The sequence below is a fragment of the Culex quinquefasciatus genome, chromosome 3, assembly GCF_015732765.1.
Source record: "Culex quinquefasciatus strain JHB chromosome 3, VPISU_Cqui_1.0_pri_paternal, whole genome shotgun sequence".
Taxonomy (NCBI): domain Eukaryota; kingdom Metazoa; phylum Arthropoda; class Insecta; order Diptera; family Culicidae; genus Culex; species Culex quinquefasciatus.
In genome coordinates, this window is record NC_051863.1 from 56,054,962 (window position 1) to 56,261,373 (window position 206,412).

General features: G+C 35.4%; 4 protein-coding genes across 4 annotated transcripts; 3 read left to right on the forward strand and 1 right to left on the reverse strand.

Moving 5' to 3' along the window:
* The first annotated feature begins 22,510 nt into the window (after positions 1-22,510).
* Positions 22,511-176,474, forward strand: LOC6046215 (integral membrane protein DGCR2/IDD). Its single transcript, XM_038266318.1, has 6 exons — positions 22,511-23,564; positions 46,784-47,531; positions 95,495-95,643; positions 128,022-128,102; positions 132,969-133,132; positions 175,947-176,474. Exons 2-5 carry the CDS (start codon positions 47,462-47,464, stop codon positions 133,116-133,118), a joined length of 450 nt encoding a protein of 149 aa, XP_038122246.1. The 5' UTR covers positions 22,511-23,564; positions 46,784-47,461; the 3' UTR covers positions 133,119-133,132; positions 175,947-176,474.
* A 3,765-nt stretch (positions 176,475-180,239) lies between these two features.
* On the forward strand, positions 180,240-183,448 carry LOC6051692. The gene is made up of 7 exons (XM_038265859.1): positions 180,240-180,404; positions 180,456-181,268; positions 181,326-181,569; positions 181,623-181,879; positions 181,938-182,527; positions 182,579-182,927; positions 182,991-183,448. The coding sequence occupies exons 1-7, from the start codon at positions 180,317-180,319 to the stop codon at positions 183,293-183,295; spliced, it is 2,646 nt and encodes an 881-aa protein (XP_038121787.1). The 5' UTR covers positions 180,240-180,316; the 3' UTR covers positions 183,296-183,448.
* Positions 183,449-190,025: 6,577 nt separating this feature from the next.
* LOC6051693 (39S ribosomal protein L34, mitochondrial) lies at positions 190,026-190,587 on the forward strand. The gene is made up of 2 exons (XM_001868049.2): positions 190,026-190,184; positions 190,248-190,587. Exons 1-2 carry the CDS (start codon positions 190,162-190,164, stop codon positions 190,522-190,524), a joined length of 300 nt encoding a protein of 99 aa, XP_001868084.2. The 5' UTR covers positions 190,026-190,161; the 3' UTR covers positions 190,525-190,587.
* Positions 190,588-191,508: 921 nt separating this feature from the next.
* LOC6051687 (polypeptide N-acetylgalactosaminyltransferase 35A) lies at positions 191,509-195,368 on the reverse strand. The gene is made up of 4 exons (XM_001868050.2): positions 195,202-195,368; positions 194,535-195,032; positions 191,807-193,106; positions 191,509-191,748 (listed from the first exon to the last, which is right to left on the reverse strand). Exons 1-4 carry the CDS (start codon positions 195,222-195,224, stop codon positions 191,617-191,619), a joined length of 1,953 nt encoding a protein of 650 aa, XP_001868085.2. The 5' UTR covers positions 195,225-195,368; the 3' UTR covers positions 191,509-191,616.
* Between the last annotated feature and the right edge of the window lie 11,044 nt (positions 195,369-206,412).

The window sequence follows — 206,412 nt, forward strand, 5'->3', positions numbered from 1 at the left end:
AAAATAATATCAAAATTTGCATTTTTAAACCCTTTTTTATTCAAATGTTGACACCGTGCACAGCAAAAAATCCGATGGTAAAATCGCATGCAAAAGCATGCAAATCACCTTCGTCAAAATAAACACTTAATATTACACACTGCATTAATATTACACACTGCATGTACAATTTTTGCAAACAAAAAAAAAAGTTGCAGCCGACGGGATTCATACCCAGCACTAACAGTAAGGACTGGCGCCTTAGCCCACTCGGCCATCAGACCGATGAAGAGCTGTTAGGATAAACGCATATATGAGCTTGACATTTCGGTCAAGTAGGTTTCCCATACTGATGGGCTACATATTTCAGGGTGTAAAATTACAAAAAATTGCATGAAATAATGCAATATTTATTTTACACCCAGGTGTTTTACACGCAGCTGAATTACTACTTTTTTAGCTGTGTGGCCTTTAATTTAAATTTTAGCTTTTTTATTTTTTTATTTTTTTTTGCAAATTTTGATGTTTAGGGCACTTTTAAAAAAACAGTTTGAGTAAATGATTTTTGTATTTTTTTTTAGGTGAGTTGCTCCATCCTGTAATTTTCGTAAGTTTTTTTTGTATCATCTTAGGCTATTTTCACAAAAAAATTTGAACGACAAAAAATCGTGGGCTCACCTTCAAATTTTACTTTAAAACTTAGAAATCAAAATATCTCTGAAAAGTGGAGTGGTTTTTTGTTTCAGTGTATTTTTTCGGAAAGCCCGTCAAATTTCCTACAAGTCAATTTAATGAAAATTTTAGGTTAAGTAAATAATCCAAATTTACTTACCAAACAGTTCTTCTGAAAATGCCTTCAGCTCGGCTAATCCCAGAAAGCCGGAGTTGGAGTCGCTTGAAATATGACCCGACTCCGCAGCCCTGCTAGAACAATGTGCTACAACCTGGCCTGGTGATTAACGCCGCGTCTAAAAAATTTCAGCATGAAATTGCCTACAAGAAAATGGTATTGATTTTGGTGACAAAATTTGTTTGGATGTTGATTGTTGAGAAAAATCGTAAAAAATTCAGACAAAAAATGCCATTTTTCCAACTTTAACATGCTTCCAACGAAAAATGACTACTTCCTGGATCAATATGAATACAGAACATTATTGATAGGACTCATAACATTGATTTCAAGTGAATAACGGAGCAATTTGAACGCATTTTTTAAGGTTTAAGAACAAAATATTATATTTTCTTTGAAAACAGATCATTTCAGCAAAAGGCTAATCGCGAGTTCTAAACGATTTTTGAGAATATTTCCTTGTAACATTGTTCCTGAGTATTAATTTTGATTTATGATTATTTGTCGTTTACGTCACATTGTGAGAAAATCTCATGTTTTTCCATGAAATTTTATTAACAAATATCGTTTTTGAGCGAGCAAAATAAAAATATTCAAAATATATTCCTTCTCGTTTGTAATGATTGTAGCCCATGTTTTGTGTTGAAAACGCTTATATACTAAGAATTTTGAAAATTCGTCACTTTTTGTTCACTAAAATGCAAAAATCTCGGCTTTGCGTGGACATAAATTGAATGTTAAAAAAAAAACAAAATGATTCTCGTAAAATTTCTTATAAGCTGAATGCATTAGTTTTGGCTGCAAAATTTTTTTGCTCGTTTTGGGGATTGATTTTTGTAATTTTTTAGCTAAAAAATACAAATTTTTCTCCCTAAAATGCCCTGCCATGCTCAAACACAAGCTTTTATGGACCATGTCTGTACAGGCATTTGTGCAGGGGACATTAAACTGAAACTTGAAGCCCACGGCGACCAAATTTGAATAACTTTAGTATGATTTGTAAGCGCATTTCTGAAAAATACTCGAAAAAAGCACTTTTTTCATTCAAGCTCCGCACGCGAGTTGTAAACCATTTTTGGGATTTTTTCGTTGTATGAAAACATTGTTCCTGACATCCTAATCTTTCATTCTAGGGGTGAGCACCAAAGATTTGACAACTTTTCATTTTTTTGGGACGCCCTATTCCTGAGGCAAAACCCTATCGAAATCCGGGGCCACATCACCTTTTTTGGGACACACTAATGCTCATCCATGACAATATTTTCTTTTTGAAGATCAAAATATTCCAACCCTGGTTTTTCTCAGAAAAATGTTTGTAAGTGGCATGTAAGTAATTAAATATACGGAGCGGGTTTGCAAACTCCAAAATCGCAACTTCAAATGCCTGCAATTTTTTGTGCTCACTCATAGAAACCCAAAATATTACCAAACATCGTTTTTTTGACACTCAATTTTGAGGGCAGATTAAGGTTCAGCGTGCAAAATTACATGTAAAAACATATAATTGAACAATTGAATTGGAACCATGGATTTAGTAACGTTTTTTGTAACTAATTATTTTTCGACAAAAAAATAAAATGAAATCAACCAAAACAATGAAAATTGTGATCCTGTTCACTCCATTAAATACAAACCTCCATTAAATATCTAAAAAACAAACTAATCCATCATTTGGATCATTCTTGCTTCAGAGTCACTTCCCAGCCATTATTCCTACCAACAATGCATCTTCTCAAACATATTCACATCAACACATTCTTAAGTTAACCTGTTCAAATGAAAACCTTCCCCTCTCATTCTCTTAAATCACAATTTTAATAAAAATCATAAAGATCTGACATGTAAGAGATCTTTTTTCATGATCATTTTTGCTTCGTAAAATGTTAGACTTTTTTCAACAATCAAATTGTTTGTAAATTGATCCGAAAACGCAACCGTGTTGGAAGAAAGTGTAGGTTAAGTTTTACAAACTAGGAGTAAATTGGCACTTTTCTTCATAAGCCTTCAAATCCTCTAGTAATTTTCACTGTGTAGTCGGTCGCGACAAGAGACCCAAGCGTTTACCTTCTAAACAAGAACACTTGTCCGAAGAGGAAATGACGAAATTGTATAACGATGGACCGAAAAGTAGGCCATATCCAGCGGGAACCCTTCATCTCTTTCGTCGCTCGTCACCTCTCATTCTCTGTACCAGTTCCGAACGCCACTCATCCGACTCTCATGAGTTGATCCTCCCTTAGTCACTCTCCGAAAAGAAAAGCAAGAGAGAGAACCCGTGAGTGAGGCTCCGTCCGGAACCGGGCCACAGAACCGGTTCTACAGCATTGTGACGTCAGCACTATGACACATTTTCCGGCTTTCCTTTCCGGTGAGGTATAATAAAAACAGAAGGAGCAACAAAAAAATATATATAACGAGGACCTCTCAGCATGACGGATTCGACGGTGGTGACGTTGACCTGATGGATGGATGGATGGATGGTTCTCGGAAATCTCATTGCTCAGTTCCGCTTACAGGAACGAGTGCACGGGAATGGTGGGCCAATTAAAGGCCGAGAGGTCGTCGGGACCGGAAGGAGAGGGGGTTAGGCGGAAGTGCTCCGAGCCTTTTTGAAAGGAGTCAATGGAAATGTCAGATGTCGGTCACGAGTGCTGCCTCGTTGCGGCTGATGTGGTTGGTGGATGCATTTGCCAGGTGCAAGCTCGATGGTAACTGTGGGTAGCTGGGACTAGTTTTTCATTGACTTTTATAACTTGAGATCAAAGGGCTTGAGCTAGTTGAGTAAACTGAAGATTGGTAGAGTACTCATTCAATATTAAACAATATTCTGAGAGTTTTCGAGGAATTGTGATTATGTTTCTTTGCATGTTATTGACAGTAGCAATACTTGCGAACAACTATAATGTAATAAGATAGTGTTTTAACAAAAACTCGTTATGTTAAAATTCACTTTTGACTTTCTAGCATTACTATACGGTTCCCTCGAACTTACACGGGTTGATGACTTGTTTCGACTCATTCCTGGTAGTAAAACATGGTTGCGTTCGACCCAATGTGATCCCTCTATGGAATGAGATTTAGTCTATTTTTTTAAACGAGGTCAAAATGTTGGAAAAACTATAATAAACTATGTTAGAGGTCGCATCGAAGAGCTCCAATTTTTACAACTCCATTAAATCAAACTGATGTGAAATTTTCAGAGGCAATTCAAATATGTCAACATTGAGCCCAAAAAGTGCCGTCTTGTTGGTGTTCAGAGCAAAAGTTCAGTTTTGAAAAGTCGAGAATAACTATAAAACTGCGATTGATCAAAAAGCTGATTCCGATTCCGATTCTCTTACTTATGAAATAAATATAGATGTTGGAGACTGTTGCAAAAAGATATTGGGGATTCATACCCAGCACCAACAGTAAGAACTGGCGCTTAAGATCGCTCGGCCATTAGACCGATGAAGAATGGAAAGGATAAACGCATATATTAGCTTGACATTTCGACCAAATAGGTTTCTGATACCGATTTTTTGAAAAAAATCAGTATTGATTCAAAAATTAATAAATCGGTCAAAGATTTTTTGCACAACCTGGAAATTTCTGAAAAGTTGGCATTTGATGCCCTGCAAAAAATATATAAAAAAATAGTGACAAAAAGTTGAATAAAAACTCACAAAAAATTACCTTGTTTCGTTGTTTTCAGTGTAGTCCGTATCCGTACTTTGCCGAAGACACCAAATCGATCAAAAAATAAAGATTTTAAAGAATAAAGATACAGATTTTTGAATTTTCATACATCATTTTTGTATAAACAGCTGCCAAATTTGTATGGAAAATTACATGGACGAACTAATGATGCGAAATGGCTTCTTTGATACCAAAGGCACCAAATATGTTTCAGCCGGATTAAAAAATACAAGAGCAATTCCAGCCCAAAACAGTAATACTTTAGGTACTTGTTTCTCGACCCTCTCCGATTTCAATGAAACTTTGTAAACATGTTATCCTAGGCATATATAAGCCATTTTTGTGTATATGGAGCCAGTTACACTCGATAATGACATTTGAGAAGGGCATAAGTGTTTTAAATATTTTTGTATTTCGTAATTTAAATATTGCTATATCTCGAAGCCGTTGCATCGTATCAAAAAGTGGTCAAAGACAAACTTGTAGGAAATTTTACGGGCTTTCCGAAAAAAATACACTGAAAGAAAAAAACACTCCACTTATATGAGATTTTCTGATTTTTAAATTTAAAAGTCAAATTTGAAGGTGAGCCCACGATTTTTTTTCGTTCAAAATTTTTGTGAAAAAAGCCGAAGATGTTACAAAAAGACTCATGAAAAATGCAGGATGGAGCAAGTCACCTAAAAAAATACAAAAATCATTTACTGAAACTGTTTTTTTGAAAAGTGCTCTAAACGTCAAAATTTTCAAAAACCGAGCTCAAGAGTCGATTCTCCAGACAATTTTACATAAAAGTCTCCATATTGACCATTGTTCTGGTCCAATGCTTGTGAAGTTACAGCGGTTTTAAAAATAAAAATGTTAAAAAATAGGTTGGTTGATGGTTTTTGGCAATTTCGATATGCCAGACTTGATTTTTCACTCTCGAAAATATTTTTACCGGAAAGCTCGTCTGATTTTCCATTAGTTTGTCTTTGACCACATTTTAATTGGATGTATGGGCTTACAGATATAAGCTAATTTACTATCCAGGTACTATACTACATTGAAAAAATATTATGTTTTCAGTTATGAGCAATGTTATTAGGCTATATCTGTAAGCCCATGAATCCAAAGACAAACTTATGGGAAATTGGACGAGCTTTACGGTAAAAATATTTTCGAGACTGAAAAATCAAGTCTGGCATATAGAAATTGCCAAAAACCATCAAAAAACCTATTTTTTAACTTTTTTTTTTTTAAACCACTGTAACTTCACAAGCATTGGACCAGAACAATGGTCAATATGGAGACTTTTATGTAAAATTGTCTGGAGAATTGGTTCCTGTATTCGGATTTTGAAAATTTTGACGTTTTTTCAAAAAAACAGTTTCAGTAAATGATTTTTGTATTTTTTTAGGGGAGTTGCTCCATCCTGCATTTTCCGTGAGTCTTTTTGTATCATCTAAGGCTATTTTCACAAATATTTTGAACGAAAAAAAATCGTGGGCTCACCTTCAAATTTGACTTTTAAATTTAATGATCAAAAAATCACATAAAAGTGGAGTGTTTTTTTCTTTCAGTGTATTTTTTTCGGAAAGCCCGTCAAATTTTCTACAAGTTTGTCTTTGACCACTTTTTGATACGATGCCACGGCTTCGAGATACAGCAATTTTTGAATTACGAAATACAAAAATATTTAAAACACTTACGCCCTTCTCAAATGTCATTATCGAGTGTAACTGGCTCCATATACACAAAAATGGCTTATATAAGCGAAGGATAAAATGTCTACAAAGTTTCATTGAAATCGGAGAGGGTCGGGTACAACCGATTCCCTATTTGGCATGGAATTGCTCATAAGTGAAATTGAATTGGTTTTATCACACTTGACGATCTAATTACAAACATTTATTGCTGTATTTTTTTAAATTGCTTACCAATTAAATGATAAATACCATTCTACGTATTGTTTGGGTTTTGAAATATTATTGTTGTAAATTCAATTTAGAAAAATGTTTGCATTTCTTCCTTTTCGATTCAAAGGTAAAAATTTTCGGAATAAATTATTTGATTTGAAAATTGCATCAAAACACAGTTTTCAATTAAGAAAGATATTAAAAAAATTATGAATTAACTTGACGTGAAATGTATTTTTTCAATGGAATTCCAATAAAACAGATATTTTTAAGGCATCAGGATGCAAGGCAGTGGATTTTATTTTTCAGAGTTATAATTTTGCTACAAAAATAATTATTGTATCTGGTACAATTAGAAACCTGTTTAGTTGGATTTTTGCAATTGAAATTCTTCAAATATGTTTTCCTAAAATGTTAATTTTTTTCAAGTATTTGATATCATTTTAAAATATTCTAAAAATTAGGAGTTGTACTGCACCAATATATTACATTCCAAAATAAGTTTTTTCTATTGGTTATTTAATTTCAGTTGACAAAATCAATTAATATTCAATCCAAAATTGAAATCAATCAACAAAATTAAAATCAATATATTTGTATCTTAACTTCAACACTACTTTATGAACTAGTTTGATTTGATTTCAAATTTTTCATTTAATCCGGCCTACCCGGCCCGCCACTGTTTCTAATAAATCAGATCTGGCCCGCAGGGCCAAAAGTTTGGGCAACCCTGTTCTAAAGCCAGATCTATGCAATGTGAATCATGAAAACAGAAATTATGTGAGGAAATACGTCAAAATTGAAAATTTAAGAGTCGGAGATTGTGTGAACAGTTAAAGATAACACCATAGAAATAATTCCCTCAAGCTGAATCATAAACCAACTAACTCGTCTAATGCGTTTCAATCCGTTCAGTCAGGTCAGCTGGCGGGCTTGTTTTGCTTTGCTGCTCGGGGTGTGTGCATAATGGATTACCCATTTTACCGTCACACTCACAGCAGCTTGCAACCAGAGCGAACGCGTCAGCTGCCTCCAACCGCCAGGAAAATCGATACAGGTTAATATCCGCTTATTCCGACTGAACGAAGGACACGTCCTCACGGTGCCTAATCGAGGGCGGATGTTTTGAGAAGGTATCGAGAAGGTTTTAGGTGAACTGCTGAGGTAATGAGTTCTCAGGAACATATATATTTGAAGAAATGATTTGAGAAAATTAAGCGTTTTCAGAGAAAAACAAATAATCGTCATATTTTCAACCGATTGGGTTCATTAAACAACATCCGAAAAAACGGAGCTAGCACGAGAGCACAAACCATTGGCCAGACAGAATGTCTGCCAACTTTGTCGACGCCTCGTGGCCAAGAAGGACGTCGGGAAAAATCCATATGGCCACCCTGCTGCCTTTCTGGCACACTAATTTTGATACATATTTTTTGTCCCCAAAGCGGACAGAGCTAGGGACGAGAGAGCTTTTTGAGCTCTGTGACTTTTACGAAAACTTTTTCTTGAGTGGCTTGATGGCTCACTTTTAATTATTTTTGGAAAATGTTTCGTACTTCGTAATAATTATTTTTTTGTGTGTTTGAATCTGTTTGTACAATTTTCAGAACAACTTGTTGCGATTCATAAACAGTTTTAGCTTCCACGAAAAGTCTCTGTTTTTTGTGGCGCATTCATGTGAACCAAAGCCCAAATACCACAATTTGTGGTATTTTCTCAGCAAATTGGAATGCAATCAAAGTGTAAGCCTTTCAAATCCAGCCTCACTATTCTAATTTCCTTTCAATTAGCGAGAACCTGAGGCAATATTTGTCTTCCACGCTAAAGTTGCTCACTTGCCACCCCGAAACCCCCCAAAAGCTCTTTGCTTGCAATTTCCGTGAAGCACCTGATCGTTATAAATTTTCCAATTTCCCTGCTGCCAGGTTCAACCCAAATTCCCACAAAATTATGCCCTAACTAGCGCGCCTCTAATCGGATTAGACTTCGCCTTCGAAATGCCTGTTTGAGGGGGGAAATTTTCACTCTGCTGGCAAATCAAACATTCTCGTTGATTCCGAACGACGACTCGCATCCAATTTATAATGAAAAAATAATTATGGTATTACTGATCTGCTCTTCGTTGGTGCGATTGGTTTTCACAGGTCCATTGTGTGGTAATACGAGCAAAACGAAATCGTGGAAATGATTTGGCGGGTTTTCCAGGTGAGAATAATCCTGGAGAGATATTTTTCGATCCCTTTTTCTACTGAAATTTGGTCAGTTCAGTTTTTTTCAGTTTCTACTGAAAGTTATACAGTTCATCTGAAAAGACAAAATAAATGCGTTTTTGTCAATTTCTGCTTCAAAACTTGATTTTTCATTATTAAAAATTAAACCATCAAATCATGTAAATCACATTCAAAGCAAGTTAAGCAGAACGTGTAGCCCACCAGAACCCTCTTCACCAATTAGGTGATAAATTATTCAAATGGATCCTCTCGCTGCTGTGGTGGGGGTGAGAAAAAGGTTGATTGGAAAATGACTTGCCGCAACACCCTTGTCGTTTTTTTCCCTTCTCCATCCTTTTCCTTTTTAAAATTATCGGGAAAGTACAGCGAGGCAAATGTAATTATTTTTGACAGCGTCTTTGGCACAGTCAATATTCCCTAATTGACATCGTTTTAAGTGGGAAAAGGTTGAAGGTTCGATCTTTTTGTGTGCTGCAACTTGACTTTTGAGATAAAACTTGATATTTCAAAAGAAATTGTTTGGATCTTGGAAAAAAACTCCCCTAAATGAACAGTTAGGTACCAAACTGTGAGGTTGTGAACGGGTATTTCGCCTTTTTTGGTCAGAACTGTAAAAAAACATAAAACATACCATTTAAATCAAACTTTCAGGAAAATTGTAAAGGGATCGAGGCAGCTTTATCCGATTTCATGTGAGTTAACGGTGAATGACCCTTGCAGGAATATATGCCTATTAAAAACTAGTTTGTTCTCGAGTACCTGTCTTTGCCGAAGCTAGTTTGGAAATCTGATTGGCGGCTTCCAAACGACTTTCTACTTAAATATTTTCACATTTGTTTGAAAAAATGTAGCAATAATTTTGTTATATGATAGTAACATGGCATGAACTGCCAACAAAAGTGAACTTTCTTGATTTGTAATAACTGCTGACAAAAGTTTATATTTCCTTCTTCAAAGAAGTGAAAACTCTCTTGAGTCAACAATGTCTTCTTCAAAGCAATTCTATTATTGAATAATGTTGACAATTTAATACTCTTATGCCAATTGACCACTAAGCCACATGACCATTTTGCCAAACGGCTTCATTCCAAATGGCATTACCAAAACTTTACATTTTTTTTTCAAGCTCTTAAATTCTAGGTTAGTGGCCGTTCTTGGAATTGGGATTCTGAGGAATAGGTCATTCTGAGGAATGGGATTCTAAGGAATGGCCATTATGGCACGTATGGATCTTATGGATCTTACGGCTCTTATGGCTCTTATGGCTCTTATAGCTCTTGTGGTTCTTATGAATTATTGCTTATGACTTACGGCTCTTATGACTTATGGTTTATGGCTTATGACTCTTATGGCTCTTATGGATTGTGACTTGTGAGCAGTTCTGTCAGATTTCGGTCATTCGATTTTTTTTGTATTTTGCCTTCCTCACTGAGGTAAGGCTATAATCCTGCTCTAAAAATGAACTTCGTATAAAAACGTCGTAGACCCACCTTCATGTATACATATCGACTCAGAATCGAAAACTGAACAAATGTCTGTGTGTATGTGTGTGTGTATGTGTGTGTGTATGTGTGTGTGTATGTGTGTGTGTATGTGTGTGTGTATGTGTGTGTGTATGTATGTATGTGACCAACAAACTAGCTCATGTTTCTCGGCACTGGCTGAACCGATTTGACCCGAACCTGTTGCATTCGACTTGGTTTAGGGTCCCATAGATCGAGTTTTATACAGATTGAAGTTTTGATATGTAGTTCAAAAGTTATGTATACAAATGTGTTTTCACATATATTTGGATCTCACTTAACTGTATGTAAACTATGTCCGGGTCCATCATCCGACCCATCGTTGGTTAGGTTATCAAAAGACCTTTTCAACGAGTCCAAAACATTAAAGATCTGGCAACCCTGTCTCGAGATATGGCCACTTAAGTGATATTGATATACTTTTTTGAAGCCGGATCTCACTTAAATGTATGTAAACTATGTCCGGATCCACCATCCGACCTATTGTTGGTTAGGTTATCAAAAGACCTTTCCAACGAGTACAAAATATTGAAGATCTGGCAACCCTGTCTCGAGATATGGCCTCTTAAGTGATATTGATGTACTTTTTTGAAGCCGGATCTCACTTAAATGTATGTAAACTATGTCCGGATCCACCATCCGACCTATTGTTGGTTAGGTTATCAAAAGATCTTTGCAACGAGTCCAAAACATTGAAGATCTGGCAACCCTGTCTCGAGATATGGCCCCTTAAGTGATATTGATGTACTTTTTTGAAGCCGGATCTCACTTAAATGTATGTAAACTATGTCCGGATCCACCATCCGACCTATTGTTGGTTAGGTTATCAAAAGATCTTTGCAACGAGTCCAAAACATTGAAGATCTGGCAACCCTGTCTCGATATATGGCCCCTTAAGTGATATTGATGTACTTTTTTGAAGCCGGATCTCACTTAAATGTATGTAAACTATGTCCGGATCCACCATCCGACCCATTGTTGGTTAGGTTATCAAAAGACCTTTCCAACGAGTCCAAAACATTGAAGATCTGGCAACCCTGTCTCGAGATATGGCCCCTTAAGTGATATTGATGTACTTTTTTGAAGCCGGATCTCACTTAAATGTATGTAAACTATGTCCGGATCCACCATCCGACCCATTGTTGATTAGGTTATCAAAAGACCTTTCCAACGAGTCCAAAATGTTTAAGATCTGGCAACTTTGTCTCGAGATATGGCCTCTTAAGTGATATTGATGTACTTTTTTGAAGCCGGATCTCACTTAAATGTATGTAAACTATGTCCGGATCCACCATCCGACCTATTGTTGGTTAGGTTATCAAAAGATCTTTGCAACGAGTCCAAAACATTGAAGATCTGGCAACCCTGTCTCGATATATGGCCCCTTAAGTGATATCGATGTACTTTTTTGATGCCGGATCTCACTTAAATGTATGTAAACTATGTCCGGATCCACCATCCGACCCATTGTTGGTTAGGTTATCAAAAGACCTTTCCAACGAGTCCAAAACATTGAAGATCTGGCAACCCTGTCTCGAGATATGGCCCCTTAAGTGATATTGATGTACTTTTTTGAAGCCGGATCTCACTTAAATGTATGTAAACTATGTCCGGATCCACCATCCGACCCATTGTTGATTAGGTTATCAAAAGACCTTTCCAACGAGTCCAAAATGTTGAAGATCTGGCAACCCTGTCTCGAGATATGGCCTCTTAAGTGATATTGATGTACTTTTTTGAAGTCGGATCTCACTTAAATGTATGTAAACTATGTCCGGATCCACCATCCGACCTATTGTTGATTAGGTTATCAAAAGACCTTTCCAATGAGTCCAAAACATTGAAGATCTGGCAACCCTGTCTCGAAATATGGCCCCTTAAGTGATATTGATGTACTATTTTGAAGCCGGATCTCACTTAAATGTATGTAAACTATGTCCGGATCCACCATCCGACCTATTGTTGGTTAGGTTATCAAAAGACCTTTCCAATGAGTCCAAAACATTGAAGATCTGGCAACCCTGTCTCGACATATGGCCCCTTAAGTGATATTGATGTACTTTTTTGAAGCCGGATCTCACTTAAATGTATGTAAACTATGTCCGGATCCACCATCCGACCTATTGTTGGTTAGGTTATCAAAAGATCTTTGCAACGAGTCCAAAACATTGAAGATCTGGCAACCCTGTCTCGAGATATGGCCACTTAAGTGATATCGATGTACTTTTTTGAAGCCGGATCTCACTTAAATGTATGTAAACTATGTCCGGATCCACCATCCGACCTATTGTTGGTTAGGTTATCAAAAGATCTTTGCAACGAGTCCAAAACATTGAAGATCTGGCAACCCTGTCTCGAGATATGGCCACTTAAGTGATATCGATGTACTTTTTGGAAGCCGAATCTAAAAAATAGATGAAACTTGTGTACAGCCATTCTTGTGAGGAAGGCTCCAACCACATAGGTGGATTAAGTTAGTTTTTTTTAAGTTTGGCAGCTGTCCATATAAAAATGATGTATGAAAATTCAAAAATCTGTATCCTTTGAAGAAATTTTTTGATCGATTTGGTAACTTCAGCAAAGTTGTAGGTATGGATACGGACTACACTGGAAAAAAAATATATGCACGGTAAAAAAAATTTGGTGATTTTTTATTTAAATTTTTGTCACTAAAACATGATTTTCTGAAAACACTATTTTTATTTTTTTTTTTTTTTTTCATTTTCTGATATGTTTTAGAAGACATCAAATGCCAACTTTTCAGAAATGAGTGACAAATTTTTGAATAAATACTGATTTTTCAAAAAAATCGAAACAAAGGTCGCAAAAATTTTTCAACTTCATTTTTCGATGTAAAATCAAAATTTTCAATCAAAATTAAATAATTTTTAAGGTGACTCTCAGTTTTCATTTTCAAAAATAAGTTTGCCCACTTTTGAAAAAAATATTTTTGAAAAGTTGAAAAAATTCTATTTATTTTGCTCTTTTTTCAATTCTGTTGATACGACCATAAGTTGCTGAGATATTTCCATGCAAAGATTTAAAAACATGATAATTGATGTTTTCTAACCCTATCAGACGGTAATAACTAAATTCATGCCATTTCAATACCAAAAACTGTTAAAATAACAGAAATTGTTATGGATTCTTCTTGAAAAATCCATTTTTGCATAAGGGTTAAATAACAGTTTATGTTATCATAACAAAATTTGTTATTGGTCTGATATTGATTGAAAGCCAAAACAACTTTGGAATAACATTTTTTGTTATGGAAGAATACCGACAACTGTTATTGGGATGATCGGATTAGTTGTTAAAATAACAAAAAATAATAACAAAGATTTGTTCGAAGAATAACTTAAAATTTTATTTCTCTGTTATTACAATAACAATCCAATAACAAAAAAATCATAACGACAAAAAAATGTGTTAATAATAACATAAAATGTTATTGGCCTAGCATTTTTAAATATCAAAAAATGTTATTCCCAAGTTATTTCCGTCTGCTCGGGAAGTCTTATCCAAACAACCCACCATTTTCTAACGTCGATATCTCAGCAACTAATGGTCCGATTTACAATGTTAAAATATGAAACATTCGATCTTTTTGAAAACAAAATTTTCAAATTTTTCAAATCAAGACTAACATTTGAAAAGGGCATAAGATTGAAAGTTTAGCCCTTTTAAAATGTGAGTCTTGATTTAAAAAAATCAAAATATTGTTTTCGAACAGATAGGAAAATTTCACGACTTTTTCATATTTAAACATTGTAATTCCGACCATTAGTTGCTGTGATATCGACATTAGAAAATGGTGGGTAGTTTGGGTGAGACTTAAAAAACATCAATTTTCCTGCTTTTTAATCACTTGCATGGCAATATCTCAGCAACTAAGGGTTGTATCAACAAACTTCAAAAAAGGTCAGCTTTTCATGAATATTTTTTCAAAAGTGGACAAACAAGTGCACTTATTTAAAATAATGATAAACTGCGACTATTTTCAAAAAAGTCACCTAAACATGTATTTTACTTGAAAACGGTGCACTTTATCAAAATTTCACTAAAGTACTTTTTGATTGAAAATTTGATTTTAAATCGAAAAATGAAGTGGACAAATTTTTGCGACCAATATTTCGATTTTTTGAAAAAAAACAGTATTGATTCAAAATTTCATAACTTAGTCAAAGATTTTTTGCACAACCTGAAAATTTCTGAAAAGTTGGCCTTTAATGTCCTCTAAAACATATAATAAAATTACAATTAGTGTTTTTTTTTTTTTGCAAATCAAGTTTGAGTGACAAAAAGTTAAATGAAAAATCACCAAAATTTTATTTACGGTGCATCACTTTTTCCAGTGAAGTCCGTATCCATACCTACAACTTTACCGAAGACACCAAATCGATCAAAACATTCCTTCAAAAGATACAGATTTTTGTCATTTCATATATCATTTTTGCCAAAATTTGTGTTGAAGATTACATACACAAACTAACGATACAAAATGGCTTCTTTAGGCATACCGAAGGTACCAAAAATGTTTCAACCGGATAAAAAAATACAAAAATAAAATTATATAAATTAAACTTTGGACTTGTGACTTGTGACTTTTGACTTTTGACTTTTGACTTTTGATTTTTGACCCTGCTCAAATGTCATTCTAGAGTGCAACTGGCTCCAAATACGCATAAAAGGCTTATATAAGCCTCAGATAAGATGTCAACAAAGTTTCATTGAGTTCGGAGAGGGTCGGGTACAAAAGTACCAGAAAAAAAAACTGATTTGAGCTGCAATTGCTCTGTATGTTCAGATTTTCTTCAGATTATCTTGAATTGAAGCACCCAAAAAGTAGTTTCATCCATTCAAAGTACTGTATACTGGGAGACGAATGTAGGCTCTGTATTATTTTCGTTATCAATTAGAGTTACCATAAACCGGGGTGACATTGATAGTCACTTCTGATAGGTTTTAGATTTTTCCGCATAACGAATAGTTCAAGTTAAATACGTACGGAATGGTATGGAATAATTCTGACCGCATATTTCAGTATGAATCCATACTATTACGTAAATGTTTAACTAAAACTCTTCTTTTTGCGGGAAAAATCTAAAACCTACAAAAGTCCCATAAATTGAAATAAATATTATTTCCATATTCTAAAAACAAAGCCTCTTCGCCGCCCCCAGCAACGATTCAAAAATTCAGCCACCCACTTTACTTTTGCGTGCAAAAAGTAACACAATCGAATATCCCACCGAGAGTATGCAACCTCTTCCCCGCTCCCTTCCCCATGCAGCCAATAAACACCCACCCACAGCGAAAATGTTGTCCCATTGCTCTGCCGCTACTGTTTTTCCGAGCACGCGAGCACACCCCTTTTCCACCACCACCTCCTTCGGGCTGTCTGTCTCGTCACCAGCACTAAGTCCATGTGTGTGTGTGTGATGAAAACCGGCACACGGGAATAGAGCAGAAAACGCAATTTCCCAGCGGCCATCTCAGCAAACCTCCCACCACCCCGACCCGACCCGACCAACCAAAAGACCAAAGAAAATACCGCAAAGCACCACTCAGCGGCTCGGGGCTCTCAAATGGTAGGTCGGAAAATGAGCGACTCTCTCTCTTTTGCTCTCTCTCGTAGTGAGTGTCCGGTTCTCAATTTCCTGCACTCAAAAAGAGTGTCGCGTGTTTGATATTTTCGTGCTTTGTGCTTGTCCTCTTTTTTTGGCAGCTGACAGCTGAGAAAACTCATCACACACAATTGTACACACAAACACACAAAGATTGGAATAACTGAGGCAAAGCAAATTTCGAAGCATTTCGCGTGACACATTCACATGGAGAGGAGCGGGATGTGCCATACGCACACTTCCGGGAACTCTGTGGTGAAGAGTGCTGTTGTCTTTCTTTGCAACTGATTCTGCCGCAGTTTGGCACAATGGGATAAGAGTTGGATTCTTGAATTATGTCAAAGAATTTGTTATTTTTAACACCTAAACTCCCAAGCTCGAGAAAAAGGGGGAATTTCCATACAAATTCCCCCTTTTTTTCGAGCTTGGGAGTTTAGGTGTTAAAGACAACGATATAGCTTACACCCATGTAAGTCTCCATACAATTTTGGCAGTTGTCCATACAGAAATGATACGTAAATATTCAAAAAGCTGTAACTTTTGAGTGAACTTTTTGATCAGAGCAATTCTCTACGAAATCGGTCTTTTTTCTTCAATTTTAATTTTTGTATTTTTTAATCCGACTGAAACTTTTTTGGTGCCTTCGGTATGCCCAAAGAAGCCATTTTGCATCATTAGTTTGTCCATATAATTTTCCATACAAATTTGGCAGCTGTCCATACAAAAATGATGTATGAAAATTCAAAAATCTGTATCTTTTGAAGGAATTTTTTGATCGATTTGGTGTCTTCGGCAAAGTTGTAGGTATGGATACGGACTACACTGGAAAAAAAAAAAATAAATAAATAAAAAAATAATACACGGTAAAAAAAATTTGGTGATTTTTTTATTTAACTTTTTATCACTAAAACTTGATTTACAAAAAAACACTATTTTTAATTTTTTTTATTTTTTGATATGTTTTAGAGGACATAAAATGCCAACTTTTCAGAAATTTCCAGGTTGTGCAAAAAATCATTGAACGAGTTATGAATTTTTTAATCAATACTGATTTTTTCAAAAAATCGAAATTTTGGTCGTAAAATTTTTCAACTTTATTTTTCGATGTAAAATCAAATTTGCAATCAAAAAGTACATTAGTGAAATTTTGATAAAGTGCACCGTTTTCAAGTTATAGCCATATTTAAGTGACTTTTGAAAATTGTCGCAGTTTTCATTTTTAAATTAGTGCACATGTTTGCCCAGTTTTGAAAAAATATTTTGAAAAGCTGAGAAAATTCTCTATATTTTGCTTATTCGGACTTTGTTGATACGACCTTTAGTTGCTGCAATTTTAAAAACAGGAAAATTTATGTTTTCTAAGTTTCACCCAAACAACCCACCATTTTCTATCGTCAATATCTCAGCAACTAATGGTCCGATTTTCAATGTTAATATATGAAACAATTGTGAAATTTTCCGATCTTTTCGAAAAAAATATTTTCAAAATTTTCAAATCAAGACTAACATTTTAAAAGGGCGTAATATTGAATGTTTGGCCTTTTTGAAATGTTAGTCTTGATTTGAAAATTCCGAAAATATTTTTTTCGAAAAGATCGGAAAATTTCACAAATGTTTCATATATTAACATTGAAAATCGGACCATTAGTTGCTAAGATATTGACGATAGAAAATGGTGGGTTGTTTGGGTGAGACTTAGAAAACATAAATTTTCCTGTTTTTAAACCTTTGCATTGCAATATCTCAGCAACTAAAGGTCGTATCAACAAAGTCCGAATAAGCAAAATATAGAGAATTTTCTCAGCTTTTCAAAAATATTTTTTTTCAAAACTGGGCAAACATGTGCACTAATTTCAAAAAATGAAAAACTTCGACTTTTTTCAAAAAAGTCACCTAAATATGGATTTAACTTGAAAACGGTGCACTTTATCAAAATTTCACTAAAGTACTTTTTGATTGCAAATTCGATTTTACATCAAAAAATGAAGTTGAAAAATTTTTACGACCAAAATTTCGATTTTTTGAAAAAATCAGTATTGATTAAAAATTCATAACTCGGTCAATGATTTTTGCACAACCTGAAATTTCTGAAAAGTTGGCATTTTATGTCTTCTAAAACATATCAAAAATAAAAAAATTAAAAATAGTGTTTTTTTGTAAATCAAGTTTTAGTGACAAAAAGTTAAATAAAAAAATCACCAAATTTTTTTTACCGTGTATTATTTTTTTCCAGTGTAGTCCATATCCATACCTACAACTTTGCGGAAGACACCAAATCGATCAAAAAATTCCTTCAAAAGATACAGATTTTTGAATTTTCATACATCATTTTTGTATGGACAGCTGCCAAATTTGTATGGAAAATTATATGGACAAACTAATGATGCAAAATGGCTTCTTTGGGCATACCGAAGGCACCAAAAAAGTTTCAGTCGGATTAAAAAATACAAAAAAAATCGAATGACCGAAATCCTAGAGAACTGCTCATCAATCGCTGTTGAGAACTATTGAGAAAATTAAGATACTCGAATAAAAAATCTGCCGATTTTTTTTTCTACAAAAACTCAATTTCCCAAAATAAATATTTTTTTATTTTCGAGATTTTTTGATATATTTTAGGGGACCAAAACTCGCATTTTTTGAGCCATTGTGAAGTATGTTCAAAAAATCTGCCGCCGATGATTTTTGGAAAAAAATCCAAATTTTACACAAAAACAAATTCTAACGTAATTTTTTATGCAAAAAAAGAAACTACTTTACAGATTTTTTGAAAAAGGGCTCAATTTTCAAGATATATCCACCAAAAGTTTGATTTTAGCGAAATATTTGCAATTTTTCGATTTTTAAAAATAGTGACCATGAGTGACCATTTATCAAAGACATTTTTGTTAGTTCAGAAAATTTGCTAAAAAAATTGTCTAAGAGACATTGAAGATTGGACCTCTGGTTGCTGAAATACAGCGGCTTAAAGAAAAAGAAACAGGAAAAATTGAAGTTTTCTAAGTCTCACTCAAACAGCCCACCATTTTCTAATCTCGCTATCTCAGAAACTAATGGTCCGATTTTCAATGTTTAAACATGAAACATTCGTGAATCTGATCTTTTCGAAAACAATATTTTCGAAATTTTTGAGCCAAGACTAACATGTCAAATTTTTCAAACTTTCAATATTACGCCCTTTTGAAATGTTAGTCTTGATTTAAAAAAAATCAATTATTGTTTTCGAAAAGATCGGAAAATTTCACGAATTTTTCATGTTTTAACACTGAAAATTGGACCATTAGTTTCTGAGATATCGACATTAAAAATATGTGGGTTGTTTTTGTGAGACTTAGAAAACTTCAATTTTCCTGTTTCTTTTTATTTAAGCCGCTGTATCTCAGCAACCAGAGGTCCAATCTTCAATGTCTCTTAGACATTTTTTTTAGCAAATTTTTTGAACTTTTCTAAAATTTCATAAATGGTCACTCATGGTCACTTTTTTTTTAAATCGAAAAACTGCAAAAAATTCGCTAAAATCAAACTTTCGGTGGCTATTACATGAAAACGAAGCTCATAATCAAAATATCTGAAGAGTTCTTTTTGATTGCAAATTCAATTTTACATTTAAATTTGTACAAAATTAGTTCAAAATTTTTATTGTATAAAATTTCGATTTGTTCCAAAATTCACTATTTTTTCAAAAATTCATAACTCGGTGGCTGATTTTTTGACCATTCTTCTCTATGGCTTAAAAGTTGCGGGTTTTCGTCCCCGAAAACATGTCAATAAATTTCGATAATCAAAAATGACATATTTTGGGTAATTGAGTTTTTGTAAAAATAAAGTTAATAAAAAAAATCTGCAAATTAATATTTTCTGTGTACCTATTTTTTCTCAATAGTCCTCAACAATACCTAAAACTTTGCTGAAGACACCAAATGATCAAAAAATTCACTCAAAAGTTACAGCTGTTTGAATGTTTACGTATAATTTTTGTATGGACAGCTGCCAAAATTGTATTGAATGGCGTCCCGCCCGTGTGGATCAATCGGACCGCGCACTGGACTCACAATCCAGAGGTCACCGGTTCGAATCCCGCGGTGGGTGCTCTAAAATTCTTTGTGTAAATATGGGTATTCGGCGCCGTCGCTCCGTGCCATACTTTCATACATTTAGGAGCCCAGGGCTGTGAAGTCCTTGTAGATAAAAAGGAAGACACTAGTGGTTGGTACTAGCAATGGTGGCTGACAGCTATAAAGTTAACTTCGTTTTTCCGTATGGGTGAACTAATGACACAAAATAGCTTCTTTGATCATAGGGGTTTAGAGTAATTGGAAGGAAATAGCACAACCTGCAGACAAAACCGTAAGAACATTGGGGTTTTCATATTTTTCATCCACTTTTTCAAGACTAAGAGACTAAAATAAGCCGCTAAAAAACAATATTCAGCGTTTTTTTGAAAAATGTGTTTTCTTGGATAAAAAATTCACCCTTCTTTTTGCTTTCAATGGAATATCAAATTTGAAGTCGAAAAGTATGAGACATCGCCGATCAAAGTTTGATTTTAAGGTAAAACGGGGAAGCAGCGCCACAATGAGTTCTGAAGGAGTTGACGTCGAATCAAGTCCAGCTTTTTCACTGGCTGCTTTGTTGTCGTTTTTCGCGCGGAAGAAAAAAAAGTGAGAAAGTGAAAAAATGAGAGTACATCTCAGCCAGTTCTGCAAGAGATCGTGTTGCGGCAATGTTAAAGATCAATGAAAATGCCTTTATCTACCACTATATACGCGCTGATCCACTATATACGCGCTGATAGTCGAGAACAGAACACTGATGAAGTCTGCAAGTAGTAGACGAAATACGTATCTGTCAAGATATTAAAATATATAGCGGAATTAAAAGGAACAACTCGTCTCTTTGTATTCACAGTAATGCATTCTGCTAAAACGCTCAACCAAACCACAACGATCCCTGTTTTTGCTTGATGAGATTGGAAGTTTAAAGATAGGTCGAGGACCCGTCTGGTTCTTGCTCTATGTCTGGGGGGTGCTAGACAATGCCCAATAACCTCGGAATTGGGCCGCCAGGATCTCTGCCATTCTGAAATGGGTCATGTAAGCAGCGCGAGGACCACCTAATACCCGGGACTGAGATATGTTGTATCAGCATAACCAAACTATACTATAAAAACTAACAAACAAATTATACTTTCCCATAATTTCGCTGCCGGCCAGCGGGTATTGGATTGGACCACACAGACACACAAACGGGAAAGCAGCGCCACATTGTCACCACGGCGCGAGATTTTGGAAGCATCTGCCGTAACTTACTTATTTCTGCTTATTTGTAGAAGTTAATTAGGACGACAGCAAACAATTTGTAGAGTTCAGAAATTGATTTAAGTTGAACAATAGTTCTCCTAAAACTGGCGTCCCGTTTCACCTTAACTAAAAAAATAGCTTTTTTTGTTATTTAAGTAAATAGTTTTCGAAGAGTTCAGAATTTTCCGAAAAAAATATCTAAAGAATATTTTTGCAATTCCGTCGTGAAACTACTTACTTTTCCTGTCATTCTTGAACGACGAAATAGGTGAACCTCGTTGGATAAATGTGCTGAAAAAATCCTCTTTTTGCAACTTGTTGCATAAACTTCTATTAAATGATCATTACCAACACACAGAAAAAAAATGATGGTAATATTCATCAGGAAATGGTGACAGATTTTGAGGCAAAAAAAAATACCTCAGAAAATGATGAATTTTCATCAGTTTTTGATGAATATTCATCAGGTTCACATTTTACACATTTTTTATGTAATATTACTCAAAAAAGAGGTAATATTCAACCTACTACATTTTCAACATTCCAAAATTGAACTTTTTTTTCTGTGCAGAGTAAAACAAGAACTTGTGGTTATGTTACAGACATGACCAGTATGAAAAGAAACATTTTTAACACGTACGCAAGGCGTCATCTTTAAAGTATGTCACTCTCTAGAGAGGAGGGGGGCGGTGTGGGTCTGAGCAAATGTGACATTGCATGTTATAAGTATAAGAAAAACGTAACAAAGGGGAGGGGGGAGGGTGGTATATTTTGTCTGATTTTAGCGTTACGTATTTTATGGATGAAGTCCAATCAGAGAAATTAAGTTAACATTAAAACAAAGGCACAGATTCGATATGTCAAAGGTATTTGAATCAGTAATTGATATCAGTACATTATTTTCTTGATGGGTTACCTTTTTTCTAAAATAAACTTGTGTCCATGCCCAGTACTTTCTACTCAGTCCGTGTTTTTGTTTTTCTCTGGGATGCCGTAAGTGTAGTCCTAGGATCAATCTGATATTCTCCGTGCACTATCGTGCCCTACAAAGATGCTTAAAACAAAAGTACCAGATATTTGCCCATCTGTAAAACCCAAACCACCCACTGTTCCCAACTCAACGCAGACTGGAACAAAACACGCGTAGAGAAGACACTTTCGGACGCCCTTTCCCTTTTTCCCTCCACCCGCAGCGAACCGGTTATGGCCCCACGTGAAGTTCCGTCCGCACGGTCGCACAACGGCGGCGGCGACGGCGGCGTATGCGACAAAGGCCACACCGTGGGAAAATTTCGACCTTCCCTAACCGCCATCCTTACCCCGTCAAACCCATTCCAAGAATCTCACGCTGAGTTCCCCAACAAAGGAGAGAGTGAGTTCCGCCACCGTTACCGAACCTGTGGTTCGGGATTTCAGGACGATGCAGTATTTTGGGGCCCGTTCCGTCAGTTGCAGAATTTTCACCGAACCGTTCGGATGGAATCCGGTCGCCTGGCCGTCGAAGCGCGCGTTTTGTGTTCGGGACTGTTCGGGACGTTTTCTGCTGCTGCTACACACAGTGCTAGCAAGCACTAAAGCGTGACTTTGGGGCAGCCCCAGGGTGGCACTGTAGTGCGATATAGAGCAGACTCAGAGGATTACAGAGGATAACGCTGCAGCTGCAGCAGCCGGAAGTGGTGGTACAGTGGTTGACATCCGTAAGAGGAAGTCGGAGCGGAGGGAAGAAACGTGACACCGATGCTGTGTTGGTCGTGACCGTCGACGATGAAAATTTAATCAAAAGTGCTATAAATATCGCCGAAACGGTCGGAGAGTCGGCGGTGTGTGATTTGTGTATTTTCGCCAGCGGAGAGGACCACTCACGCGCGGCTCATGAATAGCGAATATTGTTTACTTGGCGCAACGGCGGTGTCGTCCAAGTCGAGCAACGTGTTTTGATTTATCGCCGCCTCGGACGCCGAATCTTCTGGAGACGCCAGCTGGTCGCGCGACCTCGTAACTTTTTGGCACCGGGTTCCGGGCACAATCCGGTTTGTCCGCAGCAGCAGTACTGCAGATAAAAGTTGGCCACTTTGGAGGGGGGTGACTATGCGCCATCATCTGCCAAGTTCCGAAGAGTGAGTGGTGTGTGTGCGGTGAGTTCTGCTCAGTGTAAGTAGTGCAACAACAACAACAACAGCACCAAGACCGGGGAATCCCCGAAAAGAAGAAGTGGTTCGTTGGTCCAAGTTTAAAAGCACAGCCGAAAAAAATCAATACCGTCTGTGCGTGTGAGTGAGCGAACGAAGGCCGAGAGGTAGTATCATCAACAGAAGCCCGCCAGGACCGGATACCGTGTGGAGTCTGAGCGGGCCTGGAAAACAGCAGAGCAGCGCGTTAATTCAGTTGGAAAAGCCGATTGGATACCGCGGAGAGCGGAGACGACGCAACGGCGGTTACGTCGCTGCAAGCAGTACGAGCTAGAAGCAAACAAAGACGGTACGCAAACAAGAAACGCACCGAACATAAAACCGACAAAAAAGTAGCAAAGTAAGAGCAGTAATAACAGGGAAAAGACATTAGAAGCTAAAAAAAACTGCCATCCTGGTCGTGGTAGATTGGTTCATGGAAATGAGAAACAATAACATTAAGGAGAAGGGCATTAAATCACTGCGCGGTTTTTGGAATGGTCCAAACGCGAATGATGGGAAAAAGTTGTCATGAAATTGTAATAAAAATCGTCGTCGTCCGCGGGCAGCGGCAGCTGCTGCCGGAGTGGAATTTGAATGGTAATAACTCATCGGAAGGCAAATCAAATTGAAATTTATTCGTCCCCGGAAAGAGCTTTGGAGCTTTTTGGAGGAGACGCACGGTTGGGCAAGTCGAGCTGAAAAGTTTGTAACCATGGAGGCGCATGGTACATGAAAGTTTGCAAGGCAATTTTGTGAACAGTAAGAATCCCAAGTAAAAAAATGTTACTTGGGAATGGCAGAGCAAATTTCCTGTCTTGTCCTTTCAAAGAAGTTGATCAATTGAACCTCGTTACCCATTACTTCTTCTCCGCTGTACAAAGCCACCAAATCATTCAAGAAATTAAATTTCTAAGCTCAAGGCCATGTCCGGTAAGAAATGCAGATATTTGTTGAATTAAAAATAATATAAATGTTTGCCAGGTTTTGCCAGCAATTTTAAAATATTTTTCTTAATGATTTGAACATGGCAATGGGTCATTCTCCGCCAACTTACACAAAATTGGAAAAAGTTGTCCCGACCTTCGGTTTCCATGAAACTTTGTTCTTAGGGTTAATGTTGGTCCTTGATCATAAACTCGAGGCTCATTTATCTATTTATGGATTTATACTAAACCATGTTTGTCGTGGTTTGTAGCCCAGAACCGTCAATCAAAAACCAACATAATCCACCTAAGTGGTTGATGCTTTCTCAAATCCTCACTCTTTACCAACAATGGGTTATAAGATGGGTAAGATGGGTGTCCAAATTTCATTAATTTTTTTTAGATCCGGAATAACAAAGTGCATAAATATCACTTAAGCGGTTATAACTCAAAGGAGAGTTGCCAGATCGTCAATGTTTTGGACTCGTTGAGAAGGTCTTTTGATTACTTTACCAACTATGGGTCGGATGATGGATCTGGTCATTGTTTACATACATTTGAGTGAGATCCGGTTACAAAAAAGTACATAAATATCACTTAAGCGGTTGTAACTCGAGACAGGGTTGCCAGATTTTCAAGTTGGAATCAATTAAAAGGTTTTTTGATTACCTAACCAACGATGGATGATGGATCCGGCCATAGTTTAAATACATTTAAGGGAAATCTGGCTTCAAAAAAGTACATTAATGTCACTTAAGTAAACATAACTCAAGGCAGGGTTGCAGATCTTCAATATTTTGGATTCGTTCGAAAGGTCTTTCAAAAACCTAATTAACGGTGAGTCGTATGATGGATCCGGACATAGTTTATATGCATATAAATGAGATCCGGCTACAAAAAAGTACATAAATGTCACTTAAGTGGTCATAACTCGAGGCAGGGTTGCCAGATCTTCAATGTTTTGGACTCGTTGGAGAGGTCTTTTGATAAGCTTTCAAATGATATAAGACATGGTGATATTTGATGCGATTTCATGCCATTTATTCAACTTCCGAAAATATGCAAAAACACATTTTTATACATAACTTTTGAACTACTTATCGAAACTTCAAACAATTAAATAGCACCGTATGGGACCTGTAACCAAGTTGAATGCTATCAGTCAAAATCGGTTCAGCCAGTGCTGTGAATACTGAGTGACATTATTGGTCACAGACACACACACACACACATATATATATATATACACACATACACACAGCCATTGGTTCAGTTTTCGATTTTGAGTCGATATGTATACATCGAGGTGGGGTTTCGAGATTTAAATAAAAAGTTCATTTTTAGAGCAGGATTTTTGCAAAGTGTCTAGTAATGATATCAAATATCTCATATATAGAGGTTATTTTGGCTTTCTCAATCAAATAAATAAGCTTGAAACAATTTGTTGTTTCCAGTTGCAACAAACTTTTTAACGAAAACGATTAGACTATAAATATGTCCAGTTTTGTTATGCTTTGATGTGCATTTTTAATGTGCTGAAAAGACAAAATGCGTAACGTGATTTCCGAATGATCCCCGCTGCTCCCCACCAATACAACTGCACTACAGTTGTAAACATAAACAAAGTAGAAGGCTAAGTTCAAGCTCAAGCGTGGCATATTTATTGCTGCTGAAGTGACTTGTTTTGAAAAATTTGGATTTGTCCTCTTTTTTGACGATATTCTATTTTTTTTTAAATTCTTTTACTTGTAACTTACGACTATCAGACCAAAAGATTTTATTCTAGTTGCATTGTTAGGAAATTGTTCACGAAATTCATTAAAAATAAAATATCAACCCTTAAATGCCTTCCGATATTGTTTCTTTGCAGTTTATGATTGAAAACGTGATTTTTACCCATTCCTTTATTTATATATTTTATTTGATCACCATCAATAAAAAGTTTTTAAGAAAATCGTCAAAAAAGAGAGCGGTGCCAAAGAAAGAGGGATGGTCCAATCGGCACCAAACTTGGGATTTCTGTTAACTATCGATAGATGACCGTTCCCTCCAAGTTTGGTCCAAATCGGTGAAGGTTGAGTCCAAAAGTGTACCCAGTTAACCTGGAATGACTCATGAACATTTTTTTGTGATACATGATACATTTAGGAGGATGGGACATTACGGCGAACATAATTACAGATAAATTACTATTGATAACGTACTGTGAGAAAAACCGGATAAACTTTCGACTCTCCCTACAAAAATGGGTCATTATTGAGGGATTCGGAAATAATTTTCATCATTTTTATTAATTTTTAGGAATTTTTGGAATTGAACCAACTTACTTACCAACTGGACTCAAAAAGAATACTAATATCACTGAAGTGATCATACTTGAGACAGGTAAGCCAGATCTTCCAACTTTTAGACTCGTAGAAAGGATTTATAATTGTCAGCCAAAGATGTATAACCTAATGGTAATTGACACGATTTTTGGTCACATATCTAATATCTGCAAGAATACGGAAATTGTTTACATAACTTTTGATTAATTTAACAAAACATTAAACAGTTGTCCCATATGCAAAAACAGCAAACTGAGAAAAACAAAGTTGATGTTTATCTCACACATAAGGCTACGTTTTAACTTTTCACACAAAAAACTGGATTCCCTCCTGATTTCTAGAACAAAATGCTGGAAAGTGTAGGTTATTTTGAAAGAGCATACGATTGATGGAAGTGATGGAAATGCATATGGGACATTTATGCGATTAGGGGCAGTGAACTTGTTAAAGTTACCCCTGCCTTTCAGTGTCATAACTTATTCAATTCAGTCACGTTTGTTTTTTTTTTTTTTGTTGTTGCACAACAGTTACTATGGATTAAAAAGCACTTTAAAAACAATACTTTTAAATGGTCTAATATAATTAATAAAAAACAACAAATTTCAAACATGTCGTACCATGGTTTATCCAATAGAATTTAATTCTAAAAAAATAACACACATTATTACAGTGCCTTCAAATCCAGAAACCGTGCGTATGTTTGTTCTTCCGGAAGGCCAAAACAGCAAAACAAAGTCAGAAACGTGACGAACATCGAAAACGCGACCCTCTGGAGGTGTGTTCATCACGCTCGGCGAACCTAACGAAGGAATCGATACTGCCGGAAGTTGAGCGAATGCTGATGTTGGCTCTGTGTGTGTGTGAGAGTTTGCGAGCAATCCATACCATCACCTTGTGGTGTTGTGTTTACATTGGCAAACCAACACATTGAGTGTACGAGTTTTTGTTTGTTCGTGTTTAGTTGGGTTAAAAATTGCACTAGTCATGCACATTAATTGCGCTGGAACACGGGCATTAAAAATTGAAACAATAATTAGCTGCAAGAGTGAACGAGCAAAAAAGGAAATTTGTATCGATCTGAGGTCATGTCAATACGGTTCAGCACGAAACATGTTTGAAAACGTAATTGGGTGGAATGATTGTTGAGAAATTCTCATTCCGTAACCTGAATTATTTTTTCACAATAAGGTATATTGAACTGACGTTTGTTGTATAGTGGATTTACTAAAACAAAACTCATTTAAGCCATTGTAATTTTTGTTTATAATTTACGATTTGGAGGTTACGTGGTTTTGCACAAGTCTTATAAAATAAATGCAAAGCAATAATACACATAGTTATTATGTGTAATATTTTTTGTAACTGATATAAGAAACATTGAGATATCTCAGACTCTTGTTTAAAAGCATGAACTTCCTCTGCGATAAACCGTTACAAATTCCTAAGAAAATTATCATAAGATATCCTTAACCAAACATTGGCTCCACTGTAGAGTTGCTAGTAATTATGGTAAATCAATTTATCTCCGTGAGCATCAACCGGCTGAAACGCGTGGGATTTTCCGATTATGATCGATTTGTGGCTGTGGCCAGATGGGCTGATCCCGGTGGCTATTTATGGAGCTTGCAATAATAAATCATACGGAAAATGGATATATTTCACCTCCCACACCAACCTCTACAACTACAACCGCCCTCCAAAAAGCTCCCGTTCTGATCCCCGGGTTCAAGGACGCACCGCACTGTGGACGATTAAAGCCGCTGGGGATCGTAAATTACTGGCTGTGTCAATAATAATGGCGACAACATAAACGTCAGCTGCTTCGTTGGGTACTCCCTCATGGTCTTTGCTCGTTGGAAGGTGTGCAGATTGTGGGGCTGTTTAAGTGTCTGCGTAAGCGCGTCACGATAATTAGCGAAGACGTTTGTCCACATGATAAAGTTGAATTGAAACAAAATGTATTGCAATAAAAAGGAATCAAAATACCATAGCAATTACAACTAGAAACAATATCAAATATAAAAAAAACAACAATAAATTAAGGAACAAAAAAAAAACTAACTTATCGATTCATTCAAACCATCAGGTGTCCCGATTTTAACAGTTTCAACCTACGCCAAACTCCAGAGAGCGCAAATGATGATACAACCCGATAATGAAGCTTAACAGCTTAGCAACAGCATTTCAACCGGACATTTTCCACCGTCTTGGCACCTTCCCATACTCGTACATCGTCTTCCGCAACCATTTTGCTAATTCTCGTAAGAAGAGTTACGCAAGCTTAGCAAGGTTTAGTGCAGAGCTGGTTGTTCAGCTTTAATTTCAAAACAGTCGAAAATGGACATGAGTTATTTCAAGAATTGCCCCTTGAAAATGAAATTCGTTCAAGGTTTTCGTTAATTTTGAATTTGAAATTTGAAAAATTTCAAATTTCAGATTTCACTGAAACTTGACAACTGGACAATTTGAAATAGTTTTTAAAAGATACGTTTCTATCATTTCTAATAAAAATTAAATCTAGAAAAAAAAACATGAAAACCCCTTAGGGACCATTCACAATCCGCATGGACACTTTTTTGAAATATCAGAATTTTAATGATAGCTAATATAGGCACAAATGCCACGGTGTTATGATTTTTTTTAAATGTGTTATTTGCGAAAATTGCCATATTTAGGACCACTTTAGCATGGTGTAGGTCATCCTAATGGCCAAACAAGAAATACAGCTCTAACGATTTTGGGCATGGAACCCCCAGAAAAATGTTGAGCCCGATCGGGGAACTGTTTTCGTTTAAGCTGTTTTCAAATGGAAATGCTGTGCTTCGCAAATCAACTTTCATGGAAATGTATGAAATTCGGAATCACGAGAAAAGTTTTTTTTTCTAATCGATTTGGTGTCTTGGGCAAAGTTGTAGGACATTTGGAAAAAAAATCAAGGATAAATAATGTATCACTTAATGTTAAATTCAATCAATACATTTTTATAAAATTTTCGAAATTTGTTGATTTGTTTTCGGGGACTAAAAGGACATTAATTTTCAATTTCTTTACGATATATTGCATTTAAAGTTGCTTATTGAAAGAAAAGCCCCTGAAAAAATATGTTTGAAAAGCTGCGAAAATTTTCTTTAAATTACTCTCTGAAACATTAAAAATCTGGCAATAAGTTTCAGAGGCAGCAGTACAAAGAATTCAAATCGATTTAAATGGGTTTTCAAGTGTCACCCATCAGCCAGTAACTTTCAAGTGGCGTTCTCTCGCATCTTTTTGGTTTAACTTTCAATTTGAAAATATTAAACATTTGCGAAATTATCTGATCTTTTCCATAAAAATATTTAAAAAATTATATAATTTGGTTTAAATTATGAAATCATACTTTTTTTCTATTTCTAAACCATTTCAAAAGTTAAGGTTTATAAAAAAAATTAAATGCTTATTTTAAAAAAATAACTCCTTAACCTGATTTTGCACCATGACGCATTACGAATGTCTTTGTAGTCCTCAAAAACATGTAAAGTTTTTTTTTCAAAATTTTAAAATATTTATTTAAATTACGGTTTCATAACAAAAAATTAAATCAATATGAGTCATTCCAGGGCAACTGAATACACTTTTGGACTCGACATTCACCGATTTGGACAAAACTTGGAGGAAACGTTCATCTATCGATGGTGAACAGAAATCTCAAGTTTGGTCAAATTGTCCATGGAATTTGATAAAAACAAAATTTTAACCCTCAAATTCCCCCTAGTTTTATATTTTAAAGTTTTGAGGAATTAAAATTCAGTTTTGACCAATTTCCTCATTTTGGCCGATTTTTGCGTGACATACTTTATGGATGACGCCAAAATTGCTGTTTCTCACCAATAGTTCATTTTAGTTTGAGGTTTACATTTTTTTTTCTGGTTTAAACAAAGTTTCTTTATTGTACGTTCGTTATAAAAATTACAATGCAATCTTAACGGAGGTTGATGGTTCATTCTACTATCCTTGGTGCTAAAGTGTATAAACAAAGCAGATCTACAAACATTTAAATACCACTAAATGCTTTAGATCCCCGTTCTCTCACCAGCATAACAAATCTTCTATTCAGCTCTAAATTGCTACCTACAAATTGACAAAATTTCGTTCTACAAATCCCACATTCCTTAAGCAAACTTATCTTCCACTAGGTTTTTATCAAATCCATAACTAGATGAGAAAGATTGAATTATTTACTTCTTCTTCTTACCGCCTGGCTTGCCGCCTGGTGTCTTTTTGGGTTTCACGGGTGTGAAACCAGATGAATTGTTCTCTGCAGATTGAGCCGCCCTCCCCGTCTCACTCTTCCCCCCCCCCAAATTATCCCCTTCTCCACTAAAGTAGACTGGAGATGAACTCGAGGTTCGTTTCAACAGCTTCTGTCGATCCATCTCGCTTACCTCTGCGTCCATGTCGTTAGTACTGGTGTTCTGTACAACTTCCGCCGCTTCGGCAGCAGCCGTAGCCGACGTCGCAACCGGCGTTGCGTTCGGCACCGCGTTCGGTACAGCGATCGGTACCGCGTTCGGCACAGCGATCGGTGCCACGATCGGCCGCGTTTTCGGCCCCGCTGGTGGTGTACCGGTTGGCACTGTGGTGGAGCCGCTTGGTTCTTCAGTATTGGTAAGCTGCTGCTCTGTCGATGTAACTATGATGGGCTTCGTGATTGCTGTCGGTGTTAACGTTGTCATCTCCAAGGTCATCGGTTTGCCATTCTCGATGACGGGTTTCACAGGCCTGCCCAGGAAAGCCGCACCAGGCTGTGTTGAGCTCCTGCTGCCTGTTGGAATCGCCGCCAGCTTGGGGCAATTCTGCTTTACGTGCCCCTCCGCCTTGCAAAAGAAGCACTTGTTCTTAAGGCCTTCGTAAAAAATGCGCGCCCTGAAGTGCCCAACGTACAGGTGGGCCGGGATTTCCTTTGACACCTCCATGTGCACCCCGCGGACGCCATTGAAAATGTCAACCTTCATCTCACTCGGGAACCACTCTCGCACGTGCTGTCGAATCGTGCCGTACTGCCCCATCACGTACTGGATTGCACTGTCCTCGATCTCCGGTGGGAGGTTGAAGATCCTCACATACCGGAAGATCCGCGATGCTTGTTCGACCGTCACCTTCGCCGTCGATCCGTCTTCAAACTTGAAAATGTACTCCTCATCCGTTTCCGCAATGAAAGCCGCAAACGATTGTTCGTCCACGAGTTTAACATAAAACTGACCGCCTATTCGTCCTTGTAGATGGTATGCATGTCCGCCGCAGATAGTTTCAGGTTGTTCATGGTAAATTTCAACACTTCCAGGTACGACAGTACCTTCACTCCCGGTCCGAAAACCAACCTAACCGTGTTCTTTCGCACGTTACTGGCCATTTTTACTCTTCCTTAGAAGATTCCGCAATAAAACAAAGAATAAACTCGCATGTGGAACAATAGCCACGGAGGGCTATTGTCCAAAATTAGACTTTTTCTCGCGACTGAAAACTAAAGACCGCACGAGCACTTGTCCGGGAATGCATTGATTATTATGTAAAATTGTCCGAGGAAAACGATGGTGATAAAAAAAACAAATAATAGTATAAGGAATCGGTCAAAACTGAATTTTAATATTTAAAACTTCAAAATATAATATCAGGGGGCATTTATAGGTTAAAATTTTATTTTTATCGAATTTCTTGGACAAACCTGTAGAAAGTCTTTTGCTCAAATAGTTGCAAAGTTATGATCAGAAGAAAATTTTTTTTTTTGGAAATCGCCAAACAAGAGGGCGGTGCCAAGGAAAGAGGGATGGTCCAATCAGCACCAAACTTGGGATTGCTGTTAACTATCGATATCGACGAAGGTCGAGTCCAAAAGTGTACTCAGTTGACCTGGATTGACCCGTATGTCAATCAAAAAATTGTTTTGAAATGCACTACACACCAGTACAAATGTTTTTCAATCATTAGATTTCTAAAAATCCTAGTATAACAGAAAAAGTATTATTCTGATATTAGTGATAATCAATGCACAAAATTTCATATAACTTGGTTTTCAGGTGATTGTTTTGTTTTTTCATTGAAATTTTGGATTTTTCCTTAATTTTTTTGTGCCCTGATTTTTTGAGCATGAGCATGAGCATGAGTAAGGCTACCAACTGTACGGATTTTTTCCTTACCATACGGATTTTCGACCCCCTTCGCGGATTTTTAACAGGCCGGAATTTTTGTAGGGAATTTCACGCATAATACGGATTTGTATGGAGTTTTAACAATTTTTGAACATTGAATTGCTTTTTTGATTTGGTCAAAGCATTTGTAAATAAGACATTTTAATTTAACTGTGAGTTTGATGTAAAAAGGGAGAGTTTTCCGGGTTTCAATTATAATTCGGTTTTATTGGTGAATATTCAAGATACAACCAGTTCTTTTGCAATACATAACAGAGTTTTGGAGTTCCTTTCAGCTGTGTGTTGCATCATAATCCAATTTGGAACAATTATTTCTATAACTAAAGCACTAACAAGAGCAAGAAAAATTAAAAAAAACTTGCTAAAATTGCAAAGAGTTTTCCTGGTTTTTCTCAATTCAAACTTGATTTTTTATTTTTTTTGTTTTCTTTCATATGTTAATAGGATCTTTAAAAAAACTCTAGACTCTTTTAGACATTCCTTACCAAATAAATTTATCCATAAAAAATCCAAAGGCTTTCCAAAACTTGTGAAAACCTTAGAACATTTGAATTAACAAATCCATAGTTTTTTTAAAGTTCCTATAAATTGTTGTCTTTCACATGTTATAGGACCTTTCCATTAAAAAAAATTCTGGAAAAGTGTTCGTAAAATGTTAAACGTTTTACAAAAAAAAAGTTGAAGACAATAATGATTTGATTCAAATCACGGTTTATTTTATGAATATTTTTAAACGTGCAAGTAGCTGTAAAAACGTTTAATATTTGTAGTTCTCGAATTTATTTGATTTAATTTATCTAAATAATTCCTTGACAGTTTTTGTTATACAGTAGTTGTTCGCTAACTGGGCTTTGTTTAACTGAGCTGTTTTTAACTGGGCGCTCGATAACTGGGCCGTAGCTCAGTTAAAAAGCAGACAAATGTCAAAAAACCAAAATGACCGAGGGGTTAATGGATGTAAAAATCATCTTCAATAAATAAAAAAACTTTTTTCAAACTTTTGCTTAATTTCAAGTTACAATTAAAGAAAAATTAAAAATTAAGCATTGTAAATAAATTTGAGTAACTTTTATTTATATATTTCATCTGGAAAATATTATGCATCGGAGGTCACCTCGTTATTTTTTGTTCAGCTCAGTTAACGAGCAACATTCGGTGACTGGACTACGTTCTCAGCCCAGTTACAGATAAACCTCTTTTTACGTGGTGGCGTTACGCTTTTTGTTTCGTAGATTTCTCTAAAACCATACAATATTTTTGCAAGCTTCAAAAAGCGTTTTGTAGATCTGAACAAAACCAAAAAAATGCTTTTAAAACATTGCAAAAATGTTGCGTCGTTCCAGAGAAATCGACAAATTATTAAAACGTAACGCACCGCGTAAAAACAGGTTTCACTGTACCGAACAACTACTGTACCATGGTGTCTTATCGGCAAAGTGTACGGATTTTTGCTCAGCAAGAGTTGGTAGCCTTAAGCATGAGCATGAGCATGAGCATGAGCATGGTTGACTGCCAATGAGCTTCTACTCCGTTATTGACAGATCAGCTGAAGTTAAACAATGAATCAAAAATGATCAGTGGGAGCCAACCATCCGTTCACTGTTTAACCCCTGAAGACCCCGACTTTATTAGTCAATACCGGCGCCCTCCCAAGAAGCCTGCAGTTCAACGAAAGAGAGGAATGTTAGTCCGATAGTTGAAGTTGCAGACTCATCAAGCACATAGTTTTTCGCTATATACTTGTTGATACCGCTTGAGACCGTTGAATCCACAGCATCTCCTTCAGCATCACGTGATTATTTTTTTTTTGGGTTAGTGGGATAAGGTATTGGCTTTTCGATGCCTCCCGAGCTACGACGCTATGGGGAGGACTTTCATAACAGACCCGTCGGCGAGCCTTCCGAGCAACGATGCTATGGGAAGGTCTTTCTGGTTAACACACAAAATCACTCACACACAGTTATTTTGCTCCACTATTAACTCAACGATCCAAATTGTCAGTGCGTCTTTCGTTCATTATATAGAATTGGCTTTTTCACCGCAAAAAAAAAATTAAACCTTATTCGAAAAATTTAAACACAATCCACCCGACGCCGTGCCTTCCGATCAACGATGATATAGGAAGGGCTTTGAAAATCACAAAAGAAATCACTTTTCACTCCGCATATTTTTTACGACCACGCGCTCCCTTTGCCAATTATGCACTCTGTACTCGAACAGCGACACAAAAGAGACGGAAAATAACACGAAAAAACAGGACTGCGCGTCCCACAAGCACCGCACTACTCTTTTTTGGTCCAATTTTGAAGGCGACATTAACTTCAAATATATATTTGCAACGGCCGAATAAAAAGTTAATAAAACAAAAAAGTTTTTTTCCAAAGAAAAGTCGATTTGTATAATCAGAAAAACCAGAAAAATCACTCTATGGAGTTTTTTCTAGTCATCTTGTGCTTGTTTTCCTATTTCATAACATAAACGGAAATAATTAGCTTTCAAGTTGCAATAAATGGCGTCGAAACAGACGAAACAGAGAATCCGGACTACAGTCTGGATAGGGACAGCACGTTTTAAAGCATTTAAAAGCTCCAGATTTATAAATGAATGTAGGTACACATGTTGATGCTCTGCATGTGCATCTAACCAAAATCACTCAAAAGTATTAGATTTATAGGATGCAACATTCCTAAAACTGCTGTCCCAATTCGTCCCACGTGTCCCGATCCACCCCAGATGACGGTACATTCTTTTTTCAAAACATTGCAACAAGAGTTCCTCTCGGATGTTTTTTTAAAGATCACCATTTTGAGATCAAAGCCAGTTTAAAAATAAAGTTTTGTTTTAGAAGTAATTCTCATATTACTCAATTTAAAATGTCATATAATTCAATTTGTTATGGCACCTTTAAGATTTTTTTCCACATATCCAAACACAAAACGAGCTTTGAACATGCCATTTCTATTTGGCAAGACGTCAAACCAGGTCAGCTGGGAAAAAGCAAATTGAACAAAAAAAATATCACATTCGCAATGTTCGATGTGAAAAGTGGATTGGCGGCTGAAGCAAAAAAGCAATCACGAAAGTACAATATTTCGTCACATCCCATCCGTCCCCGGAGAAAAAGGTCGCCCGAAATGATGGCCTGTACGGTGCCTGAAACACCTGGCGAGATGCTCTCGATACGTCGTTCGTTGACTCTATTTTTAAATGTGAAAGAGAAGAAAATGTTCGATAATGTCTATATTTGAATTTATCATAAAAAGCAGTAGGAGAAAAGTTGTAGGTACTCTACGTCATTTCAAGAGGCAGGAACATTTGAAATCAGTCACCTCTGAAATTAAAGATATCGACCGACCTTTTCCGCGTAGCAAATATGTACACCCCGCCAAACTCGCGTTGCGTACGGTCTACACAGCTCACCGAATATGAATAATTTTAGGACTCTTCGGTTTTAGCACGGGGAAAAAACATTTCTCGAACCTTTCCTCTGGCGCTCATTTGCATTTTCCCAGCGCGCGACGTCATTCTGAGATAATTTACGACACAGCAGCGCAGACACAGACGACGACTACGACGCCGAATACCTATGACTTGCGGGGCGGTTTTCGGGAAAATTGGAAAACATTCAAGCGAAGGTCGTTGATATTTTCAGGGGCAGGGGGGAATGTCAACATAAAAGCCGCAAGGAGAGAGAAAATCATTAAAGGTTATCTTTCAAACAAAATTGTACTATTATGCCATTTTTGATCTTAATATTTTGCAAGTTACAATTCTTTAAAAATATTTGAAGAAGTTTTTTTGTAGTAATCATTGCCAAAATCTAAGTCATTTTACTTAACAAGCCCTGCGATACCAAATCCATCACAATTCTTGTCCCATTCGTCAAGCTAACTCAACACTTGACAAGAAGAGGATGAATGACAAGCAAAATCACTTTCCAACAGCCAGCAGCGCCCGGAATCAAACGTTGATTGATGTTGGCAGTGCTGGTGTTGCTTGTCAACGCGGTCATTCTTCTTTTGCTTCTCCTCATTTTATTACAACTGTGAATTAATGTTTACTCATTCTTCCACCGATCAAATGTTTTGCGATTTGCCAACCATTGAAAGTAGCTTTATTCCTCGGTGAAACCAGGATGAAGCTGCATAATGAGCGGAAAATGTCTCAAATTTCAACGCCCAACATGGGAAGGAAATTTTCACGGAATGCGAAGCTTCGGGAAACATAATACGTTTCCCAATAAAGATGGCAAAAAAATGCGCGGCGGGAAATAAATCATCTGTGGGTCGCGGAATGAAAACAAATAACAGCTATCTACATCGGTACACTGTAACTGGGAACCTGGTTTGCACAAAATTCAACACCCACTGACTGGTTGTTGTGAACCTATTTTGGCATGCGAATGTTGCAGAGGTGAAACTGTATGGCCAAACTCAAAAGAGGCCTAAGTGTCTCAAAAATTGTCATTTATAAAAAAAAAGCTTTCATAGACACTTGAAACAAAATGAAAATGATTATTTTGAGAGAAAATACTTTGTTTCTCATTTTCAGTTAACTGTTATCACACTTTTAGGTGAATTCATCGATAACTTTCAATTGATAAGATAAAAGCTAATTCTAGATGACACTCAGGCTGCCATGGTGTTCCAAGGCTTCTTAAAGTCTTCATTTCTTGGAGGACTAATTTGTAATTATATGTTCCTCGGCAACTGTTTATCCGCATTTCAATGTAACCTTTGAGCAATTCTCTACCAAAACCGGAAATGAATTTTATTTGCATGTTTTGATTTAGCTCAAACTTTGTTGGAGCCTTCCCTATGACCAAAAAGCTATTTTGTGTCATTGGTTCACTCATACAAGTCTCCATACAGTTATGGCAGCTGTCCATACAAAAATGGTACGTAAATATGCGAAAATCTGTAACTTTTGAATTAATGTTCTGATCGATTTGGTGTCTTCGGCAAAGTTGTAGGTATTGTTATGAAATATCTAGAAAAAATAGGGAAACGAAAAAAACTTCGACAATTTCGACCATTTGACCATTTCTGAAAATATTTTTTTTAAAGATCAGGGATTTTATTATTTAATTGTTCAAGAGACATTGTAGATACAACGGCTAAAAAAATGAACAGGATTTTTGAAGTATTATAAGTCTCACCCAAACAACCCTCCATAGTCCGATTTTCAATGTGGCATTCGTGAAATTTTTAGATCTTTTCGAAAATGACGTAATATTGAAGTCAAAAAAATACATTTTTTCGGAAAAAATATTTTTTATGAAAAAAAATTGAAAAAAAAATCTGCATTTTTTCCGTGTACCTATGTTTTTGTAAATTCCTCAACAATACCTTCAACTTGGCCAAAGACATCAAATTGATCAGAAATTCATTCAAAAGTTACATATTTTTTGGAATATTTACTTACAATTTTTGTATGGACAGCTGCCAAAATTGTATGGAGACTTTTATGGGTGAACCAATGACAAAAACTAGCTTCTTTGGTCATAGGAAAGGCCCCCACAAAAGGTGAGCCAAATCAAAAATTGCTGATTTAAGATTCTAAATATTCCAAAATTTCAAAATCAACACTAACATTTTAAAAAGAGTCAAAATTGGGTTTTCGACGTTTTCAAATGTTAGAGAAGGATTAAAAAATTAGAAAATATTTTGATTCTAAAGATCGGAAAATTTGACTATGATTTCATGTATAACATTGAAAAAAATATCCATTGTGTTTTTATTGCAATTTGCATGTCTAAATAAATATTGAAATCGAGTTAGACCGCTACAAATATTTTTGTAACAAGTTTATACACAAGGTCAAGGATAACAGGATTTTTCAACAATCATTCATCCAATTTCAATAAAACTTTAATACATTTTGGTCTACCTAGTTCAGATGTTTGTCCGTCAGATTCATAATCGAAATGTCATCAGTTCGATTCCCGATGGGGAAGGTTTTTAAGTGCTCCATCAGTTTGAGGCCCAGCCTATAAGGAAATAGTGAATTACACTCAAACCCCGATGGTTTGACACCAACTGTTGTCAAACAAACGGGGTCACTTTATAGTTAGACACCCATTTTACACGGATTTTACACACACTACCAAACGTTTGACTTTGACCAACCAACGGGGTACAAACTAAAAAAGTGTCAAACGAAAAAGTGACCAATTATCGGGGGTTGAGTGTATAACTTTTAAATTAGTATGGGGTTTGTTACAATTTTATGCTTTAATCAAATTTGAACTTTTTATAACTGATTTCAAAAATATTTGATGATTTTTTTTACGAAATTACAATATTTCATGTTCAATTTTCAAAAAGATAGATTTTTCAAAAAAAAAAATACAAAGTTAAAACTTAATTCGTATTACTTTAATGACGTTAGTTTTGATTTTTTAAACACTTTAGGTGCTCAAAGGGCAATTTTACATGAAAATGGGTTCGCGGGTGACAACAAATCACCTCCATTCTTTGATGACCCCTATTCTGATTATTCATGGTTAAGGGATCATTCACGAATGGCGTTTCCCTGTCAAAACTAATAAATCACCAAAACTATGTATCGTAAAGTGACATTACTCAAAAATAAATATTTGAAGCGAATTTGAAACAAAAAAAATTATGTATCAATTGGGAGTTTCAATTGCCTAAATAATTGGACACGTATTTTTTTCTTCATTTGAGTAGTCGTATCTCAGTTAGGGTAGTTCCAAAACTGATTTTTTGAAAAAAAACGGCAAAAGCTCTTTTTCTAAAAATCACAACTCTTTATCATTTCAACCGATTCTCAAGACTCGTTATCAATAATGCTCCATTTACCAATGATTCCTTTATCCCCTTCAAACTGCATACTTCGGCTCTCTTCTTTCCTCGATATTTTCGTTTGCTTGAAGAATCTCTTCCTTGACGTTCCCTAGGATTTTATAAAGTGTGAATAAAATCTTAAGGAACGTAAAATCTCTTCTAGTTGTCAACTTTTCCACTGTTTCATGGCTTGCAAACATTTTTTTTTTTGCGAAAAAAAGGTTTGAAGGATGTATGACATTTGTTTATTTGTGTTTGATTTTTGTTTGACCCTTTTTCTGAAAGAAAAGATATTTTTTCACAAAGTTTTGTTTCGCTTGAGTTTTTTTTTTCGCTTGAAAAAGCTGTATCTCGGAAACCTATTAATGAATTTCTCCTTTTTTTTGAGTATGTTTTGTGTCTTTTTCCGGGAATAACGATAACACAAATTTCAGACATTGCGTGTTTGGTCCAGATACGGTTAAAACGACATTCTGAAATTTCATCTGACCTATTGAAATATTTTTCCATCTAATCTGCCAATTCTTACAGTTTAAAACTATTTATAGACTGTATTCAAATGAATACGCTTTTTAGAAGCTGGAATCGAACGCTCATGTGCTGATAGGCCAACATTAGGTGTTCGAAGGAAATACATACCATTCCCCTAATAACCTTTCACTTGCGTCCAAGAGAGTTGAAATCGGTTGAAATGACTAGAAGTTATGAAGCAAAAAAAGTTTTATCACTATTAATATTGTGACTCATTTCGTGTGTTGCGTGCGTCCACATATAGATGGCTCTAGTGAGGAGTGATTCATGTTTTTTCTAATGGAACGGTTAATGATTAACGCCTGTTTGTCTGTGGTTGTATCGACGAACCAATGATGCAAAATACCTTCTTTAGGAATTAGAGTATTATTCTATTGTTGAAAGCGCTAATGGTCATCTTTGTAGCTATCGCTCTCACACCAATCCATATTTCCTATTTGATTAATGAAAAATGGAATCTTCTAAATTGATTGATGTTGACAGCAAGCTGTTGCCATTAGTGGACATCCATCTTCATTCTCCCTTTTTTCTTGTATAACAAGTATTAAATACCCTCGTTCATCTCAGGTTTGCTTACAAAATTTAATGTTCGCTGTAAATTTACCAGAAACATGTTTCCTACATAATTAGGTAAAATGTATTAAATATCCACGCTCTCTTCTGAAAGGTGAATTATCGTGGAAACAGGTCGGAAAAGCAACGTGTCATGTTGCACGCTTTAAGTGAGAATATTATAAAAGTCGACTGGACATAAATCATCTGAGGAATTTGAAATGAAAATAAATGACAAACCCTGCTTAGTAACCTGACACCTTGCAAACATGAAATTCCTTATTTATGTACTGCAGATGATCATTCAGTGTGCCATCATGTGTGATTCTCACTAAGATTAATTCACATTTAGTGGCACTCAACAAATACGTTACGGAAAATAAATTAAAGTTAATGCCCTTAACAGTTAACATTTTAATTCCTTGGGAAATTAAAAAGGACAGCTCAAATATTCATAACGGAAATTTTCTACTCTGGGAGTGACCAACCACTTTTACTCAAATGAGCGAATTTCTTGGCAATTCATTTACCAAGCGCTAAAAGGACAGTCACGTTCCCCACTGGCAATAATCTTCGCAGTGACAGTGATTAAATTTTCATCTCCGTATACTGCGAAATGTTGACCATTTTTCACTGTCCCGCCTGCCGTCCGGACCCGGTCATGCCGGGGTCCCAAGGCGCGTCGGAAATATCAGCTGACGCTGACAGTCGACGCATCCCCGGCTCATCCCCGAGACCCAACTCAACCTTCCCCGGGGCCTGGTCAGTGCCTTCTCGGTATACGGACGATCCTTCCACGCGAACCGTTTAATTATTAAACTTTTTCTTGCACGACGGTCCTCCTCGTTGTTTGCGAAACGGAGCAGTCAAGAACAGGCAGAGTGTTGCCAGTTTGGCCGGAGTTCCGCAACGTACACTCTGGTGGAACAACTTTAGGGCAGAAATTAGGACTGGCAGTTGAAAACTGAAAATGTCATAAAGAGGGAACGATGGTGGTCTACATTAGCAGACGTTGAGCGGTGCTTGTTTGTCAACAACATAAAATAATTTAAAATTGCATTGAAAATCAAGAAGGAAACATCTAATCTAATCTAATCTAATCTAATCTAATCTAATCTAATCTAATCTAATCTAATCTAATCTAATCTAATCTAATCTAATCTAATCCAATCCAATCTAATCTAATCTAATCTAATCTAATCTAATCCAATCCAATCCAATCCAATCCAATCCAATCCAATCCAATCCAATCCAATCCAATCCAATCCAATCCAATCCAATCCAATCCAATCCAATCCAATCCAATCCAATCCAATCCAATCCAATCCAATCCAATCCAATCCAATCCAATCCAATCCAATCCAATCCAATCCAATCCAATCCAATCCAATCCAATCCAATCCAATCCAATCCAATCCCAATCCAATCCAATCCAATCCAATCCAATCCAATCCAATCCAATCCAATCCAATCCAATCCAATCCAATCCAATCCAATCCAATCCAATCCAATCCAATCCAATCCAATCCAATCCAATCCAATCCAATCCAATCCAATCCAATCCAATCCAATCTAATCTAATCTAATCTAATCTAATCTAATCTAATCTAATCTAATCTAATCTAATCTAATCTAATCTAATCTAATCTAATCTAATCTAATCTAATCTAATCTAATCTAATCTAATCTAATCTAATCTAATCTAATCTAATCTAATCTAATCTAATCTAATCTAATCTAATCTAATCTAATCTAATCTAATCTAATCTAATCTAATCTAATCTAATCTAATCTAATCTAATCTAATCTAATCTAATCTAATCTAATCTAATCTAATCTAATCTAATCTAATCTAATCTAATCTAATCTAATCTAATCTAATCTAATCTAATCTAATCTAATCTAATCTAATCTAATCTAATCTAATCTAATCTAATCTAATCTAATCTAATCTAATCTAATCTAATCTAATCTAATCTAATCTAATCTAATCTAATCTAATCTAATCTAATCTAATCTAATCTAATCTAATCCAATCTAATCTAATCTAATCTAATCTAATCTAATCTAATCTAATCTAATCTCCCTATCACAGCCAGTCTTTCGAGGACTTCTGGATGATTGTAAAAAAGGTGGTTTTTGCCATGCTATACATTTTCAGAAAGGTATTTAAAAGACCTTTCCAACGCACCCTGTCAAAAGTTATCAGCAGTTTAGTATTATTTTTACGCTTTTTGGAGGCCGGATCTCAGATATTTCGATGAAAAAGATGTCCGGGTCTCTTATCCAACCCGTCGTTAGTTAGATAATTGAAAGACCTTTGAAATGAGTCTAAAACATCGAGGATCTGACAACCCTACCAAAAGTTATTAGCACTGAAGTGTTATTTATACACTTTCAGATATTGTAATAGAAATATTGTCTGAATCTTCCATGTGAACTATCGTTGGACAGGTTTTTTATCTGACCTTGCCGATGAGCTAGAAATATGGAAGGTCTGCGAACCCTATCAAAAGAAATCAGTAATAAAGTTGATTTGTTTAACATGTTTAGGGAGAATGTTGCTATTTTTGCTGAATGGATTGACTTTATGAATGTAAGGAAGGCATCAACCACCTGAAGGTGGATTAAATAAAGTTTTTAAAATTAAAAAAACGTAAATTTCTACAATATCGCACATTTCAGTGTGATTTTTCATTATGCATTTTTTTATTTGGTCAGTCATATAAGTCAAACAAAATTTCAAAAATAATTTTAAAGCTGCAAATTATAATTTGTAATTGATTAGACATGATTTCATTCGTTGGTAAAGTACACTATTTTCAAGTTATAGATTTTTCACAAAAAGCGTTTTGAGCACAGTTTTGAAAATCAGTCATTTTAAAGTAGCAGCCAAAAATGTTTTTGCATAAACATAAAATGTTTGCTTGTAACCATCAGGCGTTAGGGACCATCCATAAACCACGTGGACATTTTTAGGGGGGGGGGGGGTGTATGGCGATTGTCCACGATCCATGGAAAAAAGATTTTTTTTGTATGGACAATTGTCCACGAAGGGGGGGGGGGTAACAGATTCCCAAAAAAGTGTCCACGTGGTTTATGGATGGTCCCTTATCGCAATTCCTTAATATTTTTTTAGAAAATTCGATTTCAATCCTGAGATTTTCAATAGCAACCGAAACAAGTTGGTGCATTGTTGCCACTTTTCATATGAAAGAAATTTCGATCTTGTCATGACATAGCCTGAAAATTGATGAAAGTGCGACAATTGGTTCGAATCCCGCGGCGGGCGCTCTAAAATTCTTTGTGTAAATATGGGTATTCGGCGCCGTCGCTCCGTGCCATACTTTCATACACTTAGGAGCCCAGGGCGGCGAAGTCCTTGTAGATAAAAGGAAGACACTAGTGGTTGGTACTAGCAATGGTGGCCGACAGCTATAAAAGTCAACTTCTTCGCGACAATTGGTCAAAGGGATTTCAGGTCAGAACGCGTTTGACACAAGTACGAGCTCGACTACCGCAAACATTTTCAATTATAACTCGGGACTGCAGCAACAAAATTCAACCAAATTTGCACAGAATGGTCAACCAAACAAAACGTGTTTGTTATTGTTTACATTGCGTGCTCTCATTTTTACTTATTCCAGGTCAAACATTGGAAAGCATTTACCTCGGAACTTTAAAAAGCGACGTATGACAATATAGCTCGGCAGCGTCGAATTGTCTGCACTAAAACTTTGAAGAATATTGTTACACTCTGAAAAATAACACAGGAAAAACTCAAAACAAATTAAATTTCAAGATAAAAAAATCTAAATGAGAAATCGACCCTTCTGGGTTATCGCAGATACGAAAAGTACAATTCCGTTTTCTTAAAATGACATGTCCCAAAAAAAATTATAGTGGTGTATCAAAAAATGACATTCTTTTGAAACTATTTTTGTGTTTGTTTCGATGAAAAATACATTTTTTTTTTTTTTCAGAATTTGAAAAGGCTATCAGATTGGGCGTCTAATTTTACCTAAGAACTGGGGAAACTGAATGACCCACATAATTTGTTCAAAGCTAAACTGGCATACAGTCATGCCCCGGTTTTGCACGCCTTGGTTTTGTACTGCCCCGGTTTTGATTCGTACAGCTGCCTCGGTTAAGCACGGCCCAGTGCTTAACTGAAGCACAGAGCTTATGGGATTTTGGCTATCATTGGCTTTAAAATTATGAAAAATCATGTAAACATCAAAAAATTATAGTGTTTTGGAATCTTTATGATGTCAGCTATCCATGAAAACTATAATTTCATGAAAATTTTCACAAGAATACGTATTTTTCCTGTATTTGAAAATGCAATGTTTCTCGAAAAAATACTCCAAATTATTGTTATTGCAACATGGGTAGCAAATGATTGGAATTTTTTCATACATTTCGAATGTAAAACCATTTTTTTAAAAACACTCAAAATTTTCACAAAACTATGTATATTCGAAAAAAAACTCAAAATTTCAGTTTTTACAATATGGGTATCAAATAATCGGAATTTTTTCACACATTTCGAATGTAATAACATTTTATTTGAAAATACTTAAAATTTTCACAAAACTACGTATTTTCGGAAAAATACTCAAAATTTCCGTTTTTAGAATATGGGTTTCAAACGATCAGGATTTTTTTTATACATTTCGAATGTAATAACAACATTTTTTGCAAATACTCAAGACTTTCACAAAACTACGTATTTTCGGAAAAATACTCAAAATTTCTGTTTTTACAATATGGGTATCGAACGATCGGGAATTTTTCATACATTTCAAATGTAATAACAACATATTTTGAAAACACTCAAAATTTTCACAAAATTACGTTTTTTTCGAAAAAATACTCAAAATTTCAGTTTTTACAATATGGGTATCAAACGATTAGGATTTTCTTATTTATTTTTATTTTTTTTTTGCAAATACTCAACTTTTTCACTAAACTACGAATTTTCGAAAAAATACTCAAAATTTCAGTTTTTACAATATGGTTTTCAAACGATCAGGATTTTTCAAACGTTTCGAATGTAATAACTTTTTTTTTGAAAATACTTAACATTTTCACAAAACAATCATGCATGGAAAAATCCCGATCATTTGATGCTCATATTGTTAAAACTGAAATTCTGAGTATTTTTTCAAAAATACTTAGTTTTGTGAAAATGTTGAGTATTTTCAAAAAATGTTGTTGTCACATTCAAAATTTATGAAAAAAATCCTAATCGTTTGATACCCATATTGTATAAACGAAATTTTTGAGTATTTTTCGAGAATTCGTAGTTTTTTAAAAATTTTAAATATTTTCAAACAAAATGTTATTACATTCGAAATGTATGAAAAAATCAAGATCGTTTGATAACCATATAGCAAAAACATTATATTTTTGGTTTCTTTAGAAAAAAAATGCATTTTCAAACTACAGGAAAAATACGTATTTTTGTGAAAATTTTCATGAAATCATAATTTTAATGGATAGCTGACATCATTCCGATTCCAAAACACTATAATATTTTTATGTTTGCATGATTTTTCATACGATTATAGCCAATGTCTCCCATCTAGCCAGAATCCCATAAGCTTTGTGGCTCGGTTATGCACGCCTCGGTTTTGCATCCCCCATATGCGGTGCTAAACCGAGGCATGTCTGTATCTTGCTGGTACTACAAAAAAGATGGCCACTACTTATCTTTTCCATTTTTCATCGCCAGTCTTTACTATTAGTGCTGGGTTTGAATCCCGTCAATTACAACTTTTTTTTTGTTGGGTTTACTAAAATTGTAAATGTAATATTTAGTGTATTTTTTGACGAAGGTTTTGTGCATGCTTTTGCATGCAATTTTACCAATGGATTTTTTTACTGTGTGCAAAAAATTCTTGCGGTTTTTAAAGATAAAAAAAGGAAGTTTGAAATCGCAACCGACTTTTTTAACATTTCTGGTTCAAAGAAATGATTATTCTATTAATTCCATATAATACGATATCAATCTCACAAATTCGCGCCGCGTTGCGGTCACACCGTGACAACTTTCAGTAATCTAATTGACTATACATGAACAAATTAACTCAAGGTTCCATCCACCTTAAAACCCCCGCCCCTTTCACTTCGACTAATTAATGCCTTCATCTCTGTCATTAACTCACAACTCTCTCTATCTCCCTCTTCCCTTTAGATCTTACCCGGAAACCGCACCATCAATGCCACCAGAGTGATGCTCTGAAATTCCGATTTCTGGACGCAACGGTCTGGAATGTGCCACTCTGCGGCTACGGTGGCAGCGACGTGTCGGTTCCCGGAACTTGGACTCAGCCTGAAGTGATTCCTGGATCAGGACGACGACGACCGGCGACGCGTAAGAAGATGGTTTGAGTGAAGTTCCTCGTCGATCCACGTAAACTCTGTCCAAGAGATAGATATTTCCACGGAAAAGGGGGGGTGGGAAAAGTGTTGCCCGGAAAAGCCCGTGTGATTTAATAATTCAAGTAAGAAGGGGAGAAAGGTGGAGGAAAGTGTCCTCATAGATGGTGTGTATGTATGTATATAATTCCCCCCGAAGCAGTGCTCGAGCAGTGAATTTCCGTCTGCGGTGTACATAGGAATAAGCCCCGCATAGTTAGATAGGCCGTTTTGTGTTGTAATATCAAAGTTTTCGCAGCAGCTGAAGTGAGTGAAACAAGAGTCAACTCTTCAACTTGAGCAGCGGCAGCGGCAGTGGGAGTCATTAGAAAGTTTGTGTTGGCGTTGGCGTACGTACGTTTGGGATCCCGAAAGTTACTAGGCGTGCAAAGAGCACCGTCATCGTCCACTTCCAGTCGCTGTGAGGCTGTCGTGGTCGTCAACTTGGAGCAAGATGGTCAACAAATGTTACCTGGCGGCGGTGGTGCTGGTGCCACTGCTGGGACTGTTCACCGGTTACGTGGGTAAGTTTTTTTTTTGCCGAATGGATTACGCTTCTACTTGTTTTGCTACCGAAGAGTTCCAGGAAAATTACCGACGTACCGAGTTAATGAGTGTGGTAATCTTGCTCGTGATTAAGCGTGGACTAAGGTATTGATGGAATGTTTTCCATTAGCAATTAGTAAACTGCCCAGCAACCAAGATAGGAATTGATCCTTGAGAAGCCGAGTACGACTATTCACAAATCTTTTCGAGATGCTTTTTCTGCGAGGCACAGCCACGAAAATTTGCCGTGCGGTTTTCACCGCAGTATACACACTTGACGCGCGCTTTACTCTGCTGAAAGTTTTTTATCAACTTGTCTTTCGGCGGAAGACTGCACCTTTCAGCGAGGTTATCAATCCCTTACTGAAATCGAAAATGGAACTCATATATATTTGTGATTTGATCAAAACTTTGCGAATATAAATAACTGAATATAAATCAAGATTGAACTTAGTATCTTTTACACTGAAGTTTAATTAAATGCAAAGCCCTTACACACATTCAATGAGTCAATTAGTATTACGATCAAGCACTTAAACCAATTACTTAAAGTACCACTGCATCAAACATTTAAACGTCAGAATGCACAAACCCCAACAAATCACACCCTGTGTAAAGTGATATCCCTCTATTGTGTATAATCATCATTGTGTACGTTGATGGAGGTAATTTCTCCGACAAAGAATCTCTCACTACAAAAACCACTGCCACTGGCTGTGCACCACCACCACACCCTCAGATCAGCAACGGCTGCAGTCTTGAAGCATCAACTCGAGTCCCAATCTCATTTAAATTTCAATGGAAAAGCCAAGGCAATGCTGCTGTGTCGGAGCCATATGGCAGGCATCACAATGCACTTTTGTTCATCGCTCCTTCTCGCCTTTTTGTTTAAAATCTCAGTGCGCACCACCACTTGAGGTTAACGCAGTTTTACCGTGTTTTAAAAAGAGTTCGCCGGAAAGATGAACTTTTCAGCGCTGCGAAACAAGAGTGTGGATTCTTCTACGGAAGGTGGAATGAGATGAAAAGGTTCTTGGAGTGCAGTCGCCATAATGCATTCGAATTAGCACAAAGCTAAACTAGAAATGTGTAATTTTACCTCTGAAAATGTGTAATTTTACCACTTTTCTGCTGTAATTACTTTTTCAGTCTAAATTGATGTAAAATTACATCATAAAAGAGGTAATAATCAACCTTCCAAAATTACACCTTCTCAATAAACATTTTTTTATTTTGCAGATTCAAAAAGATCATTAAAATTTGAAAAAAAATATGCCCCACGATTTTTTGAATTTGTTAACGAAAAAATGGCAGCGGCATTGAATCGATTTTGAAACTTTGTGACTTCCTCACTGGACTTATGAGGGAAATTCTCCGCCAACTCACACGAAATCGGAAAAAGTTGCCCCGACCCCTCTTCGATTTGCTTGAAACTTTGTCCTGAATCCGAGTTCCATTTTTCCATTTTTTTTTATCTTGGTGGGCCATTTTTCAACATTCGTAAGATACGTGATTTTCAATAATTCGTAGCCTGAAGTGGTGATGGTTTGGATATTTAGTGTCAAAGGGATAATTAGGTGAAATTGGACGCCCAATTTGATGGCGTTCTGCACAGCTAAAAAAGTAGTAATCCAGCTGCGTGTAAAAGGCCTGGGCTTAAAATAAAATAAAATTTATTTTATGCAATTTTCTGTAATTTTACACCCTGTAGCCCATCAGTATGGGAAACCTACTTGACCGAAATCTCAAGTCAAGTTTATCCTTTCAGCTTTACCTCGGTCTGATGGCCAAGTGGGCTAAGGCGCCATTCCTACTGTTGGTGCTGGGTTTGAATCCCGTCGGTTGCAACTTTTTTTTTGTGTTTGCAAAAACGGTACATGCAGTGTGTAATATTTAGTGTTTATTTTGACGAAGGTGATGTGCATGCTTTTTCATGCGATTTTACCATCGGATTTTTTGCTTTTTGGCGTTTTTAATCGGAAAAAATACAAAAATTGTTTCAATAAATTAGTATTTTTTTATACTAGACATTTGTTTTTGTTTTCATTTTGAATAATAGTGTTTTTTGTTTTGCAGGGTTTGTTTTAACAGTGTAGCAACTTTGTAGAGCAAACAATCACAAAAATTTTGAAATATTAACATAAGCGGTTTTCTTATGACCATAACCAGTATTTTGAAAAAGTAACTATTTTTGTTTCTTTATGTTTTAACTTTTGTGTCTTGAGCATCATGAATGAGTTTGATTTCAAAATTTCTGTACTAGGATACTCATACTGGCAGGAAAAAAATATTCCCCGAACAACACCATATGATCCCGTACTCCGGGTTTCACCGGGGAACATGGAACCGGTCACAAAGTGGCCACATCGTTCCAAGATTGGTCTTAAGTATCATGAATAAGTTTACAGTTTACAGTACAGTAGTTTCACTGTGATATGAATTTGATAAAGATTATCACATAATTTTTCAATATTCTGTCAAGACAAATCGTATAAAACGAGTTGAAAAAAGGTTTCTTTACTGGTTCGCCCATAAATTAGAGTAAATGGCTCTTTTTTTGACTTTTCATATCGAGAACATCATTTGGACATCTGTCACTATCTCTGGCTTTATGAATTTTGAAAATCCGCCCTCAAAGAGCGAAGATACAGCTGGTCAAAATCGCTTCCGACTTTTTTGAAAAAAAAGTTTTTTCATTGATTTGTACATAACTTAGGGTAAATGCATCTTTTTTTTACTTTTTTTAAAAGGAAAATTATCTAGACATCTTTCCGCACCTTTTGCATTTTGAATTTTGAAAATCCGTCCAAGGGGAGCCGAGATATACACAGCAAAAATCCGATTGTAAAATCGCATGAAAAAGCATGCACATCACCTTCGTCGAAATAAACACTTAATATTACACACTGCATGTACAATTTTTGCAACACACAAAAAAAGTTGCAACCGACGGGATTCAAACCCAGCACCAACAGTAAGGACTAGCGCCTTAGCCCATTCGGCCATCAGACCGAAGAAAATCTGTAAGGATAAACGCATATATGAGCTTGACATTTTGGTCAAGTAGGTTTCCCATACTGATGGGTTACATATTTCAGAGTGTAAAATCACATAAAATTGCATAAAATAATGCAATATTTATTTTACTCCCAGGCCTTTTACACGCAGCTGGATTACTACTTTTTTAGCTGTGTAGCTTGTCAAAGTTGCACTTCCGACTTTTTTGCGAGCATGGGAGTTTAAGTGCTAAGAGCATCCATAAACAATTTTTTTTCCAAAATCTCAGACAAATCGTAATCAGTTTGATTGGTATGAGATCCACACAGATTCAATAAATTCTAATTGATTTGAGGTGAATCAACCAGAGGTTTTGAATTGTAATGCCAACCTACTAATAAAAAATAAAAAAGACACTTTAAAATTCAGCTTTTTCATAAACTTGATGCGTTTGATCTCCAAAATGTCTCCGATTCCAAAGCTGGCGTTTTATTCGCGTTCCAAGCCATCTCCCGAGACGTTCACGTCAGGGAAATTGCTCGAGGCAACTTAAGATTCTTGTCCCGACTCCAACTTTTGTCGCACATTCCGGCCATTCTTCGTGTCCTCCTTGGCAGCAGCAACAGTGGCGCCTCGGGGTCTCTTCGGAACCTGCTACTGGTGCTGCTGCTGCTGCTGCTGTTTAGCATATTTCTCATTATAAATCTTCTTGGCGCTTTTCTGGAACGCTGCCAACGCTTGTCAAACTTCAAACGGGATGAGATTATGTCACTGCTTGGCGTGTTGATACTTAAATTGGCGACCGGAACCATGGGAAGTGCCGTCAAGATCCAATAATTTCCTCGTCACGTAAACCGGGTTGCATACACGGAGAAAAAAGAGTTCCCAAAATCGTGAACAAGCGTTCATGAAAATGGGAACCTCGAACAAAGTGTTCAAATTTCATGGTACGTTTTTCAAAATCGTACCATGGGATTTGAACACTTTGTTCGAGGTTCCTATTTTCATGAACGCTTGTTCACGATTTTGGGAACTCTTTTTTCTCCGTGTACCGACCTTCCTTCTTTTGACGGAGAATGTTTGACTCCTTGAAGTTCCCTTCCACGGATGCTTTGAGCAATTTTAATCATGCTTTTTAGAATTTTTGGCAGCTTCTCCAACTTTTTCCCTTTTAGGTCGGATGTGACACCTTAGAGTACCTCTCACCTCCCTTCTCTCAATGTCAACTTGAACTTTTGCGTTCCAGTTTAGACAACAAAACTATCTGCCCCCAAAATGCCCAAATGTAGACTCTATTTACAATCCCAACAGCAGCAGCAAAGGTTAACTTTCCCCCTATTTTTCCGGTGGGACACCATCGTCAACAAGAACTTCTTCTTCTTCGTCGTCTGCGACTTCTCCTCGTTCGGGACAGCGAGAGTGGTGGACAGAACCCATCATCATTTGCCCTAGCAAAACTGTTTATCCGGTTGAGCGGGAAGAAAACACCTTTTTCCGCACACCACTCTTGTCGGGGCTTGATGGCTTCTCAAGTGTCCTCCTCTCCAGCGGAACTGGCTGGATGGCAGGCAGGCTGGCTGACTGGCTGCTGCTGCTCGAAAGTTTCACCAACGATGACGCTATTGCCTCCGGCAGCCAGCAAGGGGAAAGTTGACGCGCGAGCTATTCAACTAGCAGTTTGAAATGTCAGCAGTCACAGTACACGGAGAAAAAAGAGTTTCCAAAATCGTGAACAAGCGTTCACGAAAATGAGAACCTCGAACAAAGAGTTCAAATCCCATGGAACGATTTTGAAAAACGTACCATGAAATTTGAACACTTTGTTCGTGGTTCTCATTTTCATGAACGCTTGTTCACGATTTTGGGAACTCTGTTTTCCGGTAAAAATATTTACGAGACTGAAAAATGAAGTCTGTTACATAGAAAATGTCCAAAACCATCAAAAAACCTATTTGTTTCAGCATTTTTATTTTTAAAGCCGCCGTAACTTCACAAGGATTGGACTTAGGACAGTGGTCAATATGGAGACTTTTATGTAAAATTGTCTGGAAAATCGATTCCAGTATTCAGTTTTTGAAAATTTTTGATGCTTAAAGCACTTTTCAAAAACAGTGTTGCTCCTTCCTGCATTTTTCGTGAGTCTTTTTGTAACATCTTACACCCAAAACTGGCAGCGCTAGTCCGAGAGAATGATGGTCTCGAGTCGAGAGAATAGTGGTACCATTCACGGACGCAGAGAACACTGCTCGAGATGGGCGATAGAACTATTCTCTCGAGGTTCATTCGCAAAAAATGTTCATCCGTCAAACAAAAAACCAAAAGTGTCGACAACGGGAATCGAACCAGAGACCTTTGACAAACCAATCCAATGACTTAGCTGCCTCGGCCACCACAGCTTGGTGACCATGGAGAAGTCAGAAGTCGATGTATGACACTTGTTGGAGATTTATTGATTCAACTAACGAATGAACTCATTTGTTATAATGGTGTGAGTTGGTACCATTATTCTATCGATTTTGGCACTGAGCCCTCAATAAATTTTGAGAGATCGATTATCTCGATTCTGAATTTTGGGTGTACTCGCTGTCAATCGCTGCAGCATCAGTTGGGTTCTCCATATGTCAAAAATTTCTTTTCACGTTTTCTGTAACAATTTTTCAATCAACCCATCGGAAGCTACACCCAAAACTGGCAGCGCTAGTCCGAGAGAATGATGGTCTCGAGTCGAGAGAATAGTGGTACCATTCACGGACGCAGAGAACACAGCTCGAGATGGGCGATAGAACTATTCTCTCGAGGTTCATTTGCAAAAAAAGTTCATCCGTCAAACAAAAAACCAAAAGTGTCGACAACGGGAATCGAACCAGAGACCTTTGACCAACCAATCCAATGACTTAGCTGCCTCGGCCACCACAGCTGGGTGACCAAGGAGAAGTCAGAAGTCGATGTATGACACTTGTTGGAGATTTATTGATTCAACTAACGAATGAACTCATTTGTTATGATGGTGTGAGTTGGTACCATTATTCTATCGATTTTGGCACTGAGCCCTCAATAAATTTTGAGAGAACGATTATCTCGATGCTATTTTCACTGAGAGCGGTCGTGGCTGACTAGTTACGGTGTTTGCAAATGGTCCTGGGTTCGATACCCATCTGCTCCCAACGAGAAAGTGTAGAAAATATAAATCTTGAACTCTCTGAACATGAACGAAAAATCAAAGTCGCTTTAGGCGGGGTTCGATCCCCCGTCCTTTGGATCGGTAAGCAAAAATTCTTACCACTAGGCCAGCGCGACTTGGTGAGCTATGACTGGAATTAGAAATACTGTTAGTATCAACTATAGACGCACTGGTTCCTTGTCCATTTGACAACGTTTCGGAAGTTCTAAATAAAGTTTGAATCCGATTGATGCAAACGTTCTTCAGGGCGGGGCTTGTCGATAAAGCTGAAGTACCTCGCGCTCGGCTAGCCAGCATAGAAATGGGTCACCGAAGCTCGGCAGAGCTAACACCTTCCAAATGCCCATGCGAGATATTTATAGAATGTAGATGGGTAATTCTCTACCAACTCACACGAAATCGGGAAAAGTTGCCCCGACCCCTCTTCGATTTGCGCGAAACTTTGTCCTAAGGGGTAACTTTTGTCCCTGATCACGAATCTGAGTTCCATTTTTTGATATCTTGTGACGACCCCTTCCATTTTTGAACATGCGAAAAAGGACATGTTATTCAATAATTTGCAGCATGAAATGGTGACGATATGGAAATTTGGCTTAAAAGGAACTTTTATGTAAAATTGGTCACCCGATTTGATAGCGTACTCGAAATTCCGAAAAAAACGAAATTTTCATCGAAAAAAACACTAAAAGTTTTAAAAATTCTCCCATTTTCCGTTACTCGACTTTAAAAATTGTTGGAACATGTCATTTTATGGGAAATTTAATGTACTTTTCGAATCTACATTGACCCAGAAGGGTCTTTTTTCATTTAGAACAAAATTTTCATTTTAAAATTTCGCGTTTTTTCTATTTTTTAGAGTGTAGCAATGTTCGACAAAGTTGTAGAGCAGACAATTACAAAAATTTTGATGTATAGACATAAGGGGTTTGCTTATAAACATCACGAGTTATCGCGATTTTACGAAAAAAAGTTTTGAAAAAGTTACTTTTTGCGTTTCTCTTTGTTTCGTCGTCCGTGTCTGTCGCGGGTGACCATGAACGGCCATGATCGATGACGACCAACTTTTTCAAAACTTTTTTTTCGTAAAATCGCGATAACTCGTGATGTTGATAAGCAAACTCCTTATGTCTACATATCAAAATTGTTGTAATTGTCTGCTCTACAACTTTGTATAACATTGTTATACTCTGAAAAATAACCCTGCAAAGTTAGAAAAAACACGAAATTTTAAAATGAAAGATTTTGTTCTAAATGAAAAAATGACCCTTCTGGGTCAATGTAGATTCGAAAAGTACATTAAATTTCCCATAAAATGACATGTTCCAAAAATTTTTACAGTCAAGTAACGGAAAATGGGAGAATTTTTAAAACTTTTTAGTGTTTTTTTCGATGAAAAATACGTTTATTCGGGATTCTGAGTACGCCATCAAATCGGGCGTCTAATTTTACATTAAAGTCCCTTTGACACCAAATTTCTATCTCATCGCCGTTTCAGGCTGCAAATTATTGAAAAACACCTCTTTTTTCGCATGTTCAAAAATGGAAGGGGTCGTACCACCCCTCCGTCACGAGATATCAAAAAACGGAACTCAGATTCGTGATCAGGGACAAAAGTTACCCCTTAGGACAAAGTTTCACGCAAATCGAAGAGGGGTCGGGGCAACTTTTCCCGATTTCGTGTGAGTTGGTAGAGAATTACCCAGATCTAAAAATACATGGAAACAACTCAATTTGTAAGAAGCGGCCGCATGGTCCCGTTTGGTTTGTTGCACACACACACACACATCTTAAGCTATTTTCACCAAAAAAAAATTGAACGGAAAAAAATCCAAATTTAAAAATAATTTCAAATCTCTCCAACCCTAAGAACAACAACGCGATTCCACGGCAAGTAAAAGTCCGTCGCTCGGGGAAATTGTACAATTTATGACGGAACAAGTGCAAGATTAATCCTTACACACTCACACTTCGTGAGAAAAGGCTCCACCTTCCACTGGGTGGGGGTGGTGGCGGTGATGGACTCGGGAGAAAAGTTTAATTACTCTCTAGTAAACACACTCACAGCATCCTGCTGGGCCGGTCGCAGGGTCGTGAGTTTTCTTCTCTACCATAAGGAAAAGGGAAAATATGGCGTCCTCCCCTCGCAAGGGGAAGAAGATTGCCACAGTCTGAGCAGCAATTTTCTTCTCGGAAAGTCGTTTGCGGTGAAACGCCTCTCGAGGCATGTGCTATGAATTATTGTGGTGAAAGTACAAATTTCAAGCTGGTAATTTAATTTTGATAGTGTAAAAGTAAAAAAAACCACAATCTCATTAAACAACTAGATTGGTACACAAAACTTCTACAAAATGGAGGCAAATAACGAAAATTCAATTGTTTGAATTTATTGATTTTTTTACCATTTTTTCCTACTAGTAGAGAAATAAAGATATTTACTACAAAAATGTTTCCATCACCGTTAAAAGGAGGATTAATCTTTTCTTGATTTTAAACATTTCCCCTCATAATGTCTCAAGTTCTCTCATAGTGTGCGGCTAAAACTCTCGGAGGCACTCAACAAAACACCCACCACAAACAACAACAACAACCAGCAGCCCTTGCGTTATCCCTGTGCAAAAAAAAGAAGACTCGTTGTGTCGTTCTGAGGAGCTGAATATTGTAGACATTGTCGTCGTCAGCGATTGCCTCGAGAAGTGTTGTTATGCTCTTATGCCGTTGTCCCGGTTTTGCGAAGCTGGATTGTTCTTTTTCGCTACATATTTGCATATTTACGTGTCCTTTTTTAGCCCGATTTTAAGAGTAACACTTTCCGTGTCGCTGCAAACTGTGTTGCTTTGCTTTGCTTTTTTTTTGTTTTATATTTGAAGAAAATCCATCCATCCTCTATTAACAATGAAGTTTCCAGAAATGTTTATTCTTGTCGTTTTACCAAATGAAGAAATGCTTTTTATGGACATAATGAATTTCATCTATAACAGTCTCTAAACCTTTTCTTGGCTATCCTAAGCTTTTTATACCCCTCAGTATTCACGCATGTAATGTTTCGTTCATATGAGTTTTTTACCATTTCAAATGATTTTTTTTACATGAAGCATGGAATTTAAGCATAAGCATAAGCATAAGCATAGGTGCCCACCCGCAGTTGCTACTCCGTTATTGTCCAGGACCTCCAGAAGTTACATCCACGAGCCGTGGAAGATGAGTGGGTGCTATCTTTCCTCGCTTCGCAACTTCTCAAAGGCCCCTATCATGCTGATCAATACCGGCGCCGGCCACGACCAGTGGTAGAGTCACGGGGAAGTGGATGGGAATGTTAGTCCGATACTTGAGTGATAGAGACCGCCCAATCGACTGCTTCTCCGACAAAGTATCACATGAGTTTTGAGGGGGTTAGTAGATGGGTATGAGGTCAGGATTAACGAATGGCAGTGATGTGACCATGAGCATTTTGTTTATCGGTTGAATTTTTTAAATCTTATGCAGCCGGCTGCGGAAAGATAAATTAGTGATGATATAGAGAGTTTTTTTAATCGAACGCGTGCCAACCGAGCATAAGTGCTATGGGCTGGACTTATCAGTATATTTTTACTGTTTCTACAATTTAGATAACGCGAGCAAATTTCAAATCTCTTCGCAGCACACAATACACGACAAAAATGCGAAACACATTTACATAAAGCATGGAATTTGAACAAAAAGTCCAAATTTTTTTAAATGGTCTGTTATTGTATTTTTTTCGTATGGGTATTTTTCTCAAAAATTTAAGCCTTTTAAGTTGAAAATTTAATCAAATTTTATTGATAACGTCAATTGGAACTTTAGCGAAAATTCTTCAATGTTTCAATCAAAAATTCTGAAGTATATGTTGGTTTAACAAGTTAAAACTTTGCTTGAAGTTCATTAGAAAAGTAAAAGTTTTCAACTCAAACCTAAACATTTGTTTAACCATTGCTACACCCAAAATTCAGAGTCGAGATTATCGTTCTCTCAAAATTTATTGAGGGCTCAGTGCCAAAATCGATAGAATAATGGTACCAACTCACACCATCATAACAAATGAGTTCATTCGTTAGTTGAATCAATAAATCTCCAACAAGTGTCATACATCGACTTCTGACTTCTCCTTGGTCACCAAGCTGTGGTGGCCGAGGCAGCTAAGTCATTGGATTGGTTTGTCAAAGGTCTCTGGTTCGATTCCCGTTGTCGACACTTTTGGTTTTTTGTTTGACGGATGAACCTCGAGAGAATAGTTCTATCGCCCATCTCGAGCTGTGTTCTCTGCGTCCGTGAATGGTACCACTATTCTCTCGACTCGAGACCATCATTCTCTCGGACTAGCGCTGCCAGTTTTGAGTGTAATGTTTGGTGTTCAGAAAATCACTTCTCGAAATACAGATTTGCGAAAATAAAACGCCTAAACAGTTTTGCTTTTATGTTCGACTTCGGGTTGAATGCAAACAACTAGTTTTGGTGGCTCCGAAGAGATCGTTTTATTACACTTAACAGGTTATTTCACAATCATATTACAGCACAAATTATCACAGATGAAACAATAACAAATCCTACGTTGTGTTCGTTAAGTCACTTGGTGACGTGTAAAGAATTCATCACTCCACAGACGAGGGGCTTTGTTTATACTGCACGAGGTGCAGCACTAGACGATCTAGGGTGGCAAAGCCAATGTTGGTTCCAACAATACCTCTTTTTTGATATCTTCATGTCGTAATCTTAAAAGTTCCAAACTTCAATCTTCAAATCTCTATGAATTCTATAAGTCTCATAAAATTTACTCTTGTTTAAGAAACCAACAACAAAAATTCTTTGAAGTGGTTATCAAAATTATCATCCTTCATCGAAAGAAATGCATTGGAAAAATCTCTTTGTTATTATTTTGACTTTCTAGAACTCGCAAAATACTAATTTTTACATTTTAGAAATTTTGGGATATGTTTTAAAAGACATCTTTTGCACAACTGTTTATGAAAGGGAATGTTAACCATTAGTGGATCCTTTTCATATAATGGACCCTCTAAAGCAGTTTTGAAGAAAACTGTAGGAATCAATAAAATCACTAATGCAAGCGGGTATTTGTCTACATTTTTTATTTGGCATGTGCAGTACCATTGAAAACTAGAGGGTGACGATTTTCGAGATTTTCAATTTCCCGGGAATCGAGAATTGATTTTGGCTATTTCCTGGGAATTCCAGGGACCCGGGATTTTTTGTCTTTGTTCAAAATTAGAGATTATGTGCCTGTAATTTGAATGAAAAGTTATATTACAATCACATATTTACATTTGAATGAATCTAATTACGTTTAATCATAGTTATTCAATGAACTTTAGTTTTAGTAACCAAAGTTAATTTTCCTACACGTTGAGAGACTCCCAAATTGTCAATAATAAGATCATTTTTAGAGCATTTTGGGACTCAAAACTGTACGGTATAATTTTTTAGTATTGAATGATTTTTCTTATGTTTAAAAATTTGTGTATGACCTGCTTACTTGTAATAATCAAAAACTTTTTAAAAGATTTTAATCCGAATGTAAAAGAAAATATAGTTTAAAATAATTTATGGCCTTAGTTACATACCGGAAGTAAAATTATTTAATGGAAAACTCTTGGCTCCTTAGTTTAGTAGTCATCTACAGTTATTAGCATTTTCACCAAGTTTTATTTTACTTTTTCTGAATCACCAAATTATTGAAGCATATATACAATCGAATATCAATGTGGCTAAATATTTTTCCTCTTTATAGAATAGGGCAGTGAAGGACCAAGTTAGTTAAATCAGTCAAAAATAAATTAATTATCAACAACAATAAACTGTATAAAATATAAGTCATGTAGGCATACTAGTGTATCTAAATTCCCGGGAATCTCGACCAAATTTCCCGGGAATCGAGAGTTCCAAATATGACCAATTTCCCGGGAATTCCCGCTCGTCACCTTCTATTCAAAACAATGTTGACTGGCATTCAATTGCCCTTTTCGCCAAATAAGTTAGACTTCTGAAATCAGCACTGCCCACTAGCATTTTCATAAAAAACACAGCATTTCTCTTTTATGATTGCATTAACTGATCCATCATTTTTTTTACTGATTATTTCACTACAATGACGCCGTTGCAAATATTTTTCAAATTTTAGGTCGCCCCCCCCCCCTCCCCCATTTCAAAATCAATTCGAAAAATAAGGGGACCAAAAAATATTTTTTCAAAAAAACTTCAAAATTTTAAAGGAAATAGAAGTCTAACCAACTGAAAACAATTAGAAAAGCATTTCCTGCGTTTAAAATCATATTTAGCATGTCTGGAATCGATAAAAAATATTTTCAATTTTTTGAGGAATTCCAATGTACAGAACCACAAAAAGTGTTTTTTTTTTCGGCGAGAACAAAATCTCTTCAATATTTGGATATTTATGTAAAATTTATGAATATTGCCGTTTTTGGGACCTCCCTAGCACGGTGTAGGTCATCCTAACGGCCCAACAAAAAATACGTGTCAACTTTTTCCGATTTCGTGTGAGTTGGAGGAGAATTACGCCCATATAAAATTTTGGTTAAGTTAATCAAAATTAATCACAAACTGATTTTTTCATAAAAAATATCAAAATTTGAACCAAAATTGAAGTGTTAATCGTAAGTATTCAAGATTTACTAAGAAACTTTTTCTGCTAAAATTGCCCATAAAGCTGGAAATATTGTTGGTTTCTTTTTAAATAAAACCTGAGAACTAATTTTCATTATTATTTGTGTAAAATTTTCTGAAGAATCCAATAATGCAGTCCATTTTCCGTTTCGAACTCATTTTCATTGAGAAAAGCATTACAACTTGTAAGTTTTTGAATAATCCTATTTATTGTTTTCATAAGTATAGTTTTGACTAACATTTGAAAGTTTCCGAATTATGTTGAAAACTACTTCTTGAGGAATTTCTCAAACACATCTCTAAAAGGCTCAGTGTGATGTGAATAAGGGCATTTAAGGATGCATTTGCTTACATCATAACTGCTCTTGTTATCGATTTGGTTCCATCCCAAAAATATGAAAGCTACAAAAGGACCTAATTTTCCAATGAATAAATTTCGTACTACCCAATCCAAAACTTCCAATTTCTGGCCCATACTCAAAAAATGATTCATGGGAGCACTCCCACCCCATTTGTTCCTTACATGCATGCTCGTACCACGCGTTCCCAATTACGCTGGGCGAGATAAGCTCATGCCATGCCAGCACATATATTTAGGCAAGTGGTTGAAATGTGTACCGAACTTTGGGTTGCAAACTGGCAAGGGAGAGCACTTATGCTTTTTTTTTTGGGAAATTGAAAAAAAACTTGTTTTTTATTCTTGCTCAAACAAATTGACAATTTGATTGAGGATAATATTTAAAAATTTTAAAATAAAATTCAATTGAGGACATTTTGACCCAGTCTTCCCCTTGTGCGACGAGCCCGTATGCGTTTCATGTTCGCTTGCTATTCATAGAATTTGCGCCTGAATTATGCTCAAGCATCGTACCTTCCTAGAAGAACATCACCCCCTTATATGTATGCCATTGTGGCAAGCCCAGCATAGCGTTGGGATGTTGGTGTAGAAAGTTTTTTTTTTTTTTACTTTTTCTGATATTTTTGGGTTATATCCTACAGGGCTAGGCTTTGTTGGAGCAGCTGCACCATACCAAAGTTGTAAAATTTATGAAAAAAGATGTTTTGGCTGCATTTGCAAAACTGAAGGATTTTTGTGCTGAGTGAAAACAATATTTATTTATGTACTGGATTATGTCTACAAGGATGCAACATAATTTACTTTGTTTAGGAGAATAAATTTAAAGAAAATTGTTAAAAAAGGGAAAGAGCTTCAGCTTCAACTATTTTCACAGTGCTCAATTTTGTAAAAAACTGACTCCATTCGATGTCACTAGTCGAAAAGTAAAAGACGACGACTCCTCTCATATCGCCTGTGAAAGCGATACATACAATTTCACCAATCTCTGCAACCAGTCCCTATGAATCACTCTTCCCAGACATCCTTCTTCTGAGCTACTGCGGTACATGCAATTCTTCCAGAAGTTATACCCAACAAAGATGTGACGCTTGATGCTCGTTAGGCGTAAGTGAAATATGATTTCGATAAGAAAGATGTGCCTTGTACGAAGTTCTTCCTAATGGGCTTGCCCGAGAACCCCAAGCCTTCAAGCCAAAACACAGAGGGTGCTTCTTCTTGGCAGAAAACTCAGTCGAGAAGCAGATTTGGAGGCTGTAACGACAGGATGGAGCCCAATTTGGAGAAGCTGTCTTTGCTGATGGTAGAAATGGATGTGCTGCTGTCACACACGCAGGGTGATTTGTGACTTCATTCTTACCGCCACAGTGACTCTGACTTGGTTCGTTGGCCAACCAGAACGGGGGACGGAGGTCTACCCTCATTACCATCACTCAGCCATAACATGGTGGTTTTGAAGGGCTGTACGGGGGATTGGGGTAGATTTGCTACGCAGGATTTGCGAAATCTTTATTTTTAATCACAGTTATTTGACACATTCCGCCGTGACGTTGCAACGCTTTGACTTTTCTTTTTTCAGTATTTCGGCTGTAACTCAAAAATAACATTGAAAAGGTACATATGTTATTACAGATTCGGAAAGTACATTAAATTTCCTATAAGAAACAATGTTGAAACATTATTTTAAGCGAATATTCTATATTTGAGAGGGGGATATGTAGCGTGACGTTGCAACGCGTGACTTTTTCTCAATCCTGACCCAATTCATGTTTCGCCATTAACTCTGCTCTGTTAAACGGCAAATTTGGAGTTCTTCTTCCATTTTTAATGTAAAATTGGCCAACAAATCGAATGCAATCATTAGTTTTTCGAAAAAATTAAACCTCGATTTTTGAAGACCGCTTACATTTCGTGACGTTGCAACGCTCTGTTTTTGAAAACAGGGTTTTTCGTTGCGTTGCAACGTCACGAAATCATAGTTTCAAAATAAATCATAGTTTTTGTTAGGCTGAACAACTGTAGGTTAAGATTTGATTATAAGACATTAATAGACAGTACAAGGACATGTGACAATTGATTGGCCTGCCCATGTTAGACCCCCCCGCCCTCCCCCTATTCTGCTTTCTCAGTTGCAGTACGATTTACAAAGTTTTCCAAAGGGTTTTCAAAATATTTTTTTTTGTATTATTCCATTATCACGAAGGAAACCCCCTCCCGTCCTCTATCCATGTAACGGGACGTCCATGCATTACGTAACGGCGTAATATCAAGGGGGAGGGAGGAGGGTTCGAGGATTTATACAAAAAAAGTGCATCGGAAATGTATTTCCAGGGGGTGGAGGGAGTCTAAAAATATAAATGTTTTGTTACGTAATGCAAGAACGCTCCCTTAATATTTTAATGGTTTTGGGCAACTTACAAAACACGTGGAAGTTTTAGAAGGGAGGTGAGGAGCTTCAAGTTTTCAGGAGGGCTTATTTTGAATTTATAAATAAAGTGCCCATTAGGATGTAACAAAAATGACTTTTTGGCGGGCATTCAAGGGTTTGTTCCGGTGGGCATACTAAGCCCAAATCCAAAATATGAGCTTGATTGAACGTAACAGGAGCTGGCGCTCCGCCCTTCAATTTTAAATGGGATTTAACCCGTAAAAAAAGATTTTTTCAAAAATGTCACTTTTTGAGGCATTTTGGCCACCAATGCGTTGACCAAAAACATCACTGGCGTGTAGGCCAGATCCTTGCGCATCTTTTGGTATATATAACATTGACATTTGGAGCACCCTGGAGCTCGGTACAGGCCTTCAAAGTTTGGCATTTTTTCGAAAAATCGGCCCTGGCAAAATCAAATGCCGTCTAGGGCGTCGCGAGGCGCGACGCATATCTTTTTTGCCGGGACCGATTTTACGAAAAAATGCCAAACTTTGAAGGCCTGTACCGAGCTCCAGGGTGCTCCAAATGTCAATGTTATATATACCAAAAGATGCGCAAGGATCTGGCCTACACGCCAGTGATGTTTTTGGTAAACGCATTGGTGGCCAAAATGCCTCAAAAAGTGACATTTTTGAAAAAATCTTTTTTTACGGGTTAAATCCCATTTAAAATTGAAGGGCGGAGCGCCAGCTCCTGTTACGTCCAATCAAGCTCATATTTTGGATTTGGGCTTAGTATGCCCACCGGAACAAACCCTTGAATGCCCGCCAAAAAGTCATTTTTGTTACACTCTAGTGCCCATGTCGTTTGTTCATGGTCCCTAAGGGGTGATCTGCAAACAACGTAACTTATTTTGTTGACTTTTGTGCTTTTTAAATTAAATTTGAGGAAATAATATAACTGTTTAACTACGCAACATAACATTTTTAATTGTGAACAACAAAACGTTGCACACAACTTATTTAAGTAAGGGTTCGTCCAACAACAGAGTGACAAAAGTTTGTGAAAAAAAACAATTGAATCACGTGATTTTTATTGTTTAATGAATTTCACTGTAATTTAACTTACATAAGGGTGTGGGATAAAAAAAAATCATTGCGTTGTATTAGAATGAACCCTCACGTAAATCAGTTTATCATAAAGGGGCCATCCAGTAACCACGTGATTACTTTTTTGAAAGTTTTAGAATTTTTCCCCCTTGTGAACATCGGTCTATTTTGATTTGTTCAACAAGTTTCATAAAATACTTTTTTTTCGAGTTGCATCAAACTTAAATGACGGAATTTGTGAATGACCCATGTACAATTCTTCTGTAAATATGCTCGGAAACATTATATAACAAATATATAATATTTAGTACCCTTTTATCTTCAACAACCAACTACGCATACACCTTTTTTGCCATGTGACCAATATGATTTAAAATTTCGTGACGTTGCAACGCAAACTTAAACCTGTTGTAACTTTGGATCTAGACAACCAATTAAGTCGCTCAAGATTGCATTTGAAAGCTCTTTCCAAGTACAATGAGCATCCGAAATATCAAAATGATTGAATGTTTAGTTTTTTGTTGACATAAACAAATGTCCCTTTTTCGTGACGTTGCAACGCAATAAAATGGTAAACTTACATTAGTTTGAAAAAATATTTAACTTAAGATAAACTGCAAACCCATGACATTTCCGTTTAGTACAACTAAAAACCTACAAAATGCAATCAAAAGAATATTTTTTGGATTTTATTTCGCTGAAAACCAGGAGTTTTTAGCAAAAATGTTTTAAAACGATGATTTTATCACGAATTGATGCATGACCTAACCAACTTGTACAAAATGATATTCAAATGATCAATTAATGAAAACCATGATTTTTGAAGCTTCAAGTAGTCTAGAATCGAGGAAAAATATCCAAATAGCTCATACACGCTTTTCAAAATTTCATCCTAAGGTGTACATTGCCGGAGAATGTGTCATTTATACAAGACTGTCCCGTTTTGAGGTCATGGCGAGCAGGCCTGCAAAATGTTTCCAACCCAGCGTACACATGAAGCAAACCAAAATGTCAGTTCACTGCTAGCATCTGACTGTTAGCCTACTGTGTCCGTTCAACCTCTGCCGCCTGACTCGTGCCGGTCGGCTGCTGGAGAATAAGAGACGTGAAAAAATGAGCTACACTCACTCAATTCGTGTCGTATGACTGACTCGTAAAATCCTCTCTAAACACTATTTTGACTATTTTTAAACAATTGAATGGTTCTAGACTGTGCAAAACACTTAAAACAACCATAACTTATATTCAAAATTACATTTCCACGCATAAATACCAACTTTTTGTGTAAAAACTTGTTTCTTTATGTGTGTGCGTGCAACGTCGAATGAGCGTTGGTCGACTACTGTCTCGCATTGCAGCTGCTCAGTGAGCTAGGGCACTCACGACTGAGTCGGGTTTGTTTATGTCACGGTTTTGCGGTTTAGTGAATGGATCTGAAAAATTGTAAAAATGTGTATGCGTCGCCGATTTTTGCGTCAGGACCACTGACATTTTCAGCTCTGATGGCGAGGAATATTAAGTGCATTTATTTATGTATTTAAAATAATATTTTCTCACACCCCCTCATCGATTTTGAACATTTTTTCGTGTCGTGTCGAGAACCTCGAGAAAAGCAACTTGCGACAACATTTTGAGGCTAGGAATTTTGACAGGTATGATTTTCATAAAGTATTCGCCTCCTTTTCTCTCCCACAGAAAACTGGGGAGAATGTAGCTGTCAAACTAGGCCAAACTGTTAAAGTCACTCACAAAATGAACTTTGAGTGATTCGAGCTCATTTCTGACGTCACGATTTTCTCCTTTGTTAGGTTTTACGCCGACTCGGCTTTGAGGTTAGAAATTTGACAGCTTGGCTGCACTGCACTGCATTTTTTGCACGTGTGTCTCTCCAAAAATGTGTGTGCGTGTGCGCTCGTGACGTCACGCTGTAAAACCTAATAGTTCCTCATTTTTTTTTTTCTTTGAGAACTAGAGTGAATGATGCCAACTACTCACACCATCAAAGCAAAAATTAAATCTCCAACATGCGTCATACATCCGACCGCCCCTAAGTCACCTTTCCGTGGCGGCCGAAGCAGTAAGGCCACTGAGTTAGTCTGTCAAAGGTGCCTGGTTCGATTCCCGCTTACAATCCTTTTTGTTTTTTTGTTTAATAAAAGAACTTTGTTTTGGAAATGAATTCGACGGCTTAATTTCCACGGCCATCTTGAGCTGTGTTCTCTGTAACCATCGCCTCGACCTCGAGTCAAGGTCATTATTTTCTTGGACGAGAACTGCCCAATTTTGGTTTTATCTATAGTAGAGGTGGGCAAAAAAAGAGCGAGCCGCTCAAAGAGCCGGTTCATTGAGAAGAGCGAACGAACCATGGCTCACACAAAAAGAAACGAGGTTCTTTTTTAAGTTCCGGTCTTTTGAAAGAACCGTTCCAAGATGGAATATTTTTTTTTAACTTTTTATAAATATATTGAATTTTCAACCAATTGTAGTGTCTTTTGGTCTACAGCAAGATATTACACAGTATTTTTATCCTAAAAATAAAAAAACAGCAGGTTAAAGAGGTCCCGACATTTTCAGATCTGAATCGTCATAATTCTTTGGGGTGTCTATAGCGACTTTCACATCAATATATCGATGCGGTGTGCTCTTTTGTGCTAAGCTACCTATCGAGATAGTACATGAGAGAACACTGTCATCGATATATTGAAAAACTCTCAATAGCATTGATGCAAATTTTTTTAACACCACTTAAATGTTTTCAAACTCATATTTTCGGTTTCCTACCTTAAAAAAAATAAAGTAAATGATTTCCTTAACAAAATAAAATAAAATCATTAAAATTCCAATGTGAAAATCTTATTAAAACATAACTTTTATCAAAAAATCACACAACAATTTTACCAAAACAAAATATTTATTTTAAAATCCAAGTTGAAAAAATCTGCCAAATTCCACAACTTTCACCTAACTATCCCATCAAAACGCGTAGCAACGTCAGTCAATCCGGGTTGATGGCAGTGTGGCAGCTCCTTATCAGGACAACGCCGATCTCTCGTCCCGCCAAGGCAACGATCTTCATCGTCTCGTAGAGGATGAAGATGTGACAAAAGTTGCGGTACCATCTTCTTGAAAATTTACGTACAAGCAGAGCCGTACCTTGGGTCCACGGCGCCCTTGGCGAAGCATCAATTCGGCGCCCCACCCAAATTTACAAGCATTTCAGTAAATTTAGGTTATTTTTTAATTATTGCTTCAATGAATTTTGATAGTATAATTGCAATAGGGGCTGATGCCTTATGAATTTTTTATGTAAAACTGTGAAAAACACGATTAAAAACCATTTCTGATCATTTTTGTTTCATTTTAATGCAAAAAAATTGGCAAGACAGTATTTTACGATGGATCAACTAAGGTCCCCATGGAAAGAATGATCAAGTAGGACCTTTTCTGGCAAGAAGGTCCACGAAGTTTATTTTTAGAAATTTAATTTAAAAATCCATTTTAAATCCTTTGCGGTCGTACAAAGGTTCATTGTGCTCAGGAAACTAAGCCTTATCGATGTGAACAATAATATCCCTAATTTGGCTTAATTTTAGCACCCAATTGGAGACCTAATTTAAAAAAAAAACAGTTTTTTATAGTTTAATTTTCAAAATAAGTAAGGTAGGTTGAATGGAAAATTTATTGTAAGAATTAAAATGTATTAATATTTTCTCAGATTTCATAAAATTGATAATGAAATCAAGGTTTGAATGCTCAATCCTGATGAGTTTTGCCAAAATTTGTGTAAATTTGATATGTTTTAAGCGTGCATAATTTAATTTAATCTAGTATTGATCTGATTGTATTAGCAAAGAATTTTCCCGGATTCGTAAACTATTAAGCTGATTTGGCATTGGATTTCATTTCGGTGTGATTAGAAAAAAAAGATAAAAAATCACTCTTCAAAATTAAAAAAAATAAAAGCAATAAGTGTAATTTTTCAACATGCAGCGGCAGAACCAAATATCGTTAAAATTAATTAAAAATCATTCCAAATCAAGCACAATTCATGATGAAACTTATTTTAATGGTAATAATAATAATTCGGTAGAACATATGAAGGTAAGAAATTTTTATTCATTTTTATTGATTCGCCAATACGATGCTTGGAAATATTTTTTATGATTTTATTATTTAGATTATGTTTTGCATTGATTTTTTTTTTCAATTGTATTTTTTTCATTTATTTTTAATTCATAAAATTTAATTCCATATTCTACAAAGTTTTTTTTTTTAAATAAATCTATATAAATATTTTTAAACCTTGATAAAATACTATTTGTTTGTTTTTAACTGAAAATCATTTTCCAGATAATAATAGTTTGAATAGATTCTCATTATCAGAGTTTTTTAGAAGATTCAAAAAGTAAATGTGTAATTGTGTAAATAAGACTTGAACAGCCAGAAACATTAATCGATAAGTTGTTCTGATTTCGGCAAATTTCTGCCGAATCTCACAGAAAAATCTTAGTGTGTAGCAATTTTTCAACACCGGTTAAGCAAAAACTGAAAAACTGATGATCAGAGCAGCATGTGTGCTCTGAGAACCATTATTTACAATTTACAGCAGTTTTCCTATTTAAAAAATCTAGTATTTCGAAAAAGCGCAGGGAAATTTCAATGCACGAGGTTGCTTATAAAAAGGAAATGGTGCTGAAAATATTTTAAAGCTCTTTTTTTAAATCTCGAAAATGTCAGAATTTCAAAAGAAAAGTAAATGTTCAATTGTTAAAATTACTCTTATTTCAAAGAAGCTTAAAATATGACCAACATTTTTCTGAATTTTGCGGATTTTGATTCACAGCCAAGTTAACGTGAAAATAACATATAGTTGGACATTTTTTTAGTCTGGAAGGTATGGCTTAAACTTTATTATATAACGGTCCAAACTTCTTGAACTTTGTTCCACTTGAGCGCCCTTCTTTGATGATGAAGTAAATTAAGCATTAACTAAAAATTTTCAAGAACACTTAGGTAGAAATATTCAAACAATTGATTTTGACGCTTCTAAATCATTTTTTTTATATGTTAAACCATATTACCTAGTTATTTGTAATTTCTCTTTGTATTTTGGCGCCCTATCTGTTTTAAATACCTGATGAGGATGCTATGACTGACATTAAAAATAGTACAATCACCGATTTCGGCGCCCCCCAAGGGCTGGCGCCCTTGGCGGTCGCCAACTGCGCCAACCCCTAGGTACGGCGCTGCGTACAAGTGTGCGTACGTGCGTGTGTGTGAGTGTGTCTATCTCAAAATGATTGTGTTTGTGTTCACTACTCAATCTGATACGCCCCGCGTTGTTGCGTCGTTTGGAGATTGATGTACGTGCCTGTTTACTCGTCACTAATTAGGGCTAATTTACCAATATAGAGTGTAATTTGAGTGAAGCATGAGTGCGGAGTGATGTATAAATTGTTGGAAAACTTGGATAATTCACATGTATTTCTAAAATAAGATTTGCTAAATTTTTCAAATAAAATTAATTGGAAAATATTTTTAAAAAATATTTCAAGTTTAGAACGCAACGGATGCTTTGAAATCAAATTTTCTCGAGAAGTCTTGAAGATTCAACCAGAACTCTTCATTGTGTTAAAATGTGCGTGTATTTGGTTTTCTCAAAGCTACACAATCTCGGCTCAAATTCTCAATTCCCACGAGGACGCTCTTGCCTTCGTTAAATATTTATTCTCAATCACTGATTGCATTATTCCTGCCGCGGCAAACTTTTCGATTTCTTGCGAGACACATTTTCATACTGCTTTCTTTTTTGATTCTACTGTTTCTAAACCACAATAGGGTATAACAGTGTGAATAATTTCTACAGTTTTGGACATTTGAACAATGTTGAAATTATGCTTCATGTTGAAATGCTGATGATACAATACCTTCTCAAATACAATTATTATTTCAATTTAATAGCAAAATTCTTTTGGCGTAAAATGAACTCACCCAACATTCAGTGTGCTTCCCAAATCAGCAGCTGTGGCGCGTTCGATAAACATTTGCGTTTGGTGGTGATGGCAAGGCCTGACTGTTTGCGTTCATCGCAGCCTATTTGTGTATTTTGACATTCGCATCACACCAAACAATAAAACCAAAGCCTGACGCGTTCACGGTTTATCCAATCGACGAATCGACAACAGGGAGTAGCGACATTATGTTCGATGTGTCTTATAAATATATGAGCAATTCTCTGAAATTTCGTTCATTCGATTTTGTCGTATTTGTTCATCCGGCTGAAACATTTGTGGTACCTCTGGTATGACAAAAGAAGCCATTTTGCACCATTAGTTTGTCCATATAATTGGCCGTACAAATTTGGCAGCTGTCCATACAAAATGATACATGAAAATTCAAAAATCTGTATCTTTTGAAGGAATTTTTTGATCAATTTGGTGTCTTGGGTAAAGTTATGGATAAGGACTACACTGAAAAAAATGATACACGGTAAAAAAAATTGTGATTTTTAATTTCACTTTTTGCTACTAAATCTTGATTTGCAAAAAATAACTATTTTAATTTTTTTTATTCTGATATGTTTTAGGGGACATCTAATGCCAACTTTTCAGAAATTTCCAGAACGGGTAAAAAATGTATGACCGAGTTATGAATTTAAAAAAATAGACCGGATTCGTAGAGAACTGTTCAATTGAAGTGGAAATTTATTTAAAAATACAATGACTCAAGTTTAGCTTTTTTAAATATTTAGGCCGTTGCAAATATTTTTCAAATTTATGTCGCCCCCCTCCTTCAAAATAAAAAAATAAGGGGGCAAAAAATATTTTTTTTTTAAATTTCATGGGAAATAGAAGTCAAATTACAACTGGACTGGTATAAAATGCATGCTAAAAAACTTTTTTTCATTGAAATGTTAAAAGTATGGCTAAAAATTTAAATTTTTATTCTTTTTATTTTGTTCCCACCCCTTTTTTCATTTTCTTTTGTTCTGTAATATATGAATGATAAAAAATACCTACAATTTCAAAAATGATATTTTTTAGGTTTTATTGATTTAAATAATGTCAATATTTTTTGAAAAAAAATCAATTTTTCACATTTGACCCGCAACCCAAGTAACATTTTTCAACCAACTAGCCACCACCTAGTTTTATTAAGGTTTCATGGTAGCATCTTGATTAATTTTATTTTGGTATTCACCGCAACCAATAAGCTAGAGCTAATTAATAGGTTCTAGCAGGGTTTTATGCCTCGGACATAAAACCTTGTGACAATAAAAGCTAAGTGGCTTTCAATAAGGTTTTATGAAAGTTTTAAATAAAACCTATTTTGCATAAGACGTTTAAAGACGTATAAAATGACATTTTTCCTTAGCACCTGACTAGGTTTTAACAATGGTTTTATCAAGGCTTTGAGGATGTTGTTAGGACTCAGTTGTAAAGCCTTGAGCTCCTATGTAGGTTTTATCAATAGGCCGTGACAACCTTCTGCGGAGGTCCTTTTGGGTTTCAAGTGATGTTTATCGGGGTTCTGGGGAGGCTGTTACGACTTAGTGTTTTTAATGTTGGTTTTTGGCCGATAGGTTTTATAGCGGTTGTGACAGCTTTGATAAAGCCTAAAATGTTACTTGGGAAGCTTATGTGGGCTTGAAATTTGGCCCGTAATTCAAACACTTTGAGCAACCCACATAAATGGATTGTAAGCAGCACTGCATTTTTAAGATTTAGCAATAACTCATAAGTGTCATTTTTTTATTTCAAATAAAAAATTTCACTAAAAAATCTTGTTTTTTTGTAATTATGTGGGGTTATTCATAAGAGTGTAACAATGTCTTAAAAAGTTGAAGAGCAGCAATTCAAAAAATTTTGATGTATAAACATAATCACGAGTTATCGTGATTTTACGAAAAAAAAAGTTACTTAATCCACCTTTAGGGATTTGGTGCTTTCCTTACATTAATATAACTTTAATAGGGGTGTCAGATTTTCAATCTTTTGTACAAATTAAAAAGGGTCTTTTGATTGCGCATCCAGCAATCGGTCGCTTGATTGATCCGGTCATAATTTTCATCAAAATATATATTGAAAACCCGCATCCAAAAATTGTATAATTAACACTTATGATAGGGTTGGTCTCGTGGCGCAGGGGTAGCGGCTTCGGCTGCCGATCCCGATGATGCTATGAGACGCGGGTTCGATTCCCGCCTTATCCACTGAGCTTCTATCGGATGGTGAAGTAAAACGTCGGTCCCGGTTTCTCCTGTCTCGTCAGAGGCGCTGGAGCAGAAATCCCACGTTAGAGGAAGGCCATGCCCCGGGGGGCGTAGTGCCAATAGTTTCGTTTTTTTTTAGGGTTGTCAGAGCTTAAATATTCTGGATGCATTGGAAAGAATTTTTGATTGCCCGTTAGGGTGACAATAAAAAAAAATCGACATCAGGGAAAAACGTGGGTTTTATTGAAAACCTAGATGTATGGGTTGAAGATTGTAAATGTTATGCCCTTTCCGATGGGTTGACAGGTTGACTTGTAAATTGTGGACCAGTTCGGATGCCGGCGGATTTTCCGACGACGTAATTCCGGGTTGGTACGAAATTCCAACGAAAAATCTATGTTTATCTAGCAATACTATGGTAATATATTGACATTTAGTTAAATTGAAAGTTTGCAAGATTAAGTTTAGATAAGTTTTATATAGAATTTCCAGAGTCATATAAACTTTTATACTAAGTAATTAGTAAACTTTATATTCAATCCAAATGATTTTTTAATTAGTCAAGGATGCCTATTTGGAGTTGAAAGACTGGATTTATGGTGATTTGTCAAAATTAACTTTATTTAGGTGAATTTTTCGAGAGGTGTACAAACTTTTTTTGCACATTTTTTGATTTCTGTAATAGTATTTGTTATATAACTTTTTATAGAAATCATTTTTTCATGAGCTTTTTGTAGCAAAATGTAAGTTTCTGAACAAATCGTAGTTCTAGGTTTCTGTCAAATTTAAATTGTTTACATGTTTCATCACAAAATGTGCATAGTGCCCAAGGGGTGTAAATACTTTTTTTACATACTGTATATAGACTGTGTCTGGATCTATCATGCGACCCATCATTGATTAGGTAATCGAAAGCCTTTTTCAACGAATCCAAAACATTGAAGATCTGGCTACCTTGTCTCAAGTTATGACCACTTTAGTGATATTTATATACTTTTTAAAGGCCGGAAATCACTTAAATGTATTCAAACCATGTCTGGATCTATCATCCTACGCATCGTTGGTTAGATATTCAGAAGACCTTTCAAACGAGTCCATAACATTGAAAATCTGGCAACCCTGCCTTAAGTTATGACCACATGACGTTTAAGTTAGAATAGTTATGATTATTCAAAAAAAAATTCAGATGAAAAATATTTCCGCATCAATTTTTAGGAAGCAGTGAGGAAGGCATGGTATGGTTGTAGGAATATCCTTATCAAATTTCAACATGGCAAATGATTTCAAGAAGTCGACTATTTGCCTCCACCAAGTACATAACCTAGACAAATTTCATTACAAACATTCCCCAAAACGGTTAGAAATTCCGTCGACACCAGTGCTGGCCAACACCAGGCAGAGAACGATCCACTTTTGTGACGACGATGGCACGGAGCCGCCCCGGTTGGCAATAATTCAATTTCGCTTGGGTACATATTTAAGAACAACATTGTTCCGTCCCGGCCCCGGCAAAGTTCACCCAGGAACGGGCACGCTTTTGTAATTGCTTTCGCTGCAAATGTTGTCCTTTGCAATGGGGGTTTTTCGATGTTTTCATTGTCGAGCTGCGTTGTTTGTTGTTATTTATGAATTCCCGGTAGTGGAGAACGAATTTTCGAGTTTGTTGTCTTTTAGATTGTTTTCGTTTGTTACGAGGGAAGGTTTTTAAGTCAGACTTGTGAAATCAAGAATGCAAGAATTCAAAATGGTTCAGAAATTCATCCAGAACACCCCTTTGCATTTTTAAACTTCAAAGGATATCGTGTTGCCAAACGACTACTACCAGCAAACTGAAAAATGTACAATCTCTCCGAGGTCGATTGCCATTTTATGTAAAAATAGCATTCAGTTTGTTCAGTGCTGCGCCCCGCGGGGCCCACGGTCATAGCCATCCATAATTAAAGTGAAATGGTTGCCTGGCGTTCGCGTACCCGGTTTCTGGGGACCGGGTCGGAACAAAGAGTGTACAATTTTGAGCGGGTTGCAAAATATTGAGGAGCACGGTTGATTTTTCTCAAAATTTGTGGGGCGCCATCGTGTGTCATTGGTTCACTCAAACAAGTCTCCATACAATTTTGGCAGCTGTCCATACACAAATGGAATATAAATATTCGAAAATTTGTATCTTGAAAAAAAAAGTCATATCGATTTGGTGTATTCGACAAAGTTGTAGATTAACCAGGACTTTTGAGTTAAATTGACATTATTCAATTTAATTCCTTAAAATCCGTTTTTTTATTTTAAATTTTTTTTTAGGGGCAAAACTTGCAAAATTTAATTTTCCTTGGTAAAGAAACTCAGAAAAATTTCGAAAAAATGCAATGCTTTCAAGATATAGCCAAAAGAGTCTAAATGCTCTATGTAAATCTTTATGCACAACGGTAAAAAACATAATTAAATACAATTTCTGGTCACTTTTTTTTCATTTGAATAAAAAAATGTATAGACAACTTTTAACGATTGATAAAATAGGGTCCCCTCAAAACGAGCTGTCAAGTAGGATGCTTTCTGTCAGGAGAGGCCGTGAAGTTAATTTTCAAAAATTGAATTAAACATCCATTTCAAATCCTTTGCGGTTGCACAAAGGATCACTATACTCAGGAAAATAAGGTTTATCGTTGTTAACAATAATATCACTAATTTTAGCTTAACTTTAGGACCCAACTTAAGTTTAATTTCAACAACAATTTGCATCCGAATTTTAAATTAGTACCAATAAGTGACCATTTCTGAACATATTTCTTTCAAATAGTTTGGAAAATTTCGTCTAAAAAACGTTGAAGAACATTGAAGGTTGCTGAGATACAGCGGATAAATGAAAAACAAACAGGAACATTGATGTTCTTAAGAGCGAGTTTTTCACCAATGTGTAAGAGGTCGTATCGAGGTGCTCCGATTTGGATGAAACTTTCAGCGTTTGTTTGTCTATACATGAGATGAACTCATGCCAAATATGAGCCCTCTACGACAAAGGGAAGTGGGGTAAAGCGGGCTTTGAAGTTTGAGGTCAAAAAAATCATAAAAAATCTTAAAATTGCTCGCAGTTCCGTAAAACTTCATCAATTCCAACTCTATTAGATGCATTCGAAAGGTCTTTTAAAGTACTTCAAAATGTGCCATAGACATCCAGGATTGGTTCGACTTTTTCTCTTAGCTTTTGCAAATTACTGTCAAAAATTGATTTTTTTAAAACCTTAATATCTTTTTGCAACAGCCTCCAACACCCATACTCCCATAGGTCAAAAGATAGGTTATTACATGGACTATAAGCCTATGGTATTAACTTTTTGGCCAATCGCAGTTTTTCTCATAGTTTTTCGATTTTTCTAGAACAAACATTTTACAACGTCAGTTTTTAACCGGTAGGCCGCCATAGCGGCACTTTTTAGTCTCAATTTTGTCATATTCGGAATCCTCGGACAATTTCACGTAAGTTAGAAGTATTGGAGTTGTAAATTTGATTGGAAAAATTGCCATTAAGAATGAATTAAAATATTTTTTAACAATTTGTTTAATTAGGGGTAAAACAGGTTTTCGCCTACTTGATACAGCATTTGACGTATTGATCACAGGGTAAATAAGATCTATTTCTTTTTTCGAAAATGTTTTATTTAATTATATTTTAAATCAAATTTACAACTCCAATACTTATAACATACGTGAAATTGTCCGAGGATTTCGAATATGACAAAATTGAGACCAAAAAGTGCCGCTATGGCGGCCTACAGGGCAAAAACTAACGTTGTTAAATGTTTGTTCTAGAAAAATCGAAAAACTATGAGAAAAACTGCGATCGGCCAAAAAGTTATTTCCGTAGGCTTATAGTCCATGTAATTACCTATCTTTTGACCTATGGGAGTATGGGTGTTGGAGGCTGTTGCAAAAAGATATTAAGGTTTTAAAAAAATCAATTTTTGACAGTAATTTGCAAAAGCTAAGGGAAAAAGTCGAACCAATCCTGGATGTCTATGGCACATTTTGAAGTGCTTCAAAAGACCTTTCGAATGCATCTAAGAGAGTTGGAATTGATGAAGTTTTACGGAACTGCGAGCAATTTTAAGATTTTTTTAGGTTTTTTGGATCTCAAACTTCAAAGCCCATTTTACCCCACTTCCCTTTGTCGTAGAGGGCTCATATTTGGCATGAGTTCATCTCATGTATAGACAAACAAACGCTGAAAGTTTCATCCAAATCGGAGCACCTCGATACGACCTCTAGAACAAACCGAGCAATATTTACAAATACTGCCTCTTGAACCCTTGATGAAAAATTTCCGAGGTTGGTATGAGCATACGTTTAAACTTAAAAAACAGTTTTCAAGGTATTAAGATATACATTTTCATCTATTAACAAAACAAATTTGAAGAAATATAGCTATTTGAAGATAGCTGTTTCAAAAAAACGGGTGCCACAATATCTTAACACTGTGTCGACCAAATTGGCTCAACATTTTTGTGAAGACTTGTTAAACCGGTCATCTGTGCATGACGAAGGCCGATTTTCAAAAACTTTATTTAAAAAAAGATAAAAATATTTTTATATTTTTCATATAGAAAATCATCAGCTTTTGATTTATGTATTTTTAAAAAAAGAAAAATTCAAAGATCGGGCTTCCTTATGCTCACGGGATATATCTTGAGAGTCTGCACCTCAAATTTCAGCCAATTTGGTCCATCCCATCACGAGAAATCGTGGCACCCGTAAATCAACTCGGTGTTTCGAGAAAAACACTCAGAAAGTTTGACAGTTCCTGAGCATGGGTAAATAACAAGGGAAATGCGTAATAATACCTTTCTCTGGTATCAATACCAAATTTTGGTATTCCTGGACCCTTTAAAATTTGTCTGAAGGATTATGCAAGAGCAAAATGTGATATCATACCAATTTAAGGTATTGTTTTGATATTGCAAAATTGCAGAATTTGTCAATGGTCGAACACTACATATTGGTATTTTGAATTAAATATACTTTATTGAATCTTTCTTATAATAATTACATTTGGTTTACATAATAAGTGGTCAGCTGTGGCTCTTCAGCTTTAGTTTGCTTTTCGTGATTTAAACACTGTTCATTTTCTTAACTTTAAAAGTATATGATTTATCATTTTTGTAACACTAGGTACAACGAGGAAAAAAAAAATTAAGAAAACATAACCTAACCTAAAACTAACTTAATCTTACCATAAACTAAACCAATCCTTGAATCAAGGGGTATTCAGATATAGCACATTTTTCCCTGAATTTCAAACATTTTTCTTGAATCTTCTGATCCAACATTTTTACTTCTGCTAATTCATGAACCTCACTTGATCTTGTCCAGCCAGGAACATTCAAAACCATTTTGAGTACCTTGTTTTGGACACGCTGGAGCTTCAATTTATGAGTTCTAGCGCAACACTCCCAAACAGGTACTGCATACTCAATAACGGGGTAAATTATTTGTTTGTAAACTGCTAACTTATTTTTCAAAGAAAGCTTTGATTTTCTGTTAATTAAAGGATACAAACACCTGATGAGAATGCTGCACTTGTTCAATATTTTATCTACATGCTGCCGAAACAATAGTTTCGAGTCAAGTATGAGACCTAAATAGACAACTTCCTTTGACCAGGGTATCGAAACATCATTCATTTTTATCAAAACATCATCCTTTGGGGCAAATCTGGCCGATTTGGAAAGTGGAAAAATGATGGTTTGAGTTTTGGCTGCATTTATGCGAATTTTCCAGTCGCCAAAGTATTCGGAAAGAACGTCAAGACCCTTCTGAAGACGGCCAACTAAATATCTGGTTATTTTACCCTTATAAATAACGGCAGTGTCATCAGCAAAAAGTGACAACACACCATTACCAGGAAGAGTAGGCAAATCAGATGTAAAAATATTGTACAGAAGTGGGCCAAGAATACTTCCTTGGGAACCCCAGCATCAATGTTGAATAATCCAGAAGCAATCCCATTCAGAAAAACCTGAACGATCTCTCCGAAAGATAGTGCTGGATAATTTTGATAAGATACATTGGAAAACCGTATAAATACAGTTTATGTATCAAACCATCATGCCAAACATTGTCAAAAGCCTTCTCAACATCCAACAAAGCCATAGCAGTTGATTTAGACTCAAGCTTGTTCTGCTTGATGATTTTAGTTACTCTCGTAAGCTGATGAGCAGTATTATGCCCCTTTCGGAAGCCAAACTGCTCATTCAAAATTATATTATTATCGTTGGTAAAATCCAAAAGCCTTGAATAGATGACCTTCTCAAAGAGTTTGGACAGACTACTCAAAAGACTAATGGGACGATAACTTGTTGGCGATGTTGGATCTTTTGAGGCTTCAAAATTGGTATGACTTTGCCCAGCTTCCAATTGGTGGGGAAGTAACCAAGTTGCAAACATTTATTGAAAATATTGGCTAGATGTTGAAAGAACTGATCACTCTGTTTTTTCAACACTAGATTAAAATGTTATCAAAGCCTGGAGCTTTCATATTTTTCATTTGTTTAACTGCAACTTTGACTTCCTCACCAGAAACATGGGAATCTGCAGGAAATTCAAAGGTAGAGTCATTGATTGTTGAAATACTATTGGCAACTGATGTTTCTTTACGGCTGGTCATGGAAGCGCCAAGATTATGTGAACTAACAAAATGAAGCCCAAGTGCATTTGCCTTTTCCTCGGATGTAATCAAACGAGAATCCTCAACAATAAGAGGAGGAATAGGCTTTGGTTTGTTTTTAAGAACTTTTGAAAGTTTCCAAAATGGTTTTGAATAATTCCCAAGCTGGCTTACATGTTTTGAAAATTCTTGATTTCTGATATTGTCAAGTCGGTCTTGTATGATTTTGTTCAAATTGTTCACTGAAATCTTTTGTCATAGTCCCCAGTCCGTTGATATTGTCTCCTATAAACATTCCTAAGTCTAATCAAGTGTTTAGTATCTACGTCAATATCAGTTACCTTAAAATTAACAGGAACCTCCCGAACGTTGGCAGCCTCTGCTTGGTTGATAGCCTGCTGGATCACCTCCAGCGAACGATCAATATCGGCAGAAGTTTCCGGGTGTTGATCATAGTCGATGTTGCTGTCGACCACTTGCTGAAACTGCTGCCAGTCAACGTTGTGGTAATCTTTCCGGGTTGGTTGCCGCTGCGGAGTAACGGAAGCTCCAACCTCCACAACCACCGGATAGTGATCAGAACTCAACTCTTCAAACACCTCAGGATGAGCCACGTTCTCAGCCATATTGGTAATGAAGAAGTCGATGATTGAGTGATTCCCAGACCGAGCCACCCTCGTTGGACGATCCGGACTCACAACGTTGTAGTATCCGTTTTGCAGATCGTTGTGCAGAATCACTCCGTTCCGATTCCTCCTGCTGTTGCCCCAAACTTCATGCTTCGCGTTGAGGTCACCAGCGATGATGTACTTTGCGCTCCGCCGTGTCAGCTTCTGGATATCGCTCTTCAGTTTTGCTGCTGAACCATCTCTGGAATTCACCTGACGTGGGCAGTATGCAGCAATGAAGAGTACTGGGCCAACCGAAGTGGGAATTTCCACCCCAACGGCCTCGATGATGTCCAGCTTGAAGTGTGGCAGCCGGCGTGGCTTGAGATCACGATGAACAGCGACAAGCACACCTCCTCCTCCAGAGGTGGTCCTGTCGAGCTGCGTCGCGATCTTGTAGTTTTGCAGATAAACTTTTTCACCGGGCTTCAGATGAGTTTCCGTGATGGCAGCTACGTCGATCTCCTTCTCGCGAAGAAAATCCACCAGCTCTAAGTTCTTCCTCCTAATGGAGCAAGCGTTCCAATTCAGCAGCTTGAGGGACCTACGATCCATACTGGATGACGAACGAGGTCAGCACTTCAATCTGCTGGGTCTTGGTTTTGCATCCACGCAGTGCAGCGGACATCTGTTTGAAAATATTGAGGAGTTCGGTTGAGGTGTAAAGATCATTACCATTTTCCTCAACTGCTGGTTCTTGGGTTGGTCTTGGCTCCTGGCTGAAGCCCGGTGGTGGCGGTCTCGGCTCCTGGCTGGAACCCGGCCGTGGATGATTCATCTCAGCTCTCTTCCTGGGATCCAACGGCAACGGTGCCAAGTTCGGGACCTGGCGTCGCGGTTGAAGAGGTGGAAATTTTGCTCCACCAGGGCTGGAGGAGTTCTACGACGCTGAGGCTGATTCTTCGTCGATGCTTGCTGCCGAATTTTCACGAACTCAGCTCTCTTGGGGCACTTTCGGTCGGTTGACGAGTGCTCACCGTTGCAGTTGAGGCACTTCACCAGCGAATCTTGGATGCACTGGGATGTGATGTGCGCATCGGTACCACATTTGGCGCAACGACGCTTCAGGTGGCAGTTCTTACCTCCGTGCCCGAAGCCCAGGCAGTTGAAGCATTGTGTGACGTCACGATGCACTGGTCGGTATCGCTCCCACGACACGATAATGTTGAAAACCGCTCGAATTGCCTTCAGCTCAGGAAGCGTCGTCGATCCCTTAGCCAAATGCAGCAGGTAGAGCTGGTCACGGTACTTGATGTCTTTGTTGCGTCGGCTCATTTTGTGCACGGCCAACACATCCAGTTTCAAAACTTTTAGCTCGGCAGCTAATTCCTCCACTGGCATGTCGTACAGACCTCTGACGACGATTTTGTACGGCTTATCCATGACGACATCATGGGTAAAGTATTCCGCCTCGTTTTCGGTCAAGTAATCCTTGACCAGTTGATAGTGCTGCCTGGATTGCACCAGCACCTTAAATCCGTCCTGACACAGACGAATGTTGCCTAGGACTTTCCCAGACTTGATGAGTTCAACCAGCCCCGCTCGAAAGTCGATCGTTGCTGCTGATTGCCTCACATAAAAGGAGGCAGTTTCTCCTTTCGCTGTTTCACTTCATTCTCCTTTGCTTCCGCTACCTGGTCCTCGTCAGGCAGTCCAGCGAACTTGTTGTTCTTCAATAGCTGCTCCTCGTGCGACGAAGAGTTCTCCTCCTCCTCATCCATCGGTACAGTACCGTCGCTCTTTTTCGTCTTTTTGCTGTTCGATGTCACTTCCAAAAGCACCTTCCTTTTGGAAATCCCGGTTTTTGGCCATCAGTTGAGGCCTCAACCTTCCTTTTGGAAATTCCCACTTTTTTGCCTGCTTGAGCCGCAGGTAGGGCAATATTGCCGGCGTTTTGCGCCGGGACGCGACGAGTCATGTTGATTCAGACAACCTTCACCAACGAATGCTCGGATAACAATGAACATATTGGTATTCTTTTGGTATTACAGTGTTTTATCAAATTCCTCTGATACTATGGGAAAATTTTGACCAATTTTGACAAAATAATTAATTTTGCGCTAAAATGATGTCTCAAAGCGAATGCTTTCATTGAAAACCGGAAATTTCAAACTTGATTTTTAACATTTTTGATATACCCCCTAAAGAAATTATTTAAATTTGTGGAAAATTTTCAAAGTCAGGATGCCACATTTTGGTATTATTTTTGTATTGAAAGGATTATTATTTTGGTATTGAAAGGTTTAATCAAATTCCTCTGAAACTACGGAAAGTGTTTTATAAATTTCGACGAGATAATTAATTTTTATTTGACTTGAAACCCAAAAATGATTAAGCTGATTTTCATATTTTTTGATATACCTTCTAACATTTTTTTTTTTGAAAACGTAGAAATTTCTCTAAGTTGGGATAACCAAATACTTTGAAAAACGAGTTAATCAACAGATTATTGAATTTTGGTGAATTTCAATCCTTATTTTTCAATCTTGTTATTTTACAGAATCCTCAAGAACTTCAAGCACAGGCTGTTCATCAATGACAAATGCATTCGGTGTGGTGAAGAATATCACTAAGAACAACATGGAATCATCAGGTGAGTAGATTTAGCTGTTGCATATGGATCATTTCCGTTTTTTCACTAACTGCAACTGGTGCACTAAAAATGGTATACATATACCAAATTTTGGTATTACTTATGCAAATACCGACCAAAATGTGCTCTTGGATGCCCAGTAATAGATGGTAAAATACCATGAAATCAAACCAAAATCATGTATGTGGAAGACCACAGGAATACCAAAATCTGATTTCCATTTCAATACCAAGTTTTGGTATTCAAGCAATGTTCAAAAATCCAGAAGACCTCAACTTGGTATTGAAATGGTTTTATTTTACCCTTGGAATAACATTGTTTGGCATTGTTGTGCCCTTCCACATACAAGACTTTGGTATGATTTCATGGTATTTTACTATCTATTACTGGGCAACCAAGGGCACATTTTGGTTCCTGTTATTTGCCCAAGTAATACCAACATTTGGTATTCCCGTGTTATTTACCCCTGCTCGGGTTCGCTTTTCGTGTGGCAAAATTTTGAACTTAAATCGTCTGTAACTCAGTTTAATCATGAAATATCTTTATGAAACTTTCAGGACTGATTGGAAATCATCTTTTTAATGGATTTGAATATTTTTTTAATTATGTATTATTGTGATGTTTTACATGTATGTAACCCCTTAAAGGCCAGCCCCTATTTTCTAAAGCCAATTTCTAAGCAACTTATGGTTCAATTTTTAATGTTCATAAATGAAACTTTTGCAAAATATTCTTTCGAATTCTTCACGAGTCTTTAAAAAAAACATATTTTCAAAATATTTTTATTTTTAAACTTTAAAGGATTTAAAGGATAATTAAAGGATTTAAAGGATAAATTTTTAATACAGTCCAGAACCTACTAGTAAAATACTCTAGGTTAATTCGGGATTAATCTTCTCCGTCCGTTCACAGTACCATTTTACTACCGAACCATGCTCTTGATGCCCTCGTATGCCGATGCCCAGATCTGAGTGTACGTAATAGTCTACATTGGTATCATCTGTCCCTTAAACTAATTTACCATTTTGTGTGTCACACTGCCGATTTGCCGAAGCACAGAAGAAAAGAGCACCATATAATGAAGTTGGCCAAAGTTAATCTTCGTCGTAAAAAGAAACCCAGACCTGAAGCGGAAAAAAATGTAATAATATCGATCCCCATGAAGCCATCGGTCCGTTTCACTTTTCTAGGAATTACTCATGGCCAAGGCATGGCTCTCGGACCTATCTCAACCGAGCAGCAGAACAGTCCTAATGAGGGTCGTCGCCTGGTGGCAGCAATTTGGAAAGCATTTCCCAGCCGATTGCCGAGGAGACATGACGACCGTTTTTGTTCCCTGAGATGAATGCCTATCTATTTTTTTTCTCAGGGTTGGGTTCAAAAATAGGCGGTTTAGTTCAACATTAAAATTGATATATAAATAAAAGTCTAACTACACTTTCTCAAATACGTCACGAATGACGTGTGCGAGTTTCCCCGAACCTGTTAAATCCGGCTGATCTTAAACGAAAAACCCCTGCCCTTTCCTGGGAACTCACAATTCACTGACAGAATTCCAAAAGTGGCACCTTTTTCGGTTTTGTAGACTTCATGGAAAGTGACGCTGTCGAGGTTTCAATGTATTTGGCAAGGAACCCTTTTAGCAGTTATTTGGAAAATGCTTCAGGCAAAATGGATTTCTTGAAGTTTCTTGGTTGTATTCAGAGAAATTTACAAAACAGGCACGATTGAGCAAACAGTAAAGCATTTTAGAAGTTGTTTCGCAATTGTAAAGAAAATTTCAGAATAAAAAGCTCAATACGTTTTTTAAAGCAGCTTTTTTCAGCAATGAGGCATGATAGCATGGTGTAATTAGTCTTTATAAATTCATATCATTGTAGTGAAAATAAAGCAAAAACAAACAGCCACTTATCAAAGCTTCCACTGTTGATAAACAGGATAACCAACGTTGCTGTTCCGGGGAAAAAACTCCACCGTTCGGCACCCTGCTCCACTTATGCAGAGCTCGATAATAGCCCCTTCCGCCGTTGTAATTATGGCCCACAATCACCAGTTGTGTGTTTTCCGTGAATTCAAATTACACGCATTTCCCGGGACTGTCGGTCGCCACCAGGCTTCACGGAATATCAATTTAAATCCTAGCCGATCCTGTCTCCGGTGGCAATTATTGTCGATACTGTTGATCGCATAAGTGTCCCAAAAATTTATTTTAATTTTGAAGCATTTTTTGTAGTACCGGTAGTATTCAAATAAAAACATAATCAAAAATAATGTTGTGAAGTGAATTTTCTAACAAGGGATCTTAACCCTAATGGTCCAAGCAAGTGCCTCATTCCCTAGTGTACAACACTAGGGTCCACTACCCTGCACTCAAAACTGGACATCGTCATAGGAGAGGATAAAGAGCATGGTTCGGTAGTAAAGAGGTAGGGGGAAAGGAGGTAATATGCACCCACTAAGGGAAAACTGTGATTTCTCATCCATTTCAGCATTACTGTGGAATAATTTTGTTCGATGTTCTAAACCAACTACTATTCTTCGTCATCCATGTGAAAAAAGTCTTAAAAAACCTCAAAATTGTTCGAAAATATCAAATTTCTAAAAACATTTTTGATTCAATTCAAGCAACCATGCGGGGCAATATGCATCACAGCGATGGGGCAAAATGCACTACAACAACGGGGCAAGATGCACCGACTTAAAGCAGTTTTCACTAGTCACCACTAGATGACACCGCTGTTTTTTTTTTTTTTCAAAGGAGCTTCACTGCGGTGCATTTTGGGAGCGTTCTTTTATTACGTAACGCAGTAGGGGGGGAGGGGGGGTCGGAGGCCGTGTTACGCTCAATACAAAATTTTTGAAATTTGTATGGAAATTTTGTTACGAGGGGGGGGGCGAGGGGGTCTAAAAGTCCGATTTTTCGCGTTACGTAATAAAAGAACGCTCCCTTTGCCCCGACTACGCTTTTTGTAGAAAATTTGATTAAAAATGCATTTTTTGATTTTCTTGGACTCAGCTATCTAGAGAATAATGAAAATTATGGCAAAAACTATATAACTCAACACTTACAATATCAATAAATGCTTTTTATATTGTCCAAAAATCATAATGAAAGTTCTATGAGCAACTCTCTAAGAAATCGGCCGATTTCGACCATTTTTATTTTTTGTATTTTTTTATTTGACTCAAACTTTGTGGGGACCTTCCCTATGACCAAATAAGCTATTTTGTGTCATTGGTTCACCCATACAAGTCTCCATACAATTTTGCTGCTGTCCATACAAAAATGGTACGTAAATATTCAAACAGCTGTAACTTTTGAGTGAATTTTCTGATCAATTTGGTGTCTTCGGCAAAGTTGTAGGTATTGTTGAAGACAATTGAGAATAAAATATGTACACGGAAAAAAAAAATTTGCAGATTTTTTTTTAAACTTTTTTTTCACTAAAACTCAATTCCCAAAAAACGTATTTTTTTATTTTCGAGATTTTTTGATATGTTTTAGGGGACTAAAATCCGCAACTTTTGAGCTATAGAGAAAAAAAACGAAGTTGACTTTATAGCTGTCGGCCACCATTGCTAGTACCAACCGCTAGTGTCTTCCTTTTATCTACAAGGACTTCGCCGCCCTGGGCTCCTAAGTGTATGAAAGTATGGCACGGAGCGACGGCGCCGAATACCCATATTTACCCAAAGAATTTTAGAGCGCCCGCCGCGGGATTCGAACCGGCGACCTCTGGATTGTGAGTCCAGTGCGCGGTCCGATTGATCCACACGGGCAGGGCAGAGCTATAGAGAAACATGGTCTAAAAATCTGCCGCCAAGTTATGAATTTTTGAAAAATAGTGATGTTTGGAAAAAAATCCAAATTTCATGCAAAAACAAATTTGAAGTTATTTTTTAATGCAAAATTAAATTTTCAATCGAAAACTAGGGGAAATTCTCGTATCTTTGGCAGGTTAAGCTCTCGCTCCTAACTCCATCCAATTTGCTGATTTTCACTATTTAAACAACTAATTTTTCAAAACTTTTGGCAGAAACTTGCTTGCTCACTTCTTATTGAGCTATTTATCACTCGATTTCAGTTGAAAACGCTTTAAATTAGCTTTAATTGCATGTCAAAGTTCTGACCTGCCAACATTAGAGGCACGCTGGAATTAGATGCTGTTCCCCTACTTTACATTTTTTTTTTTTTGATAAAAAGCTCCGTTTTCAAGATATAGCCACCGAAAGTTTGATTTTAGCAAAATATTTGCAGTTTTTCTATTTTTAAAAAAGTGTGACCATGAGCGACCATTTCTAAAAATATTTTTTTTTTAAAGTTCAGAAAATTTGCTATGAAATTGTCTAAAAGACATTGAAGATTGGACCTCGGGTTGCTGAGATACAGCCGCTTTAAGAAAAAGAAACACGAAAATTGAAGTTTTCTAAATCTCACCAAAACAACCCACCATTTTCTAATGTCGATATCTCAGCAACTAATGGTCCGATTTTCAATGTTAATACATGAAACATTCGTAAAATTTTGCGATCTTTTCGAAAAAAATATTTTGAAAAAAATTAAATCAAGACTTACATTTAAAATGGGCGTTATATTCAATGTTTGGCCCTTTTAAAATGTTAGTCTTGATTTAATTTTTTTCAAAATATTTTTTTCGAAAAGATCGGAAAATTTCACGAATGTTTCATGTATTAACATTGAAAATCGACATTAGAAAATGGTGGGTTGTTTTGGTGAGACTTAGAAAACTTCAATTTTCGTGTTTCTTTTTCTTAAAGCGGCTGTATCTCAGCAACCCGAAGTCCAATCTTCAATGTCTCTTAAACAATTTTATAGAAAATTTTCTGAACTTTAAAAAAATATATTTTTAGAAATGGTCATTCATGGTCACTATTTTCAAAAATCGGAAAACTGCAAATATTTCGCTAAAATCAAACTTTCGGTGGCTATATCTAGAAAACGGAGCCCTTTATCAAAAAATCTGTAAAGTACTTTTCGATTGCAAATTCAATTTTGCATTAAAAATTGATTTCAAATTTGTTTTTGCATGAAATTTGGATTTTTTCCAAAAATCACTATTTTTTCAAAAATTCATAACTTGGCGGCAGATTTTTTGACCATGTTTCTCTATAGCTCAAAAGTTGCGGATTTTAGTCCCCTAAAACATATCAAAAAATCTCGAAAATCAAAAAATACGTATTTTGGGATATTGAGTTTTAGTGAAAAAAAGTTGATAAAAAAATCTGCAATTTTTTTTTCCTTGTACATATTTTTTTCTTAATTGTCGTCAACAATACCTACAACTTTGCCGAAGACACCAAATTGATCAGAAAATTCACTCAAAAGTTACAGCTGTTTGAATATTTACATACCATTTTTGTATGGACAGCAGCCAAAATTGTATGGAGACTTGTATGGGAGAACCAATGACACAAAATAGCTTATTTGGTCACAGGGAAGGCCCCCACAAAGTTTGAGCCAAATCAAAAAATACAAATAAAATACAATTCCGGTTTTGGTAGAGAATTGCTCCTATGAAAATTAGATGAAAACACAGCATTTAAAAGTTTTGCAAATAGCTTTAGCTACTACGATGCTCAAATATTTCCAGCATGGTTCAGCAATGTTAAGCTTCCAATTTCAATGATTTTTTTCCGGAAAATTCTTCCAAATACCGAAAAAAGCAGGGGTGCATTTTGCCCCGGGGGTGCATATTACCCCCTCTCCCCCTAAATGGTTTGGTAGATTTTTGACAGTTCGAAATATTTCTAGAAAATTTACCGCGGTTAACCAAAATCAAATTAACAATGCTACTCTTGTAAGCTTATAAAGAATTTATAAACATTGAAATGTTTTCAAAGTCGTCAACAGGTTTTCGATTTTGAACAACAATGTTTTCGATTTTGATTATTACGGATAAGCTTACAGAATTTCTATCCGCATAGTGTTGGATATAAGGGTATGGTGCTCTTGCTCTTGGTGAAGGTTCCAGTGTGTTGGTCCAGAGGGTAGGAGTCACCCTTTCCTAATGTTCAACATTTAGGTAAAGAGCTTTCATGTTGACAAGCTGCGCCTTTGGTACAAAGGATTGTATTGCGTTTATCAACCAGAAACACAAGCCTGATTACCTTCTCCTGTCCCGTTATCATAATCATGAACTCTTCACACCCGTCAGTACCAACCAACCACTTTCCCGATGCGCCATAAAATCCCTTTCTGGTTTATAAAAAACTACACAATTTGCATCCACTTCCAACTTGCGGCTATGGAAAATTGTCGCATTCGTAGAAAACTTGTTTCCCACCGAGAGTACTTTTTACTCAGAAATTCTATCAGTTATGTGACTTCAACGTTTCTCAACAACAAAAAACATCAAAGACAAATATAATGTACCCATTCAGAATAATTCGCGGCAGCGTCGCTTTGGCATAAATTTATAATTGATGCGGTGTTCTCTCGCCGAAATGCAGCTGCCTCGAACTTCAAAGAATTTCGGACTGGGCTCGGCGCTCCGCAGGAACTTCAGAACCGGCTCCTTTTTGCAACTTGCCCAAAATGTGACCTCGAGTGGGCAGTTTCTGTTTTTTTTTTTTTGTGCAATTCGACTAGCGGTCGTTGGTCGGCCAGTAATTGAATTTAATTTTTAATGTCATTTGTTTTTTCAAATAATCGGAAGCAGAGAGTTGGTCGCAACTTGGTTGCAGAGTTCTCAGCTCTGGAATTTCCATTTTTCAATTCTTCAATTCTTCAGTTCTTCAATTCTTCAATTTTTCAATTCTTCAATTCTTCAATTCTTCAAATCTTCAAATCTTCAATTCTTCAATTCTTCAATTCTTCAATTCTTCAATTCTTCAATTCTTCAATTCTTCAATTCTTCAATTCTTCAATTCTTCAATTCTTCAATTCTTCAATTCTTCAATTCTTCAATTCTTCAATTCTTCAATTCTTCTTAGAGTAAACTTGTTTTTTCTCTTTAACTTTTCTCACCACTCGTAAACAACATTTCATCTTCCCAATAAAAGCAAACCAACAGAACCGTTCCATATTGTGCCTGCCAACCGGACCATGTAATTGAAGGTGAAATCCATGAGATGGCACGGAGCTCGACCCCTATGCAATGTGGGTCAACTAATTCCGCAAAGGGTGACCGGGTGAAACTCGAGTCTCTCTTGTATCGACAGCCGTTGCATTTCGACCACATTGATCTGCAACGACTGGTCCAGCTGGAATCTGGAAACACAAAGGTCCAAAGGTCTGTGTAAGATTCAATGTTTTCTCCGTTGCAAATATTGCATAAACAAATTGTAAACATTTAATCAAGACCAACCACCTTCGATGCTCGTCATACACACCGGATTCGTTTCTTGACCAAGACCACACGGATAGAAATCCTGTCCGGGAAATCGACAACATTGTTCTCGATTCGTTCTGAAATTCGTTTCAGAATGTTGTCGACCAGTCGTCCGGTAACATTTGCATTGAAATCGACAACAATGTTCTCGATTCTGAAGCGTGACGATTGGGTACGCCTGGCTCAAAACAAAAGCACGCAGCCATCCCGAACGGTTTAATCGGTTTTGAATTGACCGTTGGTTTTGGTTTTTGAATTGACCGTTGGATATTTCTTTTGGTTCAGTAAAACAGTTGATTCGTTTTTTTTATTTATTGAAGCAAAAAATACATCATTCATTAATAAACTTATCTTTGTGTGAGTGTGTGTGTGTGTGTGTGTGTGTGTGTGTGTGTGTGTGTGTGTGTGTGTGTGTGTGTGTGTGTGTGTGTGTGTTTGTTTGGAATATGGAAAAACAAGAAATTAGTTTTTTGACAATCAGGAAATATGGGAATCTGGGGATTAAAGAATGTGGAGTTTTTGAGAATTTGGGATTTTCTGAATCTGGGAATCCTGAATCAAAATTAGGAATTTGTGATTTAAGGAACTTGATATTATGTTATTTTAGAAATTTGGGAATATCGGAATTAGAAAATTTAGGATTTGGAGATTTAGAAATTAAGGAATTTGGTAATTTGGGATTTTGGGAATTTGAGAATTTGTCATTTGGGAATTTGTGAATTTAGGAATTTGAGAATTTAAGAATTTGGGAATTTGGGATTTTGGGAATTTGGAAATTTGGGAATTTGGTAATTTGAAAATTTGGGAATTTGGGATTTTGGGAATTTGAGAATTTGGGCATTTGGGAATTTGGGAATTTAGGAACTTAGGAATTTAGGAATTTAGGAATTTAGGAATTTAGGAATTTAGGAATTTAGGAATTTAGGAATTTAGGAATTTAAGAATTTGAGAATTTGGGAATTTGTGAATTTGGGAATTTGGGATTTTGGGATTTTGGGAATTTGGGAATTTGGGAATTTGGGAATTTGAGAATTTGGGAATATAGGAATTTGGGAATTTGGGAATTTGGGAATTTAAGAATTTAGGAATGTAGGAATTTAGGAATTTAGGAATTTAAGAATTTAGGAATTAATGAATTTATGAATTCAGGAATTTGAGAATTTAGGAATTTGGGAATTTGGGAATTAGGGAATTGAAGAATTTGGGGATTTGGGAATTTGGAAATTTGTGAATTTGGGATTTGGGAATTGAAGAATTTGGGGATTTGGGAATTTAGGAAATTGAGAATATAGGAATTTAGGAATTTGGGAATTTGAGAATTTGGAAATTTAGAAATTTAGAAATTTAAGAATTTGGAAATTAGGAATTTAAGAAATTATGAATTTAGGAATTTGAGAATTTGGAAATTTGGGAATTTAAGAATTTGGGTATTTGGAAATTTGTGAATTTGGGAATTTAATAATTTAAGAATTTGGGAATTTGGAAATTTGTGAATTTGGGAATTTGGGATTTTGGTTATTTGAGAATTTTATAATTTGGGAATTTGGGCATTTGGGAATTTAAGAATTTGGGAATTTGGGAACTTGGGAATTTAGGAATTTGAGAATTTAGGAATTAAGGAAATTGGGAATTTGGGAATTAAAGAATTTGGGGATTTGAGAATTTGTGAATTTGGGAATTCAGGAATTTGAGAATTTAGGAATTTGGGAATTTGAGAATTTTGGAATTTGGGACTTTGGGAATTTGTGAATTTGGGAATTTAAGAATTTGGGAATTTAAGAATTTGGGAATTAAGAATTTGAGAATTTGGGAATTAAGGAATTTGAGAATTTAGGAATATGGGAATTTAAGAATTTGGGAATGTAAGAATTTGGGAATTTAGGAATTTGAGAATTTAGGAATTTGGGCATTTGGGAATTAAAGAATTTGGGAATTTAAGAATTAAGGAATTTGAGAATTTAGGAATATAAGAAATTAGGAATTTGGGAATTGAAGAATTTGGGGATTTGAGAATTTGGGAATTTGTTAATTTGGGAATGTTGGAATTAGTGACCTTGTTAATTTGGGAATGTGGGAATGTGGGAATTTAAGAATTTGGGAATTTTGGGAATTTGAGAATTACGGAATTTGGAAATTTGGGAATTTAAGAATTTGAAAATTTGGGAATTAGTGAATTTGTTAATTTGGGAATTTGGGAATATGGGAATTTGGGAAATTGGGAATTTAAGAATTTGGGAATTTGGGATTTTGGGAATTTGAGAATTTGAGAATTTGGGAATTTAAGAATTTTGGAATTTAAGAACCAGCGAATTTGGAAATTTAAGGATTTGGGCATTTAGGAATTTGGGAATTTAAGAATTTGGGAATTTAAGAATTTGGGAATTAAGGAATTTGGGAATTTGGGAATTAATAAATTTGGGAATTTGGGAATTTAGGAATTTTGGAATTAAGGAATTTGGGAATTAGAAAATTTGGAATTAAAGAATTTGGAAATTTGGGAATTTGGGAATTTAAGAATTTGGGAATTCGGGAATTTAAGAATATGGGAATTTGAGAACTTGGGAATTTATGAATTAAGAAATTTATTAATTTGAGAATTAAGGAATCAAGGAATTTAGGAATTGAGGAATTTGGGAATTTAGGAATTTGGGAGATTAGGAATTTAGGAATTTAGTAATTTAGGAATTTAAGAATTCAGGAATTTAGGAATTTAGGAATTTAGGAATTTAGGAATTTAGGAATTTGGGAATTTAGGAATTTAGGAATTTAGGAATTTAGGAATTTAGGAATTTAGGAATTTAGGAATTTAGGAATTTAGGAATTTAGGAATTTAGGAATTTAGAAATTTAGGAATTTAAGAATTCAGAATTTAGGAATTTGAGAATTTAGGAATTTAAGAAAATAGGAATTTTAAATTTTACAATTTTAAATTTTAATTTTTGAATTTTGAATTTTCAATTTTAGAATTTTAGAATTTTCGAATTTTCGAATTTTCGAATTTTCGAATTTTCGATTTTCGATTTTCGAATTTTCGAATTTTCGAATTTTCAATTTTCGAATTTTCAATTTTGAATTTTAGAATTTTAGAATTTTAGAATTTTAGAATTTTAGAATTTTAGAATTTTAAATTTTAGAATTTTAGAATTTTAGAATTTTAGAATTTTAGAATTTTAGAATTTTAGAATTTTAGAATTTTAGAATTTTAGAATTTTAGAATTTTAGAATTTTAGAATTTTAGAATTTTAAATTTTAGAATTTTAGAATTTTAGAATTTTAGAATTTTAGAATTTTAAATTTTAAATTTTAGAATTTTAGAATTTTAGAATTTTAGAATTTTAGAATTTTAGAATTTTAGAATTTTAGAATTTTAGAATTTTAGAATTTTAGAATTTTAAATTTTAAATTTTAGAATTTTAGAATTTTAGAATTTTAAATTTTAGAATTTTAGAATTTTAGAATTTTAGAATTTTAAATTTTAGAATTTTAGAATTTTAGAATTTTAGAATTTTAGAATTTTAGAATTTTAGAATTTTAAATTTTAGAATTTTAGAATTTTAAATTTTAGAATTTTAGAATTTTAGAATTTTAGAATTTTAGAATTTTAGAATTTTAGAATTTTAGAATTTTAGAATTTTAAATTTTAGAATTTTAGAATTTTAGAATTTTAGAATTTTAGAATTTTAGAATTTTAGAATTTTAGAATTTTAGAATTTTAGAATTTTAGAATTTTAGAATTTTAGAATTTTAGAATTTTAGAATTTTAGAATTTTAGAATTTTAGAATTTTAGAATTTTCGAATTTTCGAATTTTAGAATTTTCGAATTTTAGAATTTTAGAATTTTAGAATTTTAGAATTTTCGAATTTTTGAATTTTCGAATTTTCGAATTTTAGAATTTTAGAATTTTAGAATTTTAGAATTTTAGAATTTTAGAATTTTAGAATTTTAGAATTTTAGAATTTTAGAATTTTAGAATTTTAGAATTTTAGAATTTTAGAATTTTAGAATTTTAGAATTTTAGAATTTTAGAATTTTAGAATTTTAGAATTTTAGAATTTTAGAATTTTAGAATTTTAGAATTTTAGAATTTTAGAATTTTAGAATTTTAGAATTTTAATATTTTAGAATTCTTGAATTTTAGAATTAATTTTTTGAATTTTAGAAATTTAGAATTTAAGAATTGTAGTATTTTATGATTTTAGAATTTCAGAATTTAATTATTTATGGATTTCAGAATTTTACAATTTAATGTTATGATTTAAGAATTTTGAAATTTCTAGAACTTAGGAATTTAGAATTAAAAAAAGAATTTAAGTATTTTAGAATTTTAGTATCTTTGAATTTTAAAATTTTAGAATTTAACCATTTAGGGTTTTAAGGATTTAAGAATATTGAAATTATAGAATTTAAGAATCTTATAATTAAGAATTTCCGATATTTAGGTTTAGAGAATTTTAGGAATTTGTGATTATAGAATATTAGAAATTAGAATAGAATTAGAATAGAATTAATGAAATTTAGAAGTGTTTTGTGGTGGTAGAGTGTAACAAAGTGAGTGTGGGTTTTCAGCGCCTTCCGCACGACCGAAGAGCTTGACCGAGATCGCTTCCAGGATGCCGACGGAGCTCGAGTTCGGTAGATGCGCCTTATTGTCCAACAACCCAGACTGGTACGCGGATGATGTTGGCCGCCCGGCCCGTCGTCGTGGTTCAATTCTGGTGGAAGAGGTCGGTGTCGGAGCCTGTGGCGAATGAAGGTCGATTAGATCGATCGATTACGAATTTTGGGAGATTTTTTTCATTCAAATTTTACCTAGCTTCTCAGGGACGTATCTAAATCAGATTAGTAGCCAGCCTATTCGCTCGTTGATGATTTCCTCCCGCTGCACAACCACATCATCCTCGGTTTCCGGTGGTGGGTGAGTTTGAGGAGGAGGAGAAGGAGGAGGAGGAGGAGGAGGAGGAGGAGGAGGAGGAGGAGGAGGAGGAGGAGGAGGAGGAGGAGGAGGAGGAGGAGGAGGAGGCGCAGCTTCGTGGAACGTCTCGCCTCGTGATGAATTCGGCGGGTCAGCGTGGTTCTGTGTAAGCAGATCTGCGCGATCTGCCATCTGGAAGAGGTAGCGTCGCAAACTTACTACACTTTTTGGAAGCACGATTTGATGGCATTGGACGCTACTCGTGGTGCGAAGCCCGAATCCGTCCTCTTTCGATTCCGCTGTCCGTGTCCACTTTGGCTTAAGAGTAACCTACCTACGGGCCGGGCTCCGCTAAACTCAACGCCGCTAGCTTCAGCACCGACATTTCCCTTCTTGTCCGATACACCGGCCAGCTGCGTTCGGTCGGTCGGTCCTTGCATGAGCCTTCCTTGCGGTCATCGCGATCGCCCCGGGGCCCTCCGGAATCGCCGGAACAGCAGGCTTCAGTGTCGACGGAACAATCTCTGGAGGGCAGGGCAGGTACTTTCGCCACCGGTTCCAACGCGCACCGAGTTTTTGGCCAGCACTCGAAAAAACAAACATAAACAAACTGTCGCACTCACAGTCGTCCGTGTGGAATTGGGTTGCGTTTGACAGTTGTTACGCTTGAAAAACTTTGAGGAAATCGAGGAACGTTTTCGAAAACAAAATGTTTCGAAAGTGATGAAAATGTTGTCGTTTTTGAAAACATATGAAACAAAATCGAAAACAAACGATGTTCTCGATTTCAACACAATTTGGTTTCGGTATTGCGGACCGGATTTCTATCCGTGCAACCACCTGACTAACGGAAGAAACTATTTCTCATTCTCTCCCATTCCAGCTGGCCTCGAGGAGGACTGTGTGGACTTCCAGGGCAACTCGGTGGCCCACGGGCTGCTGTACGTGCCCGGGCCGGGCGTGTGCAGCCTGTGCGTGTGCTACCACTCGGAGCCGCTCTGGTGCAAAGCAATCTACTGTGATCCACCCTATGTAAGTATACCCAACAACAACTCAATCTACGCTATACATATATCTACGGAGGCGCCAGCAAAATATGCAGCTTCCAGCTGTTGGTTGCATGTCCTGCAAACGGTTCACGTGTCACAGACGGATTGGCCAACGTGGGCACAACATATTGGACACCACCGGGGAAACACAGATACCTGGGATCGTATCGATGAGCAAACTTTATTGAAACGGTGGGTTTGGATCAGATTGACCTGTGGGACATGATTTTTTTTTTTTTAGTTGGCTCAAACTTTGTAGGGACCTTTCCTATTACCAAAGAAGCCATTTTGTGTCAATGTCACTCATCACCCGTGCTCATCACTCCATACAATTTTGGCAGCTATCCTTACAATAATACGTAAATTTTCGAAAATCTGAATGTTTTGGAGAAATTTTCTGAAAGATTTGGTGTTTTAACAAAAAATAACGTTCCCGAAATTCCAACGCTGAGTATTGATTTAAATATATATATATATATATATATATATATATATATATATATATACATATATATATATATATGTATATATATATATATATATATATATATATATATATATATATATATATATATATATATATATATATATATATATATATATATATATATATATATATATATATATATATATATATATATATATTTCAAAAGAAAGTTAATCTAACTGAACTTATTTTTAGATTCATTTTAAACATGAATAAAATTATGTTTGCTATCGTAAAGTATTAAAGGACTGTTTGATTTTAATGACTGAAAATAAAAAACAAACTTTTCTGAACATTCGAAAACAATACTCATCAAAATTGGAATCAAGACTAACATTTGAAAAGGGCGTAATATTATTATTTTTTTGTTATTACAATTTTGATACATTCAAATGATCATTGCACGATCTGTATGGCACATTCAGAAGTGCTTTAAAGATCTTTTATGTAAAACAAAAAGCCCTTGATTGAATTGAGTTTAACTAAATTGCGAGGAAATTTGTTTTATGTTTTTTTGACCTCAAGTTTCAATGACTGTTTTTCCCCACTTCCCTCTACCGTAGAGGACACATGAGTACGTCAGCCAGAATCGGGTAATTTTTTTTTATTTTAAATATTTTTTTCTGAATCGATACAGATTTTCATATAATCACGTACTACTCATTTTGGATGCCCAGCCCGCTATGGGCTAGCAGGCGGTTAAAAAAAGAAAATGTAAAAGTTTTAAATATTTTTTTCATTGATGTTAGTTGATAGTAAATATTTCAACTATGGAAAACTCCAAATTTCAAAGCTGTAGGTGTCATAGTTTCCAGGGCTCTTCGTATATCTGCGCGGGTCATATTTTAAGCGACTCCGACTCCGACTCCGACTCCGACTCCGGCTTTCTGGGATTAACCGACTCCGACTCCGGCTCCGGCTTTCAGATCAAACCGACTCCGACTCCGACTCCAACTCCAACTCCGACCCACCAACTCTAGCCGACTCCGACTCCGACTCCAGCTTTCAAAAAATGGTTGGCTCCGACTCCGACTCCGACTCCAACTCCACATATTTTTTTAATATTTCAAAAGTTAGTTTACTATTATTTCGAAAACATTGATAAATAGGATTATTTAAAAACTCTCAAAGTGGAAAAACCCGGAAAGAAGTTTCTAGTTTTACAAGTTTTTGACGTTATTGAAACAGAAATAAAAAAAACACCAGTTTTGAAGGCATTTTCAGAAGAACAGTATGGTAGGTAAGGTTGGATTTATTTACTTAACCTCAAATTTTCATTAAATTGATTTAAAGCTAAAATATTAAATTGTTATTTTTTTAATGATCATTAAAAGAAAGCTGGCCTTAATGATTGATTTAACATATAAATTCAATTTGCTCACTTTTAAGTTAACATTTATAAGAAACACAGTGACTATATCAGTCAGCTTGTATTTTTAAATAACAATTTTAAACGAAACTATTTTTTAAAGCTCCATTGAAATTTTTAAGACGTACATGGACATCACGCCAAGGCTGAAGAAATTTATTATTACAAATCAATGTATCTAAAAAAATCTTCGAGGTAAGAACGTTTAAGGGGTCCTTTTTAAATATCCGTGACCTAGAAAATATTTTACCTCGGAATTTTGCATTTATTTGAATTTTTATTTTTTCATATATTTAAAAGGAGGCGCGCGATACTTCTTGCATCTTCACCTAAAACGAAGCTTTATGAATGGTCGTGCGCCTCCATGAAAATATATGAAAAACTGGATAAAAAACAAGAATCCACAGGATAAATATTTTCTAGGTCACGGATATTTTTTATCTTGAAATCCTGTCCTATCCTGAAATCTTGAGATTTGTTCAACGATAATTTGCAACATTATCAAAATAGTTTGCCTAAGAATCAACATTCTCAGATACTTTTAATTTTTTGTACAAAGTTATACACAAAATGCGCATGTTGAGTTCCAATTAAAAGATTGATGTAATCGTTGAATATTTGTTGAAAGAGTTATCCTGTCGGTTATTTTTTTCGTTTTAGATTTCCATAAATAGTGATTATTATTTATATTTTTTGATGTAGCTCGTAACTTTTTTCCTGAACATTGATTTACGTAAAACCACCAAGACATTCAGTATCGGGGTATAAGATGACTGTGTGTGTGTACTTTTTTCAGAGAGAACTAGATTAAATTTGGTCAAATTTGAGTTTAAAGGGCACAAAAAATGCAGTCAAAAATCAATTAAATGTTTCTGACTACAAAACCAATTATGTTTTTATTTATTTATTTATTTATTTTTTGAGTTATGATGATACTACATACTTTGGTAAGAGCTGATTAACAGGTTATTATTTAGTGATCTCAAATAAAAATAAAAATGGCAACGCAGCGCATACAACTTGAATAAAATTTAAAAATATAAAAAGTTTTATTAATTCATCTGTTTTAAAGCAAATACTCAAAACTAAAAAATAAACATATTTTTTGCTGAATTTAAGATAACTCCGACTCCAACTCCGGGTAATAAGAAATGTTCGGCTCCGACTCCGACTCCGACTCCAGCTAATAAAATTTAACCGACTCCGGCTCCGACTCCGACTCCAGCTGTTCGAGTTTTTACGACTCCAACTCCGACTCCGACTCCAGGCTTCCCAAAAAGACCCGACTCCGGCTCCGACTCCGACTCCGACTCCACAGCCCTGGTTGGGCATGTACGTGTGTCAAAAGTGTTCTTACTTGAAATCTCTTTGAGCAGATGTCACACTTAGAGCACGGTATGTCAAGATTGCATGACAAAAATGAACCTTCTGCCATGGTTTTTTCGGTTTTCGCTTCGCTTCGCTAGGAGACGGTGGAGACGGTGATTTTAGCGGATTTCAGACTGGATTTTCGCCATGTGATGTGATGATTGTCTAAGTCCAAGTTGCTTAGGAATCGATAATTGGGAATAGAACCAATTTCACCTGAACCAGATTCTCACCACCATGGCAGCCGTCCATTTCCGGCCGCTCTCATCTCTACCGCGCACCAGGGACAAGGAAAGGGATGCGGAAGACGGGAAGTGTTGATGCTCCACTTGTTTAAGGGGTCAAGGGCAAGTCACCACGGTATCCCCAAGTATGTTTCGCTTGGGGTTGGACGGTTTTTGGGAAGGTGAATGGTCTGAAGATCCACCCTAGGCGAGTGGTAACGACCGTTGCATTGTTGTTCGAATTTTTCGTAAGTTCTCATTTCTAATGGGAAAGCTTTCAATTCTTCTCATCTCTTATTGGATGAATTCTATCAGTCGCCCAGGCTATTTATAGCGAGGTAATGTAGGTTCATTTCAAATGCGCCTGCCTGCATGCAGTGCAATGCATTCTTGTATGTTCTGATATTCAAACTTGCATTCAACTTTATTCTCGTCCGTTTCTTGGATTCAACTTTATCAGTCTAAGTCATACTCAAGCTACCAATGCTCCACGGTAAAGTGGAAAGCATTTTGCTTGCCAATCCTAAGGACAGGGGATCGAACCCCGCCGTGAGCTTCATGTTTTTCATTAATTTCCAAATTCAATGAGTCCAGAACTTTCTCGTTGTGAGCAGATGGGTATCGAACCCAGGACCATTCGCTTATTAAGTGAACACCGTAACCATTCAGCCACGACCGCTCCTTCTGCCATGGTTTTTTCGGTTTTATTGAAAATCTCAAGACTGAAATCAAATTTTGGAGATCCATGAAGGTCAAAAGGTGAGGCTTCAATAGCTGCACAAAATGGCGCCCTTAACTCAATTTGGCCCAAGGTGCGACAAAGTAGCACGATCACGACGAAATGAGCTCACCTCATTTGATAGTACCGGTACTCCTGTCGTTCACATTTGCACCCAAGTCGCTCTACTCGGGTCTCGCCTCACTGAGCTGGTGTACACCTAATTATACACCAACTGCATCCGGACGAGTGAAAAGTGCATCGCACGGTAATGTTTGTTTCTGCCTTTTGTTGTTGTTTTTGTATGACTTAGAACTAATGCCACTTTCATTTCTCAAAAGGATCGGGCATCAACCATCAACCGGGCATAAATTTAACAAAGATGAATGTGACAAGGAAAAGTGCAATTTATGTTGCATCCTGTGGCAGACTGCAAATAAAACCCTGATGTGTAGGAAGTTGCCTTCCTGGAACCATTCAGAAACACAGTGTTAGTAGAAGCATGATATCGTACTGAAAATTTCCACTAAATTAAACCGTAGTTCACCACGATAAGGGTGCTGTTGGGAGTAAAATCTATAAAACAGATCAAACTTTACAGAAAAGATAACTCTGTGTGCCTGCGTGTTAGAAGGAGGGACATAGAAAATAATTTTTAACTAGACTAGACCATGCCACCATATGATGATTCCATGAATTCATTGTCTATACACTAACGCTAACACGTTTTTTTTTGGTCATTTAAAAAAAACATGTTTTCAACCAATAAATATCCCTAGTTTTGATCCAACAATAACTAAATCTACACTCCAATAAAAATGCCAAATACTCAACTACTGTTTTTTGACGCTTAACAAACGTCACAATCAATCTGTCAAACAGCGTAGTCCACCATTTTTCACCAGTACATAGTGCTGCCCTGCTGCCCGGGATTTTCTTTTGGTTATGTGTATTTTTTGTGAATGTACGTAAAAGGTCCTTTTTGTTTTCATGGGCAAACAGTTGCTGCAAACACCTTGCGTTTCTTCTTTTACCTCAGTGTGGCATGCTACACTCACAAAAAAAATCTTTCGAAGATGATTTTTTTACCTACCAACTTTGTGTCAAATCACGTACATTGAATCGATCTCTTATTTCAATCTTTAAAAAAACAATCCTATTTTTTTTTCGTGCATCCCACAAATCATCCTGACACTCCCATTTGCTAGTGTTTTTTTTTTCTTTTTTTTCCTCCAGTGCATTTAACTGGGAACAATCTGCACCTGCGTTTGTTTGCTTTTCTATTTTGTATTGTGTGTGAGTTTTTTTTTTTTCACTCTTTCACGAGAGCAGGGCTGCAATTGTTTGCGTTTACAATTTGTGTGTCATCTAACCAAGTGGGTCCAAGAGCGTCGACAGAGTGACTATTGTTGACTTTATGTTACGGGTTTACAATGGACACTTGGCTCAACTTGGGAGGTTGATTTTTTTTAATCACCATAATCGGTGGAATTGTCATACTAGAAAAGAAGTGTTTTTTCATGTTCACTAATCCTTCTCAAAGAAGATGTCAAAATATTGGAGAGAACAAAATCCAATCTCAAGCCTTATTTCAAAAAAAATAAACAAAATGTATCATCAAATGTTTTAAATAGTATAACAGTTCGACAATTTTCCAAAATTTGACAATATTTTTTTCATTCAAAAGACTCGACTTCAAATAATCGAATTAAAAATATAAAATAATTTTCGTTTCCTTAATTTTGGATGTCGATTATTATCCGCGCACCACCAAACCGAAGTGCGCATCTCTTCTGTTGCGCGAAAAATCTGTTGCGCCGTACAAAAATTGAGTGGTTTGTCGTAAGCGTGTACATCATCCTGTGGCGCAACAGGCTTTGACAGGTTGCGCTCGTATTTTGATTTTTGTCTGCCTTCACAATTTGATCTCTAAACCAGAGAGAAGTAAAAAAATAGTTCTATAATTTTCAATACTCTTTGTCTAAACTATTCTAAAGTGATTTAAAGTTTTGAATTCCAAGATGGCGGCAAAATGGCACAAGTAAAATATTGAAAAAATGAATTCTGTAATTAAATAGGATGTTTTTGTTTTCTCAATTCGATTCGTCCTATACCAATCTTCGGATAATCGAAACTTGGATAATCAAGGCTTCAGAAAATTGAGACTGGACTGCAGGGATGGAGTAATCGCAAAACAATCAATTTCGCTTGCGAACTTTTATCACCCGCGAAAGCGAGAGGAGGCAAATCACGCAAAGAAAATCGCTCCCGAAATTCTCCAAGAAAATCAATCTGCTGATGATTTTTGGTGAATTTCCTTGTCAGCACTACTTAATAATATTTATTTCACTTTGTTTACACACATTGCTCATCTACAAAATGAGACAGGTCATTTTTCGACGAGTGACGTTACACTTGCAAGTATAGAAGTGAAAAAGATGTTCCGCCGAATAATCAAGACGATGATTTTTTTCGATTCTTTATACCGATCTTTCGTGCGCGAGAGAGGAGAGCCAAGCTCCCTACGGATTTTTTCTCTTGATGAACGTCTAGAGATTTTCTTTTGATGATGATTATGCCAACGCTGCTGGACTGTAATAATTCTATTTTGTTCGAAATGCAGATCAAAACAAATTTATTTATTTTTTTTCAAAAAATGGTGAGATTCTGATGCTTTGGTGTCTTCAGAAGAGTTTTTGTAAATGTAAAAAGGTAAATTTAGCATCGTTGAATTTGGGTGGTTCATGATTAGAGTACTCAAAAAAATGGAATATTTTTGTCTAATAGAAAGATTTTTGGGCTTGTCAATTCAAGCAACTTTGCCGAAGACATTAAAATTTTATTTCGCAATTTACGCTTTCTAAGACCAAATCAAGAGAAAGCATTTCATCAATGCTTCAAATTGATTTTTTATGATCGTAGCAATTCCGGGTTATGTTTTAGAGAAAAGTGATATTCGGAACACTTTTAGAGCTCTAAAAGACAAATGTTTTTGCTTTTTTGCAAAGTCAATTTGGATTTAAGGGTCAAAAGTCACAGCCATTTTAAGGGAAAAAAGATGCAATTTTATAACTTAAATGTTTCAAAAATGCACAAGCCATATTTAAAGCGCCAGGTTGCATTCGATAGAAGCGTTTTAGCATTGCAAACGCTGAAAAAATCTCGAGGTTATTTTTCTTCAACATGAATAATCTTGTGAGGATGTCAAAATGTCTAGTTTGGGACCACCCTAACGATATTGTTAAATTGTTCAGCTGCATGTTTTTCCATGTAACTTTACCAAATTAAGATGCAAAAGTAAATTTTTAACCGAAAAAATATTAAATATGCACCGTTTAATATTTATAAATTCTATAGAAGATGTTGAAAAATCCTTACACTGACCAATTCGTATAATTTATCGAAATTGTGTGGAGTCCTTTGTCGATTGCAAATTTAATTTGGTTGCTAAATTGAATTTGTGCCCGGTTGCCATTCGCGTATCGAAAATATAACAAAGCCCATGGAAACTGTTTACCCACGCAGTAATTGATGAAACCACCAATTTCATCCAAAAATTACACAGATTTAAATGAATTAATTGAGTATGCAACTGATAAGCTTCCAGAAACCATTCCGAGCGACCACTCATGATTGGACGGATCAATAACAATTGGAATGAAACAAAAACTGCAAAATAAAATTCATCCCACAAATTTTCCGCCTGCAATACACAGCCAACCGGCAAATTAAAACCTATGCCGGGTGAAGAGAAGGCGCGGGTGGCCTGAAAAGTTCGCGCCAGCGAAATTCGTCGTAATTTTCTGCTGCCCTGATTTCCCCCGGGGGGAGAGGGGGGGTTGGGGAGTTGGGACGTGGTTTAACCTACGACATCGTACGAGCAGCCGGTCGGAGGGGGGTAATTTGATGATAAAACTTTAGTTTTTATCCAACCGGGTGGAAAATTGTGCGCACCGGTGTACTTGTGGGAATACATGCGCCGGTGTACGTACATATTTCAGCTGCAATGGATTGTGACTGTTTTTGAGGGAGGAACTTTTTTTTCTGATTTTTCATAAACTGAATTGTAGAATTTTTGCCTTAAGCTACCAACTTCAATTGCATTAAAAAAATCTTAACTGTAAACTCCATTTCAAACTAATTTTGATTTTGATCATCCCAACGCAAACTGATACAAATGTGAAAGCATAACTTTGCATGACGGAGTCAATTAGTTTTCACAATATTTTCACATACGGCCAATTTCCAGCGGTCATGCACTTTTCTGAGATTATGTAATTCACGACACGAAAGCTTTAACAGTATCGTGCAGCCTGACCGCACATTTACACGGAACAAAATCCGGTTTGCGGAATCGGAAACTTTGCTTTCGATTTGCTCTAAAAATCGCAAATCTCGGTTTGCACCTGTCAGCAGGAAACATTGCTTCCAATATCGCAAACGATAATTTTCGATATCGCAAACGTAACGCAGTAACGCCCACCTCGCCAAAAGCACGCAGAACGCAGCCACTTCAATATTTACCTTTTTGAATTGACCGTTGCTACTCGAAGTTCAGTTGGAAATAAGAAGAAGAAGCGTTCATTTAATTTTCATTTATTTGTTCATATTTCTAAACAGGAAAAAAGTAGTGAATGTAGTACAAAATATTACTTCTATCAGTTGTGTTGTTGTTTTTTTGGCTTTGTAAAAAAATACGGTGACGATTCGAATGAGTCGATATGTCTGATGGCCTCGATGTCCGTGGTGCAGCTGGGTTCTGCTGAGCGCCACCGTTGGCACGTTGCTCCCCGTGACGTAAGTTCCGATGCTAGCAGTAGGAGGAGACGGAAGCGTGGCCGCCGTGAACTCGTTGATGTACGGATGATTCCCCGCCTTGTCCAGGTCCTTCTCGTACTCGGTGACGTCGGCAGCGGAGCCACCCGGATAGACGTGCTGCTGAGACCATTCCAGTGTGCTTGGGCTGGCGACCTAGATGATTTCCGGCGCCGGATTCAGTTCCAAGCTGGCACTTCCTCTTAGCAGATTCGCGAAACGCCGGAAGTTCTCCTCATTTTGGAGGTTTTGGCTGCTTTCCTCTCCGTGCCTTCGGGAAAGGTCCTGGTGCGGACTCAGGTTCATGCTTGACTCTGGAGCATCTGATGCCTCACCAGGGCAACGAAGGCGCCCAAGCACTGCGCCACGATCGCCGATCGCGTTTCCATTTCCGACTTTCCCCTCAAGGACCGACTTGAGCGGAGCGACCGTCAGCCTGGAACGAGCCCCAGCTTTGGACACCTTGCTGGCCGCATTCACGCTTCGTGAGGCGTAGACTGCGAAAGAGAACATAAAATTTAGTTTAAATTTTTGTCCCTTGACACATGAAAAAATCGAAAAATTAAAAACAATTAAATTCCAAATTCAAAAATTCAAACATTTCAAAATTCAACAACTCAACAATTCAACAATTCAACAATTCAAAATTCAAAATTCAAAATTCAAAATTCAAAATTCAAAATTCAAAATTCAAAATTCAAAATTCAAAATTCAAAATTCAAAATTCTAAAATTCAAAATTCGAAAATTCAAAATTCAACAATTAAAAACTCAAAATTCAACAATTCAACAATTGAAAAATAAAAAAATAGAATTTTTAATTTGTTTCGATTTTTAAGATTTTTAGAATTTTAGAATTTTCAGAATTTTCAGAATTTTAAAAATTTTTAGAACTTTTAGAATTTTTAGAATTTTTAGAATTTTTAAATTGTTCAGATTTTTAAGATTTTTTAGAATTTCTAGAATTTCTAGAATTTTTAGAATTTTTAGAATTTTTAGAATTTTTAGAATTTTTAGAATTTTTAGAATTTTAAGAATTTTTAGAAGTTTCAGAATTTTTAGAATTATTAGAATTTTTAGAATTTTTAGAATTTTTAAGAATTTTTAAGAATTTTTATAATTTTTAGAATTTTTAGAATTTTGAGAATTTTGAGAATTTTTAGAATTTTTAGAATTTTTAGAATTTCTAGAATTTCTAGAATTTTTAGAATTTTTAGAATTTTTAGAATTTTAGAATTTTAAGAATTTTAGAAGTTTCAGAATTTTTAGAATTATTAGAATTTTTAGAATTTCTAAAATTTTTAAATTTTTTAAAATTTTGAAATTTTTTAGAATTTTTAGAATTTTTAAATTTTTTGGAATTTTTAGAATTTTTAGAATTTGTAAAATTTTAAAGAATTTTTAGAATTTTTAGAATTTTTGGAATTTTTAGAATTTTTAAAAATTTTAGAATTTTTAGAATTTTTAGAATTTTTAGAATTTTTAGAATTTTTAGAATTTTTAGAATTTTTAGAATTTTTAGAATTTTTAGAATTTTTAAAATTTTTAGAATTTTTAGAATTTATAGAATTTTTTAAAAATTTTAGAATTTTTAGAAGTTTTAGAATTTTTAAATTTTTAGAATTTTAGAATTTTAGAATTTTAGAATTTTAGAATTTTAGAATTTTTAGAATTTTAGAATTTTTAGAATTTTTAGAATTTTTAGAATTTTTAGAATTTTTAGAATTTTTAGAATTTTTAGAATTTTTAGAATTTTTTTAGAATTTTTTTAGAATTTGTAGAATTTTTAGAATTTTAAGAATTTTTAAAATTTTTAGAATTTTTAGAATTTGTAGAATTTTAAAGAATTTTTAGAATTTTTAGAATTTTTGGAATTTTTAGAATTTTTAAAATTTTTAGAATTTTAAATTTTAAATTTTAGAATTTTAGAATTTTAGAATTTTAGAATTTTAGAATTTTTAGAATTTTTAGAATTTTTAGAATTTTTTGAATTTTTTGAATTTTTAGAATTTTTAGAATTTTTAGAATTTTTTAATTTATAGTATTTTTAGAATTTTTAGAATTTTTAGAATTTTTAGAATTTTGAGAATTTTTAGAATTTTTAGAATTTCTAGAATTTTCTGAATTTTTAGAATTTTTAGAATTTTCAGAATTAAAAAAAATGTAAAATTTTAAAATTTAGAGAAGTTCTAGAAATTAAAAAAACAATTGATAAATATTTGCAACACATATGTTTCAAAGCAAAATTGCTGTTTCAAAATAGTCTAGAACAATTCTTTTTCGTTTTTTTTTTTTTGTTATTTTTTGAGATTTATTGATTTTTAATCAAAAGAAAATTTTATTATATTTATAAAATACCATCATCAGGGGTGACAATGGTATTGTATGACCCAATTTCACTTCTTATGACGGCATAAAAAAATGTAAAAAATCCTTTTTTTCTAAAACGTTTTTTTTTTGTTTCTTAAAATATTTTGAAGAAGGAATGATTATTTTTTCTATTTTGTATTATTTGTTTTCAATTTCATATTTTTTAAAGTTTCTTAACTCAATGAAGTTTATAGCATTTTCCGTTTTGTAAGTTCTTTAGTTTCCAAAACATTTTAAATTTCAAATATTTGAAAAATTCATGAAGTGTTAAATTTTTTTATATTTTTTATTTTTTTAGATTTAAAGAAAAAAAACTATTTTGAATGAACTTGAACAACTTTTTGTACACCACACTGATACTTTTTTGGGAATATAATATCACACCCGAAGGCAAGTATCCACCTGGTCCATTTTGCGAAACTGTAGAGAATTTCTTTGAAATTTAATTTCGCCATTTTCACAATAACCATGAACATACCCGCCAGTCCCGCCAGCTTTCCCAAAAATGATCGGAACCGTTGTTATTTGCCCACGCGATCCTCTCAACTTTCTTCTCTCTGATTTCAAACAGCTCCTGGTCTACTTCCGGGAGGTGAACGGCGGATTCTTCCGTTGTGGCCGACTCCAAGCTATCGCTATCTCGCTCATCGTTGTCATACAACCGGGTGATGTTGAGCGGCCGGCTTGGTTCGGCGGATCGGAGTTTCCTGAGTGGTTCAGATTCGATGGCCGGGAGAATGGACCGAAAAGGGAGGCTACAAATAGAAAATTATATTAAATGCAAAGAAGTTTTGAATGATTTTTATTCGCTTTGTAATGGAACTAGTCCGACTGAAGCTTTTCGGAGATGGCAGATGCTGGCTGCTTGATAATTTCCTCTTGGTTCCGGCAGCTTACCTTTTTGTACTTACTCCTTGTCCATTTCCAGGTACCGTTTTTAACGTTGGCCGGCATTACCGTAGGTACCAGCAGCGGAGGTGGCCGCGGCGGTCAACATGGAGCAACAGAACGTTTTTATTCCCAGCGGATGGGCCACTGCAGAAAACCGAAGATTTACCGGTTCCGGTCACGGAGTAGGATGATGGCAGTTAGCGGGCCCGGTTCGGGAAGCGAGACGTATTTTGATAAACTGAAATCGCGGCGGCAAATTCGAAAAATACACGGAAAAAGGCGGCGGCAAAGTCGAAAAAAAACAACAACAACGCGAGACCAATTTTTTGTTGTTTTCCTTCTTTGCGGCTGATTTTGACAGTTCGTAACGCATTGGCTGCTGCACGCTACACTCTCAAAGAGTCGGCAACAAAGCGCTTTCGATTTTGGAAGCAATTTCTTCCGCTATCGAAAACATTTTTTCCAGAATCGGAAACATTCTCGATGAATTCGAAAACGAGCAATGTTTACGAATTCGTCGCATGGTTTTTTCGGATCCGCCGGTCGGATTTTGTTCCGTGTACGTTGGAAATTGAGAATGATTGTTCATTTCATCAATTTCAACGCTTTTGTTACACCCTTTTAAGCTGCATTGGAACTTTTCTGTTCACATCAACTAGTGAATGTTGAACTTTTACATTTTGAAGTTGTTTCAAACGCATATGGGTAATTCTCCGCCAACTCACACAGCAGTTGCCCCGACCCCTCTTCGATTTGCGTGAAACTTTGTCCTAAGGGGTAACTTTTGTCCCTGATCACGAATCCGAGGTCCGTTTTTTGATATCTCGTGACGGAGGGCGGTACGACCCTTCCATTTTGAACATGCGAAAAAGAGGTGTTTTTCAATAATTTGCAGCCTAAAACGGTGATGAGATAGAAATTTGGTGTCAAAGGGACTTTTATGTAAAATTAGACGCCCGATTTGATGGCGTACTCAGAATTCCGAAAAACGTATTTTCATCGAAAAAACACTAAAAAGTTTTAAAATCCTCCCATTTTCCGTTACTCGACTGTAAAAATTTTGGAACATGTCATTTTATGGGAAATTTAATGTACTTTTCGAATCTACATTGTCCCAGAAGGGTCATTTTTTCATTTAGAACAAAATTTTTCATTTTAAAATTTCGTGTTTTTTCTAACTTTGCAGGGTTATTTTTTAGAGTGTAACAATGTTCTACAAAGTTGTAGAGCAGACAATTACAAAAATTTTGATATATATACATAAGGGGTTTGCTTATAAAAATCACGAGTTATCGCAGTTTTACGAAAAAAAGTTTTGAAAAAGTTGGTCGTCATCGATCATGGCCGTTCATGGTCACCCGCGACAGACACGGACGACGAAACAAAGAGAAACGCAAAAAGTAACTTTTTCAAAACTTTTTTTCGTAAAATCGCGATAACTTGTGATGTTTATAAGCAAACCCCTATGTCTATATATCAAAATTTTTGTAATTGTCTGCTCTACAACTTTGTAGAACATTAAAACACTCTAAAAATAACCCTGCAAAGTTAGAAAAACACGAAATTTTAAAATGAAAAATATTGTTCTAAATGAAAAATGACCCTTCTGGGACAATGTAGATTCGAAAAGTACATTAAATTTCCCATAAAATGACATGTTCCAAAATTTTTACAGTCGAGTAACGGAAAATGGGAGGATTTTTAAAACTTTTTTAGTGTTTTTTTCGATGAAAAATACGTTTTTTCGGAATTCTGAGTACGCCATCAAATCGGGCGTCTAATTTTACATAAAAGTCCCTTTGACACCAAATTTCTATCTCATCACCGTTTCAGGCTGCAAATTATTGAAAAACACCTCTTTTTTCGCATGTTCAAAAATGGAAGGGGTCGTACCGCCCCTCCGTCACGAGATATCAAAAAACGGCTTATATGGACAACGACCGCCACTTAGTCACCGAACCATGGTGGCCCATACGGCAAAGGCACGGTTCAATATGCCGAAGGTCTTGGGTTCGAGTCTCGGTACCGATACTTTTTTTTTGATAGATGAACTTTTTTGGAAAATGAACCATGAGTAAAGTACTCTCGGTAATTTTGGAATTTATCCTCTCCGTCCGCACACAGTACCATTTTACTACCGAATCGTGCTCTTTATCCTCTCGTATGCCGATGCCCAGTTCTGGGTGCATGAATCGCGACAACCGATGGTCGATACTCGACTGGATCAACTTGATGATTGTTTTCGCAAGATTTTTGCCTTCCTCACCTCACTGAGGCAAGGCTATAAAATCACTCGAAAAATGAACTTCTTAAATACGACTCCTAGATATACCTTCACGTATACCTATCGACTCAGAATCAAATTCTGAACAAATGTCTGTGGGGATGTGTGTAGAAGCCTCGATTATGCGAAGTTCGATTTTTGGAAGGTGCTATGGGACTTTGGAATCATGAATAATTTTTTTTCATTTTCTTGATGTTAACATCAAATTTGAATTCTGCGTCCAGATTTTGGTCGAATTTGATTGAGGCGTCATCCATAAAGTACGCTCTTAGGGGGGGAGGGGGGGTTACCGCCCAAGTAACATTTTTTTCCAGGAGTTCTACAAGAGCTCTTCAAGATAGCTACAGCATAGCAGTTTGGACCGCGGTAGGATAAAATTCTCTTCAAAACTTCTTCAGGAGTTTGGAAGAGTACTTGAAGAGAGTTTTATCCTACCGCGGTCCAAACTGCTATGCTGTAGCTATCTTAAAGAGCTCTTGTAGAACTCCTAGAAAAAATGTTACTTGGGCAAAGATGTGACAAGATGTGACGAAGGGGAGGGGGTTGCGAGATTGTGACGTTACGCTAGGTTTGCATAATATTAATTTGAAATGTACACAATTAAAACAAATCCTCATTTCTAAAATTGTTTGCTAACTATTATTTAGAAGTACCGTCATCAGAGGTGACATTGGGTCTGGGGGGTGAGATTGGGTCATACAAATTTCTGCATTTTTGTATGACCCAAACTCACCCCCAGCCGATTTTTGCGTGACATACTTTATGTGACATACAGTCGATTTTTGCGAGACATACTTTATGGATGACGCCTTAGTTGATTGCCTATTAAATAAAAAAATGCATTTTTTCAATGTATCTTTCCCGCCGTATTGGCCACCATCTTGGACTCACTTTAGAGTAGTTTAGGGGTTAAGCTCGACAAACAAAAATAAGACAACGAAAAAAACATTTTTTTATCGTGATTCGATTATCTAAAGTTTTGTTTATCCGTAGTGAACATTTTCTGAAGCCTGCAGATAATCTAGCCTTAACTGTTCTTTAAATTTGAGCATTCTCTACGAAATCGTTTTTTTTAGAATTTGAATATTTGTATTTTTTTTAATCCGACCGAAACTTTTTTGGTGCCTTCGGTATGCCCAAAGAAGCCATTTTGCATCATTAGTTTGTCCATATAATTTTGAATAAAAATTTGGCAGCTGTCCATACAAAAACGATGTATGAAAATTCAAAAATCTGTAACTTTTGAAAGATTTTTTTTGATCGATTTGGTGTCTTCGGCAAAGTTTTAGGAATGGATATAAACATCACTGAAAAAAAATGAAACACGGAGAAAAAATTTTTGGTGATTTTTTATTTAATTTTTTGTCACTAAAACTTGGTTTGCAAAAAAAACACTATTTTTTTAATATGTTTTAGGGGACATAAAATACCGACTTTCTAGAAATTTCCAGGTTGTGCAGAAAATCTTTGACCGAGTTATGAATTTTTGAATCAATACTGATTTTTTCAAAAAATCGAAATATTGGTCGCAAAAATATTTCAACTTCATTTTTCGATGTAAAGTCCAATTTGCAATCAAAAAGTCTTTCAGTAAAATTTTGATTAGGTGCACCGTTTTCAAGTTAAAGGACCATCCATAAACCACGTGGACACTTTTTTGGGAATCTGTCCAAGTCTCACCCAAACAACCCACCATTTTCTAACGTCGATATCTCAGCAACCAATGGTCCGATTTACAATGTTAAAATATGAAATATTCGTGAAATTTTCCGATCTTTTCGAAAAAAACACTATCAATTTTTGAATCAAGCCTAACATTTCAAAAGGGCCAAATATTCAATAGTACGCCCTTTTAAAATGTAAGTCTTGGTTTAAAAATTTTGATGATATTTTTTTCGAAAAGATCGGAAAATTTCACGATTGTTTTATATTTTAACATTGTAATCCGGACCATTAGTTGCTGAGATATCGATGTTAGAAAATGGTGGGTTGTTTGGTTAAGACTTGGAAAACATCAATTTTCCTGTTTTTTTAACTTTTGCATGGCAATATCTCAGCAACTAAGGGTCGTTAAAACATGAAACATTCATGAAATTTTAAAAATTTAAATTTCAATTTAAATCAACATTTCACTAAGGTCACTAACATTTCAAAAGGTCCAAACATTTAGTGTAACGTCCTTTTTAAATGATAGTCTTGATTAAAATTAAAATTTTAAAAGTATTGTTTTCGAAAAGATCGAAAAATTTCACGAATGTTTCATGTTTTGACATTTAAATTGCCCAAATAAAAAAATTAAAAAAATCTCAAAATCGGCCGAATTAGTAGAGAATTGCTTACATACTTCACTCAAATTTACATTTTTTCATTGAAATATTTTAATTTGGTGATGCTCTACAAATGCTCTAAAGGGTTCAAAGTTGTTCAATCAAATCTACTGGCGTAACAGGAAAATAAATAATATTATATCATTTCACGAACCTGAATTACTCTATGGTCAATAATAAAAGATGATCTAAACAAAAGCGATTATTTTTAATTTAGGCTTAAGGGGTTACTTACAAGTAATTCTGCAAAAATATCAATGGTTGGTATGTTTGCTCAACCTAAATATTTTTTTTTTGAATTTGTTTTCAGGGAATCAAAATATACTATTAAAAATAATAAAAAAATAAATTTCAGGTTGTTTTGTTGTATCATTGCCGATTTAGCTATTTGAAGTTTCAAAAAGCGGGTGCCACTATATCCCAAATCGTCTCCAAATTATGTTGAAGACTTGTTTAACCGGTTCTGTGTGTATGACGAAGGTCGACCTTCTAAAAATTGTATTTAAAAAAGATAAAAATATGTTTATATTTTCTATACAAAATTTCGAAATCAGACTTCGACATGTACACAGGATATGGCTTGAGAGTATTTACCCCAAATTTTAGCCAATTTGATTCATCCAATCATGATACATCTTATAACCGACTCCGTAGCTTTGATTCAGAGTCAATCTTTTTCTCATTTTGTCGTTCCTTCAGAGCTCATCGTTCATAATGGGAAATATCAGAAGTGTCTAATTTGCTGTAGCTTTAAGTGACCAAAAAATATAGGTACCGTAATATGCTTTTGTTTATTAAAATCTAAAACGATCATGTACAACCAACAGGTTTATTCCAAAATACAATTGCATTCTTTTTGAAATGGGTAATTCTCTACCAACTCACACGAAATCGGGAAAAGTTGCCCCGACCCCTCTTCGATTTGCGTGAAACTTTGTCCTAAGGGGTAACTTTTGTCCCTGATCACGAATCCGAGGTCCGTTTTTTGATATCTCGTGACGGAGGGGCGGTACGACCTCTTCCATTTTTGAACATGCGAAAAAAGAGGTTTTTTTCAACAATTTGCAGCCTGAAACGGTGATGAGATAGAAATTTGGTGTCAAAGGGACTTTTGTGTAAAATTAGACGCCCGATTTGATGTCGTACTCAGAATTCCGAATAAACGTATTTTTCGTCGAAAAAAACACTAAAAAAGTTTTAAAAATTCTCCCATTTTTCGTTACTCGACTGTAAAAAATTTTGGAACATGTCATTTTATGGGAAATTTAATGTACTTTTCGAATCTACATTGTCCCAGAAGGGTCATTTTTTCATTTAGAACAAAATTTTTCATTTTAAAATTTCGTGTTTTTTCTAACTTTGCAGGGTTATTTTTCAAAGTGTAACAATGTTCTACAAAGTTGTAGAGCAGACAATTAACAAAATTTTGATATATAGACATAAGGGGTTTGCTTATAAACATCACGAGTTATCGCGATTTTACGAAAAAAAAGTTTTGAAAAAGTTACTTTTTGCTCTTTGTTTCGTCGTCCGTGTCTGTCGTGGGTGACCATGAATGGCCATGATCGATGACGACCAACTTTTTCAAAACTTTTTTTCGTAAAATCGCGATAACTCGTGATGTTTATAAGCAAACCCCTTATGTCTGTATATCAAAAATTTTGTAATTGTCTGCTCTACAGCTTTGTAGAACATTGTTACACTCTAAAAAATAACCCTGCAAAGTTAGAAAAAACACGAAATTTTAAAATGAAAAATTTTGTTCTAAATGAAAAAATTCCCCTTCTGGGACAATGTAGATTCGAAAAGTACATTAAATTTCCCATAAAATGACATGTTCCAAAATTTTTTACAGTCGAGTAACGGAAAATGGGAGAATTTTAAAAACTTTTTTAGTGTTTTTTTCGATGAACAATACGTTTATTCGGAATTCTGAGTACGCCATCAAATCGGGCGTCTAATTTTACACAAAAGTCCCTTTGACACCAAATTTCTATCTCATCACCGTTTCAGGCTGCAAATTATTGAAAAACACCTCTTTTTTCACATGTTCAAAAATGGAAGAGGTCGTACCGCCCCTCCGTCACGAGATATCAAAAAACGGACCTCGGATTCATGATCAGGGACAAAAGTTACCCCTTAGGACAAAGTTTCACGCAAATCGAAGAGGGGTCGGGGCAACTGCTGTGTGAGTTGGCGGAGAATTATGAATCATGAATTACTCCAACAGTCATTGATTGCACGGTAACTGACACAAATATGCAGAGTACACATCGCTCAGATTTCACCACGTTTGGTGTATCACCCTGAAATTTGAACGAAGCTCTCTAACGATGATTGGATCGATTGAGTAGCATGCTTCAACCATCCATCCATCCATCCATCAGTAGCCCATTCAATGCTCCACCAGCATAGACGCAGCAGCAGCGGAGATTTGCCGTGCTGCTTTACACGTTGCGCGTCAATCCGTGCCGCTTCTGGAACACGGAATCCGACCGGTTGGAGAAGGCATCCATCCGGCAGAATCTCTCCTCCTTCTCACTTAGCCCTACAGTACGTGTAGAGCCCATTTTCGTTTCGGCTCGATGGAAATGAATTTCCAAGTGTTCGAGCAGATCTCTCATGCCCGAGGGAGCATCCAATGACAATGGCGCGAATGTTTTCGCCATCAACGTGATATTTGATTTCCGGGATTAATTTCCAGATGGCGTTGGGTGGAAATCATGGCAATAACCTGCAGCTGAAGCTAAACAGGCTGCACCGAATGTTGACCCATTTGTGCCAAACGATTGTTAGAGGCCATCAATTATTTACAGTTGCTAATGAAATGCCCTTCCACAACCAACTACTGTCAATGTTTGCAATCATAGCGTTGCTGAACCGATCAATATCACAAACATCAGATTAGGTGCTGTGCAATAATATTTCCACAAATAATATTACGGGAAGGGGTTGCAGAAGTTGGTATTGTAACAATAGCAGTTCTTAGAAGCATAAGCTTGTTATTATTTTTCTGCATTTGGACTTTGGATGAATAAACATTGGCTATAAACAATATATTGTATATATTGGCTTGTGACTTCTTCATGAAACCATAACCAAGGTTGCCAGGTGGCCAGACAATCTGGAGTGCCAGATTTTTCAAGTGTCAGCTAGATGATAGATTATTCATTATCTGAGCCTGATTTTGACAGATTTTGTAAAAAAAAAATCGAAAATTATGGCAATTTTTATCATAATACAAATGTAAAATCAAACTTTTTTGAACCAAAAAATCAATTAAAACATCTGAATTCGAAACTTTTTTACTAATTCATGTCCTCCCTCATAACCTACGCATAATTATAAAAAAAATCGATATTTAGCCAGATTTTTCAATGTTGACCTGGAAACCAAGATCATTACATTCAAAAACATGAAAAATTAAGACGAAAATAATGATTTCGAAGAGACTTCAGACCAAAAATCAAAATCAAACATTTTCTCTAAATTCTCTCTAAAAATCTGAAATGAAGATAGCAAAAAAAATATCAAAGAAAAACAAACAACAAAAAACAATCAAAAATTATCCTAATGAATCCTAGTTACAGTATGTAAAAAACGTTACTTAATCCACCCTTAGGTGGTTGGCGCCTTCCTCACATTTAAAGGGTGCTATGGGACCATCCATAAACCACGTGGACACTGAAGGGGGGGGGGGGCTATGGCGATTGTCCACGCTCCATACAAAAAAGTTTTTTTTATATGGACAATTGTCCACGAAGGGGAGGGGGGGTGTTGAGAATCCCACAAAAGTGTCCACGTGGTTTATGGATGGTCCCTATCCAAAATGCAAAAAGTGCGTAAATAACACTTAATTGCATATAACTTTTGATAGGGTTGTCAGATCTTCAATGTTTTGGACGCTTTGGAAAGGTCTTTTGAATACCTATCCAACGATAGGTCGCATGAGAGATCCGGACAACGTTTTCATGAACATATCTGAGATCCGGCCTCCAAAAAGCGTATAAATAACACTTAAGTGCTTATAACTTTTGATAGATTTGTCAGATCTTCAATGTCTTGGACGCGCTGGAAAGGTCTTTTAAATACCTTTCTGAAAATGTATAGCATGACGGGTTTTCTTACAAAAACCACCCTTTTTACAATCTTCCGGACTTTTGTTAAAATCGTTTTTTAAGCATTACTTTTGAAGTACTTAACTAAACTGCATGATTTTTAATAGCGACTTATGGGACCCCAAGACGGATCGAATGAGGCCAAAACGGACAAAATCGGTTTAGCCAATGTCGAGATAATCGAGTGACAATTTTTTGATCAACATCCCACCACACACACAGACATTTGCTCAGAATTTGATTCTGAGTCGATAGGTATACATGAAGGTGGGCCTAGGAGGTCTAATTGAGAAGTTCATTTTTCGAGTGATTTTATAGCCTTTCCGCAGTAACGTGAGGAAGGCAAAAAGTATTTACACCCCTTGGGCACTATGCACATTTTGTGATGAAACATGTAAAAAATTCAAAAATTGACAGGAACCTAGTACTACGTTTTGTTCAGAAACTCAAGCCAAACATTTTGCTACAAAAAGCTCATGAAAAGATGATTTCTATAAAAAGTTATGTGTGTGTGTGTGTGTGCAACCAACCAAACGGGACCACGCGGTCGCTTCTTACAAATTGAGTTGTTTCCATGTATTTTTTAGATCTACATTCTATACATGCAAATAACTCGCATAGGCATTTGGAAGGTGTTAGCTCTGCCGAGCTTCGGTGACCCATTTCTACGCTGGCTAGCCGAGCGCGAGGTCCCTCAGCTTTTATCGACAAGCCCCGCCCTGAAGAACGTTTGCACCAATCGGGTTCAAACGTTATTTAGAACTTCCGAACCCTTGTCAAATGGACAGGGACCCAGCGCGTATATAGTTTGATAGTAACAGTATTCCAAATTCCAGACGTCGCTCACCAAGCCGTGATGGCCTAGTGGTTAGCATTTTTGCTTACCAATCCAAAGGACGGGGGATCGAACCCCGACTCGAGCGACTTTGATTTTTCGTTCATGTTCAGAGTTTCAAGATTAATATTTCCTATACTTTCTCGTTGGGAGCAGATGGGAATCGAACCCAGTGTCGTGATCGGGGACTTTCTTTTATAATAAAAACACAGATATTTTGCAATTAACAAACAACACGTCTTATTCCACAGAAATTAACCACAAAACTGATTTGACAATCTTCATTCTCTCTTTCGCCAGCCGCGCGCATCTCGTTGTTTTCTCGCTTGTTGTTCTCTCTCGCAGCTCGCTAGCGCGCTCTTGCACTCCATCCGCAATCAGCTAACAAGGCAATATTCATGAAGGTGCGCACTTTTTGTTGCGCTCTTAACTATTATTTATGATTTATATCAATGTTATAATAAATACTCATTTAATAATTTATTACATATTCAATCCTGCAACCCATAATCCCTACACCCAGGACCATTCGCATAGAAAGCGAACACCGTAACCAGTCAGCCACGGCCGCTCCATGATTTCTATAAAAAGTTATATAACAATAACTATTACGAAAATAAAAAAGATGCAAAAAAAGTTTGTACACCTTTCGAAAAATTAAAATAAATAATGTTATTTGTTGAAAAATCACCATAAATCCAGTCTCCCAACTCCAAATAGGCATCCTTGACTGATTAAAAAAATAATTTGGATTGAATATAAAGTTTACGAACTACTTAGTATAAAAGTTTATATAACTCTGGAAATTCTATATAAAACTTATCTAAACTTAATTATAAAATAAAAAAACTTTTAATTCAACTAAATGTCAATATATTATCATAGAATTGCTGAATAAACATTTTGGAGTGTGTATAACACCGTTTTGGGGGTATTTGTAGCGATAGAATAGATTTTTCGTTGGAATTTCGTACCAACCCGGAATTACGTCGTCGGAAAATCCGCCGGCATCCGAACCGGTCCACGATTCACAACCTATGTGGAATCGGAAAGGGCATAAAATTTCCGATCTTTTGATACCCATACATCTAGGTTTTCTTTAAAACCTACGTTTTTAAATACATGAGCAAAAAGTAAGTTTGATCGAAATTCCATACATTTTTGGCAGGTTCACAGAAAAAAAAATCATGGTAATATTACATCTGGGAAGGGGTACATCTTTTATGTCAGAAAAAAGGTGTAATTTTACCTCTGGAAATGTGTAATTTTACCACTTTTCTGTTGTAATGTCACTTTTTCAGTCTAAATTGAGGTAAAATTACATCATAAAAGAGGTAATATTCAACCTTCCAAAATTAAAGCTTCCAAATTTACATTATTTTTTTCTGTGTTGCTCAAGCGAAACCATAACAACGTTACTAAGTACTAAGTAGTTAGTAAACTTTATATTCAATCCAAATTATTTTTTTAATCAGTCAAGGATGCCTATTTGGATTTGGGAGACTGGATTTATGGTGATTTGTCAACAAATAACATTATTTATGTAAATTTTTCGAAAGGTGTACAAACTTTTTTTGCACCTTTGTTTTATTTTCGTAATAGTATTTGTTATATAACTTTTTATAGAAATCATCTTTTCATGAGCTTTTTGTAGCAAAATGTTTGGCATGAGTTTCTGAACAAAACGTAGTTCTAGGTTCCTGTCAAACTTTAATTTTTTTACATGTTTCATCACAAAATGTGCATAGTGCCCAAGGGGTGTAAATACTTTTTTTACATACTGTATATGCAGTTAGACACTTTGGCGTGTTAGTGGGGCTTGGGAATTAGAAAAGTTACTTTTTAATATTTTTAAAATTTGACATTTTTTGAAATACGACAAATTTCTCTATACCTTTTTCACAATTTCAAACAGCTCACAAATACTCACCAATTTATTCACATTCTTTCCCCTAAACTCTACCAACTACCCCACAGCCTCCAAAAGGGCAAACAGACAAATGAACACTAATCAGGGTATTTTTGCGAGGAAAAAAATTTGAATTTGAGAGATAATTCAACATTAATTTGAAGCACCACATCACTAAGGGATGGCTGTGAACCCGTAGCATGCAAATGAGCCAAAATGATGCATTTAATAAAAAAATCAACTATGGTGATCTCATTTATGAATTTCGGTAAAGTCACAGCCTTAAAAAAATGATCATTACATATAACAAGTTATCGATTTCAAGAACTTATCGAAGAAAAAACATAATCAAAACGATTCGAATCAAAATTTCCTTATTATGTATTTTATATATGTTACGAAGAACTTAAATATAAAATCTCGGATTTTTCATTTTAAACCATCAATCGTGCAGCCCACCCCAGAAGTTTTAAAACAGATTACCAAAGTGGTACATAATTCGATTAATCTCTTGATTGATCGCATTTACCGATGGTGATATCCAGAGCTAGGCTGGCAAGAACGAGCCCAGCCCTAACCCTACCTACCACCTACCTTACGGAAACCTTCCGCTGTACTATACGTTTTCTGAAGAGCCCCTGAAGGCACACACACTCTGCACTGTAACACCACTCGGTATACGGTCGTACCCGTCGCTGGGATCAGGCCAAGTCAGGGCTCGCATGACTAGGGCCTCTTAAACAATTTCATATCCTTTCTGCAGTGCCATGTGGGTACAAAGTGCACAACTGGAAACCCTGTGAAGACCATTTTTGTTATTATTTTTAAAGATTTTAAATACTTAAATAAAGAAAATATCTGTTTGCAAAATACACTTCGGGAAATAATAAGAAGGGTTTTCTTGTTTTTTTCTGTTCATTTCTTAAAGATTCCTGGACATGACAGGGTTCAAACGACCGGAAGGTGAATTGTTGAAGAATGCCCACTCACTCCTCAGACACCCTTAGGATCAAGGGTAGAAGCGGGGAGGGGGCCACTTTTCAGGTGCACGAGTGCGGAAAAGATTGGTTGGTGGCACCGTTTGTGGTACGGGGCAAAGTAATACGGTTCCGATTCCGTAATTGATGATATCCGCTTTGTTCTCGGGGCCTCGGGTTTACTTAAGGAAACGTTTTCTGAACTCTCAAACGGCGGGATTCCCGGCAGGTTGGCAAAAGTCCGAAGTGATGCTACAAATGAACTGGAATGAAAAGAGCGGAAGTGGTTGGAGGTTACTATGAACCTAGTTTGCGATTGGAAAAAGTTGAGCATCGGTTTTTATAAAAGACTTTAAGTGGTTTTTTTTTTTACTTGGACGAAACTTTAGCCATGGATTTGGGGTATTCACAGAAGCCATTTTGCATAATACAAAAATACAAAAATACAAAAATACAAAAATACAAAAATACAAAAATACAAAAATACAAAAATACAAAAATACAAAAATACAAAAATACAAAAATACAAAAATACAAAAATACAAAAATACAAAAATACAAAAATACAAAAATACAAAAATACAAAAATACAAAATACAAAAATACAAAAATACAAAAATACAAAATACAAAAATAAAAATACAAAATACAAAATACAAAATACAAAAATACAAAAATACAAAAATACAAAATACAAAATACAAACAAAAATACAAAATACAAAAATACAAAATACAAAAATACAAAAATACAAAATACAAAATACAAAAATACAAAAATACAAAATACAAAATACAAAAATACAAAAATACAAAAATACAAAATACAAAATACAAAAATACAAAATACAAAATACAAAAAAATACAAAAATACAAAAATACAAAAATACAAAAATACAAAAATACAAAAATACAAAAATACAAAAATACAAAAAAAAAAAAAATACAAAAAAAAAAATACAAAAATACAAAAATACAAAATACAAAAACAAAAATACAAAAATACAAAAATACAAAAATACAAAAATACAAAATACAAAAATACAAAATACAAAATACAAAAATACAAAAATACAAAAATACAAAATACAAAATACAAAAATACAAAATACAAAAATACAAAAGTACAAAAATACAAAAATACAAAATACAAAAATACAAAAATACAAAAATACAAAAATACAAAAATACAAAATACAAAAATAAAAAAAAATACAAAATACAAAAATACAAAATACAAAATACAAAATACAAAAATACAAAAATACAAAAATACAAAAATACAAAAATACAAAAATACAAAAATACAAAAATACAAAAATACAAAAATACAAAAATACAAAAATACAAAAATACAAAAATACAAAAATACAAAAACACAAAAACACAAAAATACAAAAATACAAAAATACAAAAATACAAAAATACAAAAAAACAAAAATACAAAAATACAAAATTTCTACAAATTTGATGAACAGGCTATTACAAAAAGAAAGGGTTCTGTTGTTGATCACCCAGATTATTTCCAAGTTGTATGACTTTAGTGACTATTAAGGGAAAAAGATGCAAATTGTTACTAGCATGGGCAAAAGTAGAACTAACTTCATGCCATGATTGAATTATGAATGCATTGGACTAGCGTGAGAAATGAGGAATAACAAACAGTTACGAGAAGCATTAATCGCTTTATGCTTTTCTGTTTGGAATTCCTCCAACGGGAAATCTTCGTCTTTTCAGCTGCTGAACGAGTTATCCGGAAATTTTATTTCACTGCTCTTCATTACGAATGCAAGCCAGAGTGGGTCGGGTTGTTGCTTTTTCCCCAGGTGCACCCAAAGTGGAACGGTTGTGATGCAAATTCTGGGAGGAGCAGCAGCAGCAAAAAAAAAAGCTTGGTGAGGACAAATTGGAAATTTCCTCGCCTTTTTCACTCGATTATTTATTGATGCAGTTTTCAATGGGTGCTGTCGTGAGCAGAGCTGGCTGATGTGCCGCTCTCCCCCCGGAATAGAGCGCAGAAATTCCCGGAATGTGTTAGTGACCAATTTGGCGCAACACAAACAGCATGCACATGAAACTTGTTAGGATGTTATTTACAGCACGCTTGCGTCTCAGGCTAACATTTGAAAAAAAAATATCATAACAATGTAGTCAACAGCATTTTCCCAATTACAAACTGATTCTAAACGAAAGAACTGATACCTTCATCAAGAGCTGTGATTTGATTCATTCCAAGCCATCGTTGCCAAAAGAGACTAAATTGGCATATATTCCAAACCTCCCCCTTTATCTCCCAAAACAACAGCAACAACCTAGGCGGAGTGGTATCGATTCGGATCGAAAACGTGCTCACTCGAGCGACAACGAATCTGTCTTATTTTATTTCGTGATTTCACGAAACAAATCCAAACATTACCGGGGATGATGTTTTTGCTTAATGCTTGGTAAAATAATTCGTACTTTTTTCATTTGTTGCGTCCGTACTTGTGCGTAAATCGAGGGGATTTCTATTGTTTTTTGATATTGAGGAGGAATGATTATAAGGGTGACAAGATTTTTTTGGAAAATCTTAAGAGCGAGTCCACGAGCAAAGCATGCCCATCTCGCATCGACCTCACCAATCTGCCTGAAATTTTCAGGGGTTGTTTGTACATATAAAACTAGCATCTGGCCAAAATATGAGCACTCTAGGTCAACGGAAAGTGGGGCAAATCGGGACACAAAGTTTGAAGGTTCAAAAACGTAAAAAATCTTAAAATTGCTATAACTTAGGCAAAATTCAATTTATTTTCAAAATTCAAAATGCATCTGAAAGGGCTTGAAAAAGGCAACAAAATGCAGGGTAGAACATCCCAATTGGTTAAATGTAAAGGGAGTTGTTGGCAATTTAGTGAAAAAATAGCATAATTTTCAAACTCAAATAAAAAAGTGTTCCATCCAGATATCAACTCGGTACGACCTGCAGCTTGTAGGGGACATCTTAGACTACCATCCGAGACTAAGAACACTTTGGGTAAGGCAGTTTAACATATTAAATAAACACTTTTACTTTTAGTGATTTTTTTGGTTGTAAATTTTTGCTCGGGGGACCCCTTAGATCCTATTTTCTGGTGATAATTTTATCATATTCGTGCTCCTGAGACAATTTCACAATAGAAACATGCATAAAAATGTTTATTTTCATCCATTTAAACCCTTTAAAAAATGAAAGTTTTATAAAAATAAGAAGCTGCCCTTTTTCTGGTGTCATCTAGTATCCTTGGCTTGATTTTCAGACAAGGAACCCCCAGAAAAATTTTGAACCCGATCGGAAAACTTTTTTTCCTAATCATGCTGTTTTCATGGGGAATTGCTGTCTATACATGCAAATAACTCGCATAGGCATTTGGATGGTGTTAGCTCTGCCGAGCTTCGGAGACCCATTTCTACGCTGTCTAGCCGAGCGCGAGGTAACCTCAGCTTGAATCGACAAGCCCCGCCCTGAAGAACGTTAGCATCAATCGGATTCAAACGTTATTTAGAACTTCCGAACCCTTGTCAAATGGACAAAGACCCAGCGTGTATAGCAACAGTATTCCTAATTCCAGTGGTAGCTCACCAAGCCGTCGCTTACTAATCCAACGGACGGGGGATCGAACCCCACCTCGAATGATTTTGATTTTTCGTTCATATTCAGTATTTCAAGTATTTCTAAATCATAAAATTTCTCGTTTGGGAGTAGATGGGCATCGAGCCCAGGACCATTCGCTTACAAAGTGAACAGTGTAACCAAGCCAGCCACGGCCGCTCCAAACTAAAAAATATTTAAATTGTATAAAAACCTTATACTTATAATAAATAACTTTATATCATTGATTAAATAACGTTAAAACTCAATAAATGTGCTAAAAATCACTTCCAATTCATGTTTTGTAAGATTGCCATAAATTCTAAAAAGTTTGATGAAGAAAAATCAAAGTGTCTCATTGTTACCCAAAGGCTTAAGGGGTTACATACATGAGCAGTTCTCTACGGAATCGGTCTTTTTTTCTTTAATTTTAATTTTTGTATTTTTTAATCCGGCTGAAACTTTTTTGGTGCCTTCGGTATGCTCAAAGAAGCCATTTTGCATCATTAGTTTGTCCATATAATTTTCCATACAAATTTGGCAGCTGTCCATACAAAAATGATATGTGAAAATTCAAAAATCTGTATCTTTTGAAGGAATTTTTTGATCGATTTGGTGTCTTCGGCAAAGTTGTAAGTATGGATATGGACTACACTGAAAAAAATGATACACGGTAAAAAAAAATTTGGTGATTTTTAATTTAACTTTTTGTCACTAAAACTTGATTTGCAAAAAAAACACTATTTTTAATTTTTTTTATTTTTTTATATGTTTTAGAGGACATAAAATGCCAACTTTTCAGAAATTTCCAGAATGGGCAAAAAATCTTTGACCGAGTTATGATTTTTTGAATCAATACAGATTTTTTCAAAAAATCGAAATATTGGTCGCAAAAATTTTTCAACTTCATTTTTCGATGTAAAATCGAATTTGCAATCAAAAAGTACTTGAGTGAATTTTTGATAAAGTGCACCGTTTTAAAGTTATAACCATTTTTAGGTAACTTTTTTGAAAATAGCCGCAGTTATTCATTTTTTTAAAATAGTGCCCATGTTTGCCCACTTTTGAATATTTTTGAAAAGCTGAGAAAATTCTCTATATTTTGCTTTTTTGGACTTTGTTGATACGACGCTTAGTTGCTGAGATATTGCCATGCAAAGGTTAAAAAACAGGAAAATTGATGTTTTCTAAGTCTCATCCAAACAACCCACCATTTTCTAATGTCGATATCTCAGCAACTATAGGTCCGATTTACAATGTTAATGCATGAAACATTCGTAAAATTTTCCGATCTCTTCGAAAAAAATATTTTCAAAAATTTAAATTCAAGACTAACATTTCAAATGGCCGTAATATTAAATGTTTGGCCCGTTTGAAATGTTAGTCTTGATTTTAAATTTTTGAAAATATTTTTTCGAAGAGATCGGAAAATTTCACGAATGTTTCATGTGTTAACATTGTAAATTGGACGTATAGTTGCTGAGATATCGACATTAGAAAATGGTGGGTTGTTTGGGTGAGACTTAGAAAACATCAATTTTCCTGTTTTTAACTTTGCATGGCAATATCTCAGCAACTAAGTCGTATCAACAGAGTCCAAAAGCAAAATATAGAAAATTTTCTCAGCTTTTCAAAATATTTTTTCAAAAGTGGGCAAACATGGGCACTAATTTTAAAATGAAAACTGCGACTATTTTCAAAATAGTTACCTAAAAATGGTTATAACGAAAACGGTGCACTATCAAAAATTCACTAAAGATTGCAAATTCGATTTTACATCGAAAATGAAGTTGAAAATTTTGCGACCAATATTTCAATTTTTGAAAAATCTGTATTGATTCAAAAATCATAACTCCCATTCTGAAATTTCTGAAAAGTTGGTCATTCCTCTAAAACATATCAAAAAATAAAAATAGTGTTTTTGCAAATCAAGTTTTAGTGACAAAAGTTAAATAAAAATCGCCAATTTTTCACCGTGTATATTTTTCAGTGTAGTCCATATCCATACCTACAACTTTGCCGAAGACACAAATCGATCAAAAATTCCTTCAAAAGATACAGATTTTGAATTTTCACATATCATTTTGTATGGACAGCTGCGTATGGAAAATGATAAAATAACTTCTTTGGGCATACCGAAGGCACCAAAAAAGTTTCAGCCAGATTAAAAAATACAAAAAAAAATCGAATGACCGAAATCTCAGAGAATTGCTCACATGTAGAAAATAAAAAAAAAAAATCATATTACAGAAAATGTATTGAATCCACTAGAAAGATGATTTTCAATCACTCCTGAAAGTTTCATGAAGATATCTAGATTTTTTTTAAAAGGTCCAATAAACCAAATTTCCAGTTTTTGCTTTTTCGGTGTTATTGAAACCGCCTTGAGTCAGGGGTATTATATTATATTACATTGAGTTAGAGACGATTTAACTTTAAAATTTTGCCATGCGCAAAGCGGAATGTCAAACTTGCTGAGCATTTTTCTCGAAACACCGAGTTGATTTACTGGTGCCGCGATATCTCGAGATGGGATGGACCAAATTGGCTAAAATTTGGGATGAAAACTCTCAAGATATATCGCGTGTGCATGACAAAGCCCGATTTTGAAATTTCGCTACAAATACAAAAATAAAAAACTAACGATTTTTTATATGAAAAACACATAAATATTTTTACCTTTTTTATATTTTTATGGAAATCGGCTTCCTTTTTTAAAAAGAAAATGGAACAATGGATTCTAATTAATTTGAAGAAATATTAGTCTTGATTTTAAGTGTCCACGTGGTTTATGGATGGCCCAAAAACGATTTCTTTGACTAAAAGAAATGGAAAAAAAACAAAAATAATAACGATATGTCGGCAATTAATAATTTATTTTTTTAAGTTCATGCCCAATTTTGAGATCGGAATTTTGAGATTGAATTGCTTTTTTCGTTGCAATCATGGTAACTATCAACTAATTTCTTGAAATTTGGAATTGCTTAAAATATTTAAAATTTAACCAGTACAATATATTACTGCATCACACATAAACTTCCTCATGCTAGGCTTCAACAATACCTAGAATTTGAGTCCGTTTCACGCTTGAATAATCAATTGACCTTTGAAGATGCTTTGAGCTTCTGAGAAGGATGGTTGTTTTGGATAAACTGATTGTGTTTCTAAGATTAATTCTTCATGTCTAGCTCTTCGAGCTTGACCTTCTTCAGAGATTGTGATACACTTCCATCAACGAATGAGTTGATTTAATATTACGAACAGTCTTTGTTATTATTTTAAACTATTTCAAACAGCTGATCAATTTCTACTGTTAACTTTTCCCCACTCAAAATCCCTTTTCCCCGCTCTTCATCGTTAGAGTTCCAACCGCCAATTCAGGTGCCCAAGTACCATGAAAAATCGAGAGGTGAAAGCGAACGCAGCAAGTTTTCCCGGCGAGCACTCTCGTAATTATGCCTATTGAGCAGAAGTTTTCCCGGATAAACCTCGCGCGTCAAGTGGGGGAAAAAGTTATTTTACTCTTCTCTCCCCCCCCCCCCCCCCTCCTTTCGCACCGGGGATCTGGAGTGTTGCTCTTGTTATCACGTCATTTTGCGCGGGGCTCTTAACTTCTCGCTCAACCGCAACTGAATGTGGGTTCTGGGAAATGTAGCTTCTATTATTTTATGAAAAAAAAATCTGCTCTTGTTTTAACAGACACAAACAAACAAAAATGATAAAAAAAATCCACGAAGTTGAAAAAGGAGCAAAAATTGGTACAGTTACCTCATGAGTTTGCACATGATGAAAACGTGACCTGAAGAGGCCAAACGAAATCAGAGCGCAAGTGTCAAGAGCCATAAATCACAAAATTTACGATGTATATTTTGTTACGGAAAGGGGCGGAATGTGGGGCCAATTTGGAATTGATTTACACAAACACACATACGACTTTTAGCCCAAAACTGAACCGTTATGCAAATTTCCAATAAATATCCCCATTTGAGCCGTCATAACTTTCACAGCTGTTTCCCTCGATTTATTCCTGTTCTTTTTTCTCTGCTTCTTTTTTTTTTTGCAGTTTTGTAAAAAGTTTCGCGTAGGTGAACGATGCTGTGAATTTGAGTGCTTAGACCCGCCCGGTGAGGACGAGATGTATCAGGTAAGCACATGGAAGTATACTTTAAGCAAAAATCTTAAATTGTCAGGAAAAGAATTTATAAACTGTAATTTGAAAACTTTCTCTTTGGAAGCACCTACAGCTACATTAAATAATCGATAAGAGAGGATTTTAAAATGTTCCATAAACGACATTTTTCAAATTCAGCTACGAGTTTTCATTTCCCTCCACCCAAATCGCATTACCAAACAATCGAATTGCCACTCAATTTTCATTACTTGTTATATTCAATTAGTATCATTCCATTGTATGCGATCCAGACCTCAATTCAATTACAATAGCACCAGAATCGATTCCATTTCTGCCAGAATCAATATGTCATGGGAAAGTTTCCGAAATAAATTTGGAAACGACCCAACCACGTCAAGATACCCATCCACCCCGATCCAGGGGATGTCAAAAACAATCAACGGATTTCGCTCCTTTTTTCCAAATGATTTCGTCAATTTTAGTATCGGGGCAGCACCACCGACGACGACGAAAGCTGCTAAAATTCGATAATATTCCCACGTGGGATTGCACGCCGTGTGGGAACATTGATTTTTCATCCGGAGTGGCGCTTCCGGTGGCATAATTCAATCTTGCCATGTTTGAAAATCACAGCCACTAGAGATACACACTCCTTTTAAGTGAGCTCTGATTGAACCGCTGATGGTGTTATTTCTGTTTTTCAATTTTATTTGTTTGTACACAGATTATAATCAAATTTGGGGTTGGTTGGTGCAATCACGTACATGATTTTTTTTTGAAATTTATCACAATGTTGTTCAGTGGAGAAATAAATTACTTTTTTTATTTTAAGGGGTCGCTAGAAACTAAAAACTAAAAACTAAAAACTAAAAACTAAAAACTAAAAACTAAAAACTAAAAACTAAAAACTAAAAACTAAAAACTAAAAACTAAAAACTAAAAACTAAAAACTAAAAACTAAAAACTAAAAACTAAAAACTAAAAACTAAAAACTAAAAACTAAAAACTAAAAACTAAAAACTAAAAACTAAAAACTAAAAACTAAAAACTAAAACTAAAAACTAAAAACTAAAAACTAAAAACTAAAAACTAAAAACTAAAAACTAAAACTAAAAACTAAAATTAAAAACTAAAAACTAAAAACTAAAAACTAAAACCTAAAAACTAAAAACTAAAAACTAAAAACTAAAAACTAAAAACTTAAAACTAAAAACTAAAAACTAAAAACTAAAAACTAAAAACTAAAAACTAAAAACTAAAAACTAAAAACTAAAAACTAAAAACTAAAAACTAAAAACTAAAAACTAAAAACTAAAAACTAAAAACTAAAAACTAAAAACTAAAAACTAAAAACTAAAAACTAAAAACTAAAACTAAAAACTAAAAACTAAAAACTAAAAACTAAAAACTAAAAACTAAAAACTAAAAACTAAAAACTAAAAACTAAAAACTAAAAACTAAAACTAAAAACTAAAAACTAAAAACTAAAAACTAAAAACTAAAAACTAAAAACTAAAAACTAAAAACTAAAAACTAAAAACTAAAAACTAAAAACTAAAAACTAAAAACTAAAAACTAAAAACTAAAAACTAAAAACTAAAAACTAAAAACTAAAAACTAAAAACTAAAAACTAAAAACTAAAAACTTAAAGCATGAGCATGAGCATGAGCATGAGCATGGTTGACTGCCAATGAGCTGCTACTCCGTTATTGACGGATCAGCTGAAGTTACACAATGAACCAACAGATGATTAGTGGGAGCTAATCATCCTCACTGTATAACCCCTGAAGATCTCTGCTTCAAGTCAATACCGGCGCCCCCCCAAGGAGATGCAGTTCAACAAAGGTAGGAATGTTAGTCCGATAGTTGAAGTTGCAGACTCATCAGACACAGAGTTTGTCGCTCTATACCTGTTGACACCGCATGAGACCGTTGAATCCACAGCATCTCCTTCAAGCATCACGGGAAGTGGGGAATTGTGTTAGTAGGGGAGGAAAGGGAAGGTCAGGATTCATCTTGGTAGATGATATGACCAGAAAGTGAAACATAATCGTTGCCTTCCGAGCTACGACGCTATAAGAAGGACTTTTCACATCTTACCGCCGGCGTGCCATCCGAGCAACGATGCTATGGGAAGGACTTTCAAAATTAAATGTTATTGTATTTATCGATTTATTCGGCGACGTGCAATTTTAAATAGATCAGGGAAACATAATCGTTGCCTTCTGAGCTACGACGCTATGAGAAGGACTTATCAATTCCTCAATCGCGATTTTTCACATCTACCGCCGTCGTGCCATCCGAGCAACGATGCTATGGGAAGGACTTTCAAAATTAAATGTTATTGTATTTATCGATTTATTCGGCGACGTGCAATTTTAAATAGATCAGGGAAACATAATCGTTGCCTTCCGAGCTGATGGCCCAACTTCCAAGGCCTTGACCCGAACTTCTTTTCAATGATTCCAGAATCTTCCACCACTTTCTCGCGGATTCTCGCGCGCGACGTCACACACCGATCCCCCCGACGAACACCACACGACTGATGGCCCAACTTCCAAGGCCTCGACACGAACTTCTTTTCAATGATTCCAGAATCTTTCACCACTTTCTCGCGGATTCTCGCGCGCGACGTCACACACCGATCCCCCCGACGAACACCACACGACTGATGGCCCAACTTCCAAGGCCTTGACCCGAACTTCTTTTCAATGATTCCAGAATCTTTCACCACTTTCTCGCGGATTCTCGCGCGCGACGTCACACACCGATCCCCCCGACGAACACCACACGACTGATGGCCCAACTTCCAAGGCCTTGACCCGAACTTCTTTTCAATGATTCCAGAATCTTTCACCACTTTCTCGCGGATTCTCGCGCGCGACGTCACACACCGATCCCCCCGACGAACACCACACGACTGATGGCCCAACTTCCAAGGCCTCGACACGAACTTCTTTTCAATGATTCCAGAATCTTTCACCACTTTCTCGCGGATTCTCGCGCGCGACGTCACACACCGATCCCCCCGACGAACACCACACGACTGATGGCCCAACTTCCAAGGCCTCGACACGAACTTCTTTTCAATGATTCCAGAATCTTTCACCACTTTCTCGCGGATTCTCGCGCGCGACGTCACACACCGATCCCCCCGACGAACACCACACGACTGATGGCCCAACTTCCAAGGCCTTGACCCGAACTTCTTTTCAATGATTCCAGAATCTTTCACCACTTTCTCGCGGATTCTCGCGCGCGACGTCACACACCGATCCCCCCGACGAACACCACACGACTCAAAAACTAAAAACTAAAAACTAAAAACTAAAAACTAAAAACTAAAAACTAAAAACTAAAAACTAAAAACTAAAAACTAAAAACTAAAAACTAAAAACTAAAAACTAAAAATTTGAAATAACAAGCCATGTTAACATTCGAATGAAAAAAGTGCTTTAACCCATTCAGGCCTGAATTTTCAAAAAAAAAAAATTTACTTAATGATGGGAAAATGATTCTTATGACCATACGAAAATTATAGGCTGGTTTTGTAAATTTTGATATTTGAGTCATATATGACCCATCAGGCCTGAAAGGGTTAAAGTGCATTTTACACCTACCCAGTTGTGTTGCAAGCATTAGTTTTCAAAATATCCAAGTGTTGGAGAGTTTTTTTGTTCACCAAATTTTTTTTGCGGTGCTATGCATTGGAGTTCCACAAAAATTGAAATTATTTTTTATTGAATCCAGACATGCTAAATATGAAATTAAATGCAGGAAAATGCATTTCTAATTGTTTTTAGTTGGTTAGATTTATAATTCCTTTAAAATTTTGAAGCCTTTTGAAAAAAAAAGTTTTGCCCCCTGATTTTTAAAAACGATTTTAAAGGTGGGGAATGACATAAACTTTGAAAAATATTTGCAACGGCCTTGTTCGAGTTTGAAAATAACTTATATTTTGAAAATGCTCAAATATTTCTGAAAAATACGTTATTTCAAAAATATGTAATTTAAAAAAAGGCTTATACAAATATTTTTAATATGCTTTGGCAAAGTTTTCCTTCAAAATTTGCCCAAAAAATTAGGAAGGAAAAAATAATTCAAATTTCTATGGAAATTGAAGTGCAATCAGCTGAATTCACTTCAAAATGCATTCCCCTGTGTTTTGAATAATTTTTAGCATGTTTGGGTTTATTAAAAATTCATTGATTGGATTTCAAAACACTTTTCAATGTTCAAAATATGGCTTGTTATTCCAATTTAGATTTTTTTGCCCCCCAAACTGCAACGAAATCTTTAAATCATTTAGAGGCTTGGTAGAGGAAGTTTTCAATAAAAATCCACTTGGGCCACTGAGACAGGAATGCCTTATAAAAACAATACAAAGTTATGAAATCTGATGGATTATTTCACTTTTAGTAGCTTCACAAATCACGTTTAATGACACATTAATTAATTTTTTGGTTGTTTTAAAGCTTATTTTAAAAAAAGTGTCTTTATTCAACATTTTAAAACTATTTTCAAAACATTTTTGTTTTGGTGAGTGAATATTTTTATATAAGTGGTCTAACTTATTGGAAACTATGTTGAAAAGTCTTCAGGTCTTAAGTCGTTCTACAATAATTTCAGCAATTAAACAAAATGTTTGAATTTAATGGGTAATTTTTGGGTCCTCTATTCCATTTAAAATAATGTAAACACTTGGCACATCACAACTGAGTGTAGAATAAATGTTGATAATTCAAAAAAATATCGTTAAAATAATTTTGAAAATCATCGGTATGAAAGAATAGAATATTTAATTTTAAATTAGTTAGTATTTACTACTGCTTTTGCTTTTTTAATGTTGTTAACTATTCTTGTTCCACTCGTTCCAGGCTCGCCTCCGGAAGCGCGCGGAAATCCTAGCTGGCAACAGTGCCAACCATCCGCTGAAGACGTCCGCCAGCAGGGTGCTGGGCGCCACGGCCACTGCCCTGGCCATCACGCTGTCCACTAGCTTAAGGCACCGCCTGCCCTCCTCCTAGCTCTCTCCCAAGTCGTAAGCATTGTGTTATTTTTGCGTTTTATTTTTATCTATTTTCGGTTTGTTTGTTTCTGTCGACGCTAGTCGATAGCTAAAACTACTACTAAGGTGAATGCAAAACCATAAAACTACCCAAAATCAGTTACTAGCAAAAGAAAACGAAAAAAAAAACTAACAAGAAAACTAAACCAAAAATTGCAAGAAACTAGTACTAGAAGGTCGGAGCGGCAGATTAAGAGCAACCAATTTTTAACGATAATAATTAAAGTTAAGATTTATACACATTGAGCAAAACTGCAAAAATGATCCCAATTAGCAAACTTAATAGAACGCAAGCGAGGGCAAACAGCTGATAGGAGGGCTCTTTTTTGTAAATCTACTGAACTAACATTCAATAGCGCGCAGTAGTTTGAGCAAAACTTTTCCAACAATCTTACCAATCGGTTGAGTTTGCCGAACTCTAGCGAAACTAAGGTTAATCAATTTCAGTCAAAAGTTAAAATTATACAGAGCAAACGAGAAAGAGTTGATTTCTTTCCCCCATCCCCGGAACTCTAGAGCCGGTCTTTTCGCCTTCAAAACTCAACCGTTTTTTACGACTTTTTCTTCCTAGAAGCCCAAAAACACTTCACGTAGAAATACTTTAAAGCAACACTCACTCAACAACCAGCAGTTACCAGCAAAAGCAAAAACAGCAGCTTGTACGACTTCATGAAAATGATGGACAAGACGCGCACACTCCTGGAATGAGCGCCAGCGAAGAAAGTTACGACGAGCAAACACAAGTTTCAAGTTACTATACCATTAGAATAGAGGGAAAAGAAAAACAAGTTTTAAGATAATTTTCCACTGAGATCGAGGATTGGACAGCAGGGGGGGGGGGGTCTTTTGCGAAGAAAGCCAGCTTAGTCCGGTCACAGACAACAGACGCGCAAGGAAGTGAAAGTTGAACAGTTGTTTCTACTGGCATTACTCGGTTGCACAACGGTTTACTGCAACTGCAGTGAAACAAATTTAAGTGTGCGTTTAAGATTGGACGTCTGTTATCTGTGGTCCAGTGGTGGTGGTGGTAGCCTGATGAAGTTTTATTGATTTTTCCAGTTAGCAAGGGGAAAGGGGAAGCAAAAAAAACAAGTAAACTCATTCAAGATAAACGAGCGATTGATAGTTGGAACAGTGTGACAAGTTGGGCTGAGACCGGCAGCAGCAAAGGGAAATGGAAAGACAACTTTTCATTGGCAAGAAACTCCGGATTGGATACATTTTTGGGTAGGGAAAGGGTTGGCAAAAGTTTTCGATTTCTCATTCGGTCATGGTCGATCGATACGATGGAGTTTCGTTTGGATTGAATTGAAATTCAGATAAAGTTGTTTGTGCTTTAGAGCAGTGAATCAACTGTTAAGCATTGAATTTTTAATTTAATGAACTAGTTTGAAATACGTTATTTCGTAGACAAACAAACGACAGACAAACACAAAGAATAAGACTTAAAATTAATTTGAACACTGATCTTTACGAAGTTAGTGGATATTGCCTTCCTAAGTCATTTCCAAATTCACAATAAGGGTCTTAAAAATTTTGAAAACTGGCACTATTATCCTCAGAGAACCACCTTGGCATTGGAGTGTCCAAATTAAATGAACATTAAGATGACAAAAACAATCCACAGTGCCGATTTCGCCCAACATCGGACTTATTTAATCGCGGCTGGTTCCCGTGCATGAAAAACAGTGTCTCTTATCTAAAAACGTTACTTAATCCACCTTCAGGTGGTTGATGCCTTCCTTTCATTTATTGAGTGATTGGAAACCCCCTAAAGTGTCCACATGGTTTATGAATCTCCCCTAACGTGATCGCAGCACCTAAGAGGTCCTAATAAAAATAAGTGACGAGTAAAACAAACAGACTACCTACAGACTTTTTGTCAACATTATACAGACAACGCCTTTGAGGAAAATGGCATCCCTCTTCACGGCTTTTTCGTGGCGATCAGACCCGACCATTTGAGGTTATGTCAATTCAGACCATTTTTTAAACTGCTTTTAATTTTTGATCTTGAAAATTCTTAATCCACAAGATAGGTCATTTCAGAACTTATCTAAAAATATATAATATGGCAGGTTTTCATGCAAAAACCACCCTTTTTTGCAAATTGTTAAATTTATATGCAGCAGTTTTTAAAAATAACTTTTGATGTGCTTTGCTAAATCTTATAAATTTCAATAGGGACTTATGGGACCTCAAGACGAATCGAATGAAGCCAATACGGTCAAAATCGGCTCAGTCAGTGACGAGATATTCCAGTGACATTGATTTGGTACACATGTCTACATACAGCCAAACACACATACATTTGCTCAGCTGGTGATTCTGAATCGATATGTATAAATGACAATGGCAAAGGGTCTACTTTGCCCCGATTTCCCGTTTGTCAACATCTTTCTTTCTGTATTTAGAAAGGAGGCTTAATGAGGCCATCCAAAATACACTTAACTTATGTGAAAATGTACCCCGCAAAAATCATGTAGGGCCCATTCAACCACAATTCCGCTATAAAAGCAATTTTGGACGTTTTCATATGTTAGGTCAATTTCTAACAATGTGACAATATTTTAATCAGAAAGATTAGACAATTTTTCATTGATTGACTTTGTGCACTTGACAGATTGACACATGAAGCAGTTATCAAATCTATGTTTTCATTATATTTGTTATGTTTTTCTAGCTTTTATCATAGAATTAGCTCAAAAATGTTAATTGTTGACAAGCTACACAATCTGAACAAGGACAGCAGTCTTTAGATAATGTGATCTTTGATGTGCTTTGGAATTTAAAAAAGGCACAATTTTTAATATGACTACAAAAGCTTAAACAATCTCATTGAAACTGTCTAAAACAATAGGACATAAAATTATACCAGACAATGTAACACTTCGGATAAGTATAGAATTTCATGTTTTATATTTAAAACATATTTTAAAAATTATCTTCAAGTCACTACCGTTCACTGGGGATAATCGGGACTGCAGTCTGAGTAGTTACAGGAGATTTTGAGCAATACATTTGGAAATCGGTGTACTAATTGTTTTGTTCTATTCCTGTTGTAACCGAAATCAATCAAAACAATCAGAACCTTAAACCAAAAAAAAGCTTAAACAGCTATCTTAATTCGTTAAATTTGTCCTGATTTGCTCCAGATGCCGGTTTCTGATGAATAGTTATTTTTTTTTAATGTCATACTTTTTTCAAATTCAAAGTCATAAATATGTGTGAAAATAACAAATCTTTAAAAAAAAATATACAAAATATTTAAGGCACAAAGCATTTTGAGGATCTGTAAACTAAAATTTTAACAATTTTTCCTAATAAGCCAAATTAATCCTGATATATGCCGAATACAAATTTTAATGCTTTGAAATTCTTATCGATTACTAAATATTCAACTGTTGGGATCGTAGTAATCGGTGCGTGCGGGCGTGAAATTTTTTTGCTGCAACATGTTTTTTTTCGAATTTAAAATTAACCTTCCAGGAAAATTTTGGAAAATTAAAGTGTCTAAACCAGATATTAGATCCGTATTTTGCCTTTTCTGACAGTTGGTTGTAATGTCATCATCCGCGGAAAACTTTGTGAGGTGTAAGCTGCCAAAGCGAAGAACTGGACATTTCTGCAGAAAGAGTGAAGTCTTCCGAGTGTTGGTCCAGAAGGGATTTCTACTTTCTTTTCGTATGGATATCGTTGAAGACGTCGGGAAGCTGTTCCAAGGAAATTGGAATGTTGGGTTCCGATCCCTACGAAATCTACCAAGCCGATGGATCGGAATTTTGCTTGTGAAGGAGGTTTATTATGGATCGTTGAATCTGAATCTTGATTTGGTGAGATCTATCCATTTTATCTATCATTATTTGATAGAATATTTTTTTCCCTTATTTTATATAATATTCTATTGATCAAATGATATATCCATATTATCCCTTTCCCACCTTCCATTTTTCCTATCCTCATTTCCTCCCCCAAATCTAAATTTCTAGACCAAAATTTGTTTTGTTTTCAATTTCGGGTATTCCCGGGACAAATTAAAAAATAAGGGATTCGGGAATTTCTGGTATTGGAAAAAACCCGGGATTTTTGTCCCGGGAATTCCCGCGATGGACAACATGCATACAAACGTTTTTTTATTCATTTAAACCCTTTAAAAATCAAAGTTGAAACAAATATTCGAATCACATTTATTGAAAATCAAGTTCGTTTCCAAAAAAGTAAAGTACACATGAATTGAACCTATTTTCAGACACCAACTTTGTCCACCAAAAATTGCGTCTTTCATTTACAAATAAATAGAACCCAAAAAAGCAAAGATCATAGGCTGAAGTTAAAAAATCAGATTTTCTCCCGGTTTCGCGGGTGGCTTGTCAAAAAAAAACAGATTTTTTCCAAAAAAAAACCGTAACTCAGAATCCAGTAGATTGAACCCCACCGTTTTGGATATGTTATGCAATTTTATCCAATTAATTTGGTAAACATATTCTCAAACATAGGCTTTGTGGTAGAATATTTGGCTATATTCTGGAACCTTCTGACTATTTTTCTTTATAAGCCTAACTGATCACCTTTCAATTGCGTCGAAGAGAGCTCAAATCAATTGATTTTCGGAATGATGTTTTTTAAATGTGTTTTTTTGTGAAATAGATGCAAATGGCAACTATCCGGACCACCCTAATACGACGTAGGTCACCCTATGGGCCAAACAAAAAATTACGGGTCTTGTTATTTTTTGAAACCACCACATCAATGTTGGGCCCAATTGGACCACTTCTTTTTCGAATCGTGCTCTTTTTGGGGATTCGCTTTATAATTAGTAATAGAGGTCTTCTCTAAAGAAGAATTATTTTCATGAAAGTACCACGTGAATGTGAGGAAGGACACCAAAAATTGTTAGTAGTTATTACAAGTTGAATTCGTAACATTTTTGTGCAAAGCTTCATATACAATTTAATGATGTTTTGAATGATTTTGAACATTGTTTTTTTTTTCTCCTCACTTTCGCTTCAAACTCAATTGTTCCAAGCAGCTAAACATCAATCTAAAATCTAAATAAAGTTTCTTCAAAAGACAGATAAAACACTATTTCACTTGCCCAGTATCGTCCATTTCCATGCTCGTTAGAACGCCCACAGAACGTTAGGTTTCTGCTTCCCAGAAGAGGTTCCGGAGGTCGTAATTGCAGCCTTGATTGCCGACTTGGGTGGTCCAACCACACCGATTCTCATTAAAGTAATCCACAACCGTGGGTGGAAGGGGTTGCAAATGATGCAAATTTAACCTTGCGTAACGAGGCGCTTTTGAAGAGAAACACCCTTGCGTGGGATCCTTCGAAATGAGCACAATTGCTTTCGGTTCATCACCCCTTTAATGTTTTGTAATTGAGTTTTTTTTTTGTCTTATCATTAATCATTTTTGTTAGTTAAAACACATATTTCAACTTAAAAAAAATAGTTATTGCCACCCTGAATGCATTGAGTTGAAGACAGCCTGATTGGTTTTAAATGCCAATACTGAGAGAACGATTACGATGCGGTGATGGATCTTGAAAAGTTGATTGTGGAGGATGAACCTAGCCCCGACAGCAATGATGGATCGATCGATGTGGGCCAATGAGCTTTTATCGCAGCCAGTGAGGGAAGGGAGAGGAGTGCAAACTTAACACCACTTGAGCTGATTTAGCTGCACCATTTATCAGCTCTTTTCGTGGGGGTTGTGTAAATATTTAATATTATTCAAGAGGGTTACTTTCTTCAGCTGCGAGCTTTTGACTTTATTTTGCGAAATTATTAACAGATTTGAGCATATCGGTGGATTTGCATTTCGTGCTGCTTCAATAGTCAACCGAACCCCTTCCAAAAAGGTCAAATTTCAACCGCAAAGCACTCACGACCAGTAGAAGACCAGTTTCAGCAAAAAACCACTGCCCAAAACATCACTTTGCGGCTTTTCCTGCTGCTACATAGAGCCGTTTGCCTTCAAAGAGCATCGGGTCAATCTCCTGGGCAGCCCATTCCCAGTGAATTATTGAATTGAACCCCGGGAACGGGAAATGGATTACTGCCGATTGGCTGCGTATCTTGCCGATGTACAGCTGGGCAACAGCTGGAGCAAGCACATGAGGGAAATCGATTTCTTCTCTTGGGCGAGCCAAAAATATTATGCCATCGATGGTTTTTTGGAACGAAGAGTGAACATATCACTATAGGTTTACAAAGTTTCGTGATTTGATATCTTCCTAGATATGTATTTTTATTATTTATGCAAAGATTTTTACACTTTTCAAATTATTTTCTGGTTGTAATAATTAATAATAATTTAAAAATAACGCATGGCGTGGCTGGAATGAAATATTATAAACCGAGATACCCCATCGGATATTTATACGTAGAAAGTTGTGTTTTGCCGGCCTGGATCAGAATCCATAAATTTATATAAAAATATTCTATTTATATAAAAATATTCATATTTATATAAAATATTCTAAAATTACGTTTTTAAAATTTAAGGGTATTATATTTTTGGTACAGATTTTTAATTGATCTGGCCTTATAGGTGGATCGGTCTCAAAAAAATATTTTTTATTGTAAATTTGTAGAGAAATCTCTCACCTTTACTACGCTGTTTAAGGTTTGTAAATCCTTTTTGATTATCAAGAGATATTCTGGGAGTTCTGGGAGAAATTCTAAACACCCAAAGTCATTCAAATTTAAAGTTGAAAAACTTGTAGTATTTTTTTTATGCTGGCACGTTTCTTTTACCAAGCTAGCACAAACTTAACAAAAACTATCATTTTAATAAAAACAACAGTTTTACCGACGACGGTCATCGGTTTTACAATGTTTGTGAATATAATTAAACTCATTTTTTCGACCTGAATTATTTTAAATTGATTCTGACCTTGTTCTAGCATGGTCTTGTTGCTCGATTGGATCCCCGATTTGACAGTTCGATTGGAAAACTGAGAGTAACATTTTGATTCTCCATACAGGCTCTCTACTAAAGAGCGTTTTAAAAGTGAGAGATTTCTCTTCAAATTTGTTATGAAAAAGATTGATCCACCTATAAGGCTTTCTAGTCAGAAATTTACCAACACATTCAAAGTATGTTTACATGACAGCTGGACGTTTGTTTGCATCAGGTTTCCTATCTCTTTCAAGCAAAAATTTTTTGTCAGGCGACTTCTAGCTGTTTTTTTTGACTGACTGCCCGATATGTCAGCCAACATACTTCGCAGGGCTGTGACAGCTACAGCTCGATCATTGTTTGCATCAGGACACTGTGACGAGGAGTTCGTCATTTTTGAGTAAAATTATATTTTTTTCACTGGGCCTAGAAAGCCTTATAAGGCCAGATCAATTAAAAATCCTACCAAAAATCAAAAACCTTAAAATTTAAAAAACGCAATCTTTTCGAAAACAATACTGTTAAAAAATTTAAATTATGAACAACATTTCAAAAAAGCCAAACATTCAATATTACACCCTTTTGACATGTTAGTCTTGATTTAAAAAAAGAAAATGTTGTTTCGGAAAAGACCAGAAAATTTCACGAATGTTTCATATTTTAATATTGAAAATCGGATCATGAGTTGCTGAGATGCACAGGTACAAAGGTTGACCCAAATAAAAAAAATAAAAATGGTCAAAATCGGCAGAAAGGTTTAAGATTTGTTTTTTTTTTTTTTGAAAAACGCTCTACTCAGAAATCTTTGAAAATTCTTGCACGGCTTAGGAATCGTCCCAGAGCAAAATCCTATTACTAAGTTGAAGGTCTCGATGCGCTCTTTCGATTGCATTTTAGCCCGCAACCAAAAACTCAACAAAATTAAAATCATCTTGCAACCTCTAATTTACCGCTGAAATATTGTGGATTTAGCTCGTAGCTGGATTTTCTGTCATCTTCTCACGGTCATTGGAAACGGTCGTGGATAGACATAGGGGTTCCTAGTTAGAGTGAAAAAATTCAATTTATAGAAAAATTATGGATTAAAATTTTGCTTTTTCATCACTTCTCCGACATAAGGAATAATTGTTTGAACATGCTTGCAATTTTTTTATTCGGTCGGAAAAATATTATTTTTCTTGAAAAAACTTTCATTTTTGATCACATGATCACCCCCAATTCTGGCTCGATGCCGCCATCATGCGACCGCGTGCTCCGTTTGTTTGTCAACAAAGCTGCAGCTGGATAGTGAGACGAAGTGAGAGGGGAAGAGATTTTGACATTTTTATGCCCGCATCTGGCCCGCCGCCTATTTCGTCGGTCACTGAGTCGCCGGTCGTTTCCTGTGACCGAGTCCAGCTAGGAACTGATCGCACAATATACAAAAAATAGGCATTTGACACAGAGACAACTGCTAAATTTCTCACTGGGTACACGGAGAAAAAGAGTTCCCAAAATCGTGAACAAGCGTTCAGGAAAATGAGAACCTCGAACAAAGTGTTCAAATCCCATGGTACGATTTTTAAAAACGTACCATGAAATTTTAACACTTTGTTCGTGGTTCCCATTTTCATGAACGCTTGTTCACGATTTTGGGAACTCTTTTTTCTCCGTGTAGTAACATTATAAGGCTGAGAAATGTATAGCACCATTTTTTGTTCTTCATCATTGTAAGAATGGCTCAATTTCACCTCTTTGTATTAAATCAGGTTTTACAATTGATTTCCGTTATAATATCTAAGAAAAAACAAGCCAAAATGTCTCTGGAACTCCTTCTACACGATAAATATGTTTTTGCGACACATTTTGTCATAATTTTCAATTTATTATAAAAAGTTCCGCTTGCTTCTGCAAATTGGATTTTCCGAATGTCCTCCATTCACCGACTAGGATAGAAGCCGGCCTCAAGCACTTGGGTTGCCAGCAAATGTAATATAACTTTCCAAACGGGTGCTACGGCAGTATCTTACAGTAAAAAAAAGTATAAATCTTTGACAGCGCTATAATTTTCCTTCCTGTTTATATAATTCATCTTAATTTCATGTAAAAATATTAGGATTATATATGTTAAATACAAAACAAATACAGCAAGTTTTTTAATGTGCCATCGAGCCTCTACTACACCGGTGTCCTCGGTCGTTCGAAGGTAAAGCCTCAAAGAAACCCAGCCCGGATGTGCCCCACAAGTACTTTTCCGTCAAAATGCTTCCTACGAAAATTATCCACGAGAAAATAAATGAGCTGATGCGCTTCACCGCCGCTTTCGGGGGGGTCCCCGTTAAGCGACCTTCAGGTCCAAAAAGTTCCACTCCTTTTGGATGTATAACCCTCCGAACCGGAAATAGCACATTGTCAAACGGGGTGCTTGAAACACATATTAAATCTTGGTGAACCTTAAGGCTAACTGTCAAATATTTCTACGGGTTCGTAGCGTAATGGTTATGGTTTCTGTCTTACAAGCGAAAGGTTCAGAGATCAAATCTTCTGTAATTCTGAAAAGGGTTAACTTTTGAAATAACCACAACAAAAGATGTGACTAGACTAAAAAGTGATGCGACTACACGATGGTGACGATTCGTGAATTTTTATTCAAGACCATTTGAATACTCGTTTTTCGTGTTTGGTTTCGGTGGAAAAATTTCGCCCAAACCGTGCCGTAAATTAAGGACTTTTTTTGCTCATCCTTTTATCCCCAGCTTTACGGTCGTCTGCATTGCACCAGGCTGAACCCTTTTTTCCTCCGGTAAACGTAAACCCCCTTTCACGTGTTTTTTTTTTTTATTTCTTTCTCCTCCAAGAATCGTTCATCCCCAAACCCCTTCAACGTGGGGATGACCACCATCGAGCCCTCAAGTTCGTGCTCTTGAGTTGTTGTTTTTTTTTCTCCTCGTTTTACGATTTCACTTTGAAGCCATTATGCGGGGCCAAGTGAACTTTCCCTGAACAGATCGGTACAGATCGCTTTTGGGTTATTCCAGCTGCACACGTGGTCAAAGAGGGGAGGGGGGGTACCATGTGGTGGACCTGAACGTTGTTTATCTTGCGGCCATAATCCATAGTACGACGGGGAAAGTGTACTTGTAACGGACGCTTTTGATCAAAGGAAGAAAGTTACCTTGATTTAGTTTTTTTTTGTATACTTCAGTGAAGTGGCATGTTTTAACGACTCCATGGAAAAAGAAGGTTGAATGTTTGAGAAAATTTAAATTTGTTGTAAAAACATTGTAATGACTTCTCATGAAATGAAAAATCGCGATGACTAAAATTACTTTAAAAAATATAAAAAGACTAGTCGTTGGAAAAGGGTACTTCCCCAGTTTTTTTTTTTTTTCAATTTATCCGTTGATCGTCGCTACACGGAGAATCAGCATTACACTTTTTGCAGTTCGATTTTACACCACCGACTAGTTTCAACCCTCGAACTGAAAAAGGTGTAAAATGCGAACTGCAAAAAGTGTAAAAGTTACACGTTTACCAGTTCAGGGGTCCGAACTGAAAAAGGTGTAACTTTTGGACTTAGAAAATTTTTGAAGATTCTGCGGAAACGTTTCGCTTGCTGTCAAATCGGGACTTAGTGCAATTTGAATTCTGGTGGTCAGAGGAGTTGAAATGGTAAGTTTTGCGCCAATTAGGGAACAGTTGCCGGAAAAGGCACCATTCCAGTTCACCCTGACCGGAAAACCAAGAATTACGGGCCAGTGAATGTTTTTGTGGCCGGATTCGTTTGAATTCTTGGTTCTTCGGTCTGGGGGAAGCGAAATTCTATCTTCCGGCAGGAACATAAACAAATCTGTCGGTTGCGGCAAGAAAGTGCAAGATTCCGGTTCCCCCAGACCGGATAACCAAGAATTACGGGCCAGTGAATGTTTTTGTGGCCGCATTCAGTTGAATTCTTGGTTCTTCAGTCTGGGGGAAGCGAAATTCTATCTTCCGGCAGGAGTTGACACAAATCTGTCGGATGCGGTCAGAAAAAGTAAGATTCCGGGTCCCCCAGACCGGAAAACCAAGAATTACGGGCCAGTGAATATTTTTGTGGCCGGGTTCGGGTTAATTCATGGTTCTTAGGTCGGAGGGAAGTGGAATTCATGGTTTTCCAGACTGGAGGATTTTCAAACTGAAAACTAACCCAACTTTTTTAAACTTGTTTCCAGGTGAAGCTAAACCGACGCTAAAGTAAACCCAGCGCGCCACGGAACTCGGTCCGGCTTGAAAGATGCCCACGGCAAGCGCCTGTAAGTATTTGGGGGGTTTTGTTGTGATGCCACTTCAAAAGTGGAGCTAATTTTTTTGATTGCTCTTTATCGGGGGAACCGTTTTTTATTTTGTTCTCTTCCAGCGTCATGGGTGAAGTTCTTCACCAATGCCGGCATCCCGTCGCAGGCGGCCGCCGAGTACGCGCATGTTTTTGTTCAGAACCGGTTCCAGATGGACATGCTGATGGATTTGAACAAGGAGTACCTGCGTTAGCTGGGCATCACGACGATGGGGAAATCATTGCCATCCTGTGCCACTCGAAGACGGTGTGCAACCAGTGTGCCCGCGACCGGGTGCTGTCCTCGCAGTCGGCAGTCGTCGAGGGGTCAGTGCTGCCGGAACACTTGGCCTATCTGGTCCCGGTAGCGGCGGTTTCCGCCACGCTTGAGCAACCCACCCAAATCGGCGGTGTCCCGTAAGATCCTTTCTCTTCAGGAGCGCTGAAGAATTTGCCTTTAACCCTTGTTGACCTTTTCAGGCCCCAGCTTGGCGGTGTCTCTGCCGAGCAAATCGCAGAAACACTATTTAGAGCACAAAATCAAACCTCCGGATGGCGGCGGATCTACCACGAACATTGTGCGCAACATCAACGAGGGATCAGACAATAAGGCATCGGTCGTGTCGACGGTCGGTAGCTTAAGCAGGCGGAGTGCCGTCTTCGAACCGCTCGAGCGCAACTCCAATGACGGGGAGAAGGAGGATGGAGAATTGAAAGACGACATTGACGACGCCGGAAACGGAAGGAACTGCCGAAGATGGCCTCGAAGGTCACGCTCAAGGATATCGAGGCGCTTGGGAAGAAGAGTGACAGTTTTGGCGGCGGCGGCGGTTCAATCTTTTCGCGGCTGGGCGAGAAGAGCAACCAGAGAGAGCAAAGTGACGAAGTGCCCGCCGGGATACTGAAGAAGTCAGGCTGCCTCACTAACGTTTAAACTTTTTCAGCAACAACCCACCCGCAAACTCCCTCCCAAATCCAGAACGTCATTCCGGTAAAGAAGATCCCTGCCAAGGTGGTCACGGCAGGTAACGACCAGTCGGTCTCCTCGCGACGGCGCAGCTTTGACCGCATAAACTCGGACGTTGAGCTGGCCATATCCGTATCCTTCTCGAAGGAGGAAGAAGTGTTCGAAGTCGAATCCCGTCCCAAGGGATTCATCAGCTCCCAGGCGCTTTCAGGATCGGGAACTCTCGGTTCGGGTACGCCTAGGCGGCGGTGGCGCTCTTATCCCAGCCGTGAAACATCAACCGCCCTTCCCAAAATAAACAGCCAACTCCGGGACCTCATCAGGAACAACCGATGGCTTCCTCTTTCTCCCCAAACCTGTAGTGACAGCTATCAACAATCAACTCGGAAAATCCGTTGTTCCCGATCCGGGAAAAGAAGGTCCGACTTCGCGACCCGCCGGATTTTCTGAAGGTCAACCCGAAAGCCGTTCTAAGTCTCATCAACATCATCGACTTAATGCACCACAAAGCGATCGATCCGGATTGAAAATCCGGAGAAATTTGGACGGGAAAGAGTTGTTGCCGGTGGCGCTAAGTTTCCGTGACATCCGTCAGGACCTGTGGATCCGGATGGGCATTGCCAAGAGGCCATGGCCACTCCCTGCAACAAAAATTACGCCATGACCTGAGGAGGTGTGAACTTGAATTTCAGCAAAAATGTCAATTTCTCTATTGTGAAATAAAAAAAATAATAATTGTAAACAATTTAGAATATAATAAAAAATATTTGATGCGCCAGTTTTTATTGCAATTTAATAATCAATAAATAAAAATCCGAAACAAAATGAAAATACGCCCGCATGTATGCAATTTTCCAACCAGTGAAACGGGTGAAACGTTTCAATTTCAATTTTACACGAAATCCAGTTCGACCCCTGTTACACGAAAGTATGTAATCGTACTTGAACTGAATTTCGTGTAATCGAACTCGATTTCGTGTAATGCCTATCCTCCGTGTAGTATGAACTAGTAGCGATGTTGACACGAAACTTGCCAAAAGGACTGGCAGCAGGTGTCACTAGAGCATAAACAAGTCCCATGGCGTTGAAAGTCTGTCGACTGCGTACACGGAGGATAGGCATTACACGAAATCGAGTTCGATTACACGAAATTCAGTTCAAGTACGATTACATACTTTCGTGTAACAGGGGTCGAACTGGATTTCGTGTAAAATTGAAATTGAAACGTTTCACCCGTTTCACTGGTTGGAAAATTGCATACATGCGGGCGTATTTTCATTTTGTTTCGGATTTTTATTTATTGATTATTAAATTGCAATAAAAACTGGCGCATCAAATATTTTTTATTATATTCTAAATTGTTTACAATTATTATTTTTTTTATTTCACAATAGAGAAATTGACATTTTTGCTGAAATTCAAGTTCACACACTCCGCTCTCAGGTCATGGCGTAATTTTTGTTGCAGGGAGTGGCCATGGCCTCTTGGCAATGCCCATCCGGATCCACAGGTCCTGACGGATGTCACGGAAACTTAGCGCCACCGGCAACAACTCTTTCCCGTCCAAATTTCTCCGGATTTTCAATCCGGATCGATCGCTTTGTGGTGCATTAAGTCGATGATGTTGATGAGACTTAGAACGGCTTTCGGGTTGACCTTCAGTAGAAAATCCGGCGGGTCGCGAAGTCGGACCTTCTTTTCCCCGGATCGGGAACAACGGATTTTCCGAGTTGATTGTTGATAGCTGTCACTACAGGTTTGGGGAGAAAGAGGAAGCCATCGGTTGTTCCTGATGAGGTCCCGGAGTTGGCTGTTTATTTTGGGAAGGGCGGTTGATGTTTCACGGCTGGGATAAGAGCGCCACCGCCGCCTAGGCGTACCCGAACCGAGAGTTCCCGATCCTGAAAGCGCCTGGGAGCTGATGAATCCCTTGGGACGGGATTCGACTTCGAACACTTCTTCCTCCTTCGAGAAGGATACGGATATGGCCAGCTCAACGTCCGAGTTTATGCGGTCAAAGCTGCGCCGTCGCGAGGAGACCGACTGGTCGTTACCTGCCGTGACCACCTTGGCAGGGATCTTCTTTACCGGAATGACGTTCTGGATTTGGGAGGAGTTTGCGGGTGGGTTGTTGCTGAAAAAGTTTAAACGTTAGTGAGGCAGCCTGACTTCTTCAGTATCCCGGCGGGCACTTCGTCACTTTGCTCTCTCTCTGGTTGCTCTTCTCGCCCAGCCGCGAAAAGATTGAACCGCCGCCGCCGCCAAAACTGTCACTCTTCTTCCCAAGCGCCTCGATATCCTTGAGCGTGACCTTCGAGGCCATCTTCTTCGGCAGTTCCCTTCCGTTTCCGGCGTCGTCAATGTCGTCTTTCAATTCTCCATCCTCCTTCTCCCCGTCATTGGAGTTGCGCTCGAGCGGTTCGAAGACGGCACTCCGCCTGCTTAAGCTACCGACCGTCGACACGACCGATGCCTTATTGTCTGATCCCTCGTTGATGTTGCGCACAATGTTCGTGGTAGATCCGCCGCCATCCGGAGGTTTGATTTTGTGCTCTAAATAGTGTTTCTGCGATTTGCTCGGCAGAGACACCGCCAAGCTGGGGCCTGAAAAGGTCAACAAGGGTTAAAGGCAAATTCTTCAGCGCTCCTGAAGAGAAAGGATCTTACGGGACACCGCCGATTTGGGTGGGTTGCTCAAGCGTGGCGGAAACCGCCGCTACCGGGACCAGATAGGCCAAGTGTTCCGGCAGCACTGACCCTCGACGACTGCCGACTGCGAGGACAGCACCCGGTCGCGGGCACACTGGTTGCACACCGTCTTCGAGTGGCACAGGATGGCAATGATTTCCATCGTCGTGATGCCCAGCTAACGCAGGTACTCCTTGTTCAAATCCATCAGCATGTCCATCTGGAACCGGTTCTGAACAAAAACATGCGCGTACTCGGCGGCCGCCTGCGACGGATGCCGGCATTGGTGAAGAACTTCACCCATGACGCTGGAAGAGAACAAAATAAAAACGGTTCCCCGATAAAGAGCAATCAAAAAAATTAGCTCCACTTTTGAAGTGGCATCACAACAAAACCCCCCAAATACTTACAGGCGCTTGCCGTGGGCATCTTTCAAGCCGGACCGAGTTCCGTGGCGCGCTGGGTTTACTTTAGCGTCGGTTTAGCTTCACCTGGAAACAAGTTTAAAAAGTTGGGTTAGTTTTCAGTTTGAAAATCCTCCAGTCTGAAAACCATGAATTCCACTTCCTCCGACCTAAGAACCATGAATTAACCCGAACCCGGCCACAAAATATTCACTGGCCCGTAATTCTTGGTTTTCCGGTCTGGGGGACCCGGAATCTTACTTTTTCTGACCGCATCCGACAGATTTGTGTCAACTCCTGCCGGAAGATAGAATTTCGCTTCCCCCAGACTGAAGAACCAAGAATTCAACTGAATGCGGCCACAAAAACATTCACTGGCCCGTAATTCTTGGTTATCCGGTCTGGGGGAACCGGAATCTTGCACTTTCTTGCCGCAACCGACAGATTTGTTTATGTTCCTGCCGGAAGATAGAATTTCGCTTCCCCCAGACCGAAGAACCAAGAATTCAAACGAATCCGGCCACAAAACATTCACTGGCCCGTAATTCTTGGTTTTCCGGTCAGGGTGAACTGGAATGGTGCCTTTTCCGGCAACTGTTCCCTAATTGGCGCAAAACTTACCATTTCAACTCCTCTGACCACCAGAATTCAAATTGCACTAAGTCCCGATTTGACAGCAAGCGAAACGTTTCCGCAGAATCTTCAAAAATTTTCTAAGTCCAAAAGTTACACCTTTTTCAGTTCGGACCCCTGAACTGGTAAACGTGTAACTTTTACACTTTTTGCAGTTCGCATTTTACACCTTTTTCAGTTCGAGGGTTGAAACTAGTCGGTGGTGTAAAATCGAACTGCAAAAAGTGTAATGCTGATTCTCCGTGTACACCCAAGTAGGAACGTCAGTTTTTTTTTTTTAATAAAAATATCACTTTTAAAAAAACATACCATTCCATTTGAACACTTTTTTCGTCGTTTTAAATTCCATGATTTCGAGAACCCGAGCAGACGGAAATAACTTGGGAATAACATTTTTTGTTACTTGAAAATACTAGGCTAATAACATTTTATGTTATTTATAACAAGATTTGTTATTCGTCGTTATGAATTTTTTGTTATTGGATTGTTATTGTAATAACAGACTAATAACATTTTTAGTTATTCTTCGAACAAATCTTTGTTATTATTTTTTGTTATTTTAACAACTAATCCGATCATCCCAATAACATTTGGAGATATTCTTCCATAACAAGAAATGTTATTTCAAAGTTGTTTTGGATTTCAACCAATATCAGACCAATAACAAATTTTGTTATGATAACATAAACTGTTATTATACCCTGTGTCTGCCTGTGTGGATCAATCGGACCGCGCACTGGACTCACAATCCAGAGGTCGCCGGTTCGAATCCCGAGCGGACGCAAAAATGCTAAGTGTCTTGTCGCAAAAAGAACGATACACGCCTGTGGATCCGTTGACGAAACCGCAAGGTTTAAGAGGGCCACACATTATAAGGTGTTACGTCGATTCCGTTTTCCGTTATTATACCCTTATGCAAAAATGGATTTTTCAAGAAGATTCCATAACAATTTCTGTTATTTTAACAGTATTTGTTATTGAAATGGCATGAATTTTGTTATTACTGTCTGCCCGGGAACTGATTTTTCACCATATAAATAATGCAAACTACTTTCTCTTAACAATACATTCAACATTCCCAAACTTTTAAAACTAAGACAATTTATTGATGTAAAGGTTTTTGAAATACCTTTCCAATATGACCATGAGCATTTAAAGCTAGAAGCAGGGCGGAGGGCAGGGCGTTAGTTATTGAAATATTTTGTTATTTCGTAATTTAAAAATTATTGTAAATATCTCGAAGCCGTTGCATCGTATCGTAAAGTGGTCAAAGACAAACTTGTAGGAAATTGGGCCGGCTTTCTGAAAAAAACCCTGAATTTAAAATACACGCCACTTCTGTGAGATTTTTTTTATTTTTAAGTTTGTAAGATAAATTGTAAGGTGATGTCACAATTTTTTTTTCGTTCAAAATTTTTGTGGAAATATTCTAAAATTTTATCTATAATATTTAATGATCTGGCAACACACATAGTGGTCCAGAACGCAAAATTAAGTAAAAAAGAGTTTTTCCTAAAAATGGTAAAGTTCAAAATAAGGGTGGTTCACGTATTAGGGTGATTTTGAAAATCTAACTTTTCAGGAATATTTTTGAGAATTTTTTCGTCTTCTAAAAAGTGGTTGAGCTCACCAATTCAAGCAACTTTGTTGAAGACACGACCAAATTTAGAAAAAATGTCTGAGCAAACCTTCAAAAATGAGTTTTTCGAGCATAACAATTCAGGGTTAAGTTTTAGAGAAAAGTGTTATTGGGAGCACTTTTAGAACATTGTGAAACGAACATTTTAATTTTCTGACAAATCAATTTGGACTTAAGGGTTTAAAGTTACATCCAGTTTAAGGTAATGCATAATGCAAATTTAAAACTCAAATATCTTGAAAAGGCACAGGCCAAATTTTAAGCGCCAGGTTGCATTCAAAAGGGGAGATCTAGCAAAAAAAAAACGCCAAAAAATTTCAGGGGTATTTTTCTTTGAACTCGAGGTATCTTCATTTGAAAATGTCAAATATTCAAGGGAAAAGTGTATGGGAACACCCTAACGGAATTCGAAAATGTTCAAACTAGATGTTCTTCCAAGTAATTTTGCCCGCTAAATCTGAATCTACCCTCAGAATTGAACCAAAGTTTAAAAAAAAAATATTTTTGGTCATATTTAGGGTTTCTGCGCCTTTTATGAGATAATTGAGTTTTAAATTTGCATCTTTTTTACCTTAAAATGGCTGTAACTTTTGACCCTTAAGTCCAAATTGACTTGTCAGAAAATAAAAATGTTCGTTTTTAAAGCTCTATAAGTGCTCCCAAAAACACTTCGCTCTTAAACTTAACCCTGAATTGCTATGTTCAAAAGCCTGTTTTTTGAAGGTTTGCTCAGAAGCTCAGCAGAATCCCAAAAATATTCCCGAAAAGTTAGATTTTCAAAATCACCCTAATCGTGAACCAAACCAAAAGTTGCCCTTTATCATTTGCAACAACTCTTCTCAAGACACTGAAGCTCCAAAACTTCACCATTTTTCGGAAAATCTATTTTCCACTCAAATTTGCGTTCTTGACCACTAGAGCGTCCAATTTCCCGGGGTTACAAAATTCCCGGGAAACGGAAAATTTTCAACAAGTTTCCCGGAAAATTCTAAATTTATCGAAAATTGTTCTGATCCTGGTTTTGGTCAATATTTTGCAACGAAATAGTATTAAATAGCAACTCCAATGGTCAAAGTAAGTGTAAGGTTCACTTAATGGCCGCTTGTAAAAAAATACAACTTCAGGAAAATATGTAAATTTTCTGAATTCGTTCGTTCAAAATATCAAAATATAATGATTAGTATTTTGTATTGATAAGAAGTAGCCAGGTATATGTTTTTCTTGACAAATATTTTATTCAGAACAAATCTTACTGGATTAATCTCATGAATAAATAAATAAGCATTGAATTTACATAAAAAATCTGCGATTCACTCGAAATACTATTTTTTTGTAATTACAACTCACAGTTTTCAAATGTTTGGAGCGAGTATTTGAAATATGTTTACATTTTTTGAAGTAGTTTTTTGATGATTTTTTAATGGTTCGGCATAATTAAAGATTTCGGTTTCAGATTAAACTTAACGCCCTTGGTAGCTTAGTGCTCTATAAATTTTTAACTTTTGACTGTAATTTCTCGAACACTTTTGAACAAATTAACCTAATTCTTCTAGCAAAAATCCTCTTTGAGACATTTTTTCCAATTTGGTCGTGGGAAACAAAACATAAAAAAAACAATTTTGATTTTGACAGGAAGAGTTACCTTACTTTCAAATGATAGAACATGAATTTTTGCTTAACAGTCAAGACCCGAAGAAAAAAATTTCCCTGTACAACCCGAAGCCTGCAAAATGCGTTACAGTAAATTTTCGCAGGCTTGGGAAATATGCAAAATAGCACCAAACTTCAATGTTTTATAGTGTTTTGGAATCGTCAGAATGTCTACTTTAAGGAAAAAATATGCAAATTAGTGGATTTTTGGGCGGGGCTCGGGGGGGAGGGGGTGAACAAAAAAATATCCGAGCAAAATGCGTTACAGTAAATTTGTAAAATTTATATCTTATGCAAAACATGACCAAAACTCAAAGTTTTATAGTGCTTTTGAAAGGTCTTTACATGAACTTTATGTAAAAAATATAAAAAGACTACGTTTTCCATAAAGTTTTACTAAAAAAGTTAAGTAAACATTTATTGTTCTATATACTAATATCAGTAAGAGAATAAAAACATGACTTTTCATTAGAAACATTATCATGCGACATATCTAACTTCTCCAAATTTCATGAATAGTCATTCTGCAACAAAATTGAACCGATTCAGCTGAACCGGTTCACCCAACCGGTTCAATAGTTGTACCGGTTGAACATTTCTGGCACAAAATGTATCATGCGACATGTCTAACTCTTTCAAATTGCCTGAAAAGTCATTCTGTAGCAAAATTGAACCGATTCAGCTGAACCGGTTCATCCAACCGGTTCGATAGTTGTACCGGTTGAACATTTCTGGCACAAAATGTAGCATGCGACATATCTAACTCTTTCAAATTTCCTGAAAAGTCATTATGTAGCAAAATTGAACCAATTCAGCTGAACCGGTTCATCCAACCGGTTCGATAGTTGTACCGGTTGAACATTTCTGGCACAAAATGTAGCATGCGACATGTCTAACTCTTCCAAATTTCCTGAAAAGTCATTCTGTAACAAAATTGAACCGATTCAGCTGAACCGGTTCAACTAACCGGTTGAAAAGTTATGCTTCCTTAAATTCTTTAATTTTTTTAAATTCTTTATATTCTCTAAATCCTTAAAAAATTTCAAGAATTTAAAGAATTTAAAGAATTTAAAAAATTTAAAGAATTTAAAGAATTTAAAGAATTTAAAGAATTTAAAGAATTTAAAGAATTTAAAGAATTTAAAGAATTTAAAGAATTTAAAGAATTTAAAGAATTTAAAAAATTTAAAGAATTTAAAGAATTTAAAGAATTTAAAGAATTTAAAGAATTTAAAGAATTTAAAGAATTTAAAGAATTTAAAGAATTTAAAGAATTTAAAGAATTTAAAGAATTTAAAGAATTTAAAGAATTTAAAGAATTTAAAGTATTTAAAGAATTTAAAGAATTTAAAGAATTTAAAGAATTTAAAGAATTTAAAGAATTTAAAGAATTTAAAGAATTTAAAGAATTTAAAGAATTTAAAGAATTTAAAGAATTTAAAGAATTTAAAGAATTTAAAGAATTTTAAGAATTCTGGAGTTTTTTTTTGAAAAGGACCAATAAACCAAATTTCCAGTTTTTGCTTTTTGGGTGTTTTTAGAACCGCTTTGAGTCAGGGGTATTGAAAAACACCCAAAAAGCAAAAACTGAAAATTTGGTTTATTGGTCCTTTTAAAAAAAACTCCAGAATTTTAAGAATTTTAAGAATTTTAAGAATTTTAAGAATTTTAAGAATTTTAAGAGTTTTAGGAATTTTAAGAATTTTAAGAATTTAGAGAGTGGCAGGGCGTGGCTGAACGATTACGCTGTCCGCTTTGTAAGAGGATGATTCTGGGTTCGATTCCCATCTGCTGCAACCTTCCATCGGATGAGGAAGTAAAATGTCGGTCCCGGCCTTGGTTGTTAGGCCGTTAAGTCATTCCAGGTGTAGGAGTCGTTTCCATGCCATAAGTACAAACAACACACCAAACCAAGCCTACTCCGGTGGAATCGCTGGCGGCGGTTGGACTCGCAATCCGAAGGTCGTCAGTACAAACACTGGGGTGGAAGGTTCCTTGAAGTGCCCTCCCCATTCAAGCCTTCGGACTCCAAGGTTCGAGCAGAAACTTGCAATAGAGACCACAAAAGACCTGGGGGTTGTTAATGTGGATGGTTTGATTTTTGAAGAATTTAGAGAATATAAAGAATTTAAAAAAATTAAAGAATTTAAGGAAGCATAACTTTTCAACCGGTATGATGAACCGGTTCAGCCGAATCGGTTCAATTTTGTTACAGAATGACTTTTCAGGCAATTTGAAAGAGTTAGATATGTCGCATGATACTTGTTGTGCCAGAAATGTTCAACCGGTACAACTATCGAACCGGCTGGATGAACCGGTTCAGCTGAATTGGTTCAATTTTGTTACAGAATGACTTTTCAGGCAATTTGAAAGAGTTAGATATGTCGCATGCTACATTTTGTGCCAGAAATGTTCAACCGATACAACTATTGAACCGGTTGGATGAACCGGTTCAGCTGAATCGGTTCAATTTTGTTACAGAATGACTTTTCAGGCAATTTGAAAGAGTTAGATAGGTCGCATGATACATTTTGTGCCAGAAATGTTCAACCGGTACAACTATTGAACCGGTTGGATGAACCGGTTCAACTGAACCGGTTGGATGAACCGGTTCAACTGAATCGGTTCAATTTTGGTACAAAATGACTTTTCAGGCATTTTGAAAGAGTTAGATATGTCGCATCCTACATTTTGTGCCAGAAATGTTCAACCGGTACAACTATTGAACCGGTTGGATGAACCGGTTCAATTTGGTTACAAAACAGGGATGCCACATGATTTTTTAAAATGTCTGTGAAAAAGTCTGTGTATGTCTGTGCCTTTGTCTAAAATTCAAATATATCAATTTACAGTCATAGAAATCCATCAAAAAATGTGTTTTTAAGCATTTGAAGACTAACGAAATAATTTTCGATTGATATTTTTACAAAATAACAATTTAATGAAGTTTTTAAAAAGTCTGTGCACCTCAAAAAATGTCTGACACGAGCTCAAATGTCTGTAAAACACAGACAAATCTGTGTATCTGGCATCCCTGTTACAAAATGACTTTTCAGGCAATTGGAAAGAGTTAGATACGTCACATGCTACATTTTGTGCCAGAAATGTTCAACCGGTACAACTATCGAACCGGTTGGATGAACCGGTTCAGCTGAATCGGTTCAATTTTGCTACATAATGACTTTTCAGGCAATTTGAAAGAGTTAGATACGTCGCATGCTACATTTTGTGCCAGAAATGTTCAACCGGTACAACTATCGAACCGGTTGGATGAACCGGTTCAGCTGAATTGGTTCAATTTTGCCACAGAAAGACTTTTCAGGGAATTTGAAAGAGTTAGATATGTCGCATGCTACATTTTGTGCCAGAAATGTTCAACCGGTACAACTATCGAACCGGTTGGATGAACCGGTTCAGCTGAATCGGTTCAATTTTGTTGCAGAATGACTATTCATGAAATTTGGAGAAGTTAGATATGTCGCATGATAATGTTTCTAATGAAAAGTCATGTTTTTATTCTCTTACTGATATTAGTATATAGAACAATAAATGTTTACTTAACTTTTTTAGTAAAACTTTATGGAAAACGTAGTCTTTTTATATTTTTAACATAAAGTTCATGTGAAGACCTTTCCAAAGCACTATAAAACTTTGAGTTTTGGTCATGTTTTGCATAAGATATAAATTTTACAAATTTACTGTAACGCATTTTGCTCGGATATTTTTCGTTCACCCTCCCCCGAGCCCCGCCCAAAAATCCACTAATTTGCATATTTTTTCCTTAAAGTAGACATTCTGACGATTCCAAAACACTATAAAACATTGAAGTTTGGTGCTATTTTGCATATTTCCCAAGCCTGCGAAAATTTACTGTAACGCATTTTGCAGGCTTCGGGTTTTGACTGTTAAAAAGCTTACCAAAATTTTAATAGTTTATTTTTTAATATCGTAAGTTTATTCATAATATCGTGACAAGATCTATACCTAGTTGTGAATGCTTCAGAAATTATTATCATCTGAAATAAATCTTGACATGAAATTTTTAGACAAACTGATATGTTCAATAAGAAGAGTAAATTGAATTTATTCAAATATTTTTTGTTTATTTTGGTTATTCTTTTGTAAGTTTAAAAAATGTATCAGAAAGTTAAGAAAATGTATATTCCGCTTGAATTTCTGGAATTCCCGGTAATTTTTTTCCCGGGACGGGAAATTGGACGCTCTATTGACCACTGTGTACTACCCGAGCAGACGGAAATAACGTGGGAATAATATTTTTTGATATTCGAAAATACTAGGCCAATTTTATGTTATGTATAACAAGTTTTGTTATTCGATTGTTATTGTAACAACAGACTTATAACATTTTTAGTTATTCTTCGAACAAATCTTTGTTATTCTTTTTTGTTATTTTAACAACTAATCCGATCATCTCAATAACAGTTGGAGTTATTCCTCCATAACAAAAAATGTTATTCCCATGTTGTTTTTGATTTCAATCAATATCAGACCAATAACAATTTTTTTTATGATAACATTAAATGTTATTAAACTCTTATGTAGAAATGGATTTTGAAAGAATATCCCATAACATTTTTTGTTATTTTAACAGTATTTGTTATTGAAATGGCATGAATTTTGTTATTACCGTCTGCCCGGGTACCATGCGACACAGAAACATAAACGGACTCAACGGAACGATTTATGGCCAGATGACGCTTGTTAAAGATTCTACTGTTTTGTTATGGGGTTCAATGAACTTCAGCAAGTCAAAATAAATTGGCAGTGCAAGGTTCAGATTTTATTGACTTGAAATTTAAGTTTTTTATGGTCCCTCTTCGTAAAAAAAGGGATCCAAAATTTAATTTATGATTTTAGGTGGAAATTTAGAACTCAATGGTCACATGTAAAACTTTATGTCTTTTTGGTAGAACGTCTAGTATTTGTAAACAAAGCGAGATTCTAGTTTAACTTTCAGTGAAGAATTTTATTTTGAGATTATTGTATCGTCGGGTGCGATTGTTTTTCAATGCTAAAAAAACAAAAACATTTCTGGGTGCCTGCCTGCTAACTTCATCTGTCATCGACAGATACACCGGAAGGGGTTCGTACCGTTCATACATTGTGCCTCTGGTTTACCGCTTAACCAACAGTTGCCCAACTCTCGGAGCTATTTTCCGTATATGAGAGACGAAGGGGGGGGGGGGGATTGGTGATGTATCCCCTTGAGGTAGATGATGCCCTGGGAAGGAAATTACTTCTGGGCTTCCCTAGCAGCCCTTCAGAAATCTCAACACCGACTACTGTAGAAAACAACTCTCTCTCGCACACAGACAAACAGACACAAGAATGACTAAAGCGCCATTAGCAGATCCAGCGGAATTGGACCGAACTACACAAATTATCATTTGGATTCATTCCTCTCGCAAAGGACATCAAAAGACAGCAATAGCTCTTCTCATTTAATTCAAAAACAATAAATGGCTTCAAGTCTACATGTCTGTGCCTCATCGTTCAAACTGTCGCATGTAGTGTGTAGTGTGTACCTTGTTTACAAGCACCGTCTCCAAAACCGACCTGCAGGGCGGCAGACGAGTGGGAAAATTGGATTCCTGGTTGATTGGGAGATCGGGAGCCGGCTGAGAGGGAAAAAAATCGAAACTCGGAGCCTCGTTCCACCTGGCTGCACCGAACGAAGTGGGATACGATTCAATTTGCCACCTGAATGTTGAGCAGCTAGAACGAACCGACCGGGTCTGGCTTTCATCTTCAGACTTTGATTCTATTTGCTAAATTCCACGAACGGTTGCTTGAAGGAAGATTATTGATTTTCTTCGAATTCTGATGACAGTTTTATCGTGTATTTATAAAAAGAGGCAATCAGTCTCTTGATTGGCCAAGTTATGGCATTTCTTTTTGAAGAAATTTGAATTGAGTCCGAGACCTCCCACCGCTTGACCCAAATCATATATTTGTCGGAACGTCTTTGTGACGCAAGTTAAGCCTACCCTATCGCCGGAAGTCAATCCCAAAATGGTCCTCTCCGCTTCATTTGTTTGCGACAGAGGGTGGCGTCACGAAGTTTCTTCTGTCCGAAAGTCAAAATCCTACGCATCGCCTCAAAAAAGCCAAGCTGACCTCCATAATTTAGGGACCAAGTCCTTCCCCAAGGCCAACGCGGCCCACGTGTGTCCCACGGCGAACTTTTGTTGTTGATGCGTCAATTTGGTTTCTTTCCAGGAAACAAAAGTTTATGAATTTTCTAGCTCCCCCAAAACCACCGGACGAGGACTAACGCAAAATGGTGACGAACACCAAGTTTTGCTCCAAAAGTTTGACGGAATGCTTTGAAAAGTCCGTCCATCCATCAACATTCGCTCTCCACCGGCGCACAAAACAAAGTCTCCTGAAGGTGCAGGTGGGAGTAATCCTGTTGAGATGAGGATGGCAGAGTCGAAATCCATTAAAGTTACGGAAACCATGGAAGATGGGCTGAATTCCGGGGAGGACAACTGGCACTGAACCTTAATCTTATTAGCTCTTCGACTCAATTTGACAAATTTCATAAAAGATTACCGTTGAACGTTCCGTAATGGATTTTTGGCCATTTTGGTCTTTGGGATTTTCGTATGTACAGGCGATTCTGTTCCGGGATTCATTTTTAACAGGTCAAGTGATTGGCCGCCAACGGCGCCCGCCAGGTCAGATTATAGATTATAGAAATTCGGGTTGTCGGCAATAGGGTCCTCAAGCTTTATGTATTTTTTTATGCACAACGATAAAAAAACTCGATGATACGGCTCCTCAGGCTCCTTTTTTAAATTTGCAAAAACTAGCATTTGGAGCGCCCTCCTGAGGGTGCTATATCTATTTCATGAAGGCGCAGCACAAATCGGCAACTTGGCAAATTTGCATAATACTAAGTTTCTCTTGGACACTAAATGGTTTAAGGAGGGCGACATCAGCTCAGCCCTGTAAAAACCATATCTGATCACTTTTTTAAGTTTAACGAAAAAAAATGCCGAGACTATATTTTATTAGTGGATTCCCTTGAAACGAGCTGTCAAGATGAACCTTTCTGTCAAGACGGGCCGCGAAGTTCATTTTTACAGATTTTTTTTTTTTGTAGTAATCAAATATGTAGTTTGCCTTTAACAAAATCGAAAAAACAAACATAATGACTCGAAATCCGGAACCCGCACTGCACAGTAAAGAATTGTGTAAATTTGGATGGTGTAATTTTGGAAGGTTGAATATAAACTCTTTTTTGATGTATTTTTATCCTCAATTTAGACTAAAAATGTGACATTACACCATGATTTTTGTACTGTGTACTAAAACTGTTCATTTCAACTTGAAAAAAAGCGTTGGCTGGAAAGTGACAGTCTTTCAAACAGTTCTCTATATCCCCGAAGAGCTGTAGGGTAAAGAGTCAACTTTCGGGTTTATGATAAAATTAATAGTTTACTGATTTTTAAAGCAGCATCACAGCGAAAAAAAATCTGTAAATTTGGAAGGTGACATTACGTCATTTTCGCTTGTGAGCTTTCATCTCTCGTGAAAGAGAAAGAAGGAAAAACACGCAAAAGAAAATCGCTCCCGAACTTCTCCAAGAAAATCAATCTGTTGATGATTTTTGTGAATTCCTTGTCAGCACTAATTAAAAATTATTTATTTCACTTTGTTTAAACACATTGACCACCTACAAAAAGTGACAAGTTATTTTCGACGAGTTGTAGTGAAAAAGATGTTCCGCCGAAAAATCAAGATGATGTTTTTTTAGATTCTTTTACCGTTCTTTCGTGCGAGAGAGGAGAGCCATGTTCCATTCTGTTTTTTTTTTTTCTTTTGAGGAACGTTCAAAGATTTTCGTTTGATGATGATTCTTCCACTGCTGGATCTGGGGATGTGGAAAATCACAAGACCCAATTTTTGTAATGGGTAAATTTAGTACAGTTTTCGAAAAAATGGTAGGAATTAATTTTCGCATACTTCAGAAAAACATACCGAAATCAGTTAAATGTGCTTGAAAATGTAATTCAAACATTCCAAAATATTTTGAAGGGGCAAACAGAACCATAAAATCATTGCAATAAATACAAGATAAATATGCAAGAATCCATTTCACGACATCACAATCCGCTATCAAATTAGGCGTCATCCATAAAGTATATCACGCAAAAATCGGCCAAAATTAACCCCCCCTCCCCCCTATGTCACACTTTGTCACACAAGGTTGAACCCCCCCTCAAAAAATACGTCACATTTTGACAGACCCCCCTTGTTTTTGATGGGGTTTTTATAGTTTTGATATCTTTAAACTCTCATAATTTTGATATTTTGGCAATTTTTATATGAAGAAATAAGTTAAATTATTCTAATTATTCATTTTTTAGAATAATCATTGCGAAATACAAAAAGCAGTTTTGTATCTTATAAAAATAAGAAGACCTGGTATATTCAAGTATTAAAAAATCATGAAAACTGTTTTTCACAGCTTTGTATCTAATAAGTTCATCATTTATAGCAGTTTTCTTATGAAGACCCTATTTTCAAAGAATTTATTTTTATCAAGCAAGAATTTGCAAAATATTGGAGTTCCAGCTGAAAAAAAAATTGACTATATAATAAATTATAATGTGATACCGTCATCAGGGGTGAAATTGGGTCTGGGGGGTGAGTTTGGGTCATACAAAAATGCAAAAAATTGTAAGACCCAACATCACCCCTGATGACGGTACTTCTAAATAATAGTAAGCAAACAATTTTAAGAAAAGAGGATTTAATTTAATTGTGTACATTTATGTAATGCAATATTATGCAATCATAAAAAAAACCTAGCGTGACGTCACAATCTCGCAAACCCCCCCCCCTCCCCCCTTCGTCACATCTTGTCACACCTTCGGTAACCCCCCCTCCCCCCTAGGAGCGTATGTACTTTATGGATGACGCCTTAGAGGAAAGAGCGAAATTACGAAATTGCTTACATTTTTTACAAGATTTTGCAACAGCAATTTCTCAGGTTATTCTAAATGAAATTTAAATCCGATTAAAGGGTTATCTAGGGGACGTCTTAAAAAAAACTTTGCTAAAAACAACGTTGCTGGAACAAATGATGACATTTTGGCAGTTGTCTTAAGGGGTTACATACATGTAAATTGGCAAAGTCCTCACTCCAAATTTCAGTCAATTTGGTCCATGCCATCTCGAGATATCGTGGCACCCGCAAATCAACTCGGTGTTTTGAAAAAAAACGCTCACAAAGTTTGACGGTTAGCTTTACGCATGGCAAAACTTTAAAACTTAAATCGGCTCACTTAAATCATGAAATATCTTTATGAAACTATCAAGAGTGATTGAAAATCATCTTTTGAAAGGATTTAATAAATGATTGGAAATATGATTTTTTGAGATTTTTTCCATGTATGTAACCCCTTAAGTTGAAGAACATTTTTGGCCAAAAATGACTTCTCGAAAAGTGAAATTGCTCCAAAAGTACCTAAATGTTAAAACAAATCCACTATCAACATTGTAGCAAGTCAATACGATTCCCTCGAGCAAGTGAATTGTTTTGACTCATTCACCATATTTAGGGAAAATGTTGATAACAAATCGTCAGTTGTGTGCTATCTTGTGACAACGACCATTTAGTACTTTTCGAGAAAATTGATTTTTAAAGTTTGTTGGTAAATAATTTCAAAACTATGAATGATAGAGCCAAACTTTTTGAAGGAATCGCTTAACAAACGCTCCAAGTTTCAACTAATTTGGTTACACCAGTTAAAAAATACGGTAAATAATGTAAAAAAAAAAATCTGAAAAGCACGTGTCACAAGTGTGTTTCGAAAGTAAAATTGTACTACGTGTCACAAGTGTGCACAGAATTCCCATACAAACTAAAATAAGCTCAAATCAATGGTTTAATCGACTTAATCAGTATATTTTTATAAACAAAGGGTTGCATTGCCTTTAGAAAGTAAGTATGGAAAATGTGGAATTTTTTTCTTGTTTTTCACAAATTGTACATAAATTATTACAACTACATGTATGACGTGTCACAAGTGTGGTCTATGTCACAAGTGTGTATTGCGATATCCGGGAAACGGAAGCGAGTTTCCAAAATCGGGTTAAAGCATCTTGTAGTGTTTGTTATAAGTATAGCAAAACGTCATCATTAACTCATGTTCGACCAAAATGGTCTATGTCACAAGATAGCACACAGCTGACGAAATGTTGAACAATGCTAGGTCTGAAAGTTACTAGAAAAATGTTTTTAATGTTTGACCTTGAATAAACAAAAACTAGAACACGCAATGTGAACAATAATTAAAACGTTTTGCTTGGCTGACTATTTTGGGAATTGTCCCCCGAGTTACAATTAAAAATGTTTACAAAAGTCGGACACGCACGTATGTCAAAAGCGTACTGATCTGAAATCCCTTTGGCCAGTTGTCGCACCTGCAGCAATTTTCAGATTACAACCATACAACTGCTTACATGGGAACATTACAAGAAGCAAATTGAAATCCTTGAATGATGAGTCAGATATTACCACAAATGACACCGTATCTCATTGCAACAGAAGCCACAAATTAAACCGGCACTGAGCTACTTTGCTTCCTAATAAACCACAATCAAGAAACTTATTCCCCAGCCTGCCTCAACTTCGTCAAGCGAGTTAACTCCATTAAAGAGGCATCCCCTGATTCTGTGGCTTGCCTAATGGCTGGTTTGATAGACGCTTAGAAAGCTCCCGGTAATGTCCACACCCTCGGGGGGGGGAAAGGATTCCGAAGAACTTTTGCAGTTGGGATTCGTCTTCTTCTCAAGTGTATCGTTTGCCGACCAGATGATGCGCCTTTGATGTGGTCAAGTTGAAGCTGAGATCGGAGAGGATAATGTTTCAACATTTTGAGGAATTTCATGTAAAACTTGTGGTTTCAATTCATTGGAAAAAAGGGTAACTTGAAACCAGCAGGAAAAAAAAGCTACACAGTTTGCTTTCGTTCGGAAGATACTCCCGCAATCTCAAGTGATGAAAAAGCTGGCTAGGGTGTACCATTTTTTGGGAGTGGAGAAAATTCCTCTTTGGCAGGCTTCAGTTTCCGGTGAACGAGAGCGATATAGAGCTGGTATCTTTTATTTTCGAGTTGATCGTGTCGGGTTTGGTGGGGGAGAGGTGGGCAATCTAGTAGAAACGATGAACTGAAGGGAAGCTTGAAAAAATATTGAAACTTTTGAAACGTTTTGGGGATAACGATGCTGATGTGCTTCAATCGGAAGTGTTTCATTGATTGATTTGGGAGTGAGGTATCGCTTTAAGGACTTTATTTTCAGTTGGGAGAAACATCTCTTCAAGCCAACCCCGACTCTACTCGGGCTTTGATCTAAAACTTCGCCAAAAATACATTTTCAGCCAATTTTTGATCATAAATTTTAGAAATTTTTAAGGTCGATTTTTTTTTATTTCAATTTTTCTCCGGGGTGTAAACCCTGTGCAGTGTCTGGGTTTGGAATTTATACTTTGCAACTATTAGCAATTTCCACCAAAGAAGCCGACCAACCGCGTGCCCTGTCCAACCATCAATCGAGTCCTTGAACCCTCTGCGAGATATAGCCTTAGGACATAAAACACTAAAAAAGCAAAAGGAAAACTAATCAACAAACTGCCTCGCGACAAGGTCGTCGCGTCACCATCGCAGACTGGCTGGAGGCTCCATTAAAGAATCTCCCCCCCACCCACACCACACCACAACCTCATTGATCAATCACTGCTGTGCGGCTTCGGGCTAAGGAAAGGCTTCTATTTTTAGTTTCAATCGGGCTCGCTGAAGCAAACAGCAAAAAAAAAGCTCTTCGGCAAACAGCTAACAGAACACGGCATTAAATTTCCCTTTTGATGTGTATCGGAGAGAAAAGAACAAAAAATAAGCTGAGGTCACACAAAGCTTAAACATGAAAGTTGGTGAAAACTAAACTTTAAAAAAAAACCTGTCTGAAACAAAGTCGCAAACTGGGACGGGTTAACCGCAACATTCATACAAAATAGAGTGCAAGAGAGAACAATTTAGCTTTAGGGAAACCGCCAGAATTGAAGCAACAGCAAAAAAACACGAAAACACGACATAATCTAGCAAGGAGAAGGGGTGGTAGCGAATACTTCGGGGTCAACCGTGTGTAAAGCTCGGGATTACAAGCTTGGAGCAATTCTACGAAGAAGACGAATGAGGTGGTTGAAGTCTGGTGACGGTTTGGAAACCAATGCTCGGGGCAGGGATTATCCAATATTGTTTTTCGACTTTTGTTTCTGTTTGTTTTCAAAAATTTTAGTAGGTGGCCAAGCCAGACTGCCTAATTTGAATCCTAGTCTTATTTTATATCTCAAAATTTGGAGTTCATATGTTAAAGGTTCTCGTATATTATGAACTTTACAAATTTGCATTTTTCTTCTTCATCTGGAATCATATTTTTTCGGTAAAAGATAATTTATTAAAACATTGATTTATCTTCAAACAATTGAGAATGTTCTTCATCAAATTGTTTTGCAAAGCTTTTGGTAGAAACGAGCTTGGTCATTTCCCTTCAACTTATTTATTACTTGATATGCATAGCATAGCATAGCATTGGTGTCTACCCGTAGTTGCTACTCTGTTATTGACCAAGACCTCCAAGAATTGCTCCGTGGACCACAGATGAAGAGTAGGAACCAATCATCACCACTTCGCAACTTTCAAATGTCCCTATCATGCTAGCCAATCACAGCGCCGGCCACGACCAGTGGTAAGACACGGGGAAGTTGATGGGAATGTTAGTCCGATACTTGAGTGATGGGACCGCTAAATCGGCTGCGTCTCCGACAAAGTATCACGTGAGGTTTGAGGGTGTTAGTAAGACGGGTGTGAAGCCAGGATTCACCGTGGTAAGTGATGCGGCTGGTCAAATCTATTTATAGTCCTTAATTCTTCGTATGTTTTGGAAGCTTTCCAATTCGGTTCACCAAGCTTTTTGTGGTGAATTCTGGTCGTGTTGAAAGTTCAATATTCACCTAACGAGTATGCAGCCGAGTAAGTTCTTGAATTCAACTTTGCATTCAATATTGCATTGTCTGTTCTATGGTTCTCAGATGGTTCTCAGGTTTCTTGGATTCTTATAGCATTCTTAATCCTTCTAGTCAACTAAACCTCGATGGTCTGGTGGTTAGCATTTTTGTCTGCTGACCCAAAGGACGGGGGATCGAACCCCGCCGCGTTCTTTTTAAATGATGCTCAGTTCTTCGATAGTTTGGTTTTGGTCAATTTATAAGTTTTAAAATTATTTATGAGTTTTTTTTTTAATATTTGTCGCAATAAGCAGCAATTCCCCACGACAGCATGATTCGAAAAAAAAGTTCTCCGATCGGGCTCAAAATTTTTCTGGGAGTTACCTGGCCGAAATAATTAGACCCATATTTTTTTGTTTGGCCATTAGAGTGACCTACGCCGTATTAGGGTGGTCCAAAAAATGGTTTTCAAAAAATCATAACTCCGCAACATTTCAACCGATTTAAGCTGTCTTGGGTGCAAACGAAAGGGAATTGGATAGGCTTCTAAGGAAAAATAATTCAAAGTTTCAAATATCTAGTCTATCATTAAAAAAGGTCAAACGAAAACTAAAAATGCTTTTCTGAGTGTCTAGGGACCAAAGAGTTTATGTCTGAAAATATTTTTATCGGATTCCTCGGAAAATTACATAACATATAAAAAAAATGGTGAAGTTATGTTTTCAATGTTCCGAGATCCGAAATAAAAACTGGGTGTCCGCGCGTAGAAAAGGAAGAATGGCGAAATCGGCAAAAAAAAACTACTTTTTTCACTACAAACAGAGCGTATCCTTTTTTGTGGGCCCAGTGGGCATTAAATGACGGCCTTCGATATTATTTCGAAAGAAGGAAAATTCTTTCAAATAGAACAGTCTTTAAAATTGTTTAAATTTTACTTATTAAAAATATTAGATCTATTTTCTGCAAGTTTTCTCATTATTTAGTAAATGGACAATTTTTTTATGTTTTCGGTATGAGAGAAAGATACATACTACAACCGGCTCCGCGGCTTAATGGTTACGGCTTCTGTCTCACAAGCAGAAGGTTCAGGGATCAAATCCCGGTCGGTACCTTTGAAATTTGGAATCATGAATTTGAACTTTGAATATATGAGCAAAAACGAAAAATGTATCAGGTGGGATTCGAACTCACACCTTTGGATTGGTGGTCTGGGACGCTAAGCAGTCGACCATCAGATGGTTTACACTCTAGTAGTGAATTGATCCGTAGTGTTGAAACATGCTATCTTCTCATATTAAAAATACGCGCTGATCTCTGATTTGCCTGAGGGGATTGGAAGTCTAAATATAGATCGAGTTTCCTTCAGATGCTTGCTTCTATGTTTAGGCGGGGCCGAACAATGCCCAGCGACCTCGGAATTGGACCGCAAGGAGGCTCTGTCATTCTGAAACGGGTCGTTGGAAGCAGCGCGAGGGCTATCACCACCTATAATACCCGGGACTGAGATAAGTTGTATCAGCATTCGGCATATACAAAAGTCTGATGCAAACTATACTTTCCCATAATTTCGCTACCGGTTAGCGGGTATTGGATTGGATCACACACACACACACACACAGAGAAAGATACATACTTTGAAAGTTTATAACAGTTTTAGAAACAGCAGGAGAACAGCATCTAATTCCATCGTGCCTCTAATTTTACCATATCGGTTTGACGTTCAATTACAGCTCATAAAAAGCGTTTTCAACTGAAATCTAGTGATAAATATCTCAATAGGGAGTGAGCAAGCAAATCAGCCAATTGGATGGAATTAGAGGCAAGTGCTTAGCCTGCCAAAAATACGAGAATTTCCCCTACTGTGCTCTTGAAATGGATTTTTGAAAACTTTTTAACTTAAAAAAAAAACAAAACTGGTGAAATAGAAGTAAGGCCGTCGCAAATATTTTTTGAAGTTTATGTCCCTGGACTGTATTTAAAGCCGAAGGGGAGGCCAAAAAACTAAATAAATGGCAGGTTTGTCGAACATCTCACACATTTGTTCAAATAAAAAGCATGTTCTGTAAGATCGACTTAAACTTTTTCGCATTATGAATGTTCAAGAAAAAAACGATTTAAATGGTTAAAAAATCATTTCAAAATAGTGAATTTTTCATTTAATTCCATGCCATCAGTTCTATCTCCGGCGCTCGCTGGTCCTTACCTTGGCAGGTCACAAATAGCTCACGACAGACACAGACACTTTTTGCTTTAAGCTGACTTTAATTTAGTGGTCAATTGAGCACGGGAGACCGAGGTAAACCTTGTAAGAAAATTGCCGTTTTCGTTAGTGCAACTGAGCCACCCTGGGGAGCGTGGATAGGATTCAATCAAGGTGGACAAAAATTATCGCGATTTTTTTAGTTTTTCTTATATTACTGCTTTAATTTACAAGTATTCCCTCAGTGTAAAAAAAATCAAAAAATCAAATCAGTGTGCTTACTAAAGATGTTACACTTGGTGATAAGTTTGTAGTCGAAAAAACTATTTTGGAACGCCAAAGTGCTGATATGGCAACATTAGAGGCACACTGGAATTAGATGCTGTTTCCCTAATAAGCCATGGTTTCAACATTTGAATTTAGAAAAATAAATAAAATGTATTTTATAGCTGTCCAGTTGATTTGCAGTCATTAGTTTGTATCTAAGTATTAACGAAATTTCGGAAAAAATAACTTTTTGCAGTATTGTACATTGTATATTCAGAAAACTTTAAAAATATGTTTGTTGTTTACATTTACAAAAAAAAAGCTGTTGCTTTATGTTTTGGCAGTTTGAAATGAAAAAAATGATTTCACATAATAATAAAAAAAATCATGTGTTCACCACATGTAACAACCACAAAAAATGGAAAATGACAGAACGCGAAAAAATCCTCGACAAGCGGTTTGTATTGGAAAATCAAATTGAGCAAATACACATTTTTTAAAGTTTTTTTCCCTAGATCCTGGAAAATGCAAGGGTTGAGGAGCGATTAAAACTAAATTTCATATTTTAAGCATAATCTCCAAAAACGTTTACACAAAAATTATTTAAAAACTTTAAACATTATGACAGTAATGCTATCACAAACAAATTTCAAAAATTCAAATGAATTCATGAAAAAAAATCCCTTTGGTTATACCAAAGAGTATGCATTCCTTTCTCTCTGGTTGTGCGCTTAAATTTTTCTAGTAGTCTTAAAAATTAGGTTTGCAAAAAAACGTTCGAATCTCTCATTTCATAATAAATGCAAAAATAAACGTTGTAAAATATATAGGGACGTGGCGTTACATCGTGCTGCCATCTGGTTTTTTTAAGTGCAAGAGTGGAAAAGTGCTGAGTCATCGTCTAAAAATAGACGGCGTATAGGACGCCCAGCAAAATGAAGTCGATAAAGTAGTTGGTTTCGATGAAGAAAAAGTGGAAAACGTGGTCTAAAAATAGCGACGCCATCCCCCTATTCTCAGTAGTTTGCAAATGACTAGTTTTTCTCTTCGCGTCCTACGTAGTCCACCATGCCTTAGGTGCAAGTCCGAATTCAACCTGATTCAAGCCGGGACCCGTGGTGTAGGGGTAAGCGTGGTTGCCTCTACCCAGTCGGCCTGGGTTCGATCCCAGACGGTCCGATGGCATTTTTCGAGACGAGATTTGTCTGATCACGTCTTCCGTCAGATGGGAAAGTAAATGTTGGCCCCGGTCTAACCTAGAGGTGTTAGGTCGTTAGCTCAGTCCAGGTGTAGGAGTCGTCTTCCTGTCTCGGCGGAGTCGCTGGTAGGCCGTTGGACTCACAATCCAAAGGTCGTTAGTTTGAATCCCGGAGTGGATGGAAGCTAAGGTGTAAAAAGAGGTTTGCAATTGCCTCAACAATCAAGCCTTCGGACACATAGTTTCGAGTAGGAGTCTCACAATCGAGGACGCCAAGGCAATGCTGTAGAGCGAATAATTAGATTTTTGATAAACGTATCTTATATTGATTCATTAGCCAGCAAAAACTAACAAAAAACATTACAGCTCTATAAGCTCGTACCAACGCCAAACGGCTCGACTTTCCCGCTTCCGAAAGATAACTAAAATTTCTCCGAAGAGCACAAGTCATCATCAAATCAATCAGTGTAATTAATATTATGGCTCATAACTTTCCGAAGCAAAACCTTCCCCACGCAAAGTTTTCCCAGCTGTGGTCACCACCGCACAAGTCCATCCTTTTATATGGCCGGAAAATGCCTTTCCTCAGTCTTTCTCCCTCACCCCCCCTTCGAATACTGCTTTTCTGTTTGCCAGGGGTACCACAACACAAAAACAACAACAACCACCACGTTTATTCCGTCGAAACGCAATCAATCCGAACGGGGCTCTGAGCTTGGTTTGTTTTCCATTTCCCGGGGAATTCATCGCATTTTCTAAAAGGAAGAAGAAATAAAAATAATGGAGGAAGCCAGCAAACACAACTCGACAAAAGCAAATAACAAAAATAATCACTAGAATATCGCACGACAGAGACAAGTGGAGGAAAAGGTTGGTTGGGAAATAGCGATGAAGGGCGGCAGCGCCGCCACGCGGATAGTAAAAGAACTATTGAGCTGTCAAAGTAATGAGCCGAGAATAGATACGCAACAGCAAGAAGAAAAATACATTAATGAATCGAGAAAATTATTGTGATCATCTATATATCTTTATACTACTTGATTTAGGGAGATAATAAATTGTACAGTAGACTTAAATTGAGCGGAAAATCGCGTGGATCGTGACAGAAGTATGAGTTAAGTTCGTCTGTGGTAGTTAGGAACTGGATAAAGAAAGAAGAATGGTTAAGGTATGCAAACGCAACGGAAAACAATGTAGAGTAATCCCGACCGCAGGAGTAATTTTCCTTTTTCCACAATCTTTCACTCCTTAAACGACCAAATAGGTGACACATTAGAGGAATAGCAACTTAACAAACAAAAAACAACAATCTTTAATCCAAAACGATGGTTTTACAGTAAGATTTCAATACTTTTCGCGTTAGTTTTACGATATTGTTCAAGTTCGTTAAAGAAAATTTCAAAAATTCTGCTCACTTTCACAAACACAAGCAAATCATAAAAAATAGAAGTTTAAATAAATCAATAAAAGCCAAAGGAAGACAGAATATCACATTGCGTCCACCACACATAGATACAATTTTAAGTAGAAGTTTCAAATCGTTGCAAGTGCTTGAGAAGAGCGATATGGAGAAAAAAAACATGTCGGATAAGCCGATTAGCAGGACAACCACAAACCACTATGTGCGTTGAGTTTTCTAGATTTTAACCAGTTGACATCAGTTTCAAACTCTTTAGGATAGCGAAAAAAATTACCGTTACTGCATGCAACTAACAATTACAAAGCAAAAAAAAAACCCTTTGAACATGAAACCTACTTTTATAATAAAAAGAGAGAGTCAAAAAAAAACAAATTCTAAAAAATCACAAACAAACAAAAAAGAAACCATTCACTCACAATTTATACCCTTTTTCTAAGACAAGTTGACGAATCGCAACTCTAAAACAAATCAGAATAGAAGAAAAAAAATACACATCTAATTAAAAAGAATCAAGTTGACGCTTATTTATTCATTCCTAGAGTTAGAACACAACGAAAGCAAACAAAAAATCCAACCTTCACCGCGTGAACGACAAAGAACAACCCCGAACAAAAAAAAATACGAAATCCCACAAAACTTTTACCCTCGCTTTCTCTCCAAGTTTTATAATTTAGCTAATTATCAAACTTTTGAGCGAACGCTCGATTCACTGTGTGTGTGTGTGCGGGTTAACCGCATACTCGAGCCAAATTTTGCAGCCATTTCGAGAAACACATCAAGAACTATGAAGTACCCACGTGGAATTGGTTGTGGAGCATCTTGCGGGTATGCTGGATTTGTTTCAGTCCAAAAAAAAGAGAGAAACATCAATATTAGTTTTTAGGAGGTATTAGACTATGACAAAAAATCGTCGTTTGTTGGTTTGCTTGTTTTTCATAGTCTAATACCTTCTTCAATTATTATAAATCAGTTCACAACTTATTAACATGAAGCTTACGAAAAAATCAATGAAAGGAATACAGTAAAAATTTAAAGTTATGTTATAATTTTTCGATAATTCACAGATTTAATTGTTCCAAATCGAAATTTTGCTGAAACTACAACAGATATTGAAATTCAGCATATCTCGCATATTGTACTATTGCAACTCACAACCATGAGCTTTTTCCACTCTAACCAAAATCAACCCAGGAGAAACTTTTAGCAAACCAATATCCAACGCAAACTGATTGCGGCTACTGGTAAAGAAGACCATCATCTGCGAAAAAAAAGCAAAGCAAAAAGAGGAAAGAAAGCAAAAGTGTTGAAATAACAAGGAGCATAAATAAATATATAAATGTATCTGTGTGTGTTTGTGTATGTACCATTACACACATACGCACAGCTCACAAACTCCAGAGTGCCTTGTTTGGTATAAGCTTATTATCATTGTCAGATTTATTATTTTCTCTTGCATGAAGCCAGTTTGCTACTTTGGCCTCCCCCCTAGACAAGCTAATCACACTAACGTGACTGTGTGAGTGTAACGTTTGATTTGCTAATGATGTATGTTTTATAAGTTATTTTGGCTTATCCAGGTTTTTAACAATATGGACGAATACCGAATGTAACGCTTGTAACGGTTCGGGGGTACTGTCAAACCAATTTTGTAACGCACGCTCACGTCACGTCATTCTTGAACTCCTGTCAAAAAATTTCACCAAGATGGCGTCTCACATTTTTGCTTCCGCACCGCACCGTCCGCACAAAACAAAACTTTTTCTGCTGGAGTGTTGTCGAGAGAACTCGTTTCTTTACAAAAACAGCTTCCCAGGAGCAACACACGGCAGATCCGTCTTTATCCGCTGGCCGGAACGTGAAACGATTGTGCCCGAGATAGTGCCAGAAATGCCAGAAATTAACCGGAGACAGCAAGGCCGAAAGATGCTCGTGAAAGAACCTTTACTTCTCGCTTCACTTCCTGCAACCTCCAGCCGGAACCGAGTCCGTGGCTAAGAAAAACATACGAGGCAACATTCGCTGGCCACTGGCCGTGGAACAGTGGAAAAGTCAGTGTGAAGACACAGAACCTGTTGGTTTCGGGTAGCGGCTGCCGGTAGAAACTGGTTGTCTCGGGTGTTTTTCTTAACCACGAACACGGTTCCAGCCGTGGGGTGAGACACATGCCCTAATTAATTAAGATTATCGCCTAGTTGATTAGAAATTTTAGTTAGTTGATTAGCATTCACGCTAATCAATTAGCGTATTCCCACCTATCTATTTACCTTGGTCTGTCGCGCAAACGTCAAACAAATCAAAGCAAAACAAAAAAATATTCGCGTGAAGCCGTATGAAATGTAAATTAATCTGAAATTTACCAAATTTGTCTGGAAACCGGCGTCCTAAAGACCAAACTAACCATTATGCCGATGGAAAAGCTGCTGAGGATAGAAATAAGTAGGTCGGCGTCCTACAGTGCTCGGGGTAAATCGTTTTACAAGGCTGAGGAAGTGGACAGCGTTGCGGATTTTCCTCGGGACGATTTTTTAAAGGATTTTCAACGAAAAGGCCCGGTTGGCAAATAACAGCTCGGAAGTCTTGGCATTTTTCGCAAACGGATAGCGCAGGAAAGTCTACAGAAAGCTATACGGAAACGAACGGATTTGTTGGAAGTGGTGCCTCGTCATCCTTCTGGACGTAACACTCCACGGTTCTGGGCATTAGGAATCTAAGAAGAGCTGTGGGTTTTTCCAGCTAGACCAGTATCATCATAAGGCTGTCCAAGATTTTAGTTTTTTTTTTTGTTGAATTTAAGTTAATTTAGAAAAGAAATTCTGTTTTAACTATTCAATAAGGTTGTTCCTTTCAGAAATATTTACAGGGGCCAAACGGGGTAGTTATTGTCTCATAACAATTACTAATTACTAATCATCGGGGTTGTGGCCTTGTGGCCAGAGAAAAACAACAAAAGAACCGTTTTTTATTACCGTGAATAATTAATAAAAATGAAAACTAATTATTTTGTGAAAAGCGTAACTGCCCAGTGCCGAGCACCAGTGCCGAACAACCAACAGCGTTCGAGTCGTGCGTAAATTAATGCAAATTTCCAATCATAAACTGTTGCCGGGGCGGGGGCGATGAACGGCCTATGCTTTCAGTTTCCTATTGCGATTGGTCACATCTTGATTGAACTTTTGCGTTGATCCGAACGGTTTCAGCTGGATGAACTGGTTCGCGGGAATGATCTTGATGTTGGAGGACGTCGTCAGGGTCGAGGAGAGCAGGGCGGGTTGCTTAGTTGACTCGCACTTGATCATTGATAAAACGATGGGCAAACTTGCCAGCCGGACACGATTTGGGGACCGGATGAGGAGCGATTCTCCCAGCCGCTGATTCCGGTGCCGCCATACAGGAGATCTGGAAGTTGGTGACTGGGGATGCCTTCTTCTTAACTTTTGGAAACCGCGTCCGCGTCCGGTAGAATGCTCATGATGGCCACATCCAGTGTCTTTTGGCTTTACTGAAGGAGCAACTTTTCGGCGCGGGGTTGTTTTGGGACTTTTGGCCCGCGCTTGGCGGGTTGTTTGTGATTCGAATCGCTTTGGCCGGTTCCCCGTCCACAGTGCTGGCAGACTAGCTCATGCGGTGCATTCGGTTTGCGGCAATCGGTGGTGAGGCCGTGGCCACCGTGGGATGATCGCTGAGCCGCCGGTCCTGGCCAGGTTGCTGTTGTTGTTCGAAAGCAACAGGTTGTTATTTGGCTGTCCCGTCGGGTTGGGGCGGACATTTGGCAAATTACGAACAGAACCGGCGCCGTATGCATTGATTGCTTGTTGATGTTTCCCCCGGGAGGCATCGCAATCGGAACCACCGAATCCATCGAGGCAAACAGTGAGTACCACTCCTGCAGTCGACTGCTCGGCGAGTCCAGATTCGGCTCCAGATTCCTATTCTTGTGCGCCACCACCGGCTCTTTCCTTGCCTTCAGGAATCTGCATGTTATCTTTGATCAATTGGCGCAGGATGTGCAGGAACTGAACCAGCCTCGATTTCGATGACAGACGGCGACGTTAAATCTGTTTCCCGCTTTAGGATAACAAAACTTAAGTAATGGGCAAGATTTACATTTTAAGCCAACTTACCAGCGAAAGAAATTGATTTTCAAAGAAATTGTTTTTTCTTCCCTCATTTCAAAGCAACATCCATTTTGTAGCTGTCAAAACAACTTTTCTAGACATGCCAAGATAAATTGATGTAGGATGGGAATGGGTTGCCAAATCAGCGCTAATCAATTAGCCAATTAACCAAAATCAGCTCTAATTAATTAGAGAAATTATAGTTGATTAACTGTGTCTCGCCCCTCGGTTCCAGCTAACAGTTCTGTCGCGAGTTTCTTTCTGGCGTCCTGATCCGTGCATTTGTCTGGTTCTCGGGTTTCCGACCAGTAGGTTTTATCTGGGGTATTTTCTTGCGATTTTTTCCACTCTTCAGCGAGCGCTACTTTGTTCCCGGCAGCAGCCAACCGGCAGAAACGTTTGAGTCTCGGATGCCTTTGGTGTAAAAGTACGGTTCCTAACCCCGCACTAAAATAAGTGCAACAACAGATAGATTTGTTTTGTGAACATAACCTTAAACTAGAGATGGTGTGTTCCTTCCGGAATGAGGACAATTTTTGGAAAATGGACCAGGAAATGTGGTTCGGTGGAACAGTTGGCAAATGTTTTAGAAAATTTGTTTTTATTTTGATTCTCACCATGTCGGTGAAAATTGACGGGCGGCCCACCGTTTTTGTTTCTAGCTGCAGAGATCCACCTGGTTTGGTTGACACTGGGCAACCCACCAGCGAATAGAATGTGCACCAAATTGCTAAAAATCTCGAGGACAGAAAGATTCTGCTGGCCAGAAACACGCGAAAGAACTGTTAGCTGGAACCGTGTCCGTGGTTAAGAAAAACACCTGAGACAACACCGTTTCTACAGGCAGCCGCTGCCCGAAACCAACAGGTTCTGTGTCGTGTATTTCCCACTCACTTTTCCACTGTTCCGTGGCCAGTGGCCAGCGAATGTTGCCTCGGATGATTTTCTTAGCCACGGACGCGGTTCCGGCTAGAGGTTGCAGGAAGTAAAGGTTTTTTCACGAGCATCTTTCTGCTTTGCTGTCTCGAGTTTATTTCTGGCACTATGAACTTGGTTCCAGCCAGCGGATCAGTCTGGGGTTGTTCCTGGGCAGCGGCTTTCGGAGAGAAACGGGTTGTCTCGAAAATATTCCGTGCAGCAGCAGAAAATGTTTTGTTGTGTGCGGATGGGGTGGAAGCAAAAATGTGTGACGCCATCTTGGTGAAAATTTTTGACAGGAGTTCAAGAATGACGTGACGTGAACGTGCGTTACAAAATTGGTTTGACAGTACCCCCGTACCGTTACATGCGTTATCTTCGGTATTCGTCCATGTTGTTAAAAACCTGGATATTTTCTCCTGTTATACTTTTTCTTTTGCCTATTCCCGCAGGTGACAGACAACTGCTCTACGAATGCAGGACCTTTTTTCTCTTGAATAATCGTACATTTATGATCTACAAAAAAAAGATAAAGAAAGGAACAAAAGACACCCACGCTACAAAAAAATAGAGAAATTTTTACCTTATTAATCCATCACTAACAAAAACACAACCAAAGAGTAAATCAATTAGAGAGAATTGGATGCGAAGTGAAGCGAGATCTTTCATAATCCTAAAACGTTAATGAAGCAAATTCGAACAAACTACTTAACACTACACACTAACAAATGAAAAGAGATGAAGCGAAACGTGGTTCGAAAAAGAAGGTTGGATAAAAAGCAATGGAAAACGCGCCGAAAAAAAGAACAAACTTTGTGAGAGGAAGGAATCAAAACGGAAGCAAACAAAGTAATAGTAATTATAAAATAATACTAACAAAAAAAAACTATGAGAAGCTTTATTTTTTTGTATCAAATCAAAACGAAACAAAGAGAAAAATATACCGATATGGATAGTTTGATATCAATCCATCGCTAAAACGGTTGTTTTAATATGGTGCATATCCGAAATTGTGAACGACATAACGGCATGTTTACTTGATCCTTTCAAAATTTCAGCGAAAGAATTCTCAAAATATTAAAAAAAAAATAGTAAATATAGTGAACTTTCCCACACTCTAGCTTATTTTTTGTTTTGAAATGCAGGATCATTCGTCGTTCGAGAATGACAGGAAAAGTAAGTAGTTTCACGACGGAACTGCAAAAAAGTAGATTATGCTAGTTATTTATTTATTTATTTATTTATTTTGCACTAAAACAAACTTTAACTTGCTACCAGCTTTTTTAAGCAGTAGTCTGTGAGTTCAAAATGAGTTCTAAAGAGCTCAACTTTTCAGAACTCAAATGAATGATTAAACAATAGACAAGCAAATCGTTACGATTTTAACGAACTTCTATAACTCAACGTTCATTTTGTTAATGGCAATGCTGAATCGGTAAAGAGCGAAATCTTCTATACAAAAACAAATCCATAATTTAGTTTGTCTGAAATATTGTAGGTGATGATGAGGACAATCCAGAAAAAAGTTCTACTCCAATGAACGTACCCAAATAAAAAAAAATCCAGAAGTGTTGCGCTATTTTTACAACCTAGGATTATTTTTGGTATAAATTAGCTTATTTTAGATTTTTTTAAGTATGTATACACAGAAAAAAGTGTATATTTATTTGACGCGGAAATTATGAAACACATGTAAACACGGTAGATGTAAACTTATGATTCAATGTAATCGTCTATATCACACGTAAAATCATTATTTTACGTATTATTTGTTGCAAATTTACATCAAATCGCATTTAACATTGAAATGGTTAATGACGTGCAAAAATGTTACATCATTATTGATGTAACATTCAAAATTATTTTTCCTTTGTAGTTCCAATGTGCAGAGTATCCTTAAACAAACTCAGAATAAAAAATCTACAGGTCTTATTTTTGGCATCATAAAAGATGAGCTCTTCACCGACGCATTGCGGGGTCGGTTCAAATATTTCCTTTTTTTGTATAGGATTTTTATTTAGAAAAGTTACTAAATATCATAGAATTCATGTTTCAACTTTAGATTCATCCACTAAATTTCTTATGCTTTTATGCCCTATTTCTTATGAATTGAATGCTTTTTATGCCCTATTTCTTATGAATTGAATGCTTCTGATGCCTTGAGGTCAGCCATGCCAGATATACAGATTAATTTAAATGATTAAATTTAAAAATTTCAGCAATTTAGTAATTAAATTATGCTTTGATATGATTAAAAAACTTAAATCTGTTGTTAAAATTCAAAAAAATATTCTGTGGCTTCGAATTTTACATGATATTTAACAGGATGTGAGTTTGTAGAAAAGTTTCTACAGTGTGTATGAAACATTGAAAATCGAGAATGTACTTGCTGAGATATAGCATTATCAAGTTTGTATTTTTAGTCCTTTCGAAATATTATGCATGACCTTGAAGTTAGCTATATACTATATATTTTTATTCGAAAGATTTTAGAATTTCATCTCCAGATTTCTTGTTTGTACATTGAAAATCAGACAGATATTTGAAAACAATCAGTAAATTTTTGCTTACTATGAATTCATATTTTTTAAATTAAATTGCATTAGTTTGTAGATAATTGCTCCACACGACATGGACACCGTTTAATAGAAATTAAAAAAAATCAATTTGCGAAAATGATGGGAAATGTTCTAAAGTTACTCACTTTACTACCAAATGGCTATAGTCCATAACATTCATTCACAAATTTTAACTTATTACTTGTACCTCCAGACTGGAGCATCCAATTTCCCGTCCCGGGAAAAAAAACCCGGAAATTCCCGAGATTTCCCGAAAAAAATATTTTCCGCTTAAATTTAAAAATTTCCCGGGAATTCCTGAAATTTAAGCGTAAGTAAACATTTTCTTAACTTTTAGACACTTTTTTTAATTTACAAAAAAATACGAATTCAATTTTATTTTATTCAATTAAATTTACTGTTCTTATTGAACTTCGTCAGATCGTCTAAAAATTTTATGTCAAGGTTTATTCCAGATGATATTATTTTCTGAACCATCCACAACTGGGAATAGAGTTTGGTTATTTGTTGGACAACAAAAATTACGAAAGTTCTTTCAACTGAAGTCATTTATTAGGCTGAATCATTAAAAAAAACTACTTTTTATTATATCAAGGGTACCCGAAAAATTCAAACATAAAAAAGTCGCTCCTAATATTTGAAAACTTTGAGTTATCATTGCATAAAAATGGTAATTCAAGTGAAAAAGAAGATTCTGATGTAAATTTCATGCTTATCTATTTATTGATGGGCGGCAACCAGTAAGATTTGTCCTGGAAAAAAATATTTGCCGGGAAGAATTTTTTTCTGCATTTTTTTTTCTTTTTCCTCAGCTAAATTTTCAATATTATGTTTTACCATATTCTCTCAAACTGGTCACAGAGACAAATTTCAAAGAAATTTTATGGTTTTGGAGAATGGATTTATTTTACTCACTGTCCAAATACTGTGATAATACCTACTTCTTGACAAAAAAAAACCAATCATTTTTTTTTTTGTATTGTGTACGAGACAGCTTACCAATAAAAGCTAAGCAAACTAATATTCTCTTGAAGTTGTATGCTTTTTTACAAGCAGTCAAGGATTTATTTGATCCTCAATCTTATTTTTACCATTTAAGTTGCTATTCTATACAATTTTATTGCATAATATTAATAATATTAATCAAAACCAGGAACAATATTCGATAAATTTCCAATTTCTCGGGTAATTCGTTGAAAATTTCCCCCGGGAAATTGGACGCTCTACTCCAGACAGGGTTGCCAGTTCTTCGATATCTTTTCCTTATTATAATAAGGTTGTTTCAAACATTTTTCTAGAAATTGCATTAGTATTTTTTTATACTGACATTTAATAAATCGTCCAGAATTTAGTAAAATCGCTTTAGCTTAAAAATTTGACGATCTTTCTTATTTTCAAGAGGAATCATTTAAACCGAACAAAATTGGTCCAGCCAGTGCTGAGACCTGGGCAATTTTGAACAACATTCCTATACACATCATCACATACATTTGCAGTATTTTTGATGCATAGTAGATATGTTTACGTTAAGGTGGGTCTACGTCGCCAAATGTTGGACATTATTTCTATAGTTTCTACATTTCTGTATGATTCTAGTTCAAAAAGAAAAAATATTTCAAAGTTTAAAATCAAAACCTACTTTTTGAATGTGCCTCAACTCACTCACCTCATCAACTTCAAACCAATTTATATTTTACACACTTGTCGCACTTGCAGCAATTTTCGGGGTGTTTCAAGATAGCACGACAAGATTGAAACTTCTTCCATAAAAAAGTGACAACAGTGCACGGAGTTTTTTTTTTTTTGGTTTTTATAAAATATCTTAGAATTGATATCGAATTTTGAGGATCTGTGAAGGTCAAAAGATGAGGCATTGTGAGCTGCACAAAATGAATGGCTTTCTTAACTCAATTTGGCCCAAAATGCACGTGCGACAAGATAACACGAAAACGATGATTTTAAAGAAATAGTTTCAGCCAATTTACAGAAATGCCCAAATTCTGCGTAAATTGATCGCTTTGGAAGAGATCTGCCTTGCTGATTAGAGGTCACGGTTAGAAGAAACAAATGATGCTTGAAAACCTGTTCAGACACTTGTTGAAGCGGCTGAAGCTAAATTAACGACGATCTGTTCAACCAGTTAACAATGGCTCATGGTCTCCGCAGTGGCCGCGTGAATCTTTAAGCGATGAGTCAAGAGTTGAGTTTCGCGTAATATTTAGGTGTTTTAACACTTCGCCGTAATGATTTGGGTACTTGTTACCATGTGTTTACTACATGGCGCAGCTTGTTTCCACACTTTTTTCCCCAACGAACGCACTACACTGGATGGTAAGACAAAGACTTTTATCCAAATCAGATATTTTAAGAAGATGTTTTAAGACTGCAGTTCACGTTACTACCGCGTTGAGGGGATCTCCCAGGTGGCGCCAGCTTTCGGACAGCCTACCCGGATCCGGGAGTTCCCGCACATGGCGGCCATCGGTTGGACCAATCCGGACGGCCGCGGTGGCGTCCAGTGGCGCTGTGGCGGGTCGCTGGTTTGGGACAACTTTGTCCTGACGGCGGCCCATTGCGTGCTGGATTCGTCCAGTGATGCTCCGGACGTCGTTCGGCTCGGGGACATTGATTTGTACAGTTCGGCCGATGACGAGTGGGCGCAGCAGTTTCGGATTGTGAAGATTGTAAGACATCCGGAGCACCGGTTCACGGCCAACTATCACGACATTGCACTGCTAAAGCTGGACCGGAATGTGGTGCAGCAGGACGGCACGGTGATACCGGCGTGTCTGTGGACGGATGATGAAGTCCGGTTCAAGAAACTGGTGGCTACCGGGTGGGGTCGAACGGGGGTAGGTTCCGAATACACGCCCAAGCTGCTGCAGGTGTCGTTGAGTCCGATTTCGAACGAAGAATGCAGCGTGTATTATCCCACGGATCGTAAACTCAAGCAAGGTCTGCGGGTTCAACACCTGTGTGCACGGGATGAGCAAATGGACACCTGCGAGGGGGACTCCGGTGGTCCGCTGCAGATCAAGCTGATGCACAACGGCCGGATGACTCCGTTTATTGTTGGCGTAACTTCGTTTGGATCGGCTTGCGGCATTTCAAATCCCGGAGTTTACACGAGAGTATCTGCGTACTTCAGGTGGATAGTTGACACCATGCGGGAGCATGGAGCAGTCGGACTAGAAAGTATGGTTTGAAGGAGTTGATTGGCGGGATCATTGAACTGTTTGGTTATTTTTTTAGCAAACTATAACGAGACGTTGTGTGCTCTGCGATACGTAACGTATCGGGAGTACGACAAGAAAGTAGCTCAGAAATACAACGAGACCTTTACCACTGGCGCTTCTACTGGTCGTAGAATTTACGAAGCCGAAGTTCCAGAGCAGCTAGCGACGGTTCGGTGGAACGGGCATGGACCGGACTGTTTTGGTGTGATTGTAGATGAAGACACGGTGCTGACTGTGGCGGATTGCACGGATTATAAAGGGTACATCTTGCTGTTTTGAATGAAACTAGAAAGCCTCAATTTTCTCTTTTTAGAAAATCACCCAGCTTTGTCAACTATCTGAACAACAAAGTCATGCCCATTTCAAAGATTGTGGTACATCCCGATCACATGCGAGGTTCCGCGTACAACAACATTGCCATTTTGAAGTTGAGCAATCTGCTGGATCTACCTGAGCATTTTGTGCCCTCCTGTATCACGCACAGTTACGAAGACTACGCCATCAACGGGTACGGCAAGGGAAGGCGCGACATCAACAAACTGGTATTTTATGGCAATAACCACACAATAGGTGTGCAACTTACGACCAACTTCAGGAACCTGCTTAGAATAACACCAAACAATTTCAGACCCACACCAGACAAACCATCTTATCCGGTTTGAAAGCTTAGATCCGAGCGATTGTACAGTTCCGGAACGCTTCACCCCTCGGCTACAGCAGGGACTTGCCAGCGAACATTTGTGCTTGGGTCAAGACGTCTTTCTGGTTCCGGGCTCGTGCGAGCAGCTTACCGGTAGCATGATTGGCAGATCTGCTGTGTTCTACTATTTCACCAAAGCGTTGAGTTTGCTGAGTCGAGATTGTGGCTTCGGAGAGCATCTGATCAGTACCCGGCTGTACAGCCACGTAGAGTGGATGAAGACGGTGCTGCTGCCTAGCTATCGGGACTCCAGTGCGGTACACTATGTCGATCCCGATCTACGCGAAGGAAGCAGTTGCACCCTGGGCAGTGGGGCTACGGGACTTTGTGTTCCTGTAGATAAATGTGGACACCAACTGAAGCAGGCTCGAGGACAAGTCACCTTCTGTTCGAGTGGAGCGGTCATTTGCTGTTCAACTGAACACAGTGAAGTGACCAGCAGTCGATTGCATCCGGATGTTATTAACTGTCCTGAGCTGGTTGGAAAACTAGCAGGAGCAAATTCCCACGGATCATTGGTAAGATCATATCAAACCTCCAAACAAAACTTAAAACTCCAACGTTATTAGGTAAAAATCCGATGGATCTCCAACAACTACACCAATTTCCGCTGTCTGGGATCGGTTATCAGCCGGTCATTCGTCCTCACTACGGCTAGCTGTTTGAAGGAAACCCAACCCAACGTCGTTGAACTCATGGAATCCGGAGTTCGAAACAACGTTGACAGCGTTTTAGCACATCCTGGTTTCAACGCGACCGATCGAACCAACGACATAGCGCTCATCAAGTTGAAGACTCAATTGAGTTGGAGTTCGACCATCTACCCGATCTGTCTATGGACGAACACAACCCACACCCCGATGAAGCTGGACATCAACTATCAAACAACTTACGACGAAAAAAGTGTCGTTGATTATGGTAAAACATACCTACTAGGCAAACACATTCATTCAAACATCATCACCGCACTAATCTTTCCAGCACTGAAAACGTACGTCTCCACGGCGAAGAAGCTGCACCCGATGTACAACTCGGACTGCCAGCTGGCCCATCGGACCACGCTCAGGAGTTCCCAGCTGTGCACCAGAAGTCCCTACCATAGTGCGGTTTGTGTAGCGCCAGCTGATCAGCTGATTTGGGCGGACAAGGATCGCAGCAGCAGCGTGATGTACCTGGTCGGAATGGCCACGAGGGCATGCGGACCGCCGGTCAAGTGGAAGTACAACGTGTTTACCAGGATATCCGCGTTTGCCCAGTGGATCAGCGAGAATGCGTTTGGCGTCTGAATGGCAGATTCAAATTTAATAACGAATATCTTTTCCAATCATCTGTTTCTTTATTCGGTTGAATCTGCATGTTCAAGGACTGAGTGTGAAATACATTTTGCCGGCTAAGGCGCAGACCTCTCCGTGTGTGACGTTTGGCCCGCCGTTCAAATACTTTGGGCACCCTGCAATAATACATAGATTAACGCTTCAAATTTCGACTTCCAGGCCAACATTTCTAAAAAAAAGTGGATTTTAATGGAAATGCGTAACGTCATGATTCGAATTCCCGGACGCTTCGAAACCCGGACACTTCATCTTGTTTTATCAATTATTTGGATATAAGTTCGCATTATGAATGTCAAAACTGTGTTATTTAATGAATTCCAAAATCAACTTTCATTTAAAGTTTGTTTGGACGCTGTAGTTAATGCCAAAATAATTAAATACAATAAAATTATAAGTTTACCAAAAATGCGAAACATTTCACTTGAAATATTTCATAGGCGTTCGAAGCACCGGGAAGGCAAAGTAGAAATTTATGGTTTTGATTTCCTTAAATTCTAGCAAATTTTTATACAAACTATCGATTGTTTTGATGTTAACAGCTTATTTGAGACCTAAAGAATGCCATTCACTAACATTTCAGTCCAAATTTGTGCGATTCACTAGCAAAAACGAGTGTCCGGATTTCGAATCAGCTTTTATCAGCGTCCGGGATTCGAAACACAACAAGTCATTTTAATTTTAAAATTCTGATGAAAAATTGTTAGAAAAGACATATTTTGCATGCATTTCTTTGAAACTGACTGTTTATACTACATTTCCAACTTACTTCATGATTTTTTGCCAGCTATAACAAAAATGATATGCTACTAAGTGTCCGGATTTCGAATCAAGACGTTAGTTCAGAGGTGTTTTTTTTCAAATAAAGCATGTTTTAACAGCGAGTTTATCAACATAGTATGTCATGACAGACAGACATGCATCCACTCTAGCTCCTCATATAGAAGAATTTTTTGACATTTCGAGTAGATGACTCCCAGAATGTTGTGCCAGTAATGGGAGTAGTAGAGGTGGGCAAAACCGCTCTGTTTTAGGAGCCGCTCATTTTGAAAAGGGTTTTTTTTAGAATCGTGTGATTTTATAAATTATTTCACATTGGACTTTTATAAATTATTTGATAAAAACAAATAAAAACTGAAAACGAGAAGATGCCCTTGGAAACCATAGATCTTGGTGGTCTCTTTGTCAAGATTTCTACTCGATCCTAAACACTCGAGTAATTGAATGGCATCCAAACTTAAATCTAGGATGCTGGAAAAATTGTTTTTAATAGCGTTTTTTTTCTGTAAGAATTGAACTAAAGCTGATGTTCTATTTGAAGAAAATAACCTGTGAACTCTTTTCTACATTCTGATTTAATCGATGAAGTCTACAAACGCTAAAGTTTAATCGGACAAAAGGGCTTAGTTTTTCAAAAATCTCTAAACTATTCAGTAGATTTTAGGTAATATTTCACAAATTATGCAATTTGAAATGCTCATTTTTTTTTTTTTCATTTTGTTTAGACAATCATTTAGTTTTGAGATAAATTTTTATTAGCATTGAAATATTTGAAATTGCATTATCAATTCTAAAAAACAAGTTTAATACTATTTTTTTGAAATTCAATAAATTATAACATGAATCATGCCATCTTCAAACGGTTCTTTCAAAAGACCGAGGTTTAAAAAGAACCGCGGTTCTTTTTTTCTGAGCCACGCTCTTTTAAGTGAACCGGCTCTTTGAGCGGCTCGCTCTTTTTTTACCCACCTCTAAACCTGATACAAAGTGTTATATTAACAGGCTATCGTTTCCAATAAATTACAAATTAAAAAATAAGTTTTTTAAGTCTCATACAAACATCCCACATTTTGTAACAGCGATATCTCAGCAACTAATGGTCAAATTTTTAAATACAGCCCAGACTCGATTATCCAAAATTCGATAATCCGAAGGTTTGTATGGGACTTCGAATAATCGAATCATGCACAAAATAGAAGATTTTTTCAGCACGAGTTGTACATTTATCCAACGAGGTTTACCAAGTTGGATAAAAACGACGAGTGCTGAAAAAAATCAAGTTTTGCAACGAGTTGCTTACAACATTTTTTGCAATTCCGAAAAATTGAATTTTTTGTCAAACATTCATGTGTTTATTAAATTCACCGTTCAAAACAAACAATATTGAAAACTGTTACTTTTCGATACTAGTGTTGAAAAGTTCAACTTTTCAGCACCCATTTCAGTGCTGAAAAGTCGAACTTTTCAGCACTGGTATTGAAAGGTATTAATTTTCCATTCAGTTATTTTTGATAGCGAAATATAGGCCGATTCATTTCTCCAGAAGGACAGGAAAAGTTGACAGTTTCACAGCGGAATTGCAAACTAGTAGTTTATGCAACAAGTTGCAAAAAGAGGATTTTTTCAGCACGAGTCGTACATTTATCCAACGAGGTTCACCGAGTTGGATAAATACGAAGAGTGCTGAATAAATCATGTTTTGCAACGAGTTCCATACAACATTTTTTGCAATTTCGAAGAACACCCATTGAGTGAAATTTTAAGTCAAATTTTCATGTATTTTGTCAATAAATCGTTCAAATCAAAAAAATTTTTAAAAGTGTTACTTTTCGAAACAAATGTTTCAGTGTAGAACGCTAGAAAAAAAAGTAGAACTTTTCAGCATTTATTTTGAAAAGTGTTGCTATTCGATTCTGTTATTTTTGGTACAGAAAAGTAGGCTATTTCGTCGTTCAAGGATGACAGGAAAAGTAAGTAGTTTCACGACGGAATTGCAAAAAAGTAATTTTTCAACCTTTTGTCACCGGCATTATGGCCGCCATCTTGGATTTAAAAGTTCTAAATCAGTTTAGAGTAGTTTAGGGGTCATACTGAAGCTCAACAATCAAAAATTAGACAACGAATAAAATGTTTTTATCGTGATTCGATTATCCGAAGTGAAACTTTGCTAAGGCCTTCGGATAATCGAGTCTGGATTGTATTAAAATCCGGATTCCGGAAGTCCAAGTGGTCAAAAGTGCATTCCGGTAGAGAAAAACCATTTAAATGGTTCAAAAACTTTTCTGGGTCCGTAAGAACCCGAAAGATGCGCACGCCTTTTTTCATCCGCATCCTAATTTCATCGTGTCTCTATTGATGTCGTGTCTACTTTGACGTTCAATTACAGATTGAACTGTAAGGGTGGATTTTCATGGATTTTTCGATGACCGACATCGAAAGCGGCTTTCGATGCTCGTGGTCATATTTTGCCGAAAACTCATTTTTATCAATCAGGTTAAATCGCAAAATGGTTTGGATTGATATTTTATGGTAGTATAAGCACAAACAAACACATACCCATCGCCGGAAAGTTGCGAAAATGCGATTTTCCGACTTTTCATTTTCGATGCACGAGCATCTTTAGACGACCGACATCGAAAGCATACTCACGACCATGCTTTGCTAAAATGTCCGTGCATTGAAACTCGATGCTCGTTCAGTGCCTTTTTGCTACCTCAGCGGCACCCTAGACACAAACCTAAATAACGCTTTGAAACGCTTGGTACGGGATGGGAATGAAACTTGACGAAACAAATTCTATCTGTCAAACCAGACCTTGTCAACAATAAAAACAGCTGATATTGCATGGTGAAATGAGGTGAAATGGAGTTAATCTTCAGGCCGTTGTTTTGCAGGCGGAATCCGTCCACTGGTGGATGGATTGCTTGCCTAGGTTAGCAAGAGGAACTGATCCACCGGTGGCCGGATTTCTGGACATTGTTTTGCAGGAGGAATCCGTCCACCGGTGGTTGGATTTCGGAGCATTGTTTTGCCGGAGGAATCCGTCCACCGGTGGTCGGATTTCAGGGCATTGTTTTGCAGGAGGAATCCGTTCACCAGTGGACGGATTGCCTGGCCAAGTTGACAAGAGGAACTTGTCCACCGGTGGTTGGATTTCGGTGCATTGTTTTGCAGGAGGAACCCGTCCACCGGTGGACGGATTTCAGGGCATTGTTTTGCAGGAGGAATCCGTCCACCAGAGGACGGATTGCCTGACCAAGTTGACAAGAGGAACTTGTACACCGGTAGAAGGATTTCGGTGCATTGTTTTGCAGGAGGAATCCGTCCACCGGTGGCCGGATTTCTGGGCATTGTTTTGCAGGAGGATGCCGTGCACCGTTGGACGGATTGCTTGCCTAAATTTTGCTTAAATTTCTTAAATTCCAAAATTTCTAAAATTTTCAAAGTTTCTAAAAAAAAAATTAAAATTTTCTTAAACTTATAAATTTACTAAGTTTTTTGAAATTTCTAAAATTTCTTGAATTTCTAAAATTTCTAAAATTTCTAAAATTTCTAAAAATTTTAAAATTTCTAAAATTTCTAAAAATTTTAAAATTTCTAAAATTTCTAAAATTTCTAAAATTTCTAAAATTTCTAAAATTTCTAAAATTTCTTAAATTTCTTAAATTTCTTGAATTTCTTAAATTTCTTAAATTTCTTAAATTTCTTAAATTTCTTAAATTTCTTAAATTTCTTAAATTTCTTAAATTTCTTAAATTTCTTAAATTTCTTAAATTTCTTAAATTTCTTAAATTTCTTAAATTTCTTAAATTTCTTAAATTTCTTAAATTTCTTAAATTTCTTAAATTTCTTAAATTTCTTAAATTTCTTAAATTTCTTAAATTTCTTAAATTTCTTAAATTTCTTAAATTTCTTAAATTTCTTAAATTTCTAAAATTTCTAAAATTTCTAAAATTTCTAAAATTTATAAAGTTTCTATAATTTCTAAAATTTCTAAAATTTCTAAAATTTCTAAAATTTCTAAAATTTCTAAAATTTCTAAAATTTCTAAAATTTCTAAAATTTCTAAAATATCTAAAATTTCTAAAATTTCTAAAATTTCTAAAATTTCTAAAAATTCTAAAATTTCTAAAATTTCTAAAATTTCTGAAATTTCGAAAATTTTTAAAATTTCTAAAATTTTTAAAATTTTTAAAATTTCTAAAATTTTTAAAATTTTTAAAATTTCAAAAATTTCGAAAATTTCGAAAATTTCAAAAATTTCGAAAATTTAGAAAATTTTGAAAATTGCGAAATTTGTTTAATTTTTAAAAAATTTCTAAAATTTCTCTATTTTTTTTTATTCCTTAAATTTTTAATTCTTTTAATTTCTTTAATTTCTTAAATTTCCTCAATTTTCTAAATCACTAAATTATTTATTTTTTTATTGAATTATTTGTTTTTTTAAATTTCTTAATTTTTTTAAATTACTTATTTTTTTTGAAATTCCTGAAATTTTTCCAATTTTTGGTCCACTCTATAGAGAATTTGCAGCTAAGCTAAAAGACACATGTCGCCACCAATGAACAAATAGCGTAAACCTATGATTTTTTTTTGAAAAAATGTGTTTTTTCCTTCATAATCAACATTTTTATTAAACTTATGCCGGATTCGGATGAGAAAAATTATTTCCAACAATTTGGTGTACAACTTTCCAATATTTGTTTGATTTTTCTATGAGAAAACTGTAAATTTAGAAAAAGATAGTAATTTGGACTATTTGGCAAGAAAGTCTGTCAAAAATCAATAAAAATTGTTGAATATACGTAAACACATCTGTTATCAATTATAAAAAATTTCTGCGCGCCCAAAAAATGATGTTCATTATTTTAAAGCAAAAAAAAAATTCTCGTCTTTTGCAATCAGTTTCATTAAAAATTTTGTTCTTCAATCCAGCAGAAAAAATACGATTTTTGGCAAGTATCCTCATTTTGGCGCCACCTACATTTGAAACACAGTCGCGCTGCAAAACCTCAATTATCTCTCATCTTTTTTGCATGATTTTTCACAACGAACATGAGGCAAAAGGTTTTATTTAATTAAATTATGCGCTAGTCTAATCATGCGCCTTTTTGAAAAAGATTTATTGAACAACATCAGCTTATTTCAAAAGTTGTTCTGGAATTCCAATCGCCACGCAATGCTGCTTTGTTTACGTTTGAATCTGTCATTTTCCATCCTTCGTTAACTTGCATGCAAGTGTTCCTTAATCCGGAAAGTCGATTTTGGGGTTGTGTCTAAGCTAAATGAAGTAACGCAAGCCACGAGCATCGAGTTGGTTCGATGCTCGTGCTCTCGATGTCGTTGCACAATCCATGAAAATCCAGCCTAACCTGTAACGAAAAAGCTGGGTTGGCAACATTAGAGGCACGATAATCGTTTTAAATTGAAATCGAGTGATAATTAGCTAAAAAGGAAGTGAGAATGCAAGTTTTTATCAAAAGTTTTACAAAATAAGTTGTTGAAATAATGAAAATCAGCTAATTGGATGAAGTTAGCAGCGAGTGCTCAAGCTGCCAAACATGAGAATTTCCCCTGTCTCAATCCCGGGATCGTCTCCATTTTTAAAGATTCTTGGTCCTTAAAACACCAGGCACTCCACCTAAATTTGCTTACATTGGTGGAGACGGATGGTTGTTTATGATGGATGTGTGTTTAGTGTAGAAAATCGAACACAGATGGAGCACCAATCGCAACTTGCTTTTGCTGCCACCTGTTGTGTTCTAGTGTAAACTAAAGTGATTTTGAAATCCAGCTGAACTCTCACTAGATGGCGACACACTTCAGCATTCTGCCATCTATGAAATAATAGCAATTTAAATAAATCACATTGCAGATGGCAGCAGTGAAGTTCACTTTTGTTGGTAACGCCTCGTAACGGGTTGTAACGCCTGCTTAGAAACATGTGACAGCACAACCAAAACAAAAACATTGCTTTCAACTCCACTGAACTTACGTAAAATTTCTAAACAAGCGAAACTTGCTCGATTTCCGCCAGAAATATGGCACTTGTACGATCATTTCAGTAAGTACACTCAGCTAATATCTAAATCACACAAATTTAACAAATTCTTAATCCCCGCAACAGACTCCTCGTCCCGCTGGTGGCACCCCGGTGCCTTCCCATTCAGCAAAGTCTCGCCGGCAGCGTTGGCGCAGCTGGGGCACTGTCGGAAGCCGGCTCCATTGTGGGGGGCGCGTGGTCAACCCTGTCAGCGCGCACCGTCATCCGGAACCAGTTCCCGCGGGCCCGGGAAACGAAGCGCGTTCGCGTCCACGGCTGGTGGAAGCGCATGGCCACGGCCGAAGGACGCCGGCTGCTGATGCGGCGGATCCTCAAGGGTCGGCACTCGATCTCGCACTAGGGTTTGCGCGGGGTTGTTTTTTTTGTGAATATCGTTAGCAATAAATCTGATCGCTTAAATTGATGTGGGCAATTTTCATGTTTGAGTCAGCTTCGAATCCCTTTTAAATAAATTGTTTTGAAATTTGAAATTATTACTCAGTGATTATGAAAAAACTTCAATAATTCATAGGATCGCAAAGATTTTCAAAGATTTCTTTAATTTTTTTAAATTTAATAATATTTATTTTTGAATTTAAAAATTTTGTTTTCTTATCAACAATTTTTAATAATTTGTAATACAAATTATTAATTAATGTAGTACAAATCGAAGTAAGATTTACTGCGTTGACAGCCGTTAAACATCTTAGACAATGATTAGCCGATAAGGTTAATTCCACATTAAACCAGTCTACTAAAACGACATGTACATGTTTTTTACATCCAACCAACAGTGATGAACATGGAAGTAAATGGAAGACTCTTCGCAAAAAAAAAATCGAGCTATTTCAAAGAAAATATAGGATAGAAAGGAGTGATTTCAAGGAGATAACATAATTGGAATCTGATTTAAGATAGAAATGTGTACAATCCAGATCAAGGTGTTTGCAGTTATCATCGAAGGCCCATCCAGTAAAATGTAGTCTGAGTATTTTGGAAACTAAGAACGTTCAATATAGGTACCACTTATTTGGCTAACAACAAATGTTTAAACTAAAACATACAAAGAAATGAAAGTGAAGCTACCAGGTTGTTATTTCAATACTATTAGAAATATAATTTTCAAATTTCAAGCTTGAAGTTAGTCAAATCGTAGATGAGTCGAAGATTTAGTTATCTTTAATGAATATCGTTTATTAACATTACATAACCTTATATAGATAGAAGTCCGTAATGGAAACCTTCTGCTCATTTGTGCAAAATTGCAAGATAGATATAGTTACATAAATATTACACCCCATGATTTATTCAGAAGGAGTTTCTTTTAACAATTCGTTAAGCAGGCTTTAATTTTATGGAAGAACATATATTATAGAAAAACAACGTTACTTATAATTAATCAGATTTCGAATTATCTACCCACTGATACACACAAAAATGGTAACGCGTACACTCAGGAAATCACCAGATCCCACGTACTTCGCGGTGAGTTGACGCACAGATCTAGCCCCACGGGGGCGCCCTTCCGGATCTCGTGCACCGCCAGACAGCTGCCGGACGCGATGTTGTAGATGGGCGTTCCTTTCTGCAAAAATGTAAACTTCGATTAGTATCAGCTTTGAGGCTAGCTATTGTCAACGAACCGTCTTCCGATGCTTCCACGCCTGATCGCCGCCCATCTCGTGGCACTTGTTCAGCATCGGGGTGCCCTTGGTCGCGCTCGAGGGCGCCTCCAGACACAGCAGCTGCCCGAGAACCAGCTCAGCCTTTTCCGTTTCGTACCACATCTGCGTCTTGACCCGCAAACACGGTTGCAGAACCAGGTACGAGCCCTTCTTCCACAGACTCTTCTCCTTGGTACTTTCCGTAGTCATGCAGAGGCTCGAGTTGCTCAGCCGGATCTGGAAGCTGCTGACGTAGTTCCGTTTGCGCGAGTGCCACGGCTGGAACTTGGGCTGCGAGACGTTTGCGTCGGTGGTCTTCTCCCCTGGTAGTCTCAGCTGTGGGTAGATGTTCTTCAGGTACCACTCAAAGGATTTGCAGTTGAGACGATTTCGAAGTTCCTGCCGCTCGGACAAGTCTCCAGCGTCGAGCTTGTTGGCATGCGGTTGATTCTCGAAGAAATATTTAATGTAATCATCCATCCAGACGCGTGCCAGTCGCAAACTGTTCCGAATCATCGTGTCCGTTCCGTCCGGAGATCCGTATGGTCTTCGTTTGCGGAAAACGTGACCAATCCTCGAACATGGCAACAGCTCTATCGATCCGCCACACTGCCAAGCCCGGAACGAAATCTCCAGGTTCTCTCCACCCCAAACGTCCATCCCCATGTCATATTCACCAAGCTCTTTAAAGTATTTCCTATCCATGGCAAACAGCCCACCGGCCATGGTCGGCGACTGAAACGGACCAACGAAATCCGTCTCCTTGGCCAACGATCCCTTCGGCAGATTATCCCACTTAAAATGCAGTCCCCAGTTGAACCCTCCCCGTACCAATGGACTCGAAGTGTACGCAAACGTGTCCGAATTAATAATATCAATCACCGGCATCGCCAGAATCGTCCGATTCACCTTGATCCGCTGCAGCAACGGTTCGATCCAGTCCACATTCACCTCGATGTGGCTGTCCAGAAACACCAGCACATCGCCGGTGGCATTCCGAGCACCGTACACCCGTGACCGCATCAGGCCCTCCCGATCCCGGTTCCGTATCAGTCTTATCTTGGAATTGTTAAACTTTTTCAGCCCCACCTCCAGATCATCGCCTAGGTCGTCAAAGTCGCTGCAATCGTCCACCAGGATGATCTCGTGCAGCAGGTAGGCCGGGGTTCGCTGGAGCACCGAGTTCACCGATCGGAGCAACGTCTGCAGGTGCTCGTTGTAGAAACACATGATGATCGAGGCGGACGGAAGCACCTTGTCGTAGCTTTGCTCGGGGCACCTTGAACGAAAAAGGTCAATAAACATGAACTGTTCGGGTCATGCTTAAAATATAGACAAATCTGAATCTTTTGCAACCGGAAGCATCGAATTTGATCAATTTTATCAAAAGTTATTAGAATTAAGTGTTTACAAAACATTTACTCAGAATTTCATCATCGCCATATTGGGTGACAAATTCCAGACCACTTTACATTCTAACTTCCGAGGCTCCAGACAAGTTGAAACGGTAACTTCAACGCTGATTCTCCGGCATAACTCAACCAATCGAGACGATTCTTCTTCCAGTGAGGAATATCTAAATTTTCTTAAAAAATTACAGAACTTGATTTCTGAAGTTTTTTTTAATTGGTCCAATAAACCAAATTTCCAGTTTTTGCTTTTTGGGTGTGTTTGAAACCGCCTTGAGTCAGGGGTATTAAAAAAACACCCAAAAAGCAAAAACTGGAAACTTAACTTTTTTCAAAAAACTCCAGATTTGATCAAATCTGTAATTTTTACATTCAAAAACATCGCTCCAACATTTATTTTGCACGTGTAAAAAAATCACCCAAAATTCCGCGGAGGCAAGCATGTCAAAGGTTTGAACGATGTTTTTGAATGTAAAAACAAAAGATTTGATAAAATCAATGTCTGCAAAATTTAAGGAACATATATAAAAATCCACAACTTGAAAATTGCAAGATTAATACGGGTTTTTTTTTAATACACAGCCCAGACTCCATTATCCGAAGGCATAGAAAAAAATCACTTCGAATTATCGAAACTTCGGAGAATTGAATCACACACAATTTTGTTTGTTATTGTCTTATTATTGATTGTCAAGCTCAGTATGACCCCTTATACCAAAACTACGCTAAAGTAATTCAGAATTTTTTAATCCAAGATGGCGGTGATGAAATATTTAAAAAGGGAATTTTATAAATGAACAGGCAATCTACTGTACTGAAACCCCGATGGTTTGACACCAATTGTTGTCAAACGAACGGGGTTACTTTTTAGTTTGACACCCCTTTTACACGAAGTTCACACACACTACCAAAAGTTTGGTTTGATAGTGTGCGTGAGCGCCGTGTAAAAAGTGACAGTTCGTCACTTTTTAGTTTGACTTTGACCAACCAACGGGGTACAAACTAAAAAAATGTCAAACGAAAAAGTGACCAACCACCGGGGGTTGAGTGTACTCAAGTTTGACTAATATGGGTTCGCAGAACTCGAATTTAATGTTGCAAGGAAGAAAATATAAAAATTACGATATTATTGCCAAATGATTTCTATGCTGTTTAGTTGTTTAGTTTTTATTGCGATAAAATCAGATCAAATGAAATGGTCTAACATTATTTGAAAATGCTTCCTTGTCGAAAATTTGAATGCCATAAGAAAATGGAAAACTATCTACAATAATTAAACGTTACTAAATTTTACTCACAGCTTATGCCTCGTATCCGGAACCTCTCGAAACGGCCCAATCTTGCTGCTAACAAGCACATTGAACGCATGCTTCCTGTAGCCCACATCCCGTATAAACTGCTCCTCCGAGTTCCTCACCATCCCAAACTCATCCGTCCCGTTCGGCACAATCGGCCGCAGCTCATCAAACAGCTTGTGACTAATCTTCCGATACTCTTGCTCCTTCTGGTACCGCTTGTACTTCTCCTTGAAGAAGCTAAAACTCTTTTCGTTCCTCGACTTGCCCTCCAGCGAGTCCGTTTCGATCAGATTGCTATGCCGATGCTGTGGCACCACCTGTTCAACAGGTTCCGCAGCGACCCGCTGTTCGTTCGAGGCAGCCAAAGCTGCCGGCGAAGAAGATGCAGCTCCAGTTCCATCGCTCATGAGATTCCAGTACAGATACAAGCTGACGGACCAGGTCAGCGAGGCGGCAATCACTCCCCACAGAAACGATTTGCTCACCATCCTCGAGATTCTGAAACAGACAGAAGTGTTGAATCTATCTGTTTACGTGTGGGCTAAAGGGCAAAAAGTTATCTGTGTTGGTTTTGGAATGCCTTTTTCTGCCTGGGGCTAAGCAAAAGAACATTGCAAATCACTTTCACTTTCTAGCAAAGATGCAAAAAATACGAAATTCCACGCACCTCTTGTACTTCTCCTTAGTCATTCGATTTTGTTATTCGATGGAAGCGTTTGTTAGCTCTATATCAGCACACAAGAATAACATTTTTCTAACTTAATTCGAGATCAACGCAGGGAAAACAATATTTTGCTACTACGAAACAAGCAACATGTTTAAGAAACAATCATAAAAAACACACTGATTCAAATTCACTTTAGCATTTTTCGCTTATTCGTGTCAACACAGTGGTGACACGAACCAATCCAGTAACTAACATAACGGGACGTAACGAAAATGTAACGAAATGAGTAATAACGCATGCGTTTCCAACAGATTCCATCCCACTCTTATTTTCATAATTTTATGTTTGTTAGGGCATCTCCACCGCAGGGACCTAATTGCGTTGCAAAGCTAATTTGGCACCCGCGTCAAGCCCACCGCGGTACTTGTGCGAGAGCTAATTTAGGTTCGAGTTCATCCGTGTTCATCCGAATCTAAACAAAACTCAGGTTAGCTCCGGGATCTACCGGGAGCAAATCGTCTGACGGATGGTTTTTTCAAGCAAAACAATGTGATTGGGCCAATGTGAGTTTGTAAACATAGAGTTTATCCTGCTCACGTCAGTAAATGTTTACATTAGGAGTGATGATTGATTTTTCGATATCAATTATTCGAGTTTGGAGATATTTTCCCTTCCGTGCTGCAAATTTACGCATGAAAAATGACTTTTGGTAATTTGGGGTGATGCAGTTTAGTTTTTTAGGTCAGATTGGGGCTGTGTTTGTTTAATTTTGGTCAACGCATTGTCGATCTACTACCGGACATGCAAGAGACAAGTCATTTGTATTGAGTAAAAAGCAAAATTCAAGCATAACATTTTAAATAAGCCAATACGTTTGAAAACAAGCAATCCTGTTCTTAATTTCTTGAATTCTTAATTTCTTGAATTCTAAAATTCTTAAATTCTTAAATTCTTAAATTCTTAAATTCTTAAATTCTTAATTTCTTGAATTCTTAAATTCTTAAATTCTTAAATTCTTAAATTCTTAAATTCTTAAATTCTTAAATTCTTAAATTCTTAAATTCTTAAATTCTTAAATTCTTAAATTCTTAAATTCTTAAATTCTTAAATTCTAAATTCTTAAATTCTTAAATTCTTAAATTCTTAAATTCTTAAATTCTTAAATTCTTAAATTCTTAAATTCTTAAATTCTTAAATTCTTAAATTCTTAAATTCTTAAATTCTAAATTCTTAAATTCTTAAATTTAAATTCTTAAATTCTTAAATTCTTAAATTCTTAAATTCTTAAATTCTTAAATTCTTAAATTCTTAAATTCTTAAATTTAAATTCTTAAATTCTTAAATTCTTAAATTCTTAAATTCTTAAATTCTTAAATTCTTAAATTCTTAAATTCTTAAATTCTTAAATTCTTAAATTCTTAAATTCTTAAATTCTTAAATTCTTAAATTCTTAAATTCTTAAATTCTTAAATTCTTAAATTCTTAAATTCTTAAATTCTTAAATTTAAATTCTTAAATTCTTAAATTCTTAAATTCTTAAATTCTTAAATTCTTAAATTCTTAAATTTTAAATTCTTAAATTCTTAAATTCTTAAATTCTTAAATTCTTAAATTCTTAAATTCTTAAATTCTTAAATTCTTAAATTCTTAAATTCTTAAATTCTTAAATTCTTAAATTCTTAAATTCTTAAATTTTAAATTCTTAAATTCTTAAATTCTTAATTTCTTAAATTCTTAAATTCTTAAATTTAAATTCTTAAATTCTTAAATTCTTAAATTTTAAATTCTTAAATTCTTAAATTCTTAAATTTTAAATTCTTAAATTCTTAAATTCTTAAATTCTTAAATTCTTAAATTCTTAAATTCTAAATTCTTAAATTCTTAAATTTAAATTCTTAAATTTAAATTTTAAATTCTTAAATTTTAAATTCTTAAATTCTTAAATTTTAAATTTAAATTCTTAAATTTTAAATTCTTAAATTTTAAATTTTAAATTTTAAATTTAAATTCTTAAATTCTTAAATTCTTAAATTCTTAAATTTTAAATTCTTAAATTTTAAATTCTTAAATTCTTAAATTCTTAAATTTTAAATTCTTAAATTCTTAAATTCTTAAATTTAAATTTTAAATTCTTAAATTCTTAAATTCTTAAATTCTTAAATTTAAATTCTTAAATTCTTAAATTCTTAAATTCTTAAATTCTTAAATTTTAAATTCTTAAATTCTTAAATTCTTAAATTCTTAAATTCTTAAATTTTAAATTCTTAAATTCTTAAATTTTAAATTCTTAAATTCTTAAATTCTTAAATTCTTAAATTCTTAAATTCTTAAATTCTTAAATTCTTAAATTTTAAATTCTTAAATTCTTAAATTCTTAAATTTAAATTTTAAATTTTAAATTCTTAAATTCTTAAATTCTTAAATTCTTAAATTCTTAAATTCTTAAATTCTTAAATTTTAAATTCTTAAATTTTAAATTCTTAAATTTAAATTCTTAAATTTTAAATTCTTAAATTCTTAAATTCTTAAATTCTTAAATTCTTAAATTCTTAAATTTTAAATTCTTAAATTCTTAAATTTTAAATTTTAAATTCTTAAATTCTTAAATTCTAAATTTTAAATTCTTAAATTCTTAAATTCTTAAATTTTAAATTCTTAAATTCTTAAATTTAAATTCTTAAATTCTTAAATTCTTAAATTCTTAAATTCTTAAATTCTTAAATTCTTAAATTTAAATTCTTAAATTCTTAAATTCTTAAATTCTTAAATTTTAAATTCTTAAATTCTTAAATTCTTAAATTTAAATTTTAAATTCTTAAATTTTAAATTCTAAATTCTTAAATTCTTAAATTTAAATTCTTAAATTCTTAAATTCTTAAATTTTAAATTTAAATTCTTAAATTCTTAAATTCTTAAATTTAAATTCTTAAATTTTAAATTCTTAAATTCTTAAATTCTTAAATTTTAAATTCTTAAATTCTAAATTCTTAAATTTAAATTCTTAAATTCTTAAATTTTAAATTCTTAAATTCTTAAATTCTTAAATTCTTAAATTCTTAAATTTTAAATTTAAATTCTTAAATTCTTAAATTTTAAATTTAAATTCTTAAATTCTTAAATTCTTAAATTCTTAAATTCTTAAATTCTTAAATTCTTAAATTCTTAAATTCTTAAATTTTAAATTCTTAAATTCTTAAATTTAAATTCTTAAATTTAAATTCTTAAATTCTTAAATTCTTAAATTCTTAAATTCTTAAATTCTTAAATTCTTAAATTCTTAAATTTAAATTTTAAATTTTAAATTCTTAAATTTTAAATTCTTAAATTCTTAAATTCTTAAATTTTAAATTCTTAAATTTTAAATTCTTAAATTTAAATTCTTAAATTCTTAAATTTAAATTTAAATTCTTAAATTTTAAATTCTTAAATTCTTAAATTCTTAAATTTTAAATTCTTAAATTCTTAAATTCTTAAATTCTTAAATTCTTAAATTCTTAAATTCTTAAATTCTAAATTCTTAAATTCTTAAATTCTTAAATTCTTAAATTCTTAAATTCTTAAATTCTTAAATTTTAAATTTTAAATTCTTAAATTCTTAAATTCTAAATTTTAAATTCTTAAATTCTTAAATTTTAAATTCTTAAATTCTTAAATTCTTAAATTTTAAATTCTTAAATTCTTAAATTCTTAAATTCTTAAATTCTTAAATTCTTAAATTTAAATTTTAAATTCTTAAATTCTTAAATTCTTAAATTCTTAAATTTAAATTTTAAATTCTTAAATTTAAATTCTTAAATTTAAATTCTTAAATTTAAATTCTTAAATTCTTAAATTCTTAAATTTAAATTCTTAAATTCTTAAATTCTTAAATTCTTAAATTCTTAAATTCTTAAATTCTTAAATTTTAAATTCTTAAATTCTTAAATTTTAAATTTTAAATTTAAATTCTTAAATTCTTAAATTTTAAATTCTTAAATTTTAAATTCTTAAATTCTTAAATTCTTAAATTCTTAAATTCTTAAATTCTTAAATTCTTAAATTTAAATTTAAATTTAAATTCTAAATTCTTAAATTCTTAAATTCTTAAATTCTTAAATTCTTAAATTCTTAAATTTAAATTTTAAATTTTAAATTCTTAAATTCTTAAATTCTTAAATTCTTAAATTTTAAATTCTTAAATTCTTAAATTCTTAAATTCTAAATTCTTAAATTTTAAATTCTTAAATTTTAAATTCTTAAATTTTAAATTTTAAATTTTAAATTCTTAAATTCTTAAATTCTTAAATTCTTAAATTTTAAATTCTTAAATTCTTAAATTCTTAAATTCTTAAATTTTAAATTCTTAAATTCTTAAATTCTTAAATTCTTAAATTCTTAAATTCTTAAATTTTAAATTCTTAAATTTAAATTTAAATTCTTAAATTTAAATTCTTAAATTCTAAATTTTAAATTTTAAATTCTTAAATTTTAAATTTTAAATTCTTAAATTCTTAAATTTAAATTCTTAAATTTAAATTCTTAAATTTTAAATTCTTAAATTTTAAATTCTTAAATTTTAAATTTAAATTCTTAAATTCTTAAATTCTTAAATTTTAAATTCTTAAATTCTTAAATTTAAATTCTTAAATTTTAAATTCTTAAATTTTAAATTTAAATTTTAAATTCTTAAATTTAAATTCTTAAATTCTAAATTTAAATTCTTAAATTTAAATTCTTAAATTTAAATTCTTAAATTCTTAAATTCTTAAATTTAAATTCTTAAATTTTAAATTCTAAATTCTTAAATTCTTAAATTTAAATTTAAATTTTAAATTCTTAAATTCTTAAATTCTTAAATTTAAATTCTTAAATTCTTAAATTTAAATTCTTAAATTTAAATTCTAAATTTAAATTCTTAAATTTTAAATTTAAATTCTTAAATTTAAATTTAAATTCTTAAATTTTAAATTCTTAAATTCTTAATTCTTAAATTCTTAAATTCTTAAATTCTTAAATTTAAATTTAAATTCTTAAATTTTAAATTTAAATTTTAAATTCTTAAATTCTTAAATTCTTAAATTCTTAAATTCTTAAATTCTTAAATTCTTAAATTTAAATTCTTAAATTTTAAATTTAAATTCTTAAATTCTTAAATTCTTAAATTTTAAATTCTTAAATTCTTAAATTCTTAAATTCTTAAATTTTAAATTTTAAATTTTAAATTCTTAAATTCTTAAATTTTAAATTTAAATTCTTAAATTTTAAATTTTAAATTCTTAAATTTTAAATTCTTAAATTTAAATTCTTAAATTCTTAAATTTTTAAATTTAAATTCTTAAATTCTTAAATTCTTAAATTCTTAAATTTTAAATTTTAAATTCTTAAATTTTAAATTTAAATTCTTAAATTCTTAAATTTAAATTTAAATTTTAAATTTTAAATTTTAAATTCTTAAATTCTTAAATTCTTAAATTTTAAATTTAAATTTTAAATTCTAAATTCTTAAATTTAAATTCTTAAATTCTTAAATTCTTAAATTCTTAAATTTAAATTTTAAATTCTTAAATTCTTAAATTTTAAATTCTTAAATTCTTAAATTTAAATTTAAATTTTAAATTCTTAAATTTTAAATTTTAAATTTAAATTTAAATTCTTAAATTTTAAATTCTTAAATTCTTAAATTTAAATTTTAAATTCTTAAATTTAAATTCTTAAATTTTAAATTCTTAAATTTTAAATTCTTAAATTTTAAATTCTTAAATTCTAAATTTAAATTCTTAAATTTTAAATTTTAAATTCTTAAATTCTTAAATTCTTAAATTTTAAATTTTAAATTCTAAATTTAAATTTTAAATTCTTAAATTCTTAAATTCTTAAATTCTTAAATTTAAATTCTTAAATTCTTAAATTTAAATTTAAATTCTTAAATTCTTAAATTCTTAAATTCTTAAATTCTTAAATTCTTAAATTCTTAAATTCTTAAATTCTTAAATTCTTAAATTCTTAAATTTTAAATTTTAAATTCTTAAATTCTTAAATTTTAAATTCTTAAATTTTAAATTCTTAAATTTTAAATTCTTAAATTCTTAAATTTTTAAATTCTTAAATTCTTAAATTTTAAATTTAAATTTTAAATTTTAAATTCTTAAATTTAAATTTTAAATTTAAATTTTAAATTCTTAAATTTAAATTCTTAAATTCTTAAATTCTTAAATTCTTAAATTTTAAATTTAAATTCTTAAATTTAAATTCTTAAATTTAAATTCTTAAATTCTTAAATTTAAATTTAAATTCTTAAATTTTAAATTCTTAAATTTAAATTCTTAAATTCTTAAATTCTTAAATTCTTAAATTCTTAAATTCTTAAATTCTTAAATTCTTAAATTTAAATTTTAAATTCTTAAATTCTTAAATTTAAATTCTTAAATTTTAAATTTAAATTTAAATTTAAATTTAAATTTTAAATTCTTAAATTTAAATTCTTAAATTTAAATTCTTAAATTCTTAAATTCTTAAATTCTTAAATTCTTAAATTCTTAAATTCTTAAATTTAAATTCTTAAATTTAAATTTTAAATTCTTAAATTCTTAAATTCTTAAATTTTAAATTCTTAAATTTAAATTTTAAATTTAAATTTAAATTTTAAATTCTTAAATTCTTAAATTTTAAATTCTTAAATTTAAATTCTTAAATTCTTAAATTCTTAAATTTTAAATTCTTAAATTCTTAAATTCTTAAATTCTTAAATTCTTAAATTCTAAATTTTAAATTCTTAAATTTTAAATTTAAATTCTTAAATTCTTAAATTTAAATTTTAAATTCTTAAATTTAAATTCTTAAATTCTTAAATTCTTAAATTTTAAATTTTAAATTCTTAAATTTAAATTCTAAATTTTAAATTCTTAAATTCTTAAATTCTTAAATTCTTAAATTCTTAAATTCTTAAATTTAAATTCTTAAATTTTAAATTCTTAAATTCTTAAATTCTTAAATTCTTAAATTCTTAAATTCTTAAATTCTTAAATTCTTAAATTCTAAATTCTTAAATTCTTAAATTCTTAAATTCTTAAATTCTTAAATTCTTAAATTTTAAATTCTTAAATTTTAAATTCTTAAATTCTTAAATTCTAAATTCTTAAATTTTAAATTTTAAATTCTTAAATTCTTAAATTCTTAAATTCTTAAATTTAAATTCTTAAATTCTTAAATTTTAAATTCTTAAATTTTAAATTTTAAATTCTTAAATTTTAAATTCTTAAATTCTTAAATTTTAAATTCTTAAATTCTTAAATTCTTAAATTTAAATTCTTAAATTCTTAAATTTAAATTCTTAAATTCTTAAATTCTTAAATTCTTAAATTCTTAAATTCTTAAATTCTTAAATTCTTAAATTTTAAATTCTTAAATTCTTAAATTTAAATTCTTAAATTCTTAAATTCTTAAATTTTAAATTCTTAAATTCTTAAATTTAAATTCTTAAATTCTTAAATTTAAATTTTAAATTCTTAAATTCTTAAATTCTTAAATTTTAAATTCTTAAATTCTTAAATTTAAATTCTTAAATTCTTAAATTCTTAAATTCTAAATTCTTAAATTTTAAATTCTTAAATTCTTAAATTCTTAAATTTTAAATTCTTAAATTCTTAAATTTTAAATTTAAATTCTTAAATTCTTAAATTCTTAAATTTTAAATTTAAATTCTTAAATTTTAAATTTTAAATTCTTAAATTTAAATTCTTAAATTTTAAATTCTTAAATTCTTAAATTCTTAAATTCTTAAATTTAAATTCTTAAATTCTTAAATTCTTAAATTCTTAAATTCTTAAATTCTTAAATTCTTAAATTCTTAAATTCTTAAATTTTAAATTCTTAAATTCTTAAATTCTTAAATTCTTAAATTCTTAAATTCTTAAATTCTTAAATTCTTAAATTTAAATTTTAAATTCTTAAATTCTTAAATTCTAAATTTAAATTCTTAAATTTAAATTTTAAATTCTTAAATTCTTAAATTCTTAAATTTAAATTTTAAATTCTTAAATTCTTAAATTTAAATTTTAAATTTTAAATTCTTAAATTCTAAATTCTTAAATTTAAATTTAAATTCTTAAATTCTTAAATTTTAAATTCTTAAATTTTAAATTTTAAATTTAAATTCTTAAATTTAAATTTAAATTCTTAAATTCTTAAATTTTAAATTTTAAATTCTTAAATTCTTAAATTTTAAATTCTTAAATTCTTAAATTCTTAAATTCTAAATTCTTAAATTTTAAATTTAAATTTAAATTCTTAAATTTAAATTTTAAATTCTAAATTCTTAAATTCTTAAATTCTTAAATTCTTAAATTCTTAAATTTAAATTCTTAAATTCTTAAATTTAAAATCTTAAATTTTAAATTCTTAAATTTAAATTTTAAATTCTAAATTCTTAAATTCTTAAATTCTTAAATTCTTAAATTTTAAATTTAAATTCTTAAATTCTTAAATTTTAAATTTAAATTTAAATTCTTAAATTTTAAATTCTTAAATTTTAAATTTAAATTCTTAAATTTTAAATTTTAAATTTTAAATTTTAAATTCTTAAATTCTTAAATTCTTAAATTTTAAATTCTTAAATTTTAAATTCTTAAATTCTTAAATTCTTAAATTCTTAAATTCTTAAATTTAAATTCTTAAATTCTTAAATTTTAAATTCTAAATTCTTAAATTCTTAAATTCTTAAATTCTTAAATTTAAATTTAAATTCTTAAATTCTTAAATTCTTAAATTCTTAAATTCTAAATTCTTAAATTCTTAAATTCTTAAATTCTTAAATTCTTAAATTCTTAAATTCTTAAATTCTTAAATTCTTAAATTCTTAAATTCTTAAATTCTTAAATTCTTAAATTTTAAATTCTTAAATTCTTAAATTCTTAAATTCTTAAATTTTAAATTCTTAAATTCTTAAATTCTTAAATTCTTAAATTTTAAATTCTTAAATTCTTAAATTCTTAAATTCTAAATTTAAATTCTTAAATTTTAAATTCTTAAATTCTTAAATTTTAAATTTTAAATTCTTAAATTTTAAATTTTAAATTCTTAAATTCTTAAATTCTTAAATTTTAAATTTAAATTCTTAAATTCTTAAATTCTTAAATTCTTAAATTTAAATTCTTAAATTCTTAAATTCTTAAATTTTAAATTTTAAATTTTAAATTCTTAAATTCTTAAATTCTTAAATTCTTAAATTCTTAAATTCTTAAATTCTTAAATTCTTAAATTTTAAATTCTTAAATTCTTAAATTCTTAAATTCTTAAATTTAAATTCTTAAATTTAAATTCTTAAATTTAAATTCTTAAATTCTTAAATTCTTAAATTCTTAAATTTTAAATTCTTAAATTTAAATTTTAAATTCTTAAATTTTAAATTTTAAATTTTAAATTTAAATTTTAAATTCTTAAATTTTAAATTCTTAAATTCTTAAATTCTTAAATTTAAATTCTTAAATTCTTAAATTCTTAAATTCTTAAATTCTTAAATTCTTAAATTTTAAATTCTTAAATTTAAATTTTAAATTCTTAAATTCTTAAATTCTTAAATTTTAAATTCTTAAATTTAAATTCTTAAATTCTTAAATTTTAAATTCTTAAATTTAAATTCTTAAATTCTTAAATTCTTAAATTCTTAAATTCTTAAATTCTTAAATTCTTAAATTTTAAATTCTTAAATTTTAAATTCTTAAATTTAAATTCTTAAATTCTTAAATTTTAAATTCTTAAATTCTAAATTCTTAAATTCTTAAATTCTTAAATTTAAATTCTAAATTCTAAATTCTTAAATTCTTAAATTCTTAAATTCTTAAATTCTTAAATTCTTAAATTCTTAAATTCTTAAATTCTTAAATTCTTAAATTCTTAAATTCTTAAATTCTTAAATTCTTAAATTCTTAAATTTTTCAATTTTTAAATTCTTTAATTCTCAAATTCTTAAGTTTTTAAATTCACAAATTCTTAAATTCATACATTTTTGAAAGCCTGATTTTGAATTCAATTTTTGGTAAAAATGGTGTTTTTGAATATTAGAATTTCGGGTTTTCGTAAATTTATATTTTGGAATTTCTTAATTTAAGATTTTGTAGCATTTGTTATTTCGACATGTAATTTCTGAATAAATTAAATACTTTAATATTAAAATTATTATTCAATTCTGCATACTTTTTATTTAGAATTTCCAAATTATTTTTTTTTTTACTATTGAGTTTTTCAGTCAGTTAATAGATATTTGTATGAAAACTTTTAAGTTTGTTTTCACTCTGGTTTACTTCATTTCGATCCGTGTGGATCAATTGGACAGCACACTGGACTCACAATCCAGAGGTTGCTGGTTGGTACTAGAAATAGTGGTCGACAGCTATAAAGACAACTTCTGTTTTTACTCATTTCGACCAAAAAACTATATCTGTCCATTTAATTTCAAAATTCTGTTGAGATTCGGCGGGGATTTTCAATATTATTATATCGAATACAATATTATTAAAACGTTTGTGAGTTTCAGTCGCATACAAAAAGGAAAATTCTTGAAATATATTTGAATTTTAATACATAATTCAAAAATGTTTAAATTTTCTGTGATGATTTGCTTATATCAAATATAGGTGGTTGATTATTTTTTATTTATAAAATACTAAAAAATGGTAAATATCACAATTTTTCAATTTAATAAAGTCGTTTTGAACCAAATTACTGATTTCTTCAATATCCATTCAAATTTGATAATCAAAATAAATTCAACTTCAACCAAACAGAGAAAAAATAATTCTAAAATCGTTGAAAACATTAGCCACCGGCAGCTCGGGGACTTCTCGAGCACCTATCTTGGCTACTCGACGGATCCCCGATGAACTTTTTCTTCGCTGAATGAACTCGAAGGCTAATTTAGCTTTAGCTTTGCTACCCGCGGTGCGAAAGTTGGGGTGCAAACATGTCGGGAGCAAATCGGATGAACTCTTTTAAAAATTTGAAAATGATATTTTATTGATGTACGCAACCAATTTGGACATATAATGCAATTAGAAGCATGTTCTATCATGCTAGAATGTAGTTTTATTGATTTCGATCAACAAAACGGCTAGAATTTGAAAATAAATAAATTAGATCCCCGCGGTGGGCTTGATTCGGTAGCCAAATTAGCTCCCAGCGGTGCGAAAACGTGTATTAGCTACGGAGCAAAGCTAAAAATGGGGATCCAACCGATAG

What these genes read in the sequence shown, in the direction of transcription:
- LOC6046215 (XM_038266318.1), top strand. Translation starts at nt 47,462, where the DNA reads ATGGTCAACAAATGTTACCTGGCGGCGGTGGTGCTGGTGCCACTGCTG. An exon ending in ACTGTTCACCGGTTACGTGG is followed by an intron (nt 47,532 to 95,494) that starts GTAAGTTTTTTT and finishes CTCCCATTCCAG; the next exon opens with CTGGCCTCGAGGAGGACTGT. An exon ending in TCTACTGTGATCCACCCTAT is followed by an intron (nt 95,644 to 128,021) that starts GTAAGTATACCC and finishes TTTTTTTTGCAG; the next exon opens with TTTTGTAAAAAGTTTCGCGT.
- LOC6051692 (XM_038265859.1), top strand. Translation starts at nt 180,317, where the DNA reads ATGATTTGGGTACTTGTTACCATGTGTTTACTACATGGCGCAGCTTGT. An exon ending in TGGAGCAGTCGGACTAGAAA is followed by an intron (nt 181,269 to 181,325) that starts GTATGGTTTGAA and finishes TTATTTTTTTAG; the next exon opens with CAAACTATAACGAGACGTTG. An exon ending in AAAAAGTGTCGTTGATTATG is followed by an intron (nt 182,928 to 182,990) that starts GTAAAACATACC and finishes TAATCTTTCCAG; the next exon opens with CACTGAAAACGTACGTCTCC.
- LOC6051693 (XM_001868049.2), top strand. Translation starts at nt 190,162, where the DNA reads ATGGCACTTGTACGATCATTTCA. An exon ending in GCACTTGTACGATCATTTCA is followed by an intron (nt 190,185 to 190,247) that starts GTAAGTACACTC and finishes TCCCCGCAACAG; the next exon opens with ACTCCTCGTCCCGCTGGTGG.
- LOC6051687 (XM_001868050.2), bottom strand. Translation starts at nt 195,224, where the DNA reads ATGACTAAGGAGAAGTACAAGAG. An exon ending in ACTAAGGAGAAGTACAAGAG is followed by an intron (nt 195,033 to 195,201) that starts GTGCGTGGAATT and finishes TGTCTGTTTCAG; the next exon opens with AATCTCGAGGATGGTGAGCA. An exon ending in CCGGATACGAGGCATAAGCT is followed by an intron (nt 193,107 to 194,534) that starts GTGAGTAAAATT and finishes TTTTCGTTCAAG; the next exon opens with GTGCCCCGAGCAAAGCTACG.